This window comes from Siniperca chuatsi, linkage group LG10 (genome assembly GCF_020085105.1).
Source record: "Siniperca chuatsi isolate FFG_IHB_CAS linkage group LG10, ASM2008510v1, whole genome shotgun sequence".
Classification (NCBI taxonomy): domain Eukaryota; kingdom Metazoa; phylum Chordata; class Actinopteri; order Centrarchiformes; family Sinipercidae; genus Siniperca; species Siniperca chuatsi.
In genome coordinates this window covers 18,289,771-18,578,128 of record NC_058051.1, presented here as the reverse complement: position 1 = coordinate 18,578,128, position 288,358 = coordinate 18,289,771, and the positions used below count along the sequence as shown (strand labels likewise).

Sequence of the window (288,358 nt, the reverse complement as noted above, 5' to 3'; positions counted from 1 at the left end):
TTTTTTTTCCTGGATCCTACTATTTTCTGAGACAGGTGTTGTCAGTTTTGAGTCATGCCCTGCAGAAACACACAGAGCAGAAGAGAAACAGTGATAGTGAGAAAACACCATCTATTTTTGCATTTATCCAGTTTTTTCAGACCTCTCGACCATAAAAATCGTTCATTAATCCTGTTCCTGATCTCAGTATGCGACCGGTGGCCACTTACTGTTTGTCTTGCTCAAATGTTTTCTGAAGTTGACACAACCTTTGTGAGAAAACTGTCTTTGTCCAAAGCTTGCTGATTGACTTTGTACAATGTGTACAGTGTCCGTGTGTGTAACATGAAGCCAAGCTGAGAAGCAAACATAGCTGACTGATCCAGCACTCAATCAGGGATTGACTTCTCTTTTTCCATCTCATCAATCCTACAATGCCTATGTTGCACCACCCTTTTATACCTTCTCCTCATCCCACTCCAGCAGAATAAATCAGGATAGAGAGATAGGTATCAACCAAATAATCAAACAGCTCATGAGATTTTGCACTGGCAAATTAGTCTGGATCTGTTACAATAGCCGCACAGTGACATTGGTTTGACTTTCTAAAACAGAGAGAAATAGTTCCACCACTGAAGACACTTTCTCCAGTGTCAGGCCTGCACTCCCATGTAAGCATACAAACAGGACACTGCTACCTATGTCACACATAATTAGATATGCACCACAACACAACGGATTATCATAACACAAAACTCTGATTATTAATATATGGCATACAGAGCATAATTATATATCAGATCAGAACTGGCCATGTTTTCATAACCTGTCTGGTCTTTCTCTACAGATTTGATAAGTAGCGTTATCTTCAATGTTCTCGGCTCTTTGTCAATGGGAACATGCCAAGGGAAAAAGCTGGGTAAAAATGATACATCATGCATGCAAATGGAAAACTGTTTATCATTAGGGGGATTATGAATTCATGAGTGTGTGTTTGTGTGTGGTCCTGGTCTGTTTTGATTTTGATTTTGAAGTAAAAGTACTGTTACTTTAAAGAAATTATACTCAAGTAAAAATCAAATTATTTGTGTAAAAATATACTCAGATAAAAGCAATAAGTATGTCAGTAAAAAGCGCTCTGCAGTCACACCTATGACAGGGATTATTGTCAAGAACAACTCACTGAAGGTAGACGTTCCTAAGCAAATGTATGTGTGTCACAGCTGGAGGATCCACCATGAGCATATTAGCACAATAGTATTTTAGCAAGACCCAGCATGCACCTGTTGGTCACGCAACATCTGGGTGTGCTTGATTTGGGTCACTTAGCATGCTAAGTGATTAATTAAGGTAGATGTAACCTTTTTTAACCTATAACAAGGTACAATAATGTAGATCTTTACCATTACCGGTAATGACATCATACTAAATTTTATTGCATTGTTGTGCAAATTTGTACTGTTCTCACACTGCTAGCCCTGGACAGGGTGCGATCGCACTGACACTCCATCAGTGAACGTAAACATTAAGAACATGTATCATTTTCAGCTGAGTGCAGCGTGTCACCTCTCTGGACATAGAGCTCTGCCCTCCTACATAGAAAAATACGATTTTATAACAGTAATGACCACTGTCCAACAGTGACAGCTAAAGCTGGGGACAGACTTAAAGACAAACGGACTGAGACAGAATTGACAAACCACACATAATGGCTGCTTCCATCAATATACACTGATTTGTTTTAGTTTTATTACCTGGAAAGGAGCATGTATTGAATGACTGAGTAAAGCAGCATCATCAAGCCAAAATTTGAATGTGTCCAATTCTTTGGTTTATGACCAAATACCTGCAAAACTAATGACATTCCCACCAGCCTCAACTCTACTTTGTGTTTAGTGCTAATTAGCAAATATTAGCATAATCATATGCCAAACTAAGATCCTGCATGTTAGCATTGTCATTGACGTTAGGGGTTAGCACAAAGTAATGCTGTGCCTAAATACAGCGAGAGCTGCTAGCATGGCTGTAGACTCATAGTCTTATTTTTAATTATTATTTCTTGTTGTAAATATCAAACATGTTTATGATTATAATCTTTTAACACCACACACTGTGTATGATTTTATCTCCCGACAGTCAACATCTACTGACCCAGACTGGAACGGACTGTCCAACTTAGTCCAATCAGTCGTGACACCCAAATCCTACTTATTGTCGGCTCGACAATTGTAATATATGTCGCTGCCTAAGGTGGATGTGAGCAGGTCTGCATCATAACTCACAGCAGTTCATGTCCATAAAATACAAATAAATTCTGCTGTAGAATATGGACAGATAACACCCGCATTAAAGTGAATGGAGGAATGAATAAATTTACTGTGGTACCTCCTTTGGAAAGTCACCTGTCTATGTTATTTGTGTAGGATCATGGTTATATTAATGTATATGTTTCTATTGAGTCCTGGTGCAAATTAATATTTAGAGTGCAGCAGGCAGAATACAGCAGTCAGAGTAGACTAACTATAGTTTAAGTGGTAAAGGGAAATCAGCAAGCGTTCTGTTATCCAATCTAAGTCTGCTCCCAGCTACTCCATGTTCCTTTTAACAGTATTTGCAACACTGCCTGTCCCGTTCCATATGCTGCTTTGATTACTGCAACAATCCATTAAACACCACCACACACACGGCATCAAGTGATGCAGCTCAGAGCTGTTTTTATGCAAAGTGGATGTGAACAATGGTCAGGTCACTGATTTTCCAGCCATTTTTATGCATTCTATTTCAGGACTTCACTCAAGTGAATAGAACTGATCGGTTTTCACCTTAAAAAACCCCCCAAAACAATCAAATTCAATCAGTTAGAAATACTGCAAATATGTCTAAAGTACGCTCTGTCTGTAATGTGTCCATAAACATGTGCTACAGTCATCATCATCATCATCTTTGCTGTCACCATAATTCTCATCATCATTATCACCTCTCCATGATTCCTTACGTCATTATCCATCCACCTTTATACGTACTGTACAGTTAGAGTGTGCAACAGTGCCTGGCTCCTCTGATGAAGATTTATGACCAGGGAAGCAATTATTATGACTCCATTACACAGAGATTGACCGCAGGTACATGTTATACTGGCTTTCCACATGTTCACTGTGTGAGCCCATATACATTAATGGGCCCACTTCCATTCTGTACCAACTGTTCATCAACTGGCAGGATAACAGATCGTGGTTTGTGTCTGTTCTACAACATATTGTTAGAAACTGCTTGTGAGCTGTTCTATAGATAGAAGAAGAGGATTGCATTCAAGAAATGTTCATAAACTGGTGAGCATTTGCACACAAAAATCTAAGCAAAGTCATGTGACCAACACGAAAGTGAAAAGGGCTTCAGCAATGCAGAAGTTGAGGTAATGGCCTACTAGCAGCAAAGCAGTGGCATTACTGTTTCACTAAAACTGACACATGCAATGACTTCACGCAAGATACACTTGAAATAGCACTAAATAACACATCATAGGCAACCAAAGGAACATCATGTCCACTGGAGAAGACTGCTGGTGGGCTCATTGATGTCTGACTCAAGGTACCAGACCACTGGTAGGCAGCCCATGACCATCTCACTTCCCTGTGAGTCCAAATCAGTTGAGAGTTGCAGTGCCTTTATGTCTAATAACAGATTAAGGAAATAATGATTCATCATTTCACTGAATTAGCATGATACAAAACAGCCGAATTAAATACAATGTTTCCAACATAGTCCATTAATGACTATAAGATAAATTCAGTCTGTCAATTAATAGACAAAAGTGTTCATATTTCCCCTCATTAAGGTTTTACACGGGAATTAAGATCCATTGTCATTATCTAAGCAAACACATTATTCTGTATGATTAATCTAATTACATCTTCAGCATCTCTACATGTCATTAGCATGTCTTTCTACAGCATGCACAAAGATAATGCCAAGATACAGGTAAGCTTTTCCTGGCTTATATACAGTAAGCATGCCAACATGTGGCTGTTTTAAATTACATTTCTGCTTCATGTGACCAACAGGATAAGACTGCTTGGTGGTTCTCACTTCTATTTCACTGCCTCAGACTTGACTGCCTGCGATGACAACTTATTCAAGGGTGGCTTTGTTTGATGTGACGCAGTCTGATCACTGTTGTCAATTCCCATGAGCTTTGAGTGTCTCAGAGCTGAGCATTGGTCTCAAGGGGTAATGGAGCAGCTGAAAATGCACAGCCTGCTGGGCTCTTTCTGCTCTGAGGTACCAGCTCCATTGAAACCATTTTGACTACTCCCTAAAGCTGTGACTAGCTGTTGCTGATGAATATCTTATGGAGGAGACCTGTGGCCAGTGACAGAGGTAAAACTTTTGGATTCCGGATGACATCTAGGAAATCAGCATTTACATAATACTGTATGTGTATAAAGAAAAAGTTTTTTTCTTCAGCAAGTAGCTTTTAATTTTTACATGGCTTGGCTAGTTGGTCAGAGAGTAGGAGACCTAATCCATCTGGCAGCACAGTCAGCAAAGGCAACTAACAACCTGGGGCTGTTTGGCATGGTTCTGTCCCAGCTTGCATTGGGCAAAACCTCTGTTTAATCTGACAACCTTGACGTTGCAATTCACAGCTTAACTCATCATGGCTGTTGTGTGTAGGCTGTATATTTATCAGTGACCATATTACAATAAGGGGAATGTGTGTCAAAATCTCTACACTTAGTGTCAGATCTGTTGGACATGTCTGGGTATATTTCCAGGTGAGCTCAATTCTGGGACTCAGAACCTGTAAAGCAGATCTTTTAAACTTGCGCTGTCACACAGTGTTTTAACACTGGACACTGTGAGACAGCGTGAAAGCGTTCACTGCATTAGTCATGCCAGTGAAACTTGGTGCTTAAGTATTGACAGGCATCGCATGAGGTTAGCTCCCTTTACGCTATTAATGGTTGAAGGAGGCTCTGACCCTGACTGACTTATTTGTATGCACAGTGGCAGGTAATGAGATCTGTGTGTGGCAAGTTGAGTTGAGTCCTGTCAGAGGTAGAAATAAATACAATTGTTACATATAGTTAACTGTTAGTTAGAGCCCACAAATGACTTACCATGTTCCCCCAAGAGTCTCTGTGGACTGGATGAAGAGTGCAGCTAGGTTGATAGGTTACAAGTCACATGGTTGAGCCTGCTCATCCTGTTTGGCTGAGTAAATGTAAATTTAACTGCACTGAGGAAACTAATTGAGTTATTAAATTTGAATTTTGAGAAAAGATTACACGCCTCCTCCTGTGAATCATAGAATATTTATATAGTTATCTGTAGTTATAATTCAAAAACTATGTGTATAAGCATGTGTTTAAATATTCTGTGTATCCAATGTCAAAGATGATGGTTTTAAGTATGATAATAATACTGTGTGCCCTTTGTTATTTCCATGCTTTGTTCATGGCTTAATACTTCAGTTTAATCATTTGCTGCACTGATTGGTTAAACAGTGTAACTGATAATTGTTTTGGCAAATATATTGGAGTGGGAGTAAGATGTCATAGGTATTATTGTGGCCAAATGTTCAGTTTACATTCTGCATTCAATTCTTTGGTATGATTAAGTCTCAGAACTAATGTTTCTCCCATCATCTATCATCTTTTAGTTTAATAATTTAGTATGGTCAAATTAGAATGTATGTATCGGCCGTGAATTAAACATGAGTAGTAATTTGTGCAGGAAATGGAACCTGATTTGCCAAGGTATGTGGTGACATCCAAATGTATGACTGAATTTCTCAGATTTGAGAAATAGCTGCAAAAACACATGAAATATGCATGGTAGAAGGGATATTATTAGATCACAGATGTTCTATTCAGTCTACACAAAGGTAACCCACAGTAACCACCAGAGAACCAGCACTCACACCAACCTTGCTCAGTCAGTGTTGGTAAGCAAGCTAACCTGTGGAGAAGCTGCAGAAATATGAACACTGATGGGATGCGGAGGTGTGTTTCTAAAAATTATTTTTGCTTTTTTCAACTTGTATGTTTGACCTAACAATGCCTTGACCAATTTATTCAGTTATAAATTCTCTGCTTTTGGGCTGCAAAAGCAACTGTTGAAAGTTAATCTGCAGTAGCCTTTTGGTAGTAACGAGAGAGAGCAGCTTTCAAGTGCAGTGTGGAAGGTTCTATTGCAGCGTGAAAGCACACCTCGTTTTGAATTATCATGCTAATTGTAAGCTTTGGATCACAATTAAATATCACCTGAAACAGCAGAATTTTTTGATGCATTCAAATCAAAAATATTGAGCAATACTAATAAAACGCAGCCCTACTGGCTTTCCTTTCCCATTAGAATGAAGGAAATAAATCAGGAGCTGGAGGATCGATTGTGTTCTGTGTTCTTTTGTAAACTAAATGAGCAGTCTTTATCTCAGCAAGTGTATACAGCTGAATTATGTCAGATACTATTGAAGTATTTATTTTTGTTGACTGGCTTTTTCCTTTGAAAAATCTAACAACAGGGAAGAGAAAATACAGCATTGTGCAAGTGAATTTGTTCTTTACAGTTTTTTACAATTGGTAACACACATTTCTCCCATACTGTGTTTGCTTTTTCAAAGAGTCTTTACCAACATGCAGCTCAGCACAACAGTTAATCAAACATCCAAAATGCAGTAATGCAACCAAAACACATGTAGCATTACAATGTGTGTCACTATTGTCTTTGAAGATTTTTTTATTTAGAATAAACCGAGATTCCATACAACAAAAATAAAGTCATTTCTTTATTGCATGGATTGTGCTACCTTACAGTATACAGTATTTACAGTATGTCACAGAAATTAATCAGAAATATATATTACAATACATCTTCACTACATACTTGTATAGGATAGTTACAGATATAGAAATACAACAGTGCTAGTCAATCCTGTCTTCTGCATTTGGTCCTAAGCTTTCATCCACATCGCACCTATGTCCTCTTTTGCAATACACCTGGGAAAGAATATTTTTGCATGTCTGATCCATCCGTAGCAATCTTCTGCAAATATGTCCAGACATTCAGCATTCATTACATCCAAGAGGGACATCTGATCATGTGGCTGGTGGTCATAAACTTTCCACCTCCATGAGGAAAATATTTCCTCCATGGGGTTGAGGAATGGAGATTAAGGTGGAAGTGACACCATCCTGGGATGGGCTGTAAACCAGTCTGTCACTGGAGGAGAATGGTGAAACACCACATCGTCCCATACAATTACAAAATGTTCTGGATTCTGCCTCACTTGCCTCCTTTCCTCACCAAGTCTTTCATAGAGGTCATCAAGGAATGAAAATAGGCGCAATTTAGGAGTTTATGCATTTTTTTATTTATTGTTAGTAATGTTGGGTTTTGAACGTAAATGTAAGAGTTTTGTCAATTGTATGTGAACATGTGTAACATGGAGTGTGGAGTGAGAAAACAGTTCATAAATTTGAAAGATGTGGTCCTTGACCTCTGTTGTACTGACTGTGTGAACTGAACTGAATAAAAACACTAGCAGAAGCTGTAAATGACTACCAGCAAATGTTGAACCCGAGGACAAATGTAGCAAAGACAATACTCCGTTATGCTTGCTAGTAATGAATGGTGACCTGGCTCTGTGCCACCTATCATCAACGATGTGTGACATGCTTAAGTGAAGCACCATTAACGAGTCTGCTTTCAAACAGATCAGGACCAGCCAGAAAAGAAATTCACATGTTTGTGTATGATGACTGAAAAAGAGCAAAAACCAAACTGAAATCCACTCAGCCAGAAAATATCCACCATGATTTTGCTTTAGTGAAAAATAAAGTTTAAAGTAGTACAGTGCATGTGTGTGTGTAAGCCCTGTGTGCCATTGGGTTACACTGTAAGATAGAGGGGTTTAGTAGAGTGTGATAGACCCTTTTCCCAGCTGTCAGAAAAAAGGAAAGAAAGCAGCAACGGCTCCTACGATGGTCAGCTCAGGTCATATTAGACAGAATTTTCTCAGCTGTATCATCCCTCAATGGAGATCTCAACCACACAACCTTTTTCTTCTACTGTATCTGCACTCTATCTTATGAGGGATATACCATAGTATGAGATGATATGTTTAGTGGAATGAGACTTCCTTTGTGAATTTATTGTATTGGATATGTACTGGGGCAGCAACATAGGAGCCTTAATTTAAGTCTAATTAGTCCAAGTGAAAGTTAGCCTCTTAACATAATGTACTGTACTCTGCAAGTAGGGTGATGGTAGCCATCATGCAGTAGATTTTAAATCAATTACTTCTCACAATCAGAGCAAAAGGTTTTGTTTTAAGATGTTAGAATGGTAAGGAACAACCCAGACAACCCAATATTTCAAGACCACAGCTTTAAATAAAAGATAAATCTGGAGGCATGTCCAACTTTTTAATTTGAAATCATTAGATCTGTTGGCCAACTGATATTGAATAGTTTTACTATTACAGAAGGTGCAAACAGAGTATTATGTTCTACAGTAGACGGTGGCCTTGTCTCTCCATGCAAGCTCAGCACAGAGAAGAATGGGGAGTGACAATAACAAACTTCCCCCCAGGGGGGACCAGAATGACAACCTACAAGTGGATGCCGAGGAGGAGATGGGGCTTTTGAAAAGCTAAATAAGCTAATATGCTAAATAATGCTACATTTGTAAATGAGCAATGTAGTAGCAGGAGAATAGAACAATGGGCAGAGCATTGTCGTTTTAAATAGAGCTCTTTATTGTGTATGTTGGATATACTGTATGTTGCAGAAAATTGAGTACGTAATGTCATGTTCAGTCAGCCAACTCATCTGGAATAGATTTTTATGTGGTTGTAGAATATGTACAGCATTGATGTTTGGTTTCACTCTCCACAAGCAACCACCAAATACAGCACAACAAGGAGTGATAATAACCTATCCACTAGAGAAACATAGACTCTGAGCATACAGGTGGATGCTGGGGTGGAGGTGGGGCTTTTAAAATGCTATATGAACAGCAGCAGCAGTAGCAAGTGACAGCATTGCATTCAAGTGAGTGGTGTGACAGAAGGCCTGTATCAAAAGGAGACTTCCCTCCCAAGAAAAACAGTGGTTTCAGCAAATGCCCCAAAACAACACATTTTAAATGTTAACAAGTTTAAATTCAAGTGACAAATCCCTCTAGCATAGGAAGCCATATGAATGGGAGCAAAGGAGGGTATAGTGTGATGTTGATATAGAGCCACACAGTTAACAAAGAGAAGAAGTCATGGTGGACAGATGGGTCAACAAAATGTTGGACTTTGATATGGGAAACCGCTTAACATTTCCTACTGACAGTCATCATTGGTTTCTTTCAACCATGACCATGATCTTTCCATAAGCTTAATCAAGTGGTTATTTTTTAAACAATGCTTACAGTCCTCTAAACTTAATCAAGTTGTATTTTTAAGCCAAACCACAATGTTTTATTTTAACATTAACCAATTTCAACCCAAACCATGATCTTTCCATAAACCCTAACCAGGTTGTTTTTGTGCCTAACCAAACCAAACCTTAACCATAGCTGTGTAACGGCTTTATTTTTGGAGGTCACTGACAAATGATGTCCTGCCGATAGTGGCATCAGATCACAAAACATTTATATGTGTCTGGAGGACTGGAGTGAGCAGAGCACTGATGGCTTAAGTACACCACAATGATGAAAAGGCTGCATTGGATATATGTTGCAATGAAAGTGTAGCAGCGGACAAGAGTTGAGACTAGCTCGCAGGCCTTGCTATATTTGTTCAGTTATCTGCCTGAACTGGCTTGTAGACTTCATTCCATGTAGACGGTACTCATTATAAACATTATAAACACTCAACAGTGTTTTAATGAGTGTGGTGTACTAATGTTCTAATTTTGTCAAACTGCAATGGTGTCATTAAATACAATAGGGGCAAAATAGTAAGTAAAAATAATACAATGAGTACGCACATATTTTACAGATGTCACTTTTTCATGACTTGACAAGCAAGAATGAGAATATTGTGGATGGGATTCAGCGTCACTGCAGATTGGATGAAATATCTGTATCTTAAAGCCTTATGTCTCCGGCAGCCATGACAAATGAATAACTCTAATCATATGTCTCCCAACTCTGAGACTCATGAATCATTCTGCATGAACAGATTAATAGTTCATAAATCTTATGAGGAACATTATATCTGTGCAATTAGAGCAGTCGAGCTGCAGCACAAGCCTCATGGTATATTCAAAATGTTTGGTGAATATTAAAGTGAAAAGACCAGTTAGGAATACAGAAATATATCACAATTGTCGAGAGGGGCTTTGGTAATGACAGAGAAAATACCAGCGGGAAAAATTACAGCATTTGATGTGAATGATGCGTTAGTTCTGCCACAGTTATCAAAATGTTGAGAATCTCCATTAGTCCATTTATGGATGATGGCTGCTGTTTAAGGATGTGGTCATTACACCCCATTCTTCCTGTAGAATACACTTTCACAGAGGCTCAATCAAACACTGGATGAATGACAAATATGGATGAAAAAGTTCCTCGGGCCTCAGCATCTGGGCAGAGTTACTGTATCAAACATTAAATAACACAGTTACTGTACACACAGAGAAACACACACACAGATTGAGCATTCAACTCTCCTTGACTATCCAACATTTCAACAACCTTTTTGCAAGCATTTCTGATAATTGCAGCATGTGTTCTCAGTGATAAAGCAGCAGATATTCCTTGCGGTGCTGGAGGGAAGTGGTGTATGCAGCAGCATGTAATTATAATCTGGAAATTTGACAATTTGTGAATGTGTCTGGAACATTAACCATAGACAAGCAAACTACACTATGCCAAATCCCATATAATAATCTACTCACATATTTCAGGTGATGTCCTTGGGTCCCTCTACATTAATTTCCTTGCTGATGATTCATGAAACAATTCAGTAAGTCATTCCTGTGTGTTATTAAGTAAATAAAGTGTGTACTGTCAGGTGAGCTTTTGTCTTGCCATCATCAAATAGGTCTACTTAAAATGTCACTGTGACTTCCTCACTCTCTGTTGCTGCTTCCCTCACCAGTACCGCAGCATCCACCTGTGGACTCTGCTCCCCAAGAGGACTCATCTTGAACGCTCTCTGATTTTGTTTTTCGAAATAAAATTACATGATCAAAATACATTCCGTCTGCAAAACAACACTCCGTATTTAATTTATTCTAACTTAAAATTGTTCATATTTGTAAGTTGCTTGACTGAGCCCTGTTTTTATTTTATAATGACATCAAAATGCACAAATTTGTGCTATTCCATTGATAATCTCTATATGGGTGACTTGGTTTGTGGAGTGGAGTTTGTATGAGTTTCTCATAAATGCTTATGCCTGGTATTGTAATAGCATATAAATTTGATAGAAAATTTCATGTCTTCTCCTAATTCCCTATTCTAGCCGTGATATTGCAGATTAAGGGATTAGCCAAACTGTATTAACTCACATTTCTGACATTAGGAGACAGCAGTGGATGTTCATCTAAACAAAGACCAAATGTTCTCTTTAGGAAATGAAAATGATTTAATGCTGATGATTTTGTGCCATCAAGTGTCCTAGGTGTGAAATACCCAACAACTTTAGGCACAAGAACAACTTGGTTAGGTTTAGGCTTAGGCTTGAATGGTTTGTGTTAAAATAAGTACTTAGTTAAGGTTAGGGAAACATCGTGGTTTGGGTCAAAATCACTACTTTGTTATGGTTTGGGGACCTTTGTCATCATGATTACAATAATAACCACCTGGTTAAGGTCAGGGAACGATCGTGGTCACGGTTAAAAGAAACCCATGTTGACTTGTGGTAGGAAACAGGAAATGAACAGCGATCTCAGATATCATCACCTGCCTACTTCACTTGGAGTCTTAATTACTAAGGCCATAAGAGGGCTTGGTCGCTTAAACGTAAACAGACTGATCCTGTCGTTTTTCTCGGGAGGACAGTCTCAGCATATACCTGCAGCACTGGCAGATACCCTACCTGATCAACACAAGGCAAAATATTGGAGGTGACATGACCCTACTTCGTACATTGAGGTTTTACTGAAGATAAATCGAAACCATTGTTTTTTTTGTTATCACTCAAGAAACCTATTTATATACCTGTTCGTTCTTCAGGCCAGCATCAGTCATCTGCTTCGCAGTTCTCAACCTGAACAATGCACTCCTATGTCTTTGTGCATGTCTGTGTCTGTGTGTGTGTGTGTGTGTGTGTGTGGCCATGTCTCCACACATGTAACAGCCCACACATGCACATATAAGCCCACATGGAAATAAAATAGGGTGACTTTTTTTTATCAGACCTCTTTTGTTATGTGTGTCCTCATTTCACTGTGTGTTGGTAAAAGAGGGGTGAAATTGAATTTGCCCCCCTTCACGCTCCTCTTTATTGTGTTAGGCCAGAGCCTGCACAGAACATTGCATTTGTGTTTCACATGTGTGTTTGTAAAACAGAATAAAATGGAAAATATGCCCTGTATGTGAAACTGCAATAGTACCTGCTGTCACATAATGAAGCTGCTTTGCTTTTTGTGGTGCAGTGGTTACAGTGCAGGGTCAGACTATTGTTACTGTGAATACTGAACCCACTGTCTTCCATCTCCAACCAAACCCTTTCTGAGCATTACTCTAAAATGTACAGTATGTGGTCTACGTGCTGCATAGTGTGAATATTCCCATGATTCTTTCTGCAACGTATGAAACCAGATGTAATTAAATATTTTACTTTGTGTCTTTTGTACAATGATTCAAAGGATTGTAAATTGAGCAAATGCAATTCATTGTCTGTCAACAGCTGACAAAGATACCTTCTGCTGTATACTCTCTGTACCCATATTTCATTTTGCCTCTGATAATCACCTAGCACTGGAGATGAAGATGGAGCGAGACACTGTCATTCACTGCCAAGAGCACTGGCTGCAAAACAGAGTCCTGACTGGCCTTTAAGGGCCATACCATGCTTGTAAATATTCATAGGGTTTTGGAACGTGTCCCAGCATTCAGAGCAGAACAGAGTGGAGCACTGTCACAGATATCAATCTGGCTGATGCGCTCCCTCCACAGGATCTAAGAGTAGTTTTTTACAGCCATATGAAGTCTGCTAATGAAATCTATTTCATTGAAGCATGAACAACTGACGGTGTGGTTGTCCATCAAAGCAGTCTCCAAGGACTCTGATTTAGACCATGGGGAAATTAAATCATGATCCACATCAACTGCAGGCATCTCCGTCTGAATATGTCATTGTTTTATTTAACACTCATTATATAATATTTAAATAAACAAGTTCATAAGAGAGAGAGAGAGCTGACAAGACCAAAAGAGAGATCAGATGCATGTAATGAAAAACACATAGGAATTCCATTTACATCTGTACTTTCCTTTACTTAAGGAAAAGTACTAATACATTAATGTTAAAATACTCAATTCCAAGGAACAGTCCTGCATTCAAAATCCTACTTAAGGGTTATCAGCAAAATGAACTTCAAAAGTAGAAGTGCTCATTCTGAAAATGGTCCCTGTAACTAATATATTTCTATATAAAATATACCTAACACGGCAGCAACGGATGGCTGCCCACCATTGAGTCTGGTTCCATCCAAGGTTTTTGCCACTGTCACCAAATGCTTGCTCATGGTGGGATTTGTTGGGTCTCTGTAATTAATATTATAAAGAATACGGTCTAGACCTGCTCTATAAGAAAAGTGCAATGAGATAACTTCTGTTATGAATTGGCGCTATATAAATAAAATTGAATTGACTTGAATTGAATAATATTATTATATTGTTAATGAGGTGGAGCTAGTTTTAACTACTTTTTATACAGTACAGTTATATGTATGCATTATTTCAATTCAGTGGTTCCCAACCTAGGGGTGTGGCTCCATACTAAGGATCGCAAGAGGAAGCTTCGGGGTTGTTTAATGATTAATGGGGAAGGAAATTTTGGACCTTTCCCTGACTTTCCCTACCTTTTTTGTGTGTGTGTGCTTGTGAAATATTCATTTTACATTTTTGGGCCTTGAACATTTATTTAAATAAAAACTATCTGAGACGTTTAGAGGGGAAATCATTCTTTGGCAGAACTGCTAACAACTCATAGACATAGACATGTCACAGACATGACAAAGGGCCCCAACTAGACACTGCCAACTGCTTTTTTGTAAGGAGTCACAAGCCAAAAAGGTTTGGGGACCACCGGTTTAATCTTTAAAAATGTATTTTATAAACTTATCATGTTTTTTATGTAAAATCTCAATATAGTCAGTAACTACAGCTGTAAATGTAGTGGAGTAAAAAGTACAATATTTCCTGCTGAAATGTAGTGGAGTAGAAATATAAAGTACAGCACAAGTAAAGTACAAATACCTCAAAATTGTACTTAATTATAGTACTTCTGTAAATGTACTTAGTTTCCACCACTGATGATTCTCAACAATCTCTATTGGTAGATGCCCACTTTGGTTCATCTCTATTTTCCTAATTAAAATATAATGAAGAGCTCAGTGTGTGTGTGTGTGTGTGTGTCACCCTTGTCTTTATTCACAGCACCACATTTAGTCTGCCCGTATGGCAGGGGAGCAACAATTGCCCTCGAATTCACTGTCACATGAAAAGGATATTCAGCTTTATGAGTAACACTCAGTATTTGCATATCCTCAATGTCAACTGAAGGAAACTCCATGTTGACAAAAGGCCAACACTGGCAGCTTGCATTAATTGCTTGGACAACGCATGTGGTCGGATACCAGGTCCAAAACAGCTGTCATACTTTTTTTCCCCCAGCCGGGTGCAATAATCTTTTTTACATCATTGAACATTAGTTTGTTTGCATGTTTGTGCACATGCTAATTTTGCCTCCACCGACTGTATGCTCCCTTATTACCACAAACCACATTCAGTTGTCAGTCAGCAGTGACTTGTGCTCACAAGTCACTGCTGACAACTGCTGTTGCCTGCCACTTCAGCGAGCAACAAAATATGTCTGTGGAACAGTTATAACAGTGTACAGTAGTACTGTACTAGCATATGTGTGACGAGGGAGACATTCAGTTGACATGTGTATAATGCTTATAATTGTTTTGAGAATGAAACAGCAGTGGAAAGCTGTAGGGCGGGCACTTTTGCCTGATGGTCATTCACATCAAACCAATACCGGTGACACTCAACCCTATCAATCAGCAGGCTTGGGAAATGTTTTCAAATGCAAAATGCATTCTAATATCTGAAACAAGTACAATGGATCTCCTTCAAAACTACTTCTAAAAGTAGTTTGGGAAATATAGTACTGCATGTGTCACTGGTTGCCTTTAAAAAAGACGAATGTCTGCTGAAACCCATGTGTGAATGTGAAAGTGTTGGAAACAATATAAAACACAGTTCCCAAAGCAGGCTCTAAAGTGAATAAAGCATCATTTAAAATTAATGAAATAGAGGAAAAATGGTCTTGGTCAATAAAAGCAAATGACAGTCCTTAGGTTGATTTACAACTTGAGAGGGCTGGTGCAGAACAACAGTCAGTTTTTCATTAAGCTACTAGCTTCCAGCTACTATATTAGAGCTCAAGTCAACCAGCAAAGTAGTAAGCAAGCTTTATCAAATATTAAAGTGTGTCAGGTCTAATTTTCCAATGTCGGCGTAGCGGAAATGCAGCCAATGTGACAATACACACAGAGGTGATAAAACAGCAGCAGTCTGCTGAGTTATATGAGTTACAGGTACAGTCTGAGAAGTTAGCTAGGACAAAGAAGTGGGTGTGTGTCTGCACGCGCACACACATGCTCCAATGTGTTTGTGCTTGCCAGTGTGAACTCATGTGTCTGTTGTGTGTGTCTATATACTGTATATATTGTATGTGAGCGAGAATGAGAGATGTGCCGGGCATGAAGCACATGGCTGACAGTTCTCATTAACTGCCATCGTGTGAGATGAGACGTACTAAGACATGTTATGGATTGAAATGACAAATATCTCTCTGTTGGTCTAGGCGGCTGCTCCCACAGAGAGATGAGGTAGGTGGCAGGGAATGGCAAAGTGCATCTTGCATGTCTGTCACAAATACAGTTTACAGAGTCCAAGTGCTATGCTGCAGCAACACCTCAGTTACACACATGTAGGGTAAAAGCTGTTGGCATTTAGGTCCACAAATATCCCTCTGCAGTATGATATGGGTGATGTCAGTGGTGCTGAGGACACAAAAAACATGATTGGTAATATATTCCATTCCCATCTACAGCCACTCAACTTGATGAATTTGCATCAATATGCACAACTGTACTGTAGCTGTTACTATGATTGCTGCTGTTTTCTTCTCTCTAATTACCTGAGTTACTGCTGAACCAAAGCAACAGCATTTAGTAATACACTGATGTGTGGAAAGATACATAAATATATACAGACTGTACTTTTTTTCAAGCACTGTTGATCGTAACAATGTTCTTTTGTACTTGCTATGGTCCCTCACACATCTACATTCAAAGACAGGGTGTATTTGTACCTCACTGGTTCTACCGCTGCATTGAGTGAGCACACTAATTGCTGAACTGAGCTCACAGCCATCAAAATTCCAGACTGCACCTCCCATACAACCAAGCAGGGCTGAAATAGTTATTGTATAGTAGTGTCTGCCTCAGGAGAAGTAGAAATAAATCTAGTGAGCTGGGAAAAAAGCCCCTGTTCTGAGCAGGTACAATATGTACATGATACAGTCCATCAGGATAAGTATTGGTATTGGTCTCCAAAGACTGAAATAATCTGCAGTACAACAAAGGTGCAATTGTTCAAACTTTGGCATGACTGTGTACGTTGTGATGTTAGGTCTCAATACTGGTGATTATAACATGGCTTAGAGTACCAGTTTTTACACCTGAGGTGATTCATGATTGTTTCACTTCCACCCTGCTGCAAAGACTCTAATATCAAAGCATTTGTTAATAGTATAGTGTGTTTACATACAAGGTAAAGCTAGCTAAAAGGCAATTATAGCCACAATTTTCTGCCACCTGGATTGATCATTACTCTAATATTGTTGTGACTGGGGCCATTGCTGACGGCACTTTTTCCTGATCATTATCCCAAATGAATTAGTTTTCCATTCCCATCCAATGTCTCAACCTCTGCCTTTCCACTTATCACTGAGGGCAGAGGAGTGGAAGTCCTTTATCCATCAATTCTGAGATCCAACTCCTCAGTGGAGAAATAGCCTCTCTTCTGTTCTGGCATTTATCATTTATTGATGACGGTAATTGTTCCTGGCACCGCTGAACACAGCAGCCCAGACACAGTGGATATTAAGTCACTTTATCACCCTGAATGAAGGCAGCAGTTTCCCCGGCATCAGACATCATGTGACAGTTCACTTTCTGATGCTTTTCATCATCATTTAGGAAGCAAGATTGTTGTTTGGGAAGCAAGTTTGTACAATGTCCTGTTCATATTGGTGTTTCTGTAAATGAAACTTCTTCTCTAATTTGATCTGAGCCTCTCTCTCCGTGGCAGCCGGCACATGAGGTGGAGCTGTACATCTGCTATACTAGGATGAGCAGGATATTAAATGTGTCGTTTCCTCTCCACAGGCAGATGGGAAGTGCTCGTTGAACACGTCCTTTCTTTAATTATTTTTGATGCCAGTAAGTGGGTTGAAAATAAACCGGCATCACCTGGGCAATGGGTAGCTCAGCTGCTATCATCTTTGCACTGCAATTCTACATACAGTATGAGGCATATTTGGGGAGTTGAACATGTTGTTTCAGAGATTCATAAAGATTATTGGGGCAGATTGCATTTTTCAAAGTAACTTTAATGTTGATCAAAACATTAAGACTCTCAACTTTATACTTTATATAGCACTTTACACACAGTACATCCAAAGCACTTCCCAGCACGTCTCTGCTCTCAGAAAAAAAACAAAAGAAAGGAGAAAATAAACATAAAATAAAGTAAACAATTACACCTACAGAGGCTTCAAAAGAAATACAGGAGCAGGTTAGGTTAGGCACAGTTTCCAATGAGTAAAAGTGCATCTTCAGATGACTCTTGAAAACCTCAATAGATAGTGTAGAGCTGACTGAAACTTAATTTAACTACCTGAATGATTTGTTTGTCAAACTTCAATGCTGAATTGAATATGATAAAGACTTTTTGAGCATGATTTCACAAAAGGGTGCAATGTGCCCAGATGAGGAAAAAGCAGGGAGGTTAAATGCTGTGGTCCAAATGGTATGACTTCAGTGAGTTGAAAATTTTTTTCCGCCATTAGGTTTTATGCCCTGAAGGTCGCTGTTGAGGTCAATTCGTTTTTTGTAATTAGTAGGCTCTAGATGGAGGTAGATATGGGTGTCATCGGCATAACAGTAAAACAAGAGGTTGTGTTTATGGATAATGTGACCTAACGAGAGCATATAGGAGCATATGGAGAAAAGGATTGGACCAAGTGTAGAACCTTGGTGGACCCCACAGGAGATGGACACTGAGTTGTCAGTTGAGGATCTGTTGGATTAATATGAAGAAAATGAGCCTAAGGCAGAACCAGAGAACTGGAAAATCTAACGATGTATAGATGCAACCAATCCTTCTCCTAGCTGGGTGGGTGAGACATCATCATCATACGCAGTATAGCTGGAAACTTGCAGAGAGCCTGAGGAATGTGTTAATGGGTGAGTGGTCAGGATTGGTGTTTACAAAAGTGTCATGAAAAGTACGAATATCACTTGGAAATATGACATAAATTAATGAAATAAACTAGACTGAAGGGAGTGTTATGAAATAAAAATAGTTACAATCAAATAAAAATGAACTCAAAATTCATTATGAAAATAAGAATAATAAGAATAATAATAATGAAGTGCTACTTCAGCTCTATAAAATCTTTTATATTGGCCAATTTTGAGTTCCAAATTTCTGTCCTTTTTGCTGGTTGACTTTTATCTCAGCTTTCCACTCTGCATCAGAGTATTTCCCACATTTGCCTTGAGGGGAATCTAAATAGGCAAATAATGACTGAGCCTCAGTTCCGAATCGCTTCAGAATCACTCAGCAATCTACATAATTTTCCTCTCTCTTCTTCATTGGATTATCCATATTTGGCTAAACATTTGGTGCAAATATAAGATATAACAAAACTTGATTATGATAATATTCCTAAATACTTCATTTTATTTTGCCATTATATTGTTATTTGGGTACCACAAGAGTTTTGAGTGAATCAGAAAGTATAAAAAGTGGGAAACATAGTCACAACAGAGAATAGTCAGGACAGCAAAAGGGTAATAAGGGTGTGAGAAAGCAGATACAGCATGATAGTTATTATTAACTCAACTCTGAAATCACACTCTCCCATTAATATTCTCCCATGATTTTCCAAGGGTATTTATCTGTTCAAAAAGCTGAACGGGCAAGTGGGAGGTCCTTTGAGGCTTAAAAACCCACATGAAAATTAAATTATCTGAATATTAACTATGATGCCAAGAAAAGTACATGCAGGGCCAGTAGGTGGAAGCGCAAAAGTGACTGAGCCAGGAGATGGGGAAGCGACAAAAAGGAAGTTCAAATGCCAGTGCAATCTGATAAAAACATGATAAGGAATCAATTAGCTGCACCAAATATCAGCTTTGTTTATCTCAACCACCTATAGATCTACATTAACTTTAACAGCCTCCGTGTGTGTCAGTGTCCCAGAGGTGTGCAGAACTGCTGCCAATCAGCTTTACGTGGATGTGCTGTTGATCCCATCAGTTTACAGAGAATTTTTTAGACACTCCATCTGGAAAGGGAAAAAGATCAGAAATGATAAATGTGTTGGCTTCAGTGTAAGATGAAATAAATAAAACAGGAAAACAATCTTGTCATGGTATAAAACTAGCGCTAGCATTGAGTTTAATCCTATCAAAGGGAGAATAAACATGAGTGAGTTAGTGAGTGTCAGCAATCTTTGTTGGCTTTTTTCTCATTCATTTTAAAAGAGTACTCCACCAATTTTGCATTGCAACTATCCTCTTTTTTATTCCATGCATTCTCCTTCCTTGTCAAAATCTGGCACCTACATTACCCACAATTCAACTCAATTGGAGAGCTGGAGATTCGGGTGTGTTAAGCTAGCAGCAGCTAATGCCTCAGGCTGTTAGCCTCAAGCAGAGATGAGGAGCGGACTACAGAGGTCTGGTAAGCTCACTTCTTTGTAACTCCACACCCCCAGATTTTTTTAATTTTCAAGCTTTTAGTCTTCATCCCCAACCGATACTGCCTCAAGTGACATCCTGTGAGGCAATTTATGAGATTTCACACAGCTCCCCCTGAAGCCACAAAAGGATTTATAATTTTTTTTTCGCAAATGCAATAGTACTCCCCAAGATCTGTAAAAAGACTTTGATGTGTAAAATCAGTGGAGTTCCTCTTTAAGAGAAAGGTTGTTCTCAAATGCTCAGAACCAAGCTGGAAGATGAAAATATGTTACAGCTATAGTACCAGGAAACACATTTCATGTTGTTAATAATCAAGCACAGTGCTCACATGTGAGTGTTTTATTTTAAGCAAAAAACCTGGTCAGTGGACATTGACTTTCTGAATAAAAGACAAAATAAGGAATTATTATGTGATTATTGAATCAACATTTGAATATAAAATGCAAAGGTTTGCTTTTCTGCTCTCTACTGCCTAATGTGTGTATTTTAAAATATCTTTATATTAATAATTAAGACTAAATTCTAATCAGTAGCTCCTACTGTATTACCATGCTCTACACCACTATTATTGTGTATAAATTTCCTCATGGATTGCTTATCATCAGTGCTAATAAATCTATTAAACACATAAAAATGTAACTAATTTAATTCTATCGGGGATGCAGAACCCATAGAAAATTATATACACGAGACAGTTTTACATGAGATATAAGTTCATTTAACATTTATGTGGTGATTATGGCAAATACTTGTCAGCTTTAGCTTGTCAACTTGTCAGCTGTTTATCTAAAGCTTAGTCCAAGCTTTAGATAAACAACACACTGCCTTTGATCAAGTGATTTAAACATTCTGACTAGGCCTTTGTCTTGCCAGTCCCTCTTCACTCTCTAATTCTGGGAAAAAGGGGGCCAATGATAGTTAAAGCATTGTGTTTTAATGCTGACCACTTGGAGGAAAGAGCAGATAATGCCTTGCAGGTGGCTGTGGCTCAGGGGTAGAGCAGGTTGTCCACTAATTGGAATGTTGGTGGTTTGATCCCAGCTTTCCCCAGCCCACATGTGGAAGTGTCCTTGGGCAAGACACTGAACCGCAAATTGCTCCTGAGGGCTGGGCTTTCGGTGTGTGAGTGTGTGTTAGTTAGTTTCTTTGATGAGCAGTTAGCATCTGCTATCAGTGTGTGAATATAGTGAAGCGCTTTGAGTAGTTGGAAGACTACAAAGGCGCTATACATGTACAGTCTATTTGCCTCTTCAAAGATGTTGCTTTTGAAGAAGGCAATGAGTCCACCCCTCCTTTGCTGCCAGGGACACAACATGACGTTGCGAGCAATCCTATCGCCACTGTTACAGATAATAGCTTGATTCCTTGGCCTGATTCCTGATCAATGGAAGTGCTGGAGAGAGCAACTGAGAAGTATCACCTGATTCCCAAATGCAACCCTCTGGCATGAGGCTTTTGACAGATCAACTAATCCATTTTGCCCATGTCACCCGTGGCAGGTGGGTGGGTCGAAAAAAAGAAGGCTGACATAAACCCGTGGATGAATAGCAATTCTGTTTTCTAGGTTGTCGGAAACAGCGGTGAATGTTTCCAAGCTTGTGGTGTTGTGCCTGGGCATAGGGTTACACATAATCGAGTCTTTGAGAAGAGGACAGAGGCTGAATAAAGGAGCCAGGATATCATTGGTTCTATCTTCTAGGCTATTGTATCTGCGTCAGTGTGGTGAATGCACAGGGACAGGGATAGGTATGGAAACATCTGAGACAATATCTCTGAATGACAGCTGATACCACCCTGGGAGAGAACGAGACATTAAATACTGACATGGTTTGTGTGTATTGAAGTGGTGATGGAGGAATGTGTGTGCGCGCTAAGGTTTTGTTTTGTCTTTTGTTGAGTTCTAAGTGTGTTTTGCGTGTGTGATGTCTGTGCTTTTGTAACTTGTGTGCTACAGCGCTCTATGTCTCTTCCATTCCTTGCCAGGGCTTGGTGAGTTGTTGAATATTTCATCAGTGCTGGTGGTGCTGGGTTCTACTGGGCAGGTGTGGTTTGGTTTTCACCTCAGGTAGCCTTAGGTTGCCTGGTAAAATGAAAACATAAGTTCAAGAAAGTTTTCCCAATCAATATTTCAAACAAGACTGAAACAAACCTGTCTGTCATCCAGAGAATGTCAGAGGTAGGAGAGCAAACGTTGCAGACAGTTCGAGGACGTCCAATCAACTAAAGGCCAGCTAAAAGAGTTTACTTGGGAGTCAACTGCCTCAAGTGAACTCCACACATCAATGGTGTGCATAAATCTGCTTTAATATGTCCTTGAGACATACATTGGGTAGTGCATACACACACACACACACACACACACACACACACACACACACACACACACACACACACTGACATACTAACACACACAAAAAGGACAAATGATCAGTGTGCACAGATTCTACCCTCCCAATTGACCACTTTTCTATTCTAAGGTTTCAGCTCATGTGGGGATAAGTAAGTCTGGAGGATCACACACACATGGCCAGATGTGTACAAATATATGCACACAAAGGCACACAAATGCAAAAAGATAAGAGAGAGAGAGTCTCATTTTTGTTTTGATAGGGAAGTCTAAGAGTAGGTAAGCAAAATGAAAGTCTATGAAAAGAATACATCAGACTTCAGAGCAATTTCAGACAGAAAATGGGTGGTGGTTATAGGACAAAACAATGCTTAATGGAGGTATGAGCTCTAAGCATAGATAGATAAATAGATAGATATATAGCTTTGTGAGATGCCCCTTTCTAAACATGACCTGTGCTGTGTGCAGTGTCTGTCTACAGCTCTGCCCTGGAGCTTGTGCATGTGATAATTACACTGTATGACTCCCTGGGTTAGTGTTATTAAAGAAGCACCAGAGACTGATGGAGCTTGCTGTATTTTTAGAGTTCAGGTTGCCCTTTTGAACAGAAATTCCCAACTGGTTTGTCTTACTTTGGGCTTTGAACCACAAACAGAAAAGTGTATTACATTAGTCCTAAAGTATACTGTGTAGCTCAAAAGACACACTGACAACAAAGCATGGAAGGCTATGACAGCCACAGAAATATTTCCCATGAAACATTGCTTTTGTAGGCGGGCCTTTGCCAAGAAAATTTAGATACCTACAAAATGAAATAACGCAGAAACATCTTAAAATATCATCTTCTAATGTATCTAAATCTGAGATGATGCAGGCCACAGGTTGTCAGAAGAATATTCATGATGTTTGTGGACATGAGGCGATTCTCCTGGTGACAGACTCGACATATTGGTCCATCAATGCTCCCTTCTGGAGGCAGTAATGACAGACAAGGATAGGATTCATAAATCAGAAGCCGGTGGGGAGGGCGGCTGACATTGATGCATGCAGGGACATTGAAAACACAGCAGAGGGAGAGCAGAAGACAAGGGGACATGCTGAATGACTTCATAGGCAGAAGACAGTGATGAGTAGTACAGGAAGCGTAATAACTTGTAACATTTGTGTGGGGTATATAATTCAGGATTTGTGAATGCCAAAGGCTGCAATATATCTGCATAATGCCTCACATCACACACATACACATGCACGCAACCACAGTTTCCCATGCTTGCACATACAAACAAAGACATGTTCTCATGCATCTACAACCTTAGCTATGTTGTGCCTTCAAGGTTCATGGCCATAATGAGCCACATTACCATAAAGCTGAGGTTGAATGGTGCTATTCAACACACGCCTGTCCCCCATCCTGAAGGATCAAAGAGAAGGTGGACTATATTATCTTAAAGGACAGCCCTATCCTCCCACACTTTATTAAGACATTAGCTGTAAAATACCTGCTAAGCCTACATTCATCACTGTGTTTTTATGAGGTAATTTACCAAGGATAATTTGTTTTGTTTTTTAGGAGTAAGACTGACACTTCTGTATTAGATCAGTAAGTAAATCTTTGTAGATGCTTGTTGCCCTCACTGTCCATTCACTGTAAAATGGACACACTGTATCCACCAATGTGTTGCTTGGTGGAAACAGGAGAGGACACTTGCTCCAGTGTTACACTCTGTGAACAACTCACTGTGGCTCAGCAAGTGGGGCAGATAGTCCATTCATCACAGGGTTGGTGGTTTGATTCCTCATTTTGTCCACTTGTCAAAATCTACTTGAGCAACATACTTAAACCCCAAGCTGCAGGCCAGTGCCTTGCTTGTGTGTGAATGGGGGAATGAGAGGCAAATTGTAAAGCACTTTCTCCAGTAAGGTATAAAAGTGCTATACTGTATAAGTGGTCATGTCCTGATTAGAAATGTGCTCAGAGTACAAGTAACAGAACTACATTACTCTGCTGATCGAGTATAAATTATATACATATTTGTATGAATAACCTTGAATTATCAGACAAGAAGGATTTGGAAAGTGCAAAGATGTTTGTGACCAGCTCACTTCAGATATGATTTAGTGTTTTACTTCAGCTTTCCATTACATTTCAGTTACATTGTTGCTGGCCCACAGCAACAGAAAATTGATTTTCAAAATATGCTTGGTGTGGGAACAGACTGCATAGAACACCAAATTTCCTGTTGGTGAAATTAGATTTATATCTGTTTCAAAAAACAATACACCATGAGATACACTGTAACTAATGACAGCATTCCTTGCAGTATTACATAATGCAGCTTATTCTGATCACACAAGATTTTTAAGATTGAACTGAATAAGTGTATCTTATTTTACATGTGTGGCCCAAATCTTCAATTTGACAAAAGCAATTTAATGCCTTGGGTGGAGAGGTTTTCAAGACACAGGATGCTAAAAGCATCCCATGTGCGCTCCAAACAAACACTAGTGCTCAGTTGGAGAAAATGTAATCTTCTACTAAAGCCTGAATCACACTGTTCATCCACAGCAGTGAATGACTGGCTGGTTGGTGAACAAGTCTCAGAGGGTAGCAGGAAAAATCAACCCTAACAGATTGGCCCTGGTTCGACTCGCAAATGATTGATTTCCAGGTAAACAACATTACCATTTTAAATCTGGCCTTAGGGTTGTTAGCAACTGTTTTCTGACTGGATGAGTAATTGATTGAAGCTGCAGTACCAATTTAAATCTCTTTTTTCCATTAAGACTATGGATGAGTTTTTAACAAGGATGTATTTAGAGCAACTGGCTCTGATGGACATTTGTTGTAATGTCCCATAGGCACAATACTATAGGTACGTTGATGTTAGCAAACACTATGCTAACACAAACTCAAATGAGAGGAACAGAATATATGTGCATCTGAATATGTAGCAGAAGTGGGAAATCAGGTTATGCTATGCAAAGGCGTGTAACATCTCTCCCCCAGCTTCAAATCACTGTGTCACCCTCTCACATTAAAAGAGCTGCATAAGATATTCATGCGTGCCAGTAACCTAGATTTTTAAATGTTTTATTTGGCTGCTTGTCTCCTGTTGCCGAACAGGGCCTATGGAGGCTCAGCCAGGCTTCCTCTCACTGCTTTGATGTCTGGACTGAGGCTGTATATATGTGGCATGCATATGTGTCTGTTAATGGGAATGAGTTTGCATATCTTTATTTCTGAGTGCCCTGTAATGATGCCAGCCATAAAAAGTATTTCTGGAGCGATGCTTATAATGTTTCAAAGTAGGGCACTGCCAGAGACCTGCTGCCTGGTGCAACAAACTCTTGTAACTCTGTTGTGTAGGTGTACGTGAGCATGGTCAGACTGGCACTGGATATGACCAAGCAGAGCCAATCTACACCACAGCTCCACAGTGTATTGCATTACAAGTGAAGTGACACTGGTAAGGATCAAAATCTATGTAACTTAAGGAATAACTCATGTCTATCAGAGTCTCAGTTACTGACAGGATGACCAGCCAGAAGCTTACCAGACACTCTCTTGTTGCTGGTGTCATCTGAATCCTTGTCTACTAGGAAAAGACTGAGGATAGCAAGTGATCCGGTGTGCAACAGACTCTGTCATTCAAGTAAGACAACATGTAACCCCTGCCTGTTAACATGCACAAACACATGTACCTGCATACACAAAAACATACCTGTGTAGTGGCACAATTCAAACAAAACACAGTATACTTTATAGTTGTAAATTATGTGTAATACATTGGTCATAAACACAAATTAAGCATGGAATAAAATGAACAGAGAGATAGAGACAGAGGGAAAGAAGGTTAAGAAAGAGAGTAGATAGGAGTTTTAAGTCTCTTTCTCCGTCCCACACGCTGTCTTGTTCTGGGCCCTGTCTTGTGTGTGATGTCTCATTCATTGGCTGCTTTTATTCACATTCAAATCTAACACAGAGGCATCAGCAGCATCCCAGCATAATGCACTGCTTCTTTACTCGTGCAAAGAAGAGCAAATCTGGGCCACAGTCTCAGACAGGAACCGGTGGAATCTACAATAATACCAGTTTGTGATTATCTAAAGCTGAGCACTGCTGTCCACACTCAGAGGGTATTCACAGTGGTTTCATGCATGTCTTTCACAGTTCATGTTCACAATGCTTCAGGGAGAAGAAAGAAAGTGTACATATTCAAACTTTGGTTTTGTTGTAAATTTGACTGACGTTAAGAGTAGAAATATGCTTAAATAGACAAACGCGAGCGCAAAACAATCAGCAAGTTATTAGGAGCTACAGTGAAAAAAGCAAGAATTTTCTTTTGCTATGACAATATTGAAATTATTTATTGATTACTTGTGCATGGTCTATGAAAAGAAATTAAAGCATCCAAGCTATTGAATGTCAGTTGGCAGTTGTTCAATAAAAATTTATACCATTATCTTAATTACTGAGGATAGAATGTTTTCGAAACCTGGAACAAATGGTTAAGAGGGTGGATATCTTATGGCTGGTGGATACCCACCACTTCTGCTGGGTTAAGACACCCACCCAAGACACAAGCATGCCCACTGTGCTTTAAGATTTTAGTTGTGGAGTCTGAAATAGCAAGTCATGTGGTTCTCTTGGACTGGAAGACTGGATGGAGAAGGCAGAGGGCCAGGTACAAGAAGCTGGTAGGTGAGTGCCAGATGCAGGGGTGGTGTGTTTGCACATAAAGGGTGGTTGCAGAGGCACACTCTCCATAGGGTCCTTAAGCTCCTTGTTATCACAGGTGCACTGCAGGAAAAAGCCATTAAGAGCATCAAAGGGGAAGCAACTAATTCATGCACACACTCACTGAAGATACAGCCCTCTGGAGCAATTTGGTGTTCAGTATCTTGCCAAAGGACACTTCAACAACTGGACTAGGGGAAGACAGGATCAAACCGCCAACCTTCCAATTAGTGGACGACCCACTCTACCTCCAATCCACAGCTGCCCCAGCTTGCTAGCATGTAGTGTAGATAATGCTTTCTATCCTGCATATCTCATACTGATTCACCAGCATTCCCAGGCATTTTTTTTCCTTACATTTTCCCAATTTGCTGCTGACAAACGCAAAAAGATGCCTATAGCCCATGCAAGAGAACTTCACCACAGCTGAAGACAGCATTGTGACATGTCCCAGCAACAAACTTGTTGCGCCTGTTTACAACGCCATCGGAGACTTCTGATGACATATCAAGGTCTTAAAGGGTTGTCCCATTTTATAGGGGAATATTTCAACCACTACCCCTTGTACCTCTGTTTCAAGGGGTGAGGGGCACTCGAAAAAGAGGGGTGTGGGTGAAAATAAATAAATGGGATTGAGCCTTGGTCACTGGCCTGATCAACCCTGGCCAAGCTGCCTAAGCACATATGATGTGCATTGCATGACATGTGAGCCCACATAACGCAAGCAATAACACAAGCAAAAGCTGATTGGTGGTCAAGACTGGTCTCCTGGTCTCCATCTCACCCTGTAACGTTGGCGGCATATTAATTGGTTTTCTGTCCATAACACTGCCTTCACTTTCAAAAATTTTAAAAAGCAGAGTTAAACAGGGCATGTTTTTCATGTGTTCATACTATGAAAGGATCCTATTTAAAAATGTAAGAACAGAATTTTGTACATCTACAGCAGCAACAGTTCCTGACTTTTCTCATCAGAAAGTGGAGAGAAGTTTCTGAGTTTAGTCTGTGAAAATCAATGTAAATGTATTTTGGCACTTCAGTGATGAACTCAGGCTGCAGGATGAGTCTGCTGTCAACACTGAAACTGTTGGACTGCCTGTGTGGTTCACTGTGCTGTGGTCTGTTTCTGTGTGTGTGAGGAAGAAGCAGGAGAACCACTGAGAGTGTGTGAGAGTGAGGTATAACAAGAGGGAGAGTTAAAAGACGCTGAATGTGAAAATCAAGTCTGACAAGCCAGTCTGCCCTGCAAACCAACACCTGCCGATGGGGCAGACACTATCCGTGATGTAAAAAAGCTGTGTTTTGAGCTGCATTAGCATCTTGCACTGACTGATCAACAATAGGTTTGTCATTTAAAAAGTTATTGACTGCAGCCACTTTAACAACTGGCAATGCCTACTTTCATTGTAAACACAAATTTGCTATTAAATGATTTGCTGAAAACCAAACGACTAACTTTGTGCGTGGAATGTAAAATATGGGGTTTGTAGCAGGACACAACAACCAACCAATCAGACAGAATCAGCCTGCAATCCAGAAATGTCAAAATTACTTGCCGACCTGCCATCCTTTCAACATTCATTCTTTTCTTCCCAGTTTCCTTTTCTTTCTTTCTTCATTTCTAGTAATTTCTTCTATACTCGTTTGTTTTCTTCTTTCTTTCGTCTTTTCTCTGGCTTCCCTTTTGCTCTTCTTCCTTTCTTTCGTCTTTTTCTCTTTTAACCATCTGCCCTTGTCATTTCCCTTTTTTTTACCCCCTTCATCTCCTTGAGGCTTTCCAGGGGTTTGTATCTCTCTTTTTTCCTTTCTCTTTCTCACCTCCTTGACTCAAACCCCCCTGCATGCCAAATTACCCACAGAGGCACAAGTCGGTCACATTTTGTAACTGATGAGCCACTGGTGAAGAAGAAAGCAGCGCCCCCTATGGTGCCGAGTCAGTGCCCGAGTGCTGACCCAGGACGAGTCAAAAAAATATTCCCTAATCCCTATATGCAAAAGATACTCTTTCATTTGAGCCAACATTTTGACAGATAAAAACAGCAGTTTAAAAAATAAATAAATCTAAACCTCAGCACTCCGTTTCAAATTGTTACATCATAGTCCTGAAAAGGCCTTTTTGAAAAGATAGCCTGAAGAGCTTTTCATGTTGTTTGAAAGAGTAACAGTATAACAGAGCACAGTCTACAGCTTCCCTGGTTCTTGCTTCATATACTTGCTCCCAATCTAGAGGTTGGAAGTCTACTGTTTTAAACTGACTGCATCAAAACAAATTTGTTTGTTCACTGGCAAGCAGTGTACCAAATTTCTATCTACTGTATATATGAGACAGTCCTCCAGCAGCAGTCATTTCAGCAAGAGCTCCAAAACGACTCATGTTAACCTTCAAGTGACAAAGCCCTCTAACGGCTGTAGTAATTGTGACGGTAGCAAAGATTTAAAATATGACCACGATTGTTCTATAATCTTATCCTTGTGTTTATCATTGTAACCATGACAATGGAGGTCCCATAAATTTAACAAAGTAGTAGTTTTAACCCAAACCACAATGCTTCCCTAACCTTAACCAAGTACTTATTTGAACCCAAACCATGATCTTTCCCTAAACATAACCAAGTCATTTTTGTGTCTAAACCTAACTAAACCTTAACCATAGCACTGTCACATCAAAACACAGTTATTTTTCAACAGTGATTGGTAACGCTTTTGGAAAGCAAAGACAAATTATGTCCTTCTGCCACCAGATTAGAAAACGCTTCAATGTGTCATTCTAGAGGGCATGAACAAAATGTCATTTAATTTGGAGGACTTGTTGGACAGTTGGTAATTATACTTCCATTTTTTTACATTGAGATTAACAACATATCCAGGTCGCTCACTATATGAAACTGTGTAATGTCTGCTTTTTATTATTTTAACCTTGTCATCTAGAAATTACTTTCATATATAACTAATTTCCAACAGCAAATATGTTTTGAAGGAAACGTAATGCAGGCTGGATTACATTTTCTATTAACATAATGACAAAATGTTGCTAATTAACATATCTGGTTAAGTCCAAAAATGTTGATATTGAACGTATCAGTAAAAGTAAAACTTTTGATGCCTAAACGTAACCACAGAAGGGACTCAGGATGTGAACCCCGGTTTCTGGAGTCAGTCCTGCATTTTGTACGCTCACCTTCCACCCCAACCACCGCCATGCGACTCCAGCGCGGTTCATAAACATGGTGCGCCATTCACTCACACACAATTATGCCTCTTACCATTATCCAGGCAGATGTTTGTTGCAAAATGTAATTGGGAAAACTATTTCGTAAAATACCGTATAAACATGGTGTCCATGAGACAGAGTTGATCATTTACAACTTGCAGAGGTTTTCCAGTGGTGATAGTGATATATTACTTGTAATCAGTGACCAAATACTTCATGAATATGACATAGTCATGTTGTTATTTCATAACTTTACGACCCAATGAGTACTGCCTACATACTCCATATACAACTGACCAGCACCCCAGGGGATCATGGAATACTGAAAGCTCCAAGTTTGGGCAAATAAAGGCTGATTTTTTTTTTTTGCATTTGGAGGAGCCATTGAAAGTTGGGTCACAGGAACCTGGAGGATGGAAGTGGACGGTCATCAGGAAGAATTCTGCTCACCTGGTCTGAGTGGCTGCTAACCAGAGTCAGTCAGCTAATGTCACTCCCTCGCCTGGCATCCATTATTTTTGAGTTTGTCATGTTTGGCTACATTTAGATTCTTTTCCATATATTTCCACAGTATAGCTTCTATGTATTCATGTATCAGAAACTTGGGTTTAATAACGCTTCTTTTCCTTAGATTAAACTTTTTCTTTTATAAATGATGTGTGGTCTCTCCCTTTTTGTTTTTCTTGGAGCAAGGTTGTGACAAACTATAAGCTCATACTTTCTATCTAGACTATTTACGTTGTTCCACAATTTTAAGATAAGAAAGAACTTAATTAATCTAGACTTTTTGTTGCTGGCAGAGGTATGATGTAGGTGTTTCTACAATTGTTTTATACAAAATTCCTGTTTGTTTTCTCTGCAGTTTGAATAGTGAACCAAAGATATTTTCCAAGCATCCCACCCACGAGCTACAAGGTTTAAGAAGAGCTTAGAGACCTTTGACCTTGAATATTTTGCAAACCTCTTCCTCTTGACAGTGATTAATTTCAGGTAGAAATACAAGGTCATGGAGGCAATAAAGATGTGTGATCACTGCACAAAACATGAAAAGATAGGTACAACCCATTCAGCCGAAATTCAGCTTCTGATATTGGCTAGACAAAATCTGTCAGGAGAAAAAAGATGTGAACATTATCCCTGTATCATCAACACAATAGAGTACATTATAAACAAGAGACATTAATCATTGTCAAGCACAATAAAAACGCTTTGAAAGACTTCTGGCTTCTGGTACGTAATTATCCAATAGACCATGTTTATGTTGGAGCCCTTTGACTTAATTCCAGAGAGAATGAAGGTTAATGATACACTGTCTTGTTTACTCACTTGCATGTTAAAGATCTGCCTCCAGTTAATGCTTCTATATTGTTACAAGAAGTTAGGTATGAGCCTTTGAGAGATGTCCCATAATGACAGGAAGTCATACAATACAATATATGGGCATTCAGCTTTTTCCTGTTCAGTGCATACATGCATCTAACCTTTGTACATGTGTGTGTTGCTAGACTAAGTAGAGAAAGATAAAAAAAAATTGTTATAAAGGGCAAAAGAAGAGCTCCATCCCAAAATGAGACATCCTCTCTGACACAATGATTGCTGGCATTAAAGTAAAACTCATTACGAAGTATTAATGAAGATATTAGACATGAGGCTATCAATCATCTGTATTCTTTAAATATTGAGTAATACATTTCAGGGAACAATATACTGTTTTTAAAAAAAAGTAACGTTGTGGAATAAGTTCATAATTCAGGTTGTTCCACATAAAGATATGTCTCTTGGTAGACCTGTGATCAATAATCTGGTCAAAGGATAAAAAACTCAAATTAAATACAAAGCTGTGCTATGTTTGTGTTTAACAGATTACAACTGAGTGCAATCCTTTGATAGAAGAAGGCCACCCATGCAGAAACATCTTGATGCATCAAGGTCATCTGAGGGACAAAACCCAAATTTGCTTTTGTATTTAGGATTAGGATTAAGAGGATATATGAACACATAGACGTGCATTCACCTTTAAATCAGTTTATTATTAGTCGAGTGACACTGTGTATGTGTGTGCACATGTATGGGGACAGATATGTTACACCACTGTAATCCAACAATCCTACCTCATCTGTTTCTGTCTAACGCTGGATATCAAGGCCAATTGACATTCACTAGATAGCAGGCTAAAACTGGGGTGATCTCCCTCCACACATACATGACAGATAATAGGAAATAGTGTGTGTGTGTGTGTGTGTATGATTTTACATATTTGCTGTTTTTTCATGTATTTTTTATTTGCTTGACAATGACTTCTACTGGTGTCACTGGGTATTTAAATAAAGGGGTTTTAACCTTTGCTATACGCAAACACTGAGTACTTTGGATCTCTTTATTGTCATAAATTCTACTCTAAAGTTAAACCTAAACAAGGATTAACATATCACTTTGTTGCCTGTATAATCAAATACAATTATTTCGAGTAAAAGCAGCTATTTCTTGTGTTTGTAAGATGAAACAGGTGCTCAGTGATTACAGTGTATTTCAGTGAATTGTGTTGAGTGCTGTGCAGTGGGGGCTGTTTTAACAGGGAGAGTGTAAAAACAGTGTGCTGCGGGTTTCTCAGGCAGGAAAATGAGTGATCTTCCCATCACTCTAATGAGGATGGATAGTATTCTGTTAAGCTTTGCAACCCTTTTTTCACAAACACAAACAGTGGCTTTGTGAATCACAATCGCACAGCTCTGAATAGGAAACAGCAGAAATAAATCACATGCATCACTGAGGTATGGTAAGCAGATGTATTGTCATCATTTGAATGCAACGAGAATGAATAGCTTTGATGTTGAGGAATCTGTGTGGTTCAAAGTTAGTTTTATTTATGTTAGTGCCACATGGATAAAGGTTTACCTGTACCTCCTCGGTTAGGTAATTTTTCCTGGAAATATGAATTATGGATGAGTCTTATGAAAATAGTTTTTATTGGTGTGAAATTTAGCCAGTTTAATCTTTTCTAACACTTGAATAAACAGAAATTCACACACTTACAGAAGGGATATCATTTTTTTTTATTTCTTTTAATGTTTGTTTTTGTGTAATATATTTAACGTATACACATTTGATAATAGAGCAGCAGAAGTATTATTAATAGCAATGGCTTGGTGGACAGTTTGCAGGCAGGTTGTCTTATAGAGGCTGACAAAAATAGGGAAAATGTTTTAATAACTGTCAAACAACATTAAATGAAGAGGGTATCACAGCATAGGGTGATGTGCCCATAAGAAATAGACTTGATAGGGCCCAGGTCCCTTATTATTGTACCTATATTTTATTTGGTGATGTAAGCCTGCCCAGCTATCACAAAGCATTCACGAAATGTTCCTCATAAATCAAGTCACTGCAATCCAATGGCAAGTTATGGAAAATAAACTTTGCCAAGAAACTTTGTTTGCTATTACAAGTGGCCTATTCATGTTGCTATGTGCAGGCAAGCAAGGAAGGAACTGGCTAATTGTAACTCATTTTAGCTGGCCTATGTCAGCGACAGTGACAAAGCAGGGCTTTACAAAGGTTAACAATTTTGGCTAACGAGAGACTGAATGAGCTGACTATTCTATCTATTGAGAGGATCAGAGCTTGGAATATAGATATAGAAGATTTTGTTGAGGATTTTGTACAATGCCAAGCTTATTGGATGCAGTTTTAAAAGGTGAGTTTTTTATTCAAGGTCATTTTGGGTTTCTGTATGGCAGCTGTGCTAAGCTGTTAGAGCTTATTGAAAATGGATTGTTGCACACAGTACAATATGTGCTGTGTACAACTCACAACAATAGCGGTTCATTTAGTAAATGACAAGTTTATTTTGAGACTTTGACCGCATGTTCGCATTATTAGTTTTATCAAGACTAAGAGGCTAGCGGCTCTGTGAGGCTGTACTTTGGCATAGCAGTACTTTGAGCTAAACGCTAACATGCTGATGTTGTAGCAGGCATAATGTTTACCATGTTCACCATCTTAGTTTAGCTTCTTAGCATACTTAACATTTACTAATTAGAACTAAACATAGCTGAGGTTGATAGGAATGACATTAGTGTACAGGTGTTGGTTAAGTATTGGACAAATTAAACTTTTGCCATGTGCCATTAGAATTTATGGATGGGTACCAAATTTCATGGCAATACATCCAATAGTTGTCAAGACATTGCATTAAAACCTAATACTGTGAACCTTGTGGTGGCACTAGAGGAAACGGCATGACATCAGTCGGTCCACAGAATCAGTAGGATTCATCCTCTGTGGACGATGAACGTCTACAAAATTTCATTGGATTTCATACAATAGTTATTAAATATTTCAGTTTATGCCAAAATAGTGGCTAAAAAATAAGCATGGCCTATTAAATCCTGCACCTTGTCTATAACACAATTCCCCTTTTTTTGCAGTGTGTGCAGGTGTGTGTTGTGTCAGGGTGAGGAGAGGGGGTGCCACCCCGGGGCCCTTCTTACCAAGCAACCGCCACTGCCCTCCTACATACACACCTTAAACAAAAAGGACAGACTCATGACCTCTGTGTTATGGTGCAGCCAGAGCCTTAAACTCCTAAATCAGCAGTGTGTGTGTCAGCCACCACGCTGGAAATAGCCTATTTCACAGGGGATGAGAGGCTAATCTCGCTGTAATGACTATTCTTGGGCACCGCATCACACATACACAGTTTACAACACTCGTACCACACTCATGTATTGTTATGAGTGCGTGTGTGTGTGCATGCAGCAAGTCAAAGGCTTCTGACGAATCAAATGCCTCCATTCACTCTCTTTTTTTACATTGTAGTGCTGACCATTTCCTTTTTTATTTTTCCTTTTACCTTCTAAAATAGACCATTTGAAATCTTGTCAGACACACAGCTACCACACATCATCTCTCTCACTCTCTTATCTTTCCTCTAACTGATGAATGAACAACAATATTGATCAAAGCTGACATTCAAAACCTAACAAACAGCAGGACTGGGGCATCTATTCATATTTAACCACTTACAGAATAACAGGTGGCATCCCGGTGGTGTGCTGTTGGCCTCTTGTGTTGGCAGCAGTCATCCATTAACCATACCAACTGCATGAGTCCTACACAGTGATGGTAAAGATAAAAATCCACTGTAAACATCCAGATGCATCACATGAATGGCAACATCAAGCTAATGGTGCGATATTTGTTTCCTGAAAGCTGTTTTAAGTGTGTATGTGCTCTCATGGCATGTATTGAAAGTGCTTTGCAGAGTGTGTCCATGTACTCGTGTGTGTGGTTGTGTGTCGATTAAACTCTGATACAATTGCAGCTGTCTGAAAATTAATTCCAGTGACACTCCAGTCCCAGTTGTACAGCTTCAGCCGGCCATGGTGTCAGTCTCAAATAGCATTACGTCTCAACATACATATGACCTTCTCACAGAAATGTGAATTTTTAATAGGAATAAAATTGGTCTGTCGTGTCTGCTTGCTAATGCTCTGTATTATTCATGAATATAGCAATAATGTTCTTGAACCATTTCTTACTTTCTGTTCGTTTCAAACTGCACGGCTCTAGGACATGTTCCTTAGCTTGGACCGGTTGTTTTTCTAGTTTTCCTGCTAACAGGAGAAAAAAAAACACTTTTTGTGATTTAAGATTTCACATTTGTTATTCTTACAGTCTCTGACAGCCTGATCAATATTTTTTAGCATAAACAAATCTCTTCTGTAACAAGAGAGATCCAAACTCTAATCTTAGAAAGAGACTAGCCCACTCACTGTCTTTCTCATCGGTCATTGTCACAACTCAGACAAATCAGTGGTTTGATTGGCTTCTCTAGGGACACAAACAGCTTATTCCAACACCTTTATGCACACTTGTATACACAAACACACACACACAGCTGATGCACATCAAAGCTTCCCACTCTCATTAGTATGCAATACAGTCCATCTCCTCTTAAGAAATGGGTTGGTAATTGATGACGTTATCAGTTCCGCAGCAGATGATGACGAATGCCATTACTAAAGGCACTCATTCGGTTGGAACATGGCAATTCAGTTATTATTCTCCTGTCTGTTTGGAGAAGCAAGTTATTTGCTGTCAGAGACACCATGTCCTAACAGATCTTCAAGGAAAACAGCTATTATGAGATCACCATGCAATCTAAGGCTTTCACATCCACCCAATTTTTCCTGAAAAGCAACTGCAAACACCCAGATTATTCAAAGCAGCAAGAGATTTTTTTTTCGCTTTTGAAGACACCCCACTCTCAATCAGCCCCCAACTTCCCCTGAAGCACAATCGATGCTTACCAACAAGGTTGCCTAGCACCAGTTGCTTAGTAACCACCAGGCCATTGCTTTCTACTACAAAACGTCTCACTAATTCTATGTCAGAGCTAAATTTAGAAACGCCTTTGATTTATCCCCCTCACTGGATTGACAGAAGTTGGCTGCACAGAAGGAGGCTCTCTCAAATGCTAACATGCTTGATTTTCACCCTTGGCGCTGCCTTTCTCGTACTGAAATCAAAAGCTGCCAGCTATTATAACAGGTATAGTCCCGTTATATCAGTGCCAAGAAGAAAATTATTAATTCCTGTCATCTGTAGGTTAGTGCTACTGATTACAACCAATCAAATGTTACTGTTGCTGATTTACAGATAAAGAACAATAGCTGTCATTTTGTCTCAAATGTTAATTAATAAGAAATGCAGTTTGTATACAGTAAACACAACATCATCTTGATTTAATGAAGTTGATCAAAGCACACTGTAGGTCTAAATACTTTTGTTGCGGTCAAGTCTTCCTGGTAAGCAGCCTATTCCGATTTTTAAACATGACTTTTAAAAGAGTCTGTTGTCAAAACAACAAGGGAATATTTCTATTCAGATGTAGTACAGCATTTGTAGACATACATCCCTTTGAATCATCAACAATGTGAAGGAAACATATCTCTAACCACAAGGTTGGCTAGGAAAAACTGGCATTTCTGCACCATTACCTAACACAAACTCTCGCACACACACACACAAAGCATTCCTCCTCATCACTCTATCTGATACTGACTATTCAACAACTATCTTTTCAGGCCTTTGCCAACACAGTTGACTGACAAATTAGAGCTGCTGACACATCCTACTCACTCCTTCAAATTCAGAGAGACAGAGAGGGAAAATAAAGAGAGAGACTAAAGGTAGAAAACAAGGGGGGTGCCAAGTAATGAATCGGCAAATGAAATTGAGCAGAACTGAAAATGCAGAAGCAATGGTTTATCATGTTATTGTCTTTGAATTCTCCTTATATTAAGGAACTTAGAGTGAAAGGTGATGTCTGTTGAAGTCTGTTTGTATAAGTTGTATCTCTGTGTGTATGTGAGTGTGCATGCGTGCGTGTGTGTGTTTTAACATGTCGTCTGATTAAGATGTAGTAGCCTTCACCTTCTTGCTCTCTAGACATCCATCAGTGTATTAATCATTTAGATGGGAGACAGGGCCAGAGATACAGACCCAACAACCAGCCCAACAATCACACTCAAAACACAGATTTACTTACAGTACTTCATCTCTCTCTGACTGTCTCTCACATAGAGAATGTACAAGATGGCAAATATGGCTTTCTTATGAATATACAGAGCAACCATGCACAAGAACTTGACTGACTTGTGTTTTACAACAGACACTGCAAATATCCATTAAGCATGGTACTTGAAGATAAACAATTACATCAGTCTCGGGGAGAGCATCTGAATATTCACAAGCCCATGCTGTCTCCTTAACTGCATTAAGTCCTGGCCTGAGCTAAGATGCAATGTATTTAGTAATGTGTCACACTCACATAATTTCTTTCTTTCTTTCTTTCTTTCTTTCTTTCTTTCTTTCTTTCTTTCTTTCTTTCTTTCTTTCTTTCTTTCTTTCTTTCTTTCTTTCTTTCTTTCTTTCTTTCTCTGAATTCCCTGTGTTAACATTACTTGACTAAGATTTTAAAACTCCTCCAAATTCACTCTATATATTTTGCACTTCAAAGAGATTTAATAGTGTAACACCTAAATGCATGGTGCATTATTATTATAATACTTTAAGCTCAGTATGCAGCCGTGCTCTCTTATTGTTTGAAGGGATATGACTGGCTATACAAACGGATAAAACCTGAGAGGCCCTTTCATATTGCTGCGAATGCTTGCAGTTTTAGTTGGCCATTTAGAAAAGTTTGCAGAAGCAAATCTCCCGCTATGCCAAGCTAATATGGTCAACTACACCGAGCGGCTGAATATAAGCCTCTGAATTTAAGACAGGGAAGCATTCATACAGTGCATTAAATACATACACTTTTGCCATTGTTAGATCAACATTCAATTCAATCAACATTTTCCTTTTAGTGAGCTAAGCAGGGAGACCTTTTGCTAAATGTTACAACAATTATCTCCAGCCACACCTACTGAATGTTGCTGATTTGACACAGCTGTCATTTTCTTTAGAGACAGAGCCAGGGACACTTCACATTGAGAAACAAGACAAAATTGAGGTAAATTGACGGTCACCGGTGTCCACAGTTAACAAATATTACAAGGTTATGGAGGCATGTTGGATTAAAAGAGACAGGTCATCAGAATTTCAATCAGGACTGTGTGATCATGTTGCTGCAGCGCTGATGAAGCAGCTAACAGGTTTGGTCTGTCTGTGCTCTTCAGGTGCTGTGACAGTTTTATCTGCTGCTTCTTTTCTCTGCAAGGGGAAATGAATGGCCTGACTAGGACAACACATGTCATGTTCTCATTAGTTAGATAAAGCATGGTGTTTGATTTACTGACAGAGGTGGTGGTTGGCTTACCGATGTCATGGTGTGATACTCAGGCTGATGTCATTACATACATCCCTGAAATCTGTTTTTTGGTTGCGTTTGAGTCAAAAGAGGTGATGAGCTCATTTGTGTGTTGCTGATGTCTCCGACTTTTTTTCACGTCTGTCTTCAAATTGAACTTTTAGCTCCCCTCACTGGGGACTGAAAGCATCATTATCAGCTCAGAGAGTTACATACAGGGTGTTAAAAAAAATGCGATAGCCCCAACAATTAGAATGTGATGACTCGGCTCTGTGATGCTGTACTTTAGCTTTGAGCTAAATGCTAATGTCAGCATGCTAGCATGCTCGCAATGACAATGCTAACATGCTGATGTTTAGTAAGTAAAATTTTGCTGTGTTCACCATCTTAGTTTTGCATGTTAGCATGCTAACATTTGCTAACTAGTGCTAAACACAAAGTACACTGAGGCTGATGGGAATGATCAGTAGTTTTGGTATCTGGTAATAAACCAAAGTATTGGACTAATAAAAAGTTTGACCTCATGATAGTGCTAGATGAAAAGTTAAGGGATCACCAAAGTTATTCATCCAGAGGGAAACATGAATGTGTGTACCAAATTTCATGGCAATTCCAATCATTGTGGCGATATCTCACTCTGATCCAAAAATGTCAACCTCGTAGTGGCGCTAAAAAGTTCTCATATAGGCCAAATTTAGTAATGAACTGGACGTAAACAGTTTATAGCAGCAACAGTTTCTCGGGTCGGAACTGGTGCCGAACTTCACAGTGTTATGAACCCCGATGATCACTTAGTTTAAGAAAAAAATTAACAAACTACATAGTCAGTGACTACAAATCTTTGAACTGAACTGAACAAAATGATTCAAATCAGCAAAGTGATTCATAACTTCTACCTCTACTTTCTTCTTCTGTCCAACCTCTCTACACAACCTCCCTGTAACGGCTGGACAGGACAGGAACAGACTCTTTTGTGTAGTCCAGCACTCACCAAACCGTGACATTTCACTCTGCTGTGTGTTGCAGTGGCACCAGCCCCCTGCTGTCAATGTGCACATGCCACAGTGCTTTGACATACACTCTGACATGACAGAATGATTGTGGCGTACAAAGGACAAAAAAATAGCCTGCTAAACAAGATCAATTTAAAGAAATGAGGCAATATACTGTATTGTGTTACATGACCTCTAAAGGTGTCATGTTCCTTGACTGATGTCAATCAGTCGTCACAGAGCAATAGACCGTTTCCACATCAGATATTTAAAACCACAGGTGTAATTAATAACAATAATGATGGCTATATTTCATCCAGGTGAGTCATTTCCAGGGACCTTATTGTGCATGCTGGCTCACTGGGATGGCTTACTGACACTTAATGGAACTGAGCCATCGTTAATGTTATTAGCTACACCTGTGGTTTTCCCGCTATGACAAGCCAAAATGTCTGCTGTGAAAATGTCTATATGCACCCATGGTTCACTATTTCTCTTCCTCTTTGTCAGCACTGATGGGGACGCAAACATTTAGGGACTTGAGGCAATTTAGGCAACTGAGTCGAATTCAGCTTAACTGAATTCAATTGATTTCAAATGAATTCACTTGATTTAATAAATTAAACTCACCTGAAACTGACTGAATGCCCTCACTGAAGTGAACCAACATTTGGGATAGCAGCACTTTATCTGCTGTGATCTTCCTGCTTTGCCATTCTGCTCAGTTTCAATAATGAGACCTTGAGAGGGCCAGTTAGGTTATCTGTGGGCCATACAGATCAGTGCTGATGTCTACATTTGGCTGATTGCTTTTTTTTAAATCAGTCTGAAAGACTTTGCCTCCTCCATCCTCCTGCTATGATTTCCCATGAGCTCTACCTTTCCCTTAAAGTGTATGTATAGTATGTGTTTGTGTGCACTCAAGCGTGTATACATGCATGGGTATATGTGTTTCTTAGCACTATGGGTTTTCTTGCTGAAAAAGCTGTCTAGGGTGCAATGAAAACACTAAGCCAAGCAACTGCTCTTTCAGTTGTTACATGAAAGCAATGAGCATAGTCTGAATACATAGTCTCTACAATGATGATATGTTGTTACTTTACTGTATAGCTATCTGAACAACAAAACTGGCTGCTGAAATAAATCAGGCATAGTAAAACAACATTTTCAAAAATGTTCTACTCTTCCTACTCCTATTTAAAGGCAGAGTCCGTGATCCAAATGTAAACAAAGGGGTCACCCAACCGATAAAATTCAAAACAAAGGCTTTGAACCTGCTCTCACCCTGAAAACGATGGATACTGTTAGTCTTTTGCTACACAGACTAAACAGCTGATGAACTGAGAAAAATATTGAGTTTTTATCTGTAAGTCAATCTCTGCAATTATGAATGTGACTGTGCGTTCACAACAATATTGACTGATCCTTCAAAAGTAGCTTTTCATATTGCATTTATTTCCCTGCTCAATTTATAACTTTATGATCTGAGGATGCTAGTTTTGGGGGAAAAAGTTCAAGCACTATATATGAACTCAAACAATGTAACACACATTTTACTTAAATTGATCATTTTTCACCATTGCATGAAGAAACCCATGCTTGTTTTAAATGTCTTCATGAGAGGCTTAGATTTGTAGTTTTTTCATCATCTAAAACCACTTGAAGCACAGAGATTAGGTTCCATATATCCCATTTAACATGATTTACAACCTAACCTGTAGGCCATACATCATTTAGAAGTTACAGGGCAAGAGTTCTAGACTATATCAGTGCTGTTGTACCATCCATGTGGTTGCCTCACAACTACAGCCTTACGGTGGCGAGTAAAAAGAGCTGGAAGGTTGAAAGGTCTCAGTGGTGGAGCAGTGGGTTGAGAGGACCTTACAAAGGCTGAGCTCTCCACATGACGCTTTACAGCATGACCTTCGATCACAGCATGACTGTGTCTGTTGTGCTGTACATTTTCAAGCACCAGCTAAAAGCTTTTCTAGGCTCCTTTGAGGAAATAGATTTGGTCATAGAGAGATGAGAGTGACACAGAATAGCAATCTATACTCTCGGACCTACAATCTTTCCCTCTTTCTCTCTCTCATAGCTTCTCTTGTGCTGGCAAAAATGGTGTAAAAAACAGCACTGTGCAGCAGATGGATGGAGCGCTCTTTCCATTCCCTCTTCTCATCTTCCACCAATGGACAGATTTTTATCTCTTAAAAACATTGTCTTCTCATTCCCCCTCCTTCTCTATCTCTTCTCTATGAGGATATGGTGTTCACTTGCTTGCTTTCTTGCGAAAAACAAGTAGTCAACTCCATTGACTCTTTTTGAAAAATCACTTGTTCAATGTGGTAATTTTACCACAACATTTGCTTCCCTAAACTTTACTTTTACAGTGCCATTTTAATATCTAATAATAAATATCAGAATGAAAAAAGGTGTCCCACATCTGTCCCACATGTTTACACATGAAGTGGGACAGACTGTTTGTGAAAATCAGGGTTGTTGGGAGATAATTGCAATAACATGGCTCTGGGTCATTCACTGATTATCTGCATATCGTTTATTCTGGTCACGAAAGTGCAGACTTTCCCCTGGGCTGCAAGAGACTGATGTCTTTATAGAGAAGACAGCTTTTATCCTTTGATCTTCTTCATTGACAATAAGGATCAAGATCAGAAACTACTGCAACACTGTATGTTGAGATCTAATTTAGCAACACCTCTGCCAGCTTCCCGCAGAGTCCTACAAGTCACACATGTGGAAATGCTCTGTGTGATACATCTATGTGAGTGTGTGTGTGTGCTTTTGTGTGTTTGTATGAGTAATAGAGAGGTTTGCTAAGCAGGAGGCATAGTAATTAGTAATCATCTCACCGTATGTTACATGCAGGGCTGTGTGTGCCTGCAGTGACAGCTCTAGAGTGATGCAATAGAAAAGAGCAGAGAGAAACAGTCGAGGAATGCAGCTGGACTACATAAATAGCTAACATGGAAAAATATTTTCTTGAAGAGGCACATTAAAAAAAACTTCAGCTAACACATGAGAACAAGTTAAGCATAAACAAACATTTGTTCGGAAAAACTCCTTCTTGCCAAAGGAGTTTGTGAATGTTTTGACCTGATGTTGTTGCTAGATGACAAGTCACCAAAATCATAAAGAATCATCCTCTGGGGACCATGAATACTATACCAAGTTTACTGGCCAAAACAGTAACAAAAATGTTGGATAGACAAACAGATCACAACAGATACACTGACTGTGATCTCCATTCTGACCACGCACAGCAAAAATATACACAAAAAATCCTAAGAATGACTGTAAAACCAATACACCAAAGTAGTTGCAGGAATGAGAAGAGCAAAGAAGCCAGCAGACTGACAGATTTACTGTCAAAATGAAAAACATAAAAACTTTAAAATGTCAGAATGAGACACACCAGCAGAGACTTATTTCAAACTAAAATCATCACTTTTTCTCTCTGTGACAGTTGACAGAAAAAAATGTGAAATCTCTGTGAGGAAGTCTTTCCTAAATCAACATATATCAGTAAAAGTAGTTCATACTTTAAGTCAACTGCTTTTACTGTATACACTAACCTCTACAGAAGGGCACTTAAGATGCTGTAAATGTAGCGAGTTACAGGTTTATTAGGTGCACTACACACTTGTTATTAAAGCTGGTCTTAATCTTTCTCCTCATTTGACAAAATATTAGAAACATTTTCATTATAATGCATTATAATGCTTCTGTAGGATTACAGTGTAGAACTACACTGTGTGGGAAGCATTTACAAAGGAACTGCTTTGTGAAAGAGAAAAACCTACACGAGCAATATTGTCACTCTGGCAGGGGAGTTCATCAGTCTGAGATTGTGTTCATGTACAAATTCTGTGTTTCACTGATGTGAGCATAGCACAAACACACACACACACACACACACACACACACACAGAGAGAGAGAGAGAGAGAGAGAGAGAGAGAGAGAGAGAAGATGAGAGATGTGCATGGCTGCAAACACATCCACCAATACACAGTTTAGTTAAGGCTCTGCTCTTTCAGTTCTTAAAGAATCTTTCTGAGATTTTTCTGCAGCTAACTATTCCCCCTTTCATTAAATCTGAACTAAATCAACAACATCAAAACATAGCACAGGAGGAATTTGTAGTGATGGATCAAGCTGTGGCAACCAACAGCGTCGGCATGTGCGTATCAGCAGAGTTACAAATGTACGTTATAATGCATGCGTTGTATGTTACTTAGCCGCACAGCAGTGAATGAGCCAATCATTGTAAAGCATGTAAAGAGATGATGCCAATCACCTAATTACAGGCACAACTTCTGTACTCTGCCTGAACTAATACTATGCTTTATTTGCATAGTTTATTTATTTTACTTGCTGATATTTGTTGACTTAATACTAAAGAAATTAGAAATCTGTGAAAATAGTATACATTTACCCTTCGCCCAAAATGTAAAAATACCAAATCTTTAACACGCAGTGCATGAAGGTCTTAAAGCAATAGTTTGACATTTTGGGAAATATGCTTATTCTCTTTTTTGTTGAGAGTTAGATGACAGCAGCCAGATAGCTTAGCTTAGCATAGGGGGCGACAGCAAGCCTTGCTTTGTCCGAATATAACAAAATAGGGGGGAAATGGTTTGTTTAATCTGTACAGAAACAGAAGTGAAAAAACGACTATTGGAGTTGCTGGTAGAAATCGATTTTGTTACCTTCAGACAAAAGGTAACATTTCCAGTCTTTACACTAAGCTAAGCTAACCAGCTGCTCACTGTAGCCATATGTTTAACGGACGGATTCATTTGTGAATAAGCATATTTCCCAAAATATCGAATGATTGCTTTAAAGTATCAATATGCCTCAAAACATAAATGTTTGCTGTGAATAAACTGATGATTTCCTGGATTTTGTTCCTTTTGTTTGGCCAGTTGCTTCTTTTTTTATTGTGTAATTGTATATATTTGTGTGTCTAGTGTTGCAACCTTCAATTATTTATGTGTGCGTTCTTGTGTTCTCTCACACCTTGGGCTGTTCTAACGGGGAGAGAGGCATAAATAAGTCAACAACACGGCCTTATATATGACACATAGACACACACATTGGCAATTGCCACAGTGTTGTGGACTGTGATCAGCAGCAGCAAAGAACATTTGTAAAGGGAAATAAAAGCACACTGGTACATACACACACATACACACACAGAAACAAGACTCTACTAACATCACAGCATCAAGGACTGTCTGTCCAAAAAGGAAAAATATAGCAGCACAGGGTACAACACACAAAACACACACTGGCCTTGCATTAAAAATGAGATGCTGGCCCACAGGTGTCATCCGCTAGAAATAATGCTTGTGATGCAGATACATTTTTACCATATATTTTTTGATTTTCGATCAGTAGTGTCGATTGAAATTATATCAGTACTAGCCTTCAAAATGTTGATCAAAACCTAATGTACTAATGTGTGCCACTGTTTACATGTCTGGTTGCGTGTATGTGTGTGTGAGTACCACTGCTGCAGATATGTTCCTACAATGTGGCAATGGTGTTAATGGACGGTGGGTCAGCATGGGAGGCTGTGTGAGTCCGTCACCACAGGCAAGGCAAGGTATGATTAATCCCCACTTCTTCTGGGCCAGAGCATGAAGCTCACCACCAGGCACCAGTCAAACAGCAGACAGTTTACAGTTAAGCTATATTATCTAAACCATTTTGGAAGTAAAACTGAAAGTGAGCGTGTTCGAAATGTCAGTAGCAATCCCTCATGGCACAGGAAAATTGTGTGCATGCACAAGTACAGCAAGAACAGTAGGTCAAAGTTGAATCCAGTAGTCGGTGTGTGAGCTGTGATGATGTTTACAATGGATTGTCTGACTGCTCAGTTTTCTTGCCCCCATCATACTCCTTTTTAGCAATGGAGTTTATTATTACCTCTAACAGGAATAAATAAAAACTACATCATGATCCAAGCTATAACAAAGTGTAATTATCTGTTACGAAGAGTCTGAAAAGCTGAGGTAGGCAAGGCACTACCTGAGTGATGTCAGCTTTGATATAGGACTTAGGTACCCAGGCTTTGACAGAACCTTTACCGCTGTTCAACTCTTTTTATGCACTCTGACAAATGTAATTGACTCAACATCAGAAGCTAACAAGGTAAGCCTGGTTGGGTTGGACTGTCTCTAATCTGTTGTGTTTGCTGCTGTCTGGTTGTGAGGTTAAAGAAGAGAGTATTACTAGATTTTCCATCAGTAAATCCATGTCGGGTTTGCACAAGCGATGGAGCCCAAATCCAACTAATGCACGTTATAGCTTACCTTTCTGTTCCCTCCTTTGGAGATTAGAGAATATATCTCTGAGGGCAAAGTAAGATACACAGACATAGATTTTTGTCCCCATAATGTGATGAAAACATAGTGTATGTGTGTGTCTGTGTGATGTGTGTATTTCATGTTTGATGTGCATTTCTGAAAATCTCAAACTAGGATCAATGTCAGAACGGCTGACAGAGTTGGGGGCTTTAGTATAACAGCTGTGTCATCCTATACATCTCAATAAGCCCCGGACTCCGTCATACACACCAGCTGCAGGGGAGATACAGAAACGCACACACACACAGACCCAGGGAGAAAGAGGGAGAGAGGCACATTGTAACAGGGTGGGAGACAGACACATAAATAGACACTGTCTTTTATGGGATTCAATAGTGCTGTAAATGGGGAGGAGGAGGGGGGAGGGAGGTGTGGTCAGACACTGGTGATGGCTGTCTGCATAGACAACCCAGCCACACCATGGACATCTTTGTGATTGTTTATAATGGCACTGCAGATATCACACTTGGATAAAAGTGTTGCATCGCGTCCTGCAAAGCTGTCTGTCACCCAGCTTTGAGACACAGGACCATGAGAGGGCTACAATTTAAATAGAAGGCATAATTGTTTCCACACTGTTCTCCCAGAGTCTTCATTAAAAAGACAAGGCGACTTTGTTAATAGATATATAGTCCATTATACACTCAATGTGCTTTTCATTAAAATTCACACACCAACAAGTAACATGTACACAAGGTTATTATAAATAAAATACAATACAAACACAATAATAATAAAAGAAGAGAAAAAATTATGAAAACCCACCCACCCACCAAAAGAGATTGACAAACCCTACGTCCATCCTATAGACAACAACCACAAATGCAAACAGTAATTAGGTTTTCAGTTTACTTTTAATTGTGGCCACAGTTGTGATGGATCTCAGGTCGTCAGGCAGTTTGTTCCAAAGAACAAGACCAAAGCAAAAGCACCCTCACCAGATCTGGATCTTATTCTAGGTACAGTTAGAAAACCACCACCTGATGACCGGAGAGGTCTGGTTGGCATTCATTTTAGTGCTTTATACACTGTTAGAATTTTTGCATTGATTCTGTGTTGTACTGAGAGCCAGTGAAGTTATTTAAGTACTGGAGTAATATGTTCAGCTTTGTGTGTATAGATGAGGGGTGCTGTGTTTTGAATGAGCTGGAGGCTTGCTATTTCAGCAGAGCATTACAGCAGTCAAAGTTGTGTTGCATGAATCAGTTTCTTAGAATCAGCTTGAGATATAAATCCTTGAACAAATCCCATGAAAAGACCAAATTCAAAAATGAATTTATCCCACTAAAATTCTTCTGTGCCATGGACCTCCATTGTCATCCAAAACCTATTAAAATCGCATAAAAGAGGCATGATGTTGCATTTGGGTGAGATATTCCTTCATTATGAAAAAGATGCCAGCAGTATCCTTTAAAATAACCTCCAAAAATATGGACACATCAGCTGACATTTCAAAATATCTCCCGCAAGGCCAATACGGAGCCAAGTTACTGTGCAGTGCTAGCATTAAAGGGATAGTTCACCCCAAAATCAAAAATATATATTTTTCCTCTTATCTGTTGCCAGGTTTTGGAGATGTCGGCCATAGAGATGTCTGTTTTTTGAGGCACTTGGCTTGTGGTGTGATCAGTTTTATGTTCTTTCTACCTACATGAAACTGTTCACATCAAGGTCTGTGGATTATCTGGAGTAACCGGGTCATGATTTCTGTAAAGAGACACTGCTGTTCAGTTTTTCAAATGTATTTTTTTGGTGCTTTGAGCACCACAAGCCAAGTGCCATATAGTTCCATTATGTTCAGACTCGTTGGAAAAAACGGCAAATTCATTGCCCTTTCTATCTTGTAATTACAGCTTGAGACCACAGTGGCTGCTGTTCAGCAAAAGTCATTTTAAACATTGGTAGTGTAAACTTTGCCCTCATATGCAGATCCTGAAATTTATTTAAGATGGTGGAGTATGACTGTGCCTGTGTTTTTTAGTGTGGGTGGGTGCATTGACACTAATCTCTGCCCTACTAGTCAGTCAGTCAGTGGTCACACATCCTGAACCCAGACGTACAAAGCAAACCATCAAAACTCTAAACCTTTCAAAACAACCCAAAGATGGATTGAGAGATTACAAATTCTCATCTCCAAGCAGCTTTCATACATTCCAAAATGCCCTCAGTATTAAAGAGCAATCTGCAAGTATGACCCTAAAAAGCCCCGGGTGTATACAGCTGCAACTGCAGCCCGAACACACATGTTGTTTTTGCTAGTCAGGGTTCATAACTGCTTACATCTGCTCTGAACAGACTCCACACACATACTGTTTGCTATTCTAAGCTCAACATGTAAGTTTGATTCATATGTTGGTTCACGTTCATTGATTTAGGGCAGTGGTTCTCAACATGGGGGTCAAGAACAAGATAAATCTGAGAGGTTGCAATATGATTAAAATGACATGAAATCAGAAACACTAAATTTCACTTTTCTATAATCTTTGCAATTGTGTAAATTATGGGTGAATTTTACCTCTTCAGGGTCTTCAAAAAATCATTCAAATAAAAAACTGACAGAAATTAGTCTTTGATGAAACTGGTCACAACCTGCAGACATGGGCAACTGGACACCGTGTTCATTTTAATGGAGTCACGGTTGGGAACCACTGCTTTAGGGTACATACTGTAGTGAATACATCAGGTGACCTAATGGAGATATCGTCAGGTTTTGTGATTCAAGATTCAAGTTTTTATTTAGATGTTCCAACATGATACATTGTTCAAAAGTTGGTTTTATTCATGGTCAATTTATCCATATCATGTGTCTACATAAGTACAATAGCTGTGTCAAAGGGATGAAATGATGGCTCTGTAAATACTGCATTTGTAGAATTAATGGTAACACTGCATTAAAGTAGCAGTCAGATAAGGACACAGCTCTTACCAAAGCTTTCTACCCTCGGGCTGTTTCAAACATCAGCTTGGCACTACATGGGGCTGGGATTTAGAATCCCAAGTAACTGGCTCTGTACCTCTCAGAAATCCTTTGGAAAGGCAGCCGAATGTGGAGCAAGTGGATTTTGTGGATTCAGAGATTTAGCACATGCCACTGATGGCAGTGATGGAGTCTTGCTCTTCACGGTCTTGCTCTTTACAGTGGAAATCTATGAAGGCTTTGCTGCCCTCCCTGCTCACTCGGCACTTTCCTCCGACTCCACGTGTCAGACAAAAGACAGTGTAATGGACTTTCAAGCGTTCTAGCTCCAACACCTATAAAACTCTGGGCCAGGCTACTCCCAGTGCCTGACTGGAGTAGAATCTTGTTTCATGTATTGTAGTGTACCAGTGTGTGCAATCAAGTGCTGCTATGAGAGAGGGAACGACAGGCAATTTAGGAATGATTAAAAGCCACTAAATCACCCTGTCACTGTGTTGTATGTGTGTGTGTACATCCGTGTATGTGCTCTGTTGTTTCTTGGTGCGCTTTCCCCAGCAAAGTTGCCTTTCATCACAACAGCCCACTTGGATGAGCAGCCATAACTCATCGAAAGTGGCCGCCAGATGGAGGACATGATTTCCTGTCTAAATTAATGGGATAGATTGGACCAACCAGAGTTGGCATCAAACAAGTAAACATTACACAAACACCCAGAAGCTTGCATCAGTGTCTCTATCATTCTTGCATACAGATTTTTGCTCTCTAACCATCTCCCTTCCTCTCTTCCTCCTGTTTTCCCTCTCCAAAGAAACTGCACCTACATTTTCTGTCACACAAATATGTGAAATATAAAAAGACAGAAGGTCCAAACTCTGCGGTGTGCCGTCACAGTGATGCAGGCGTGTGACTTTGCAGTAGCTCAGCCGGGACAAAGTAACAATGTTACTCAGCACCCTGGGGTGGGGGGTGGAGGGTGTACCTGTACCTGCTGCTGCACAGAGACATATTGCACCAGCCTGACTACCATTAACTGTCCCTGTATGACTCCCCCTCTGTGACTCCACACTGCCATGTGGGGCCTAGGAGACACTGGCAGTGTTGGAAGAAGTACTCAGATCCTTTACATAAAAGTACAGAAGTATTATCAGTAAATTGTACTTAAATTATCAAAAGTAAAAGTAGTGGTTGAGCAGTAAAATGTCCCCTGTAGTTATTATGTTATTATATATTACAATATCAGATACAATATCAATACTGACACAATAAAGTGTACATAGCATTTTACTGTTGCAGCGGGTCGAGGTGGAGAAGTGTATATAAAGTTTTAACTACTTTATATACACTTAGATAGTGTAGTCTAGTGGTTCCCAACCGAGGGGTTGGGCCCCTCCAGATTGTCATAGGAGGGTAAATCTGAGGGGTCGTGAGATGATTAATGGGAGTGGAAAGAAGAAAAAACAGTTCTGATACACAAATCTGTATTAATTTTTTGGACTTCTCTCTAATCTTTGCGAAATATTGGAAAGTTTTACCTCTTGGGCCTCTAACATTTATTTAAATAAAACCGTGTGAGAAGTTTAGAGAGGAAATAACTCAACTAAACAACTGCTACTGCTAACAACTCATAGACCACCAACTACACACTGATTTTTTTATAAGAGGTCACAGGTCAAAAAGGTCAGGAACCACTGGCTTAATCTTTAATGCATTGTATCTTATAATATGATCATATGTTTCTCTATGGCATTTTTTATCTGAAGAGTAACTTGTAAATCCAGCTGTCAGATAAATGTAGTGAAGTAAAAAGTGCAATATTTCACTCTGAAATGTAGTGGAGTAGAAGTATAAAGTTGCATAAAATGGAAACACTCAATTAATACTTCAGTAAATGTACTGAGTTACTTTCCACCACTGGACACTGGCACTGCAGGGGTTGTGTGCAGACTGATGCTCAGAGGACTAAAACTAATTGGCTAACTAAAAGGTGCAGCAGCAGAGGAAAGCTACAGAGGTACAGAGCAATGAGCTGCTAGAAGGGTAAGAACACTGATTAGAAAGTGTGTGTCTCATCATTTCATTTCATCACAGCAAATTGTGATAGAGTTGGTGAATGTATTGTAAAATTAATAAGGCACCATATTATATGACATTTTAAAAAGCAGGAAAAGGTTATCCCTGAAAGACAGGTGGCCGCTTACATCTGAACTTCCAGCAACTCCCTGCTGTCTGATGTGACCATCACAAATGTAACCCTGCACTGCCCTCTGCTGGTAAATACACCAAAGCCCAAGACCTACATGGACTTATATGTCAGTAAAAAGCAGTCATAACAAAACATTTTCTGTTTCCAGTAACCAGATGGCTTCTGGCTGTGCCTCTAAGTTGGTGACTGTGCTCTAAAGTGACTTTGCTTTCACCTTTAAAACTACCTGGCACTAACAGTCATCTGCCTACTCTCCATGCTGCAATTTAAACATCTCTTCCTCCTGTCCGACAGCTGCGGCCAGACATTCCCACCTCTCCCCAGCATGACTCACCGTGTACTGCTTACACATGCGTGGCGGTAAGAGAGACAGAGAGCGCGAGACACGCATAAACACCCACAAGCATGCACACACAATCACTGGTTATCGAAGGTGCCATTCACCAGGCCGTCCGCCAAATCACCAGGCAAGCCGGGGTGGTCATGGCCGACCGCAGAAGGTTGCAATTAACTTTGGAAGCCTCCTGACAGCTCTACTTCTGTATGTGTATATTTGTGAGAGTGATGAAAAGTGTTGTCTGATTAAAACTTTGCAAATTGCTAACTCTCCATAAAGGAAATAAAAAACCCGGTTTCATTAGATTGATCGACAGCCGCTGTTTTAGTTGTTTGCAGGCATGGACATGTACACATGCGTGTGAGTGTGTGAGAGAGAGAGAGAGAGAGAGAGAGAGAGAGGGAGAGATGCAGTCAGTTTGTTGTGTGTCTCGCTGCAACTCTGGTTTGCTGTCATCTAGACGTCAGATACGCAGGTGTCCCTTCCAATGTCACAGACTATCTGAGGCTCAGAGCTGGAAGGAGGAGACCAGACTTCGTTAGCAGGTCAATTAGCATTTCCCAGACAACATCTGGAGGACACACTGGCCACCCAGCTGCTATTACACACCTATTAATTTCCCTTCTCCTCAGAATAGCATCAAAAACTATGTAACGGCAGTCTAATGAGTCCATCTTCGACTGGTACTGAATGTTAAACTACATTAAGGCGTGTAATTGAATACTATCTGGCAAAGTACCCAGGAGCAACTTAAAACAACTGTCAGAAATGTTAGCTTTGGACTCTGGAGAAATTTCAAACCAATCAGCAGTCTGTTCGATCTTCCTCCTGCTTTGTATTCAGACCTCATTATCAGCTCTTTCCTCTGTTTCTTATGGCTTCTCTTCAATACCTTATCTGTCTCTCATGGCCCTCTCTCACTACTACTTGGAAACTCATCTTTACAAGATTGATCTGAGCCAAACAGAGAGCAATGCCAGTTGCTCAGTGTAGTGCTGCAGGCAGACAAGCATTTGCAAAACTGTGGACACGTAGCACACATACACACACAGCGCGTTGACATTGATACATTCACATGGGATCACAGAAATACGAGAGAAGAAATGAGAAAAACAACTCTATTTATTCTCAGCTGACCCAGCCACAGCCAAAGGCGGCTGCCTCACATCACAATGGGGCTGTCAGGTGTGGCTGTCTTTTTGTGACTTCTTGATGGAGTCCCCCCCCCTTTTGTTTTATTTATTTATTTCTATAATCAAGGAAACAAAAATTTATCTTAAGTTTGAGGCAAGGGAGATGGATTGTGTGGTTGACAGGAAACTAGAGAGTAAGGGGACACATTGACAAATGTAAAAATGTCCACATAGAAAAGGCTAAACAGGAAATGTTATTTGGTAGTCTGTACTTGTTGAATCTGTTCTAGAGTATGTCTGGGTCCAGGGTAAAAGGCTGGTTGTTTGTAGCGAAGAAGGATGTGAAAGCAGATTTTATGGGTCTACGCATAAACAATTTGTACAACCAACCTGTCTTTCTATGCTGTTGCTGGTACAGATGCTTTATGCCACTGCCTTGGCCAGAAAGATGCCAATAGTGGTCATGGACTGCTTTAAAACTGTTGTAGAGAACCTTTCACCTGTAGTCTGTCTCACTCTGCTGAAGGACACTTTTCGCTCCATTTCCTGCTTCTCTGTTACTGAGGTTTTTACTTTGGTTGATTTTATCGAACGTGATTCTTTCACTGAACACAGATGATCAGATAAAACATTCACATATTTATGTGACTTCACAAAATATATTTTGAACCATTTAAACTGAACTGTGCAAAGGCTGGTTAGCCATTTACAAGGATAAAAAAAACACATGCATTAAAAATACTTAAATATTGAGATACATATCATATATCAAGATGTTTTCAGCCATATTGCCCAGCCTTACTGCACATACATTTTTCTTTGCTGTGATGGGAATGACCTCTAGTCTTATATAGGAGCTTGTTATTAACATTACTAACATTTGGGTAAACCTTTCAAGATTTCTGTATATCTATGTGAAGATTGTAGATATGTTCGTAACATTTCCAGAGTCTATATATGTTCCTGTTAGGCCCACATCAGTCGATTTTCAAACAGTCAATGGGAAGTAACACTTCATCTGTAATTTTCCCCAAAACATTTGATCATGTTGCCATCCGTGTTAGCATAAACTGACTGACATCAGCAATTACAGCATGATGTAGATGACTAAAGGTCAGCAGTTATTATCCTCTAACTTCAGCTCTATCTATCGGGACAGGAAATAGACCAAAGTTGAATACAGTGGACTGGGTACCACCTGTTTATCACACTGTCAAAATGTGCCATAGGTTCATATGTGGCATTAATATTTGACCTATAGAAAACAATGCGTACAGACAGGTTGGGTAAGAGATGAAAGCCAGGAAAAAGCAATTATAATAATAATAAATAAAAACTACGTTGTCAATGAAGTATATTTTCCCTTAAAAAACAAACTTCAAAAGTAATTGTATAGTACTATGCTAAGTCATCTCTTGAATTCAATTGGAAAGATGTATGCTCTATAATATTAACTTGTCACCAGTTGGAGCCTTAATAGCTCAGTCACGACTGCTTCTATAAAGCACTATTCTCACTGCTCTTCTTACATTGCAGTAGTGCCTTTGTTTGGAAAAAATTGAAAAAAAAAAACAACACTTGGCATCTGCTATATCAATACCATTCTAAGACATTTGACCTGAACCAAAGTTCAGACCATGTCTGTGAAAAGAAAGAAATTAAAAAGAAATTTAAAAGAATTAGTCAGGCAAAGTTGAAGGTGGACACCAGGTTTCTACATCATTTTACACAAATGTGAAACACTCTTTATCCCCTTGTTCCCATTCCAATAACTTGAATACCAATACACAATACTGATTCTGCAGTTAATCCCACAATCCCTTGTTTCCACTGGCCTAACATACTCTGGTGAAATAGATCTTTTACTTACTGTAAGTCAACCTAATTGGCCATGGTTATAAATGGTTTTCAAGTAGTAGCATAATCATTTGATATGTTATCTGTTGCCTTTTGTTAACTCTTTAGAATGATTAATTATGCATTAGCACTGAAATAATGAGAAACGCTATTAAAATGTCAACTCCTGATGAAAAGGAAGCAAGCATATTACCATAAGGATTTTATTCTGTCAGGACTATTTAACTGAGAGTTTTAGGAGATTTAATGCAGGTTACTAAATTAGCTAATGGTAATTTAGTAGGGGAATGGTCACTACATTCACAGTAGCCCAACATAAAAGTACAAGCTTAACCTGATGGTCGAGATAGGATGTTGCGTAACTGACATGTTTTCCAACTATGTGGGACCGCCTCTGTGCGGAGCTGGAACACCTAAAAGTGGGAAGTGAACGACCTCAATCGACAGTGGTGTGCTCAAAGATGGGCTTTTTTCCGGACTTTTCCATCGAGACCTGGACTTTAATAGCGTTTGTCATTACTCTCATCGCAGTGTAAGTGGCCTATGCGGTCTTGTTTATCGCTGTCTTTTAAAATGGTTAGAGATCAAACTTCCAAACTAATTATCCGATTCCACATAGAAGCGGAAATAATCAATTCTGCTGTTTAGTTTTGCCGCAGTCCCTTCTAGGTGAAGGTTGTGTGAGTATTTCTAAACTTAGTTTCGTTTTACTTAAGGCAATCTGAAATCGCAACCAGTTGCTGCAGTGGTAACTGGTCTGTTGTAGAGCAAAGGTGTAGCACAAAATGATCAGTGAGCGGAGAAGTTAGAGATTTATAGACCAAGCTTCTTCTGCTGAAGCAGACCTACAGATTAATATATTATAATTTGTTTTAAAGGAATAAAACTGATGCTGTACAACTCAGCTGTAGGCCTGCTTTATAAGGTTTGACAAGTTGCTAGTTTTTTTTTCCACAGATGATATATACAGGCTGTATATGATGCAATGCAGAAACAATCATGGAACTACTTCAGCTACACACTGAATGGCAAAACAAGTCAGGCTTTGGCAGCACACAAGATGATTTTACTGGAGGGCATTGCGCCCAGAAAAGAAATATATTTTTTTAATTTTTTTTATTTTGACATTTAAAAAAACATGCTAGAGCTATAGATAGAGATACTTGTGTTGATTTCTTATTAGCTCTTGTTCTTGTTTGTAATAAATAAATGTGCTGTACTTTACTGTAGAACTGTTAAGACGTTTTGATTGTAATGTCTGAAAGTTTAAAAAATAAATAAATTAATTTAGTTCCCCAAAAATATTTGATTCAGGGGAAGCTTGCCTAGGGCACCAAAGGTGCTAGGTCCAGCCCTGGCTAAAGGTATAACTGAGGATTTACAGTTGAATGTAATATGTCATACAAAAATATGTACAAAGAATATATAAATTTTGTTTAGGGTTGATTTCCCTCTAAATAAGGGAAGTGCAGTACTTAGATTTAGGTATTACACTGTTATTCTATAAATATTTTAAAGGCTCTGCACACTAACACAGGTGTTTTCAATTTTTCTGGCTCATGAGGCTTCTCTCAGGTTGATGTTTGGGGGAGCCAGGCAGAGATTTACTGAGGTGACCAAATTCCATGTACTGCACCCATAACAATGGCAAAAGCAAACGTTGTCCCACCCTAACAGGTGCAGCAAAATGAACAGGAAAGAAAGGGAGATGTCAATCAGTCTTTGAAGTAATAGAACCTTTATAAATCCTTCCCAAAACATTTTGACTGGTCAGGTACAGATGTAGCTAATAACATAGTAAAGGCTGCATTCAATGTCAAAAGACCCGTCATTTACTAGTAATAAGTTAGCAGTGCATTCAAATTATAGCCTGACATTAGGGCCATTTCTATGACCATTTGTGGGAATGTGAAACACAACTTAACTCATAACAAAAAATACATAACAATTTAAATAAAATAGAAACAAATAATGCAATGAAATAGACGAAGGGCGGGACAATCTACCATTTTGGTTTATAATAGGCTCACCTAACACACTGGTCAGTCTGTAATAACAGACGGATTTGGGCAACTGTGGTAGAGCGGGTCCTCCACCAATCGGAAGGCCGGTGGTTCGATCCCAGCTTCCCACATGTCGAAGTGTCCTTGGGCAAGACACTGAACCCCAAATTGCTCCCGAGGGCTGTGCCTTCGGTGTGTGAGTGTGTGTGAATGATTTACTTTCTTTGAACTGATGGCACCTGCCATCAGTGTGTGAATGGGGTGAATGTGATATGTAGTTGAAGCGCTTTGAGTAGTCGTAAAAGACTAGAAAGGCGCTATATAAGTACAGTCCATTTACCATTACCATTTGGTCTTGGTTTTCTAATCCTGTTTTTAATCCTCAGATATGGATATGCTCCATATGGCTTTTTCAAGAAAATAGGCATCCGTGGACCCAAACCTTTGCCCTTTATTGGAACATTTTTGGAGTACAGAAAGGTGAGACGCAGTTGCCATATTGATACAATGATCTAAGCGGACACTCTGCTGATAATGGTTTGGACTGTTTTGATACCTTTGTCACTCCTATCATTTTATTGCTTAGGGCATCCACAATGTTGACAAAGACTGCTTTCAGAAATATGGAAAGGTGTGGGGGTAAGTGTGTGTGCATATATTGTTTGATATTTATGAAGAAAGAATATATTATACAATACATTTCTTATGCCATGCTCCAGGCTGTAACAGTCACTATTGCTTTACAAGGTTGTACGATGGCAGGCAGCCTGTATTGGGTATAATGGACACAGCTATGATCAAAACGATCCTGGTTAAGGAGTGTTATTCTGTCTTCACCAACAGACGAGTAAGGAAAAACACTGTAGGGGCAATTTCCCTAATTAATACCTCAATACTAATTGAAGAACACAGTGTAAAGAAGGCATCCTCTGTGTGTGTGTGTGTGTGTGTGTGTTTGGGGGGGGTGGTTAGGATCTGGGCCTAAATGGACCCTTACGCGATGCTGTATCAATAGTAGAAGATGAGGAATGGAAGAGGATTCGCAGTGTACTCTCGCCATCATTCACCAGCGGACGACTGAAAGAGGTTAAAAAGCACACTGCAGCTTTAACATATTTTTAATGCGCACTATTCATTTTTTTGTGCATTATTCACATACATACATTCACGTACACTGAAACGGGTCGGTCCATGACACCTGTATGTAAATATTTAATGATTTAATGGTTTCATTGTTTACTTTTGGGCAGATGTACAAGATAATTTTGCAGCACTCAAGTAACCTGATGAAGAGTCTTCACAAGAAAGTAGAGGCGGATGAAGTCATAGAGGTTAAAGAGTGAGTAATGTTCTGGTTTGCGATGACATTTGGACACAGACTCTTCATCAGTATTATTCAGTTCTGGTAACTGATTTTGTTATTTGTGCTATTCAATGAATAGGAAACAACATTTCTTAACACAAACATTTGACTGGCTTAACTTTTGTCTTACTCCAGAATCAGTCAATTTGAATTATATGTTTGTCTTTTTTGCAGAGTATTTGGACCTTACAGTATGGATGTTGTGACCGGCACTGCCTTCAGCGTGGACATTGATTCCATCAACCGTCCCACTGATCCTTTTGTAGCAAACATTAAGAGAATGGTCAAGTTCAACTTGCTGAATCCCTTGATTGTAATTGTGGGTATGTCAAACATTATGCTGTAACCAGAATGTCTATCTTCCTCATGAGCACTGAATTAACTATACCTTATAATTTTTATTCATTACAGTTCTCTTCCCATTCTTGGCGCCAATTTTGGAGAAGATGGATGTGTCATTATTCCCTACTCAAGTGTTGGATTTCTTCTACAACTTTCTAAAGACAATCAAATCATCCCGGAATAAGAATGAGCACAAAGTAATGTGTATAGCTACAATGGATTTGATGTTGGTTGTTGGACATTTTTTATAATTAGTGTTAATAACCTTTTCCTTGAACACAAATTGGAAAATCAAAATAGGATTTCTACTTGTCTTGCAGAACCGAGTGGACTTCATGCAGTTGATGGTGGACTCTCAGATTTCAGAGAACAACAAAGAGGATACAAGCTCCCAAAAAGGTAGAGAAAGAAACCAGATGGAGGAATTAAAGCTGAAGGGTCACTTTAAAGATATCAAGGGTCACTTTCTTCCTTAAGAAGAAGCTCAAGTTGAATGTTTTCATGATGTGTGTATTACATGGCGTTTTGCTTACTGTCAGTCACAAGTAAAAATGGGAGTTTGCAAGGAAGCAGGAAGTAAACCTTTAAACCTTAAATGTAGACTTACAAATATTGTCTCATGAATGCTTTCCTTGGGGCATCTTTGTTGATCAACTGCTGTTAACTGTTGAAGTCAAATCAAGAATCAGGTTAAAAAGTCAGGTAAGTGTTGGACCAATCAGCAAAAGTTTATGATGTGATTTACTGTGTCTCGAAGCTCCTGAACCTTGTGAACAACAATTTAAAGTTGTTTTTAAACGTTTCATATTTATCCAGATTTTTTGGCAGATAGTTTCGGAAAACTTTAACATTGTTTCCAGTACAGTCACCATCTTTTTCCAGTTTTAAAATCCGAGTCAAAGACCAGTGATAACCCACTGTCACTGAGTGCCATAATCGTCCAGTCAGATATTAGCAAGGTTCATGTTGACTGAATGAAGGAAAGAACAGTCAATCACAAGATAATGCATGTTGAGCCTTTCCAGACCACAAAGTTACGAGCCGTTACTTTGACTATTATCATGATAGTGATAGTAGTTTAATCATGGTGTGTTTGTGTTGCAGGGCTGACTGACCATGAGATCCTATCTCAGGCCATGTTATTCATCTTTGCTGGCTATGAAACCAGTAGCAGCTCACTGGGATTTTTAGCCTACAACCTGGCAACCCACCCTCAGATCCAAAAGACCCTGCAAGAGGAGATTGATGAAACCTTCCCAGAAAAGGTTACTTGTTTTTTTTTTGTTTTTTTACTGTCACTGTCACTAATCTTGTTTGTATCAGCAACTGGTTCTACTACTACTTTATACTGTACCTCCCTCCAGGGTCAGCCAACCTATGAAGCCCTGATGCAGATGGAATACCTGGACATGGTGGTGAATGAGTCATCGAGGCTGTACCCTATAGGTAATCGATTAGAGAGAGTGGCAAAGGCTTCTGTGGAAGTGAACGGTGTGACCATCCCTAAAGGAACCGTCGTCATGATACCAGTTTACACTCTTCACCGTGACCCTGCTTTGTGGCCTGAGCCTGAGGCCTTCAAACCTGAAAGGTACTGGATTAATGTCAGGTTAATGTCAGATTTTACCCGAAATTAGTAATTTGGCTAATTAATTTCCGATATTTGTTGATCTTTTTTCAGGTTCAGCAAAGAGAACAAAGATAACATAGATCCGTATGCCTTCCTACCCTTCGGAGCAGGGCCAAGGAACTGTATTGGCATGAGATTTGCTCTCTTGATGATAAAGTTGGCCATAGTGAAGATCCTTCAGAACTTCAGCTTTGTCACATGCAAGGAGACACATGTGAGAAGACATTTTCAGTATTTGCGGTCTTACAATAGTGACAGCTTTTTAGGTATGACTGGCTGTCAGTGGATTTGAGATTTGGTAGGGCTTCATTTGTGACACATTTCTTGTTTTTCCTAGGTTCCAATGGAGCTGGGAAAAGATGGATTTACCTCACCCAAGAATCCCATCAAACTGAAGCTGGAGCCCAGAACAACTGTTGCCGATTCTCTCTCAAGCTAACTCTGATTATCTGTAATCTGGCAATTCTCACTTTAACCTGCTTCACTATCAGATCAAGTCACCAGCTTATGTTGGCTCGAGTACTTCTCATAAATGTATATATATCTATATCTATATCTATATAGATATAGATATAGATATATTCTAAAACAAAATACACAAACTAACCACTCACCTATAGGCATGTACACTGTAGCATTTACTAGTCCAAATGGAGCATATATCAATAGTCTAGGCTTCATTTATATAATTTAAGTTTCCTTTCTTTTTCAAACCAGTCTACAGCACAACATTTCAATTTAAATCTATTTAAAGGACATAATTTAAATGACAGAACATCTTGCAAAACTTGCATATTTTCAATAAAGAATTCAATAACATTTACTATGCATTACACAATTGCAATAAGAAAAACTGTAAAGCCTATCCAACAACTTGGCTCAATAAGCTTGGTTATGCTAAATAAACCACAGCTGATGTTTTTATGTCATTCTGATTTACTAACGCAGTTTAGTTTTTTTTTTCTCCATGTATTTTAACAGATTTTATAATTTGTTGCGATCTTTTTGATATCTTGAATATTAAAGAATGCCGATATGCGGAAGTACCATATCTGTTCTAAAGCAACGAGGCATGCTTTGCACATGTGTTAACAGAATAAATTTGCAATATGTTACCACTATATGCACACGTGTCAATTGTTGTTGCTTTTACTTTTCCTTGGTTATCTTCTCAGGCTAAAGTCCTTTTTATAACATTACATTACTGTAATAAATGTTCATGAATGCTATCATATTGCAATATGATAGCATTCATTGTAGAGAGTTTAAGTATGTTCAGTTATAGTTATCCAGCTTGGCTTGTTATTATGTCAGTGTTTTCTGGTTGGTTGTGTTCTTTGCTCCTCATTTAGAGAGGGTGGAGCTGAGAGCTTGTCACAAAGTGCAACTGAGTGGGCTGGGCTCAGGAAACAATATAAACAGGCATTATCTCATTCTCTTCCCCTGACCTCTCATACACCACATTTCACTGACGGCTTTATAGACATTACTGATATGCTCACAGTCACATCTCATTTGTGAGTGTGTTTATCATTTATCAAATAAAAAGGCTCACATTTAATTTGCGATGGTAATTGCAGTGCTTTACATCTTTCATAATATTATAGGAACTGAGAGAGAATATGAGACTGAACTTTAACTGAAATATGGCTTCGTCAGAGCCTCACGTGGCCTGGATTTACAAGTATATTCGATACTTTCTAGAAGGGGAGTTGTCAACAGTCTGGTGTGTACAGGGTTGAGAATGACATGCAGGCTTACGTGACATGCAGGCATACGCCACTGTTGTGGAAATTCTAGTCTTTCCGTAACCATGACTATGCACAATTTGGAGCAGATCCTTTAACCAAAATATCTTGTCTATCAGGTTTCTGTTCCTGTTCTTCAGTAAGACTGGGTCAATAAAAAGGTAGTAGGTAGGTACAAAAGAAGGAGAAGTAAAGAAGTGGACTATTCATTGCCTACCCTCTCTCTATTCTCGTTCACTGAATAACTGGCCTACTTTTAAATGTTAGGGCATTGTTTCAAGGGTCTGAATCCTACCATGACCTCACACTCCCATATTGTTTGAAAAAAACAGCACTTCCTACTTTACTATTTCAAATCATGATCTCCAATATGTGGCAGGTGTGTAAACATTACTGACACACATGGACATATATCAACTCCACAAACCCCTACCTTAATTTATGAATGCATTCAATCTTTCTTCAGTAAAGTGCCAATATTGTCCACTAAATTAGACTGATTTGATCCTAGATCTGCAAAACCAGACGAGTTAATAGTTGGAAAACACTAAACTGTGGAAACATGCTGAAATCTTGTGAAGACAGGTTTGACATGCCGTTAGTATTTTCACATCTAAAGTTGACATGACATGGTAACTTACGCAGGAGAGACAGGTCACAGAGAGTGTTGCGATACAGTCATTTAGCCATTAGGGGGCGTTGAAACACCGTGTGAGACGATGTAAGTCCTCTTCCCCAATTTGAAGGGAATAACATGCTCTGCGAGTTTTCAGAGTATGTTTCTCTGTGCAGGAGCACACAGAAATTGACTCGAATTTATATTTTATTGTGGCTTCAAAATTACAAAATTCACAGTTGGAGTGCACTCGTACACGTAAAACTTAAAAACTACCTATCATAACTAGTAGGCTAAACATGCGCTTATGCTGTGCTGTCATTAGGCCAAATCTGCAAACACTTGAATAAATTCAAACTGGTACACAGGAGTGGACAGAAATCAACACTGGATACTCTGGACGTCCGAAACAAAGAGGTTTATCCCACAGACCCGGGAACGCCCTTGTCCCCGCCCCCTAGCGAAAAGCCCGCCAGCCATTGGTCAGGTTGTTTCACTACGCCCCTTTGATTGTCTGTTGTTCACACTGGCCTCAGAGCGAGAGCTCCTGTGACAGAGGGCTGCTTTGATTCATGCTGTTGTGGAGCCTCATTTTGGGATTTGAAGAACAATTAATGCGGCTAGAACAGAGCGCATGAAGGTATGTTTACGCGGAAGGTTGTGGAAACATTTGCAACTAGCTTCCAGAAATTCTAAATCCAATTTGGTCCGGCTTTTTTGTAAGAAGGCAAAATGCACAAGTCCATAGACAGGTCTCTGACCCAATCTGATATTTGCTCGTACTGTATATGGGGTTTTGCCATTTCTGGTTAAGTGAAACTTTACAGCTGAAAAATAGGTAGGATTTTGTGCTAAATAAAAATAAGAATAGTAATTAGATAGATAGTAGATGAGAATAACAATCGAGATCCAGGGGTCTTACGTTGAGTTAATTTTCAGGCTAATGGGTGTGAGTGCTTCAGTAATATTGATGCAGTATTGATTTTACCACTATCACTCCAGGAAATCTATGTATATAATGGATAATTTGGTGTTTTTGTGATGTCTGTGACACTTTGCAACTGAACTGAATGTTGCCAACATGGAAAATAATGACAGTCCCTTGTGCCAGACAAAGGCCCAGGACGGCAGGTGGATCCTCTGCTGTTCCTCGGCAACCACTGCGATCATTTATTGCTTTGAACCACACTGAGCAGTCTGTCCTGCACGTTGAGCACATAAGCACAGATCCTTCCTGGTGTCTCAGCCAGGACGAGTAAAGTTTAACCCAGACTTTCTTTGCTACCTGAGAGAAATGAGAGAAAAGAAAAAACAGTGTCTGAATTCACACACACAGAAGCAGGGTGAGGCATTTTTGACACTCACCACAGACTAGTGTTGTCAAATTAGTTGTTATATGCTTCTGTATTGACTTGATCATCATTTGCTGATTTGCATGAATGTATTATCTCATGCAAGATTGTTAAGATGGTAGTTCATCTGCCAGTACTCACAAAGCCAAACTGCAACACTGCCACTTGAAACCATTCAGGGATTTACTCTTCAGTGACGATTCCCGTGATGTGGGCATCCCTGGAACGCTGGAATGATTTTCCATGGAAGCTGATTTACAGATATCGGATTCACACTTTGTTGCTCTGCTGTGAATGTGCGGCGAGCCGCAGAGTGCACCGAGGAATTTTGGAGAGACAGAGAATGCTCTGGGACGCTGCTGCAAGAAAGTAAACAGTACACTTGAGATTCAACCTTCTTTCTCTGGCAGGGAAGAGGAGAGGAAAGGTTTGCTTAAAGCGAAGATAGGGACAGTTGCTTTCACTTTTAATACAGATGGGTGAAAAAACCAGAACAAATGAGTGGAAAAACATACCAAACGCAGATGCTTCCATACATAGGATGAGTTCAGGGGTCACTGAATGCTTTGATGAGCATGACTAATGCTAAGAATCACATGCTATGTCCTTTGCAGGGAGCAGATCTCCTCTCATTTGAACTCTTATAAATTTGGGACCCACATGATAGACAGTGTTCTCCATCACCATCATCAAAACACTAAAATCTTTGGCAAGAATTATGTTCATCCCTCTAGCAGGGGAAGAACCCTCTGCTCTGATGTCAGTTTATTTATTCGTGGTGTGTGAGAGAGAACGATGAAGAAACAGGCTGATCATTATAGCTTCTGTTATCTGACTTCACAGCTTGTACATACCTTGTCAAACACATGATTAACACTCTGAGGAGCAGCCACACTATTATGGACAGTAACCTGAAAGCGACTTCACCCCTACTTTAAACGATGAAGTCAACTGTGTTTTGTCTTTCTCTTATTTTTAAGGATGACGTCAGCTGTGTAAAGTGTGTTATGTCTGGACTCTATGACTAGACTGAACCTAGCTGATGAATCACAGGATAGAGGGAAGGAGTGCGGGATGGCTAATACCTTAAATGTGTGTGCCAAATAAGTTGTTTCGAACAATCACATACGCCTAACACTGTTGGTATTTGGAGCACCCTAACCCTTCGCAGTAGATAGTGGGGACTGAATAGAGCTGACAACTGTCCTTAGTCCCTCAGCAACTTAACATGCAGATATGGTAATGACTTCCTGTTTATAACCCTGAGCACAACCCAGTGAGGCCACAGATGGGACCCCCAAGTCCCATCCTATATCAGCTCTGTGCCACTCATTGAAAAATGCACTCAGACAAGCTGCCACTAAGTGCTATGCTACACATAAATCCATTTATAATACCCAGAAGCATTTTTATTTCTTGACTAGGTGCATTTTATGTTAATTTGCTTCTTTTATGTAATAAAAATAACCAGTAAGAATATTTATTTCTCTCATTCTTTCTCACTCCCTCTTTCTCTCCAGGATGAGAAGATGAATGTGGAGGCTCTAAGCAGAGCAGAGCTGCTGACTCTCCTCAGTATTTTGGAGGGAGAGCTGGAGGCCCAGGATGTGGTCATACATGCCCTCAGGGTGAGTTGGCCACTACACCTGATACACACTAATCCCCCTATGGTCTCTGTCATACACATTGCAGGACACCTCACACACATTTAGGAGCATACATACACAATTATAACTTAAAAATAATATCACAGCCATCCTAGCAACCCATTAAATAAAACACTTTTGTCTGTCTTTACTGAGTAGACACTAAAATGATCCTGTTTCAGCATTACAGCCCAAAAAAGAATATGCGCTAACAGGGAGGGGATGTGTAAACAGGAAACCAAGCTAGTAAAGACAATGGCACAGGAGTCATTCTGGTTTCCTAGGCCTTTCATTCCACCAGAGCACCAACATTATTGCTGGTCAGACCACTTGAAATCTGTGTTTCTCATTTTCACCTTATTTTCCAATTCAGGCACTATTTAGACCTGGATATATCCACATTGTGTCTAGACCCAATCAGACAGACTGCAGTTCATTCCTGGTGTGTCTCAAATGTGTCTTGAGTGACCATTTGTGCTCACATTTGTTTTAATCTGTGAAACTCCTGCTGCTGCTAAACTTGGGTGCATACTTCAAACCCTTGTGAGAGTTATTTGGCTCTGGCAAATCAGCTATATCCAACTGTGTGTTGTTGTTGTTGTTGTTTTTTAGAACTTTATTTTTATTCTTAGTGAGATCATGTTCTCCATTACAGTTTTGTATAATGATATAATTACATATGAAGTAAAACATAATAGATCAATAAATGAAATAGTAAAATAAGGAAAAAAAACATGAAGATCAATTGGATTCATAACTAATAAAATAACTATACATTTACATATCTATCCTCTAGGGGTTAGAGGGATATCCAACTGTGTTTTGAACCCTAAACACAAACTATGAAGATGAGTAGGCAGTCTTTCAAGGCAGTCAGAGATGAATTTGCTTCATCACTACACTTAATATGTGGACACAAGCATCTCAGACAACCTCTGAATGTTTTGAGGTACACTGTCCTCTTGGACAGCTTGAATCACCCAAGTGCACATTACGAACAGCACCTCAGACATTACTCAACAGCAACCTTATCACATTGCTGAGGTCTAACGTTTGAAGACTATTTCTTACACAGTTGTTCCTTAAATCCTTGGTTTTGTGCAGCTCATTCACTCATATTCAAGTGAAAGAGGATAGCTTTCTTTCAGCTACACTGCTTTGTGTGTCTGAGTCTAGTCTGATTGGCTCTCTCCGCGCCCCTGGCTGCTTTTCACACTCATGACCACAGCAGCTGCTCCATGCGTGGATGAAGCTGCCCTGAATGCTTGACTCATTGTCTGAAGTAGTGATTGAGGTTGTGATGAGGACAAGTAGCAACCATGACTGTCTTGGTCTAATAAACATAAATAAGCCTTGGTAGTGAAGTTTATCTAGCAAGCAAGTGAGGCTGTAATCACGAGAGAATTTCAGTGCCAGGGCCTGAGGGGAAGCCGTTCTAACCACACCAGCTCAGATGCATCTTAAATGGCAGTAGTCCAGATCTTACGCATGCAGGGTTCAACTCTAAACTCAACGCACACGTACAGTCATCCCCTTAGGAGAAATGTACAGTTGCCTTGTTGTCTGTACTTATTCCTCTTTCCATATCTCTAGCTATACTGCTTTTTCCCCTCTCCTTCTTTTCCGCCTTCTCTTTTCCTCACACGCAGCCACTTTGACCATGACCCATATCCTATCTGCCCACTCACTCACACACACACACACACACACACACTGGTGGTCTCTGGTGGGTCAGTTAGAGGCTGCAGTGTTTATTGTGGAGAGGATGTACAGAGTTGTAGGCTCAAATCACTGACTTCCCTTGTTCCCACTGGGGGCCTGTACACCATTTTTACTGACTGGTCCATGTCAGGGCAGATTGTGTGTACACATGTGGCTGCAGAGGGGAGTGTTGATAGCAGGCTAACGTGTCCAATATTGAGCTCTGTGTCTGTGCTTGATTGGGCACCCAGGAAGTCTGTTTGTACTGTCTGTCTTTCTTTGTCTTTCATCTTCCCACTGTGATTTTTCCCTGGATCTTGCTATGCCACAAAGAGTGTTTTTCCCTAACTACAGAGCTCTCTTCTCAGTATTGTCAGCTAACATGCCGCCTTAACCAAACTCAGTGTGTGCCAATAATGTTTACTTGCATGTGAGGCCGCTTGAGAAAGGAAAAGAGGCTCTCAAATCCTCCCCACTCTTTTCCAATTTTAAATATTTTCTCCTCTCAGCAGCAAGTACTTGGGATGCCTGTAGATTGCTCGGGACAACCGCATTCAGGCGCTTTTTTAACCCTTCCTTCACCCGAAACCCCTGAAAACTTGGAACAGTATCAGTGTTTGCTTACTTACATATAAGATGGCATCACCTTTGGGACTTGTATCCACATATTCTGAATTTGACTGTTTTTAGCTCTCATCACTAAGGACACAGATAAGCAGTTTTACTAGAGGGAACATTCCTGAGAACATGACACCAGAAACAGGTTCAGCATTCCAACAGGAGTGGCATATCTTTTGAGTTGATGATTGTCTAAATCTATCTGGGAGCTAATGCTACTATTATCTACTCTCTGTCAGGCATAAATGGCATAAATCATAGCAGAATAGAGCACAGCATAGAGCAGGCTCTCAGTACTGTAGCTCAAAGGACTGCCAGTTAAAGACATGAAAACAGACCTAGGTGAGATCCTTGACTGCTACACCTGCCGCTTAAATACTCAGTGAGGGAGCTCTAAAGTCAGTCCGTCTTGATTGTTCTCTGCACTACTTTTGAAATACTAAGTAAACAAGTGAACACTCTGGGAAACAAACTTGTGACACTGAACAATGAAACAAACTTTGTGAAATATGTCTCAGGTCTGCGCCAAGGATCTGCTTCAACTTTTTGTTAAAGACTTTGTGGTCACACACATATTGCTGTTTGACAATAGATTTAACTGTTTTTGTTTACCCAGGCCACCATGTTTGTGTGGTTAAAATGCTGCAGGCATGTTCAGCAATGCTGTTTTGTTTTTCATATGATGTCATATCCTGTAATCCTAAAATCCTTTGTCTATTTTTGCAGGCTGACGTGTTTTCCTGACTCCATAGCACAATAGGGCCCGGCTAGAGTGTACTGTTCAGATAAGATTGTATATTCTGTCACTCTGCAAGAATCACAGCACAATTTGCACATGTTGACAAGATTGGTAAGGGGGAAATACGATTTTAAAAAAATGAGCAGAAACTACGCAGAAGGTGCCTTTTTAAAGCAAAGCAATACCTAAAATAACACTGTAATGCACACCGGCCTATGATGTCAGTAAGGTGCTTTTATATCAACAGCCTTAGCCTGAGGCCTGCGAGAGTAAAGCTCCCTGACCTGAAAATGCTCAGATGACATCAAAGTACCTGATGTTACCTTCTTGCTTTTGATGTTAAAAATAGGTGTACCGGAACACACACACACACACACACAATTCAGTCCATGTGAGCGACATAAATCGAGTAATGTTTTCCTTAGGGTGCCTTTTTATGGCAACCTCTCCTATCCTAGACCCAGCTAGACAATAAAGGTTCATATCTGTAATGCTAATGAACTCCACCCTTCACTACTATTTGCTCTGAACAGGAGAGTATTTGCCTGCTACAAATAAAATAGTGATACAGGAGGTCAGGAAAAAAACCCAAACAACAGCCAGTCTGAGATAAGAAAAATCACTGCGCTCACAATGAAGTTTGTGCTTGTGTCAGCGTCAATGAATTAAAGGTTGGGTATGCAATTCTGGAGAAATCCAATACCATGATAAATACCATGATATAGCGCAAACAACGACACAGCAAGTAATGTAACTAACGTTAGCTCGGTTGTGGGTTAGCAAACTGTCCCTACAGTTGCTGCTGCGAAGCTAACAGCCAGAGAGGAGAAGACTGTTTCCTAGAGCCAATGCAAAGCAGCTCCAGACAGCAATACTCCCAACTCTCCTGCTGCTATAGCAAACATCATAACAACAGCATATCTTGGCAAACTAGAAAGTAAGCTGAATGTCTGTGGGCAAGTCATCTAATGTTACCTGACACACAAATCATGGCTGGAATAGTGTTGTGTGTTGTGAGGAGATGTTCACTGAATTTGACAAAAAGATGTGTATTGGACTCAGTTTTTCAACTTAGTTTCAAGAAATACTGGAGCGCTTCCTTGTTACACCTAATGATATGTTATGCTTCTCCAAAAGCATTGCCTGACCAAAGGTTGAGAGCACCTGCTTCCATGTTTCATCACTAACCACTAATGATAGCATCTGAGACAGTTAAACATTACTTGGAAGTTGTCTCATTGCACAGCCCATAAAGTAAAGTGAGGTTTTGTTTGGCATCTTCCCAGTTATCTTAGTGCCATCTATGGTTAATGTGTGGGTGGAAGGTGTGGAGGATACAGCTCAAGCCTTAAGCACACACCTTAGCTGACACTTCAAAAAGCAAACACTTAAAATCTCATCTCTCTATCCCTCTCTCTTTTATTTTCTCTCCTTTGGAGCACAAAAACATGTCGCTGGGGCAGGTATCCTATACAAGGGTGAATTACGCTTACCCTATCTTACAAGTCCATTTTTGTACCCTTACCATTTGTACCCTCAAATTACTATTATATACCCCAAGTAACCAAAATCATCAGGCAATGTTGGAAAAGTCACTGCACTATCTTTGTACTACAATGGCATGATCCCTCACAGCTTCCCTCATTGCCCATATAATGTCTGAAGCTGGAAACACTGCTCCAAGGGCTTGAATGTTGGTTTCTGCAAGGGTTAGTGGGGCTTTTTCGTCTGCACCATATGGACAAACTAATCAGTGTAACCTTAACTGACTGAAGTAAATTAGTTTCTTAGCTATGTAGAAACTAGTATCTGGGGCCAATTATGTTCATGTTATGGTAAATCTGGGAAAAATGCACATTTCAGTACAAAAATGTACTTATCTCTTCTATCCCTTAATTTTGAGGGTCTCTCTCACTCTGCTGTGTGCTCTGCACCGTCTGCATGAGGCACTAAATTGTGTTTTTTTAAAGACTGATATGGCTTGCCTTGCATGTAATCTAAAACTAGTTTTTGCTTTTAGTGAACTTCCTGGAAGGAATTTTATTTGAATTGATTTGTTTGTCTTTAAACAATGCAATGATGCAGAACATGTGCAAATGACTTATACTCACCAGTTATTCATTTCCAATAATGAATAACCTCAGAGGACATTCTGTACAATCTCAGTAACTGCGGATGAGGATCCCAATCAGGTACTGCTACTGTATTGCCAGTATAACAACACCTGTGACAAATATTCTCATCCTGGGAATGTCTGGAGAGATGTCAGGACATAAGGCTCCTCTAATTAATATTTTTTTAAATGACTGTGTAATGACTGAGCAATACCTACTGTATGCTAACTGCGCAGCACGCACCGGCAGTCGAAGTTAGCTGATTAGCTGGTTAGCTGATGAAGAAAGTTGAACATCGAGCTAATGCTATATATTTCTCAGGATTTGGTAGAAGACCAAAACAGAGTCAAAAGAAGAGTGAATATTGAACTTATGTGTCACATGGTCTGAAACACCACTCCAAATGAATGCTAAAATTGCTCTGTGTCTGCCAGATGTGTAGGAAGTAGGCAATTGTTTGCTAATACATTAGCCATAATGACTCTATAAGGTGATAATATGTCAGGTCATTTGTCTTTTAGCTTGCTGTATAGTTTGCGTACAAATGGCCAAAAATCACTTAATGCAGCTTCAAGTTGGTACATTTGCAATTTGAGTTATGACAATATTAAATACTCTTATGCTGTCAAAGTGTTGTGTAGCTAATTCTTATGTTGACTTTAGGTCCTAGTTAGGTAGCCATTAGTCCCCAGTACCAGACTATCACTCTAAACTCCATTTCTAGTGCTCAACCAAACTAAGGCATGCATACTATTGGGCTGGTATGTGATATGTTATTATTTCTTATGGTCATTTTTTGACATTTTTTCAACTGGTGCCTTAGAAAGATTTTGTAGCACACAGTTCAAATATGGCTGGTGTGTAGAGCTTGTCTACAAGATCTTATGAGGAGTTGATTAATAGGTAACGCACTACAAGCAGGAGCTTTTATTTTCTTTGTAGCCATGGACGCTGTCTCCCTTTCCCATTTTGCATTTGCTACGGGTTTCACCAGCAGATTGTTCTGTAATGTCTTAATGCTCTAATGACCAGCACACAACCAAATGGGTCAGAGCCCTTTGTGTCTGTTTGAGTTTGCAGCCTCACCAGCTCTGTTAAATCAGATGTGACTGCCAGTGGATTGATACCTCTCACCTGCCAAGGCCTGTTATTCAACACAGTTGACAAGAGGTCCATTGACTATTTCCTTCTCCACTATTAAGTAGAGCAGAGTAGCTGTCCACTCCCTAGGTGATAAACTGAATTACTAAAGTCTTGCTTCCTCATCCAAGAAAACACAGAAGCCAGAGACATAAATCTGAACAAAATCAGTAGGTCTGCAGCTGACCTACTGTCCTCTTTTGTTCTCTTGTGCTTTGATTAACATTAATCATCTTTAGCCTGTCTACTTTTCTACTCTTGCACTGCAGGTTTATAATCAAGATTCTTGATAAATAAACTACTTTTTTGGTTTGAAATAACAGAATAGAACTGAAAGACAAACTCTTATACCCATTTATTTTTCTGTAAAATGTTGGAGCATCCCGATGCATTGTCCTCTTCCCTCTTGTTGCGAAGACGCTTACATGGGACTCCTTAAGTTCTTTGAAAGAAGCTTTTTGTATCTGACAGGTCTGGTCCTGCTGTCCTTTTGTCTCTGTGTTTAATCTGTGTGTCTAACTGTTCTTCTGAAGAGCGGACTAATTCACCAGGAATGCTTACTTTTCCCATAACCCCCACTGCAAAGCCTCTGGATTTGAGATGTTACCCTGGAGACAGCCGGTCATGCTAAGAACCTTATGCAGCATGGTGCACACACACTCAACATATGCCAGCTGCATGCTCATAGATGCAAACAATAGAAATGTTTATGCGTGCTGATGTATTCATCCTCATTTTGATAGCAGTTTTTCTTTCACCTGCAGTATTATTTAGGAGTCAGATTAGGGGCTAAACCATACATTTGTAACAGGAGATATGCATCCAGTACCATTCAGAGATGTAATTTTGTCCATGTTAGTGGCTGAGTTCATTGTGTGACAGTCATTGCAGAGGCTCACTACGGAAACAGTACTCCCTGGCTCTTTTCAGCTCACACAAGGACATGCCTGTGCCCTGAGGCTGTAGGTAACTGACTGACAGAGACTTTTTCCAGGTGAAAAGCATCAGCTTGTCTATCACACCTTGTTACAGCTGCGGGAATGCATTAGAGAATACAGGCTGTTGATGAAGGCAATGCACAAACAAACTGTAGCACACCCGTTTCAGTATCTACAACATTGCATGAAATAGTAGAGGAATTCTTACATACTTGATAAAATAAAAAAAACATAACTATTGATTATAAAACAGTGGACAAAAAAGTATATTAATAGCATGTAATATATCCCTTCCCTCAACTTAGTTGTAGAGACATTTGTCATCAGTAGTTAAGCAGAAATGAGAGCTTTGCAGCAGAAAGGGTTTCCTTGTTGTGCCCTCTCATAAAGGAAAGCACACTCTGTCATTATGATCAGAACTATCCCAAGAAAACCATGGGAGACCAGACCCTAGGCTAGGACTGCTACACACACACACACACACACACACACACACACACACACACACACACACAATCCAATCCCAGCCCGGTCCTTAATGGTCTGTTTAAACAGTTATTTAACTCAGGAAGCTCCAGCTAGCTGAAGAAGCTTTACAGCTTTTCTCCAAAGCCCAGCACAAAAACACATGCACACAGTCACAGGTAAACATACACACGATGGCTTACACACACATTTATAGCCACATAAATAGGGAAAAGGAGACACAAACATACTACACACACACTCGTACCCACTCTCACACATTGAAGCCTACTGGGTCAGACATGGAGACAGTGCATGACACTGAAGGCATTGAGACAGTATCTTTGTTGGAGTCCTGAAATCCTTTCGCTGAGGGTCACATTCTTTGTTCAGCCAGAGAAAGAACCTCCTTAGTGATGCCCGCAGGGTGTGTGTGTATTTGTGAGAAAGCATGTGAGAAAAAGAAGCTGACAGAGAGGCGGAAGTATAGAGTGGCATTTTCTGAGAAATGATTATGAACTGGCAGAAGAGAGGAGACAGTGACGGGTGCCCCGAAGGCACGTGGTGTGAACTCTGTGGCATGTTCTTACATCACTAGCACCGCCAGCTGACCCAGCATGCCTCCAGAACTCAAACCTCAAACCTGTATGTAGCTAATGAGAGCCCCCGATGATCTATCAGGATGACCCGAAGTGAGATTAACAAGGCCCTATCACGTTTCACTTCATTTCTTGTCATTCCAGCCTGTTTCTCCCAAACAAGCTTGAATCGTTTATGAATAGCTTATGGTAAATTGAAATTTGTTTAGTTGCTTGCAATATTTTGTCCCCCCAGGAAATCTTTATCCTTAAACAAGTGCGCTATCACTTTTTATTCAATTATTTTGTTTTTGGTTTAGGTATAATCTAACCTCTTCATTAGAAACAGCTCTGTGTGTTTGTGTGTGTTTGATTTCGTGGTCGGGGTCCTTCGCCCCTGCATCCCTGGGGAGGAGTTAACATCTGCCCCTGTGGGGGTTGGACAGCTGTGCCTCACCTCTTTGTGTTTGGGTTGAGGAGAGAGACCATCTGCTTGTACTCACATTGACAATAACACTCCACACAGATTTCCTACACACACTGACACAGACACACACTTACTTTCGAGTCTATGTTTGATGGTGATATGAATACCTAAAAGTCAGTCTTCTCTTCTTCATGATGTGCTAAAGTGTGTGTGTATGCTTACATACAGTATGTTTGCAATGAGTTACTTTGTGTTTTTCTTGGCACTGGCAGTTGGGCCTCATGTGAACGCATTTCTTCCTGTGCTGCAGTGTGGAAAGAAGACCTCATCCTATCAAATACATGTACTGACATAAAACACACTGATAATTTTTTTTGCTCAGTCAGGACTGAACATGTATCATTTATTTCCTGTATGACACAGGTAGACATTAAAGGCATACACAGCTCTAGATTTAATCTAACACCTGCTGTCTCATTACCACTTGGTTGCCTGAGGAGCTACACATGTGTTTGTGTGTGTTCATCATTTGGTAAAATAGATTTTTCAGCCTCTCTTGGTAAGAGGGATTGCTGTTTAAGTTCATTTTCAGCACATTCGTATAAGTTAATGGAACGGCCTAACAACACAATGACATGTGTGCTCTATCCTTGTGTGTATCTATCAGGCTCAGCACAGAGATGCTTTTGTCCAGGAGCGTTACGGCCAGTATGACCTCAGCGATCCATTCCTGGCCCTGCAGCGGGACAGCGAGTCAGAGGAGCGCCAGAACACACTCACTGAGCCTCACACACACCTGCAGGGCCGGGCGGTGGGCCCAAACCCTCTGGCTGTGCTTAAACTGGTCATGGCTCACTGCAAGAGGATGCAGGAAAGGATGATGGGACAGTTGGCTGCTGCTGAGAGCAGACACAGGAGGGTAAGAGGCACTCACACACACTCATATCATGTCGTGAACACACACTCTCACACATCCGTGAGTTCTCCAGCTCGCCCAACTGCAGTTCAGATTTGCGTGTTGGTACGGTGCCACAACCACCCAAGTACCCAGCCAGCACCACACTGGGGCTCAAACTTGTACAATAGGCTTGTGTGTGTGTGTGTGTGTGTGTGTGTGTGTGTGTGAATGTATGCGTGTATCTATTTGTCTCCATGTTTCTCCTGTAAACTTGGCTTGGGGGAGTGAGGCAGACAGAAAGGGCTTAGAGGGGCTTTATCACAGCAGAGCTCAAGGTTTGAGAGTTTCTCTGAGTCATAAACACTCAACCATATAGACTGTCTTTGAGTGAACTTTAGAGAGTTGATGAAACTGACAAAACCTTGTAATGAAGAGGAGGTTCTGCTGTGCAGGCTGATTAGTCAGGGGACAAGTTTCACAGCGGCAATACTATGTGGGGCAGGCAAGGCAATTAGCTAGTTTGAGAATGATGTCAAATTCATGCACTGAATCCTGCAACAAGAAACCTGTCTGCATGTCACGTTATATAATTGTTTCATCAGACTGTATGTTTGATAGGTGATAGCTGATCTGGAGGAGGAGAAACGACGGCATGCCCAGGATTCTGCGCACAGTGATGATTTCACCTTCATGCTGCAGACAGAAAGAAACAAACTGCTGCAACAGGTATGACATGACATGTAGAAGATACATAGTGTACATGTACTGTTGCAGTGTGTGTGTGTGTGTGTGTGTGTGTGTGTTCATTCGTATGTGTTTATGTTTAGTAAAGATGGCAAAGTCTCAGCAAAAGTGGTGCACACAATTCTCACTTGCTGATAGACAGGCACATCTGCTGGAAGAGATTTTTATGCCTCCCTCTGCCCCTCCTCTTTCCCTTTCCTCTGCCTGTCTGCAGTGTCCTTCTTCATAGTGGTAGCTGTGATTTAAAACCCAGCAACTGAGCAGGGAAGCATCGGTGCGGTTCCATTGTGTAACTCAGTCGGGTGGAGAGGGCTTGCCCTGTTAAAGTACAGACACAGACAGGCACCCGTACACACAAGCACAGGGCTATTCCATAGGAAACAGAGGAGGAAGAGGCCATTGTTTAGTTGTCCAGCAGCCATGGGGCTTTATGGCCTCAGGAAACCTGAGATAATGGCTGTCCATGTCTAATGCAAGGTCAGCTCGCGCACCCACACTGTGAGCACACATTCAGCTGCTATATAAACTTCGCCCAAGGGCCTTATGTAAGAAAGGTTTCCTGAGTGTCTCCCACTCTTCCTCAGGCTTTCCTGCCTGTGTTGTTTTTTGTACACTAATCATATACACTAGATTGTACTTCATCACCTCCCATTTCCCACTATTACTCATCAAAGCTTTTAAGCAGCCCAGTCAACCTCTAATCACCTCATGGCAAACTGAACTTTCCATAAACATGTCCTGCAAGCAAATAATTCTTTAACAAGGCAAAATATGAACAACTGCTTCTCTTTGTGTCTCTTCTGACTCTGAATAATTTAAATGCAGTTTATTAGACAATATGTGGATAGGGACAAGAAAGTTGGAAGAGAAACAGGAATTGATCACCTACAAAGGATGTCAGCCATTTTGAAACTCAATGCTTTGTGTTGTAAGCCCCATTTTTATTAGGTTTGTGTCTAATAAACCATATAATACATATTTTATACCATTCAATCTATTTCAAATGAGCAATTTGAATGAAATTGTGAAGTCACTAGAGCCAGTATCATGAATGTTATTGGTAAATAATCTTAACAGTAGGCCTAAAATAGACCATTTGAAAAAAATAGACTAGCTGTCAGTAGCTGTCAACTCAACTATAGTATACAGTTGTAATGGGTTTGGTGCAAAATACATATCCAAATGTTTTATTCTGAAAACTCTTTCTTGGAGAACAGTTGTATTTTCAGAAAAGGGGGACGTTTCTCATCCTGTGTTGGATCTAATGTAACAAAGCAGTGTTTTTTGCCTCCTTGTGGTCAAATGTGGAAAAGCTGCCTTGCCTTGACTCCTGCATCTCTCTCCCTCTCTTTCTAGTTGGAAGATGAGCGTACAACAGTACGAAGGTTAGAGAAGGAAAAAGCACAGGCAGTGAGCCAGGTGGAGGAGTCACAGTCCCAACAGCAGCAGCTCTCCTCAACTCTGACTCTGGAGCGCCAGAAAGCCAGCAGCCTGGCTCAGGAAGAGGCTCAGAAGGTCTGCCAACTTCGCATCTTGCTCCAAGAGGAGACCAGTGCCCTGGAGAAGCTTCGGGGAGTTCTTGAAGATGAGAAGAGCAGGGCAGCCCAGCTACAGGCCGGGTCTGAGAGGCAGCTGGCTGAGTTTGACACAGAACGAGAGCAGATGAAAGCCAGGATCAGCAAAGAGGAAGAGAGGAGTAGGGAGCTGGAGAGACAGCTGGAGGAGCTGAGGAAGAGGTTGGTTGAAACTGGAGGATGTAAAGAAGAGGTAAAGGAGGCTGTGACAGAGGTCAAAGAGTCACTTTCCAAGATGATGATGGTGTCCACATCTGTTCAGACTGAGCCGGATGGAAAGATAACTCCTAATTCCACCTCACTGTCAAAGGTCAATGGCTATCACACTTATAAAGAGACAGAACCGACACAGGAAGGCAGAGGAGCAGAAAATGGAGCGGTGGTAGAGAATGGGGGAGGAGCACTTTTGCATTCCCCTCTTCACCCTCATCCTCAACCTCATCCTCACTCTCCCTCCAGCACAGCCTCTTCTTCCCTCTCCTCTTCCCCCATTTCCTCCCCCGTTCTTGCCAAGCGTCTGGGCAGCCCGGGCTTCCACCAGTCCTCCTACCAGGCTGGAGTCAACCAGCGATTTCAGGCTGCCAGGCACAAGTTCCAGAGCCAGGCCGAGCTGGATCAGCAGCAGTATGGTGGCCCTCTTTCCCCCAGGGACCTCTCCCCGACCACCTCTTCCATCCCTCCCCCACCAGAGCACAGCACAGCTAAGCAGCTGGCCCGCAACACTGTCACTCAGGTGCTGTCCCGCTTCACCAGTCAGCAGGCTGGTGTCAAGCTGGCACCAATCAGCAGCTCTCCATTTGGTACAGACTACCGTAATGTAACAGCATCTCCACCCGGGGGGAGGTCATCTTCTTCAGGGCCTCTGTCTCCAGGCATCCGCTCCCCCCTCACTCCTCGCTCAGAGAGGACCCATCCTCCTCCGATCCTTCCCAAGAAGCCAGGCGTGAGTTCAACTCCAGGCTCCCCAAGTCACTCTGCTCGGACCAGCCTCTTCCCAGAGCTGACAGGGAACTGTGGACACAGCAACAGTGGGCAGGAGGGAGCCAAGGAGCCAGACCTGGTTTTATCTTCTAGCAGCTAATGGCCAGATCATACAAACTAACTCCTACAATGAGTCAAGCCTAAATCAGTTACTGTAATATTCATCTTTGCCATCCCTTAACCCCACTTCATAATCAGTAGTATAGACACTTTAAAGCTGGACTGGTTCAAACAGATGCATTTAAGAGTTTGTCGCATCCCTACCTCTATACCACAAACTGAGAAACAATCTGAAAAGAACTATTTGAAAAAAAATATAGTATTTTATGGATTTTTTAAAATTTGATTTAATATTTATATTAACATTCCTGTCTTTATTCCTTTATATTGATTTTTTTGTAAGTTTATCCTGTGCATTTTCCACTTTAATATATTAAGGGTGTTTAGAGACCATATATATGAAGAGACCAAGCTAAATACCTGTTTGGTTTTGAAGATTTCATAGTGCAACACTCCTTTTCTTTTCCTTTAATGCTCAAATTGCCAGTCCTGTTAGAATACTTTAGTCCGAGGCAAAACCATATAGCAAGTAGAAGGGCTAAAATATATGGATTTAGAGTATAGCAAATGTGTAGCTATCACCATTTCACAATTAGTGAGTAGTTTGCAACTGTTTTTCTTATGCAGTTCCTGTGGAGATGGTTCATGAAAACATTATACTGTTAGTTTAAAGAATTCTCAGTTGATTCTCTATGAATGAACATCACATGCTTGTGCTGTCTTGTCTTGAAAAGGGAGAGCACACTTTGTACTACATTACTGTAAAATACTTTATGTCTACAATTTAAAATGTTTTGTTTAGGGTAGATTCATTTCTGCTTCACCCAAACAAAGAAGGACTATGTATCATGATTGTGATAACTCTTTGGGATATTGCATCAGTGAACATAATGGGGACTAAAGGTTTGAATCTCGCTACTGTAACTGTAGTTTTTATAATATCTCTCAAATAAGTGGCTTAGTATTGTGTCGTGTCCTAAGAGTGCTACACATCAGATGTTTGTTTACCGTTTAGGTTTACCATGTTTTTTATGTTTTCTGGCTTTAAAACCAAGAATTGATTTTAAGTCAGTGCTATTTTAGCCAATCAATTTAAATCTGTAGATTTATACACCATTTGTCTGTGAGGGGCAATGACCCTCAGCTGTCTCTAGTAAATATGCATATCATGAACACCTGCAACATTTAGTGCTATTTTAAATAAACTGCCTATGCCTTAAAGCTTACAGTGTCAAAGTTTTTCTATTAAAACAGTTTCGGCTGGCAATCTTCTGAACCTTGATTAATAGGTTATGCAAGGATTTGTGTGTGACAGTGTGAACGGAAAATAATCTAACCAAGATGTTCAATCCATTTATTTGTACAACAGAATGGGGCAGTACAGTCTTGACCTTTATAACTGATCGGCACACAGTTGTAGTATAGTGTGAGGGTTGAACACTGCACATAGTATAGCTAACAAGTAACTGATTCAGAGTCAGCCTACTTAGAAGTCATGTAACACATACAGTATGATGTGGCCTTACAGAAGTCATGTAACATATACAATATATGATCTTGCCTTACATGGCAACTGCTTCGCGATCACTCGGCATTGACCAATACACAAACAGTACAGTTAAGAGTGCAACACTCTAAGCCTCCAACAAAAACCAGCGTATTAAAATAGAAATTTGCATACATGGGTGGGAGGATGGAGTTCTTTACCATAGGAAAGAGATTTTGGCAAATAATTCTTGTTTAATATGAGTATGTTTTCCTTTCACAAAGGAAAAGCTGTACAGCAATGGAGGTGGTGTTGCCAAAGTAAGAGAACAGAGAATGCATTATAGATGCAGCAGCGTAGAAGTTGCTTTATCTTATTTCAGTCATCATATCTTGCATGGGTGGAGACACATACTTCAGTGGAGCACAACAGAAAACAAGTAAACCCTCTCTCAGCGCTGACAGACACCGACAAACATGAATGTCTACAGTGCAGGAACAGAGCTATGCTGAGGATCATGCTACTCCTAAATGTTACTGACAGGTAGAAATACTGTCAATTTCATTGGCAACGTATAACTAAGTTCTCAGTTCAGCAACACTATAAGCTTGGTACCAGCTAAAATGTCATGTGACTGCTATTCATTTTCCTGTCAATGTCCTGATTTTACTGATGCACTTCCAATGACTTCCAATTCCACCATGCATGACAACCACAATGAAACAAAAACTTTCACAAAATTCATATTTTCCTGTCCAAAATCAAACCCTGATATGTGATGGTGTGCTTAATTTCTCTCATCAGCTGCCTTGTGCGGTCCTGGTTCTTTTCACTGTGTGCTGAGATCTCCACTGTGACAATCAGTTCTGCATCAGTTTGACAAAAAAAAAAAGTAACTTCTGAAACCTGAATCTAGGGAGGTCTATGATTCCTTTGACGGCTGAAGGAAGATGTACTTCTTTAATGTAGCAGTCCTGAGCACAGCCCTGCACACTGACCCAACACAACTCTTTAACAACACACATCTAGGAGTAACCACTTTCTCCAAACTCTGATTATCTCCATAACCACAACTTCCTTACAGCAGACCAATATCTGTGCCTAGCTGTCTGCAAATCTTCAGTTGTACTTTTTTTTTGTTTTTTGTTTTTGAATTCCTTGCCCCATACTGATATAGTTTTGCTTTGGTTAGTCCTTGCGCATGTATAGGTGGGTTGTGGGCCCAGTGGAGTGTTCGTCTCCCTGGTCAGTCCCTGACCTTCCACTAGGCATTCTGCATCTCCTTGCCAATTTTGTAACTTAGGATCTTATTCCAGTCGATCTTAGTGCGTGTGACAGGCAGCTGGCGACGCAGGGCCTTAAAAGTGGTGTCAGACATGGTCTGGTAGTTCTCACTGATTGCAGTCTGAGGGCAAAAAGTGGAGGGAAACAAATATCAAGTATAATATTTTTACTTAAAATAAAAAAGTTTCTTCATGTATGTTTCAGTAAAAGTAACACCTGTAATTTTAAACATTAGTATATAAAATGTGTAGTCCATAAGTAGCTTACCTGGTAGTCATTTTCCGCATTCTCAATAATTTCAACAAATTCCTTGGCTGTCTGGCTTTCATTCTGTTTCAAAAACACACATATAACCATCACCTTTTATCCCACTAACAGACATGGATGACCTCCTCTGTTTATACCTGGAGCTGACACAGCCAGTCTCTGTAAGCGACATATGGTTTGAACCACTGCTGAAAGACTGTGTGAGTGCTTATGTATACATTTTTTATATATATATATATATATATATATATATATATATATATATATATTTATTTATTTTTTTTTTTTTTTAATATACTTACAGTCACTGGTATTGATTCTTCTACCTCCTTATGACTAACCAGCTGCACATTACCATCTTCATAGTAGTGCACCTGAGACAGAGAATAACTTCATTAGTAAGCTGGAGTTGAAAAATTTTCCTCCTTGACTTATTTATCATTTATGCAGATGAGCGCACTGAATTCAAGTCACCTGGATTTTCAACACTCCCACCACCTGAGCAGTGGACTGACCAATGGTAAGCTTCCACTCTGACCTACAGCGACCATTCCTGTGTTAGATAAATGAAGAGAAGCCCTACATTACAATCAGACAGCAGCATCAGGAACCTTAATAAAACCGGGAGACCAATTATTTCACTTTCACCACGAATAAAAAAAAAAATACACATAAAACTGTTAATTTATAACCTTTGTGATAAAGCTATATTATAAAAATTTTAAACAGATGTTTGCAGGGAGGTCACTATACCAGAAGTTTTTGGGTTGAAACTGATGTCCCTCAATGCAGGCTATGATCATTTGCTGACCATCAACTGTTTTCCCATATACCTGCAACACACAGATGGTATTGGTACATATGAGTATGGGTAAAATCTATTGCTTAGATTTTGTCACAATTACTGTGTGCCTTACCGTGGAGACTCCAGTAGGGTAGTGCTCTTTGACATAGGCACTAAGGGAAGTATCACAAGCATCTCTCCAGCTTCTCAGGGCCGTGTCTCCTTCATATGGCTGCACATCGCTCACCTCTTTTCTTAGGTGGTCGAAGCGGAACGACAAATGGTTGCGGGGGTCCAGGAAACGTCCCTGACCCAAGTCACCATGCTCTGTGATCAGGACCTATAAAGAAGGGAGAGGAAAGATTGAAAAAGTCTGGCTTTGACATTTGCTCTTCTGGAATAAATACGAAAGACTTAAAGATGAAACATACCGGCTCATCGTAGCCCTCTAGTTTGGCAGGAGTAAACTGATCCATGTTGTACTGCGCAAAGGAGCTGGACAAATAGAATGGGCACGAAGGTACAGTAGGCATTCATATGACACCAAAATGCTTTCAACAAATGTTTTCCACTGACCATTTTGAGAACACTGTGTAACTGAGTATTTGAATTTGTGACTGTTTGTCTTAATTGAGTGTTACTTACTGTGATGCCCCCTCCCTGAGGAGGTTGTCATTGTTGAGAAGAAGCCGCACATCTAACAAGGCAAAAAGAAACCACTGTTTATAATATTCATAAATCAGAGGCAAATTATATTATATTATATTAAATACAGTTGTATTATCAGATGCATCTTGTCACAATAAGCTACTTCTTACCATTGAAGACCTCATTAAACTCTCCTGGGGGAGCATGAGTCACAAAGTTGGCCGCTATGCGGACCTATGGAAGCAAATTAAAAGCGACCAATTAATTCAGCTATCATGATAATATGATTTCTTGTACATTCAGTACAAAAATAAAACTACAAACTAATATTTTACTTAGAATTAACATGATTTTCACTCTTCAATAAGCAAAACAAATCTGTACTCAAACTTCAACAAAGTCTACAATCAAAAAAGTTGTAAAAATTTGCTACCAATTTTGTTGTAATTAGGTTGTAATTTGGCATCCAGTTGTATCATTACCTTATTGCCATATGTGATACTAAGATGCATTTTCAGTTTTGCAATGGATAGTAGTGGGTTTCGTTAGATAAGTTATGCTTAATGCTTAAGATTGACTATAGCGTCTCAATTACAAAAAAGTCAGTCAATTACACAAATAGCAGCAAGCATGTTTTATGAAATAATAATAGTTCAGAGAGTATAATTGACATATTTTAATTAATTTTGTAATTTGGAGGGAAATGGAGGAATAAACAGCAAGACATTTTAAACAGTGCACCAATCAACTGCTTAAAGAATAATTGACACTGAAATAGAAACGGCTTTTCTAGACTATGTGTCATACCTCTGTAAAATCATGCCATCATCTTGCCCTCAATTTTCCCGTTGACCGTCACTTGACATTTAATCTTAAATGTCTCTGGGTGTTATCAGGATAAAGTCTCAACCCTTGTTTGTAGTTTTGAAACCACTCTGTTGGTGTTCAGATAATTGTCCTGTAGGGTACTCGAAATTATAAATTCGTGTCTGTAGCAGAAAGACTGCAGTCTGTCATTCACAATAAATTGAGCTTTGCCTGGTAATTTGTCCAACTGCCAATGGTATTACGGGGAGTGTCACTATCAGGCTTCAACTAAACTGTAGGCACCCCTATCCTGATCTCAAGCCATGTGAAGCTAACAAGTATTTGAGCTGCAACTGAATCTGTTTGACCCAGAAATCCAAAGCAAAGTAACGTTAGCCGCTAACTAATGTTAGCTAGCGTTATATGAGAGGAATAACGTTACGTAGCCCACACTGTAATTATTGCAGACTGGCATGGGCATTGCAACACGACTTTTGAAAATAGGCGTCAATACTTCTATTTCCATTAATCTAGGTACAACTACTAACAAGTTTTTAGTGCATGTGTCCAGTGGTTAAACCCCTCTATCAGCGTCTGATCTCGCCGCTAGCCAACTATAAGCTTTAACGAGCATTGGCTAGTTAGCTAGTGGTAGCTTAAAAACACAAGTTTATCATTTCGATACGTCACCAAAAACTGGAATTCTCTTTCCAAAACTTAACCGTTCATTCATGTGAACATATAGCACGGGTAGCTCTCTACAAATAAGAGAAACTGGCGTAGAGCAAATAATTAAATAGTCTTCGAACCTTCTCTTCTTCTGACAGCGGATCCTCAAAGTCAGCCATCTTGGCTCTTTGTGACCCCACCTACCCCAGCTGACTGGCTGAAACAGTGTGAAACAGTCCAGTCATTCACACATAAGAAATTGAATGCAATTCATACTAGCTACAAAGTGAGAAACATGTCTCATCAAATGTATTACTGTGCTTCGACAGAGAATGCCACACACTAAAATCAATAACTTTGCATAAGCACAATGTAAAATAGTCTAGAGACTGTGGTTTACAACGCAAGAGGGCGTTAAAAGCTTTTAGCGTGATTTTATTTGTCCACGCTTCCTATTGGGTGTTGCAGAGTTGACATGCCTACAAAATAAAAGCATAAGCATTTGTTACTGCTATGAATAAACTGTTCTTTTTGGTGGAGAAACTTTCAAAGTTTTCTGGCACATGTTGTAGATTGCTGCATGTGGTTTATCCATTCTTATTCATCATTAATTAATTCCTAAATTCCAGTATTTTGGTTCATACAGGAACAGTTTGTTAGTGATTGTATTTTATTTTTAAGTAGCAACAGGAAGCTATAACGGGTGTTACGTTCATTTTCAGCTCGCTTTGTACTGGAGCTCCCAGCCTCCACTCTATTTGTACTTACAACGGTTTATTGTTTGCAGAGTTAAGATAGAAGACACACATCGTCCCTGTCATGGAGTCACAGGTATGATTAGACTTAACAGACTACTTCTGAACAGATACCATACCCTACAAAAATAAGCCTCATATAGGTAAGGTGCAAATGTAACGTTATAGCTGACGTTAATTACGCTGTCATTATTTTTTGGTAATAACTCAATTAATTTTAGCCAGCTTTCAAGTCAAGCTAGCAGACTGACAACTGGTTCGGCTGTTTGCTGTCAGCTGCCACAGGACGTTCCTGGTCAAATCCGCCAAACGTGGCTAGGAACAAACTAGCTTGTTCACTTGGTTTCATTGTTTATCACGCAAACAATCGCTTGATTTGTAACGGACTAGGCTAATGTTTATAAATTGACTTACCACCAACTTTTGTTGGTGGTAAACTGTGTTAACTATACAAATGTATGTATGGCTGGCTAGCTTCCCTAGCTAGGAAATGAATAGGGCATTGTTCGCTGTTAGACAGTTGGTATCAGTGAGACGTAGTGTGAGTTATTCTGCTGCGTGTTGTCAGGTGATGACCAACCCTGAGGAAATTGCTAGGCTCTACAGAGAACTCAGCCTCTTCCCTTCTTTGAGCAGAGCAAATACGGGACCTGTCATCACCTCTCAGTATGGAGGCAAATACAGCAACATCTACACAGGTAGACTTAATCTGTGCCATACTAAGAGTTTCAGATATGTGTATGTTCAATGATAATGATAGCATTTTGTTTCTGCAGAATGGAGCCAGCGTGATCTGGAGAGGAATGAGAATGTCAAGTTTTGCCGACAGTACATTGTATTCCACGATGACAAGTCGGTGGTTTACTCTGGAGCCTCAGGAAACTGCACTGAAATTAAAGGAGAGTATGTTAATATTTTGTCATTTTGTCTGGACGTTCTCATCGACCTAACCTTCAGCAAAGTGAACAATGTCTCATCAATATGTTTCTCCTGTCAGGTTGCTAAGTAAGGATTCCCCTTCGGGTGAAATGAAGGCTGTTGTCAGAGAGTGCACCATCAAAGGAGAGGACAAACAGTTTCTGGAGGTGTGTGGCTGGCTGTCTGTGTGGCTCAGACTCAGCATCAGTCTCTCGCCCACCCTGATAAATGTCTTCGTTACACTTTTTTTTTATGCCACCTGAATGGTGCTCATCTGTATCTCTGCTCTGCTACATTTTCCACCTGTAGCCTGTGTTTAAAACCTCACATGGCTTTGCATTTTGATCCCGATGTCTTTGACTTCTCTCCTCTCCTGATCTCTTTGTGACCCTTCAGATCTGGAGTAAAAACATCAAGATGAAGAGCATCAATCTAACAGCCTTAAAGAAGCATGGCAAAGTCTATGAAGATGGTGAGTCATCAGCACTTAAAATCAGCATTTTGTTTGTTTTTGGTTTCTTTGAAATTTTGCCTTTACAAGTGCCAGTCCAAGTTTTAATCGCACTGTGTTTTGCATCCTTAGAGCAGTTTGGCTGCTTGGTTTGGTCCCACTCTGAGACCCACCTCTTGTATGTGGCAGAAAGGAAGAGACCTAAGGCAGAATCCTTCTTCCAGGTCTGTCAGCAAAACTGTATTTGAGGGTTAATCAGCACTGAATCACATAGAACTGCTGCACTGCTCTCTATCGGTTGAAAATTGCAAGCATGTTGATTCTCCCAGATGTCATTGCTAGGGTTGTGTTCAATACTGCCCAGAGCATAGCAAACTATTTTTAATTAGATACATGGTTCATTGATTGCCTTGTTTTACAGTGTTGGTACAAGTTGCTAGCTATTCTGTGATTCTCTGTAAGGAATTGTTTGAAAATTGATAGGAAAACTTTAAATACATGCTGGATGATGCAAAACTACCTTGGTGGTGGACTAGAGGTTTCAGCAGATTTACACTCCAAACACACTCACCAAACCGGATCAGATATATCTCAAAGGTTGTTGCACAGCATTGAATGAAAGCTTATCGCTCAATCATAAAAACATTGCAAACTGGAGCATTTAGCACCCCAGGTATTTTCCATCACCTTTCAAAAGCAAATACCTTGATAATACTGATTGGGATGTGGCCGTAAGAGCAGGGAAGCAAGTTTACTGCAATATATGTGATTTAGTGTTGATTAATAATTTACTATAGGTAGATAGGATTAGTTTAATAAAAAGGTCAGAGTAGAAGGTAATACTTTTCTGTTATAATGTTATTCTATTTCTCATTTTCTGTTTGTAGACTGAGTCACCAGAGTCGTCTACTGTTGGGGATGAGGAGGAGACCATGAGAGTGGAGAAAAGGGAGGCTTTAAAAGTGAATGCAATTAATACTTTTGAAACACAAAAGATTTTCACATTTCAAAGGTTTAATTCAACTTCTTCATTCCACTCTAGCTTAAGTTAGTGTTTTTGCTTTTTTATTCCTGCAGGGGGAGAAGTTTGTCTTCCATGAGGATTGGGGAGAGGCACTGGTTGGTAAGTGCTGTCCAGTGCTTTGTGTTTTGGACATTGAGGGTGACAACGTCTCTGTGTTGGAGGGAGTGCCTGAAAATATCTCACCTGGACAGGTTTGTACGGCAGTTGTTTTTGTGCACTTCTATCTAGTGTGCTCATACACTCTTACTCTTGCTTTTGCTCTCTCTTTGTCTTTCTGTTGCTCTGTCTCTGTAGGCATTTTGGGCTCCAGGTGACACAGGTGTGGTGTTTGTAGGCTGGTGGCATGAGCCTTTCAGACTTGGCCTCAAGTACTGCCTCAACAGGAGGTGACTACTGTTCACACTGATCAAAGAGAAGAAATAAAGCTGCCCTATCAGAAATTCCCTCACTAAGGCTCAGAGGCCAATACTGCAAGTTATTCATGTTTCCTATTTCTCTGTCAGGTCAACTTTGTTCTATGTGGATCTTACCGGTGGGAAATGTGGTAAGTGAATTCTTGTCTTGTGTTATGATGCTCAAACGTTCATCCTGCACGGGAGAAATTTCACACCAAGTCTTGTACATTGTAATCTCCTGTGCGCTATGATGTTATTACATTATCAAATTGTCTTTGTTTAACTTTTGTGTTCAGCAGTGTAGACAACATGATTACTTGTGCATGACAAGTTTGGCACCAAGTGTTTAACACAACAGTGATCCTTGATTCATGTGAACCTCCATTTCGCACTGATTTCTGTATTTCACATCAGACAAGTGTTCTGGTAAAAATGGGTATAGCTAGACTCTGTTACTATTGCAGATGTTCATGTGTATTGTATTTGTTTGTTGTCTCCCTCAGAGCAGCTGTCATCAGACACCAGTGCAGTGTGCTCCCCCAGACTGAGCCCAGACCAGTGTCGGATTGTCTACCTAGAATGTTCTGTCTATGGACCACACACGCAGTGCAGCAGGCTCTGTATGGTAAGACAGGATTGAGCCTCTTTTCCACATAAGACACATTTACTTTCCCTTCTTTACAAAGCACACTGTACTCACTGAAAAGAATAACTATGCACCATCTTGTGGTCTTCTGTTCTGTAGACATGTAGATTTGATGAAGCAGAAAAACATTTATGAGTATACATTCCAATACATTTGTTTTCATATGCTTTCCTCTGTGCTTGCATATTTTATTTTTAGTATGACTGGTATACTAAGAAGACCTCAGTGGTGGTGGATGTGTTGAAGCGACCTGGAGAGGGTAAGGAATACTTGGTGGTTACATGAATGCACCATTTTCCCCCAATATATATATCAAACTTAGTTGTGTCTGTGTGTATTGGTGTGGCTTTACAGATGGCTTTACTGGTATCTACAGCTCTCAGTTGTCCCCTCAGTGCTGGTCAGCTGATAGTCAGCGTATTATCGTTGCCTGTCCTCAGCGCAGCCGCAAGGTACAGTCAACTCCTGGGCAATGGATTTCTATTTTTTCTGATAAATTTACATTTTGCACAAAAAAGTATTTAGACTGAGAATATTGTAATTATCTTTACCTGAAAAGGTTATTATTGTCTCTTTTATAGGATCTATTGATGGTGGATATAAGCACAGGGAACATCACCTCTCTGACTTCAAGTGAGTCACTAGACACATTTCTCAGCCTTGGCGTTACTCACGATCAGGTCTAGACCATCCTCTTTACTGATGTTTGGTGTTGACAGTCTCTAATAGCTGATTTCCTCACCATAAGCAGCCTTCTGGGATCGCTTGAACGTGTTTATTTCAACCTGTGTCTAAAGATGTTCTTTGTTTGTCTGTAGAGTCTGATGTTGGTAACTGGTGTCTGCTGAACATAGAGAGAGATCTGATGGTGGTCAGTTGCTCCTCTCCAAACTGCCCTCCAAGTCTGGTAGGATCAGTGTTTTCATTAAGAATGGTGTTTATTTGTTTATTTGAGCATTCACTTTTTAATATATAGTATATACTAAGTATGCTGTTGCATAAATGGAAGTTCTAGGATGGGGTTGGGGGCGCTTTAGTACTCAAAAAATAAAACTTCAACAACAAAAAAATGTGATGGAGAAGCTAATATGTCACCTATTGCAATGTAATTTCTATGTCCAGAGGGTGGGTTTCCTTCCAGCCAGGGATTCTCAGGAGGAAGTAGTCTGGGTTACTTTGGAAGACTCTCAGACGTTGCCAGATATTGACTGGCAGATCTTGACTTTCACCCCTCCCCCAGAGCAAGACAACAGTCAATACCGTAAGAATAAAAATTCTTCATTTTAGTTGTATCTAGAGAGGAGTCCCAGCAGAAGGACCTAAAATACATAATGTAGTTTTTTCCCTGTTTTCGTCAAATGGCCTGAAGGGATGCAGTTAGTTTTGTCCACTCTCCATTTAGTTTCACATACATGAAGGGTACAGAAAATGTAAGAAACACCTCTACATACACTGCAGTCCAGTACAATTCTACCATTATCTACAGCCTAAAAATAATCAGAATCAACACCTTTCTCACAGAGTCACAAAAAGTGACAATTATAAGGTCTCAAAGACAAGTTATCAAATTGGATTACATTTGCTTGGACAGGTTTACCCAATAAATTGGTAAGGAGGTGTGTATAATATTTTGGGCTCTACATATATAGTGAACAGCCACCTGGCTTTTTAAAGAATAAACAAATTTAAAAACCACTGGGTTTAACACTGGGAATTGTTTTTAAAGTGCATGTTTATACGAAAAAATAATAGTATAATAATAAGTAATAATAATAATAATAATAATAATATAGTATAAGTAAATAAATTAGGTAGTATAAGTAGCAGTACAGTTGCGTTTACAGGAGAAGGCATAAAGGAGTTTACAGGAGGAAGCTCCTGAGGTGACTGTTTTGTTTTAAGTCCGAAAAAATAATAGTCAAGTTTATGGAGGGTTGAAAAGATTTTGCAGTCTATGGGACACATGAAGAACAGCGTATGTAATCTTAATGGGACTAACTAATTTTTCTATATTCTAGCTGGCCTTGATTTTGAAGCTTTGCTGATCAAACCAAAGGAGGTTAAGGATGGAGTGAAGCTGCCTCTTATTGTCACTCCTCATGGTTGGTTGCTCTCATTATGGTTCTCTACTGTGCAAACTAAATGAAAATGGTAGTGTTGCACAATGGTTAATTGTTATACAGTATTGACTTAATGTAGTATCCCAAAAAAGCAAAATAGATATTAGAAATGTTCTATATTGATACATAATATGCCTACATTTGGAAGTAAGAAACATGTGTTATTAATCCATGCTGAATTTATTTTTAGGTTTGAATCTGTGAATCTGTGTTTGGATTTGTATCTGTTCAGTCAAGAGCTACTGCTACAGATAAGATTGGCATTGCCAACAGTGGTTGCTATGACGATAGTAATCATATTCTCAAAATCAAGAATGATCTTTAATAACAGTCTTGAGATGTTTCACATATTTTGATTCTACATGTAATATTATTTGTGGCATTTACGGCTCACAGGACTAAGCACATAAAGACACAGATAGCTTTTAGTACAAACTGTCAATCTGTATTTTACATAAGTGGTTTCTTTCATTTAGGGGGTCCTCACTCAGTGATTGTAGCTGACTGGCTTCTGTCCTCTTCTGTGCTGTGCAGGATGGGCTTTGCTGTATTACTGGGTAAGTGCTAGGCTCTCAAACTAGAAAAAGTTTTATTTATTACACATTTCCTTAGCCACTTTATATATTTTTTTCCTATCTTGTGAACATTTAAAGAACTCTCATTTACTTCAGGAACACGCTGCTCACAGGCATAACCAATCACAACTGGTTATGATAGAAATTGCTTTCAGTGCAAAACTATTCTAGCTAATGGACTGTTGAATACTTAGAGTGTCTCTCCTTGAAATTTTTGGCCTAGTTTTCATGTATTGTGCAGCCATACTTGCTGTTCTTTGGCCTGTATGTACAATTTCATCCATCCTATTCAACTGTGGAGCATGAATAAATGGATAAAAATGCTATGCTTTTTTGTTTTAATAGGTTCTTTAGTTTTGTTTAATTGGGGAAGTTGTAGCATGCTCAGTATATCTGAGTCTGCTCAAGGTGGTAGTCTGACTGTAGTCTCACTGAGGCCACAAAAAGAGTGACTGATTCACTTTTCTTGACCAGGTTTTTTTCAGTTGGCCAAAGGTTTGAACCGGTAACCTTCTGTTTGATCATTTCTAGGTTGCTGTCAGCTTTAAAAAATTTGTGTTAACTGTATAAAAATACACCATAATATCTAGCGCTGATACATAGATGGTAATGTGTTTTTTTTTTTTGTATGCTTTTTTTCTTTTCTTTTTTTCTTAGTAAACTATCGTGGCTCTCTCGGCTACGGCCAGGACAGTATCTTCTCATTACCTGGCAATATTGGCACCCAGGACGTCAAAGATGTTCAAGTAAGAGTAAAGCAACTAACATTGACAGAGCAGCAGTTGATGTTTAAAAATTATGAGCATCGAGTTTTTCGAGTGATGAAATTATTTATCTATAAAGGTTTCTTTTGCTCTTAATGGTAAAAATGACTTCCAGTGTTGCATTATAGTGATATCTTATATATACTGTTGATTTAAATGGTTTCTATATTTAGTTGAGGTTAGTCGCCATAGTTTCTGTTAAAGTCATGGCTCATAACAGCAGTAGTTTTATTGATGTTCTTTTTTCTTTTCGCTCCCCCAATTTCTGATTTGCTGATGAACAGATGTTTTTTTACAGTTTTTCCATGTTTTTCTTCCCACCAGCTTGCTGTTGAAAGTGTTCTGAAAGGTGGCGGGTTTGACATGCAGAAGGTGGCAGTTTCTGGGGGCTCCCATGGTGGTTTCCTGGCCTGTCATCTGATTGGCCAGTTCCCAGGGTTCTACAAGGCCTGTGTGGCTCGCAACCCCGTCATCAATTTGGCCTCTATGATTGGCAGCACAGACATCCCAGACTGGTACATCTTGGCATGCACATTCCCACACTCTTGCCCACATTTATTCACTCATTTCGTCAGTCGTGTACAACCACCCACCTTTTGTTGTTTTATCATTTGTACCCCTGACATTCGACTCTGACAGCAGTGAGTGGGATAAAGGGCATGTGTCTGCCTCACTGTCAGGGAAGGAAGTGTTCAATAATGCACACAAACACTGCAGGAACAAAAGACCTCAAAGCCATTCAGTGATTTTTATTTTATTTCTTCCTGTTGATGTTTAACTATGATTTTTGCAGGTGCATGGTTGAGGCTGGCTACGACTACAGTGCAGACTGTCTACCTGACCCTGCCGTTTGGGAACAGATGCTGAACAAGTCCCCCATTAAACACGTCACACAGGTATGAGTGAGACATACACATTTCTGTGTATGTCTTTTGACTGTGTGTATGTGACTTCTTTGGTGTTGTTACGCAATGCAGTAACCTAAGATGATCTCTCATCTAGGTACAGACACCAGTATTGCTCACCTTAGGGGAAGATGACAAGCGTGTACCTAACAAGCAAGGGATTGAATATTACAGAGCTCTGAAAGCAAAGAAGGTCCCAGTCCGGTAAGCAGCTTGTCTAAGTAACATGTTTTATTGGTTATGTCAGATATGCATTGCATAAACAGGGATTTTATTGTTCATTCACTAATGCTCTGATGTGTGTTGTTTAGGTTGCTGTGGTACCCAGGGAACAATCACTCTCTCTCCAAGGTGGATGCTGAGTCTGATGGCTTTATGAACATCGCTCTGTGGATAATTCAACACTTGTATCAGTGATGGTAAATATCAGATAAATACATGGTAGTTTGCTAATGCTGTTGTTGCAGCCAGGAAAAGACAGCAGGACACTACTGTGTGTAAGGGATATTCCGCTCCTGTTTCCAGGACAGTGTGAGGTCCAATCCAAAGCCAAAGCATTGAAATTGCTCTCCAACCAGAACACACTTTGTATAACTGTACTTTACTTGTAATTTATCTGTGGCTATGTTGATTGCCATGATTACTTCCAATAAGTGGATGGGAAAATAATTGTTTTAACGCAGCACTCGAATAAAAGCAGTTTTGATTGTAATCAGAAAGACATTGTAATGATAGTTTTTTTCTTTTGCAGTCTACATACACACAGAAAATAAAGGGCTTTTCAGTGTGTTAGTTGTGTTTGAGGTTAAATTAACAAAGTTAAAACTGTTTTGATTTGTTCATACAGTGCACTTAATAAAGCGATTGTTAAAACACTACCAGTGTGGGATGAATCTTTGGATACATGGGCATTTGTTCAGATTGAAAAGGATTTTTGAAGCAGGTGGTTAAGTGGTATATTAACTTCCTTATACCCTTTCTCCACCCAACTTTGTCCACCAATGTGGAAAAAAACCCTCTCCTCTCTCTGCCCTTTCTTTTGGTCTGTCTCTACAGTCGGAAAAGGAAAGCATTAAGTCATTTTGACTATTCATATATTCTAAAGTGGTCATAAAGGAAAATACTGTTTGTGAAACCATTTTTTTTAAATCAGATGTTTGAGGTGATATCTGTATCTGACACCCCTCATAGATTTGACTTAGGTCACATGATTTGCAATGGGCTGCTGTATAAATGACTACATGCTTTCACTTCTGTATAAATGGCTCCAGTTACTTGTCGTGGCACAAACGTTTTCTCTCCACCTGGATTAAAGATTGCTTCTTCTGGATGAATGCATGATACATGCTACACCTATTATGGTAAGTGAGATAACATTTTATTCTGCCATCAAAAATGTACTACATTTTTATGTACCTACTCTATTGTTACATTATAAGCACAGAAATGGCTGACTGGAAAAGCTTGTGAAAGTGATTTATTTAGCAGTTTTTTTTAGTAGCTGCTTTAACAGTTTGATATACAGGGTGATATTGATGAACATGTACTGAATAATGCTTGATCTTATGCAAATTAAATTGTCTGCTCAGACTACATCTTCTGAACGATCAACAAACAACTGAAATGAAGTTTATTTTTTTCAGGCTATGTTGAAAAACATCCTCATCCTTTGTCAGCTTCTTCCATTTGTGAGGACCATAAATACCATCTTCTTGCCATGTGACACTGATGTGAATACCACCACAGTAGACTGCCATGACAGACCACTCAAGCATGTCCCCTTCATCAAGTCTACCACTGTAGTGTCACTCAATTTAAGTCGGACTAAGATACAGCAAGTGGGGCAGCATGCTTTATCAGGTGCCCCAAACCTTCACACTCTGACAATAATAGGGAATTGTCAACCAGGTCACCTGAGAGCTTTGGAGGACAGCTCATGCAAGATGGAGATCCACTATTATGCCTTCAAGAGCCTACTGAAGCTTCAATTTTTGTATCTGTCAGGAAACAGCCTCACCTCTATACCATGGTTACCTGAAAGCCTGAGGGTTCTTGATCTACAGAATAATTGCATCTTCCACATTTTCCACCCTTTAAAAACTCCACATCTCGAAGAGCTCTTCCTCGCCAGGAACTGCTTTTATGCAAATCCTTGCAACCAGTCCTTTTACATCAGCGAGAGGGTTTTCAGAGAGCTCCCTAAACTCAAAAACCTTACCTTAGGGTATAATAATTTCACATCTATCCCTAAAGGGTTGCCACCCTCACTGGAGAGTCTGGATTTAAGAGAGAATACAATCACAGAGGTCTTAGAAGGAGCCTTTGCCAACCTGACTATCCTCAAGTATTTGAATTTGGAGTGGAATTGCCAGCGTTGTGACCATGCAGCCAGGCCCTGCTTTCCTTGCCCACATAATCTCCCTCTATACCTACATCCAAACTCATTCTATGCTGAGAACAGCTCCATCACCTACCTAAGCTTGCGAGGAAACTCTCTGAAAACATTTCCAGAGGGTCTTTTCCGACCTTTGAGAAATTTAAAGAGATTGGACCTCTCTGACAACCTCCTGGCATATGCTATACGTAATGGCACCTTCTTTGCAGAGCTGAAGGGCCTCAATTGGATAAGCCTTATCTATAACTATGAACCACTGAAGACATTTCAGGAATTGATCCTCTCCCCACATATTGCCAATATATCTGGTCTACAATATCTTCTTCTGAGTGGTAACTTTTTCCATGTGCTTTCAAGAGAGAGCCTTAATGTTCTGTCCAAACTTGAAAACCTAATGAAACTAGAACTGAGAATGAACTTCATCAATACTTGCAACTTGAAAGCTCTGAAACAGTTACCGTCTCTCATTGATATTGACCTCTCCCAAAACATGCTTAATTTCCTTCCATGCTGCTCGAGTCCGTCATCTGAGATTGCAGCACAGGAAAGCTGTCAGAACCAGAACTTGCGTACACAGATTTTTCCTGACTCACCCCTTATGCTAATAGATCGAGAAGTGACATCTGGAAGTGACATCTGGGAATCCAACCAGTCAAACACGCTGGAAAAGTTGGAGGACAATGTGTCACAATTTCCATCACTGTGGGACTTTAAAAAACAATCCTGCCGACATAAACTGACATTTGACCTGTCTCAAAATGACATTCTGTCTCTCAACAAAGAGGTGTTTGTAGGCATGGAAAATGCTGTTTGTTTAGACCTTTCCTTCAATTACATGAGCCAGGCATTGAAGAGTGGAATGTTTGATAGCATGAAAAATTTAGTTTTTCTTAATTTGTCATACAATAGACTTGATCTGTATTATAAAGAGGCTTTCAGTGAGCTTAAAACCACTCTGAAGGTATTAGACATTAGTAACAATGAGTTTCACTTCAAGATGAGGGGCATGGGCCATCGTTTCGAGTTCCTTCATAATCTGACTAACTTGGAAGTCCTAAGTCTGGCAAACAATGGCATTGGGATGCGAATAGATCAAAGGCTGATCAGCAGATCTTTGAAGTACCTCTACTTCTATGGAAACCACCTGGACATTATGTGGGAGTCTGATAACAACAAATACACTAATTTCTTCCAAAACCTGACAAACCTCATCTACCTGGACATCTCCTCCAATGAACTGACATTAATCTCACCAGATGTGCTGTGTAACCTACCAGAAAGCATTAAGGCTCTCAGTATCAGCAACAATCTGCTGAACTATTTCCCATGGCAAAACATCTCAGCACTCAGCAACTTACGTCACCTGGACCTCAGTCAAAACTTCCTCTCTTACTTGCCTCATAAAGTCATAGAATTTGGAGCAAATTTTTCTCTCTTGGACCTCAGTCACAATCGCTTTAGTTTTATTCCTGAGGATTTCTTCAGTAAGGCGAAATCCTTGCAATATCTGTATCTCAGCCACAATCAGATCAGAGAGTTGAACCATCAGTTTCTCCCTGCCCCCTTTAAAAATGGCAGTGCCCTTCAGAAACTCACTCTGCATGCCAACCCCTTTAAATGTGACTGTGATACATCTTGGTTTGCGGACTTCTTGCGTACTACTCCTGTAGAGATTCCTTATCTCACCACACATATACACTGTGAGTACCCAGAGTCCCAACAGGGCGAGAGTATACTGTCAATGGACCAGCGTTCCTGCCAGGACATATATGGTAGCTTAGCCTCCCTCGTCTGTTCCTTCTTGGCTGTGACTTTCACTGTTCTGCCCCTACTGAAGCATCTCTATGGCTGGGATCTGTGGTATTGCTTACAGGTACTCTGGGCAGGATATAAGGGCTACACCCAGCTGGCTGGTAGTGATTCACATAATCACTATGATGCTTTTGTGGTGTTTGACACGAGGAACCAGGCTGTGAGGGATTGGGTCTACAAAGAGTTAACTGTCAATCTGGAGAACTCAGGTCACAGGAGGTTTTGTCTGTGTTTAGAGGAGAGGGACTGGATTCCTGGGCTTTCATGTATTGAAAATCTACATAATGCTGTCTACAACAGTGTGAAGACAGTGTTTGTGCTTTCCAGTGGCGCTACTGGCAATGAGACAGTGAATGGTGTGATCCGCCAGGCTTTCTTCATGGTTCAGCAGCGGCTTCTGGATGAGAAGGTTAGTAAAACTACCTTTTTTATTTTCCTGTGCATTTTGTGGGTGTGAATATTACCCCCTCTGAGTTGCTGCCAACACTTAATTATCTCTGATATTATCCAAACAAGGTGGATGCAGCTGTGCTGGTTCTGTTGGATGAGATGTTTCCCAAACTGAAGTACCTTCAGCTGAGGAAAAGGTTGTGCAGAAAGTCTGTGTTGTCCTGGCCAAAAAACCCAAGGGCTCAGCCCCTTTTCTGGAACCAAGTGAGAATGGCATTGTCGTCAGATAACCTCAACTTTTATGACAACAACATGAGTGAAAGTTTTATATGACTATCTTTTAACGGCTGATAGAGAGCACTTCAGTGAAAAATGCCCTTGTCATTAAGAATTTTGTCATCTTCCCATGACCTCATTTTGACAAACTCAACCTACCCTTAATTGTCACATATGTTAAGATACTTGTTTGATGTTTTTTAATATGTAACTATCATTTTTGAAACTAAACTAAACTAACAGCTCTTCCATGTAAATATTTTACTTTTAAAGATTGTGTTCTGTTGTTTTATCTGACATATATTATACAAATTATGTATTATATATTGTACAAATTTGATGTTGGTTCTTTTATTTAATTTAAGTTTTTTCATTTTTTGTTTCTTTTTAGTGAGTTAATCCTTGTCTTCAGAGAACTTGGGCTGGGTAGGAACATGTTGCTATTGTGGGCTGCAAAGTTAATTGAGACACTGTACATTGACATTGATATTGGACTATACAAATAAAATTGACTTGATTTCACTTGAGTAGTATTACAAGGGAGTGATGTAGTGTGCCTGCATACAAAACACCCCCACCCTCAATCTCAAAATTTCACTTCTCTCTAGTAGGGAGGAAATGAAACTGATGATTATTTCTTACAGGTTACAGATGAAGAACAACTTCACCTGCTACACCCACTCAAAGTAACATAAGTCACCTGTGATGTCTCACAGTTTCCTCTTAAACAGTTTCACAAGTTTAAGACGGAAACTTGGGACAGGTCTGCACCAATTTGCAAATAACATGTCAGGCTGCTGACCAGAAGAGGAGATTGAAAGACAAGTGACAGAAGTGCATGCAAAAACATTGAAAGTAGCAAAACAAATACATACAACAACCAGGCATGCTGCCTTGGCCACTGCAGCTTGTTGCACCTTACACTAATTTTAGCCTGTGGGCTGCTGGGATCCCAGTTTCATTTTTTGTCTCGCGGCTTGGTAATTCCATCTGATAAACAGCATCTTTTTTCGGAGAGTGAAACCTCTGACACAGAAGTATCGATTCTTAATAATTTTCTGAGTTATATTGAGTGAATGAACAGTGAACTGAACAGCTGCAGGCACCAAGTAAACTTCTCAAAGAACAATGGAGGGCCCTGCCCCAGGTCCACAGCTTTTTTTTTTTTTTAGTGTATTCTAAAGTATTTGTGGCTTTATCCAATCATGTGGTGTACTTTTAGATTAGTTCTCTTGTCTCTAAAACTAATATAATAAACGAACTCACTTTCATGGGATTAAATTACTGATGTCTGTCAGGGTATTTGTTGTCTGGTCTGTATGAAAATTAGAATGCAATTCCATTTGTTTATTTACTTGAAGTTAGATCGGAAATTATTTTGTTCAAATTTGGGTTTGTGCAGCTAAGACCTTGCAAGTGCCATGTCCAACTGACGCCCATGTAGGTGTATGAAAAAAAGAAACCCTCCAATCATTATGCCCCACCACGCCGCGTAACTCGCTCACGCGCCAGCTTGAGAGAGCGCGCGCACGAGGACCCGATGGCAGGACAGGTCAGAAGAGAGCTGAGCCGATGAGATCATGGAGCCTGCGCCGAGGTCGGACAGGGTACGGTCTGGACTTCACGGTGATGGAGAGGTGCCTGCCCGGTAAGCTAGCGCACGCGTTGCGTGCACACCTGGATTTTATGGCATCATTTGGCAACATTATTTAAACAAATGAAACTCTGTGCTTTTAGTTTGTGTGGCAGATTAATTATTATGTAAGGTACTAGCTCGAACTCATGTAACGTTAGCCGTGTGCATATGAACAAGAAACTAATCCTTCATACCGTGGTCGTAGTAGAGTTATTCGGGCGTCTGTGTCCAGGCTGCGCAGTCACATGCACAACGACCGTTTTACTCGTGCCACCCATGAAATATAGTGCAGTTTACCTCATAGTTTGTACGTTAGATTGGCAGCATGTTGAGCTGTATGAGAGGGGCTCGTGTGGACATGGAAATGAACGAGTTACGCTAGTGCAGTTTGGGTGGTGACTCGAGTTTTCTTTTCGCGTTAATAGCTGGCTACCAACCAACTCAGAAGTAAGTGCTGATGTTTGAGGTCGGTATGAAGTGAGGCGTTTCCTACTTGTGACATTTTATTTTGGCATTTCCACCCGTCCTTTCTTTCTTTGTCAGTTCTTTCGTCCTGTCAGTATGGTTTGACAAGGAGGTATACAGCTGCGTAAACTTGGCGCGTGCCCATCGAAACTGACCACTGACTTATGATGCCTCCATCTTAATGCAAATGATGCCTCATATCTGTAGACAAAGCTTCAATAGCAGTAAGCTAACATGTTGGCAGTTTCCTTGTTTGAAAAGGTTTAGACACAGATATCTTTGTGATTTTATTTTAACCATCATCATTGAATTCCCACGGTCAATTTGGATATAAATGCACAATTCATGATACACGGAATTGATGGTGCTACTGCTGCCACATAAGGCTAAATTCATTGTCTCAAACAATGATGGATATGGGATTGACAGCTATGTTATGACTGACAAGCAGATTTAACCAATCTCTCAGTTGCATCCTGTGCAGTGACTCCCAGCACCCAATCCTCTTGGATTAGAGGAGGGATTATGATTTGGATTTGCTTCTGCTTTGCAAACAGTCCCTAATATCTGGTCCATCATGGACTGGGTTGTGGTTACTTTGATTTCCTGAGGATATTTTCTACCTGATCTGAATTAATGTGCGGCTTTTTGCCTCAAAGACAACAAATGACTCCATATTGTGTATTATATAGACATGTAGTATAATACTGTTTATGGTGATTTTATCCTAATATGGGCACAGTCTTATCATGCTGTACTTTCCAAGTATGATTCAGCCTAAATTCCAAGTGCCTATTTTCAGTCAAAGCCTAAGGTACTGGTATGTCTTCAGCCCTGATAAAGTCTGATGATGAGCTTTGCAAGTGCACCAGAGGGATAATAAAGACTGGCCTTCCAATTTCCTCTGCAGTCTGCCATGGCCATAGCATAGACTGTATATATACGGTGTATGGGCCATAGCCAATTACACAATTTTGTCCCTGTTTCCTTTAGACCTAAGCAGGCATTAGAGTCCATATACTTTATGACAGTAGATTGAGTGCTGTCCATGGTGCTGAAATGGTGAAGCTGGTCCCTTTCCCTGTTTTTACTCCTATCTACTGTGGTAACTGTGGCTGTGCAAGGTGTTCTGAACATAATGAGTACATACATACATGTCTGGTGGTTAAACAGACATTGTTTTCCTGTCCTCCCATCACTCTCACAACCACAAATAAGGAAGAGAGAGGATTACAGAATACTGTAGAAATAGTAAGAGAAGTTTTCACTACATCAGTGCTCCCTAATGCTGCTCCTGTGGACCTACAGTCTTGCTAATTTTCTATCCCCCGTGCTCTGCCCACACCTGATTAGCTGAGGCAGAGGTTTTCAGTTGATCAAATGCTGGTGCCTTTTAGCTCTTGATTGGCCACACCTGAGCAGGGAAAGATGCAAAAAAAAAACACCCTACAGTATACTAAATGTCTGTCTGTAACTGGTTTTCTCGATTAGTCTATAAGGTCTTAATTATTTATTTTTATCATGAACCATGTAGGGCTGGGTAGTGAACAGAAAATTGGCATTGGTCAGATTTGTAGGCTTGGTTACTTATTCTTGTTCTTGATCAGATAGTTCCTGATTTAAATAATAATTCTGTCAATTTGAGACTGTTTAAAAAAAATGCATTTAGGCAAAGTTCTTGTACAGGTGCATACGTTTAGACAGCATTTCCAGACGTTTTGAATATATTGTTAAAAAAACGGATTTTGCAGAAAAACATCTTTACATTGCTCAAAGCAAAGTAACAAAAAAGTCTTGGTATCAGTATGAAACTTGGTCTTCTATTGGCAACAGTATCGTAAAACGATAACCAGCCCTATGAACCATGTAGTGATGCTGCTTGTGTTATTTCTTTTTAATATGATTGGTCTTTCTCTCTATATTTGCCCCTCTTTTACCTGTCTAGAATCCATCATGTCCTGCATTGTAGCTGAAACCACAAGACCTCTGACCTGTGTGTCTGGGAGCCCTCTAGCCAATAGTCACTGCCACTGTCTTCTAATAGGACAAAATAAGACTCAGCCTCAAGCCCTAAACAATCAGGGATGGACAGGTGAAAACTGAGAGGCTGAGAGGTGGCCTTTATTCTAAACCTTGTTATTCATTCTGGTTCTATAAAGGAACATGAAAATATTCCCAACCTTAACAGTTTCCTCTCAGAAGTCGACTGCCATATAAAAAAATGCCTTTAAACATTAGAGCCAAGCCCTCGCAGAGCAAGCTCTCTGCTGGCCCAAAGAGTAGTGGGCACACTGATAGCAGCACATCTCATTCACGCTTTTCCAGATCCCCCAAACAGGGGAAAGGCAAACAGGCTGTAAGCTCAGCACCAGGCTCCCGATCGGGGCTAGAACCAGGCTCTGTGTCAGGGGGTGGCCCTGCACCAGCGTCTAAATTGACTGGAGGTCAAGGATCGGTGTCGAGGCCAAGTTCGAAGATCAAACCTGGCACAGCAGCAGACAAAGGAGTAACTCATGGTTCAGCGACAGCTCCAGGGGGTAAAACCCTGTCTATGGAGAACATCCAGTCTTTGAGTGCTGCCTATGCCACTTCAGGCACCATGTACCCGACTGAGCGGGATTCCTTGGAACCCTCTGGTGGGTACCCCAAAGGCACCATGACACTGGGCAGGAGCACTAGCCGCTCCTCCTACACTAACCGGACAACAGCCATGGGCAGCAGCCCAAACATCACCTCCTATGGGCTGCATCACCTGTCAGACCCCTATGGGGACCAAACCTTGCATCCTGCAGGGACTTCCAGTCTGCGGCACCAGTCTGGGAGACATCCACAGGCACTGGATTCGGCTGGACTTGGAGAGGTCTCCACGTTTGATCTCCAGGCTCAGGTGAGGGAGCTACAGAGGGACAATGACAACCTGAGGAGAGAACTGGATGGAGGAAGGGATGGAAGGACGGGCCCCAGCATGAACAATGTCAACTTCTGGAGCCCAGATGTGAAAAGAGACAAGGGGGTTAGGCAGGAGGAGGGAGTGAGGACCTCTGTTCTGAAAGACCAGTACAGGACTAACCAAGAGGATTTGCAGGTGAGAAAGAGTTTGTTTCAAAAATACTATATTTCCACTCTTTAGACAATTGTGAGAAAAACAAGCAATTTCATCCACATAAATTTAAATGCTCAACAACTTCAGTATTCAACATTAACTCACTTTAACAGCAACAAGTCTTTATTAGAGAAGATGTCACATTTTTCAAAGGGGTGGAAATCTCATTTTGAAACAAAACTCTTTGATTTGTCCGCTCACACATCACATCCAGACTTTTTGTGTTGACCCGCCCATCTCTTCTGCACATCATACCTCTCGCATCATAGTTTTTGTTCTTGTCTTCAAGGTTGCATAGAAAGGCTTCTGTGCAGTTCATTTGTGAAGATGTTTGCTAGGCTCAGTGCTGTCTGTGTTTCCATGGGAACGTGCCCTAGTGGCAGCCATTCTAAGTGTTAGCCAGATTCTAAAAAAGCTCACAGCTACTCCTGAAGGGATAGTGACCAGTCTGTCCTGTGCCACCTCTCCCTGGAATCTGTCCCACTCAGTCTGAGGCATTATCCATCTGTCTGCCTCACTGCATAGCTACTATATATCTGTTCTTTACTTGTCTATCTTTCTTCTATTTCCTATCTTGCCGGCCCTCTGTTTCTCCATTTGGCTGTGTGGCATTTTACTTCCTCGAGTGTCTGTGATTGTCTGGTGGAAAAATAGAAGTGTTTCTCTGGAGGAAAATACCTAGAATTCTGAATAAGATATATTTCTTCCTTGCTCTTCATCTCTTCATCTCTCTCACACAAGCATGCAAAAACTTTAATATCTGTGCTCTTCCATCTGACTCCTCCCTCTTGTAACCAAGGAGCCACCTCTGCATTTGTATTTATAGCTTTTTCATCTCACATTGTCATACAGTGTGAGGACACTGTGACACACACACCCACGCACACACTTTCCTCAGATTTTAAAACCAAACAATAAAAACTGAAAGTTTGAAAATTAATACAGAATACCTTGTTTGTACAGGCACATAGTAAGTTTCGGTTTATAAATGTTTCTCAAAATGCTTCCTTAACAAACAGCAAAAATTACATGAAGGTCTGCATTTACCTCTCTTCTTTAAGCCACATGCACACACAACTCATACAGGTACACAAAAAGATACACACACTACTTTACACTACCACCCACAAAACTGACAGATTTCAGAAAGGTTTATAAACAATAAATTTGTTTGCCGCTGAAGTACTGATGTTGAGATTCACATGTCTGTGGCATCAAAATAGGGCAGGACAGTCAATGTTAAATCTCTGTGTATATGCAGGCTTGTCCTGACTTGGCCCTGTCTGTGATAGATGGGCGTTTTTGTCTCTGTTCTGCTCCTTCAGGCGACACACCCATACAACTAGTATATTACTTTTTTTCAAGTGTAGACTCATTTGTCTCTCCCACACTAACACACTCTCATGTCTTTTTACCTTAACGCTTTTCTTCTTTTATATTCGTTTATCTACTGAAACCACTTACAGTACCTAATCCGTACCCTTATGTACCTTATGAGAAGCCTTACATAGCCTTATGAGAATGAAAGCATTGCTGTAGAGAATTTTGGTATTTTATACTAAAATATAATAGTCTTCTAGAAGCTGAATTAATTAATTTTATTAATCATCATTCAAAAATGGCACCATAGAATTCAAGGAACAGTTGCATCAGAAAAGCCACCATTAGACAAATAAGTAGAAAAGATCCTGCACACTGTACAAGGCCCCCGATAGAAACCAGTTATGATGCGTCCTGCTGCCCCCATATGCAGCCTGTCGTCGGAATAACAAAGTATGCTGATTTATCAGTTTTTCCTCATGCTGAATTAAATTGTCCTTGATCACTCCCCTGAATTAACAGCATCTTAATGCACACCATCTTTAACATTTCTAGATTAATAAAAGTTCAAACTGAAAATCAATGTGCCATACACCCACTAGTGCGATGTCCAATTTTAGTATCATTTGTCATTCAGTTCTGTTGTTGCTGTAAGTAAGACAGACAAAGTAAGACAGTTTGCTTTACCTTAGCTTGTACATCTTGCTAGCAAAACATTATTCATTATAAAGCATTATCTTACTCTCTCTCTTACTTTCTTTCTGTCTGTCTTTCTCTTACACGCTCTCTCTCCCTCCCTCTTTCTTAGGGACACACACACCTAGGGCATGTTCAGCTGCAGCTGATAATAATTGCAACTTTGTCAGCAATATTGATCTCTCATTAAACTGTTTCCATCCTTTTTTGTCTCTCAACTTTAACCTTATCTTTCTCTCACAATGTTTACAGCCCTCTCATATAAAATCAGATAAATGCTCAGTTTCTTTCAATTACTTGTTTATTTTGAAAAACATGTTATTCTAACTCTTATCTGCTGTCACCTCACTCTCCCTTATCACCTCTATCCCCCATCTCTCCTTTCAGATTATCACTTTTCTCCTTTTTTTCTTCACTGCTTCCCCTGTTTTTGCCCTTCGAGACACTCTGGGAAGAGTTCAGTCTGACAAGAGAACTTTGTAATTAGCATATGGAATGTCACCTTTTCTCTCAGCTGCAATGACTAGTGTTGTCCCCCAACCATCTGTTTGTTATGTGTGTGTGTGTGTGTGTGTGTACGCTTGTACATACGTATTTGTGTCTACAGTCTTGGCTGTGAGTGTGCGTGTGTGTGTATGTTTGTGCGGAGGATTGTCCACCCACTCTGACTTGATATTCAGTGCTAGCTTGTTGCATTGATTATCTGTGTTCACTCTCGCCTTCCTCCTACATCTCGACTCTGTGTCCTTGGCGCTCCCCACCTTCTGGACTCGGGCAGAGCAGTACCAATATTTGAGGAAAAATTAGTAATATCTTCTCAAAGATTAGTAATTTAACTTCTGTTTAGGGTTTTTGCCAATGAATATTTGACATACTGTATGTTGAGTAAGATGCTGTGTGTGTGTGTGTGTTTCTGTTTTTTTCCTTTTATTTGATTTCTTTATAGCTTTTTCTCACCCTGCGCAGTCAATCATCAAGAGTGCTCTCTGTCCACTGTCAAGCACAGAATGAATGTCCATTTGCCAGTCAGGAAAGCTGAGAGCTGTGAATGTAAATTGGCATATTGTATTATGCATTACTTTGCACTGCAACATGCGGCAAAAGCAGTAATGTTGAGTGAAATGTGTTATCCCCAGCAACACTCTATCGGGCCCCACTTGTGTCACTTAGTAATCAGTTGAGTGATAAGTGATAAATGTATTGACAAATCCGTCAGCCATTACAACAGTAAACGTCTTCAGTCTTGCTCATGCTGTGATGAGTTTACAAACCCACACTGTGCAGACAAACACTGCTTAAACCCATAAAATTTAATACAAGGCAAAGGTCTTTAAATGTCATTCCATGCTACATAACAGGGAATGTTTTTAAGAGAATGCACATGACATTTAAAGTTTTCTGCTCTATATGATGTTACAGCCAAGAAACCGTGTAGATAATGTACTTACTTTACATACTTTATTTTACCATTTTGTTTACAGTTTTGCTTACTAATGTAATTTATTAAGGAACAAACTCTTGAGTATTCTGTTTTATTAGCCTGCCCACTGGTTTGCAATGTCTTAATTGTGTCCTTAATTAATTATTGATTTGTAAGTTTATCAATTGATTACTGAGTGGCACAATTGGGCTCCCATGAAGCTCATTGCATGTAGGCTAGTAACTGTCACTGTGATTGGTAATCTGTAAACATGGAAATTTTCAGTCTTTTTGTTTTCATAAATTGTTAATTTGTTTTCATCTGGAATAACATCCTCCTTTATCCTGTCTTTCCCCCCCTTTGATGTTCTGCAAACAAACCCAAGTCACTCTTGCTTACAGTACCTTCTATGTATTCTCCCTGTGTTTTGAAGAGAAATATCCCCCCCTGGTGGCCAAATCATGTAACCATCACCCAACAGCTTGAAGTAATCTACATAATGGTTTGATATTTAGGGGTATTTCTTTTAATCTCCTTTCTATTTTGGCTTTATGCATTGTGTGTCTTTCTTATGTTGCATCTCTCTGCTGCAGCCAGGGGACATCAGAAGAAACAAGGTCTGTTTTATGTACACCACCATATATTTTTTGTGTGTCATCATGTGCTTAGGAATTTTTAATATGTGTCTGTATGCTTATCGAATTAATGGGTGCTTAATTGTTCTCTGTCTTTGTAGCAGCTTCCGTTGACCGTTCAGGAGCTTCAGGAGGAGCTCAGGGCTCACAGGGAGATGCAGCAACAGCGACAGCAGGGGAACTCTGGCTCCTATCGAGAACTCCATATGGACCAGGACCACAGAGGGGGGCTCAGCCCTGGCTACAGCCCCAGACAAAGCCCCAGCAACCTGCACAGTCCTGGCCCGAAGAACAGCCTGAGAGCCAGCCCATCCAACACCCACAATTCGAGACAACAGGAAGCTGATGTCATCATTCACAGCCCTGGTTATGGGTGTAACACTGCAGTAGCTGCACAGAGAATCAGCCCAGCCAACACCCTTCAGCCTGGGCCGAGGAACAGCCCAAATCAGCCCCTCTACAGTCCCAGCCAAGGTTCGGTGGTAGTGCCCAGCTCTAGCTCGCTCCGGGCCTGCAGCCCCTGCCAGGTGCCTGGGTGTGATGGCTTCTCCTCATCTCATCCTCTCGATCCATCAGAGGAAAATTTCTTCCGGCTGCAGTCGGAGCATGAGCGGCAGGCCAAGGAGCTGTTCCTGCTAAGGAAGACCATGGAGGAGATGGAGATGAGAATCGACTCTCAGAAGCAGACGCTGGGCGCCCGGGACGAGAGCATCCAGAGGCTGCTGGAGATGCTTCAGGGCCAAGGTCAAGTTCAGGGACACTGGGGTCGGGGACAGCGGACAGGCATCATAACCATGGCGGCGCAGGAGGCTGAAGCACAGCTGGAGAACATGCATGTGAGAGAGGTGTGTTTTTCTTCTCAGGGGGTGAATGGTTATGTATTTGAGCCATTCATCGATAGTATCAAAGTTTTAAAGTAGGGCTGGGCAGTATGTCGATATATATGATTTATCATGTATCATTTTGATAGAATAATGGGAGTTTTTTTAAATTGTGAATGTGTGTGTTTGTGTGTGTGTGTATTATGTAGAGTGTGGGACCAGAAAGCAGCTCAGCAGGTCTTATTAATGGGCCAGATTAACATACAGAGAGCTCTAAGCCTGTGTTCAGCCATGCAGTTTTACAATCTGACTCAGTTGGTTTGTGTGCGTGTGTGTGTGTTTCTGAGTATGCACATGCACATATGGCAGTTGCTCATATTCCACTTGTCTATACGTTGTGCATAGCATTTGGCATTTATTCTACAGCACACATGCTGTACGCAGTGAGCTTGTTGTGCAGTGGAATTTAAAAATGTATTGCAGCCCATCAAAAGTTAAATTAGGACAAATTGTTTGGTATTGGTATGCTCATACCTCACTCTTTCCTGTGTTTTCTGTCTTCCTCAGAGACTCAATTTTATTGATTAAGAATTTAAAATTACCAGGCCTGCAGTGAGTGGTGGTATAGCACAGGTGTCTCTATATCCTCTGCCAGGAGGGTTAGTAGTAGGCTGCTCTGTGCTCCTTACTTCTGCCTTGTTTATTTTTAACTCCTAAATCTTCTTAGCCTTTAATTTCTCTACCTCTCTGTCAGTGTGTGTGTGTGTGTGTGTGTGTGTGTGTGTGTGTGTTGCATGTCTGTGCATGCCTCTGCTATTGTTTGTGTCACGATCTTGTTTTTCTGTCTATTTGTTATTTGTCTACCTCTATGTCTGCCGTGCCCAGTCAGAATGATTGCATGTGAGTGTTTGTGTGTGTATGTGAGCATGCGTGCACATCTGGGGCCTGTCGGCTTAGCGCTTCTAGCGAGGACACTCCCTCTCTGGGCTGCCGGTGGCTGATGGGATATCCACCCATGCTGGGTGTTTGGTCACTGTGATGATTTTGTCAAAGGGGAGTGTGGGTATTTCAGCCCATGCTAATGCAACCACTGCTGTGCATGTGTGTACTTGTATGTGTGTGTGTGTGTGCGTAATGTACCGGACCTAACCATGCTGTGTGTGTAAGAGGTGAGTACCTGTTCTCACACACTCTGTGTGCTGTGCTATTTTTAACTGCTTGACAGCTTAACACATACTGTGGGTGTAATGGAGGAGGAGGGGGTGACTGGGTCTGAGAGGTGAGGTGAGAGAGGGAGAGGGAGAGATGGGAGAAAGGAGTGTTTTTCTAAGGTAGAAAAACAGACTGTGTTTGTCTGAATATTAATGTATGATTAATGAGGGAAAACACACTGACCGCCGTGATTGAAAAGAGAGGCGATTGTTGTTCTTTCGTTTTTTTCCCCCTCGTCTCCTTCTGGCCTCCACTCCTCTGAGGTTGAGATGGGGTGGTGGAGTGTGTGTGTGTGTGTGTGTGTGTGTGTCATATATATATATATATATATATATATATATATATATATATATATGGATATGTATATATACCCACGCACACACAGCTGAGCTGATCAAAGTATAGCAGTTCATTTTTCAGTTTTTGAGCCAAACTAAAAGCCTGGCTTACAGTATTTTTATTGTGTGTATTGTATGCACATCAGAAGGTAAGATTACTGTAACACTGTGCATGGTCCATTACATTTAAGTTAAAATAAAATGTTATTTTTATAATTTGTTTAATAATAATACCAAGCTAGTCACAAAATCATTGTATTATAATGAGGATTAGGAAAACATATTCACATAAGGAATAATGTAGTGTTGATGCATAAAATGCATTGTCAGCTTCACTGACAAAGTTGTTTTATGTGCAACAAATAAATTCTAAATAAAAATAGTTCCTGGTAACTGAGCTACTATTACACATTAAATGGTAGTCAAAAAATTTCGAAAAAACTGCCTCTTAATAAATGTCCAGTAGTGAATTATAAGAATCTGAACTGTTTTTAGAAAGTAATACTAATTTTTAACTATTTCAGACACTAAAAAAAAAATCAACATTTATGAAACATTAACATTTGGGGATTTCAAAATGTAGTTTATTAACATTGTGGTGAAGAATAGTCAAGTTGTCTGACGTCTGATTTGTGTGGAATTTGAGTGTTAAAGGTTAGGCTGAGTACAGTTTAATTGAAGGATTTCTATGCACTTATTTAACTGTAAGAAGCAACATACTTCCTGTGAAGGCCTCTTGCCTTTGTTTATGTGTCAGAGTGGTAATTTATCCTTACACTTGCACTTGTCATGGTTAGTGAAGGCAAGACGGTGATGGTAGTGCAGCTATTGCCTCTATTAGGGGGCACTACTCTTAGTTCTTTTGATTAGCTCCAAAGGAAAGCAGCCCAACTGCCTTTCATTACCATTACCATTACTCTCCTTTAAATGATCCAGCTTGTTTAGTTTGAGCTGGGATAATAAGGGCCTCCATTTTCAGTTCACCTCTGCTTTTATTTATCCTTCAAACATGGCTGAGGGTTGGCACTGGGGTTTCTTGGTAGTCTTTGCTGGTTTGAAGAAAAGTTATCACCTTAAATTTGTGTTTATATTATTTTTTTTTATGAAAGGAAGTGTTAGACTATGGGTGTGAAAATGTATAAACCTATGTAGGTTTGTATGATGCAAATCAGAATTGAGTAAGGGTCCACAGAGAATTGTCTGTTCCCCTTTCTCACTCTGTTGTACTGCTCAAGACTTACAGACCATGGCCAGATGTGAAGTTATGTATGGATACAGAGCTCCATCACTCCTTCACCTGCTGATGTGTGTTGTCAGGGGATGGTGTGTGTAGTGGTGCTTTCTCGCCTGTGTTTCCTTTTCAACGTTGTCAGCTGTCAGACTGTCTTAGCTGCACAAGCCGACATAGAAACACTGGCACATCTATGTCAGCCTATTCAATTGGCTCTGGAGATAAAATGATTACACTTGACTGGTCAACATCACCATCACTTGTTAGAATAATGTGGAAGCCATATAGTATGTTTGAGTTCTTCTTTTCAAACAGCCTCTCCTCTATAATGTTTCCTGACAAATGTAAATTATTGCAGTACTAGCAATGTCCACAAAGTGGCAGTGTTCCATTAGAATTTAACTACCATGGGTTACAAACACAAACTGTGAGTTAAGTTATGTGTGATGGCACACACACACACACACACACACACACACACACACACACATGCCGAGAGGCATAAATCTGGGCCTAATCGTCTCTCCCCAGCCGCCAGGTCCCCATAGACCCAGTAATAACAGCCGCACCACTGGTCTGTTCCTGCCCAGCCCTGACCTGCTGCCAAGGGCGTGCACACACACATGCACACTCTCACTGTGAGATTTTTACTTGGAGATGGCATATCTACTTTCATACATATCGTACTGCAGATTTCATATGGTCCTTAGGGGCTCTGGATAGAGTTAGGGCCCCTACTGTACATGAAGACATCTCACTCAGTATTGGATCAGCACGACTGAGTATGTAGCATTGCTCTAGTGTTGAGAACATAAGGGCAAAGCACTTATGGCTCCGCTGTTTTTCTATAGTATGACTGGCTTCAGAAGTCCTGCTGCTGTTTTTGGCAGGCCCTCTCTGTCTGCCCCCGCATCCTCTCTCAAACGCTGATGAACTTCAGAAATGTAGCTTTTTAAAACCTTCTAGTGCCAGCATGTTGAGAAGTGGAAGTTCATGTCAGTAAATCCGTCTTTTTTGTAATCACTTTCCTGCTTTTTCTTTTTGCTCACTCAAATGTTTCAGCTACAACATTTTAATGTCTTCTCCTTGCTCCTTTCTCATCTGCCTTTCTGCTCGTGTACGTATGTCTGTCTGTGCGTCAACATGTCCCATTCTTTCTCCACAGGCTGATATGCTATCTGTTGAAGTTAGGTTAATCGGTGAAAAGCCCCTGTCCTGGGTGGGGCTTTTTAGGGCTCTATTCTTGATTGGCTACTTTCAGCCTCTGCTAATGAAGCCCCTCTCAACTAACATTAGAAGACCACTGTAAATACCATCAGCAAACACTCACACATACACACATACACACACACCAATGCTCCCTTCTCCCCACCACACCCCGGGCACCACATAGTCGCCACGCTCTGTTGATTGCCCAGAATGTTTGAGCGGAAAAGTTTATCGGGACAAAATTACACCCCTCAAACCTTCTCTTCACCCCCTCCACCCCTTCCCTATTTCTCTGCAAGGCTTTCCCTTTGTCTTTTCAAACTGCTCTTTTAAGCCATTGAGCTGATAGGTGGACACGTTTTCACATTTGTGGCAAGCAAATGTGTTTCCTTTTTCTCTCACTGATGGAGAAGGGATGGGAATGTGATTGATGAATGTGTGTGTGAGTATGTGTTTGTGTCTATGTAGGATCTGTGCATGTTCTAGTCTGTGCATGGCATATATGACACCATTGCCTTGAGGCTAGAATTGAACCTTTTGACCGTATCCTTCATTCAGGATGCCGGCACTTATTGCTATAGTGTTACGTTTGATCCTATTCATTCCATATGCTCGGCCCTCTGACACATGCGGAGCAGAGAAGATAGTCTTTGATGACATGCTCTCTTGCATGACTTAATTTCGACCCATTGTACTCTAACTGTACTCTAACCATTGTTGATAAGGAGTTAATACTCACACTCTCCACGGAACTTATAAATACTTAAATTTGCACAGGAGGTAAAAAAAGACACACACTCACAGTAACACATTAACACACATATGGTCAGTAGAAGATTAGGATTGTGGCAGCAGTGGGCATGCCAGTCTGTGGGACATGCTCTGACAGCAGTAATCCCTCCTTATGCACAATTGACATGGACAAAAGGATAAGGCCCTGTATAGATGTATAGATTTGTTTGTTATGAAGCCTATGTTCTGTCACCTGCAGCTCTGTCTACGATCACTTATTTTGTTTCCATGGAGCACAGCAGACGCTATAGCAGTGTACAATCCAATGCAATAGTCCTGCAACGAATACTCTGTGAAGCTGGAAGTGGTGGCCTAAAGCTTTGACGAGCCTGCGGGTCACAAGCCTATGTTTCAATACAGAGAATTCTGGGTGGGAATTGAAAGAGTAGCGCTTGCCACCACTGAGATCACTGAGCAAGGGCCACTCCCTCATTACCACAACTGAAGTGCCCCTAACCCCCAACTGCTCCAGTGGAGCTGCTTGGTGGCCAGCAGATCAGTCAGTGGTTGTGCTGGGTGGCTTTTGGGTGTGAATGTGTGTGGGTGTGAACAGGGTGTTCGTGACAAAGAGAACATTGCTCTCAGCGATTCAGCAATACTTCCCTGGTTATACGAAGGTTTAAAAAAAGTTTAGAATGTGTTCAGGCAGTCAAATAACGTAGGAGTTAATTTGAGAATACAACACATCAGTATAGTTGATGTTTGGCATCTTTGCTCTGACCGCACACACACACATACCTGCACAGAAATGTTATAGCTGTTGTGATAGCAGATATCTTGGTTGTGGTGAGGCTGATTAAAGCTAAGCAGCAATGATGGTTGTGTTGCGTTGGATAGATGTCGCAGTGGTGCATTTCACATGCGGTGGTGATTTAGCTCTATGGTCATTTTTGAGGCTTTTGTAAATGGTGCTTTTGTATTTAACGTCATTATATTGAAGATATTTCTAACTTTGTCCACCCCATTTACGTACATGAGTAGGGCAGACATACAAAATATTACAACAACAATCTAGGTTTTAAATATTGTTTTAATTTCAAATGTTTTCTATTTATTGCAGGGCTCATGCTCCATATAGTTGAAAATGATTAAATTGCAATATTGTTCTTTCTTCCGAATGAACTTGTCCTCATTCTCGCAGTTTTTTCTGTTCAAGTATGTTTAACTCTCTGTGTGTCAGTATGTGTGTGTGTGTGTGTGTATGTGTGCCCATTAGTTTGAATGCATGGGTGCTTTTGTGTGGGCATAGTTGTAGGTCAGAGCTACCATTAATTATTGATAGAAGAAGTGTAGCGCATGTGCTGGCAGAAAGTGTTGCTAAGCAAGAGCTTTAGCATGCCAGAGACATCTGCGAGAGAGACAGATAACAAGTGAGAAATAGACAGATAGAGACTGAAAGAGTGATAGAGACGGATTCATATGACCTATAGCTGAGTGTGTCTCCTACCTACTAAGGAATAGAGACAGAAAGACAGAAAAAGAGAGAGCAGTAGAAATAGACACCGGCATCTCCTGTTAGACACAGAAAGAAGTCCTCGGGAGAGCATCGAACAGGGACCAGCTTAAATATCATAGGAAAAGCCTTTTCTTTTTCTTTTTGCAAAACAAGATGTTTTAAGGATGTACAGTAGAGGATAACATAGCTATATATGTTTTTTAAAAAAGGTAGTAAAAAAGACATAGAGACTGGGACTGATCAGTGTATCTGAAGCTGTGGGTGTTAGAAAGTCCTGAAGATGATGAGCCGCCAGGCTTATTTTTACCGGGTCCCACCCCAGGAGCTCCATCGCCGGAACCAGCTCCATGCTGATCCGGCCAAGACCAGGGCTTTGCAGACTGTCATTGATATGAAGGTAGGACTTACAGTGGATCTGGAATAAACCAGAGCAGGCAACATTTTAAGTAATAATGTGCTAAATGGGGAGTGTGTATTGCTGCAATAGATCAGTTCACAGCTTCATAAATTTTAGTGTGTTTAACTGTTTATAACACCAGCTGCAGAGAATCTGTTCGCCAAACTAATTTGAGAACAGCGAGTTTAAACTGCGGTAGGTGTTGTGATAAGAATTAAAGTCTGATGTTGTGATCTTGTTTGAGCAGTGTTGTTTGCTCTTCGTTTTCAGCATGTTGTCTGGTTTAGTCTGATATCCGCTTCATACCAACAAAACTTTAATTCTTGATGAGCACTGCCGTAATGTGTGCAGTAGTAGAGGATCTGGCTCGACTGTAAATGCAGACACAAACATACATGCACAAACAATCTAAAAAGCATTGTCTTATTATTGCCTTGTGTCTGTATGGCGGCCATGCCCAAGTAAAGGCCATTATTGGCCCATGCAGAGTTGAGCACTTATTCAATTTGTTTCAAATGTCACATATGGAAGCTTTCACTCTCATCTCAGCCCTTTGAAGTTGTTAGAGCTGTGAAAAATGCAGTTGACTCCACATGTGTCTGCGTGCACACCCAACCACACACATTTATTGTTCATTCAGCAAACCCTTGTTCCAAAAGTGGTTCCTTTACAGCAAAACCACAGTTATTTTTCACACATACTTTGTGATTTGTCCACCTATTAACAAACTGCACATGTGCTTGCCCGGGATGCCCGGTGTTGTAAATGCATGAGAGACCAAATCTAAACCTGTCTGCATTAATTAAAAAAGCCAAAACAAACATTGTCAGAATGATTAGATATATGAAAGGAGAGAGATACTGTCACAGTCTTCTTTAGCCGATGTTGGTGATGATGAGGAGATATTTCCCTGCATTGTGGCTTTTTGAAACTGTTGATTTTGTTGAGTATTGATGCAACTGTGTAAATTCTATATGTTCTTGGCCTATGAGTGTGTAATGTCCATCACTGTTTGTTCCAGTGTCTGCGTTGATGTTTTTTCTCAGTGGCATATATTTCCGTTTTGTGATTACAGAACACCAACCCCCCTTTCTGTTTTGATCCTGATGTTATCTGGCAGGTACAGTAATGAGTGCTCACCTCTTGATCCTTCTGTCAACTCAACATGGGCTACAAATATGCAGTATTTGTGTTTTCCTCTATCCCTATCATAAATTCTTCCTGGGTTGGAATGCTGCACCATCATGTACAGTAGTTTATGTTTCAGCGGTTTTGAGGCCCAGCTTTTCTTACATCTATTGCTATTGTAGCGAATGTTGTTTTTGATATTACCCTCTGTATTTTCTTTGGGCTTGCCTTGTTTCTCTTCCTCTGGGTGATGTTTTTTCTCTCTGCTCTGGAGCAGAAACAGATAGCAATCAGTTATTAAAGATAAAGCATAGCTTATAATACAGAAATCAATGTGAAGCAATGGAAATGATTGAATAGCATAGTCTGTGTGGGCATTTTTGTATTGTGTGTGTGTATGTGTGGGATTTGGGTAAGGTGGAGGAATTCCCCTAGATACCTGAAAGCCCCACCTGGGTATACATTGAAAGTCTCTGTCCTTGCATACACTCTTTGCGTGTGTGTGTGTGTGTTATATGTACCTTTATGCATTCCTGTTTGCTCGGTATATGTGTGTTTGTGTGTTTAGGATGGTATATGCAGCACTGTGTGCTAGGCAGGGCTGATGTCAGAGGATGTAATAGAGGTCAGATGCTTACATGTTGCCTGTGGTTTGTGCTGATGGCATCATGCAATCTGCTTCCATTTATTCAATTACCTTTCTCTTCTCTTCCAAGGTTTAGCATTTAACGTATGTCTGAACCCCTGCAGCTAAACAACCTCAGGACCTGTCCATGACAGACCCTTCCATTCCTTCATAGATACTGCAAAGGAAAACTTCTTGGCTGCACAAAACTGCCTGCCTAGATATTTCCCATGTTTTACTGGAGATTTTAGTCAGAAATAGGGGTACACATTAATAGGTTATAATCTAGATACAGGACGCTATGAGGTCTTCTGTGAATATGCTGAATCGCTGTTAGTGCTGTTTTAGCCAAAAATTTTTCAAAGTGACCCAGGCAGATTTTGAATATAGGGTTAAGCTGCTAGTATACTTCATCAGAACTGCTTGTCGGGTGTCCCCCCCACACCTTTCCTATGTTGGAATTGGGGAGGCTATGTCTGACAATTTCTTTAACTTTCCGAAACCAACATCTGACATTCACTCACTTCACGCCGTGATTGGCCTGCTGTGCAGAGAAAGTGAAAGCGAGAAAGAATTCAGGGTTTAAACTTCTCCTTTAAGTTCTCTTTTAATATTCTTTTCACAGCTATTTCTGTCACTTTTCATATGAACAAACGAGTGCAGCACTATGAATGTCTTCCATGAGAGACTGTCTGAAAATGTACGCCACTATCCCCGTTTTTAAACGACAGCGTCTCCCCCCTCTCTATGACTGATGTTTTTTTGTTTACCTGCTCTCTCCCTGTATTTGTGCTTTTTTGCATGGTGTTTTAGAGGGATAAATTGATAGATCAGTAGATAGATAGATAGATCATTCAACAATAACATGTGAGACAGATAAGCTCTTATAAGTCCAGAGCCTAATTTTCAAAGTCAGATATTTGCTGACTCTTTGCCTGCCTACTGTTGCCGGTGCAGGACACCAAGATTTCTTCCCTGGAGAGGAACATCAGAGACTTAGAGGATGAGGTCCAGATGTTAAAGACCAGTGGCCTGCTGCACCCTGACGACAGACATGATGAGCTCAAGCAGGTGGAGGTCTACAAGAGCCATTCTAAATTCATGAAGACTAAGGTAGAATATCTCTGCACACCGCCTGAGACAACTTCACACTGCATGACCTGAGTGATGCATATTTGCCTTAAAACATCAGTTACAACTGCGAACCTGTTGTGTGCATGTTGCATGTCACCATTGCATTCTCATGGAGAAGCAAGCAGAAGTGTGGAGAAATCTTAATGCCAAACTCCATTTTAGAATATGTTGTGTCTTTTGGCTGCTTTATCAAGCCTCTTAGCCTCTCGTGTTGCATGGATACCAAAAACTCCTACGCTTATAAATTGACTTGTTATTTCATATTTAGAGTGAGGTGAAGAGTTTTCTTTCTTCTTCCTTATTTCCCATGAAATGCTCGTGTGCCTTACCTACCTTACCTGTGTGTTGCCCAAGCATTGTTCTGCTCTCCTATCGGTGACTGTGCTGAGGGAGCAAACTCAGGCCCTATCAGCTTACAGCACACCGTGTCTGTTTACTGTCCTACCTTTAGCTGGCAGGAAGACCTTTAGAAAGGCCTGACTAAGATACTCTATCCCAGGCTGTATACTGGTTTATTCATTGGGACACAGCAGTGCACAGACTGACATGCACACATTTGAATAGGCACATGAACATATGTACACGAGCCATGTTAAAAAAAATGAGTTTCTAGCTGAGAGTGTCCATGATGGCTGAGGCCCATGAGTAGCACTCCATGTGAAAATGTTTCTCTTTGGTTCATTAATGGCGCTCTTTGTAGGGCCCATTTGTCATTGTATCTGGGAAGTTTCCTGATGCAATCATAAAAGAGATGTTTTTATGAATGGGGCCCTGACAGATGAATGCGAGCTTACAATGACAGAGGAAAGAGCTCTCTCCTCACCCGTACTGACCTGGGATGATATACATCACAGTGATGGCCCTGGCTCGCTCTCCCGTGTCTCATCTTTCTGCGTAACACAGAAAGACACCACGCACATGAATATGCACAGGCACACAGATTCATTCTATATCCTTGAAGTGTTTGGGGTCCTGGTCTGTCAGCAGTGGTGGTGACTGGTGTTGAGGTGACAATGTGATAAGAGAAACCAGTGAGGACAGCATCCCCGTCCTCTCTGGTTTCCTCTCTGGGCTTTGATTTACTCAAACACTAGAAAGTGGCTTCTGAGAAGATGAAAATGTGTTCAAGTATGATAGGTGGGCATTAGAGCAGGTGAATTTATTTACCCAGATATGCAGCAGAACGTCACCAAGTACAACATTCTGAAGCCTCAGCTGTGTGGTTGAGGAGTGCAGTGTGGAGGAGTGTGTAGGAGCACACAGCCAGCTGTCTAACTTTCCCAGCTGGCTGTGTGCCGTAGTTTAGTGGCTTGCTGTCTTCTTGTCTCTGTGTCTCTGTAGGAGCAGGCCTTGTCACCATGTGTGTCTTCCATCAGAACAGCTTCCACCTTCCTCCCCTACCCCCAACAGCCCTGGATCACAGAACAAGCAGAAGTACCCCTCTCATTAGTCTTTCTCCTCTCTCATCATTCAACCTAATATTCTTTGAATTCCTTGTTGCTCTATCACTTTATCATGTTATTTTTAGTCCACTCCTTACCCTTTTTCCGACTTCTTTTTCTCCCTGTCCTCTCACCAGTCTCACATCTCTGATCATGTCTCACACAGTCCCTTTTGACTCCGCCTCAACTTTTGCCCCCCGTCTCCCATTATTCCTCCCTCTTTCTCCCTGCTCTCTCGGGCTGTTTCTTTCTATGAGTGAGGGTTGATTGGCTAAGCTCTGATGCAGTCAGAATCCCCCTGCTATGAGGTGAACCCTGCTCACACAATTAGAGAAATCTCTCTTCGAATCAGCTTTGTGCATTTTTGGCACCAGTAGACAGATGACAATCTTCTGCACATAGCTAGCCTCAGCACAGAAACCTCCCTCTGTTAGTGCATTTGATTTCCATTGTGGTTTTCTGTCCTGTTCTGTATGGCCTTCCTTAAAACAATCTGTAATCTGTCAGCTATGTGAGTATAATATTGCTCCCCGTAACTTTGTCTGCCTGCATGTATGTTTCACCCTTTGGCTGTTTGGCTTGGTGTGTCCAAAGAGCAGACAGTAAGCCTGGGACTCCCCTGGGTAAGGACTGATAATGTAGGGCTGGGTAATATATTGTAATGTATCATCTCTCCAAATAAATGGATCATGACACAATTGATATATTTAGATATTATAGTTTACAATTTCATGTCGAAATGAATGATAAAGTTTAAAGATAAGTTCAGTTTTAACAGAATGTGTCACAGCATGAGAAATATTTCAGACTTTCTTTTTAAAAAGTTATAGGGTTTGTTATAGTAAAACAATCTGACTTACTAGAATGAAAAAGTTACACTTACCATTTCCATATTGCCCACGCCTATATTAAACAGCATGTATAAGCCTCTTGCTGCATTCAAAGGAATGTGTGCTTTCAAAACACTTGCTTGTTCTGAAAGTTCTGTTTGGGAAAAATTGGTCAGATTCAGTAACATACAACAGCAACACACGCATTAGTGTGTTTTTGCAGGAGGTGTGTTTTTGTTTATGTGCATGTGTGTTTGATTTTTTTCTCACTTTGAAAGTTTTTGTTATCTGCAAGTGCAGTATATCAGTTCACTCAATGATGACTAAAAAGTTTTCATAACAAATGTGTGCTTTTGTTCCTGTGATTGTCAGATAGAGCAGCAGAAGCATGAGCTGAACAGGAAGGAGTCAGAGATGCAGGCTCTGCAGACCAAACTAGAAACGCTGACCAATCAGAACTCAGACTGCAAGCAACACATCGAGGTGCTAAAGGAGTCGCTCAGCGCCAAGGAGCAACGGGCCAATACACTGCAGACAGAGGTCAGTACACACTCATACACAGATACACACACATACAGACAGACATACAAAATCCACAGATGTACAAACACACACAGATACACCCACACAGATGCAAACACTCCCCATGATGCTCTGAGCCATCCCCCACCACTTGTAAAGCTACAGCTTTCGATGGATGAAGCTGTCTGAAAGTGGAGAAGTCTGTAGATCGCAACTAATATGTTACGGCTGTTTTTAGCTTTCTGTGGTTTTACAGGGATTAATAAGTGGATCTATGTTAGTGTGTATGTTTCCCGTTATACTCCTTTGGGCTTTTAGTCCTTTTCTTACTTGCTTTTATGTTTTGCTAATTCATTAAAAACAACAAGTTTTCGTAGTCCACGGACAACAGAGAAATTGCAACTGTTCTCAGATACAAAACATCAGGACCCTAAAAGAAACTGCAAGTGTACACAATCCTGTCTTTTTCTGCCTTGGTTTCTTTCTCTTTCTGTTTCTCTAAAGGACACTGAGGTGGGTGGAAAAAATGTCTATGCGTGTGGCATAGTCCACCAGTGGGCTTGTACGTGTGGGCAGGTCAGTCAGTCAGAAGGCTTGAGAAAGCTGGCAGCTTTTTCTTCTTCACCTTTGAAGTTTCTAAACTCTGTGGTTCTAATGATTTTATCACTGCTCTTAGGGATGGAGGCGGGTTATATGTGGAGAGATGTAGGTGTGTGTGTGTGTGTGTGTTGGGGGGGGGGCATTTAGCATTTTTCTCCATCACTCTCAAGACTTGGAACTGATACTTTAGATCTCTTTGTGTTAGGCAGTTGAGAGTGGCCTGCTAACTATGTCCACTCATCATTGCAGGAAGCAATTTGGGCCAAAATTAGGGCTAATTGTCCATACATGTGCAAGGAATTTTGGCCCTCGCAGTTAGCTGAATACATCATACTTAAAGGAATTGGTTTTCAGTGGGTGGTTTTGTGTGTGTACATGTTTTTGTTTGTGTGTCCTACTGAAATGGCATGTAAAAAAAAAGTGTGTGTGTGTGTGTGTGTGTGTGTGTGTGTGTGTGTATGTGTGTGTGCACATGTGTGTCCTTTTGCCATAGGTGTAACTTTATGGCGAGACCAGGAGACTTGTCACCCCCAGTAATTTATGATTTGTCCCCCAAGTTAACTCTTATCATGTGCCCACTACAATCTTAACCCACCGAGAGAGAGAAAGGGAGAAAAGGGTTCCGCAGCCTGTGGTAAAATGATGGTGGCTGCAGCGGACCAGTTTCAGTTCCAGTTTCAGTCAAATGACTTGCTGAAACCTATCACCATTGATGGCTAGCTAATGTTTTTGGCTATGAGTTTAAATGAAAATGATGCCCTTGAGTGGGCAGGTGTTGTGTGTGTATCTGTGTCTGTTAATATGATGCAGATATATGTATGTTACTGCATTAACATGTGGGTGCATGACAAGGGAATGATATAATTGACTGCAATGCTCCTGACACTGGGCACATCACTGTGCTCTGTAGCCTGTCTTCTTCTTCTTCTTCTTCTTCTTCTTCTTCTTCTTCTTCTTCTTCTTCTTCTTCTTCTTCTTCTTCTTCTTCTTCATAGGCTACTGCTGCAGCATGTAATCAGATCCGGCAGTCTTGATCACCACAAACACACACACAGTCACACACACAAACCCATACACACAAAAACACATACACTATCAGTGCTGATTGCTAGACTCTCATCTCCGGTCTCGAGTAGTTTTTTCCTGCTATTGAAGTGGCATTTACCCCCGCTTAGGAAAGGCTAGGGTTTCCCGGACTAAGTGGGAAACCCAGAGGATGAGTACAGATATTGAGTGCGCTTGAGGCCAGCCATGGCCCTGCATTCCTTCATATTATTACTTAATCTCCCTTCAGCAGTTTGTTTCAGCGTTCCTACATCTCATTCAAAATTCCTCACGAGTCCCAGACTTTTTTTCAGTTTCACTCATGATTACTGGCCCATCATCATCACCCCATGTATGTGTGTGTGTGTGGGGGTCTTATCATGAATGACAGTGATTGGTACAGTAGTGCACTCCCCCAGAGACAGACTGGTGTCTCCTAGAACTGAGGAGCAGCTTCATCTCACAGACACTTTTCTCTAAAAGCAATTCACATCAGGATGGGACTAAGAGATGGGACCAGTCACCAAACAGAGCAGGCACTGTGAGTGAGGGAATGAGAAAATGGAAGTATATTTATTTGTCAGTCAAAGTTAAGGACAGCTTCTAAATGGGCGTGATTGAATACGTCTCCAGATAACTGGAAAATGTGGAAAATAATGAGTGTACGCTTGTGTGTGAGCATTGTGAGTCTGCTGCCCACGTCTGTGGAAACTTAACCCTTTAATACAGTATGTGGATGTGTCTTTCCTGCTCCGATCAGGACAATGCAGGGCTGTAACTATACTCCAGCAGATCAGGTAACCTAACAGAGACCCGCCTGCATATTTAATCAGCCAGCTATGAGGAAACAGGCCACAACCCCAGAGACCAAAGAGACCAAATCAGACTGTATTAAGATGTGTGGGCCTGTTTATTTTACATCCAGTTAGATGTATTCACATGGGCAAAACAGATTTTAGTTTGGAGTGTTCTCTGATCTGATTTGTGATTCCACGACAAAGTAACATTCCTTACCCTGAAGTTACAAAAACCTCTCTGTCATTTTAGTTTTCATACAGTACTTTTCCAAGAGCCAGAGATAAGGACAAACCACAGTTATCTAGTATCTGCTTAACCTGCAATATCCATGGTGGTGCATATATCCCAGAGATGTGCAAGTCAAGCAAATAGTTGTATTATACCTGCGCTAGCTAGCTCCTCATCCTGTCTGTGTTACGACAGGGCTTATGCCTTGCATCAATGACTTAACCCAATCTGCCAACATATCTGCAATATTTCAAATCTAAAATGGACAACAATCATTTCTGTGAGTTGGGGTTGTGTTGTAGTGCCACAATCTCAGTTCTCAAGTCAGTATCGAGTCACTGCATAAAAGTAACTAAAGGATGAGATTTGCATAAAACTTACATGCTGTATGCATGACTGTATTAGACCCAAAGAGGTGTTATTTTTTTCATTAGAGACATCTAGGCATCCTTGCTCATTACACATGGTTAATGCAGTGCATGATTATTGTCATTTTAGCAATGAAGAACACATTTCCCTGGACAAACCTTTAGGATTTTGAGGGGCGAATTCACAAAGAATGAATTGGGGTCGTTGATAGCACCATGAATTGTGCATCATTTGCAACCGCTTTCCACTCGTGTGGAAAGAGATGTTTGATTTGAAAGAGAACTTATTCTAATTATTTAATAACTCCCCCTCCTCTTTCATTCGTTTCTATCTGCAGGATGTGTCTTATTTTTCTATGACTCACTCTGTATGGAGTGATTATTATTTGGGGTGCTTTAACTGTGCGTCATGCCTCTGGGCGCATGGAGAGCTGTTTTCTCTGCTACTCTGCTCTCTGCTGGACTGTTATAGTGCGTAACCACCGTCTCCGTTTCTCACAGCAGTTTTATGTTCTTTTACAGTTTAAGGCCCTCATGGTGAATATCACGTATTGTAGGCCTACTGTCTCTTTGCTACCTGTGCGCATACAGTATGATGTACTGTGATGCGCTATTGCTTCGCCTGGCTACAATCACTGCTGCCATGATCACTGGAAAGTCCAGGTGTGACGCCCCTTATAAATGCGCTTCAGTTACCATCAACTCTCTGAAGATGCTAATAATTTCACTCTTAACTGTGTGTGGCCATTAGCGCTGGTGTTTGAACTGGAATTTGACCTTGTTTTTCAATGTGGCTCATTTGCATATACAGGGGCCAATTTTGCGCCAAATGTATGCATATTACCTCATTTACATACCTGCAAATAGCACCGGAGCACCGAGACGCTATTTGCTTGGCAGCGCAGTTAGGGGTGCAGTTCACCCTTTCCAGGTGCTTTGAGAATTACACGGTTTCATTTTGTCGTATTTATGCAGGTTTAGCAGCTACAAAAGCCACACAATCCTTTTGTGAATTCGCTCCTGAGTGTGTCAGTTTGCACATTATTTTATGACTTCTGTGTTCTCAACTATATGGCAGCAAACCACAACACATGTATACATGGAAAAACATGAGAAGATTATTGAGCTGTGGAGCTTCTTGAGAAAATGCATCCCTATTTTCTCCTTCACTTTGTACAGAAAAGTTATTTTCTATAAGAAATCCTTTGTATTTGTGGACTGGATAGGCTGTTGTAAGGACAGTTGATTGAACTTTGTTTTGTGATAATGTACAAGCCCCCAACACTTCTCCTATCTGTCGATCCTGCTCCACACTTTTTTCACAAAAATAGGCCCTGTGTGTTGTGGCCTACTTGTTAAAAGGTATTGCAGAGATTCATGTGGAAATACTAGACATATATGTCTTAGCATAAATAATTTCTTGGCATTCTGTCTGTGACTCTGCTGTCTTCTTTAGCACTAAATCCTTGAGAGTCACATAATTTTTAGTTATTACTTAAAATTTTTTGATGCAACAAATCATGTTGTATTTAGTGTCTCTGGCAGATATTAGTTATGGTTTTCATTTTGTGAAGGTCGACATGCTTTCATTTACATATTCATCACTGGAGGTGAGTATTTTGCAGGTGGGCACATACCCACACAGGGGAACTCCAGACCTGAAGTAGGATCAAGGTGCTTAATCAGTCTAAATCAGGCACATAAATAACACAGTAATATAACAGTAGATATTTTGTTCCTCACTAAAAGTGTTAGTAGTAACACGCCTTTAATGCACATTTTGCGATGTGGCAACACGTCTGTGTTTACAGAGAACAGTCTGTGGTATTTCACTTTAACTTTCTCAGATGTGACTTCAAATATCTTGTGTTCTCTTTCATCACCAGCATTTACAGTGTGTCTGCCAGAAGACCTCCACTGAGTTTTGATTTTGAGGTCGAGGTGTAATGACTTGAAGAAGATATAAATGACTCAAAAATGACTTGCTAACATCAACCATAGCGACAGTGATGAATAGGGAAAACAAGAGGAAAATAAAAAAGAATCTGGAGCGGGAAAGGGAAAGAATTGAGGATAGATGGAGTGACAGGAGGAAGTGAAAAGTGAGAGAACAGAGTTGCTTGATGGATGTAGAAGGCTGTGGGCTTTTGTCAGTGAGTGATGCGATGGTACGGTGTGCTGTGGTCCCTGCTGGACTATTTTTGTTGATCTTTCCTTGTTCTCTTTGCTGATTGATGGTTCATATAGGTAGTGAGGCGGAGAAAAGATGTGGGCTCAACCTGGTTACACTCCGCCCTGTACTCTCCCCCTGCTGTGTTCTCACTCTCTGTCTTTCTTTCTGCCTCATTCCCTTTTGCTCCCTTCGTCCATATTTTCTCTTCCCTCATACTATCTGCCTCCATCTGTCTTCTCCCCCCCCCATTTTCTCGCCTAATTCTCCTTCTCCTCTGTCTGTTCTCATCTCCCATCTGTTAGTACCACTGCAAGAAAGAGTGTATGACAAATTTAACATAAGTGAGAAGTTAATGAACACATTTAAGACAACAGTGAGGTGGTTGGCATAAGCAAGTGGAAAACAGTCCCTGTTTTAGGCTGACCACTAATTACATTTAAACCCTGTGCCTGTTGTGATGAGTTTCAGCCACTGCAGACCAGTTATGATATGACCTCATTTGAACTTGATTGACCACGGTCACCACTCTCAGACCCAACAGCATGCTCCTGGGTTCCTGGGGTGGTGTGGTTTGGGATGCAGTGTGAGTAGCAAAGCGTCCAGGCCCCCCAGAACAAACATGGCACGGTCCAAAATAAAGCCCCCGCGATTTCTTCAGAGGCCATGTGGAAAAGACATAAAGTGGAGTTATAGGGGTCAGAATGGGGATGAGATATTTAATGGTTTACACAGGGAACGAGGTAAATATGTGCACAATAGAAGGACCCGACAAACACAAGTGTGTGCACACAGCTACTTATGCATATACACACAACACACACATTAGTGTTGTCATGCAAATATGCATGCCGCATACTTCAGCAGAAATGATGCGTTAAGTTAGAGGACATCCAAGGTAAATTTAATTTTGTGATGATTTATCCCACGTGAAAGTCTTTGGGAAGTGTGTGCTCTTTCTACATTTGTTCATGTATTCTATTGTTGCACATTTTGAAAGTAAACAAAAACACGCAGAGAGAGTAATGAGGGCTTTGCTTGGTCTGCTGTTAGTCAGTAGCTGGATAACTAGTAGGCAGTGAGGTGCTGACAGAGACAGCCCGAGACAATACTCTCCTTTCTTTTTGTTCTGACCTCCTCTCTCCTCAAGGTGACCCTGCTTTGCTCAGACCACTTAACCTCTAATTTCATACACATATAGACACATACACACATACAAAGATACATTCACACGAACATGCAGTGCCACAAGAATACAGTTAGAATTTTTACCCCCACTTACAGAAAGTTCAATCTTTGTTAATGGTCTTTCAATAGAATGATTGCACCAGAAGAAGCAGAAATACAGTACGGTCCTCAGTGTGTTTTGGCTTGAATCTAGGGATTTCAGTTTCGGCTAATTTTGCTTTCGATTACCTGACACCCAGTAACCGGTAACTAACTGGTTCATTTTTAAGAAAAAATGCAAAATGATGTGACGCCTAAGGTGCTTTCTTTTTAGTCTGGCACTCCATTGACTCAATAAGCTTTGGTGCCGCATTTCAAAGTGCTATCCATATAGAGGGGCTGAAATTTTAATGTTTTGTGTTTATTGCCGCATTTTTATCATTTTTGTCATTTTTGTCATCGTTGCAAAAGAGAATGTGTTGTCAATGATTCCACCTGATAAAATAAAGGTCTATGACTATAGAATTGCTGTTTTGTTAATTAATATGCTTAAAAAAATGATCCCAGACCTATAAATTACAACATTTTGTAACTGCATAGTGGTCAAATTACTGGTGCTTCTAGTGAATCGCTTTCTTTTTTAAGATAATTTTTTGGGGCATTTTTGCCTTTATTTGATAGTGACAGCTGCAGAGATAGACAGGAAAGGTAGGAGAGAGAGAGAGAGAGGGGATGACATGCATCAAAGGGCCGCGTGTTGGAATTGAACCTGGGTAAGGAATCAGCCTTTATGATGTTACGCGCTCTACCCGGTGAGCTACCGGGCGCCACAGGCCCCAAGCATTTCAATTTGGCAGTTTGCACATTACTTTGCAGCATATAACAAAACACTTTTGAATTATCCAATTTAATGTGGCTAAGGAACAGATTTTTAAGAGCTTTAAATTAAGTAGGCTACAACTGCACTTAATCTTTACAGCAAAACAACATTTTGTTTCGAACTAACGATTTTTGTGGAGGAAGATCAACATATCCATATGCTCTGGAGTGATTATGGTTCGTAGTCTGTGACTGTGAGGCCTGCAGTGGAGAACACCTGGAGGGCACTGATGTCTCGGGGATTGGCCAGATAGCACCTTGCAAGGATGGCGAGCCTCGAGAATCTATGTGGTGGCCTATGTGCAAAAAGGCTTTTATTAGCTGCTGGGGCTTGAGGAGCTCTTAATTTAAAAGATAAAGAATGATTGGTGTCTGGTGTCAAAGGATCACACACAAATGCAGCCAGACAGAGTCTACAGATACTTTACTTACAGCAGGATTTTTTTTAGTGAGGCAGGCTTATATAAATGTTGGGAACTGTCATGGGTTCTAATCTGTTCTGTTTCTTCTAAACAGCTCTACAGAGGATGAATGTGGACATTTGCATTTGTGTGTAAAAGTCTTCCCTTGCACTGTTGCACCAGTGTGACTAGAGTCTAGCAGGTTGATTGACATTTGATTTATATCTCTGTTGTAAATGCACGAGCCAGCCTACTCTCCCTCCTATAATGTCTGTGTAGATATTTGCATTTGATGTGACTAAATAGCAACTGTGTTAGTAAGGAAGAAAGTAAAGACCTCTTTTTAACATAAAAAACTAAAACAATAACTAGCACAAGATCCCCAATTTTATCATTTTTGCAGCCCTGGCTATGTCAGACATATACTGTATATATCACTATTTATCAGCCAATGTCTCTTAAGCTGAAGGCAGTGTTTTCTAGGGCTATCACTTTTTATTTGAAATTCAAACCACCACTCAAATGTGGGAACAACTTCAATATTCCATTTGTAATTATCATGCCAAATTCCACAGTGTAGAAGAACAGGCTGTGCCTTGTATTCCTTTTACTGTCGTTCTGATCGATTGCATGTCCTGCTGCTCTGAGCAAATTGTTGTTCTCTTTGTTAACGCAAAACAGAGGAAACTAGCATGCCACACGAACAGATATTAATGACAAGATTTGAGAAGAAATATGTGGAACCATTTTGGATTGACACCATAGATGGAAAACTCATGGGTAAATGTAAAGGATGTGTGCTGGCTTTAAAAATGCAACTGCCTTACAGTAATGTTAGCCATTACCAATGTCATTCAAGCGAGGCAGTGGAGGCAGCACAAATGAACGTAACCCTGTCAATTCTACAATGTAATGGTAAGATTGAAGGTTTATTATTGAACTGTTTGTTTGACCAAAAAAAATTCTTAGTACAAGGCTCACCTGCTGGACATTTCTTTAACGACTCGTGGAAATGGCAGACTCTCAGTTTGCTCAGTTGTCATGGAGATGGTTCACTTATCACATGACCGAACACCTTCGGGATTAGGCTATATCGGTTGCATTTGAATTAATTCAAATGAACATGTTAGTTCACATTCATTCAGAGTTATTATTTTTTAACCTCAGTTTTTTCTGTAGTACAAGATCATGAGGACAGACCAGTAGAATGACGGTTTTACTTGTTGATCAAGCAGAAATCAAGCTGATTTAAGGAACCTACTGTACACTGCAGACCTGTGATCGTTTTGCACATGTGTGCCAGAGTGGCTGTTCAGTGTGGTTTGACAGGAAATGGATTCCCTGGAAACAGGATGTGGCAACTGGCGTGCGGCGCTGGATATGATCAGGAAAAATAATCAAAGAAGGAGCAAGTGTTAATGAGGGGGAACGCCTGCAGCGTCTCTTCCTTTATATGTGCATGTGTGTGTTGTGCACGTGTATCTTGTGTGTGTGTGTGTGTGTGTGTGTGTGTCCATCTCTGTTGGAGGAGGTAATGATGATGGATGGAGGGCGAAAGAGGGATTGAGGCAGCTGTGTGCAGTGAGGGTCAGTGTGATGGTACTCAGAGTGAGTCCCCTACATTTTCTGTGTCATATATCCATCCTCTGGTACAATACCATAAGCATGGCATGATTGATTTTTGGCAGAAAACATTAATTCATTCTGTTGACAAAGATCCTTTTGTTAGTGGATCCTGGGAGTTCTGTGTGAGTGCGTGTATGTGCTCTTGTCTTCTTTTTTTACATCTGCGCTTTCCCATGTTCCCCCTGTAGCCTGTGGGCAGACAGCTGTGTTGCCATGGTTTGATCCACAGATGTCAGAGTCTACAATGAGACTGTGCCCCACTCTCCACCTTGCAGCCCCTGCTGTGAGGCAGTTTACATCTGCTTATTATCCTGAGCCCGCCCTAGGGTGATCCTGAGTCCTGATCAGAGCTCTGACTGTTGCCTTATGGCTTTGATGACACACCTCAAATGACACCCACCCTAAGACCCAGGACAGGGAACGGCCCTCATTTCCGCACAGATCAGCCCCGGTGTCGTCATGTCTGGTTTGGCCAGCTCAGGTGGAGAGGAAATCTTCTGTGTGTGCATGTGCTTGTATATACAGTATGTGTGTGTGTGTGTATGTGTGTGTGTGTAAATGAGAAAACCCAGAATCAACGCAGGGTCTTGGAGAAGCTCAGCCCTTGTTCACCGTTGCTCTGTGAAGTGCTTCATTCTTCCGTTTGACATTGCAACTTCCCCCTGCACCTGTGCACATACATGGCATGCATGAATGCGCTCATACTGTATGAAAATAATCCCACTTTGGTCTACAGGCTGTCTAACCTTACAACCTTCAACAGTGACCTTCTGACATCTATTGGAAGTTTCTATTGCCTCATCAGGAAACTATGGATCATTTAACGCTACTCCTTCTCACATCTGTGTGAGTAAAATATACACACATTCAGGTGTTTATAGTTAGTACAGTATATATACTGTAAACATATGTATTTAATAAGCTGGACTGGCCAATTATTTTATTCACATTTCACCAATCTTTAATAATTAATTAGAGTGAAAGCAAAACTAACAGCAATTGGCTGTTTGAACCCAGCAGTCCACATTCATTACCTTCCTTCTTCATCATATGAGGGTGTTTTGGTTTCTTTTTGATGAATATATTTCAATAAAGAGATATTAGAATGATTATAGCTGATATGGGAGACTCTGGTGGTCTAGCATCATCTTGAAATGAAATAGCCTTCCTTCTTTGAGTGATACAATACAGACTTAATGGCTAGATAAACATGAATTAGTCGAATATTATTTCATAAATTTAGATGATTAATTTCAAAGCACAGGCCTTTAAATAAATTAAGTCTAATGGCAGCCCTATGCTGTATTTATGCAGGCTGGCTGGATGTTGTACAGCCAGAGAAGTGAATCGCTCACACAGCTGTGTGTAGTGCACCGCAGCAGACCTGAGTTCAGACGTCACATACACCCCTTCAGACCCACTCTTGGGATTTAACAACTTTTATGGTGGTGTTGTTAGCTGCAGTGACATTCAAACTTATTCTTTGAACAGAAACACAAGACACACAAGAATGAGTAAAGCTCATGGTGGGTGTGTAAATGTGTGCATGCGTGAAGGTCCAGGAGAGAGATAGGAGATCATATTAGGAATGTTTTTCTGATCAACCTATACTCTACTCACACCCAAGTGGGTGAGCAAGAGTGCAACTGTTGTGCGAGTGTGCAAGTATCAGTGCGTCCCCAGGCCTTTGCTGTGGTCTCCCCATCGTCTCCGGTTCTGCCGTTTTGACTGTGGTCTACTCATATAGTCCCTGTGTTGTTTATTGCGGCCCAGAGCCGACGCTGGGCCTGATACCTTTGCAGATTCGCCTGCCAGAAAAACTTTTATGATGAAATGTGAGGCAGGAAAAAGGGAGGTGAGGACAAACAGAGAAACTGTTTTCTTTAAGCCTCTGTTTTACTTTGCAAACCAGTGTCCAGAATCCACATTTGGCTGTCATTGCAAGCATGAGAGAGGAAGTCAAGGAGAATCAGTGTGTGTTTATGCATGTGTGTGCATGGTTGCATGTTTAATTGCAGGTACATGTATATGTGCATGCAGAAAACTGTTGAATATATGCATGTGTGCTTGCACACTTTAGAGTGGTTATTAGTTTGTGACTGTGTTTGTTTAAAGAAATTCCAAAGAATTAATAGTTTTGCAACCACAGAATCTTGAAAACAAATCAAGGTCATTTTTTTAAATGATATGGTGCTGAGTGAGGGGCTGGAAAGCTTAAGTGGGGTTTGGGGGGGAAATGGGGTGATTATAGATGTGTTTTTAATTCATCTAATCTGAGGAACGCCTTAATGCAATCTCCAATGTCCCTTTTGAATTTGGGCTGGGCCAGAGTAGACAGCAGTGGGACCCTTTATGTCTTTCTGTCACCTTTCACTTTCACTCTTTCTCTCATACACTAAACAAAAAAATAACAAAACAGAATGTAGTCCCAAGTGTCCAGTTGCGGAGGTAGAATAAGTACCCAGTTGTCCTGAAGACCGTAGGAGTTCTGCTTTAGAAATGCACAAACCTACAAAGTCATAGTTGGGAAATATAGGCCCGTCCGAAAGACAACCTGGCTTGAAGACTTGAGGAATTTCTCACACTGACACAGCACTTTGTCTCGCCACAGGACCCGCACCTTTAAACGGCAATAGGAAAACTCCTGGAGAGTTTGGAGCATGGCTGGAGGGATGGAGTGTTGAAAGAGAGGTAGTAGTGGCAGGGAGAGAGAGAGGGGTGTTGTTGGAAGATGACGTTGAGAAGAACGGGACTAGAGGGAAAAGAAAATTGGAGAGGAAACTGTAGGAGAAGAGAGAGGTTAATCACCTTGACGTGTTAGCTGTCTGTCATCTCAGCATGTGTGCCAACTGATAAAGCCATACAGTATTTCCTGTAACAGCCCTGCTGATGGCGTAGTAGTTTTAGCCAGTGGAGGAGCAGCATGTCAGTGGTGTTAATATGCTCAAGCCAAATAATATGTTAAGAATTCCCATCATCTCTATCCACCTTCTTTCACTCTGTCATGTATCTCTCCCATTGCTTTTATCCTTCCCTCCTCATCTGTCCATCTCTATCTCCTTGTTTTTAGCGTACTGTGCCTGGCAGCGGTGAGTGCTTTAAGAGGGTATTAGCAGGGCATCCATACAGTACTATCACAGCTTAGTGGGCCAGTGCTGGTGAGACAGCAGGGATTTCCTGTTAGGCCTCTCTGCTACATTCTTGCTAAATTGCTCCTTGCCAGGTGGGGTTGGAGGGGAGAGGGTTCTCTCTTTCCCCCTTATTCTGTCTCATACACACAGTGGCAAACACACATGCACACACACACACACACACACACACACACACACACACACACACACACACACACACACACACACACACACGCTCATGTAGCAGCACATTGGCATCAGCACAGGATGACGTGCATGCCCTAACATACTGTATGTACAAAGGATCAGTGGTGTCACTAGTGCGTGTGTGTGTGTGTGCATGTGTGTGTGTCTGTGCCAGTGTGGAGTGGGGAGGACAGAGCAGGGCTCAGTTTTAGACTCTGGTTGTCTGCCAGAGGAGCAATATGAGATAAATACTTCACCATCTTACACCTGGGGGTCTGGCCTGCCTCTAATGCTACTGCTTGAGTGGAGCCCTCTGTGTGTGTCTGCGGCCTGCATGGTGCACTCTCATTTTACACATGCACATACACACACATGCAGGCAAGTAGGAACTAACTTTGACCCAACACAGCTGTACCTCTCAATTGTGTTCTCAGTATATAGTAAATGTTAAATGGACTGTACTTGTATAGTGCCTTTCTAGTCTTCCAACCACTCAAAGCACTTTACACCAGTATATCTGTTGTACGTTATTGTTTTTTTCTACCATGGTTTGTTACTCGTTAGTTACTAAAATACTCCCAAAAAGTGGTGGAAGATATATTCAGATAATTTACAAAAGTAAATGTAGCAATATCACTATGTAAACCATAGTCCATTCCATCCATAAAAGTCTTGCATTGGAAAAGTACACGTGCATACATAGGTAGTGTATCACATACAGAAATTTTAAATAAAAAAAATATTAATTTGTCAACTTTAGAGGTGCTGGCAGGCGTACTTTTGAATTATGGAGAGAACCATGCAGGCTAGCTGTTCCCCCTGCCTCCGGTCTTGATGCTAAGCTACAGCTCCTTGTATTGATCTTCTCATATAACTCTTTGAAAGAAAAGGAATAAGCCTTTTTCACAAAATGTTGAACTATTTCTGTAATCTGTAGGAAGCATTTTAATGTCAGAGCTATGTGGGGCATATACTGTTAGTTATGCTTATTTTACAGTATAACAGCGCACCATATTTTATATGCTCATTATAGGCTTTTAAACTCTCAATATGTAAAGTAACTGTCGTAGTAAAGTAAAACATTATTTTCCTCTGAAGTGTATATGAAATATGAAGTAACATAAAATTTAATACTATAGTAAAGTACAAGTACCTCAGAATTGTACTTAGGTACAGTACTTGAGTAAATGTTACTTTCCACCACTGTGCCCTCCCTTTCTGAATCTCCTTAAGTTCCCTGTGAAATAGTTGAGAGATGAGCTGAAGAGCACAACAGAGCCTGTGCTTTAAGTGTTTTCACACCATCCCCTCTGTGTCCAAGTAACGCTTGATAGACTGTTAACAAGCCCTCCCTTACTACTTCCCTTTATCTACAGTATGTGTGTGTCTCTTGAATTTGTATAAAACACACATGCACACCTTAAAATTAAGTTCAAATGGGTTCACTCATTGCGCCATGGAAAAAAGTGCTGGAAATGTAATCAGGTGTTGAAGAGCAACAGAGGAGCACATAGTCTGTTCATGACAGCCAGCTGAGAGTGTGTATGCATGTGCTTGTGTGTGTGTGTGTTTGTGTGTCACTGTAGGTGGTGCAGCAGAACACTGATATATGTCCAATAAGAAGTTCTGGAGTGAGCTCAGATATCACTCATCTCATTGCACATAGCCAGATACGGAGGATTTTAAGTGTGAGTGTGAAGTGTGTGAGCAGTCTGATCTATGGCAGCGCTGGCCCAATTATATAGTCATACAGCACTCTCAATAACAAATGATGGGACAGGCTCCAGGTTCCTTCTCTCTCACACACACTTTTACTGCACCAGTCCACGGTGGTTCATATTATGGACAGTAGGTCAAAGCTGAACCTTTACTACTTCCAAATGTCAACAAGTAAATGTGTTGAGACATGTCAGTTCCACTACTGAATAATAACATATGGGCCACCTGACTGGGAACTGGAAAAAAAAGTCATGCCTTTATAATCTGTTTTGTGTATTTCTTTGTATTTCTACAATTTCTATGTAAGTGTTTCTGTTTTTCTGTTTCTCTGGTCTTTTTCCTCCTCAAACTGTCTATTACCGTCTATTACAGATTACGTTCAACCTATATGCTTGCTAAACTGTATGAATATTGGGTTATATCACCCACTCTGACTCATTTTCTTATTATTGACTTATCTCCCCTTTTCACTCTGGTTGTCTGAATTTCTGTCTACCTGTCTATTAGTATAAGCATTCATGTTGTACAGCACCTCCCTTGCGATCTCTGTTTGACTATATGTCGGTCTAACTCCCTATTGGTCTGTCTCTTCATGTTTCTTCTTATTTGCTTATCTGCACTTAACTTCTTGTCTTGGTCTTTTTTAGGTAGATGCTCTGCGGGTGCGTCTGGAGGAGAAGGAGCAGTTCCTGACCAAGAAGACCAAGCAGCTGCAGGACCTGACTGATGAAAAGAGCACACTAACAGGAGAGATCAGAGACATGAAGGACATGCTGGATGTCAAGGAGAGGAAGGTTAATGTCCTGCAGAAGAAGGTAAGGGAGTCCAGCTAGGTACAGCATCATACAGTGTTGTATGCAGTACATTGTACACAATGTACACTGCATACACTGCTTTGTTAAAGCAGTATTCATTGTACTATACTACAGTATTCAAACATTTGCCAGGAAGAAGTACTGTTGAGTGAATTAAATCCCTTTCATAGGGAAACAAAGAAGTGCAGATATTTCATCAGCGACATATCTGTTGACTGTCACAACATTAGGTAACTTTCCCTGGTTAACCAGCCATACTGGAAATTAATTCTCTGTTCTGGCTCATTGAATCATTGAATGCGTGCCTAGTAAGATCTGCTACTCACAGTTTATCACTGTTACATATGGTAATGACAGATAATTTCACACATAAATGTGTACTATGCAGTGGATGAGACAGATAAGTGAAATCAGCATCTTATTTCTGGTCCCAGAGCAGCGCACACATCCTTCTATATACATGCACACCTGCTCACACACACACACACACACACACACACACTTGCACGGCATGTCTGAGGCCTTAATGACTTTTATAAGGTTAGCTATTTAGACAGGGCCTGTGGCCACCTGTGGTGCGCATGTTTTCAATTCCTCTATAAACCAATTACACACACATAAAGGTCCCCTCTCACCTTCCTTGTTTCCTCTCATGTCCTCAAATTAGATCGCCCTTACTCTCCTCCCACCCTCCCCCTTGCTGAGTTTAATGAAAAAGGGCTCCAAAGGTCACACGTAGTGCCATCAATCTGTGTGTATGTCTGTGCATATGTGAGTGCATGAATATGTTCAAATGCATTATTATGTGTGACCTCCAGGTGCTTCTGTGTGAGAAGTTTAAAGATGACCTTTATGTGCACCCTGCGCTGAATTCTTTTGGGTCCCACCTATAGCTCTTTATATGAGGCACTTATTAAGCTTGCTTGTAGCTTGTAAATTGGGCCCCTCTGCTTCTTGACATTTCATTCGTGTTTGATTTGAACATTATTTCATGGCCAAATCAATTTTTGCTATAGGCTGCCAGTTCATTTTGGAGGCATTTGGTGTGAAGTTTAAAGTTTATGTCGCTAGTTGTGTGTCTTTTATTAAGAGATTGTTGATTACATTGTTCAGTTTGAGGTTGACGAGGCAAATAATTGGTTTGTGCTGCCTGTTGTTGCTTGATGGCTGGTTTCTCACTGGCCAGTTTTTTGCTCTTTCATTCATGCTTTTTCATCTGTCTCTTTGCAGAAAGCCTCCCTCTTCCTATATATCCCTGTGTGTTTTTCCTTTTCTCCTCTTTTTCTCTCTAGGACACATACCTCTCCTTACACATATTGTTGCTCCCAATCTTAAAAGCCTTCTTCCTCATTCATCATGCCACAATTTTTTTTTTAAATCCAGCATTGATACAGCATAAAAAAACAAAAAAACAATGTTTTCATTTGATATTACTATACTGTTTCTTACATGTGTTAACATGAAATGAGTGGAAGAAGTGATATTTTAATGAAGAACCAGGCCAAGTATTATATACAGTGTGAACTGACAGGTGTTTAACTCCATTGGTCACACAGTATACACTGACCACAATCTGATTGGTTTTCCAAACTTCCTATTTCCCAAGTCCCTGGGGCATATAACTTACAGTGCTGTGTCCCAAGGGAAAGGCAGGGGTGGAGCTAGGAGTCGAAGCTAGTTTCCTTTCTGGGCTTCATGCTCTCTAAGTTACTGCTGGCTTATTATAAAATACATGGACAAGCTCTGTGTGTGTTTGAAGTCTTTGCAGGCAGTATGACGTCCTCCCTAGACAAATCTAAATGTCAAGGATGTATTTCCTAACTAAAGGGTGACTGCATGTTCTTGAGCAATGACACTGAGCCTACATCCAGCAAATCAAATGTGTTGAGGCTGACCTGAATGTGAAGCTCAATTTAGTATCTTAAATTAGCTTTGCAATCTTCAGATCTTGGCACGGTGTAGTCTTTGCTGTCAACCCGAGCTCACATAACTGAAATAAACACTTTTATTCATCATTATGACATTTTTAAGATATAATTTTAAGATATATATTTTATAGAAGTGTGCTATACTGACAAACCTTGTCCTTCCACTGCTACCCAATGTACAGTTATTGTTGTTTTGTCCATAATATTAATCACAACAGACAGGAAATATGCAAATGCTTAAAAATCACAGTTGTAGCCCCATTTTCATTTCACTGAATGAAGTTGCACTATACTGTATGTAAAATGCGTGGTAACAGCATTACTCTTTTGATTAACAAGTAAGTGAGCTACAGTAGACGTAAAATGGAAGTTTCTAGTTGCATTGCATCATATCACACCACACTGATCTGAACTTACAGTCTTGCTCACATCTTCCTATTATTGACAGGTAATTTTGATGATTTCAGATGGTCATTTGTTCTCATCAAACAGTACTGTGCAGTCCTAAATATCAGTAATATATATGTATTTTTAAGAATTTCTCAAATGTCCTCTAATTTCCTTAAAATGATTTCTTAGGATTTCTTTTAAGACTATAGACTAATATTGTGTTGGACTTTAATCAGTGGAAAACAGCACAGACTTTTATTTATAGCATATACGTTCAGTATAGATAAATGTCAACATGCAATGGTGGCATTTAAATGTATATGCATATTTTATTGAATGCGTGTGAAGGCCCATTGGAGATATTTCTGATTCTGCTTCTTTTTGCGTCTTCTATGTTTACGTTTCTTGGTGCAGCTGCAGTCGCCGTGTTCATCCCTGCAGGCCCAAACGGAAATGAAGCTGGAAGATGAATTGTCTGTCATGTTGACAGCACTGGTTGTAATGACCTTTTTGATTGGTGTTATTTGTTCTTTCATTGATGCATTTTTCTTCTGGATCATCATGCCTGCCTCTTTGCTCAAAGCCTCCCCCATCTTCTGGATGTCTGTCTTTTCTTGAATGTAGGATTTCCTTATCTTTTCCATCTCCTCCTTGTCCATCTCAAGCGCCTTCCTCTCCTCACACATAGCAGCATCTTTTTCAGCGTTGAAAGCCTTTCTCCTCTTACATTTTTCTTTAAGTTTTTTATTGAAGGCTTTTCTTTCTTTTTCCATGTTCTCCTTCTCTAACTGGAAGGCATCTCTCATTCTCTGGATGGTCTTTTCTTGAATGTAGGCCTTCCTCATCATTGCCATCTCTTCCTTTTCTATTCTGAACAAGTCCCTGTCATCAATCATAGCATCGTTTTCAGTATCAAAGGCCTTCTTTTTCATACGTTGTACTCTAAGTTCTTTGTTGAAGGTTTCTCTTTCTCCTTTCATGTTCTCTCTCTCCAATTGGAAAGCCTCCCTCATTCTCTGTATGTCTGACTTTTTTTGAATGTAGGCCTCTCTCGTCATGGCCATCTCTTTCTTTTCTATCTTGAAGGCTTTCCTTTTGTCACACATAGCATTATTTTGTCCATTAAAGGCCTTCCTTCTCCTTTGTTTTGCCTTGAGTTCTTTCTCGAAGGTTTTTCTTTCATTTTTCATATTCTCCTTCTCCAACTGGTAGGCATTCCTCACCTCAGTCATTTGAGCACTCTCTTTGAAAGACCTCCCTCTCTCTGGTCATTCTTTGCCTTTCCTTCTCCAGCTCCTCTTTCATCTTGTTTATGCGTATCTCTTCACACAAAAGTTTCTTACATGTTTCCTCAATAGCAAGTTTTTTGGCTTCTGTCTCCATCTGCCCCTCCAGTCTGTCTTTCTCCAGAGCGCGATGAAAACATCCTGCTGTTTCACACAACAGAATCCTCTCATCTCTGCTGCTCTGGATGGGATGCAAAGACTGGCTCTGCATCACTCTGATAATCTTAGGCTGGAGGTGGTCATATTCTTTACCATCATTAGTAATTTTCTAGAACAGAAGGAAATATGTTTCACATATCTTCAAGAGGACAATCTGTGTGTTTTAAATCATTCAGAGAAGCCATATCTCTATCCTGCCTTTCCCATTTCTCAAATGTGGATCATGTTCTGTACCCTTGGGAAATACCCATTCTACAAGATAAATTTTGACATGTATTTTGGACAAATACTTGAGAAACGAGCAAAAAATACATCATCCAACTGTGTATGTAACAATAGCAAATATCAATTCATTTTAACAGTAAAAATGCATTACTTCTTCCTGGGAGAGGAGACAGTTAGCCTTGTTGTCCAGAGGGATCTTGTCTCTCTGAAGCTGCTTGTCTCTCTGAAGCTGCATTAACTTATATAAACACACGTTTTGTTTTTTTTTTGTGGTGTGAAAGCAAAATCCATCTAAATTCTGTGTCAGCGATCTATATAATTGAGAGATCATGTGGTAACCATGATAACACGTATGCGTGTCAGCACACGAATACCAGCTCTAAACTATATTATAAATGCGGCTGAAGAACAGATACTCTGCTTCTGAAACTTTTCTGGTGGACATTGAAACCGCGACGGAGCCGTGACTGAGTCGCAGCGCAGCAGTAACGCGACGCAGCCATTTGCTGTGTACATTCGGCGTAATGGTCAAGGCGCATACCACATAACCTTTGTTGCATGTCATACCCCCTCTCTCTTCCCATATTCCTATCTCTATACTGTCAAATATCAAATTAAGGTAAAAATGCAAAAAAATCATTTTTTTTCAGCAACATTTTTTGCTTGTCCTACTCCGTGGCAGCTTCTTAATAAGAGGAAAAGTAGCAGCCGCGCAGTAACTCTCTACCACTGTAACAAAACTCCTCATTTTTGTCCTTTCTCTACTTGTCTGTCATATGATGTCCAGTTGCAGTCAGTCTTGACTAATAATGCTCATCAGATAACAGAACTCTTTCTGATACCAAGTTGAATAAACATATATGGTGCAGTGAAGCGCGGATTTCTCCACGAGGGTCCATGTAGCACTGATGATGTAGGTTGACAGTCACCAAAACTGCCCAATAATTGACCTGTCAGTCCACATGGCTTCATGATTACAACTCTTGGTCTGTTTGTAATAAGTCATTGGGAACACCAACCGGACCAGACCTAAAAGTCAACAATGTATATTTTTTTTCTATGCTTCCTGACCAACTAAACCAATCTACAGGTGTGAAAGTAATCTTAGTGAGTGCACCTATTTTATAAATGATCAACAATATAAGATAACCATAAATGCAGCAAACACAACAAACTATAGCCTGTACAGTACAGTATTTTTATTTAATTTTACCATCTCACTGATTATCAGCATTAGCTATTGGATTAGTGTTTTAACCAACCAACTTTAACTCTCCTGGAAGCATGCAGTTCATTTACGTTGATGTGACTACTGTTTCCCTTCACAACTACGAGTTTCTGTCAAATAAACAGGTCTTGCTGTACATTTAGGCAAATACAATACTTACTAACAAAAAAGGTGCGTCCTGTAAAAGTTTAAGCGTCCTGTACTAATTACAAGTGCAATGGGTATTTTGCTTCTCTATGTCTCAGTGTGTTCAATCCTCAGTGCTTTGTGTACTGAAATGACTGCTCTAGCTAACCACAATTCTCTTGAGCCACTTCCATTATGATGTGTAAGTTCTACGCACGCATCACCGTGCAAGCAGTTGCTTAGGTTTTCTCAACATAACAAACTCTCTAGTTCATGCAAGGCATTCAAACTCAAACAAGCTTGATAAATGTTATACAAGCATCAAACATAATGCTATCATATAATTCACACCATTATAAAATACATTACCAACAGCCAACATCAAGTCTCTTTTTTGAAATGAACACCCAACTGTGTTTCTTAAAGGATGATAAAATGCTGCAATTTGATTCCTTTCCACATTGTTCACTAGTTAAAAACATGTAAACAAGTAGCTGTGTGGAGCGTTTTAGGCCATTTTAGACTCTACACATCATAGGTCTAAGTCTTTCTTTGACAGGCTTAGCTCAATATCCATGAGGCTCAGCTGTATTTCATCAGCTTCAGTTGTTTGTCAGTTTCAGCTGTACTTTGTCAGCTTAATGCTAACATTACCATGTGCATATGTTAACATTGGCAAGAGTTGTGGAGGGTTGTAGCTACCTGCACACAGAGATAATGGAGAGATACAGAATGGCTCAAAACTTAGAGGTGATGACTGCAACGTCCATGGTTCGATTTCGGCTGCGTACCTTTGTCGCATGTCATATCCCTATCTCTCTTCCCTTGTTTCCTGTCTGCCTCTATATTATTAAGGCAAAATAACGTAAAATAAACTTTAAAAAAGAAGAGTCATACAACAGCAAGACAGTGTAGTGTTGTTCACCTCATTTTGATCTTCAGTCACAAAATTTGGATTGGGATTTACCAGGAACAAATCCACATAATCTTTTTCCTTCACAAAGTACATTTCCACTCTAGGATGCTATAACTTACAAATCTGTATACAAGGGGAAAAACAGGAGTATAGCTTGGAAGCATAATTCCTTCCCGGTTTCATACTGTATAAGTCATTACATTCCAATCGTATAAGACATAGACCGACCCTGCATGTTTCAAGTCTTCCCAGGACAGGATAAAGCTTTCCCTGACACTTCCTGTATCTAAATATCAAGGGTACATTTTCCTCAATAAAGGGGGACTTTTTTGATATGACAAAACATTCTGGATACAGAAAAGCAAAGCTGGGTTGAGGATCAGCTGAATATGGGTCAGAAGAGAAGCAGCTGAAAGTTCTGTGAATATGTTATGCAGCTAAAAACCTTTGCTGTGAACAAGGGCTGACGTTGCTTTCATGACACAATGGGATGAAGTTTAGCTTAGATCATTTAAAAGTCGTTTGAGTCGCGGGCTTCCTCCTCATAAAATTATCATCTCTGAATAAGTCAACTAAACACAGTTCATAGGGCTATTAATCTCTTGTATATGTTCCCCCACTGATGAAAAGAGTCAATATCTATACCAGACACACACACACACACACACACACACACACACACGGACATGTGTCATCCCCCTGGACAGCTTTGAGGGTTAAGATGATGCATCTGTGTTATTACGACAAGCTCTCTATCTTCACGACAAACAGGTCCAATTCCCCACCACCCAGAGTGTCGGAGATGATGACACACATGCTGATGACAGGTCAGCTGGTGTGTCATAATGTTTTCTGCCTTTGTTTGTGTGTGTGTGTGTGTGTGTGTGTGTGTGTGTGTGTGTGTGGGAATGTGTGCACTCTCTTCCCAGTCAGAAGGAACTGACATCTGGAGAACTAAGAGCAAAAACTGTCTGTAGGATGTTTATGTGGGTGTAATATAAAATGAACAAAAAAAGTAATGTAAATAACAACACGGAGTCCGTTTGGTGTATCAAACTGTAGTTTGTGAACCTCTTCGTGTTGTTACATTTCTTCCCTGGCCCTGTGTTGTTTTGGATGTTTTGAGCCATTCAGCTTTTATATTTGTTTATTTAATTTTCATTTTTACATAGTGATTAAAAAGCTTGACTCCTTTAGCTTAACTCACCTTTAACAGATTTAACATTTTTTACCAAATATTTAAAGCGTCAAGAGACGAGTTCAAGTACATACAAATGGGAGTACTTCAGTAAGACCACACTTCTAGAGTATCTGTTGGACTTCTCTGACTTTGTTTAAGGCTCTGTTGCCCCCATCCGTGTTTGAACTGAAGTATGCCTCTTTAGCCCCTCTTTGGTGCAGCAATAACATTTTAATACAGCGAGTGATACTTTACATAGTGGAGAAATTACTCCCAGACTAGTGGGCAGATACAGACACAGATAGACACACAGTGCTAAACACTTTTGAAATTATAATAGTGCACCACTGCAGAGACTACCTTAAACTGCAGCATGTATCACTCATTGGTGCCCTATTTTCTGTCTGGGGAGAGTACGAGGATTTTTATCTTTTCCTAGGGGCCTCTCCATGAACAGTCACCATGACTTATAGCACGGTCCCATGATGTCATTGCTGTAGCTTGAGCCCTACATTGATCCTAATAGTAAGAGGCTGACTAAAAACGTAACTAAAAATAATGAGGAACTGGTCTTTAAATGAAAAAAGAAAATGTATATGCTAGGTTTGTGCGGGCATTTTTGGTCTTACGTATCACAACACAGAACAGTGGCAGCTCTGTTTGGGCCCTTGGTCTAAGAGACCATGACCAATGCATAATGATGCATTTATTTATTTATTTTTTCATTTTAGGTTCTTTTTTTTTTTTCTTTCGCTGGGGGGGTAGGGGCGTGGGAGGTACACACGCATAGCCGGTTGTGGTGTGGTTTTGGCATACATGTGTTATTCATGTTCAAACATTGTGGTTGTCTCAATCCATATTCATGCTTTTAAAAAGGCTGGCTGTGTGCATGGAAGTATAGTATCCCCTATCATGTTCCCTCCCTATAGCAACCACAGCCAGAGCGATTCGATTACATCTGCTTGGGCTGCATTGGGCATAAGTGTGTATGTTTGTGTGTATGTATCTATCTAGAAGGATGCCGTGTACGCAAGGGTCTCTGTTAGTTATGATAGTGTCTAGCAGGTCTCCCCCAGACTTTCTCAGGGGAACCCAGCTCTGTTTCAGTTCACCCTCTGCCAGACTCTTTCAACACTTGCTCTGGCCTGGTGTCATCGGCACGGCTAGGCCTTTGATTGTGAAGAAAAGTAGAGCAAGAGAGTGATATAGAGATAAATAGAGATGTTCCCTGGCATTCTACATTTCCTCTGTTACCTCTCCCCCATTTTGATCCCTCTCTCTGTGGAGCAATTACTCTCCTGTCCATTTTTCCTAATTTTCTGAGCTTTCATTTTTGTTGAAATACACTCCATGTTCATGTCCCATGTTGAATCAATGAATAAATACCGTCTAATGACCGTCCTCTGTTAATGTCGTATTCATTTGAGCAAACTACTGTACCAGTGCAGGCTTATGCTGATCATGTTTTCCCAAAAAACCTTCAGTGCTCCTTTCTCTCTCTTTTCTTTCCCTCCTCCCACATGTTTTACACACCGCCCCAAAACAACACTGCCACTTTTGAATTTGATGCATATGGATAGCGAGGGGAAGTGCTGCATGGTGATAGAAAGGAAAATATTAGTCCACCATTGGCACAGTGTGTGTGTGTGTGTGTGTGTGTGTGTGTGTGTGTGTGTGCATATGTACTGTGTATAAACAAATATGAGCATTCCTTACGGCTTTTGTGTCCAGATGTGTCTTACAGACAATGATCTCTCTCCAATTTTAAATTCTTTCTTAAAACAGTCATATAATAAATGTTATCTCCTAAAAAGGCTATTATGTCCAATTACACACCATTACAAGGGCTGGGTATCAATACTTTTTGATTACTGACTGAAATGTGACCACAGCACAGAGTACTGAAAATTGTCAAGTGCCGCAAGTTGGCATCAATTGCTTTGTCAGATTCTTAGTCTTGTTTACTTAATCTTTAGTCAGGTATTTCCTGAGCTAAATCAGGAAACTGATAATTTTAGACTGGGTTTTATCTAGGCAAAGTTCTTATACTGCTACATCGGTTAAGACAACACTGAATACTGATGCATTGAGAAGTGTGGCACATTTTGTTAAATGATAAAATGGTTTTGTAGAAAAAAACAGGTTATATTCTTCAAACTAAGGTAGTGAAAAAAGTATCTATTAAACCTCGGGTATATCATATTTGCACTTGTAACGATACCCAGCCCTAACCAGTGCTATTACAACTTGTAGTTTAACCCCAAAATAATGTTATGAATTAAAACTTGAATATCATTACTGACTAAGAAGACTATAATGTTCATTGCATGAAGCTGTCACCTGACTTCATGCAGTAAACTTGCAGAATCACATCAGTGTCTGAATTTGGGTAGTCTGTATGCATTGCCCTGGTCAAACAGTATGTACAGTGTGTGTGGTAGGGCCAGGTCATGAAAGATTATTCACCCCAAAATTAGAAAATTGCATTGGCCTCCTAAATGTTAAGTGCTCTGATATTTGAAGCTTCATGAGGATGTTGTGTGGCAGTTAATAAACAGTGAATGACTGACAGACTTACCTAACCTATATACACTGTAGGGTACACTGTAAGGATTCCAGGTGAGTAATTATGTGTAAGTAACAGCTGTATTTCTCAGAGATCCTTACAGATAACTCTTTACTGCATGTGCACGAGCATGTGTGTGATCTTGATGGATCTGTGATGAGGCCACCGATGCCTTTCATCCTAATGGATTCCATCTGACCAATCACAGTGCAGAGACATGGCTACAGATAAGTCTGTTGGAGCTGGGGAGGTTCCGGTAAACAGCCTGTGATAGGCCCCCCTGTATCCCCCTCTGCTCCTATCAGCAATCAGCCGGGGTTAATGGTGAGAGCCTGAGGCTGGCTGATTGGAGCCAGGCTACACATCAGTCAAGACAAACCCAGTGTTGGGCCATATGTCAGGCTCCAGCTATTCAAATCTGTCTTCTTCCTGACCACAACACGTGCACTTCAGTTCAAGAAATCAGACGTGTTTGATGACTCTCTCCGACTTGATGAAGAACTTAAACCTGACTGTATCCTGATGATGACACAAGCCATAACTCAGGCTGACCTGTTTCGACCTAACCTGTTGGCAGTCAAGTGTTAGTATTTCATACTTTAAGATCTGAGACAGGCACTTCAGTTTCTGTCGAACCCTCTCAGATGAAAGTGGGTCACAATTTGACTTTCTGCCTCTCAGTTGAACCGTATGACTGTATGGTGTATTTGACCTGTCTGACCAGATCACTGTAAAGTGGGCCTGGGTCAGAAGCTACGGGTTGCACACAGTTGCTGTGGTCCCCACCGGGTGGCCACATATGATTCCTTTCTTTATTTCCTTCTTTCTTTCTTTCCTTCTTTCAGATCAAAGGGCTCCCATTCCTTCTCTCCAAAAAGGAGAAAAAGAAAAGAATTAATACTAATGGTGCTGGGAGCAGAGGTATAAAGCGTCAGGGTAATTACCCAGCAATCACTGCAGCATTCCGCAGCTGAGGGGGGGCAGAGATAGGGTCTTGAGCCTAAAGAGCATGGACATGGATCAACTTGGCCGGCACACACACAGACACACTCACACTCACGTACAGCCTAGCTTGCACAAGTGCAATCTGTCTTCATTGAACAGCTCTGGGTCTGCAGGAGTCTCTCCCTGCTCATTTTGCTCTGTGGTCGACCAGGAGAAATCACAATGAAAACAACACTTGCTTCGTCTTTCTCAATGTTTCTCTATCATTCTTCGTTTGCATGTCTGCATCTCTGTTGTATGTGTAAGTGTACATATGTGTGTGTTAGAGTGTCTGTGTGTTGATGTCTGTTTGATATGTATGAATGCAGTGGAGGATCTCTGTGTGAATGACATTCTGGAGGAATGTGTGGGGAGAGGGGGAGGATGTCTGCTTGTCATATGTGTAAGTGCTATATGCAGCCCCCATCGCCTGATCCTGGCCCGACATTCATGATAATAATCAGACTGATTGTGTGTGTGCATGTGTGTGTGTGTGTGTGTATTCCTCAGAGATCAGTACTGTATGTTCAGAATAAACCACATGTTACAATACACATACAGAATTAGACAAATGGATATGGTTTCCTGTTTGTGCATGTGTGTTCATATGCAAATGTCTTTATGCACGTACATGAACAGTAGGCCTCATTTATCAAGCTACTTAAATATTTTTGTTTCAGTAGCCGCAAATTAGGATTGATAAAAGTTTTGGGTGTTTTTTTTTGTTGGACTTTTTTAGACATTGGACAAAAGTTTGCACACATCTGAGCCCAAAAGCCAAAACTAGGATTTGTGTGAGCAGTTGTATTTTCATGGGTATCTTTAACTTTTATTGATTAAAGGAGTTAAACAGTTCTCTATTGGGTAATATCGTAAAGAAAGATTATGCAGCTTATGGAAATAATATCTGTAGCTCACACTGGCTCTGAACATGTTTGTACTCCTGAATTAGGCAATAATGGTTTAATGCCTAATGCTTAATCGGAAGGAACGGCCCCCCTGATCTGAACCCGAGCGGTGTTCAGTTGTTGGACTTCTGTGCTAGTTACAGTCTGTCCATAACTAACACCATGTTCAAGCACAAGGGTGTCCATCAGTGCACGTGGCACCAGGACACCCTAGGCCGGAGGTCGATGATCGACTTTGTTGTCGTATCATCTGACCTCCGGCCGCGTGTCTTGGACACTCGGGTGAAGAGAGGGGCGGAGCTGTCAACCGATCACCACCTGGTGGTGAGTTGGATCCGCTGGACGGGGGAGGAAGCCGGACAGACTTGGCAGGCCCAAGCGTATCGTGAGGGTCTGCTGGGAACGTCTGGCGGAGCCCTCTGTCAGCAGGGTCTACAACTCACACCTCCGGGAGAGCTTCTCCCAGATCCCGGGGGAGGTTGGGGACATTGAGTCCGAGTGGACCATGTTTTCCACCTCCATTGTCGATGCGGCGGCTCGTAGCTGTGGTCGCAAGGTTTCTGGTGCCTGTCGCGCGGCAATCCCCGAACACGGTGGTGGACGCCGAAGTAAGGGATGCCGTCAGGCTGAAGAAGGAGTCCTATCGGGCCTTGTTGGCTCGTGGGACTCCCGAGGCAGCTGACAGGTACCGGCAGGCTAAGCGTGCTGCAGCCCGTGGCGGTCACAGAGGCAAAAACTCAGGACTGGGAGAGGTTCGGAGAGGCCATGGAGGAGGACTATCGGTCGGCCTCAAAGAAATTCTGGCAAACCGTCCGACGGCTCAGGAGGGGGAAGCAGTGCTTCACCAACACCTTGTACGGTGCGGGTGGAGAGCTGTTGACCTCGACTGGGGATGTTGTCGGACGGTGGAAGGAATACTTTGAGGATCTCCTCAATCCCGCTGTCACGTCTTCCGAAGAGGAAGCGGAGGCTGGGGACCCGGAGGCGGACTCATCCATCACCCTGGCCGAAGTCACTGAGGTTGTTGGCAAGCTCCTTGGTGGCAAGGCTTCGGGGTGGATGAGATCCGTCCTGAGTATCTTAAGTCTCTGGATGTTGTGGGACTGTCTTGGCTGACACGTCTCTGCAACATCGCGTGGCGGTCTGGGACAGTGCCTCTGGACTGGCAGACCGGGGTGGTGGTCCCTCTGTATAAGAAAGGGGACCGGAGGGTGTGTTCCAATCACAGAGGGATCACACTTCTCAGCCTCCCGGTAAGGTCTATTCCAGGGTACTGAGAGGAGAATTCGTCCGATAGTCGAACCTCGGATTCAGGAGGAGCAGAGTGGTTTTCGTCCCGGTCGTGGAACACTGGACCAGCTCTATACTCTCCATCGGGTGCTCGAGGGTTCATGGGAGTTTGCCCAACCAGTCCACATGTGCTTTGTGGATCTGGAGAAGGCATTCGACCGTGTGCCCGGGGCGCTTTGTGGGGAGTGCTCTGGGAGTATGGGGTCCGGGGCCCTTTGCTAAGGGCTGTCCGGTCCCTGTATAACCGAGCAGGACCTGTGTTCGCATTGCCGGCAGTAAGTCAGACCTGTCCCGGTGCATGTTGGACTCCGCCAGGGCTGCCCTTTGTCACCGGTTCTGTTCATAATTTATATGGACAGAATTTCTAGGCGCAGTCAGGGGCCGGAGGGTGTCCGGTTTGGGAACCACAGGATCTCATCTCTGCTGTTTGCAGATGATGTCGTTCTGATGGCTTCTTCAAACCAGGACCTGCAGCATGCACTGGGACGGTTTGCAGCCGAGTGTGAAGCAGCTGGGATGAGAATCAGCTCTTCCAAATCTGAGGCCAAATCTGAGGTTCTTGACCGGAAAAAGGTGGTTTGCTCTCTTCGCGTGGGTGGGGAGTCCTTGCCCCAAGTGGAGGAGTTTAAGTATCTCGGGGTCTTGTTCACGAGTGAGGGACGGATGGAGCGTGAGATTGACAGGCGGATCGGTGCAGCGTCTGCAGTGATGCGGGCGCTGTATCGGACCGTTGTGGTAAAGAAGGAGCTGAGTCGAAAGACAAAGCTCTCGATTTATCGGTCAATCTACGCTCCTGCCCTCACCTATGGTCATGAGCTTTGGGTAGTGACCGAAAGGACAAGATCGCGGATACAAGCGGCCGAAATGGGCTTCCTCCGCCGAGTGGCTGGGCGCTCCCTTAGAGATAGGGTGAGGAGCTCAGTCACACGGGGAGCTCGAGTAGAGCCGCTGCTCCTCCATCGTCGAGAGGAGCCAGCTGAGGTGGCTAGGGCATCTGATCCGGATGCCTCCTGGACGCCTCCTCGGGAGGTGTTCTGGGCATGTCCCACCGGGAGGCGGCCCGGGAAGACCCAGGACACGCTGGAGGGACTATGTCTCTCGGCTGGCCTGGGAACGCCTCGGGATCCCCCCGGAGGAGCTGGAGGAAGTGTCTGGGGCGAAGGAAGTCTGGGAGTCCCTGCTTAGACTGCTGCCCCCGCGACCCGGCCCCGGATAAGCGGAAGAAGATGGATGGATGGATGGGTTTAATGCAGATTATTACTTTTTAGGAAGTGTTTCTGATGAGGCAGTTCTGTGAGGAAAGGTTTTTTTCAAAACTGTGTGTTTTTAGTTCAGTGACTTAAGTTAGGGCTTTTTTCCTGGTTACTCACAGCCTAGGCATTAAGAGCAAACAAATATCAACCATTTTAGATAGTTGTTTTAACTTGTGCAGAACATGACTTTAATGTTCTTTTAGCCTGCATGCAATGTTAAAATAATTCACTGAACCCTTCAGTAAAGCCTCCTCACCACCTTGCTGATGATGGCATCTGCACTTATCCATTTTGGAGATCTTATCTGCAATTCCTTGGCCCCCTCCTGAAGTTTTATCTGCATGCAGTTGTTCGTTTTTTGTATTTCAAGTTTCATGTCATGCTTTGTTGTTTTCCTTCTTTCATGTGGCATTCCATAAATTACATTATATTAATGTTATCTGTAATTTGTTTTTAAATTATAGCCTTTGTGAACCAGAAACCCCAGCACTTTGGCTACTAAGTAATGTGTTTGTTCTGGAGAACAGTTTTTAGTGTTACCTTTTTTTCCTGATCTTTTTTCAGCCAATTTAACATAATTTCTTACTTTTTATTTCTTTGTGGGTGTTCTGCTTTTCTTTATTTAATGTTTCTGAGGTTGTACCATAATTATTAACTTATAACTAAGGTCATGTGATGGACGCCATGTGATTGTACTTCCAATTTAGGAATGATCGGGATTTATCCCTGTATGCACGCTGACAACCTCATGTATCTGAACAAATACAGGGAAAGTTGCTTGTTTCTAAAAAAATATATAAGGGAACTTGATAAATGAGGCTCATCATGTGTATTCATCTGTGTTCTCCTTGCTTGTTTCTCTGTATTCATATAGTGTATTTCTCTGCTTTTGTGTATGTTTATGGGCCTTTGCGCTTACATTGAAATGAGAGTATGTGTGTGTTGCTGATGGACACAGAACACCTTTGTCTTTCTGAACAGGCACTGGTGGTTAAGAGCTAAGTTAATGTTCGGGCAACAGAGAGGAAGCTCAGAGGCCTCAGTTGTTAGAAAATTCTGTCTCTTTCATTTGCTCCCAGTTCCAGTTTGACAAATCTTTATTTTTTCCTCAGCTGTAGGATGGGCGAGGACCTGCCTGTTTGCCACTGGATCCTGCCTCTGCATGGTTTATGGTTTGGAGGCAAATGAGGTTTGGTAGAGAACAGCACAGCAGATATAGAGAGACATGCAGGCATGCTAGCACACACGCTGATTCATAATGGCACAAAACGTGTTTTTGTGCAGATGTGCCCAGCCCTCTTCTGCAGGCAAGTGTTGGCCAACAGATCAAGCACAGAAATTTTCTTTTTTTCATTCTTTCATCAGGGGGAAAGATTTTGTGACTCTCTTTTGCTCTCTTTGAGGAGGAAAAAATAAAGAATGATCTCTCCATTTCCTTGTTTAGAAAAGTGTGGATGATTTCAGAACCTGAGCACTGTGCTTCTTGACCCTCCCTTCTCTTCCTCCATCTCTCGGGCACCACTTGTCTTATGAAGTCATTGTGCTCCGTCGTTCTGCTCGATAACAGATGAGTAATGACTCCTAGAGCAAAGCAGCATGACATCAGGAAGGTCATTTGAGGGGAATAGGGGAGAGGTGTCATTTTCTGCTTTAAGGGTCTCTGTGTCACATTGCCCTCCTTACATTCCCAGCCAGTCGACTCAGAGATCTGGTGGGGACTCCACAGCTATGGGTATATGGTGGCAGTTCCCTTTCAGTAGCTAACACCATTTGTGCAGTGTAATGTTTCCTAACAATTATATGTTTAGCTGCTACTCTTATTCAAGGAAAGTTATAATGATGTAGCATGCAGAAGGTGAGTGTCTTGCTCAATTGTTCATGTAAAGTCTAGGACCAGAAAGGACAGTATCTCTCTATGTTACCCTGCTCTATAAAGCAAAGGTGTGCAGTATCACATCATAAATATGGAGATCACTTATTCAAAGAACTTGGGGAATTTAAGTCTCCTCTGTGGTTATGTGCCATTCTGATGTCCTCACAAAGTGGATGCTTGAAAGACAAAAACAAAACTTAAACATAACATTTTTAAATTCAGGAGTTGTCATAAGTGGATAAATGGGCCTGTTGCAGGAAATTGCCACATGGGGGCGCCAACTTACACAGTATCAGGGCTTCCACAGTCCGCCAGTGTTGCCGTGTTGCTGTTTCACAGGCAGAGAAGGGGTGGTGGTGGAACAGGGGTTAAATGAAGTGCAAGCCCACCCTCCTCACACTGAAAAGGTCACTGTCTTCCCTGAACTTCATGACCAAACTGTGTTTCTCTTTGAAGAGCCACATCTAAGTGCTCAGGAGTAGGAGGAAAAGCTCTGATGGCAGGAGATGGGAACAGTATGCAGGTGTACATGTTTTAGTATACTGCAACACACACACAGACACACACAAACATCATAAAATTCCAAGTTTAATATGTACATGCTTTACTTGGATCGCAGTATGTGATCGTGGAGCACTTGAAGTAGCAGTATGATATTTCCACTATGTTGTCTTTCATCGTGTTTCTGTCTGACTGTGACCTAGATTTCTCTGGGGAAGTACACACTGTGTTACTACATTTTGTTCAGTTTGCGGTTATTGTCCCTCTGTGTATTCGTGTGTGGCTGTGTGTGTGCGTGTGTATGTACATGCATGCACATACGTGTCGCTGCCAGGATCTTTGGGTTTTACAACTGTCCCTGTCATATTTTCAGAGGCGATGACAAGCGCAGAGAAATGAGTTGCCTTTAAGAAAGGGCGACCAATTATTGTTTGGTATTTTTATTGGTCCAAAAGAGTTTTAAAAATACAAATGATTGTATTTTTATAGTGGTCACGCTCCACGCTGGTCTTCTTTGTATTCTGCAGAAATAATTCCTCTGGAGGCCACGGAGGCCTAGTTCTTAGTTTGGATGGAAGACAGACGGGTCGACCGGGTTTGTGGTTCTGCTCCGGAACAAGCTGCTTTTAGATCACGATTTTTCGCCAGAGACACAGGACCTGATACTGTTTCACTAACTTCTCTCCCATTACATTAGACTCAGCGACCATCTTTGTTCCCATATTTTTACATGTACAGTGTATTTTTCGTGTTGCAGTACTGTAATAATTTCTTAACTGGCAGCTGTAAAGCCCTTCTCTGCATCTTTTTGTTTTTTACATCATTATATCAATGATGATTATTCAGTTAATCAACCACTATTTTGCAAAAGTTGTTGATTAGTAAAAGTCACTAGTAATGAAATCTCAACATCCCATAGCCTTCCAATGTTTTAAAGTACTTTACTATTCAGCTGTATATTGGAGCTACAACTATAACTATAATGTCGATAACATGTGCAAAGTCGGGGTCAGTAAAAGGTAACCGCGCATCAACACTCCCTCTTTTAAGGAGAACCTGGTCCCGTCCTATCAGCTCATTGATAAAGTTATCAGAGTCAAAATAGTATGGTTGTAAACAGTGGGGAGCCATGTGTGTGGGAGATGACTGAGACAGACAGTCCACACCGCAGTGCCTGGCCCATAGAGTCATGGTAGCTGCCTATCGTAGGTGGTCTCCTTCAGCGGGAGGTGTCTGTGGTTGGAGAGTGGGATGACATATGCACAGTGGTTTAATGATAAAAGCCTGTGTGTGTGTGTGTGTGTGTGTGTGTGTGTGTGTGTGTGTGTGTGTGTGTGTGTGTGAGATGCGGGAGTATAGTTTGAGGTAACCTCGTACACTGAGAGATAAAATGAATGGCTGCTGTTCTCATCATAACAATCAAGCTACTGGACAGGAGGCCCCCCTCTCTCCCAGAAAGGCATACGGTTGCCCTGCGCCTCGCCTGTTCACAAAAGGCATTTCTCTTCGGAGGGTATGTTTTGACTTTGAGAATTCTGACAGAATTCCTTGCCCTCTTTCCCATATCCATGAGTCACGTGACTTGTTCTCATCCGCTGATACCACGTTTAAGTTGTGTTGAACGTTTTTCTGCACAATTTCACAGAAGGCAGAGCGACAAGGCTAAATATTTCATCGAGGGGTTGTTATTTTTTGCAACCAGGCCAAAGCAAATATCGGCCTGGTGAAGAATGTAATCATTTATCTAAGACCAGGGGCAGCATGCTCAATTTGACCTGAAATAGGGCTCTGTGGTGCCCATAGGGACAGGGAGCTAGGGTGTGCATGAGTACATATGTATATGTTTCGGTGCGTATTTAGGAGAACAAGGTATGTCAAACCTACTGAGCTACTACAACTAGAGGCCAAAGCCAGATATTTGGTTTGTTTGTACTTCCTCCTCTGTTTACTGCGAGTGGAGATAAGCATGTTCCAGCGTCAGTTGTTGTTTAATCTGTGGGGGGTTCTCCGGTGCTTCATGATGTTGAGATCATGAATGTTAAAATGTATCTAGCTTTAGCGCTCAAGTGCCTACATCCCTTGGAAAATAAGTTAAAAGTACCTCTTCAGCCCACACACTTAAAATGAGCATAATATAAGAGAATAAATGAGGAAACCCATATTAACCTCACCTCTCTCAGTCCCTTTCTCTTTCACAGTGTCCGCCCTAAAATCCCATCTAACACACCCATGGCAATCATGGATTTCTGGGAATTTTATCTGACTTCGGTAGTGTGAAGCTTTCCCATCATTCCCTGAAGGGTTTAATGTCTCTATCGCTTGTGGACTGACCTACCAGAGCCTTTAGCTTGGTTGTGTAATGACTGTCATTAACCTATCAAGATCTGCCGAAGGGTCCTGGCTGCTTTTTCCCACCCCCTCCTGCCACTTTCCCCCCATTGCCAAAACCAAGATGGCTCCTTTAAATCCTTGCTCTTGCCCTCCAGGGAGCAGAGAACACCAAAGTCTACAGTCTAATTGGATTCATTTGTAAAATAGCTGTGGAAATTTGGACATTATCTATCTATGTACCCATGACTGGAATGCAGCTTATTCTCCCCACTGGACATTTTTTACCCTGTCACCATTTTAGTTCAAATGTAGTCTCTTGATGGCCTGAAGTGCTTTTCTTGTTTTTATTGGATTCTCATGTTCATTAAATAATGAATTCTTTTCAGTGCATGTGCCTTTCTTTCGTACAACACAAGCCCTGATCTGAGAAAGGACCATTTGGGTCAAATGTGGTATTAATGCTTTGCAGCAGCGAGTGAATGGTGCTTTGTCTGTCTGTAGAAAAACCACTAAAGAAGACTGAGTTGGAGACAGGAAAATAGATTATCTCAGTGTGTAGGTCTCAAGGAATCTCAGGGAGTCAATCAACTTTTCAAATTGAACTACCTTTTTTATCAAGATGATATTGATTCAGAATTTAAAGGAATGTTTGTGTTATAAGCCACAAGCAAGTTACAATGTCCTGTCACCAGATGTGCTGTCCCTTTGTAACTAATTTGTAGACCTCTGGAGTCTCATTGCATTGCACTGTGTCCTACCCCAGCTGCATCTGCTAGTGTTTTGTTTGGTACAGCCTGGAGCATTTTGTATTTGTGTGTATGCCTGTGTGTCTGAGTATGCCTCTGCATGTGTCTTTCTGTGTGTTTGTGATCTGTTTTGCGGATGTTCATCAGATAAAGGCTGTTGAACACCACAACTGGCTATTACACCACCACTTTAGTAACATGAGGTTAGCCACAGAAAGGCAGATGCAGAGACAAAGTCCTGTAAGTCAATGTGCTGAATTAACTCTTAGTATAACACTACTGAACTGGTACTGAAGCTGATTTGGTCACACTATCCAGTGACTGTGTTGTTTACACCTCTCCACTAAGTCATCTACTCAGCAGTAGAATTAACTTCTTCCCTCTTCATGGATCCAATCGTAATTGTCTTGACCCAAGCTGTAAAGTGGAGACTTTCATTACTGCTCATCTTTGAGATGCCAGGCCAGAGTGGAAGACATTACAGCAGGAAATTGGAGATTGCAGCCAGAGGCTGAGCCCACTGTTCAGTGTCTAGATTCATCTTCTCAATCGAAGATTTCTTTCTGTGGTTCTTCGGTACCACAAGGTCTCCAGTCACGATAGTCAAGTTGGGTACATTGAACGAATGCTAGTTAACCTTTCACGTTCATGTTAAACTTTTCTGCCCATGATTCTTTTAATCTTTGAGATTGTTATGTGCTTGTTTCACATCAGTATGCTACTAACATCAGCTCCTTTCTTTCTCTGTCTCTCTCCAGATTGAGAACCTGTTGGAGCAGTTAAAGGATAAGGACAAACAGCTGGCTGGGTTGAGGGAAAGGGTCCAGGGCCTTCAAACTGACTCCAGCAACACAGACACAGCCCTGGCCACACTGGAGGAAGCCCTATCCGAAAAGGTACAGAACATAGGGAGGGATGAAGGGAGGGTGAGGATGGCCTTGTTAAATAGGCCAAAGAATGCAGCTGACAGCAACTGCTGAGAAAAGACACTCAAAGTGAGGGTCGAGGTTGAGAATAGTTGTTAAATGGATGGTGTGAAGAATTATGCACACTATTAATGAAGAGACTAAAATTTGTTTGTCAGGTATAGACAATAAATACTCACAAAATGAAACCATTAGACCACCACTTGGTCTGTAATGGTCTGGAAATTTTTACCCATTGAGGTACTGGTCTTTCAGGAAGCTGGTATACGGCATGCAGCTTAATTAAGTTGCATGCTTTGCTATGACTCACTGCCATAATTTACTGACACAGCCTCCTAATTTATAGACCTTGGGCCACACTAGATGAGGTCCTCTCTGAAAACAGTATGGGAGAGAATGAGGCACTGGGAGAAGGGAGGTCTAAGGTGAACATAGACAGAGGATTAGTCCCTGTCTGTAACTGTGCTGAACATAGGGAGGGAATGATCTATAGAATAACAAAGGATAGAAGTTTTGAAAAGGGAAGGAATGGAGGGATGGAAAAGTGGAATGGCAGAGGAGGCACAGCCCTGATGGAAGAGGTGGCCTCAGAATTAAGGGAGGGAGAGGTCAAGGAATGCAAGGGTGGAGGCAGAGTAAAAAATGAGTAACTTCTGCAAGACATATGAAAGAAGAAGAGAAAGAACAGAGCTGTCAAGAGAAATACAGTTACAAAGGATCAGACAGGGATGGAAATTCAGTAACAGATAACACAGTCGCACATGTATAGAGGAAAAGATTAGTAACTGTGACTGCAAGTAAACATAATGAGAGAGACAGTGCAGACACAATGTTCACAATGTGAACAGTCCCAGTCCAATGTTAGTGAAATATCAAGTTTGTATCTAACTCTGTTCTGCAGGTTATCCACAGTGTCTCCTACTTCATCAATTGGCTCTAATATTGGAAAATATAGTCATAATATATTGCTTTTTTTAACGGGATTTACCTGTATCCAGAGCTTCAGCAAATAGCATAACGAGCACAGTACTGTATGAATCCATATGCATTGGATGATACATTGCAGTGTAAAATTGCAGAGCTGAAAAACTGCCATGTAAATCAAGGTGAACTAAGCAGGCTTAGTCCACATGGGTGGACGGGTGAGTGGAAGGGCTGGATGTTGATCGTAAACATTCAGCGTTTGTTGTTTTCTGGCAACATGAGAGAGCAGCTGTTCTCCATAAAGCCTCACCTCAACACTACTGAGCTAGCATGCTGCCACTAACACTAAAAGATGAATGGCCTCGCTGGCCACTGTGGTGTTTTGTTTTCAGTAAAATGCACCAGTCATATGCCCAATAAAACTCCATTGATTTTGCAGTATTCCCAGGTAAATAAGTTACTTTCGAGAAGCTGGAATGCTAATGCTAATGATGTTTTTTTCTTACTTATCTACACAAGCCTTAAGCGATGTGTTTATGAATTTGCACACATGGTTATGGTGCCAGTGATTTCTAATTGGAGACAGGCTTGAACACAGGGCAGATTTGAAGTTATATACTGTACTGATCATGACCATGGAGATGTCAAATCCTAGTCTGGCAGTATATACACTCTACATTGAACTGACTGGCCTGATGTCAGAGTGACTCGATCTTGCTTAGCTTTATTCCTCGTTTAAAGTTGTTGCTATCACACATTTGTTGGTACTACAGTCTAAAAAAAATTATTGCTTTGGTGCTGCAGGCTAAAAAATGGTTCCCATTTACATGTTTGCTTGTACTACAGGCTAAAAGATGGATGCTGGTTTACATTTTGTTGGCACTGGCTGCTGCTTAAGAGTTTATAGAGTTTCCAGTTAGGACAGATGTGGATGTCCAGCTTTACTGCTTGCTTTCCAGCAGCAGCTGCCACATTTGTATGTGTTCCAATGTGCACATACTCTATGTGTGTGTATGTGTATGCCTTTACATGTGTTGTTATATATTTCTATTTGCAACTTTAGCTTGTGTTACTTGTATTTTGAAATGCCAAGTGCATACTCGTGTTAGGGACTGAAGGAACTAGGTCAATAGAAAACATCCTAAAGGAGCTTCCATGGCAAAATCTGAGTGGTGCATCTAATGCTAAGTCAGGACTACACATGAGAAGGAATAAATACTGTTTTAGTCAGTCAGAGTCACAGCTGTGGAAAGCCAATCATTGTGAAGCATATTGCAAACAGCTGATGCCCGTCACTCTATACAAGTGTGACTTCAGTACTCTGCTTGAACTAACGCTATGCTTCATTTCAGTCAGAGACACTTACGTCAAGGAACTGACCATTTATAGCAAATGGTTGCACGGGTGGATTTGTCCGAAAAGGCTCTGCTGTTTGAGGGAGCTCTCAATGAATCCAAGCAGTGATGAGTGTCGAATTACCCTTGAATGGTAGCACGCCCTTCTCATCTGAGATGTCACTCAATAATATTGAATTATCTCAGATGAACATATACTGTGATACTAATAGCATCTTGATCCAAGGGAAATATTCTAAACTACATGTGCTTAACCTATGTGAAGCAACTGCAATTGCAATTCCCCTGGAATTCTAGCAAAGCCCTTCTTATGTGAAATTTAGCCCAGACTGAATACCTCAGATAAACATATGGCAGGATGCTAACAGTATACTGATTCAAGGGAAAATTTCAAGACTAAATGTACCTCACATATGAGAAGCAACAAGCATGTTGCAATTCCCCTTGAATGCTAGCAAAGCCTAGCTCATCTGAGAAGTAGCTCAGACCCCAGATAAACATTTAGCAAGATACAAACATTATCTCGATTCAAGGGCAATATTTGAAACTAAATGTACATAAGCAATGAGAGGCAACAAGCATGTTGCAGTTTCCCCTGAATGCTACCAAAGCCCTTTTCATCTGAGATGTAACTCAATATTATTGATTAATCTCAGATGAAGATAAGTCAAGCTGCTATTGGTATCTTGATAAAAGGGAAATATTCTACAACAAAAATGGACCTAGACTATGTACAGAAACACATGCTTTTATGCAAGCCAGGTCTCCTCTCCTCTCTAACCAAATAATATAGCTGAGTTTAGCTATAGATTCTGTTATGTTATGAACAACCATAAACCAAGTTTAAAGGCAGAATAAGTAGGAAAAACAATGTATAGACTCATACAAAAATAATCCCTCTCAGTCATCACTGACCCTTATGTGTCTGTATCTGCAAAGACCCTGCCCTCTGCCTGTCTTTTCTTAGTTTCTGTGTTCGGGATGTTTCTGTGCGTCAACCTTTGGGCAGTGGTGTGTAGCCCCCAACCAATAACAGCGCGCAGGGTGTAAAAATGTAGCGACATTGCTGTCTCTGTCTCTCCCCTGCTATGTCTGTGTGTCTGTTTGACTGGGGGTGCTGAGCTACACTCACACAGTGCAGAGAGGCCACAGAGCGGACAGGATATAGCCTGGATTCGGCTGCATTCAATGTGGCTCCTTCCTGCAGGGTTGTTCAGAGTTGTGGGCGATTTTATTTGTGCTTTAGAACGTAACCGCTGTGAAACAATCAGAAAATAATGTTTATTTCTCTGATTCACTGCTTTGTTCTTGCCAACGCCACTCCCTCTTTTCATTCATTCTCTTGCTCCCTCTCTCTCTCTCTCGCCCGTTGAGACGGGGAGGAGGGGCCAATTTTGAATCATGTGTTTGCAAACAACAACCGAAAATGCCTTTAAGTACATTTTTTTCTAGTGATCAGCTAAATACAATGCATGTGCTAATTGAAAAACCCCAAAACAACTTCAAACTACATGAGGAAAATATGCCCAAGACCAATTCAGCCCATATAGGAGTATCAAGTTATCACTTTGGGCATTAGCAACAAGGCAAGCATTTGCCAGACAATACCACAAGAAATTAGCTCAACTGCTATGTGATCTTAATGTTTGAATAATACCAAAGTAAATGAATACACATACAATGCAACTGAATTCACAGATAGCAAATTAATATACAGAGATTCAGCGGCATAATAGCAATCTGAGCAGCCAGTAGCACAACATCACCTGCAAGCATGCAGAAGCCATGAATGCCAATAATTCAGCCAAAACATGCAATGTCACTGACAATGAATGAAAGCACAATCAGCATAGCAGCAGATACTTAGCTTAGTCCCCGGCATAATGGCAAGTCGAAATCTGATGAATCGTCCCCTAAAAGAGTGGTCATGGACCAACAGCAAACACAGGAAAACTTGGCTTCAAGTCATTGAAAATGAGATGCACGGACTGTGTCAGGTCAGCTGCGGCAGCAACCGGCGTTGGCATGATGTCAGTCAGCCAATAGAAGGGCGACTTCAATGCTCTGCCTGAACTAATGCTATACTTCATTAGTGACATTTCGAAAGGTGGTGTTAAAACTAGGTCAAAGTTCAAACAATTACAAATCTAAGAATTGTAACTCAATGTTTTTTCAGGGTGGGTCTGTATGGTAGATACATTAGTGCTGAGTCAGCCAACAATGCTTCCTCGATGAAGTGCTTTGACACTGATCATGTGAAAGCAGCTTAAATAAAGTCGGACACAGGGGTCCTTGAGTTCTTGACGGGTATGAATAGATATGTGTGTGTGTGTGCGTGTTTGTCTCTGTGTTATTAGGCTGCTATTATTTCCTTTGCTTGTGTTAAATTTTATTGAATTGAACCGCAATGAATTTATATCCATTCAATCAAGATTTGTTTACTTTGTGCTCACAGAAATCAGTCTGTTAATAGACACAATGTTGAGATGCTGATGTGTGTTTCATTCTGTTTGCAACACATGGACCAACACAGTACATAGATGTTTTCACTTAAAATTATCTTTTATCACCGAAATTTGTTTTTGTTGCCGACAGACTTTGAAATGAATAGCATAATGACACAATAAACTGTAAATCCCTTTTCTCTCGGCCCATCTGTTTACCCAGAAACCACTTCTGATGCAGCCTACGTATAATTCAGCTGTGATGAGGAGAACGTTGGCGAGCTTTTCAGACTTTGTGGTCAACACAGGGTGTGTGTAATGTGTTTACAAGAGCGAGTGTGTGTGTTGCTAATCACACACCCTGTCACAAACCTGCTCTTGGAGCCAGTCGCTAGCCACAGTGCTGTGGTTCTAATTAACAGGCTAGGGCATTGTGCCCAAGCTGAGCCCTGCTCTTTGTTGTGTCAGTGTGAGTTTTGTGTGTGTGTGTGTGTGTGTGTGTGTGTGTGTGTGTCTGTGTGCCTGTCCGTGATGTTATGTGTGTGAGTTTTTGTTGTGTTTATGTGTGCTCCACACTTCAGCCTTACAGAGGCAGTTTTATTATCACATCCTGGTCTCTTTCCCTAAACCCCAAACATCCTAGAGATATCTCATAATGTGAGGAAAGCACCCAGGACTTATTAGCCATGTGGTCTCTTTCCCTCTCTTTTCTCTCTCTCTTGCCTTCTCTTCCAAAGCCCACTATGCAGTGTGTTACTGTGCCAGGTCTAGTTAGTGGGTGTATTTGTCCAATTACCCAGGGGTTTAAAGCTGCCAATCATGCGGCGATGCCACATCGTAAAGCCTCATTGCTGAGCTGTGCTCTGTGCCTAAATAAACACCTGAGTAAACACCTTGATAATCACTTCAGTCCACACCTAAACACACACACATACACCTTAACACACACCTACTACACACACCTTGCATGCTCCGCCACCCATGGTGTGGACCTGGTCTCAGGCCAATGCCCAAAGCCGTGGTCTTCCCGCTGTCCGATGTGATTAGAGAATAGAGAAAATTATGATGTAGACATTCCAACTTGGTTTATCAGAAGGCAATGTGGAGTTGTTAGGAAGTGATCTACAGTACTGTCCAATCCGTTCTCAATAAATCTGTCTCTGTCCCTCAACCCTTCTCCTCTTTCCTCCTTCTCTCTCTGTTCTACTTGGCTCTGATCTCCTCATGTCCCTGCTATTATTTATGGTAGTATTATTTATGACGGGCATTTATGTATTTGTCTTTGGCCTCACTTTGCGAAGCATGCTGGCGAGCCTATTCAGCGAGTGATTGGCTCAAACCTTTCAATAATGATAGGAAAGAACTGTAATCACACAGGGCTGACAATCTTTTGCTCACTGGAAACAAAACATCCATTTTATAACATTTCTTAAATCTGAACAAGTTTTTATGCAGATGATAGCTATCTAGGCTCTTTACTATATTCCTACTCACACCTCTCACCAAACATTATTTTTCCTTGTTATTATATTTACTGTCTCACTATCGCAGGAGCGAGTGATTGAGAATCTGCGCGAGCAGAAGGAGCGGGAGGACAGGGTTCGGCTGGAGGAGCTGGAACATATGAGGAAGGAGAACCAGGAATTAAAGGACAAACTTTCAGTCCTGCAGCCCCAGAAACTGTCTCAGAGTCAGCCTGCTAACCCTGGTCTGACCCAGAACCAGAGGCCTGATGGAGAGGTCAGTATGGATTGTTTTGATGTAGTTATGGTACCTTAGGAAGTGAAAAAAGGTGTGGGGGGGCTATTGTTGTAATCATTCTCTCAATATTACAAAACAAAATATAACTCATGTTTGAAACAGTGTGCATGCTGATGCAAGCACTGTACACAACAACTCAAGATTGCTAGTCTGGTATGTGTGTGGATTGCAGACAAACAGCCATCAATATTTCATCGTTATCCACATCATCATAGACTTGCACATGCTGCAAGCTCTAAAATGAGCCCAAACACAGATTCTCATTTTACAGACATCATAAAATAAATAATAACAAGTACCTTTCTCAAAACCTTTTACTGTTTAATACTTCAAACGAACATCTTGACACTTTATAATTATTTTTTATTGTACAAAAGGAATTAAAAGAATTTACTTTTACAGCCACTCTGCCGTGGTTGTAATATGCCACTTGTACCCTGTATTTACACTCCTAACATCTACAGTAATAGTAATTCCACTCTCTTACCTCCCTGTGAGCGCCCACAATATTGTTAGCAACTCCCTAGCAAAGGGCCTGCCTGCACTTTGTCCTACAGGATAAAGGGATGAATTAAGAGAGAGTGATTTATGGACGTAAAAGATCCCTCTATCCCTGTTTGGGTGCCAAGTCAGAGGCCTTGCTGTCTTTTTTCTCTCTCTTTTTCCTCTCCCGGGCTTACAAGCCAGGACAGACTCTCGCCCTGCCAGAATTTATGAGAATGTTTTCTTTTATACTCATAAAAAGCATACACACATTTCATTCCTGTGAAATGATATCTTGTTGAATGTTGATGCGGCACCACATAAAAGGGACAGCAGCTCAATAACTCTTTGTAGCGAGCAGATTCACACTCTGACAGAAGTGTTGCCATAATTGGACTATTTTGTGTACTCTGCAGCAATCAGACTTGTTATGTAAACTTGCAGATTCTTCAAAAAGACAGATGATGTTTGTGTGTGCGTGTTTATATTTGTGTGTGTGTGTGTGTGTGTGTGTGTGTGTGTGCTTGTGCATGCTTGCCAGCACAGAAACAACTGTTGACTTGCGTTTGTGAGAATGTGTGAGTGTCTGCATGTGTTCAAGTGTGTATGATCCCATTGTAGTGCAGTGGAGTGTGACAGGTTGTGAGGCTGTAATACTCAGTAGGTCAGAGGGTATACTGACATGGTGCCTGCAATTATAATCTGATCAAACTAAACTACCACACACGCTCACACTCACCTCAGTGCCCTCAGCCAGTGTATAACACGATTTGATACTGACAGCCACATGTACTTTTGGTCCAAATACTGGGATACTGCTAAATCAATTTCCATAATCCTGCATGCTAGGCATGGCAAAAGCTTCACTAGGTGTTATACATGGCAGGAATCCAGCATCAGTAAAACTCAAATGATACAGCTCCAAGCCATGGTCAAACGATAGTCCCAACCATTGCACTCTTCTGCCTCCCATCACTCTGAAGGCCCTGTGGTTGCTCATATCGGTCAAAGAAATGGAATGAACTGTCTACTGAAGTCAGTACAGCAGACGTACAGGTCATCTTCTGCCACAGGCTGAAAATCCACCCTTTCAGACACCCCATGGTAGCACCTATATCTCATTTCTAAAAAAAATACCTAAGCAACCCTAGCTTGTACTGTACTACTGAAGTTTTTTGTTTAGGAGGGTTGCTCTTGTGCCTGTCAAGTTTGAATGCACTTATTGTAAGTTGCTTTGGACAAAAGCATCTTCCAAATGAATGTAATGTAATAATGTAATGTAACAATACAAAAGGAAAAGATGGGTTATTTACATACATTTCATTATTGTACTACTTTAAAAAAAAGTGTTTTGCTATGTAGATTCAAAAGGTTTTTACAGAAACTATACACCAAATGTACTTGATCTTATTTAGTATAATAAAGAAAGGAGGAAATTAGCTGAATTCTCCATTCTGGCTGTCAGTTGTTAATATTACTAGAATATTGCATTTTCACAATGTCAGCTTTTCCAAAAAAATGTTTTCTTACTAACAGGCTTAATGTACAGTAAATGCTTTTGAAATGGTTACATTAAACCAATTGTTATATGAGAAGCATCCTCATTTGATGATAATCATCAATACCTCCAAAAATGGAGAAATAAGCTTTTTGCCTGACAGCGCTGATACATAGCCATTTACCTCTCATGCAGATGTAGAGTTTGTGTTTGCCATCAGGTCGTGTACACACAGTGGCCCACTCACTGTATCGGCAGATGTTTGTATTACTGACTCAGTCAAGCTGTTAGCGGAGCTTTTTATCTTGACCTCAGAGCTCTGTTGACTTCACTGCATCCTCATCCTCTTCCCATAAAACAGTATTTGTTGATTCCGAAGTTAATAAAGGACTTCTGGAACTAAACACTAGCTCTTCAAAGAGAAAAAAGGAAAGAACCTCAGGGAAGGCAGTGACCTTTCCAGAGAAGGTTGGCTTAAATCAGCAAGGAGGCACTTCAGCTTACTTTTGAGTCCTGTTCAAAAGACTGATCAGACATGGTTTTTTGCACTGACATATATATATATATATATATATATATATATATATATATATATATATATATATATATATATATATATATATATATATATATATAATGAGATTGAATGCTGTCATATCTAAGCTATATAGAGACAGATATTACCTTTTGGCATCAAAACCTTTGAAACTCCTCGACCAGTTGAATAACCCAGTGCAGATTCTGGTGGCCGCACATATTTAACTTATTTGTAATATTTACACTTCAGAGACATTTCCAGGAATGATAATAATAATTTCAGTGACCATATATGTAATCGTATCCTTACTGGCCTTCCCCCTCCTGTCATAATATCACAAATTCCTGTTTGACCCGCCGTCCTCTCAGCCCCTGCTTTCCTCCTGTCTGTGTTTTCCACCAAAAGAACATAACAAACTCTGGTCCACTTAGGCCTAATGCATTTTGTGCAAGCTAAGATTGGGTTTGATGTGTGTGGACGAGTGTATGAGGCTAGGTGTGGAGGTAATGGGGGAGCGGACGAGGTAAACAATGACTCTGCTTGCCTTCCAGAGGGCCAAGTGTTCCCCTTTTTCACAGCAACTAATCCCTAGTACAGGCATGTGTGTATACACATACAGTGACGAGCTTATGGGGCTCTTTAAGGTCACCTGCTGTCACATGACAGACAGGTTAGTCAAACTCAGATCCATGGACACACATACGCACCTATGACACAGGTACATATTTTGAAGTACACAAGTAGACAATCATACTCTACAAAAATGTCATGATTGACATTTTGAGTGTATATTTTAACATTTACAAATGTGTTACTGCTAAGTTACCTCATTATGCATGCCTGTATCTAAAGTGCAAGACCTTCAAACATGTAGTTTTGCTCCATATGCTATGCCCATGGCTATATCTCCCATATGCAGGGGCCAACTTGTGCATATGGTTTATCTGGTGGGTTTGTTATAATGAGAAAGAGGCATTTGTTCAGATTGGCTAGTGGTAATAGTTAACAGACTTTCCTAGGGTTTTTTTTCTAATGACAGACTCAAGCAGAGCTACATGTACAGTCCCAGACTTATGTAGACCTGACTCAGTGTGTGTGTGTGTGTGTGTGTGTGTGTGTGTGTGTGTGTGTGTGTGTTTTGCGCACTCACTTGATGATGTTTAAACGAGTGGCCTCAGCTGTTTCAACAAGTTAAACAATCTTCGCAAACACAGTAGACAGAGAGAAGTAAAGACCAAGAGAAAGAGGGAGAAGTAGAGAGAAAGATAATTCTAGGTTACAAACTTCCTCTGGGATATTTTTCTCAGAGAACAAAGAATTCATCAGTGTAACTTTCTGTTTTTTTCAACATTTTACTTACAAAAATGTTTGGTGGTCTCATAAAATCGCAGCCAAACAGAGGGAGATGGTAATTTTATAATGATACTCCAAACTCTACTTGACGGACGCCCTGGGGAGACAAGTGATAGAAGCAAACCACAGAAAAGCAGGCAGCAAAGGAACTGGGGTTGATGAAGGGATGAGAGCGGAAGAGGGTACAGATTGGTTCTACTTCAGCTAGATTGTGACCCTAACCACATATTCAGGATTGACTTACCTTTTCCTTTAAGTTTCAAAGCTACCCATGCAGGATGATCTCACGTCTGACCCTGTGTAATTGTCAGCGTCCAATCTTTCAGTCCTAGAGGATGACTATACTTGGTTCTTATACTATATTCTTATTTCCCATATGTCATATCTTTTTGTATTAACTTCTAGGTGCCAACCAAAGTAGATGGGCTACCAGCAGGAAGCCCCACGGTAGGTTATTTTATTTTATACCTCTTTGTTTGTTTGTGCTTTCGTGTGTGTGTGTGCAGAGGCCATTTTAGGACATCTCAGACTCACTCAGCACTTGGTTGCCAGACTTAGCTTAACTTTAATCGGTCTGAGCCGTAGATTTTCACGCTTAGCTCAACGTCCATCAGAATTATCTGTCTTTTGTCATTTTCAGCTATACTTGGTCAGCCTCAGCTGTACGTCATCAGCCTCATCTGTTGTTTGTTAGCTTCAGGTGTACTTTGTAAGGCTAAGCTTTACTTTGTCAGCCTGAGCTATACTTTGTTAGCTTCAGCAGTACTTTGTCAGCCTCATCTGTAGTTTGTTAGCTTCAGCTGTACTTTGTTAGGCTAAGCTTTACTATGTCAGCCTCAGCTGTTGTTTGTTAGCTTCAGCTGGCCTTAGTCAGCTTCACCTGTACTTTCAGTTAAATTCTTACATGATAGCATGTTACTACTTACAGTTAGCAATGTAGCATACTAATGTATTTACATATAAATACAAAATATAGGTATTGTTTGAAGGTACAGCTTTATGATTATGATGCACATTTTATTAACTAATTAACTAAGTTAATTCTTAATTTGTTCAAATGATCCAAAACGAATCTGTAATTGGTTCATGAGGATCTCCGAAGAAGAATGTGTTATTCAATTTGCTGACAGGACCACTAAGGCTAATGGATGTTGAAGTAAGTGTGACAAATTGCAGTTTAAACTGAAAGTTTAGCTAAGTCTGGCAATGATCTTAAAAATGAGCAGTGCTTGAAAAGCAGCCAGAGCTATATGTGCTTTGATACCACCATAATAATAATTTATGCAATATATTGTGGCTTTTTGTACCTAATGTATCCACTCCCTCTGCATGTCCTGTCTTCCCCCCAAAGACCCAAAACACGGACGAAGCCGTCCGGAAGTGTCCAGACATCACAGATCGTCTGAGGCTTCTGGAGCAGGAAGTGGCCCGCAACAAAGAGGAATCTGGGAAGTCACAAGGGGAGGTGGAGAGGCTAATGGCAGCTCTGAGGGATGCTGAGATGGACAAATCGTGCAAAGAGAAGAAAATAGCTGATCTTGAGAGGTGAGGGTCAAAAATTCAGTGACATTCATATCCATCACAAGACACCATGTGGGTGTCCTCAGAGAGCAGTGTCCTTCCAAGTGACCGGATCTTTGTAAGATCTCAATTCATTCCTAAGCGCTGTATTTATAAAGGAGTAATCCACAAGACATAAACTGTCTAGATTGTGTCCTCCCAGCACTTGAAACCACTTCCACGCTGTCATGCTTTTTGCCTGATGTAATCACACTCTAGAAATGCACACTGTGACCTATATACTATGTGTTGTTTTTAATTATTTGGCTTAATGTTTTATCATTTGTTTCTGTGTATCAACGTCTGCAGACCTGGGTAAGTAGTTCTTAGGGTGCCTGTTAAGCATACCATCATAATACCACCAACACTGTTCATAGCCATCACTCTTGACATCATGCTATGACTGTTGGGTTTAAACTTTCCAAGGTATAAATTTGGAAACTGGGGCATTTTGGCTATATAGCCTCTCTGTCTGTGTTGACTTCTGCAAAGCTTCGTCACATTTCATTGCTATTGTGAGCACTATCATGTGTGTTTTTCCTCATATCATACTATGTTTTCATACGTGTCTGTAAACCCAACAGATAATTGTTTTTGTTTCTGTATTTGCATTACTGTAAATGCATAAAGCAAGTGTGTTTGTCTGTGTGTGTGTGTGTGTGTGTGTGTGTGTGTGTGTTTGAGTTTACCAGGCAGGCTGCCAGCAGCATGCCAGTAGGAGGTGGTGTATCCAGCCCAGACACTGGCTGTTTATACTACTCTGTTTATTACTGGCACAGTGCTCCTTAATTATCATCTGATTTATGGATTGGCATGGTGTGTATATGTACCCAAATGAGTGGTTTTGTAGTGCCAACGCAGAGGTACTGTATGAGAGTGTTTGCGTGTATATTTACTTCATGTGTGTGTACGTGCATGTGTGAAAAAGAAGCAAAGAAAGAGGCATGTTTTTGTATCTGTACGTAGTGTGTGTCTGAACTTGGAGTAGTTATAGTTAGTAGTGTGCTGCTTGGCGTGGGTGTATATGTAGATTGATAGTGGGTGGATTCTCCATTGGTGGATCGCCAACTGCACAGAAGAAGTTGTGAGTGTGAAAAAGGTGAAAGTAAACAATGTTGTGAAAGAACAATTTTTTAACACATGTTGGCCCTATCAGGTGTGTTAACACTAGCTATGGTTCTGAATGGTTTAGAATGCATCTGGATGGGCTGCATGTACTGGATCCAACACAGTTTCCTGCCTCATTCATTACCCGTTTTACAGACTCTCCATTCTGGCATGGAAACCGTGTGCTGACTCAAACTGTGTGGGAACGCATGAACATCAAGTATAATAGGGATACAGTAGCTCCCGCAGAGTTTGTTCACACAGTCTACTTTCTGTTTCCATGTGTGTGTGCATGTGTCATGCCTCTACCTCTATATGTGTCTGCTACTCACATGCAGCTTTCTCCAGAGTGTGCGCATGCACATGTGTGTGTTAATCTGTGCATTTAGTTTCTGTGCATATGTGCGCGCAGCAATTTGAGGGACTGGAGTGTTTGGGATCAAAGGAAGAGTTTCTTTCCCCTCAGCTCGTCCATCTTATCGGGGCTGCTGTCTCATTAGTGTCAGTCAGCCACTCCTTTCGGTCTGACCTCTCCCCTCTGGTCAGCGCATACAGGTCAGAGGTCACATACAGGTCAGCCGCAGGTTATCAGAGGAGGATCCACTGCAGTCATACACTGCCACTGTTAACATATAAAAATAGAACAGAATGAAATAGAATAGAAGTTATAAGCACATGAACACATACTTCAGAGAAGCATCAAGTTATTGTAGTTACGATCTTGTCACGTTATCAGTGGAAATTCTGATTTGACAATGCACATAAAGACAGACACAAGAATTTTTGCATATGTGTGCGCACATGTGTTATATGACAGCATGGGCGGACGAGTGTCTCCGTGTGCTGATTGGACTTCTGTTTAAGACTGTGTGAGATGTGTCTGGGGAGAGGATGAATGTCTTTTTAATCAGAGTGTTTCTGTTGGAACTCGATCAGATGTCCTATTAACCACTATCTGGACGTAGAGAGAAAAGAACAGATGAGGAAATAGACACTTTCTCATCCAGTTGGCAATGCAGCAGAGAGAGTCAAAGATGAATGTAGCCAGCAGGTCATTGTAATAAATACCTTCCAGCACAGGGGAGACTCACTCACAGCTATTTCATAGCTTAGATCTCCTAGTGATCTATTATAAGTCATCAGTGATAACATTAGGTAGTTTATTGTTGGGGTTTTATTTACTGTTATGTATGTAGGTGTAATTCCTAACTAATCTGCCTAAGTGATCAGATACAGTGACCAGGCTTTGTGGAAAGCATCTGTATCAGCTGTTAACACTAATGCTAATAGTTGGATTTGTTAAGCAGTGCTCTGAATACCATGGCTAATGATCTCTTGGAGCGGTTTGTGCAGACTAAAATGGAAAAAATGATTTCATTTCATAGTATGACATACAAGGAGTGAAGCATTCTAATCTTTTCTTTATGCATTCAATTAAAAAGCACTTTGAGTGTTTGCCCTGCATCATGTTTCTACAATTTATGTAGTTGAATGTCTAAAAGCACAAGAGAATGAGTCCAGTGAATGGTCTGTTTGAAACATGACCAGTTTTAATTAAACATCAGTATACATATTTTAGAGGTTGTTGCATTCAAGCATCTGCAGTTTCAGAAATGTGAGATATAAGTTGTGGAAAAACAATATGGAAATTAGAAAGATGCATTACTTTTTTATATGTTGGGTAAATATAAAGCCTTGTTTCTTTTTCCTTCACTCCTTCCTTCATGGCTATATATTGTTAAGTGGTGGAATTATTTTGTAGTCTTCTTCTTAATGCTGTTACAGTCCTATACTTTTAATGTTTCTGCGGTGATGTGGGAGCTAAACTTTGAGAAATAAATCAACCTCCCAGTCTGACCATATCACAGCTATTGACGTGGTAAGCACTCTGGTATGTAAGGGAGGGTTTCAGGAAAAGGGAGGTGTGTGTGTGTTTCTATGTATATGTATGTATGTGCGCGAATGTGTGTATTTGTGTGTCTAGGGTGAGACTGAGGGGAATACATGTTGGTAGTGGAGTTGGCAAGGGTCTGTTGGCTGGTTCGAATCGGTGGTTGTTGGCTAACAAATATTCATACACTCACAAACAACCATTTGCACACATAAAAACACATATAATTTTGGCCTTATTCCTATGGCCATAATCAAACCCCAGATGTTGACACCCAAACGGACTAACCACTTCTTCCTTTTTAACCTCCTTTCTGATTCAACCTGTCATACACACACAAACAATATATAAACGCAACAGTGGAATGGTATTTGTATTGCGATAAGACATGTCTAAGCACCATAAAGCATCTATCAGTAATAAACAGACTTGTTTTGTTTGGATCTCTCAGCACTGCAGCTAGACAAGCGCTGTTGACAAGTATTGACCCAACTGCCTCATGCTACACTTTCATAGTCCCCCATTTCTTTTCCTTCTCTCTCCTATTCCTGTACTGTACCCCTCCTCTTTTTCCACTACACAGAAAATGTGTTTAATTCAGATCATATCTGCCTCTTATTCCATATATTGTGCAACCCTGAGTAGTAACTGCCCTGGTGTGTCCCTGTCTGCTTCAAATCAGAGGATTTTGTTCCACTCTGCTGTTTATTAAAAGAGAAAATGAAGAGACAGAATAGGAATTAAGAGTTATGAAGGAAAGATACAAATCTGGATTTTTTTTCTTAAAAGGTTACTCAAAATTACTCATTTTGACCTTTATTTACCCAGGAAAAGTCAACTGCATACTCTTTTCCAGCAACAACCTACTTAATATTCACAGGTTTCCACATTCAGATATGGGAGTGGCCCAGTGTGACCACAGCTTCCTGCTGTTGCCCACTCAGCAGCTCTACAGGAGCCATTCATACCCCTTTTTCGCCAAGGCATGTCGAAGGCTGGTTCGGAGCCGGCTCTTAATCTCGAACCAGTTCTTCGCATTTTGACAGCCAAAGAACAGGCTGCTCGGCCAGGAAAACTGGTTCACTTTGCTGGTCTAGAACCAAGAACCGCTTACGTCAGGGGCTGGGGTCGGGATTATCGTGACCAACAAGACCAACTAATACTGTGTTCTTAAACTTATTGCCAGCCAGCTATGTATTCCTTAGCTGTTTAGCGGTTAGCTAGCTAGCTGTTGGTCAGCTAACATTATTAAAGTAAGCACAGCTACTCATTTCTTATGTGATCTCACATTAATGGTACGTTCGTAACATTGACGTGATCACACATTAATGTTACTTTTCACATTCATATGTGAGAAATTAGTAGCTATGCTTGCTTGGGTAATGTTAGCTGACCAACAGCTAGCCAGCTAGCGTAACACAGCGGAAACCTATACAGACGTAGTGACATAATGATGTGGCTCTATGGTGGCTCTCTAGCCTGTGGAAAAGCAAACTGGTTCTTAGAAGGTTTGCAAGTTGAACCAATACCGAACCGGCACTAGCACCAGCCCAGAACTAGCACTAGGTTTGCGTTGGTGGAAAGGGGCTATCACTTACTCTTTCTGCCTTGCTCAAGGGCATGCCAGCAGCAGTCCTTGAGGGAGGTTAGAGGATCATTCATTAATTTTTATTTTTCTCAATGCCATTCTGTGAGTTCTAAGGGACAAAAAATTAAATGAGAGACAAACAAGAAGAGAAAATAAAGGGATAATGGAAAAGGAGAATGGAAGAGATAAAGAAAGAATGATAGAAATATGTATAAAGAGAGATATAGAGAGAGTTGTGCTTTGACAGCCAGAAATAAAGCGGAGCTGCTTATGTTGGAAGGCGGATGCGTGGAGTGCTCCAGGTGAAAGAAGCAAGAGGAAATGTGAAAAATTACTTATTACGCTCAGTTTAGGAAATGGCTGGACTCAGGCACAATGCTCTCTCACTCTCTTGCTCTCTCACTTAATCTTTCTACGAAATGTCACAGCAATAAAATACTATTTTCCCCCCATGAATTTACTCATTTCGGCAATCAACAAATCACAGTTCTCCTTCATATTTTCCACTCACATGCAGCCCAGCCCGTCTGCTCCTTATTCACACTCTACGTGCCCTCATTTGCCTTCACATTGGTTAAAACACTTACTTCATTTTGCACTGATGGGTTGATGGGGGTATATCAGCTATCAGAAGGGACCAGCGTGTCTGCTGGTTTATACACCTGTGCCAGTAGCGGCTGCATGTGATAGCTGATATGCCCTCATGGCAAGTTTGTTCTCCATGGACATGCCTCTGAGCTTATAAAAACACACACAGAGACATCAAAGATTAAAGTATAAACAGATTCTTCTCCTCCTCCTCCTCTTCCTCCTCCTCCTCTCTGTGTATATATTGGCCCATGTACATACTGTATGTGTGTACATATACTTCATTCATAATGGTAACAGAATCGAATGATTATCTTTATTTACGCAGCACTTTTCAAAACCCACTCGTAAAAATTATGAAAAAGTATAAAATCAACAGCAGAGTCATTAAAAAAAGAAATGAAGACATAAGCCAGAGACATGAAACAACAGGCCTAATAAACTGACCAACGCTGTTTGTGCGTGTTTTTGTACAGGGGGAGTAATATCAGATATGAATACTGACGTAAAGTACTCCCATCCCGCTCTGTCTTCTTTTATTATAACAAATATTTCCTCAAAGGTTTTAAAAGGGACTGTGTGTGTGTGTGTGTGTGTGTGTGTGAGAGTGTCTGTGTGTGTGTGGCAAGGTGAGTGTGTATTCAATTTATTCATCATCTTTTTAGGTATATTTCACATTAATTGCACACCAACATCACTCATAAAAGCTGACACACACACACACACACACACACACACACACACACACACACACACACACACACCATTCTAAGGGCTGTGACAGCAAATATTTGCCCATATGTGGGGGCAGCTTGTAGGTTTTGCCCAGAGTAAACACACCAGTGTGGATATGGAATAATAATGTGGCGCGTTTTAGCAGCTGCTTGGTCACAGCCTGTTTACAGTGTTGGAGGGTTCTCTTAAGCGCTAATTTGTCACTGTCAGCTTTCTCGCACTTTCTATGCATTTTTTGAAAAAGTGTGAAGGACAAACTGGGAGCTCAAAGAGTGTGTTTTGATTCTATTTTGAGAGTGTTTGTGAGAAGATATAGATTGTGCATAAGTGCAGCTATGTGTGTCTTATGGTGTATGGGTTTTGTGGGTTCATGTGTTTGTATGTACATGAATGTTTCTCTCTCTCTCTCTCTCTTATATATGTATATATATATATATATGTGTGTGTGTGTGTGTGTGTGTGTGTGTGTGTGTGTGTGTGCGTGTGCCATAGTTCTGTGGCTAAGTAAGTTCAGTAAATGACGAGAAGCAGGTCTTAGTGCGGTGGTAAATACACTGACAGCAGATTTATTATTCTGTGTGTGTGTGTGTGTGTGTGTGTGTGTGTGTGTGTGTTTCTGGCAGTGTCTATAGACTTGTGCCAATTTATTTTTTAAAAACACATGCCCTTGTGTGTGTGTGTGTTTGTGTCATCTTGTCTTATCTGTCGACTTACCTCCTGCACATATCTGTTTTTGAGACTGTGTGTTTGTGTGCGTGCATGTGCTTGCATCTCCTGTCTGCATGTGTTTGTGTGTTTTGTTGTTGAAAGATTTACACAGCAGTGTCTCACCTCTATAGGTCAAGTCTTGTCTTGTCCCAGTCTGCCATTTTACTAAGACTAGACATACGCACAGTTCTTCTCTGCTTTACTGTACACACTGTAGCTTTTCCTTTTACCTGTATGATGCAGTATGCAGGCCTTGTTTTAACTATGGAAATAAAGCAAAACAGAAACAACATTATATATATACACATTTTATATGTTGGATGTCAATACTACATTTAAACATAACCCTCTCCAACAAAAGCACCACAGATTCCAACTGTTTGTCTAGAAAAATGTATTTAAAATGAAATGGGGCCATTGTATATTGTGGGGTGTGTGCATACATTTTTACATACAGGATATACACCTTGGCCATATTGTGTTTTTTTTAATGATTGGTTTACATTCCTTTATTTATTGAGCATCTGTCACTCATTTTTCTCTGTATGAAGGCAAATCAAGTCTCCTAACATCCAGAAGCAGACGGTGCCAGGTGAGATGAGGAAAGATGCCCTGACTGATGGACATCCACACTCTTTATCGCAGGTTTGAATATGTGTGTGTGTGTGTGTGTGTGCGCACATGTGTACATTCCTTGGCCTCTAGTTAAGCTCTTCATCAGCTCTTCATCCCAGAGAGGGTTTACTCATACTGTACTCATTTCCCCTGCCCTCTACTCTCCTCTTCTTTCCTCCTCACCTCTTTTGCAAGCCATTCCTCAGAAAATATTATCTTATCCCCTTCCTCTGTCTCTCTCCATTTTGCTCTCTGTCTTCTCACTCCCTGTCTGTATAATCCTGCTCTTTTGTGTAGAGAGAGCCCTGTTCCAATCTTTTATGCCTCTTGCCCGATCCCTCCCTCAGAGCATCTCAGAATCAGTCCTAAGTGGAAGAGACAGGCATTTAGTCCAGCAGAAATCAGCTCCATACGCCAGCCGGGAGCGGTGGCATAATGGCTCAGATGGGAAGAGTAAAAAAGTGGTTCTGGTCAGGCAGGAGTGAGAATCTTGATGTACCATTTTTGATATAATTCCATGTATTAACAAATATTGACCAGAGATAATACTAGTGTTAGAGCAGATGCTCTCAGGAATTCAAGCTCAAAATCAAGTTTATTGTCATTCATCCATATCAAATCCCGGCCGATACTGATATCATTATTTCAAAATGTAAAAAATCTGATAAGCCACACTAGCAGCATGGCTCTATGGATGGCAATGTCGATTGGATGGCACTGTCAGTTGTCCACCACTTTAGTTCATCTTAAAAACTATTGGATGGTTATACCTTGACTTTTCACTTAGTGCCACCATCAGGTAAAAATTTCAATTTCCCCTTGGTTTATGACCAAATACCTGAAAAACATTCTCCTCAGCCTCAGCTGTACTTTGTATTTAGTGCTAATTAGCAAATGTTAATATGCTAACATGCTAAACTAAGATGGTGAACATAGTAAACATTATGCCTACTAAACATCAGCATGTTAGCATTGTGATTGTGAGCATGTTAACATGTTGACATTGTGAACAAGACCCTGAGAAAAAAAGACCCAGAGAGACCTGTCTAACAGCGCAAGTGCAACTGTACATATTGAAACTACTGTATACAGTACATAATATTAAGAACGGCATGATTAAATACAGCAGCAATATATTAAAAAGATTAGCAACAATACTTTAGAACATGTAAAATTAAGACATACATAAGAGTTAGAGTGACTACCACATATTCCAGCTCATTATCTATGATGTTGATAAATTATAAATACAGTATGCATTCTGTCTATTGTGTTTGCTTAGCGGTCAAGGTTAAGTTGTGGCCTCTATCTCGCTCTCTTTCCCCTGCTCTCTCTCTCTCTCCATTTATCTCCGGGTCCATCAGGAACACAGCACGCTCGAGGGTAAACACAAACAAACAGGGCCTTCCCTCATTGCTCCCTCTCCCCATCCATCCAGGAGAGTTTATGTGGGATGGAGTGATAGCATCTCTTCGCTTCATCGTCTCCATCGTGCCACGCTGCACTTCACAAACACAGAGAAAACACACATCGGAAATGTTCACTTCAAGCCTTCACACAGGCCTTTTATTTCTCTTTTATCTGTAACAGAGAGGCATCAGTGACACTCACTCTCCCCCCCTTAACTGTCCACAGACAGGGTGACAGTTGGGGGGGGGGAGTAGACACATTCCAGGATTTTCATTCACTCTAAGCTTGTTCCCACAGTCTGTACACTTGACTGAAACTGTATATGAAACTTCAGGCCATGCACACATACTTCACATTTTTTAAATCATGAAATAGGACACAGTGGTTGATGCTGCACACTTAACTTTTTTGACAGAGACAGAGACAGATGTTTGTGTCTGCCTGGGTCAGGCTATGTGGATAAGTGGTTTGTGTGTGTGTGTGTGCCTGTGTGTGTGTGTGTGTGTGTGTGTGTGTGTGTGTGTGTGTGTGTGTGTGAAGCTGAGGATCATAGGTATACAGCTGCTGGAAATGTGCATTCTCTCACTCTCTGCTTGTTTATTTTAGTGATTATAATCCCCCCATCAAACCAGAAAGGGCCAGACTCTATAATGATCCTTCCCAAGGGCATTAGGTGATGATTGGTGCTGCAGAGGCAATTATCTTTCCATTTCTCCCCTCTCTCTATCTCTCTTGCCCTTTTTTCCATTCTTTTTATTCTTGAAAGCCAGCAATATTCTCTTATTACTAATAAAACTCACATAACACACAGATATTCACTGACACAGACAGACAGACACATATACTGCACATGTGCACACACACACACAGGCAGACACAGCTCTATGGTCGGGTTTCACTCGGGGGTCCCGCAGTGGCAACCCCATCTCAGTGGGGTGTGTGTATGAGTGTGTATGAGTGTGTGTGTGTGTGTGTGTGTGTGTGTGTGTGTGTGTGTGTGTGTTTCTGTCTGTAGGGCGGGGTCAGACCAGTACTTGTTGATTCTGGTGCATCGAATTACTGCCCGTCTGTCACATCCAATTACAGCTTTGGACTGCTGACGCACACAGCCTGCCTCTGTACGTGTGTGTGCGGGTGTTTGTCGCTCACCTCCAGCTGTGTCGTGCTGACGTGACGAGCCACAAGTATCCGCTTGTGATTTGGCTGGCTTGGCACTATTTTCATCACGCAGGGATAATCCCTTTGCTCCTGTTTTAGTCAGTATCACTGAATTAGTCAGTTAATTAGCCTTTTTTGGTCATAAATAGTCTTTTTAATGAAGGAGCCCAATTATTTTATATTTACTATTGAATTTGAAGATACATCTTGTGAGCTGGCTTGATATATTATCTATGTATGACACGGGTACCAACTCACTTTTTCCTCTTTAATATTTATTTGTAGTGGTTTAGAAGCCATTCATATGCATCTTGCATGCTCCTGGCACTGTCTAAAATGACTTTCACTTGACTCTTCTCAGTTTTCCATGCATTCAGCGTATCCTTTTTTGCTGTCACATTAGATTTGCCATGTGTGAGCCATAGCACTGTTTAGTAATAACATTAGATACACGCACACTCACATTGAGCTCCATATATCAGCTATATTCCTGCAAAGCTGCAATTGTTTCCAAGCATTCTGAATTCACTAACTTGCTTTTACAAACGTTTCTAAGATTAAATGTCAGTTTAAGAGTTTGGAGCCAAACATCAAAACATTTCACAATAAAGTCCAGAAATTTCTCTTTTACTAGTTTTGCTTTGTTGCTGTTTGGAGAGACTTTTCTATGCATCCTCATTGCTTCCAAAAATATCTGTTGCTTGGCACACCTTCTTGCTATTTGTTGCTTGTACTGTGTCATATTCATTTGCTTGATGCTTCTGCAAGTGTGTTATCAAGTTTGTGGTGTTTCCAAGCTTCCAGTGTTGATTCTAATCCTCAGGACACCCATTTTGCAGATTGCCATTTTGTTTTGACGGCAGGTAGCTGATCTCACTCACATCCAATGCAACCATTATTCTTAAGTGACCAGTGTTGCTACTTGTCTTTATTTAAGGTTGCACAAACTGTGGTTATACTGTACAAGTGTTTACATGATGTTTCATGGTCAATAGTTCATATTAGAATATGGCTTTAATTTTATTTTCTACAACATCTGATCTGGTGTTTTTGGCTAGTGTGGATTTTGAGTATCCAATTGGCACAATTCTGGTTCGTATTTTGCAACAAGTGTAACTGAACTCTTTGTTCGGTTTGAAAGTGTCTCCTTGTCCAAGGCTTCTGCTCTGCTCCCAGAAAAGTGTGAACGTGTGAACTTGAAGGCGAGTCAACTTTTGAGGAGTAGGAGAGAAAGTATTAAAAAAAGAGAGAGAGAGAATCGGGGGTTTATTATTTCTGTCCAGTGTTTTCTTTCACAGTTCCATCACCCAGTGTGGAGAGGGATCCTTTTCCCCCCACTCAACATAGGTGTCAGAGAGGCCACACACAAACTGTGCATGTGAGTGTGCACAGTCTACTCCACACACCCACACTCACACATGCGCACACTCATATGGATGTCGGCAAAGGTCACAGCACTTACACACTCTCTCTCTCCATCACTTATCACTCTCTTCTGTCTTGGCTCTTTTCTCTAAGAGAAGTGTTGTTCTTCTCTCACCACAACTTTTCCTCAAGTCTTTCCTTTGTTTTTTTTCCTTTTGTCTCTTTTAGCAAAGGGACCAACAAATACACCTTTTCTCAAATTATCTTTTGCCAATACGGTATTATTCCAGTGCAAAAACATCTGATGATGACTTTTTAAAACAAAGTATACTCAAAGAAAAACACTCTCTCCCTGGCTTTTGCTACTTTGCTTCCAACCCTCCTTCTCGTCCTCTTCCTCTGAACTCCTTTCGCCCCTCCAGCTTCCTCTTTCAGCTTCCCAGGATGCCATGCGGGAGACGGCAGAGCGGATCAGGGAGTTGGAGAAGGCACTGAGGGAGAGCATGAACACCTCTGCACATAGGGAGGCTCTCTGGGCGCAAGAGGAGGGTGCCCGTGTTCAGGCCCAGAGACAGGTTTACCTGATGTTTCACACACTGATGGAAGACTCGAGACCAGCATACACATATACACACACTCGTACACACACAGATAGTCTCATGCATCCCTACATAGGCAGCCTGGCTTACCTTTAAAACAGAGTGCAGGTATCAGTTCACCTAGGACTGAGAAGGACCACTGAGAAAATGTGAGGAATTTAACTGCACCTCCATGTGGCGAAGAGTGTAACTGCAGGCAGACTGTGGTTTTTGAATGATCCTTAATCACTTAATATATAGCTCGTAACCAACAAATATCATTATTACAAAATGGATAGATGTCTTTTGCTTCCTGTGTGTTATTTTCTTTTCTTCTTATTTTTATTCTCTAAACATTATTTTCTACGTCTAGACTGAAATTCAAAACCGAAACCAAAATTCCTCCTTTCATTTTCTGTTGCTCGTTGAGTTTGCTGTTGCATGCTTTAAAATGTGAGCATATGTTTAGCATATTGTGAGTTTATGTGCATGCAATCAGAATTCATTAAGTAGAAGACTTTAGACTTGTAGTCTAGATGGAGTACAGACTGCCCTTTTACTCTGTATGTCCTGCTATCTATCCGTCTTTCTGACTGCCAGCTGGTCAGGCTACGTCTTTAAGTGGGTCCAAAAAAGTGTATGTGTATGCGTTTGTATGTGTGTGTGAGCGTAGGTGTGTCTGTGGTGGGAAAGAGAAACAGGGCAAGGGAGTGTGTTTCCTCCTGGTGTGAGCGTGCATTTGAATGAGAATGACCTTGCATTACTGATGAGTGCCACAAGTAATATGAGAGCGATCGGCGGTTAAAACAAGAATTAACATTCTGAGGCAGAATGGTGGCTCTATTGCCTCAAACACACATACACATTCAAAGACAGAAGCTGATAGAGGAGAACTTAAAAGATGAAGTGAGGAGATTGGTGGACAGAGTGGGAAAGTAAGAGAAGATCAGTTTAGAAAATTCAGTGAGAGCCAATGCTAACTGTGGCTTGTTTTTTCCTCTTTTTTTCAATTTCATGTACTTTATACGCTTGACTTGCAGTCAGCATGGATACTGTGTTTATCAAACAATATTCTGATCCACTGAGAATTCCGAAAGAAAAGTATATTTATGTCTGTGGGACTTTTTGCACATATAGAAGTGGATGAATTAGCTTTGACTTTTGAAGTTTACCCTTGTGTAGCCAATGAATCAAGGAAATCCTTTCCTTACTTGTGACACGTTAACACTCATTGACCCCAAAAGCCATAGTCAACTTGCTTTCATTTCAAGTCAATCCAGACCCTACACATAGAGAACATATTGAGCCAGCATACAGTCATACTGGCGACTGCCACTCGACACGTATTGAGCCAGAGTTGCTGTCGCAATGTCGACTCAAGTAAAGATACCCATTTGGCCTGGCACTCAAGACGCTCAGTCGTCGATGCACATCATTAGATGCTGTTAACACACTGAACTTTGTGAGCTGGCGTGACGTCACCACATAAGGAGGCAGCGAGTCAACATGCCATTAATATGGAGTTACACAGTCATCAGTCAACTGACATTCTTGCCTCACACTGGGGAAAAATAGTGTGTGGGGAAGGATGTTGGGGGGAATAGAGAGATGGACAGGTCCTTCTGAAACATCACCTGACCCTGGCACTGTTTCAGAGCACCGTGCCAGACTCACATTCTCACATTTTTCCCCCCTCTCAGTCTTTCCTTGATTTCTTTCTTTCTTCTCCCCTCTGTCCCAGAGTAATCAGTCTCATGATGTGTAATGCGCTGAAAGTCTTCCATCAGCCTGACCTGCTGAAATGGAGCATGGGTAATGCCCTGGGTCACTTTTCTTTACACCCCCGCTCTCTAAGTATCTCACTCTGTCTCTGCTTCTCTCTGTCTCTCGTCTTTCTCTTGCTGTCATTTCTGCTGTCCATCCATTGTCCTGAGCCTCGTACTTTCCCATCTGCCTTCTTAAGTTGTCTCGCCCAATTATCTCCACACTCTTCTCCCTTTCTCTCCATTTCTGTTCCTGTCTCTCTCCCTCTCTCCTTCACTGTGGCGTTTGAACTAGGCCTTTGAACCAGCAACACCGACGCAAATGGACAAGAAGGATTTGGCCCTTACCTCTGAGCCCCCAATCAGCTTAACAACTAAAGGGGCTTTGGGCCAGTTTTAGTGAGCCTTAGCCTGGCTGGGGGGCTTTGCCTTGAAGTTGAGCTAAATTAGCACGCACAGGCTCACCGCTAAGGTGATTAGGTCTCTAATTTCACTAAAATGCATTGTATTCCTTATTAATGATGTGATTGTGAAGTGAGGGCTAGCCTGGGTGGTGGACTAATGGGGGACTGGGAGGGAGGCAGTAGGCGCATGAGGGTTGATAGACATGTGGTGGGTGTAAATGGAGTTGTGTTTGTGTGTGACCCTTGGCTTTCAAGATGAAAAGACTGGCTCTGGATTCTTTTAAGCCTGACAAACATTAAACGTGGTGTGATTTTGGACAGTTGGATGTCTTTTTGATATTGGGTATATTAACTGCTGGATACTACTGAGGTCAGTTGTTGTTGGCAGGGATATGGACTGTATTTTATTTAAAACAATGCTTTGTTACATTTCTTGGAAGTTATGACTGAAAGTTGTCACTTTCCCACCATTTCGAATTTCTGTATTCCCCACTGGCTTTGCTTTCACCCTTTTTTCTCTTACTCCATATGTGATATTCATGAACAGTCAGTGAGCACATTATCTGACATCTGTGAAACACACCTAGAAAAGCGGCGGAGATGGAGAGTGTCCTGAAAATGTGTGAACGATTTGGCCCCTTCATAAAAGAGGCCCATTCCTTTTTTCATGTCCTACCCCATGGAGTGCTTTCCCCTAATACTCCTTTCTCTGTTTTTTTGTTTCTCCTTCACTTTCTTTCCCTTTGTTCATTTGAGATCCAACCCTTCAGAATTTATCATTTATCTTATATCACAAATCTGCAAATCATCAGAAGTGAACAAAGATAAATTAATATTCTCGCAGTTTCCACTTACAACAAGCCTGCCTAGTACTGCATCCTATTGTAAAGTACTTGTTGTTAGACTATTAGATGCTTCCTGTCTTAGGATAATGATGCCCTGAGGTCACATCCTGTCTGTCAGGCACGCAGACCTGCGTGTCCAACCTGGACACGCAGGTCTGCATGGCTGGAGGGCATGTGTGTGCAGAGGGAGGAGATGTAGTTGAGGGGTTGAGCATTATTCTCACCTGCTCTCAAGTAGAGCCACTCTTGAGAGTGAGATAAAATAAGTGGAGAAAGGTGGGAGAGAAGAGGGAACCCTTGTTCACAGTGCAAGAGTCAGCAGACATATCATTCAACTAACCTTTGATCCACAATAATTTTACTTACTCCTGGATGCCAACCGGCCATTTGTTTTCATGTTTAGTCATTTCACCTCATTCTAGCAATTTCTCATTCCAACATACACACACCCTCTGAAATACATGCATGCAGACAAATAAAAGTGCATATAAGTGTGTATATGATTGCTTTACCATGTCCGTGTGTGTGACCGTGCATGCATAAGTATTCAATAGATCTTAATATTAAATTTTATATAGCATGTTAAATGATTTAATGAACGCTTCTTATGTTTGAGCCGTGTGGGTGAGGATCCTGGTATGATTTGGTATGATTGGTTTTGATACTGTTTAAACCAGTGTGTATATGTCTCCCCTTGAATAGTTGGAGGAGCTGATGGGGGCTTTGGAGAAGACACGCCAGGAGCTGGACGCCACCAAGCTGCATCTGTCCTCCACTCAGCAGTCCCTGCATGAGAGAGACAGACACCTTAATAGTCTTCGCCAGGAGAGACGCAAACAGCTGGAAGAGATTCTGGAGATGAAGTTAGTCTCACACTCAGCCATCTGTCTTTATATACTTACAGTATATCTGCACAGTATTTATATCTTATCTAGCTATCTACCTTAATCTACCCTACTTATATATTTTCCTTATTTCAAAAGATGTAACTCTTTTCAAATAGTTAAAGGCCACACAGAATAATTATCACTTACTCTGTTATCATATGCTATATCCTGTGCATTCATGGCTTTGCATTTCTCTGTTCAGTAAAAGAAAGACTTCAACTTCTCAGCTATCTCAGTAATAAGAATGAATTAAACAGCATTTGAGAAGAGAAAAGGTATGTGTAATGCAGAGCAAGAGTTGCTGGTAACTGCAGTAAGATGTACAGTCAGAAAAAAATAAACCACAAGTGTTTGTGGCAGTGACTGCACACCCAGCTCATAAAAGTATATGATCAAGGATCTTTTATTAACATTGGCACGATTCACTCAGCGCTTCATCAGGCGCATTTTCATTACCCTGCACAGCAGCTTCTTTGCTGCAGCAGAAACCTGTGTCTAATACTGTATTAGGCACGTTTATCTGCTCACCTGTTCTCATGTGCATCTGTGCATGAGTGTTATATAGACATCAGTGCTGAGGTGTGTTTTGAAGTAGGATCAGCCGTTGTCTATAGCTGTCTTGTGAAAACGTACATTTATTGAGGACAGGTGGTGCAGCCTTAGACAGTAGGTCAGAAAAATATGTGTGCAGCTGTTTTTTTTCATTTGTATGTCTGTGTGTGACAGAGAGAGAGAGTTAGAAATGGTGGAAACCAACAAAATGTTTTAAAAAAGTGTGCAGGACCGGCTGCATTTCCATGTGTGTGTCAGTGGGTATGCATGTATGTGTGAGTGAGTTCAGTGATCTGTCAATGGAGCGGCTACATGTGTGTTTGCTTTGAGCGCTCTGATTGAAGGAGCATGGAGCCACATATCTGGTTGTCATGTGCCGCAGAGAAATGCCTTTAATGTCAGCCACTCAGTGCAGTACAAAAGGGAAGGCTGGCACATATGTATTGAAAACACAACTTTTAAAATCCATTATGCCTCACAAGCCTCTCTGATCACACTAACTCTAAAAGAATGTGTGTATGCGTCTGTGTCAGCCTACAGTATCTGCATGTGCACAGTGTGTTGGAGACCCGAGAAAGAAAGTGCCCTTGCCCATGTATCACACACACGCACTTGTGATACAAACCATCTTCCTGTCTGTTCCAATTTCCACCATCCAAACATTACCAGGGATGTTTAGTAGAGGAAATGTGTTACATATGATACAGACACAATCTGTGCTTCTAGGTATGTATGTGAAATTAGGAAAACGCTCACGGACCTGGCATGTGAATGATACTTTTGTACTTTACTGGCACTAGGCTTAAATCATTATTATATTACCATTAGAAAGATGTCTGAAAAAGGTTAGTGTGATGGTTGGTTGACATAAACAGCAACAAAGTAGATGGGATTCTTTGCCTTTGTGTTTGAGACTTTGACTGAATGCAAGTCTACACTGGTAAGAGCTAATGGAGGGGGCACAGGGGGCATGAGTGTGTGTGTGGTCTCTTGTGCATGGGATTCTGTGTGTGTGTGAAGAGGTCGGAGGCAGGGGTTTGGGGTCACTGATGATGAGGATTAAAGGACTGTTGAATTGCGAGGGGCGAAGCTTCGTGAGACTGACTTACATCTGAACAAGCCACAAAGATATGCACACAGAGTGTACACACAACCTCACATATAATCACTCACGTCTGCAGACATGCACGTACTTACACAAACTTTGGCTTTCTGCTTTAAAAGGGGCCATATTCCCACAGCACAGCTCTGGTCCAAGTTAACACAGGGAAAACTAAACAGGAAAGATAAGGCAGAGAAAGAGAGGTAACGAGCGAGAGAGTTAGAAAGAGAGAGAAAGTTGGAGTGAAAGGAAAAAAAATGAGACAGAAAGAGAGAATGAGAGGGAGGGGAGGATGGAATGGAGGGGCTACACAAACTGAAGTATTTCAAATCTTAGAAATCATGAGAGAAGTTTGATTGCATGCCAAGTTTCTCCTTCTCTCTGCTGTAATGTGGCATTTGTCAAGAAGACCAGCTGAAGCAAACCATGTGAGGCACGTTCCCCAGTGAACTGGGGAGCTCTGTGTGTGTGTTTTTTAGTGTGTGTGTGTGTGTGTGTGTGTGTGTGTGTGTGTGTGTATGTATAAGCCAGAGGGAGAGAGAGAGAGCAGACTTGTTGCTTTTCAACACTGTTAATGAAAGAGACAAGAGGGGAAAAAATCATTTTCAATATCCTCTCATTGCATGCTGGGTTTCCTAGCTCGTGTGTGTGTGTTTGTGTGTGTGTGTGTGTGTATGTGTGGAGATATAGAGCTGAATGCTTGATGTATAAGGAGCGGTGCGGGTCTGTTCTGTACCCCACACCAGATTGAGTTTCCACCATACTGTACAATACTCACACACACACACAGACACAGATGGCCTCCAGAGTAGCTAGTCATTAAATGAGTCTAGGGTCATGGGGTATAGGTGTACAATAGAGAAATTATGTGTTTGGACATTTTGAATAGCTAGTCATTGAGATGTTTCCATAGTCTGAATGGGATAATACTACATGCCACAACATTGCAGTGGCTTACTGAACCTGATCCTCCTGTAGACACTGGGAACGTAGCTGATATTATCTCTGTTTACATTTTAGTGATGGAAAATGATGATGATAGAGCAAAGAAAAGGTAGCGGCAGCTTTGAGGCAGGCACATAAAGAGATGCAGAGTTGACAAAGTGGAAATTTTTAGAGGTAGAGAAGGGGAAAGTTGACAATTTGAGAGATGAAGGGGAAAATCAAGCAAACATTAGCAGAAAGACTCTGCAAGACAGTAGATGTAGGAAAAAAGAGAAGTTGCAGCAGAGAGTTAGGGAGGAACTAGTAAATGATGGGGTAAAAAAGAATGATAGAGTGAGGGAGTGATTGATGGAGGGGGGTGATGGATGGAGGAAAGGAGGAGGAGAATGATGGAGGAAGTGGTGGAAGAAAGTACAGGGAAAAGATCGAGTATAGAGCTATAACGGGTGGGAGGGAGCAGAGTACGGTTAGCAGAGAGAGAGCTAGAGAGAGGGCAAAGAATTGGTGAGAGTAGAACAACTAAACACAACATACCATCAGCAAACACCTGCACCACATCCGACAATAAAGAACATCCACCTGCTAATTCACATTTAGATTTTCACATAAGAAAGCCTAAATGGAAGTGCAATAAATTAAAACTAAAAATGTCTTTATAGCAAAAAATAAAGGTTTGGTGCCTATTTTGCTTCATCTTCTAATATTTTTCTACTTTACCAAAACCCCCTAAACAACATGTTGGACAATGTCACATAGACAAAGAAAACTAATTCCTCTATGTAACATAAAAACAGGAGCTCTATCATTTACTATAAATTTCTTTTGCCAGAATTTTGGACATGTGCTGAAAATTTGTGGACTATTGTGCCCTTCTGCAAAAGCAAAATTAAACAAAATTTCAACTATATCTAATACTCACTCCTTTTTATCATGTCATTAAATCAACACCCTCATGCAAAGGCAAATGAGCTATTCCACACGTGGAAATGTAATAAACCCTAACCTGTAACCCTGAAATTCAATTCTGTCCGTGAAGTGTGTTCATCTATCCGTTTGTTGGCTAGTTACAGTAAACCATGGCATAATGAAGCTTAGAGCAGTAGCGACGTTATGACTTTCAAATCCCCAACATAGACATCCTGTCTGTACAGCACCATTGCCATAGTTACTATGACTAAACACACAGAGAGACCAGCTGTACTGGCAAGGTCATGTCCCCGCTCTCTGATCTCTCTGAGGGGCCTGGACACACACACACCCTCACACACAGACATACACACATATACAGCATGTGCACTCACACGCACTCATTGAAACACATTTACATCAAAAAAGTATATTTATACATTCATATATTCAACCAAGCAGCATTGTGTTCACGGATATGCAAGGAGTTACAGCAGACGCACACATGTATACACATTCACACAGCCACATGCACACAAGTATGGTGTTACAGTGCCATTGTTGTGATAAGTAATGATGAGACAGAGGGTTGGTGCAGTGTGTGAATGGGATTCTCTGTATTGCAGTGATGAGGAGGGGCTGACCACACATCACCTTTCTCTCTCTATGAGCAAGTTTGTATGTGTGTCACCTCGTGGGAACTTCGGGCCATTCATCATGTCTGTCTGTGCTCCCCTGCCCTCTGACACGCGTGTTTACCTTCGACATGTGTGTCGGCTGTTGGGCCTGTAGTTGTGTTATGTCAGGGCCGAAGCGTGCTCCACCCTCCTCCTCCTCCTTTGAGGTTTTGTCAATGGAGGGCTTCATCACATGGAAATCCCTTCTTCTAAGTCCTTGTTCAGTACAGTAAGGTAATGACAAACTTCTACCTGGGTCCCATACAGTAATCTTCAAGGTTGGAGAGAACAGTCCAGAGATACACGTATGATGTTTGCTTTAGTATAGTCAATTTTTTAATTGGAAATTGCGCCGTTCAGCTAATGCAACTGGAGGTTAAGTGCCTTAAATTTAACTTATGTGACCCATTTTCCCCAGACCATGTCGTTCTCTTGGACTACACTCCAACCGTCATGTCTTGAGCCCACTTCTCTAAGGATTTGGCTGTTCTAGCATCAATTATGGTTAATTATTAATATTTTATTGGTGCTTATGTCCACATAGTATTTTGGGCGAACATAGGCCCACCCAGTAAATATGAATTGGAGGTTTTTGTCTTTTACACTACAGTATGTAAACCATGACTTTTTGTTATGTAAAGCTGGCAAACAGATGAACACACACTCTGTGTGCCTTCAGTATGGTAACCGCTGGGTTGCTGTCATAGTAGAGAGGATTTGTGAGGCATGGAGTGGCTGGGTGAAGTGGCATTGTCTACTAAAGTCAAATGTATGAGTGACTGGCTAGAGCTGTCTTATGAAGTTGATGTTGAACTGAAAGATACGTTGAAGCTCAGAGGACATCAGCCAAATAAGGAGGATAATGCATGTGTTTAGTTAAACTGATAGACAGAGATGGAAGAGTCTTTCCAGAGAAAGAAAGAATTTCTTGTCTTAAACTGAAGATTGACATAGTGAAGATGGGCTGAATGTGACACACAAAAACAAAAATAATACAGTGATTGACAACTAGAGAAGGAGATAGGGAGGCCACGCCGAGGAGGCAATGGGAAGATGTTGCATGTGGAAACTGCTTTCACCTTTGTACTGAGTCACAGTTTGCCCCACTAGAGTAAAATCACTCTTCCATTGTCTCGTCTCTTCTCTCTTTTACTTCATCACTGTTTTAACACTGACCTCCTTAACTTCCTCTGAGTATTAAATGCTCTCCCTCCCTCTCTTTTTTGTCTGTTTTTCTCTTGTTCTATCTCTGGACAGGTGGAAGAAGGTCTGGAATTTATCACACATACCTAATAATTACTATCACAGGAAATGGTCCTGAGGAAGTAGGTGCACTAGCCCTGCTAATTAGTGTCAGTCGCAAAAACACATATACGTGCACGTACTTGCATACAAACACACACAGCTAATTTGTGTCATTTGACTGGTGTAAAAGTCTCGGGAAGGCCCAATCTGATTGGCCTTAGGGAGACTAACACCCCCAAGCTTACCCGGTTGTATAAATCTGAAGTCTAATTGATTGTAAGTCTTGTGTGTGTGTGTGTGTGTGTGTGTGTGTGTGTGTGTGTGTGTGTGTGTGTGCGTGTGTGTGTGTGTGTGTGTGTCAGAGCATTTAAGTGTGTGCATGAGTGGGCAATTGATTAGGTGGGCCCTGCAACCGTAAAGAGGCAGCCCAGAACACAGGACCCAGAGGTGACCAGTGATGGCCTCCTGAACAATGGTCCTGCCCTCAGGGTCACCAAAGGAATGAGGAGAAGGAAGGGGAGGAGGTGCTATCAATGTAGATTGATAGATTTGGCCATGGCCACTAAAGCAAATTTGAATTTGAGTTTAGATAGACAGCTATACAGACAGATATAGAGATATGCAGATAGATACATACAGTAGATAGAGAGATCGATAGCAGCAGAGGGCACAAAGGGTTAACTGAAAGCCCAAAGAGAGTGTGCAGCAGTGAGAAATTTTAGAAAGGAAGAGGGATGAGTTATTTTTTAATCCAGCAGTATGTAATATGTTGTTGGATGTGCTGCACTGTAAAACAGCCATTAAAACAGTGGCTTAGTGAAATGCCCTCATGGTTTACCATTATGGGCACATGAAATGCTGGTATACCCACACAAGTGAGTCAATGGGGCTTACTGGCATATATTCACACACTGTAAACACCTCCAAGCCTCTGTGGTTGGCACACACACCTGTGCTCTGGCTCCTGTTTTTCTCCTCTGTGGCTTCTCTGGCTACGTCTGTCTTTATCTGGGTGTAAGCATGTCTCTGTCTTCATCTGTCTATGTCTTTGTTTCTCACATTTTCAATTAAAGAAAAGGCTTTAATGGTAGAATGGTGAGAGCTCTCTCTGCGTCTTGGCAGTTTTACTTCTACACATTCTCACCTAGTTTTCCTCAATCGGAGTAACATATTGTTACATAAAGCCCTCAGGCTTAGTCTTTCTGACTCTTTGTTGGTTTGACTGGAGTTTTACTGGCCCTGCACGTCTCTCAGTATTGCTGAGATGGGTCCCAGGAGGTTTTAATAGAGAACAATAGTAGAACGGACCACTTCCCAGCACCAGGCTGCTCCAACACTGCACACCAGTCAGCATACACCACAGCAGCCCCTGGCACTTCTGGATTGTGTGTGTGTGTGTGTGTGTGTGTGTGTGTGTGTGTGTCTGATCTGGTTAATTCAGGGATGTAGACCCAAACTGTAATTATCATTATGTGCTTCTCGGCAGTGGCAGGAAACAGCCCAAGCAAGTTTGGATGAGCGTGTGTATCCTCATTGATGCGCATTGAATGTGTTTGTGTGCAAAGAACAACATGTGCATACATGAATTTGTCTATGTGTGCGTGCATGCATGTGTGCACATAGGAGCAATGATGTGAAGAGCATGAGAGCTATTAGCAGTGAAAGATAAGCAGATTGTGCCAGTGGCTATGTGATGATTTTTCCTGCTCTTGTTTTGGCCCTGCTCTTGTTCATTTGGTCTCTGCTAAATGGAGACATATTGGAAACATGACTGTTCTCTCTGGGCCGGTGGGTATCCAGAGTTTAGGACTGGAGAGGAGAGAAGAAGAAATGAGAGGAGAGGGGGAGAAGAGGAAATGGAAGTAGAAGGGTGGAAAGAGAATAAGAAGAAAATAAAAATAAAATCAGGAGAGAAAGTAGGGGTCACTGGAGTTAAGCTCACCACTAGGATTTCAGATCTCATAAAAACATAAACTACATTTATCTTATTTGTTTGTGGAAAGAAATTACTATTCACAAGCATCACAGACACTGTTAACTTTCACAACTCTGCAATAAAACTTCTGTCTCATTTTTACGATATCAGAGTTGATGTCCAAGAAAAAGCAAAGCAAAACCGACTGAAAAGAGACTGAAAGAGGGAAAAAAAAACACACAAAACTAAAACCCCAAAGTTTATTTGGAGTAAGCATCACATCTATTCAAGATGGCAACCACAGTTTAATCTGCCTAGTCCTTCATCTTTAAAGCTGCATCAATAAGACAGAAGAGGCCTTCATGTGGGCGGACAGACTGCGTAGAGACAGGACTGGTCACCACTAAATAAACAACACAGGAATCCTGCAGAGACAAGAATTGCTAGAGGGAGTGTGAGCAAAGACAATGGCACGACTTTCAGGCTGTAGATGAAACAGAATATAGACAGTGTGTGTATGCATGATTTAGAATGTGGCCATTTATGAATGCCTTGATATGAGGGTATGCATGTTTATGTCTGGAGTAATTTAAGTCAAGATCAGAGAACTGAGGCATATGTCATGTCATTTTAGCGTGTCATTTTAGCATACAATATTCAAAAACAGTATGTGTGTACTCTGACATTACTGTAACCGAAACCTCAGTGAATTTTTTAATATGTATCCATTTCCGTTATTATGAAGTGTGAGGCATATGGACAGAGAATGAGGTTGACATGTTACAGAGGTTCTGGTGGTGTGTTACCTTTCATTTCCGTCTGTGTTTATCCTTAACCTGTAGCAACCATTGATGCAATCTGCAACAAAAAAAAACAGACAAAATGCACACAATGCAGGAATCAACAGAGCTTGCTCTTTCAGTGATAGCTGTTTCTGTGATATCCACTGAAGATAAATGGCCATCAATTTTGGTAATGATATCAAAAACCACTCTTTATAACCTCATTATCATCAAATGTATACTTTTTCTTCATTATCAAATGTAATGCAAACACTGGGCAAAGGTGTAGCCTACAGCTATCTAACGCAATGGCATTATTTTACTTGCTATACAAATATTACAATGTTCTTGCACACCAGAAAGTTATAAACAGGTGTGTTGGATCAGAAACTCAATGGTTGTATTTTATTTACAATGTGTCTGTTCTCAGACAAAACTCTTAACTATTTTACCTGATGAAAACATCATAAATAAAGTGGTAACATGCACTGACATATCTGACATGTCCCTGGTCCATTCTAGTCACAGATCTCCAGGTTCAGCATTCATTGAAATCAAATGTGTGTGTTTGGCCTTAGGTTACACACTCGATTGAATTAGAGAAATGGTGCACACATGCACACGCACTCACTTACTCACACACATACACACACACACACACACACACACACACACACAGCCTCACAGGGACGCATATCTCTATTAAGTTAAAAAAGAGAGTTGAGTGTGCTCTTCCATTGCAAGGGCTTTTATGTGATAAGATCGGCTTGTGGTGCTCTCCTATGCAGGATTCCTGAGCACATCAAACAACAGTAAACCACATCACAGAGGCAGGAAGAGCTCAGCTCCATTAGCCAGCCCATAAAGAACATGTGTATGTGTAACAGGAGAGCTACGATAGCCACTACAAAAGGTTTACACACATAAGACAAACACACCAAGGTATTCAGTCCCCTGACATACTCACAAATTGGTATGCATTTTGGTGTAAATGCACATACACGCACTTATGCTTGAAAACAGAAATAAGGACTGTGTCATTGTTCATAGTTCTTGTACCATGCACAGACACACATATATGTTCTTGCATATCCACAGAAATGCACTTATACACACTCATACTCTATATAATGGTCCTGGCTTTGTCACTATCGTCTGAGCACCTTTTGCACTTTATTCATTCCAACTGGGTCTTAAGCTTAAAGTAATGGTCTGGTTTTAAAAAGTGGCACATGGGCTGGGCTGGAATAATGGCCAGGTAACTTAGTGACATAGTGAAAAAACAGGAATCCAGAAATCTGTTCGCTGTCCAGATGGTAATCATTTATTTATTAGTACACAACTGGTAAAGACATACCCCCAGCACACACACACACACCCTACCTAACACTCTCTCTACAACTGCTCCATCTCTCCATCCTGCACTTTTTGCAGAAAGAGATGTCTCTCTTATGAGGTGTTTAGTGACAAAAGACCAAAGGGACACCCGAATACAGCAAGAGAGACAGAAAGACAAAGAGAGAGGAGAAGAGGGGTTTGGGTGGGCAGAGGGAGAAAGAGGTTGACCCAGATTGAGTTTACCCATTTTTCTTACATTGATTTGAAACAGATCTTCACCGTGTCTGCTGTCCAAGCCACAGGCAGTGAGATATCACCCTCTGCTCAGGCTCCAGAGGATCTGATTCAAACTGGATGTCCATCACTCACTATGACTGGCCTTGCTCTGCTATGAGAGGATGTCTTAATCATCTACTGTGCAGAAGTGAGTTAAGAACCAAGATAAGAAACGTATGAATTGTATTTTTTTAAACTGCATCAAACAATAGTACAGTAGGAGAGTAAATAGGTGTATCGTCATGATGTGGATAGACACAAATTCATCCCAGTGACAGGATGAAATGGAGACACAGGGGCCACCCAGCTCTCTGCTAAACCAACCTAATATGTATTAATCCAGAGGATTAGGCTGCCTGCTAGCATTACAGGCATTCCTGTGCCAGTCAGCGATCTTCTGCCCACCGAGGTTAACATTTAATCCTGAAGATGACATACAGATAAACAATATTATTGCCGCTGATGCTACATGGAAAGCCAGCAGAGTGAGCAAGCAAATGTTGCTGAGACTGATAATGTGAGTGTGTGTGTTGTGGATGGAGGCTCATGGTAGCGCAATCCTTGAAATGTGTGGTAGGGGAGGAACAGACTGGTGGATGGCGAGGGGGAAACAGAGGGTGTTCAGAGAGTTATGCACTATGGCAGACCCTAATTGCTTGCGGCTCCTGTTGTGTGTTTGGCTTTGTTTGAGCATGTCCAATATAACCAGTCATAGGGGAGCCTCTGCCAGAGCTAACACACACACAAACACAGTGCTGAACCATAGAGAAGGCTTTTATGGTGTAGAAGACTTCAGTAACATGACACCTAGGGCAAACACTGAGTAATAAAGCAATTGCGGCACATTGTTTAGATCCTCCTCCTGGCATGGTTTGTTTGTCAGACTCAAGAGTGTCTCGGTTTCCTGACATCAGTGTTCTGACATGTCACTTTGGAAGCTCAGTGCACGATAAACACACATGCACACAGACACATTGGCAAAAACAGTACACATGCAGGATAAACACTAAACGCAATCATGCGCACACACAGAAACACAAGCCCACATGCGTCTGCACGCACGCCACACTGCAGACATTTTGACATGTCAGTCACAGTGTGTTTCGTGCCAGTGTTTCCCCACACTTCTAAGCAGCCTCCTGGTATGTCTGACTGCATGACTGCAGATAAAAGAGCAATAAACATTTCTTGCTTGCTTGCTAACTTGTATTCCTCACGTGCTCTTCACCTCCTTTTAAAGTTGCTCTTCTGTGACAGACAGATTTTTATGTCAAAATGTTTGTACGTGTGTCTGTACCCTTCCCAGCAGAGTCTATTTTGGATCCTCTGTAGCTCTGAGGTGGTCTCCAGCCTGTTTCTGCACAAAAATGAGCGCTGTTTGTTAATGCACACCATGTCATCACGCTGCAGCTGTAAAATGAGCCCAGTCTTTTTTTAATTGTAAGTGGTGCGGACTTTTTCTCTAGATTCCCTATATGCTTATCTGCCGCTTTCTCTGTAATTCTCTCTTCCTGTGTTTCTCTAGCACTTGCTTACACTGTGGCATAAACTTGTAGTCTTTCTGTCTTTATTGGTGTTTTTGGAGAGAACTGCACAATCATTTTGTCACCTGCAAAATGGCATCGTAGTGTCTGCTCAGATAATTGGTAATAGAGAAAATAATACAATACAAAATAATTTATTGTCAAACCAGGACTTGAAATCTGTCCTTAGTTTCACTTCAAATGCATTTTACAGTCCAGACAACAGAGACACTGACCAACCTCGCTTTCTAACAGCTACTACGCTCCTGCTGTCTTTAGGTTGTTGTCACAAATAGTCAATAATATCAGTACTAAAGTTATGTCAGATTTTCCATAAAACAAAGTAAAATATTTTGCAATGAGAATGTTTATTTGTAGATCTGTATGATCATCTGGAGCTAACTGATAGCGGGTTCAATCTGAATCTTGGTATACCTGACAACGATGTTATGTCAAGTGTCATAGCTGAATGGCATTCACAAAGAGAGGCGTGATGTAAGGTCAGCAACGGTGCAGTGCCCCCAGAAGAATATAGCTTTGTAGTTGTAGTTGTCTAAGAAAAACGTGAGGGTACATTAGGAACTCATTTAGTTAACGAGCCCACTCTCACCCACAACTCTCCAGTGTTAGTGGAGTGCATCCACGTCTTTACACATTGTAAACTACCTGGTCACAGCATGCACACGCACACACACACACTCACACACATAGAGGCAGATGCATCATGCCGTGCATCTCTTCTGCATGTAAACACAAACACATCTTGAATTTATTTCTACATTTTACATCTATGTAGCCCTCTTAAGGAGCCTGGTGTATATTTAGTGCAATATTATAACAAACTTAAATTCCTAATGAAACTCTGAGCATCATATTTAAGTGACCACAGAATGATCATTTAAAAATAAATAAAACAACTCATTCACACACATGCACACACTCCCGTATGTAACCATAGCCAGCAAAAGAACTGAGTGGAAGCCATTGTTAAAATAACTGTGATGTAATCTACCAAGGGAGCTGGCTCGGCTGTGTATGTGTGTGTTATCTATCTGGAAATCAGTGGGTCTGTCAGCAGCATCCGACTGCACACTACCACTGGTCGCTTTATTAAAAAACAGACGTATGCTGGAATCCATGCTCAGGTGTGTGGGAGGGCCAGCTGAGCACTTATCACAGCTCAGTACCGTCCGTGTTTATGTGTATGTGCTGTCTGTGGATCAGTTTATACTTTTATGCATGTTTGTGAGAAAAAGCAGACTGCAGACAAAACATAATGGCAAAAAGGAAGCTGGACTCCAAAAAGACAGCTTGAGGCAAGGAGCACAAAGGTCAAAGAGTGAGTGTACTTTTTTGCGGCAGTGATTACAAGGCACACACTTTTGCTGTTTTATGCACGTGCATGTGGTCGTGTGTTCGCGCTTGCAGCTTCAATTTTCATACCCTCGTAAAATTTACACACACGCACTCAAGAAGTGCCATTATGACAAGAGTGCAAGTTATTTCAGTGTGTCTTCTTCACAAGAAACATATTCACAACCACTATACTTTACAAGTAAGGGTATGTCTATTGGGAACTCACACCAACTGACGAACAAGCAAATGCAATGACACAACAGGTTCAATGTACCAGAGGCATGATCTGTCTACACTAGCTTCAACGTACAAATTACCCAGATTATAGAGCGGTGTGGCTGTATATGTCTGTGTGTGTGTGTGTGTGTGTGTATGAGAGAGAGAATGTGTGTGTGAGTCTGTGCATGTGTGTGCCTACTGTGTGCTGGTACAACTCACTGTGTGTCTTTCAATGCTGGGGCACATGACTGTAAGTTTATCTGAGTGCATGTGCGTGAACGTGCTCAGATATGCGTGTACTTCCAAATGTGTGTATTCCTGTGTGTATTGACAGGGAAATAATAGTGAGTTTTTTTTATCAGAAGGCCAGGTAGTAATCATGTTACTCTTTGATCCCATGATCCTCACTGATCTGTCTAAATATACAGCAGACCTGTCCAGACCTGGCAACAGCTCCTCTAATCAGCACCCTCTTAGCCCACTGTGTGTGTGTGTGTGTGTGTGTGTGTGTGTGTGTGTGTGTGTGTGTGTGTGAGAGAGAGAGAGAGAGACTTTCTGTCTGTCTATCTGTGTCTGCATCTCTGTCTCTCTTTCATATTATCTTGCTTTGAATGTATTTTTCACCCTACTTGCTTTAAAGCACTTTAAAGCTGGGCTAATGAAGTCTATATAAGTTAGTATGTGGTCAGAGTGTGTTTGTGTAGCAGACTGTAAAGAAAGCATGTGGTTCCTGCTGCTTCAACACAAAGCAGAGCAGTTTGAGCTTTTTTTGTTTTACTTACATTTTACCATCGTTCATTAAAAGAAAACTATTAACCAAGGTTGAAATCAGAGGATTGCTGATTATTAGCAGATGTGTGTGTGTGTGTGTGTGTGTGCGCGCGCTCAATCTATGTGGTAATCTACGTGCATGCAGCTCTGTACATGCAGGTTGTAAGTACATTTACTGAAGTACTGAGCTTCTTTAAGTTTCTTAATTATTCGACTCCACTGCATATCGGAGGGAAATACTGTACTTTTTGACTGCACTACATTTATTTGACAGCTATAGTTACAAATTACTTTGCAGCTTAAGATTTTACATGCCAAATCTACAATCAGATCATGATCATGATGATGCATTGTCATATATTAACCCGCCCAACAGTATATGAGTTAATTCAGATTAGCTCCACCTTAACCAGCTACAACATTAAAATGCTGCCTGCACAGTTATGCATCAGTAAAAATAATACAATCCAAAACAATTACAGAATTATATATATATATTTATATATATATATATATGTGTATATATGTATGTATAAATGTATGTATATATGTATGTATAAATGTATGTATATATATGTGTATATATATATATATATATATATACATATATATACAGCAGCGCCAGTAGCATCTGCTTCTTCCACCACTGTGTACATCTGAGTCTGGTGTATTACAGAGGGTGACAGAATATCTTATATATATATTTTATATTCACATTGTATGGGGATATATGTTGCAGTAACTGTGAAAAATAACACATTTTACCACCAATATAATTAAGTTTCAAAACCATTTTTTACTTGTTAAAAGATGTCTCCGAATGTTTGGTTATGGTTCAGGAAATGGAGCTCTCTGCTGGGACGACACACAACACATTGTGGGTATTGTAGTTTTCCGGGTATGCAGCTTTTATAATAGTTGAGCTCATGTGGCTGTGATTGGAAATAACTGGGATTGGCTGATGGAGTGTGGGGTGAATGTTAGTGTGACCTTGTGTGTCCTTTACACACTGACGGGAAATCGACTGGTCCAAGCTCCAAGGAAAGCTATAATTCTAAGAGTAATACAGGCCAAAGGAGCGTACACACATCTTCTCTCTCACGCACATATGCACGCACACTCCACTCGCACAGAGTAAAGTCCTAGTTGTGCTGTAGTAACCACATTAATTGGGTTGTGTAATTGTCTGGCAAAGCATTGTGGGAAACAGCCCATACAGATCTGTCCCTTCACCTCAAACCACTTTTTAAACATGGACTCCCATCGTCATGACAGTGCTGTCCAGGAAATTGCTGAACATGTGTGTATATGTGTGTCTGAGCGTGTGTTATTCTGTGATCGCCTGTATGTGTGTGTGTGTGTATGTCTCTATGGCTCCTTTAAGGGAAGTGAGTGTGGTGGCCTCCCATTCCACCGCATGTCGGCTGTGGTTCAGCTGTGGTCCACCGCCAGGCCCTACATTTGGAACACAGAGAAAATACACCAGGGGTACTTGCTCCCACTGTTTTCTGGACCCGTCTTTCATCGGTTTGTGTGTATTTTGGGTGCACGTTTGTATGTGTGTGTGTGTGTGTGTGTGTATGCAAGTGTAACAGTGAGCCACTATGTTGTACTCTCTGCCCCTGATATTTTAAGGTTTTTTGGCCCCACGTCATGAGTGTGCGCTGTATTTCCAGTCTGCAGTTAGATGACCGGAGTGAGAGAACCCGTACAGAGGACAGGAAAGGCAGGAGGAATGGGGAGAGAGGAAAGCAAGGCGGGTAATTGAAGGGTTCAGGGTAATACTTAGGCCAAGGATGGCTGTTTCAACGTGTTTGCATAACCTCCTTGAACTTAATATTCAGCGCCACTCTGGAGTGAGTATAGGGCACGACGGAGCCAAATAGAGAATAATAGAGGGAGAGAGAAGTCGAATGATAGAAAGGTCCAAGTCCAAGGCGGAGGCCATCCTCTCCTCCAATGAGTGGCTCCTCTCTTTGATTAGCGAAAGAGAGGAGTGATAGAATGAGGATGGAAAGAGAGGGTTATTTTAACACACAAGAACACACAAGACAATACAGATGACCTGCATTTTAAATGATGCACTGCAGAAGGTGTCCTCCTGGTATTTTAAGTTTACATTACTGACAGTTTAGAGTACAGGCTTTACTGTAGCTCCTCCAACCCTAGTACAGAAAAGGAGGGAATGAGAGAGAGAACTAATTATGCTTCTCTTTGTATCTGATATGAGATGTACATTGTGTTTTGCAGTTATATTTGGCACTATGCAAATAAAGCTTACTTTGTTTTTATTATTATTTCACATAGAAAGGGAACCAAATTGAAAAGGTGATGCAGAATATTGGCTTTCAAGTGTGTTAAGTGCTGAAATGATTCGTTGAATAATCAATTAGTCAGCTGACAGAAAATTAATCAATAACAATTCAGATAATCAATTAATCGCATAAGTCTCCACACTTTTTTGTTGCTGTTTTTCTTTGTTTTACATCACTTTAAATTGAATAACTTTGGATATTGGAGCTTAGACACAAAAGATGTCACACTGAGCTCCAGGAAATGATGATTTTTCTGACATTTTAGAGACGAAATGATTAATCAGTAATAAAAATAATTATTCTGTCCTGTATAAAAGCAACAGCATATGTACATGAGAGGTTGCTCTACTATTATTTGTACAATCATCTAATCTGATCCCAATACAACACCCTCTCCTTTGCCACATATTGTATAGTTTCATCTTTTGATGTTAAAAAAAATGGGTGGGGGGTCTGGTTGTCAACCAGAGCACTGTCCAGTGCATCAGATACAGACGGGGGGGCATAACTCATCAGTGTTTATACTGAGGCCTCCGTGCTATTTCCTAACACACTGCATGTGTGTATGTTTCTCCCTCTCTCCTTGTGTGTGTGTGTGTGTGTTCTTACAGTAGTGTGACTGGAGCAGTGTTACTCATTCTGTGACCCTCACCTTTCTCCCAGATGACAGGGAGCTTTAAACAACCCAGCTGCTGTATGTGTGTGTGTGTGTGTGTGTATATATATATATATATATATATATATATATATATATATATAAAATGTGTGTGTGTGTACTTGTACTTGTTACATAGTGAGGACTGAAACACATTTTTTAACTACTAGAATGAGGACATTTTTGGAAAGTGAGGACATTTTGGCTGGTCCTCAAACTTCAAAGGGCTGTTTGAAGGTTAAGAAGGTTGGTTTTAAGGGTTAGGTTAGAATTAGGTTATGCTTCGGGTAAGGGTTAGGCATTTAGTTGTGATGGTTAAGGTTAGGGTAAGGGGCTAGGGAATGCATTATGTCAATGATGGTCCTCACAAAGATAGAAGTACAAGGATCTCTGTGTGTGTGTGTGTGTGTGTGTGTGTGTGTGTGTGTGTGTGTGTGTGCGTGCGCTCCTGTACTTGTGTCTGGCTGTTAGGCAGGGGAGCCCTACACGTGTGTGGTACAGTACAGCCCCCTGTCTTGTTTCTTGTGCCTTGGGGAGACACTGTCAGTCAGCTGAGCGACAATAAAAACGGAAAACAAACCTCCCTTTTAAGAGAATGGAAAACCCTGCTCAGCTATTGGTAGGATCCCTGGAGGTTTAGAGTCAGAGCTCACCTTATTGGTAGAGGACTGTGTAGGTGGGCTTTGTGCTAGATAGCTTTGGAGATTGGCAGAGGCTTTGACTAATATGATGTGGATTGTGTTTTTCTCGAATTGATTTGAAAAATTATGTGCACGCATGGAGACAGCCATGGTCATCCAAATGGGAAAAAGCTGCCGGTGACATCATAATCATTACTGACATCCCACTAGGCCTTGTTTATTTATCTATCCTGTTTTTACAACAACAGGAATCCTACCCACGACCCCTAGCTGATCCTCAGAAGGTGATGCAATGAAGCTGGAAGTAAGAGAGGACACTAGTTGTTCTGTCAAACAACTGCAACTGCAGCCAGAGCTTGTGTTTATTAAAGGAATAGTTCAACATTTCCGGGGACGTAGCCAGCACCTCTAAAGCTTACTAATTATCACAATGTATGTTTGTTAATCCTTACATGAACAGAAAACATCTAAAAATCCATTTGCATTTTTAGGCATTGTTAAGTGTAGGACCTAATTTTAACAAACAACAGTTTTCCATCCACCCAGTTCTTCTTGCAGCATCTCAGTGCACGTTGTCAAATACATTCGATGATCACAGGCTTCTATTTTGCTCTCTGTGCACGCACGGTGATATCAAATCTGGCAACCTCAACAACAAGACGTTGGCATGCACACGAACAGTGACTGCACCTGACTGTTGTTTGCCTAGAAATAGTTCCAGCATATAACTTTTCCTAAAAATTGGCTTTTATTCAACAAGATTGGTTAATTAGTAGGTTAATTAGTCAGTGGTGTTTGTAGGCATATTTGTGAACTTAGGAGAGAGACAGGCTTGCTGTTCCCCTGCTCCCAATCTTTATGCTAAGCTAGGCTAATCCAGGTCCACACCTCACACACAGAAATAAGATTGATTGATCTTCTCATGTCACTCTCTTGGAAAGAAGGCAAATAAACGGATTTTCCAAAATGTTGAACAATTCCCTTAAAACATATCACATTAAATTTAAATTACATCCTTATGTCTTAGAAATTTGTCAATGCCTTGACAAGATAGTTTTGACAGAAAGTTATAATGCTCTCTCCATTTCATTTGTCTGCATTCACACACACACTCACACAGCCACCTGGTCTCTCTCCCTCTCTCTGTTTCTCAATGTCTGGGTCTCTCTATCTGTCTCCCCCTCTCTCTGGCTGGAATGCAGCGGTGGCTGTCTGGTCCTGCTCATCTCTGGGAGCAGTCAGCCATCTCTCCTCGTCCCTGCTACCACTCTAAACATTTGGCTAGTTTTGGCAGATTTGTTGATTTTTGTCCCCTCATATTTTCCCTCTTGTTGCTGTAAAACTGATACATACTCTTTCAATTAAAACCCCCGCCCTCCCTTTTCACTGGTCAGAGCACTAGTGTGGGAGTGGGGGTGAGCAGAGTAAGTGGGTTGTATATTTTATTAGTGAAGTGAAAACACACACAACCTGGCACAGTTCTGGGAGAACCATCTGCTGTCATGGATTTTTCTTGGGAAGCACAGCTCAAGGTTAGCATATAAAGTTTATCATTCTTGCTTGACGCTCAGGATTAACATTTACTGTCTAATATAGCTGCTCAAGAGGAATATTGGAGATGACATGCAAGTTGTATTTGTGGTGGGTATGGATAAATCCTATCTTATAGATTAAGATAAATAAATATTTTAATCCAGGCAAGCATACAGAAGTGGGTAATAGGTGCATCTGGCATGTGGTTTCAGGTTAGCTGCTACAGGTTAGCGTGGAGCTAATCCTACCAAAACTTGGACCTCATAAAAATACATTTAACCCATATTTAGAGTTGAAACACAGATTTACCATCTTAACTGGCTTTGCAGTAAGCTTATCAAATGAAGCTATAGCGTGTGTTTTATGTTGGAAATAGACATTTTCCCTACCTCCTCAGTTGTAAATAATACAGTGTTCCAAGGCCATAAATAATAGTGTCACTCAACCATGCCCCATTCTCATGTCCTCTACTTGCTCTCACCACAGGCCTCTAGTACTGGCTAGCCAGGGGCCCCCAGCCTTGTGCCGCACCTTCACACACTCACAATCAAGGAACTGCCATAAAATTCACGTGGAATGTTTCTGCAGAGCTGGACAGTTAAGTGTTGGAAAGGCATGATCACAAACTAGAAGACCTCATAATGGATGTTCTGGGAACAGATATTAGTGGGCTCCCCATGTTCCTGCAAACAAAATACATCACACATGCACATAAGGACATGAAAGCACAAATGTGTGCAGAGACAGGCAAATGCACGCACACATGCACACACTGCACTTAAGGGCAGACAGTATTGATGGTTCCCTCGGGCATCACACAGACGCATCTGTTTCTGTCCCACTGACTCTCCACACTCATAATTTCAAGTAAGTCATAACACAAATTATAAACACACATCCCTCAACCGTGACGCCTAGGAATAACAACATGGAGTGCGCTGAGCTGATTTAAGGTAGGCAGGGACTCTTAAATCTTTACCTTTGCTCTTTTCTTCTTCTCCTTTTCTTCCCTCTTTTCTATCACATGCAGCACAGGTGGCAGTCACTCTTGTCAAACACATACTTCCCTCTCTTCTATTGCCTTCATCTCTTGCCATCTCTTTTATTTTTTAATTGTTTTTATTCTTGACCCATTGGCTCTGCCGTGCTTTGTATTGTCCCTCACACATACCTTCCCTGACATCCTCTTTCTTTGAATTTGTTTTGTGCAAATTAATGCATGTGGGCTTATGCTCACTCTTGACCCCATCTTAACCCCTCATCACCCAGAAATCTGTGTAATCTGCCAGTCTCCCATCTGCTCTGTGACATCACAGTCCTTGGACAGCAGCCCCACCTCAAAGATATCTTCATCAAGGTCTTCTCTCCTCAGTTTTCATTCCTTTGTCCTGAATTATCTCCTTCCGCCTCTTTACTCTTCTCCTCTTCAACTCGTTGCATTCCCTTTTTTCTTTCCATATCGTCTCTGCTGACCTCCCCCCCTCCTTTCCCTCTCACCTCTCATCACATGGTCATGTACTTTAGCCATCCATCTCCCACCTCTGTAGATCCAAATGTCTCAATATGTCCCAGGGACCATGAAGGTTCAATTGGAATCACATGTTGTAGTCGAGCCGAGAATTTCACCCCTTATAAATAAGATGTCAGTCCAGCCTATGCTTTTCTACAGAGCCTTGCATGTTCTCTCTACCCTACTCTATGAGTAGGAAATATGAGGAATGTGAGATAAATATATATGCAGTTTATGTGTTAACAGTTTGTGTGTTCATCATGTTTACCTTGTCAGCCAAAATACTGTTATCTCATAGAATAGAAAAAACTAAAGTAGATGGGGTTTTTGACACCGGACATACAGCAGCGGGAATCATTTGTCCTTATATTGGAGTGCCTTGTGACTTCTCAGTGCATGTGGTCTGACTTTTACAAAGAATTATTACAAGTTTGTCATGAAAAACCATTTCATTGTTGCCCTTTCAATCGTAAAGGAAATGAAGATAATCCTTTGTTTGTCTAGGACACGCCACGTCTAAGTTAAGCAGGGAGTGAGACAAGAGGGGAGGAAAGAGAGAGGCTTCACCCACTCAAGATCAGCCAGCAGATACAGGACAAGCATTTGTCTTTGTGTGTGTGTGTGTGTGTGTGTGTGTGTGTGTGTGTGTGTGTGTGTGTGTGTGTGTGTGTGCGTGTCTAATAGATGAATCCTGTCTGCTAGATTCTACAACTAAGGCCAAATGACCACTCAAATTAGATGTGATTAAATACTCCAGTGTGATTCAGGTTCAAAGACTGTTACTAATACTAATCAGCACACACACACGCTGACACATAATCACTGATTGAGGATGTGGGAGACAACGTTTACAGGCTGGCTAATCATAATAATGTCCCCTTTTTTATTGTTTTAGGAAGACATCACTCAGCAGAATCCTGCGGTACCACTCAGAGAGCACCCATAGGGAGACAGCACTGTAATCTGTTGTGTTCATTTAAAACCTGGAAGTGATTTAGCTTGAACTGAAGCATGGCTGCCACTTTGGTTCAGAAGTTTAATTCAGTCGGGCTCAGAACGTCTTGAGGTCAATCAGTAATTTTCAGTTGGGAAGTCTGTACCTGTGTTAGGGAATGCAGGTGAGATGTGACAGCCATGTCTTCACAGAGAGCAGCACACATTCTGTTCCTTAAAAGACAACATACAGTAATTCTTTTCGAGTAAAGCTTCCTTGTAGTGGTCTACAATTGCTGCATTGCCACAGACAATGTCTGAAATGTCACAATGTACAGAGACAAATTTTACTGTATGGCTTTTCTTTAGCTGGAGTAAACTGGGAGTGTGTCACTGCAACACTCGCTGGAATCAACAAAGTATCACATCTTTATTATCTTTATTTTTGTAACTAACCAAACACCGAAACCGTGTCTTTCATCAGTTGATTCAGCCAAGGCAACTTTGATGAATGGGAGTGTAACAATCCTTGATGAAGTGACTCAGTGGTGGTCAGAAAGAGATGGATCTCTGTTTGGCTTTTTCAGATGAGTTCACAGATTAGATAAATCTCCCCCTTTAAAACTCAGTTGGGGGAGGGTTATTGTCCCTAACCTTTCACCGCCCTCTTTTCCTCCACCAAGTTGACCCTGCACGTAATGCACCACCCACTTAGATTGTAGTATTTTAAAAATGTTGCCATTCCGAATGACGACTATGTTTTTCAGTTTAGTGTGCGATTATTCTGTGAGTATTTACAGTCACATAAGGGAAGATACGCAGAAAGCTACACAGATAAAATCAAGCTGTGTTTGCATGCAGTTAATCCTAAAGGACATAAGGAAAAGCATGACTATGAGACTATTGGGATGTGGTCCGATGTTAGAGTTTCCATTTCTGGCAGTGTGGTTTAAAGATGGCCACAGCAAGTGGTGTAGGGCTGTTAAGACACATTGTTTATGAACAGTGACACATTGTGCCTCATTCCTTGCCCATATATGACTCTGTGCATCACCTCTTAACTCTGTTTAACACAGCCAAAGATAAAGTAATGGAACTGGGATTGCCATTGTGCCATGCTCTAAAATGCAAAATTAATCATTAGGTTTATTAGGCCATGGATGTAAAACTGGATCGTATGAAGAGGGATTTAAAAATCAACCACTCTGCTGTTTGATTTGTGGATTTTTTTTTTACTTGTACATAGTGAATGGCCAGGTCAAGCAGAATAAGCCTGCAGTCTGAAGCACTTGTTCTGTTACAAGTCCAATGTAGGTGTGTGTGTGTGTTCCCATTACAGTGAGCATTAAAAGGAATAACAGTGGAGGTGTGGGGAGACAAAAAGTGTCACGTTGGTCCTGCTCCGTGATTAATGGTGTGATTAGCTGCTCCGATCTATGTCAGAACCCACATGCATGCACGCATGATCACATGCACAACATGCAAGCACATGCTTGAAACACACAGAGGCCTATTAATGGCCTTTAATGGGAGAATCCAGATGCAGCGCGCTGATAATTGTACTGAAAACACCCAATGTAGAGTCCCAGGCCAGCAGGACTTTATTCTGAGTTCAGCATGTTTATTTTCGCAATTGAGTTATTTCTGCAGGGACTTAAATCATGAAATAAAAACACTCCAATGAAGGTCAATTTTTAATTGACCCTAAAGTGTATTTTGAATGCACCCTCCCTCCTCCTCTTCCTCTACCCCTCACCTCACACAAACTCACACATTACCTTACCATGCTTGTTTAATCCCCTTCTAATTTCAAATGCGATTTAAGAGTCTGGAGTTCAGCCACGTTATGTTTATCCAACATAAAAGTGCCTATGCACTAGTTAGACTGCTTGAGACTCCTGCGATGGTCATTCAGATGAACTTTGTAGAGACAAAGAACCATACATAAATTGAGTTACAGTCTACTGTACGCATAAATGTGCGTTTTATGTTCTGTTTTTTGCCCATTGTCTTATTTTTTAAAAAATGTTTTACAGTGTGCCTGGGGGTCAATGGCTTCAGTAGAGGAGGTGTGTGTGCCTGGCTATCCATGAGAATATGTTTGGGCTTCTGAGTGTGTTTACAAGATTTGGGCGGATAGAATGTGTGTTTGTCACAACACTGTATTTACGACATCCTGCTTGATGAGGGGGATAGTCATCACCAATCTGCTCTGTAGACTCAGACTTCTCTCAAAGGGTTACGCAAGGCATTCTCTTGAGACCTGTGGGTGTACATTTGTATGTCTGGTTGTGTGTGCATGATGAAGCTTGGTGGTTTGTTTCCTCTGCACCTGTAGACAGTCACCACCCCCCTCGTACACACACTCACAGACACTGTGGTAACCAGCGGTGGCAGAGGAAAGACGTCACATCCTCGTCAGCCTGCTCTATTAGTCACCTTTACATTATTACATGCCCATGAGTCACACTGAAGTACCATTAATACAGCACTAGCAGACCACTTCAAAGATGTCTGCTTCTTTTCTGTGGAATCTATCCACAGTTTAAGGAGCTCTTGAATGAATGTGCTTGTTGTGACATCTGCATATGTACAAGGTTCCACAGCTGCAGATGTGGGTGCTGTGTGTCTGTCTCTGTGCTGTCCACCTGTCCATTTTCTGACTGTAAAACATATTTTTACATTCCAACTTTTTGGAGAATAAATATAAACCAATTTTTACATATTTTGTCCATTTATGATAACATTCCTTCTTACCTTTTGCACCCTTCTTTCCACACTTTCTCATCCCCTCAGGCAGCAGGCATTGCTGGCAGCCATCAGTGAGAAGGATGCTAACATCGCCCTGCTGGAGTTATCCTCCTCCAAACGGAAGAAAGCCCAGGAAGAAGTGATGGCTCTGAAGAGGGAGAAAGACAGACTCATGCACCAGCTCAAACAGCAGGTACATCCACAACACGCGACCACCAAGCTATTTATATGTGCATATAAATGATTAATTAAATTGACAGCACTCCTGGTCTAAGAGATTGACTGGCCTGCACATGAATCAAATGGAGCCTGGCTTTGCGGTCACTGTTTAAGACAGATTCTGGCTTTGTGAATCAAAGCAGGACTACAAATTCAAACCTGCTGCAAATGGAGGTGCAACCTTGCCTTCACTAAAAAAAAGCCTAATGGGCAGACTTTTTAACTTAAAACCAGGAATAGATAGGTTAATAATTCCTGGTAGTTAACAGAGTAGACTTCCCCGCCTCAAACAACACTTACTGCGTTCTGTCATCATAAGCCAAACCTGTCAAGCAGGAGCTGTGATTCCAAATTCGGGCACATAAACAACATGACAAAAAAGCTATTCTCTTAACAATCATGTTGCAATCAGAGTTATTAGATGCATCTAAGTCGCAGGCGTAGTTTGGTATCATCGGTGAGTCACCGGCGGACTTTTCTGTCTGACATCTTCTGGTTAAACAGACAAAAATCCCAGCATACACTCACACATACATACACACACACGCTTATTTCCTATGTTGCCCTGGCTTTCAATATAGCCTGAGGCAGATGAAGGTATGTGGGTCATTAAGGTTTGGTCAGACCACATCAGTGACTGAGCTAACATGAATGCTAACAATAATGAGCCAACAGCAGGGAGTCCAACTATACAGTCTCCTGAGTCACATGGGCTTCTGGGAAACATGGTGCATTTAAAAGTCAACAGATGCAGTGGCTGGGTGTGCATTTAAGTGCGAACCTATGTTTGTTTGTGTCTCGTAAACGATAAACAGTTCCTAGGGGGTACAATTCTGTTCGAGGAATTTCAAGGAAAGCCTATTATCTGTTTATCGCCATTGGATGCGTCATGTTTTCCCGTTGGATAACCAGCAGTTACAGTCCACCTGATGATGTGATGAGCTCTAATTGCAACAATGTGGCCTCCAGGCGTGGAGCAGAGGAGAGGAGAGGAGAAAAAAGGGGAGAAATAAAGAAAGGAAGGGATGGGAGAGGAGTGGGCAGTGGATTCTTTCTTTGCCTCCCTTTTCTCATGCATGTAAACCTGGTTTCTTAAATAGCCTTCAGGCACACATGCATATAAATCCATATAAGTACTATTGCTAAGTGGAAAGGTGTACCAAGCAGTGCAATGGCCACTTAGCACCGGGGCCCTAAAAGTGTGGGTCATCTATTAATGTTATGGAGGTTGTAATGTAAGTAGTTCCCTACAGGGAGTCTTTGCACTACTTGGGTTCCTTCCATTCCACAGAATGAGCTCTCTGGGGATTATGTTGTTCGACATGACACACACCGGCTCTCTGTCTTCTGACCCATTGACACACATATCAGGATAGGTTGCCCTTTCTTGGGTCCTCAACAGCCAAAAGCGGAAGGAAACTGACCAGGAAATGCCGAAGAATTATGGGACTCAGAGTCTCATAGGAGAAAGCTGATCTGTAGACAGCAGATAGATTTACAGATAGTAGTGCCCTGTCTGACCTCCCCACATCCCTCTTTTGGAAGATCTTGCATGTGTATGCATAAAGACGGCGGTCTAAGACAAACTTTCCTTTCTCAGATAGTTTGCTTCCCTTTGAGGTATAGACCTTCTTCAGCACAGACAAGCACACATATACAAAGGCACAGCTACACACACACACACACACGCAGACATACACATGAAGAGTGTAGTGTTTAGACTTCTTGTGGAGAGAGTCAGAACAAATGTGTCCCCATGTGGGAATTCTTTGAGTGGTCCCATCCTAGTGATGGATGGCCAAACATCACTGGTGCTTTGAAGCTGAGTAAAGATGAATTTGGAATCCTCAGAGGTATGCCATTTTCTGTGACTTTCTCTCTTTTTTCCTCTCCCCCTCTATCACTACCTCTCTTTTTTGGACACACTTGAGCATCCATCCTCTCTCTATGCTGAAAAGATGGATTTTGTGTTCTCAGAGGTGTGCCATTTAGAACGGCTTACGTAAAACTATCTGCCTGCTTAGAGCGGGGATTCCATTTTGCTGGGATAGCATGGCAAACATGCACATGCACACACAAACACACACAGAGACCTGATTAAAGACGGTTGTGAAAACTGTGCAGCCTTACCCCAGCTGTCTGTTTGTTTAAGGCCCTTCTTGTCAGCCTCTTGTGTCCATATGTGTTAATACAGCTCTGCTCTAATCAGGACAGGCTTGTGATTTAAAGAGGGCTTGAATTGGGATTTGGGATGCAGCTGTGAGCACAGCAGCGGGGTCATCATTGCCATGTTTACACCAACAGCTGCACTTTGATACACATGCAGAGGCCACTCACTGCACACATACAGTGTAGCCCAAATCTGTTATGGTTAGAGATGTCAATGAAGAACTCTCCTCTCTTCTCTCCTCTCCTCCCCCAGTAGTGCCACCTGTGTCTATTCCAGGCTTCCTGATCTACAAGCAGGCCTGGAGGCCATTACTGAGCTATTTACTCAGCAAAGCCCCTAATTAACACTAATTAAAACACACACACATTCCACCACACAGACATTTTATATGCACACACCTTCTTTACACATGCACACAGGAATATATCTGCAAGAAGAGAGTGGATTTGTGTGCTTTTGTGTGTGTGCGTGTGTGCGTGTGCGTGTGTGTGTGTGTCTGTTTGAGTAAACTGTATGGCCACATGTGGGCTGTCCTGACCACACAGTCAGACTCCTCCAGAAGCAATTCATCACTTCATGCATTTGTGTTTGTGTCTCAGGTCATTAAATATTAACTACGTGCACACTCACACACAGACACACACAGACACACACACACACGTGCGAATACATTCTAGGACATTTGGCTTCTCATCCTACCAAATATGGTTGTAATTAGATTAACAGGAATAAGTAATGCGATTCTTATTAGATTAGCAGAAAGGACTAAACACACATTAGCCTTTTGGACACTTGGCCACTAATTACTTTTGAAAATATTTCTCTGTGAGAAATAAACCGCATTATTAAGCATAGAGTCTTTGTGGAAGCACCTACAACATGTACTGTGTAGCAGTACAGTAGTTTCATCAGTGCGTGGTATATGATAGTAATTGTCCTAGCCTCAATAACAGGTGTCAGCTCTGTAACCATTGCTTGAAGCCAGCCCCACCCAGTCACACCTGCTAGTGTCAACACCTGAGGTCACGGAGGGCCGTACACCTCAACCTAGCCTTTAACTGCTCTAACCACTGGTCTGGTGTCTGTCTGAGCCCTCCTCCATCCCTCACACTTCATCTTTATCTCTGTCTCTCTATCTTTCTCTCTCTCTCTTTGTTCCTCTCACTACGGTGTCAATGTTCTCACCTTACCTAAATAGTGCTTCTGCAATTTAAGCTAATTGCTAACCTCTTTAATACTAACCACATCCTCTCCTGTGATCCTGACTGGCTTGTTTCCTCAGTCATTAGGCCTCAGCTCCTTATCTCAGCAGCGATGTCCCCAGGCCACTGACTACTGTAACACCATCTCCCCCCTAGCTTCACAGCTGACTCAGGCTTTTTGTCTCTTCATCCCATGGCTGTCTCTCATTTAAACCAGGAAAGCTGCAAAAGTTTGGATGAGAGACGTGTGCATATCTTTTCTTCGAATCATCTTCATCCCATACACAATCCCACCTCCCGCTCTGCAGTCATGTCCGTCCTCAGGGGAAGTATCTGCAGTTAAGGGAATAAAGCTGAGCCTGTCAATATATCTGCACCCACTCTGTCTCTGTCTATCTCCCAGACAGCTGGCCTCACTGGAGTTAGGCTGATTGTTAATGTTAGTCAGCCTAGGCTGTTATCTCTCTCCAAAGAAATGATGTTGGCAGGATGACAGCCTCTTCCACAAACACTCACACAAATACACACAGATGCACAGGCACACAAACAAAGGACACATAGTTTTACTTACCCATTTACAGGCATGCAGAAAGATACATATTTGAGTGTAATTTTAATCAATGACATCTAAAATGAGGTTGCTTCACAACGCCAGAACGCCTGTGGCCTTAGGCTACATGAAACACTCACTAACTGTTCTTACTAGGATTCGTCTAATCTAATTAAATGATAATCTGCAATATGGATGACGTTTGACAGACTTACAATATTTTCATCAAGCACTCCGACTCACTCAATTTATGACCTGTCAAGTGTTGTTAGTGGTACTGTTTTTATCATCTTTGATGGCTTTCAACATGCATTCCCCCCATCCAAGGATCCCTTAGCCTAATCATTCATCAAGACACAGAGAACATTTTTTAAGAAACAAATAAGCAGTGTTTTGGGAAATAAATGGCCTAGTGTACACGTGTTATAATTATGCATCATAAATTTCCTTGTTTATCTCCTTTTTTTGCAGACTCAGAGCAGAATGAAGCTGATATCGGATAACTACGAGGAAGATCACATCCACCCCCAACATCATCCTCACCATTCTCACCACTTGCATCCAGCAAACGTGCATCACCGAAGCCTGCCAAGAGGGCCCCCCCACGCCAACCACCGACCCCCTATGGACCAGGTCAATATGAATGTGCACGCAGACACACTTACCAAGCTTTGGCTTGTTTACACAAGTTGACATGTTGTGGGCTCTCATCTTCATGCTTTTAAAGTTGATGCAATTTCACATTTGTCATCTCCACCACCAGTCAGTTGTGGCCTCTTCTGTCTTTTCGTCTGTCTCTTCTCCCTCAACTTCATTACTTCCTGCCCAGTCAGAGTTATTCATATCAGTTAGATAAGGAGCCTGTAGGGGAAAAGCTGCCAAATGAGTGTTTTTGATCGATGGGATTTGTGTGTAAGATTAGTTTATATATCACTCATCTCTCAAATGAGCTCCTTCTCTCTGTCTGACTATCATATCCAGACTGCCCTGAGGACAAACTTAATGTGTCTGTTTGAAGACAGCTGAAGAAGAACAAACTGTTGTTATCAGCACAAAGTGTTTGTGTATTTGTGTGCACGTGCATGCATCCAAGTGCACATGCTGTAGGGGTGTGCATGCCTTTATGTGTGCATGTGTAGATGCACATGGAGATGCATGCCTGAGTCTTTGTTGATAATATGCACCCAGATGAAATCGCCAACGGGAGAAAGCAATCTTCAAAGAAAGACAGAGATGATTACACTGTCTTTCCATTAGCTGATAAAAGCTTCTAGTTAATTGAATGCCATATAAACTCATCACAGCTCTATTGTTGTCAAGAGGTTGTGATTGGGGGGATTCCAAACTATGAAGATGAGGTGTGTGTGCATGTGTGTTTGGAGGTTTACGACGAATACCTGGGGATTTCCACCTGAGTCTAAATTCCCACATCTGTTCTATTTGATATGCATTATTACATGTTTCTAGACTTTATAAATGTTTCTGAAACGGCTGTCTAAATTGGAGTTAAACATGCACTGGGGATCCCCTGTCCTTAATACCTCCCCAACACATGTACATCCATACAAGCATATCCATGCATCACCCCACATATACCTCTGCAATATGTAAGAGGACAGGGTAGCTGGTTTTAATATTATTTTAGCCTTTTATGCCTGTGGAAAGACTCTATTTTTGATTCCTAAAAGAATGTGAGGGTCTGGGGTTGATTGACATCCATATGCTCGCTTTTCACTTAGAATCTCAGACACACTTGAGTTATATATTACAGTAGGGTATATTTTTACTTGAACATTTGCATCCTTTTCAACTATAGAATGAATCTACATCTAATTTTGAAGATTTTTGCGGCATATGCATTAGTATATGGACGTTTAGAGTGGGGAAACGAATGATATGGAACACAACTTAAGCCTTGAAACCACCCTGTAATCCCACAAGGACCACTTTTAAATTCTAGCTGTGTAGTTATTAGGCTATGTTATGTTATGTTTTTCATCTGACTTGCTTAAATAATATTATAAAGCTATCAAGTTTCTGCATTGTTCTATTGTATTGCAGAATACTTGCAACCACAGTAGGCTTCATATTAAACTGTGAGCTGCAGGGGGTCACTTTTTAGTATCACACATTACTCTCCTTTACTTTGCACTTATAAATATCTTTCCTTCAATATGGCTATCCAGCACTGTTTTATGGCTATGCAGCAGTGTTTATAGTGTTTGACATATGAAACAGTAGCTCTTTGCAAATGATATTTCAACTTTTCAAGTTGGACTGAAAAATACTAGCGAAGAAAGTATTATTAGGGTTGCTGGGAAATCTTGTTAAGAATGTGGGGAATAACAAAATAACTCATAAATCTGGGCCGAATGGCTGAAATATACTTTCTATTAAAGTTGATTTTTATTTCTATGAAAGGGAACTGTAATGGCTCACACTTTGTATGCAACATGTGGGGGGAAATGAAAGTTGAATAGGTTTTAAAAGGGGTCAAAAATACAAATACATTAAAAGTAGTTTAGATAAAAGACAATGCCTACAAATGTGTAAATTTGCAAATTGCATAGATTTAGCTAAGTCCTCTGACACATTGTATAGGAACAAAATGTCCAAATCAAAGATGTGTATCAAGATGTCAACATGCTGATCTGTCAACAAGCTACAGCCAAACTGATTTGGGTGTGTGTGTGTGTGTGTGTGTGTGTGTGTGTGTGTGTGTGTGTGTGTGTGTGTGTGTGTGTGTGCACTGCTGATGGGTGATGGCAGGTCACACAGTCCGGATGTCACTGACTGTTTTCCCTCCAAACACAGGACAAACACATCTCCTTTAATCTCCCTCTTTCAAATGTTATTGATTTGTTTTTCACGATGGTCTATCTCTGCTCTTATTTCTATTACATTACCTCTTCTCCTCTTTTTACTATACTTTTGCCACCCATTTTTTGTAATCATACCTCTACTGTCTTTTCTTTTACTTCTTTAACATCACTTTTCCTCCTGGTGTATTTTCTTCCTACCTACATTCTTTCTCTCCATGCCTCCCGTCTCTTTCATTCTTTCCTTCAGTTCCTTCTCTCCCTCCATCTTTCCCATTTCATTTGTAATATCCAAGTGTGGCCAGGCCAGTGGTTCAGTGCATTGCCGGGTCCAGGAACGCCACTCGAAGGATGATTGATGATGATAATGATAATGATGATGAAGAGGGTCTGCACGCTCACCCTGGAGACCACAATGCCTTTCCAAGATACAGCTAGTGCCACGAATAACATAACAGTGACCACACATGCATATATATTTTTTTATTTTTTTTTTATTTTTTTTGGATTTGCATTTGCTCAAACACAAACACATACACATTGCATGCACACCAAACTGGCGCATTTAAGACACGTAAGCACAATTGCATGCACTGGAATAGTGGACACATAAACACAAGAACACACTTCAAGGTTTTCCAAGGAGCCAAACCGCATGTCATTCAAAGATCATTGCTACAGTTAGTGGGTCCATCCCAATCCTCTAACTATACTCTCTGTCCTCTACTTAATTTGTGACGGACTCAGTCTGAGGACAGGTGAAATCTAATCAGAGGAGACAAGCACAGGAAGTGGGTTTATCCTCTTAAGATGCACTTCAGGTCTGTGTCTCAGCATGGAGTGTGTGCAGTTTGACGGTCATGTTGTGTTCATGTTGTTCTCATTTAGCCATGCCAGCACCACTGCCAGATACTTGGCAGCAGCCTCGGGAAGGAAATACAACACAGCCATAAAGTGTTTATCAGAGACAGAATTATACAACCTTTTCTTTTGGATTGTTGTTCTTTTTTTGTAAGCCTTAACATGCTGCCTGCTTCAGGTTTATGAGAAGTAGCACATGGTATTTGGTCTGTTTGTGTCTCTGTGTGTATGTGTTTGTGTGTGCGTGTGTGTGTATTTAACCTGGCAGCATGAGTGGTTATAGGTCTGGCTCTGTTTACAGGGCCTGTCACAGCCATTCACTGCATGTTAGCATTTAGCATCGAGCATGTTCCATTGAAAGGCCATTATATCTATAGCTTAGCTGCTTAGGTGTAGCCTACTGAGTTTACTGAGCCTGTCACAACCACTCAGTTCAACCAAAGCCACTGTGGACTGCAGCCAAGGCCCTTGTGTTTTTCGTTCTTGTGTAGCGTTAGCATAGACTCTGCTTTGCCGGAGCCTAGTTTAGCATTATGCAGGCAAGGGCTTGGCTATAATGAGCTGCCAGCTCATGCTAACCATTGTAATGTTAGTGTCTGAGTGAATTAGCCTTCCTGTTAGCAGGGCTCTTGCCTGCACAGTTTCAGCCCCAAGGAAACCCCTTGTGTGTTTAGTTATTAGTTCCTAACAATCACACTGAGGAAAGCATTTCATGATATCATACACAGCTTTTCTGAAAGAGGAACATGCACATGATTGTTTTGATTAAGAGCCACAGGGGGTTAGGAGGACCATAAGGTTAGGCAATGAGACTCTACTTGTAAAGACATAATCACTGGGCCAGAGTTTGTACAGTAAGTAGTTTGGTCGAAAAGGAAGCCAATTTTTGCCACATACATGCAGTTTTTGGAGACTCTTGGCATAAAGTATCATGTAAACTGATGATTAATGGATGGATAATGACAATGATGATTTTTTTTCCCATGTTTTTCTCACAGGATGATGAAGAGGGAATTTGGGCATGATGAACATCACCATGGTTACCCTGAATCCATTTGTCCACAGTGAGTTTCTACTGCACGGCTATTGTTAAATGTTTCTACTAATTTTAGAGTTAATATACTCCTTGTGTAGTACAGTATATCTGCTCCAGATATTTTAATGATCTTCTACACAATAGGCTTCCCCAGTGGGCTTGAGTAACCATTAGCTGGGAACATTGATGGTACCACAATAACCACAGCATTACCCAACTGTGACAGAAGAGAGTGTAATAGAACCCGGCTCCTTTTCCCATTGCTTATGAATTTCAGTCGACTAAAGAGCCTCAGTTTATTCAGAGGTTTATGGCTGCCTTTCTGTGAAGTGCTCATATGTTGGTTGTGCCGCGTGCTGTGTGTGCACTCTGTGGCTATATAGGTAACTGTGTGGTATTAGACATATACACACCCAGCAGCCTAAAGAGAGCGTACTAGGGCCCATAGGTGATAAAAACGACACAGTGAGAAAAACCAGAGATGGACAAGTCTGTCTCTCCGTGCCCCACTTTTTTAGTCGTAGTAAAGTTTTACCGTATTACCCCACCCTGTTGTGTGCCAGTGTGTGGGGTAGTTAATTACAATACAACACAGAACAGTCATGAAGCCTTTTTTTAAGGCTGCAAGCTGAAAAAGCATAAAATGAAGAATGCAGAGTCATAAAGGATAATTCCTGTTTTGGGGGTTTTATATTGAAGCCCCCCAGAGACTCAGGATGCCTTTGAACACAGACGTGCGGAAAGAGGTCTGTGCAGGGAGGGTTATGGTTTGCTTGGAGCTAATACATGTGTATATAAGACAAAGAGAGACAGAGAAAAAGAGAGATTTACAAATGTACATGTGACAGACAAGAGATAGAGATGGGGAAAGAGAGGGAAAGGGGAAGGGTGCTTATATATTTATGTGGGAACGAGAGAGAAACCCAGGCAGCATGGTATACTCATAGTTTCCAGTGCATCTCATTCTTTTCCCCCAGTAATCCACAGGTGGACCATCACAAACAGATTCTGTCTCTAACCTCAATGACTTAGTAGTTGTGCACTTTGCCCTAGTGCTGCTTTTGGGATTAAGAGTCCTATAGTTTGTGTGTGAGCAAATGGTTTGTCTTCCTGCAGTGCAAAGCTTTAGCTGTGTTTAGCCATGATGTTTGTGTGCGCATTTGCAAGTGTGTGTGTGTATGTGTGTGTGCAAGAGAGCGTTGCTGAGCTATACAGTGCCGGAGCAGCCCACATAGCCTATAATCCAGTCCATGTGTGCTGAGAATGCAGCAGTGTCAGGATTCACCATAATGAAACAGACCACACTGCCCCCTTTCTCCCTCTCTTTCCATCTCTCCATCTTTTTCCATCACTCCTGTTCTTTCCACCTCTCCCCAGATTTCAGCTTGCCCTGATCTAACGTATATTCCTTCAAGGTAAACCTTCAGTTGGATCCGTGACTAGCCTACTGCTTCGGTATCTCCAATCAGATATCATGATGGTGTGTGTATGCACGTGTGTGTATGTATGTGTGTATTAGTGCTTCTTATCCCAATCTAATAGAATAAGCCAGGCACATTAGCCTTTAGCACAGAGTAGTGTTGTGGCTAGCGATATCAGTGCTGCTCATCTATCCACTGCTGTTATTCTGGCAGTGCGCAATGCGAGTGCAGCTAACGTGTATTAGCCATCCTCTATGTGAGAACAGATGGGAGCCATTTAGCGGTGTGTAGCTACAGCGCAATAAGGCCAGACCTAATCCCCATATCCTGTCCCTGAGTGAGCCCTCCCTAATATGAGCAAACAGAGATGACAGCACCGATAGACAAATAGCCAGGGATATGTGTGTGTATCGGTGTCTCTGCAGGCATGCATGCTAGCTTTGATTGGTGTTTCTTATGGATAACCTTGACTCCCAGTGCTAGGCTACATTTTAAATTCCACACAAACCTAAGTGCTGAGTTTAAGTTGGCAGGTTCTGAGCATCCAGGTGTGGATTTGTATTGGTTAGCTATGGTTCTGTCTAAAAGGACACTGGGCTCTGATTGGCTCATTGTGGTTGTGTATGTCCTGCTGTTGATTACAGAGGTTTTGTTTACCCTCTTGGCCTCCCAGACCCCCCTCTAATGAAATAAGAATGTCCTTTTGGACAGAGAGCACAAGAGAAGGGGGTTGGAGGAAAAAGTGAAGGAGAACATGGGGCCAAAAGAGTGAAGCAAAGTGGGGGGAAGAGGTTTTCTGGAAACATTATGCTTTTATCCCACCGTGAAGTTATTTGTACTGAATGAAGCGAAAAGAAGCTGAGAGGCTTTCCAAGTGGGGACAGAAATATGTTTGTGTACGTGTGTGTGTGTGTGTGTGTGTGTGTGTGTGTGTGTGTGTGTGTGTGTGTGTGCATGCAGGAAGGAGTGAGGCCTTGTTCAGGTTAAAACAAGTCAAGAAGATGGCTTTCATTTGCCCATGCTGTGTTTGTACTGAATACAGTGTTTGTATGTCTACATTTGTGTATGTCCTGTAGTTAAGTATCCCACTCTTGTGTGTACGTGGCTTGAGCAAGTCTAGAAAAAGGAGTCTAAATTCAGTGGGAAACTGAAATTGGGCAGCAGATTCTCAATCCCATTTGTTATTCTGAAATACAGTTTAGGTTAAGTGTTACAGAAATGTTTGTGCTTGCTTCTCAATTGCCTGATTCTGATTGTGGGGCCTTCCCTAACAAAACTGGCCTCAAAACTGACCTCACCACCTATGAAACTCATGACCTCGGTTGACAAGAACACACATTTTAAAACTTTTCATAGAAGTTTTTTTTTTTTTCTTTCTGAGGGTTTTGTCTGAAATTTGTTTTTGGTAATCAAATTAAAATTTTGCCATATAGGCTTCATTACATTTGTATTTCTGTAAGGTTGAACTTTTATGAAAGTCAGAATGTGGCTGCTTTTATCACATCACATCCTCACACAAACTCAATCAGGCCTGTAGACATACCAGGTGGTGGACATATTTGACTGAGGGACAAACTATAAGTGTTTTCTTGTTGTTGCACTTATAGTTATTGTGTAAAGAAACCACCCAAATGAACTCCAGGGTCCTCTGACCTTCATTTTGCTTTGCAGTTTTGGTGGAAGTAGTCTTTAAAATTAATTTCCAAAACATGCTGAAAAGATTAAAAAATTCAAAAATTGCTTAGTTTGATATCAATGAGTAGGTTATATTGTTGCAGAATGTATTTCACGTAGATCTGTGTCTCCTTTGGAATTAGCGTTGGCAGGAATTGTTTTTTCAGATAGTTGGTTCCACTGTACTACAGTCTACAAGGGCTAAGCTACTGCAAAAATGGTAATCTGGTGCACAGACACGTTAAGGCATAGAAGCCTTTTTTGCAAGTCTTGTCATGTGTTCTTCTAATTTTTAGTGAGTCATTGGCAGGTTTGCCAGTATGAAACAGGGAATGATGGACTTCTAAAACTGGACATTAACTTGTATTTGTTTGTTGAATAATTCTTTATCCTGGAGTTTAACTAGACATCACTGAGAAACATACAGAGCTAGGTAAGTAGAAAAATTTTGTGTGTGCGTTTCTCTGTGTTTACGAGACTGACAGTAACAGAGAAATAATTTTGTGTGGTGGATTTGTGGCTGGTGGATTTATAACTGTTTTACTAATCTTAGTTTAAAGGATTGACTGGCAACATAGCTGATTTTATCCATACTGTAGTCAAATTGTTGACAGTGAGGATGGTATTTTTTTTGTTGCTGCAGAGTAAAATCGTGTTTATTGATAAAGTCTGCCGTGGCATGTGCTCTCCTTAGTACTGAAGTGATGTTATTGCTATTTGGCAGATTTCTGTGTGGCTTATTGCCTTGCATGGCCTCTTGTTTCTCGGTGATAAACTAGTAGTAAAGGTCGGTAACACTGGGCTGGGTGTGGTGATTCTGATGTGGGTGGGAGAGATTCTGGACAGGACGTGCAGACTGACAGTCACATTATATATCCTGATATACTGTATGAGAGAAATATAAACTCACTGTTGAGTAGCTATAAAAGAGAGAAAAAAGAAATCATATGTTACCATATGAATATTTTAGGGTAATATTATAAATTACATATAGTATTTTCAGCTTTGTGTTCTCTTATCTTCAGGTCGATAATGAAACCTTTAAACCAAACACTCTCACAGTGCATAGAATTGATATCAGAAAATAAAAATATGTCAGTATTGACTGTGGGAAATGACATCACCTTCCATTTTGTCCTCAATTTTACAATTATAATAATAACAGTTTATAGCTCAGATGTGTCTGCTTTTTAATGTCACCTTGTTCACATTCCTTTTAACAGTAAACAAAATACCATGCTTTAAATATCCGCTCTACTTAATTATCATTGGTAAGTTTTAATTCAAGGTTAGCTTTGAAAGAAAAGTCTGCCAACGGCATCTAAAATGGTCGAGCCGGCACTGCCACTTTTTCTGCACTGTGTGCCAGGTTGAATTTCCAGTGTAAACAACCATCACCTCACGCATTAATTACTGCAAACTGATGGCACATATTTTTACAAGTCGCCTGGAGAAATATCTGTCCCATGTAATCAACACAACTCAGTAAGTGTTAATTAATGAATACATTGGATTTGCGAGACATTCTAGAGTGATTTCAAGACAATGGTTTAGGCTTATTTCATTATTCTACACAGGTTTTAGGTTTGTGTGTGAAAATTGAATTAGTTGGAACAAATTTAGTCAAAGTTAAGTATTCTATTTTGTTTGCTATAGGAAGCTGTCAATTACTCCACACTTTTTGTTTTTAAATAGCATTTTTGTTAGATATAAAGGTGTAAGTAGACTTTAAATTTTACTGTCTAGAACATATGGAAATCCTGTGCTTAGGCCATGATAATCCCCTGTTAAATTACAATATATTATCAGTTTGTCGAGGCTGTAGTCTAGTAGCCCATTGAGCCAGTGCCACCTGTGTGTGTATGTGTGATTGTGTATAAACGTGTGTATACATGTACATGCATACTCGTGTGTGCATTTGGGTAATGTTTGGCAATGTGGGTAGCTCCTCACAAATGTGTGTAGCCGTGCTGTGCAGTATGTCTTTGGTGACCAGTGAACCACAGCTTGGAGGTCAGTAGAGGCGTCTGACCGCGGCCATCCCTCAGCCAGCTGTCAGGATCATCAGTCTGTGAGGTCAAAGGTTGTTCCACCGGGTTGAACCTGAGTGGAGAGAAGTCAATAACTCAGCAACACCTGAGCAACGACATCTGTGTGCACTGCATGTTATATCTATTTCACATCTATTCTATTGAAACAGCACGTGAATTATTTTCCAAAATGCCCTGTTCTTGTAAAGGTGCATGGTGCTGTGGGTCTTTATGTATACAGTTCTCAGATCAGATAGCACACAGGTCCAAGACTAATGGGAGCTGTAGTTGTTGAATGCTAACAAAATATTAATGTTAAAAGTGCTCACATTTTACTCACCGGTACAGTAGTTGATATATGTTAAGAAAACCCCATTATCGGGGCCTGAAGTAGGGCAGGAATTTGGCATTCTGCAGCATTAGAAAACCCTATTTGTGACAGGATGCAGTGGTTTTTGGCATGATATAGGAGCTCAGTCTTAATCATCTCAAATATGTGTTTACTGCATTTATACTATTTATACTATACATTATATTTAAGTAGGCAAATAGAGAGCGTTGATAGAGTTGCTTTGTCACTGCTGGTGTATGAAGCTGTAGACAGACAGAACCCAGAGATGCTTCTTCAGTACCAGCAGACAGAGGAGGAGGAGGTGGGGGAAGGAGGTAGGAGGGAAGGACGGACTGGCAATGTTGTGAGGCTGACAAGTTTATTCATGTATTTTTTTTTTGTGTGTGTGGTTTTCTTGAAATTGCATGCAGGGGAGGAGAGTTAGACACCTGATGTGTGGATTGTAAGGCAGTTTGTCTGAGTAAGCTCCCTTTCCCCACCCACAACACACTCATTACACACGCCGAGACATGGCCACACACACAAGCGCTCGTGCAAACCGTACAAATGTGTGCAAGAGTGAATACTAATATTTAGGTTTTGTCATTTTACTTGTATGATCACAGGTAAATCCCTACTTATCAGTGCTTATCCATCCAGACCATGCAGTACCAAGAACCAACACATGCAGATCTAAGGAGCTTGGCAGTCAGTTAACTGTATAGGCCCCACCTCTGCCTTCAACCTCAACTGACCCTAAGAGGTTTGCTGTCCACTTGAGAGCTGAGATGATGGTAGTGATTCAGAGGCCTGTCCTTACCGTCATCCAAGCCAGCCAAGTGGGACCAAAATGGGATTTGTCCTACGGCTGCTGATGGTGGCCTGAGTCAGCATCCTCTTGCAGCTACAGTGGGCCATGAGCCCAGACATTATCACTGGTAATTCCCCATGAGTTTTACTTAATTATTATTTAAGGATTTCATTTTATTAGCAGGTTAGTTCAAGTTTTGTTTTGTGAAGAATTGACTTTTAGGTACATTTGGAGTAAAAATATAACAAGAAAGATTTAGAATTTTAGGTCAAGCGGGTCCTGGTACCTTTTGAAGATTTGTATTTTATACAGTCTGGTTGACATCCCCAATTCAACAAATGATCTCAGGGCTGCCTCTCTCTCCTTTTGTACCGTACACTGCTGAGTGCTCTGACCTCACTAGCTTTTTTAAAGGATTATGCTACAATGTTGTGGTTAAGTGTTTTTCCCAGTCGTTGTTGTTGGGGTTTTCAGTTCGAGTACACAAACATGTCTGCCAGAAGACAATAAGCACTTACTTTTCTTTCTCTAGTATGTAATTGAAATGACACTATAGTGCTTTCTCCTTTATGACTACTAATTCACTGGCTCAGGTTCATAATCTCAAACATGCTGCAAGTAACACTAACCCTCAAAAATGGGCTTATCCTGACTGGCTGGGCATATACATGCAAATTTGGATGTGTGATTACTTTTTAAATTATTATTGAAACATTCAAAGTTTGTCAAAGTCTATAAGCTGTAGTACTTTTACTGAACCACCTCATCCTTCCCTCTCTGTCTGAACATGCCAGGTGTGCTTCAGTCTGTGTCTGTAAACTCCTCTCAGGTTTGCTCTCAGTGCTCAGCCAGCCCAGTCATAAATCAGTACACCTCAAGCTGTCGCTATTTTTCACGCCTCTCTCCCTCCCTTTTTTCTCTCTGTTTTACTCTTTATCAGTTATCTCCATCGCTTCTTCAAATGCCATTGCCACAAAATACATCCAAGTATTTCTGTTGCTTACTGACAGAGACCAAGACTAGATTAGAAATTATATATTGAATTATAAATGCATTCCTTAACATTGTGGAGGATCTGTGTGATTTTGAGGTCAAAATTGGAAAATAGATAGATTGATTGATTAAGAGCTTACTGTGCAGCTAGCTGTGTGTGTGTGTGTGTGTGTTTCATGTTCTTATATCCCTGTGGGGACTTTAACCTGAATGCACACTAACCCATTGAAAAATTGAGGTCTGCTTTTTGAGGGCTAAGTCTTGGTTTTAGGGTACAGGTTACAATTAGGTTAGGGTTAGGATAGGTTAAGGGTTAAGGTTAGGCATGTAGTTGTGTTATGGTTAAGGTTAGGGTAAGGGGCTAAGGATAGCATTATGTCAATGATTTTCCCCAACGGGGATAGTGAAACAAAACTGTGCGTGTGTGTGTGTGTGTGTATATAAAAGAAAGATTGAGAAAGAGAGAGAGTGAGTGAGATTGGCAGGATTATAAGGGTGTTTTGTGAGCTTACGGAGATGGCAGCACACAAAAGCCCTTCCCTCAGGAGAAACTCGCACCTGGGGGAGGCACTTGTGGGCATTTGTGTGTGTGTGTGTGTGTGTGTGTGTGTGTGTGTGTGTGTGTGTGTGTGTGTGTGTGTGTGTGTGTGTGTGTGCGCGCGCGAGCATGTCTGAGAGATAGAGAGAAAAATCATTGTGCATAAAAGAACTCTCAGTGGGATGATCTGGAGGTCAGATCCCCTGTTCAAGCCGGATTACATCCCAAAGAGAAAGTCTGAACAGAGTCTACAAAGAGGCACTGATGGAGGGCGGTATAGGGATTTGGAAACAGAAGAAAGAGAATCACAGCCTTTTGTCTTTAAACCTGTTATTTTCCTCAGACTTCCTGTGCGCTCCTCTCTCTCTCTCTCTCTCTCTCTCTCTCTCTCTCACTCTCTTTTTAACAAACACATAGATACATGCACATACTGTACATACACACACTAAAAGCACTAAAATTACCACACAGCCTCAGGTCGTGGGTAAGTCCTGTGTTATTCCCCAAACTGTGTTTTTAACATATAGACCCACCCCTAGGCTGCCAATCATGGACGTGCCCACTGCGCTGAGGCAGATATTCAGGGGCAGATAGAGCAATTGGGGTGGGGTGGGGGGGTTGGTGTTGCCACAAACAAGAGGACTCACACCTGCTGACGCTTTATCACTTTTGATATTGTACCACTCACTTAAAGGATTTAAAGGATGTCACACCCTGCAACATACAGCCCCTGTGATGCCTCAACTCAAGCACCACTGCACACACATACGCAGACAAACATACACTTAAATTGCCTAATAGAAAGCAAACATTTATGATCAAGATTGACACCCACAGAAACACTGTGGCGGAGAAATAACACTAAATGTATTTTAATAAGTAATAGCAGAAGGAATTTCACTATTTTCTTTCCTTATTCTAGACATGCCAGAGCTGCTATCGGACACTCCTCGTAGAATTGAGGAGGAAAACTAACAGGAATTTACCTGTTTCCTTCAGCTGAAAGTCATCCCAGTGCAGAGTCAGCGGAGATCCTTCATAACTTGGGCTATCGCGGAGTTACTGTAATAACATCAACAACCTTTGGACTGCCACTCAACATTAAGGGCTGACCACTAATTAGGCCTCGTATAACAGTAGGCTGCACTTTATTTCTCACGCTAGCCCAACACTTTCCCAAAGGTCGTACACATCTAGGAAGCTTGTAAAAAGCGAGATGTGCTGTGTTGCCATTTGTCAAAACAACAACACATTCCTCCATATTTGATGTCTTGTAGTGTAATTTGTTATGATAGCTTTCTTTTCCTCAAAAGAAGAGTTGCTGACATTCTATATCAGTGACCTATTCAAAACTGCATAATGCTTGTTGACCTTAGGCTTCAAATCTCAAAATGGGTCACAGGCCTATTGCTGCAGGGTATGCATATGACATGGGTAGTAAAATGTTTTAAAGCCCCTGAGTCTTAGACCTACAGAATAAACTTCTCATTTGGGCCCCTCACTGAAAAAAGTGTATAAACTGGCCTGAATGAAAGTTAGTCCAACACAGACTCAGCTTGTTGGGCTGAGTAATGTGTTTTCAACCAGGTTATGTTTTCCAGTGAAACCTTGGAATTGGATGCCAGAATGGCCTCTCTCTCTGTCATTAGATCAGCTCAGACAAGCAGATTAGTGCTGTAGCTGCTCTGTCTGTCCTTCACAGCTTACTGTATGTCACTGCTATAATCCTTGTCATCAAACCAATGGGTCAGGCTACTTCACAAGGGTGTCTTTCCCATACATGTATGCACTTACGCTCACATGCATACAACTTACACGTGTGCAGTAGAACTCACTCTCCCTCTCTTTCCCTCTCTCTCTTATCTGGGCCCATGGAGAAGCCACACTTGTACGATGACATTCAGCACAGGATTAAAGCCCATGTAAGACCCTCCTCAGCTTACACTGCTGCTGCCAAGAGGGGATCTATACAACCACACACTCTCATGCAACCCTGTACACACACTGGCAGAGACACATCTGCATGCGCACACACACACACACACACTTTAAGCAGGCAAGCACAAGCTTGTTTGTATGCGCACATACTCTCATACACACACACAAACTCACATACAAACAGCACTGTTTGCTCTAGTGTTGCCAGGACGGACAAAGAGATGAACAGTTACAGTAGAGAGAGGGGATTTAGACTGAGGGTAGATTGAATACAGACTCTCTGGGTTTTAGTTGTGCTAAGGCCAGACATTGTCAGGACCTTAGTTAAGATGCTGCTGTGTATCTAGGTCACGTTGTGTATATGTGTTTTGTGCATATCTCCGGGGGTTAGTTGGTTGGGTCTGGAGAGGATTCTCATTGGAATGCATTCTGATTGGGCTAGACAGCGATCCTCTTCTGATTGGTTGTTTATCCCCAGGCTTCCATTTTGGGGGGTTGCTTTGAATCAGTGCATCTCTGTCACTCCCTCTCCATTTCTTTCTGTTTCTTTTCTTCTGTCTCTCCATCTCTATATCTTGTAGAGTGCCGCTGGCTGTGTGTTTGATGTAAGTGTGTTTGATGGGCTAAAGCAGAACCGGCAGTGGGCTGCTCTGTGTTTCTGCCAATCCAGCAAGGCTCAAAGTGGAGATGGTTGCCCACAGTAACCTTAGGTGCTACAGTAAGTGGTCAATTACAATGGGCTTTATAAAAACCAAGTTGTTTCCATTCGCACATGCAGATACAAAGTAGTAGGCAGTCTCTGGCCTCTCATGAAGCTGTAGCTCTGTGGGTGTGTTGCTTTGAGCATGTAATTTACATAGTAAGTAAATAGTTGTTTTCTGACGTAGCCATTTCCTGTTGCACAGTTTGTTTCCCAAGTACAGAATAGTTTTTTTGGTCTTTTTTTACCTTGCAGTATGCGTTGTTGAAACTGTTTTAATACAACATTGACGCCCGAGCTGATGAAGACTGATTGGCATTGCGGTCCTGTATCTGCACTGGAAGCGATCCCCCACACCACCAGTGGAGCAGTCAGCAACTCGGTGTTTCCATTTCTGTGTGAATCAAAACAAGTATGATTGGTTCTCACCTGGTTGTCGCTCTCATTGCATCGAAGGACATTTGCGTAAAGTTGAGCTTTTCTCAACTTTCCCCTGTAGTAGTGTTTCCCCCTGCTCAGTGTGCAGCGCCGGGCTTCAGCGCCAGGTCCCATTCATTATAAATAGCAGCCTTTCGCTGTCTCAATTTTTGTGTTATCTATATCATGCGAGTGCCTTCTTATGTACCTTGTGACTTTTACTGATGCTTTATGTCAGCCTGTTTGACTATTAAGGGACTTTCTGGCTGGTTTGATTTTGAAGAATTCATTCAAAATTATAATGCTAAATGCTGTAGACATAAGGCCTAAAAATATGACAAAGATATTAACTTTTGGTATCATTTTTCTCAGAGAAACCACCTTCCTGTGACAGCCAGCCTGGTCTTTAAAAACACTGCTGTCACCCACCTGTAATTAAAACTATGTTGAACTGTACACCAGCTGGCAGAGGGTGGGAAAGAGAGGTAACTGAGCAAGAGAGACTTACTTGATTATTCTTTCTCACCAAAAGCAGAGTAGAGCATGGCAGGATAAAACCTAACACCAGTCATCAATAGGTGCCATTGTACTTTCGCTCCACTCTAATATCCTATCCAGGAGTGGCCTAGTCTGTCAGAGTGTGTACGCAGCAAGACTTCAACCCTGCAGCTATGGGATTACCTCCACTGCTGGGTGGTCGTTCTTTTACTGATTTCAGAACAGCATCACAGTTTACTGTGCACTCATTCTAGGTGTCAGGATTATGAATCAGGTCAGGTCACTGAGGTTTGTGTCTGACCATTGCAAGCTTATTGTACTTGATGTTGGGCTTGATTTGAATACGTTTACATATTGCAGTTGTTTCTGTGAACTTATAATCAGAGAAAAGCGTCAAGGTTAGAGAAAGGGTCTTGTGACTTTAAGGTTGTTTGATTGAATCCTCAGTCTAGCTGGGAAGACTTGGCTGGGTAAATGCGTTCTGCTTGAGCTCTAGTGTTACTGCTCAGTGGCCAACATTTGAAAGCTGCGGTTGTATTATGCCGCGGTCAGACCAGAACTGGCGAGGCAAAATTTACTTGCTTGCTGTGGCAAACAGCGGGCAGGACAGGAAATAGTGTGGGCAGGGTTGCAAGCACAAGCTAGCCAGCTAACATTAGCATTCCACAATGTGAAAATGATCCATGTTTTTATCAAACTTTTATTTACCCTATCCTTGTACTTACTGGCAGCCATGAAGATGGTGCTTGTTTTCATTCACCATGCAGTTATGCAAATATGAAAAGGCAAAAATCAGTACCTCCTGAATGAAAGGTCAATCTCACTCTCTTTCTGAAATTGCCTGGAGGTTGGTGAGTGCAGCTATTTTGCTATTTTGAACAAGGCAGAAATAATCCACAGGAGGAAGTGAATTAAATGTTTGTGGAGTGTATTTGGTATGACTGAGCTTTTTGTCAGCTTCCAGTAGAACAATACAGCTGGGGAGGTGAGGCAAGATGTTTCTGACGTTAGTAAACTTCCTGGATAAATTAAAGGTTAGAAAAAAAGACAAAGAATGGTTTGTGGTGTTTGTGACTAGTGTGTGATGCTACAGAGTCATAATCACAGGCAGAAGTTCAGTGTCATGGCCATTAGTCACTGTTTTTTCTCTCTTCCTTGGCTTCCTACCTCTCCCTCCATCCTTGAACTCATCACTCTTGAGTGGTTAAGCTGGTTGTAATGAGAACAGAGCACTGGTTGGCATTTCCCACTCACACACACATACATGTACACACACACACACACACGTTCAGACCTAGCACATGTTCTCCATAACAGATAATTCCAAAGACAGACAGGTAGTGTGACAGGAGTAGAGCTGTCGGAGGCATGTCGTTCTCCCCATCTAAAGGGATGGGAGCGTAGGACAATGTAAACACTCTATCACACACATAAACAAGGCCCCACTCGGGTTTCACTGCACAGTTAGAGAAAACTCACCCTATTTTATAGAGAAAGTATTTGTGTAATTTGTTTATGTGAGATTCCATAGCCCTAATGGGGAAATGGCTTTTTCAGGATCACACTACACCTGAGTTCAATTTCACTAGCTCTCTCAGAGACAGATCGTAAAGATGGCATACCAGAGCGGACGCAATCTTTCAGTCTTTCTCTTCTGCGTCTCAATTTAATTTCTCAACCTTCCTCTCTCTCAGTCACATTCTTTCTCTCTACCCCCTCCCTCTCTTTCTTTCTCTCTCTGTTTTTATCTCTATGAACAAAGGCTGTGCAGAGTAATTATTAAACAAATACTCAATAACAGGTGAATCAGAGCAGTGTTAAAGCAATTTTTAATGTTGTGTTTGACATCGGTTTCATTAGAAGAATGTTTTGCGACTTATAATGTAAGCTTAAAGTTATTTGAATTATTAGTTTGCATTTATTTCAGATATATTTCAGAAGAAGAATTTGTGAACATGCACTAAAAATGACACGTACCTCTTAGCTGTGAAACATAGCTCCTAATTAGCGAGAGTTCCTAACCAATAAAGCTTGTCTGCTGGCAAGGCAAACCAACATGTGTGCATGTGTGAGCGTGTGCATTTCTGCATATACATATGTTTGGGTCAACACAAAAGAAAAACAAACATCTTTTAGGAAATAAAATAATCACTGCTCGATAAAACCAATATTTACAGTATTTATTGTTCTATGCTAATAATATTCCCCAGCCAACTATACTGACACATACACATACCACACACACACAAACGTGTTCATCCATGGCCAACTTCAACCTCCTGCTGCTCCAGCAAGACACCATGTGTTTAGCAGCACCAAAAACAATGGCTTAGCAGAACCTTTGGCAGCACAGTGCAAATGAGCTGAAGTGCAGGCCAGAGAACAAGACCCAAACATGTGTTTGCTTTGTTTTTGCCTTCTAATTACATATACACATAGTTATTTCTCTCACACAGTGTTGGTGTGTAAAGTGTGTGTGTTTTGAAACTGTGTGTGTCTGTTTCCCTGTTGTAATGCAAGGCTTTGTGTCTGGAACTGGTGTGTCTCACAGCAGGCATTCCATTCAGACTGACTCTGTCTGTTTGCTTAGGTAATAACTAGGCTTAGCCATAATTTGTTTGTGTGTATGTTTGTCTGTCTGTGTGCACGTATGTGTGCGTGTGCACGTTCAAAGGAGTAACTCCCTTGCATTTTACACATTTACAAATAAAGACAAGCCCGTCCCTTTGAACTTGGAAAAAAGCCATCCACAAATGAATGCTTTTTCGTCGCTCTTCTTGCCCAAGTCTTGTTTCTCTCTCCCCTTTATTCCCATTCCCTTTGCTTCCTCAAAATCGTCATTAGAATAACTTTGGCTGTTAAAAAGACTTTGCAAAATACTGCCTCTGTGCGCCAGTAAAGTTCAAACACATTGGTCGGCATCCTGTTCATACGGCTAGGCCTCATTGATCTTATGGGAGGGTTTGAAGTGTAACACACATTCACTCACATACACACACCACCTACTGAGAGCGTATTTCCTCTCAATACCAGGGGTCAACAGGGGCCAATAATTGCCAGATCAGCTAAGGGGTTGCCAGATCTGAGTTGTTGCTGCCAACTGGTGTGCCCAGCACCACACACACACTGAGATCCTAGGCCAAAGGTTTTATCAGTGATGTCAGCTGTTATGTCAGCTCTGTCAGCCCTGCCTCTGCCTCATCCTACCCACTACACACACACACACACACACACATTTTATCATCTGATGCTCTGTGGTCAGAGAGCGAGAGGAGAGATTGATTAAATTTTGTGCATTTTGGATAAAACAGCTAGAAGTTCAGAATTTTGAGTTTTCAAACAGTTCCAATGGGTTAAGAGGTTTGTTTGTGTGCGTTGATCTTCACACTACAAAATAACTTCAAGCAAATCCATGTTTATATGCCTGCATGCATGAGGTCCACCTTTGTTGTGTGTGTGTGTGTGTGTGTGTGTGTGTGTGTGTGTGTGTGTGTGTGGGTGGAATGAGGCAACATACCGTGACTTTATCATGGCAAAGCAGAAACAGTATTAACAACTGGTGAAAGATGTTTTGTGGACATTTCTCGGATTCCCTGTTGGTGGAAAGAAAAATGGGGAGAGATGAGAGGGAGAGAGGAGAGAGGAGAGAAGGGGAGCAATGAGAAGAAAAAGGGGGAGTCAGCAGAGTAATGAATAGCTATAGATATATCTGTGGGTTTTAAACTGTGTTGCTGTTCAGTGATCAGTGTAAGCCCCCTTGTACTCATTCTCTATCATCGCTTTGTGGCAGTTTTGAATTTCCAAACACAGGAAGTGTTGCTTGATTTCCTCTTTCTTTGTGTCTAAAGTGCATGTGTGTGTGTGTGTGTGTGTGTGTCAATGTGTGTGTCTTTCCCTCATGGTCTTTCTTTCTTTGTTGCTCTCACTCCCTCTCCCCTTTCTCTCTCACATTCTCACACACATATACAGATGTGGGATAGTTGTTTGCTTTTCTTGCCAAGCAAAAATGCTTTCTTCTCTTTGTGACCCGCTTTGGTGTTACCTGACAAATGTGTGTGTGTGGGTGTGTGTGTGGAAAGTGAGCAAGTGCTAAACCCAGTTCCTTGCCTGAGTGCCGCTGCAAAGGCCGGGTTGACAAAGAGGATTGAGAGTGTCATCCCTGGGATTAAGCATAATGAGCAAGATTGACAGACAAGACAACATTGTACACTTACACAGATGCGCACACACACATACACTCTAAACATACACACAGAAATGTACACAGGCAATTATAGAGAGGTGTATCAAAGTGGTGGGATAAGCCCCTGTTTAAATGCGTGTGAGCAGGCCATTCCATCATTGCCTGCACGCCTTTGCAAGGAGAGAACAGGGATTACCCCTCCATACTTTCACTGTTTTGTTTCTTTTTTCTCTCATGTCTCTTTCCCACTCCCAATCTCTTTTGTCCTCTCTCTTTCCTGCTTCTCATTTTTGAGTTTGAGTGTGAGAGCCAGGATTGCACTCTCTGGTGTCAGACTCTTCCTTGGCTTGCTGGGCATTCTTAAAGACGGTAACACACATTATGACCTTGGGCAGATTCTAGTAAGATTTGGGTTTCACCAGTAATCGGACCATGTTGGACCATGTCTGTTCCAGTATGAGCCAGCTGGTGTTGGTAGTCGGAAGATGAAATCAGCATGTGGTATCTTCTTATCAGACCGTTGCTCTTCATTCTCATGAAGATTATTAAAAACACGTTTTATTTGTATGACTGTTATCCAAGCTGTTGACATCACGTAGCAGGAGAAATAATCATATTTTTTAAAATGACTGAAAACAGCAAGCAAATGGTAAATTAATTTCAAATTTAGTATTTTTTCTTTGTTTGCCTTAAAGAAACAAATTGCAGCTTTAATTAGCAAGACAAAGTGTTGTAAATGGAGTTTGTTTCTGTTTTAGTACAGGTTCTCCAGATTGTCCTTTGCATGTCCTCTGTGTTCTTTTTTCATTTATTCAATTGTTCTGTATATGCTTATTTCTGACTGCCATGCAGGATTGACTAATGAGTACATTGGTGGTCATTATGTGTGTGCCCCATCTTTGTAGGTTTCACTATAATCAATATAAGTCTGTTCCCAGTTTAAAGCACCATGTCAGAGTCATGATATGCACGAAACACACATACATATTCACACAGAAATAAATATATTAATCCACACTGATTTTACCTAGCAGTCTTTCAGTCTCACCCATTTACCTGTTTGTCAAGGTTGGGTCTGGAATCCATGTGTGCCACAGAACTTCAAAGGACCTTTTTTTGTCAGAGGAGCTTGTCCATTTTTAATCTATAATTGCCAAGTGGCAGCTTACAATCGCCGTCCAATCAGATAGCAGCTGATAAGTGTGGCATGTAGCAGTTAGCTTGGCACCCATCAGGCCCTCCTGGCCTAGGTGCAGGCTTGTCGGTACAGTGTTCACTTGAGGCTTTGCAAGATTCTGTGAGGGGGATGATCAGCTTTCATCTTATCACTTTGCACAGTGACACAAACTTCAAAGAGAGCTGGTCATTTTTACTGGCACTGCAGTGTGTGCTTGCTTGTGCGTATGTGTGTGTCTGTGTGAGCTATCAACACATTCCCAGAAAGCTGTTCCAGGCTCTAGGACTGTGTTTAATGAAGGCAAGGGCATGGCTTCAAAGAGCTGCAATCCAATCTACTTGTGCAGATGTACACATACACTCATGCGCACACAACACACATACACCTCTGCTGATTGGAACGAATGTAAGAGTTTGAGCTCAGTCTCTCAGCCCAGTCTTGTAATTTGGCAGCGTGCTTCTTAACCTTCATAAGACTGAGAGAGACAGATGGATATCCAAGAATGTGGAACTTGTGTGAGAGGGAGTGAATGATCAAAAACATACAGCATTAAACTAACAACCTGAGAAATTTAACAGAACATTGCACCAAATCACCTGTCTTTGAGCTCAGAGGCTCACCTGTCTCATCTGAAGCTTTTTCTGCTCTTATAAATGTTATGTAATGTTATAAATGTTTTTCACAAAATATCATTAAGCTCAGATAGATCAGTGATTGTGTCTAACGGTGTGCGCACTTGGATATTGAAGGTGACGTGCTAAGTTGGAAGAATGATGAAATTTCAGAGCTAATGGGCAAATTGTGGGAACTGAATTACACAAACCTTAGAGCTGGAGCGAACCTCATTCCACATGATATTGCTGTCATTTGTTACAGTCACCTCACACTCACTAGATTGTTGCTGTCAGCGGAAGAATTTCTATTTCCAAAAGGCAACTTTCCAGGATAAAAGATAAGATTCAGAGTCTACTTTTCAGATTGATGCTGAAAACTTTTTGCAAAAGCGCAATGGTCTGTGAGGAACTTAAACATGATAATTTCTAAAAGTTACGAGATTTTTATGAAAGCACTGGAAAGCTTTAACTCTGTTTGGAAACATGAGATAGTCCCAGGCCTAGGATTGACCCTCAAACCATTTGTTGGAAATCCTTCATGCTTTAAGGTTTACGAGTGCGCATATGTTTGAGTTTGGATGTTTTAACGTCGTGTGTGTGTGTGTGTGTGTGTGTGTGTATGTGTTTGCACACATGCGTAACTGTGTGTCTCTGGTGCCTTTGAGGTGTGTTAAGGTGTGTTTCTCTCTTTGATGTTTGGCATTGGGTTTATAAAAGGGGTGGTTAGAGGCTTGAATTTTTTCAAAGTGTGTGCATTTATATGTGTGTGTGTCTGTGTCGGCCAGCAGAGTGGATGTGGTTCACCTTGCACTGGCCACCTGTAAGCCATCGACAGAAATTAGCCTCTTTAGTCTTGATGGGTTGCAGAACAGAGGAGGAAGGGGCGGTGAGAATGTGGTAGGAGTGCTGTTGGCTTTTGGAGAGGTGTGTGTGGTGGAGGATATTTGGACGGACCATTTTTAAAACTGCACTCTCACTGCGCCATCATAAGACAGAGAGAAGGGGAGACAAGGTATATACCATACAATGGAACCATTTGTTTCTCATTTGTCTTCACTGTCTGGGGACCTGTGTGTGTGTGTGTTGTAATTATTTAGCTCTGGTATTCTGGCCATAGGCCCAACCCTGCTCCAGAGTTTTGCTCTTACTCTACTAAACACACACAACCTGGACTCATTACACTCAGTAAACAAATAAGTCATTAATACCAGCCTGCAGGCTCCACACACACAAATGCAAATGTATAGTACTTGTGCACACTCATGGACACACCACCAACCACGCCCATTCCCACCATGTCCAAGGCTCCTATTGGCTGTGGGGTTTCGGACTAGCGAAACTAATGATGTGGTCCTTGTGTTCCTGCTTCCTGTCCTTTGCTGGAGGACTTCCTGTGGTAGAGTCATGTGGTCCTGATTACAATCCACATCTAAGACCCCTGGAGCAGGACAGTTTTGCTCTCACACACACACACACACACACACACACAATAGATATAGAATAACCTGTATCCCTCTCGTCAGATATGTGATATTATTGACCAGGAGCACTGGAAATACTGAGCATCTGTGTTTACTTCTCTTTCCTTTTCTCTTTAAGTTTCTCTGTCTGTTTCTGGTTTTTCTGCCGTCCCTTGTTCTGTAGCCAGGAGGTTGTTTGGTGTGATGAGGGGCTGACTGGTCCTGTTGTATTTTACTCACTGCACTGCAGCCCAGCCCTGGCACCAGACCTCACAGCTGGGCTATTGATCAGCAGGTTGGTTAGTTCTGTAGGGAGAGCTACACAAACAGTGACTTTTTCAATTGTAAAATCAATAGTTTAACTTGTGTCAAATTTGAGGCTGAGGAAACAAACTTTCTTTGTCTGTGGACTTCCGTTGAAATCCAGGTTACAAAACCATATCAGTGGTTTTGCATGTTTTTTCCTAGAAACCAGCCATTTTGCCAAAAATACCATAAGATAAAACGTGCTACTGTCCAGGCAGCTAGCATTGGTTTCTCAAAACTTGTCTTAGATAGGTAATCTATTACATCTGTTTGTTTTGTTTTGTTTTGTTTTCGTCAAAGTTGCATTATCGTTGCATGGTAATGCAGTTGAAGGCTCTTTTAGTTGGGACATTCAAGATTGCTCTGAGATGTCAGCTTTGCAAAGCAAAAACTTTTATTGAGAGAAACAGGAAATTTTGCATTACCCATTTACAGCCTCTTTGTGTGCTTATTGTTTGTCTTCTGAGTTTAATATTCTGACAGCATAGCTCATGAATTCAGCAGCAGCTGACTCTTTGTTGTTGTAGTGCTCTCGAATGCATCACCAAGTAGAATTTTCAAAATCCTCAACCTCGTATCCAACTGCATTACAATCATTAACACAACCTGCCGAAAAAACAAAGAAAAAATAAATATTATTCACAGATGGATTACGTCTCAAGGACGTTTCAAGTATCTACTAGTTAATTTTCATACAACGTTAATATCACATGGCTGCCCATAAGATTGACAATCAATCGAGATACTTGGAAAATGGTCAGTAGTAATGTAAACATGATTTGTATATAGAATTTGTGTTTAATGGGATAAAACATGCAAGTATAGTTCTATAAACAGAGTGGATCCAAACAACTGGCAGAAACTGGCGTTATGTAATTATCTCTTTCTGTCGTAGTAGTAATTTTTTACATTTTGTTTAGCAGAAACAGCCCTATTATCATAATGGAGCATCTCAGTGTTTAACAGCTCCAGTCAAGTGTAAAGTTGTCATTCCTCATCTGTGCTCTGTAGAATAGGAAAAGTGTGTGTGGAGTGTGTGTGTAGAGCCACTCTCCAAGGGGAAATTGTTAGCAAATGGGCTCCAACTGCTGGCCTTTTAGCTTTGCAAACACAACCTGAAGGCCTCTCCCCACATCCCCTTCTCTCCATTTAAACAGCCACCCCCAACACACACACACCTCCTACCCACTACAATTCACCTGCCCAACAACCCCAAGGCTTCTCATCCCTCTACTCCCTCCCTTTCTCCCCATCTCCCCTTTTCTATTTTTCTCCCACTCGCTAACTTAGACATTTCCATACCTATTCATCATTCCCTCTCCCTCCCTCTCTGTGTCTCCTTTTTCACACACAGAGAGTCATTCCTGAGTGGGTAAATAGAGTAAATTGGGGCTGACCCCCAGGGTTAGCAGAGGCCGCACTCTCTTTTCATGTCAAAGCCATCTGAAGGCTGATTGGTTGATTGCAGTGCTCTCCGCTTCCAAAAGGCTCCCTTGTGCTGCTGTAATTGCCCTATCATGCATGCGTACACACATGCACATACTTACCGCACACACACACAAGCATGCACATACATACATACAGGCACACACACGCATTCTTACAGCCAAATGACTTAATTGGTGTTAATTGCATAATGACAGTAGTGAATTGGACCTGGGTCAGAGGTGACACGGGTTTGAGTTGAGAGGGGGATGGAGAAAGGATGTTAAGAAGATGTGAGAGGAAGGCTGGCACTTTTGGTCTGTCTCAGTCTCCCTCTTTTTCTTCCTCAGTTCCAATACTAAGCAATCCTTGACCTGATTGCAGAAGTTGGCCCGTGGGGATGACATACACACATACAAAAACAGACAGCCCTTTGTGGTGTGTAGGGATGCTCTATACACTTAACACAAGGATTCAATTGGACTCAGTCAGCATGTGTGTGTGGTGTGTGGTGTGTGTGTGTGTGTGTGTGTGTGTGTGTGTGTGCGTGCGTGTGTGTGTATTTAACTATACCAGCAGAGTATGTTTGTGTGTGAATGCCAGGGCAGCTGAAAGGGCTCTATTGGTGAAAACGTTTAAGCCATCATCATTAGAGAGTTGTTGGTACAGAGGTGTGTTTTAGTGAAGGATGTAATTGGCCCGTCATAGTGCTGTGTAATCTTCTCATATTCTATGAAAACAGCGAAAAGCTATTGGCCATAATGGCCATGTTTAAGGAGGGACCTTACCATGTTAAACATACAGCATCTTAGCTTGATATGGGCTAGGACTGGATAGCAGAGAGAGGGTGGGTTGTGTGATGTTGGGTGTATACCAGAAGCCCTGCAGTCATATATTCTGTCCCTGTGCTCTACTGTACACATTTATTTCCCTTTTATTTTATTCCACGGAAATCAGTATACAGTTGTGAGTGTGTTTGTGTGGGTGTGTATGAATGCAGTTTGAACCCAGTATGTACTGGATTGTGTGATTTCAAAACCAGAGCTTTCTGACGTGGAAAAATTGCTGCGTCTGAGACCACCCGGGATTAATTTCTCTTTGTAAAAATGTTATTGTGTATATGCATGCATGCGTTTGTGTGCATGTCTGGACTCTACTGCAATTAAATGAGTAGGTATGTGTGCGCATATGCCTGAATACCCGTGTGTTTTTCTGCAAGTGCATGTGTCCTTGTGTGTGTGTTTGTGTGTCCTTGTGTGTGGGAGTTACAGTATCCCCCATCCTGCTGTTTATAGGAGGGAGTGAAAAGTGATGGAAGGTATGGAGAGAGATGGGCCAGTGATGACATAGCCTTATGTTCACCCCCTCTGGATATGGCCCATTCTATATTAGATCTATCCATCATAAGGCTGCACTCGAGTCCCACATGCTTCCTATACCATTCGTGGCTAGATGTCCACTGTACATGTGTTAGTCTCATCAATGTTCTACTCATATGGTACATGTCACGCTCATACTTGTAAAGTCTGAATGTACTTTGTCATACCCACTGCATACTTAGTGTGTTTGTGTGTGTGCGTATAGCCTGTATTGACTCTCTTTAAGTGGTTTTTGAAGCGCAGATGATAGACGTATGGTTTTCTTGTAGTTCCTCAGAAAGACTTCCCCACAGGCTCATCTAGACACAAAAGGAGCTGTCACTCGCTGCTTTTCTGATCTCACTGTGTGTTCATTCAAATATGTATGTGTGCTGTTGGTGGTAGAGAGTTTGTGTGTGCATGTGTAAATACCTCCGTGTGTGTCGGAGCTGTCACCTGTTCCTTGTGCTCTGTACGAGCCCTGTCTCTGGGTGAGCCTTTGATCTGGTCGACAGGAGATTCCTACAGTGTGAAATAGCCCCGGCCAGATTTACTCAATGAAAGAGCAGGCCTTAACCACTGTTATTACACTCATTTTTTAAACATCACTGCTTGTTTCTGTCTATCTGTCTCTTGTTCTCTCTTTCACTCTTATTCTCCCTGTCTTGTTCCATCTTTGTCATTTTCTGTTTCCTTACATGTGCTATGAATGTGCTTGTAAGTGTACATAAATCTGAAATTGGAGGGGATTTTCTGTAATATTTACTGCAGAAGCCACTGCATTCAGTCCTAGCTGGAATCAAAAAGCCACTTAGTCATGCAGTCAATGCCAAGGTTACCCATGCTGTTACTAAAGAACAGATGTGTAGAGGTAGGTATAGAATTAGACAGGACAGCAATTTAACTTATTCACCTGATCCAATGATGCACATGACATTTATCTTATTGTTGCATGTTTGTGTCCATTCAGGAATGTGTGAGTGCATGAGTGTATTAATGGATGTGAGAAATGACCCATACATAGCACCTCAGACTGTCTCTTTATAACTCTAACAGGAGAGACGAGGGAAGCACTAATTCTCTCTCCCTCTCCCTCTTTCTCGGTCTGACTGTTAGAGTGTTAGGTTGGGTGTGTCTGTCTGAGCTGTTGAACATGTGTCAGAGCCCAGGTGGGGAGAGACACAATGTAATTATACCTGTGAAACACCACGTAACACAAACACCGTACACATGTGTACTGGCAGTTACAGGGGCTGATGCTAATTTATTGTGGTGAGCTGTACTATGTTAAATGCTCCATTCTGCAGACCTAAAAGGACAAAAGCAGAAAGAGCGGAGTTAAAGGGATGGGGGAAAGAGATGGATTGCAGAGTTAGTCTTAGACCAAAAGAGTAGAAATCAGAACTGTGGTGTGGAGCTTTACTATACAGTGTGCAGCAGAGATGATGCCAAGCTAAGCAGCGGGTAAAGCGAGGCCAGGGCACCTCAGGGAGCAATCCCTGTTTGCTTAACCACCGCTGGGCACATTTACCACTCAGCTTGCTTGTGTCACCATAGAAACATCAACCTGCATGGCTATTGCATCTCACTCAAAATACACATTCTTAAAGGATAGGTTTACAATTTTTCATGTCTGTCTTAAAACAATAGTCAGGTGCCCATATGAACATTGAAACAGGTTTTGCTTGCTGAAATCGTTCCTCCTGTTCAACTGGCTGTTTTAAGTTTTCCTAATGTGCTTCCAATGGAAGTGATGGAGGACAAAATCCACAGTCCACGTTATGTGCAAAAATATATTCCAAAGTTCAGCTGATGCTTCAGTAATCTTGAGTTAGACAAATCAAGTGGTTATCTTCCAATGATACTGTCTTTTTAGTACAAAATGATTTTTGTTACTATCCCCCCACTGTAGCTCATCAAGGAAACTGTTCGGGAAAACACAAAGAGGGAATTTTGTACTAAAAAGACTGATTTGTGTAATTCAGATTGGTGAAGCCTCATATTAGCTTCTGCTGAACTTTGTAATGCACTTTAGCACAACATTTTGTCCCCCGCCACTTCTACTATACATATTTGGAATCGCATTGGGAAAGGATCTCTTTAAACAGCCAGTAGAACAGGAGGAATAATTACAGCAAGCAAAACCTGTTACAATGTTCATATGGGCATGTGAGTATTGTTTCAAGACAGATTTGAAAAAGTTTTTTTTTAAATACAGAAATATTATCATTGGGCATTAAAGTGCTCCAAATTACACATTTGTTAAATCTAAATCTATGTGACAAATATTTGCCAAGTTACCATAACTTAAGTTCTCATAGGCAACCAAATCTACTATGCAATGTCCATTTCATGTCTAGCAACTATTTGGGTTGACTTTACCTTCAACTATGTAAGTGGACTGAGACGGCTGTCACCTGTCATTACAGCAAACTGGGGGAGAGATGTGGGGTATGCCAGTTAAACAGAAATACTCAAAGATGTGGGGTAATGTGAATGATGGTTGAAAGTCACAGTCTGTGACCTGAGAAATCTCCTACTAAACATCAGCACATGACCTTGCTTGGGAGGCCTGAATTCTTTCAGCCCTAAGCTGATACTATTCCCAGCACTACTCAGACAAAATGGACGAAGTTCACACACAGAAATACACAAACGCACACACACACACACACACACACACACACACACACACACACACACAACCCAACATTTCATACTGCAAATTGTATGAGTTTCTGGAAGTCTGCACGCACTTAACCTTTTCTTTGGTTTCATTTTAGTGCAAACTATCAGGATCTATGTGTCTGTCCTGATACCAATAAGATGTTTGGAACAGCACTTCATGAGTTTTAGTTATCTGAGTTAATTAACCACAGTTGAAAAGTGATCCCTTAATTTGCCAGCACATCAATATTCCACACCACAGACGTTCAAAAACAAAGTGAGGACAGGTTTACATACATTACAGTTCCAGCACCACTCTATATCATTCTTGGCTATCATAACAAAGAGTATTTGCCTAGCCAGTGCATCATAACCTGTTGCATTAATCCCACAGCAAGACTAAATGTTAAGTGCAAGCCTTAGCGCTGTCAGTGTGGATGGCTCTATCAGCAGTTATTTAATGGGTGCAGTGTTTTTCGGCAGTAAATATCACAAAACTATGAGTCACTTTGTCAAAACTAATGAGGATTATTTACTCTCTATCTGCGCGCAGAGCCAAACCTCCGTCACTTTCTACGATGCTTATTTATGATCCGCAGTATCTCCCTTTAAGTTTCACTGGCAGGGCCTTTCTCGGTGTCGTACAGAGCGCTCCAAAAGGTTGTTAAAGGTTCAAGATGGCTGCACAAGGAGTGTCAGTGGTTTTAGTCACAGTGAAAAAATTCCATGTTTAGGGGTTTAGTGCTCCAGAGGCCTTTTATAGTTCAGAGAAGTCTCAGGAATCTTAACTGGCTCAGATATTTTAACTGTTTTTTACTTAAATGTGTGTGTTTCTGGCCTCCCTCTCCTATCAGGTACCCCTATAGCCTGTTTCACCCTATCTCTCTCTCCCCTGTCTCTCTTCCCCACCACACACCCTATCTGTCCACCCTGAGGCTGCAACCGTTGTTTATTCACCCCAAAACATTCCCCTTTACCTCTTTTCTGATTATCCCCCTTCCCACACCCTCTCATTGCCCCACAACATGACTGCTGGCATACATATATGTTACCTGTAGTTCATCTCACCTCTGAGAGAGTAATGCTCATCTTTTTTTACGTGTTTCTTCAGCCCTTCTCTCTCGCACACACTGACACACAGGTCACTGAGGTAGAGATCACTAGCAGACCACCAGGCACTGTGAAAGCCTCCCTCTTTATCCCCAGCGTATATCCTATGTGTCTCATGTCCTGGGGCTATACTGACCCCAGGAGCAGCAAGCAGACTTGGCCACCAACATGATTGGTTCTTCCTGAGACCGGACTTAAATAGTATTAAGCACCACAGTGCAGCTGTGCTAGCACAAACACACTCACTCCATTTGACATCAGCCTCGACTTTGTCACTCTGTCTCAGATCCTGTTTGTAGACACATTTTGCATTTGGTTTAATAAAGAAACATAAAATAGGCCACACCAAGAGGCACACACATACTGAAGAGAGAATAAACCACAAAACAAAATCAGTTAACCCCTCGTCCAAGTGAGATGGATGAATAAATGAACACATTGTTAACATTGGATGGGTAGGGGCTCTAATGTTTGATGACCAAACACAAATCTTAGCTGACTGTGTAAATCCCCGCCTGAACTTGTCTACCTCAAATACTTGTAGCTACTGAATAGACATTATTATCAGATTTTGTTGACACAAGTGTCCCACACACACACACACACATAGATACGGACTCATAGGCAAACACACACAGATCCACATGCAAGCGCAGGTACACGCACCAACACACACTTGTGTAAAGGTGAGCCTGTTTTTCCTTCAGAGCAGATTGAGATCTAAAGGATCACATTTATTTGCTTAACTGGTTCAAGTGATCCTAAATAGATCTGAGATGACCAAACCAAACCATTTTAAATCCAAAGCTCCAGCTTCATTGTCTCTGTGCCCATTTATAGCAGGCACGCGCGCACACACACACACACACACACACACACACACACACACACACACACACACACACAGACTTTACTCCCTGGTGTACTTACATGTTAGGCTCATGTCCAAAAATCTCTATTGCTATGGCCCAGATGGAGCTCAGTGGTCAGCCTTTTTTCTTATTCATGTGTGTTTCACCAGTCAGGCAGGAATTTATCAAAAGTGAAGTGCAGTTTTTGTTGTCTGTGTTCTGTCAAATTTGTGTGTTCAGTCTTAGCTTTTAGGAATCACTTTTTATACTGTAGAAAAAGATGCCTCTATGTTGCCTGCCTGGTATAGTAGAATGGCAAATCAGTTGAAAGAGGGAACTGAACTATGGACAATAAAAAAAACAGATGGAGAAACTGTGAGTCTGTGGGCAGTGGGAGGGGAAGCGACGAGTTGGGTCAGGAGTGAGGACTGATGGGTCTGCGGAGTTGGTCTCATCTTGAGAAGACATCAAGAGGAGGGTGGAGCATTAATAGCACCCTAGAAAACAACAGAGGGGTGAATGCTTGAATGAGCACAGCAGTATTTTTGTAATATGGACACACACAAACACAAATATGAAATGGAAGAAAGAAAAATAGTAGAGAAGAAGCACTTATGAACAAAGATGTTTTTGTAACATTGTTGTTTGTGCAGGCCTTTCACCAGTTGTCTGGCTCTCTGTCCTTCTTTTCCATCTTTCGGGAACAAGGTCTTGACTCCAGCCCACACTGTATCTCCTGCATGGAAACTTTCCTCCCTTATAAAACACAAATATGAATTATGACATCATGTCCGTCATGTCATTTTCCCACATTTGTGTGTGCATATTCTTGTGTTTCAACCCACAAAGAGAAAAGAAGAGATGGTCTTAATGTATGCATGTTAAACTATAAACTTTTTCAAAGCAAAGTGAATGCCACTATGCACCCACACTAAGCCTTCCACTCTCCCTCCCATACCCGCATGAGAGTGCACCACAGCTAGGCTTGCATCCACTTCGGTTTTTGCAAATGGGGGTGAGAGGTTGTTACCATGTCAGTCGGCATGGCCTCTTATCGGACCATCAGACTACCCTCAGATTCTCTTTCCAGATGGAGGTGAGATAGGGCCTCAGAGGCCCGGACCCCCACAGACACTGAGAGCATGGAGGCCTCCCCTGATCTCCTACCTGATGGAGGTGCTTTAATGTGGGCTCGGGTTTCACTTGTCTCCCCTGCCTGGCTGGGCCTGCGCTGGTGTCAGGATGCAGGCGCGTTCAGAGCTCTTCGACGTGGGTTCTGCTCCACTTCGAGGTTTAGCTCCAGGTCAAGGTGTTGTTATGGGACACAAGCTCATCAGGTTCCCTGTGCTATTCTTACTATGAAAAATAGGTGCAATGGTGGGTTGTATATACAGCCTTACAGGCACTCACAGGCAGACTTTGACACACATGCAGCTGGCCCACAGTGGAGCTCTCGACATTTCTCTCACGTAACATAAACACTGCCATTCATACTGTGCTCAGAGTGAGAGAGAGGAAAAGAGAAGGAATCCTGTGATAAGACATAAAAAAGCTTGAAGGAGTAAAGTGAGATTAGTCAGAGGAACTTCTGAGCGCTAAGAGAGACAGATCAAGAGAGACAAAGCGGGGAAGGAGGAGCGAGGAATTTGGAGCAGAGAGAATTCCATGCACCTTTTATTGTTGTTGCGCAAACCTGTATTTTGGACCTGCATGAACACTATGCACTTTTATGAACATAGTTTCTTTTTTGCCTTGGGGCTTTTAAGTGATAAATGAGTATTTGAACATGTCCTGCCAATAACACTTTTTTAAACCTCCCTTTCCGATGTTTATGCCTTTGTATTTTTGCTTCAGTATTCATGCACATGTACTGCTTTTTATACAAGCGCACGTACATACATATGTGTGTGTGTGCAGTGTTGCTTGTGTCTGTGTGCACAAAATATGTCAAAATAACCTCCACATTAGGAGTAGGTACTGCAGATTCCACCCGTATCATTTGTACATTGGCACACCTTGGCCGGACTCAGGAAACTCACCACCATTCCACGGGGAGCCCTCCATCATTCCTCGCAGGATTAGAGACGAAAAAGAGAGAAAGGGAGAGGGAGAGAGTTCATGGGAGGGATTGCTGTTTTACTTTTTGTAGCTGGCAGAGTCTTTACTATAATTTAGCTGAAATAATAGAAGTCTTAAAATTGCTACCAGTGTCTCCCTCTATCTTTCTCCCTCTCTGTCTCTGTTAATATCAAACCAGATGTCAATTTGAGGAAGCACAAGGAGTCGATGCATGCTATTGAAGCAGTGTTTGAACAAGGAGAAAGCTCAGAAATGGCACATGTGAAGCAGTGTCTGACTCACACGCTGCCTCTCCATGGGAGTTTAATGAGTTTGATACATGAGATTTTTTTTTTGTTTCATCAACAGTCAACTCCACCTAGTGGTGTTTGTACTGAACAGATTTCTGGCTGCAGTGAGGAATGAAATGAGGGAAACATTACACCAGCAATTGTTTATCTGCACAGAGCCACTTTACCCTTAGATTGCTGGAGTAGGGAGGATCAATACTTTTTGGAAATTAATTCCAAAAAGGTACAAACAGTGCAGAAAATGTTGCCCCTGAGATCTGGATCAGTGCCTTTGTGGCACAGGCTGTCCATTGCTATAGAGCAGTTGTAGACTGTGTTAGTAGGTCTCCACAGCACCTCTTGGCCTGGCATCTGTGAGGCTTGCTCACACTTGCTTTCACCCAGCATGTGTTTGCTCAGATGAAGGAAATTATGTAATTAGCCTTTGAGGGATTGTTTTCTTTCACTCTCTACCCCCATCTCTCCTGCTTTCTGCCTTTACCCCTCTGCCTTTCTTTTCCTCTCTCTTCTTTTTTACACTCACTCTCACTATGACAGCAGGAGATGGTTCCAATTGAATCCGAGCCACACCCTAGCTCACCTCCTTCATTAATTGCCAGGGACCATCAGTGGAAGAAAATGAGTGCTTGTCATGCAGATCCATCTTAACTGTTGAAGAGCAGCTTTGTTTAACATCAAAGGGGGAGTTTTGAGAGGTGTATGAGAGAGTGGAAATGGGAGACTTTGGGTGTGCAGGGGGTTTTGTCGGGCTGGGTTTTGGTTGGGTCGGGTTGTGTGCCGGGAGATGGGTGCAGGGGTACACATGGGCAGTATCGGGGGGAGGAAAACCTGGCATTTTGCTCTCTAATTCCAGCCGGCCTGGAGGCCTGGAGCGCTAAGAAGGGCCTCACTGTTGCTCTCTGGATCAGCCAGGTATTGCTTACATAAAAAGCAAGTGAAAACAGCTGTAGGGATAATTAGCTTGATTCTCCATTACATGCCATGAGGGCCAATAACTAAAAAATGGAGTTTTGTTTGGGTTAGAGCTGCAGCCCCTACCAGGAGGAAGTTGTAAAAGTCAGGCAGAAAAAAAGAAAGAGAGAAGGAAAAAAGGAGAAATGTAGGGAAGAAAGAGCAGAGCTCTTGAAGCAATTGTTGCAGAGAAGATGTTCTCTCTTCCTGAGACGGCTTGATGTAGACCATATTTTTTAAGGGTTTTAAAGTGCAATGGTTTCAAAATGATTCGATGGGCATGTGTGCACAGATTTTTATTTTTTTTTTACCCATCTAATACGGAATCTGAGTTTTTAACTCATGGGAACATGTGACCTCAGATCAATGAATTATAACTGGACCACATTTTAAGTGCTTTTTTTAATCACATTTGCTGTGATGGATTACCTTAGACACTGCTTTGAAATAGCAATAGAGATGCTGTTCTGTATTTCTTTTTTACCATCTCCATTACATTCACTCACTGCATTCAATAAATCAGACATATGATAAGAGCAGTGATTTGTTTTGTCGTTGTTTTCATTGCAAGGCATTTTGTCAAAATTGCTTCTCTCCTGACCTTCTTTTCCAAGGTTAAATAGACCATCCTATCAGAAACATGAGATTTTCTGTGATCACATACTAGGCCTGCATTTAAAAAGAAAATATATATGTATGACTATTTAGACAGTGAGAAAGTCAGCTCAGTCGCTAGTTGTCACTTCTCTCTCCCTGTATTTCACCCCTTCATACCACCGAATGGCTTGTTTTACGTCTCTCCTCTTAGAGGAGAGTGAGGTGAGGCGGGGTGGGTGGGGTGGGTACCAATCTTTCTACTGGTAATTGAATTTGGTGTGTTTCTCTTTTTTTCTGTAGGAGTGAAAGGACACCAACCACAGGGTAATTCCAAGTGAAAGAGCAGCACTTTAACATTGGTGGTCCCAAAACTCTGCAAGGATCCATTTAACAGGCAGTTTATATTAGTAGCACTTACAGACAAGAAGGGGTTCAGCCGCTCACATCCAGACTCTCAGGCTTGATATCCAATCCTCAGGACAAAGACAGACAGTTGGACAGAAAGAAAGACCAGTAGGTTTTGGGAGAAATTCAGGTGGACTAACAAAATAGACACCTTACAGCCTCATTTAGATTACCGTACAACTTAAAAGGACTTTGACCTGGTATGTAGTGTATGTAGATACACAGTACTGATCACAAAATGAACATTGTTTAATCAACACAAGGATACCAGGCTGTATAAATGATTTTTCACCTCAACCAGACCTCTGTTTCTGCAGAGGGCAATTGCAAATTTTGATAAGTCAATCATTTTCCTGTCTCCTGGCGCAGGCTAAACCAGTATTAATATGAGAAAGTGTTCACCCTGTCTGATCCCACCATCAAGCACACTGAGAGTGGAGGAGTGGGGAGGATGATGAGGGTTACGCAGGGAGTAGAAGATAGGAATGGCTGATTTGAGTTAGAGGGAGATGATGGCTGAGTGCTGTGAGAGGGAAATTATTTTTTGCCATTTGAAGGTATGCATTGAAATAGCAGTAGTTTTGATTTAAAGGGACAGACATGCAATCGTGATCTGAAACAAACCTCAAAAGAGACAGAAATATGTACGTTCATATGTGTATGTGTGAATAAAGCCATTAGCAAATGTGCTTTTTCCCCCCTCTCTAAACCTACTTTACGTGAAGTGGCTCAGTATGATAACGGGAGTGTATGCGTCTGATCTGTTAGAGTGAGTGTCCAATAGTGAAGTGTTAATGTTTTAGTTTTATCAGTAGCCATTTCCCGTGAAGATTTAGGTCATGGTTTGTATATTACAGTGCAATTTATTCCATTCCTGTCCTATACGGTCCTAATGCAGCCAAACTGCTGCATATCGCTGGTGTCTGTTTGATAAATGGAATCTCCATGTGTGTTTACAACTTTGTGTCAAATGTCCTCTCTTGTGCGTTGCTGCCGAAACACTTATCTGCAAGTATTTTATATCAAACATCATTCCAACACTAGAAAAATATCCATTGGAACAAGTCGTTTAAAGGAATTATCTGGACGCAAATAGTCAGAACAGACAGTTTAATTTCAGTTGTTTTCAATCATATTCTACTTATTGCAAAATGTTCTTTGAATCAGTTACAGAAACAGTTCTAACTAGTGTGCAACTTGTTAAAGTGTTATTTTTGTGCACTGCAGGATATATGTGTAGCTTTTTTTTGCTGCCTTTAGCAGCTGATGATGCAGAAAATTGTGGACAATGACCTTTGGGCTAAAAAGGCTTTAAGCAGCCTGTCGGAGCCATTTGAGCTCACTGAATTATCCAGAGTGTGGTTTTAGTTTTCCTGGCTGATATAATATGCTTTGCTTTGTCACATGTTTCTAAAGCAGGCATAATCATGACTACAAATGCAGGACTTACACTCAGGAACATAAAATTCCACATGATTTTAACACTCTGTCACAACATGCTGACATGTAAAATAATCATAGGTCGATAAGCGTACACACATTCGTGACCACATAGCGACACACACTTCCTCATTAACAACATGAACACAGGCGTCACATGCAAGTTTGTGTAGTGAATGCGTCTGTTGTGTGGAGGTAGTGAGGTGTTGACAGAGAAGAAAGAGGAGCGGTCTTCAAACACATCCACAGGCAGGTCGCGCTCTCCATTATGCCCTGCCGGGGGCCATATTTGTTGATTCTCTGGCCCCCCAAATCATTAATTTAAGTGCAGACGACGGCGAAGAAACCTGAGAATGGCGTCCAACACACATACACAAAATTCACACACACAAGCATCTACATGCACAGACACACATTTGGTCACACTATGTGTAGACACGCACACACACACGCCCTGCGTTGCATAACAAATGATGGCACTTTAATTGCTGTGCATGTTTATTTACTCCTGGCTGTAATGGATGGTCCTTCTCTGCCTGGCAGCCAATCAGAGTGAGACAGGAAGAGTGCGAGCAACCCTGCAGAACTGGACCTACGATTTGCCAGTCCTCTTTATACACAACACACATCAACTAACCTAAGATGACACCTTTAAATACAGGTTAGATTTGGGGGTCATTACACAGGTCAGATCATCTCTCTTTACCTGTGAACGTCTTTGGTCCCCAACATACAAAGTTTGTATTAAAGTTCTTTCACTATGCCCTCTCTGAGTGACTGATGATAACGTCTTCAGTGATTGGTAGTTATTTTGGGGCCTGTTTCCTCAGCCAATGAGGCGCCCCCAGCGAGCTAGACATACATCATTGTTTCTTTTTTTTCCACAACCTAAGCCTCAGGAAAGAAGTGAGTTGTTTCTGACTGCTGTGCTGCCTGAATAACAGACACATTTCGATAGAGGTCTTTTTTATATTTTTTTTAATGAGCACTTGATGTTTGGGCTGCTGCCAACTGCATTTAGAGCATTCTTAAGGAGTTCTGGAGGCTCGCCACACAGTTAGAGGAAGAAAATGGTCAACCTAAAGCTAAGAAAAAAACAAATATCTGCACTGGACCTGAGTGTCGTTGTTGTCTTTGTACCAAGCAATGTAACTGTATGATGCAACCTTTTAGGAGACGACTGGGGAAATTAAAAACAACATAAGATCCTTGACTAAATTATACATCCTCATATCCCTGTGTGGATTTTAGCATTTGTTTTTCATTCTTTGTGGTTGACGTCTCATACTGATTATTTTTTCTCAATGTTTCTTTCCACAGCTGCTTGTAGAGCCAGGTACCAAGAGGTTCAAGAGCCTCAATTGAAAGCATGCACACTCAACCGGTCCATACCTCCCCACCATCATGACCATCAGACACACATATAAAAAGATATGCACATACTAGATATATACATACTGCACCAGGACCCACCATTTCAGTGTATTGTAGACAAGCTCAGCGTTCAGCCGGTCAGAAATTCTCCATCTTACCGATGAATGTCACCTTCACTGACAAATGCAATGGCCCACTGAGGACCTAAGCCCACTGTGGGTGAATGTCCCTAACCAGAGCATCAGTCATCAGTATGGAGCTCCAAGATATTGGCAAGCGGTCCCCTGCCTTCATTTCCCTAGCTGTTTTCAATAGACTGGGAGCTGGATTCACTTTACAGTACTGCGGTGCTACAGAGTTCTGGCTTCACATCAACCGACAATCACTCCACCACTGTCGACTACTGGTGTGGCTAAGCTGAGCCAGTGGAACTAGCCGTAAACCCATGCCAATTCCGGACTGGTTTATGATGGCATGAATGTGTTTACTTCTGCAGCTAAATAGTGAACTTTTGTAAATATCACAACATGGACCTCAAAATCCACAATCCACAGAGACCTTCTCAATGTACCGTGCCAAAGGAGACAACCCTGTCTGCTGAAACAAATGACTGAAATAGGACTGCATCTGAATCATTTGGACTAGCCAGTAAAAATGCCCTAGTTATTCATGTGTTTGACCATCTCCCACTTCCTGCGGAGATCAACAAGAAAAGGCAAATTTGGGCTTACAGATGCCCCACAACAGACAGTTTGAGGATCAGCATACACCTTCTCTAAAAGCAGGACCTTTAATAACAAGGAAGGAAACACTGCTGACCTCAAATCAGCCAGCTTACTGTAAGAACAATCTGTTTATACATTTCTCCTTGTGTTCTTTTAGCCTGCTGTGCGTTTGTTTAATGAACCAATACCATGTTCTGTTTGCTTTTCTACATCCGAAACAGTTTTGAGTGCCACTCTCTTTTTTTTTTTGGAAGTTTTAACAGCTGTTTGTGTGTGACTTATTATGCTGAGTGATGTATTATTTTGTTGTCTATTTATTGTTCCTGTGAATCTGAGTGGCTAATCTGTTTATAATGAAGTGACTTGCATTTTAAAGTACTGTCATTACTTTTTTCACTGTACTGGAGGTTGACCTGAGGTGAGGTACAGTATTGTTGTGTTTTGATTCAACTGTATAACAGTGTTTCCATTTGGCCCTTACCTAATATGTACAGTTTTTGTACAGTGTGTGTGCATGTGTGTGTGGTTTTATGCTGCTCTGATGACTGTGAACTGTTTGGGGGTAACAGAATTCACCCTTGACTTGTTCCGCAGTGTTTTGCAGTGGTCAGCTTGTTTCTGTTGTTTGAATAAAAGTTGTTTTCACAAGAATTGCAACATGTGTTTTATCAGAAAGACAATAATGTGAACATTGACATCGGCAGTGTTATTGGTAAATTTGAATGTAACAATGGGTATTTTCACAAGATTAAAGTTTCACCGCCACTAATGGCAACTACAATAGACTCTTGCACAGCCCAAGAAAGAATTCTCCCCAGTTTTCATGGTCTACCAATTCTCTCTCTCTTTCTCTCATAAACTCAGCCAGATGTTGCCCAGTTTTCTTCCTGGGGGGGGGTGATGGAGGAGGAAGGGGGTAGTGAGGGATCAGAAATGTGGCTGAGCATGTTTTAAGTGCTCTTTGACGCAGTTGCAGCCTCCAGCATCCACCACGGTAACATTAGCTGGGAACAGAACTCTTGCAAGATTTGCAGGCACTTCACACTCATTTCTGCCACAGGGATTCACAGTCATATGAAGAGTTTCATTGCTAAAGGAGATATACACTTTGGGAAAAATGTGACCAAAATTATGCCTCTCACAAAAGCATTATGAGTTATCTTTAAAAAATTAGTTTTTTTGTTACTGATTTTTTTTTTATTACATACACACTAGAGGGGCTTAAAATTAAGTTTTTCATGTACAATTCTGTTTTGTTTTTATAGACTGAAATAGAAATCAGAAAATTCTAGTGTCCACAAAGCTGAGCATGCTGGAAGCCAAATGAACCATTCTTCATCACAAATTGTCGGTAATACTGACACATACTGATTGATTTAAATAAGGGTTAAGGGACTCTTACTGATTTTAATTTAAAACCATAGCAGACCTATAAGACTGACTGCAGGTTACAACAACATCAGTATAATAAAAATGTCTGAATGATTCTCTTTTCCCCTCTCTTTCTCCTCCCTCTGTCACCTGAGGCAAGTCTTTATTTGGGCATACAGCCAGATATTCAGGTGACTGCCCCCCTTCCATTAATTTTAGCATTGTTTTACTTCTTTTGCTGACTGATATTCTATCTCTGTTCCCTCAATCCAGATGAAATTCTGTCCAGCACAATTGAAAATAACACGGATTTCACCCTTGAATGCCTTCAGTGTGCACAGACTGAGAAATCTACAGTGACACACGTGAAACTATTAAACACTTTGCCCTCTGACACTCATCATCGGGTTCACTGAAAAATATCGAACTGTAAGCCGACGGATTCCTGCAGCATGTTTCGAGATAATGTACCATAAAATAATAATTACCGTAATGACTAATACTCGCAGGCATTCAGGTGATGAGAGCAGCCTGTATAAGCATACGATATGGACCTGCTTGTCTTGATTTTACTGAGTGGTAACTCGATCTGCTGCCGGTGAAAATCCAAACTCTGCTCTGGTATGGATAGGGTAATAGCCTCGGGTGCTTTATACGTTTATTTTAGGAAATAGAGACGCTTGTTTTGTTACAGGCTGTTCCGCCCTCTCTCTCTCTCTCTCTCTCTCTCTCTCTCTCTCTCTCTCTCTCTCCACATTTTTACCTACACTCAAATTCCTTGCTGCTTGAAAGTTGGTCACTGGAAGAAAAAAAATAGGATTTGAGGAGAAATGTGAAGCGCATGCGCCATCTGAAGGTTCTGCGCTGCGCATCCATGCCATGCTGCAGTGAGCTTTGTGAGAGGAGGCGACTGAAGCAGGTGAGAGAGAGAGAAAGGAGAGAGGGAGGGATAGTCGGCTATACCTTTCTCTACTTCAAGACACACACATATGGTGTGGGAGGACGGCAGACTCGGAGCCTCAGCAAAGCCGCTGTTGTTAACACGCTGTGCTCTTTTCCTCCCCCTGGCACCGTGCGCGCTCGCTAAGCCGCACTGTTTGGAGATAGTCCGCGCGGAAAGTTTTTTTGGAGCATACTGTCTGGAGCCGATTAATTGTGGCATGTGTTGTTTTGTTTTGTTTTTTGCGAGGCGGATGACTTACTTTTTTGCATGTGAAGACTTTTAACTCGAGCGGAGGAATTGTCAAAGTCGTTTTTGCACAGAATGGAAGGTAAATTGACAAGTCGTTTGTGGCGAGGATCACTGTGTGGATCTTTCCGCAGGTAAAACGCGCTATGACCTGAGCGTGTTAGCGGCTGGATTTAACGTTCATGACAAGATTTTCCATGTTTTTGCTTTGACACAGTCTAGCTATAATCTGGAACTGTTTTTACTTGGATAGGGACTATAAAAGTAGGCCGCTTTCTATTAGAAAAGAACAGACAAAGTAGCCTAAGTCCGACGTTTCCGCCAGTGGCACTTTGTGTTGCCGTAGATGTTTTTATTTGTTAATAGTCACCGCAAAGTCACGCACTGATTCGTTAAAGGAACTGATAATATCCTCACACCGTCTTTTGGACATTTTATATATCCCGCTGCTTCCTGCCAGCCCTCTAAACTGTTTGGCGCACGGAGCGCATTCACTGATTGTTGGGCGTCCGTGTTCACCAAAACACCAAACCTGAAGAACTCTCAGCTTTAGAGTTACACTTTCTTCACCCCCAACCAAGCACTTTCCAAGAGATCCGGTGCTCGGATAAAACGACGAGACTTGTCTTCACTGCAGCGGAAAAGGAAATCTTAAATCCACCTGGTCTGCACTGGGATTACTGGTTTGATATCGTCTGCAGAAAGTGGATTACAACTTCTAACGGGCTGTGCTCCCTGGTGAGTAATGTTAGCCTACAGGTCTCTGTATTCACTCACTTTTCCATGCAGCCGCAGTTTATCTTAGAGAGTGGAAAATGCGTGTTTCAGTGGGACCTTTTTGGACTAATACTGGTTCTTGGATGTGGACAAAAGTTTCTGACAGATGTGATGTGTGAAACATATCTCCACCTTCCCCCCCCCCCGCTGGCTGTGACCCATTATGTCAGTGTCCTGCTGGGTAAATAATGAATTCAGCGAAAATTAACTATAAGTTATTTGTTTTAAAATACATATGAAAAAAGTCCGCTTTCCTTTTCCATTGTTAAGGGTCCCCATTTAATGTCAGGCAATGTTCTTTGTGCTGCTTCTCCTCGACAAATCCTTGTACCTGGCTCCCTCTCCTGGTTTTTTAAACAACAGGACAGGCAGGAAAAGAGACTCCTCATTTTAGCGCAATTAAATGCGGATAATATTTCACTCATTAGTCAGTAAATTACGGTGCCATGCTATTTGAGAAAAGGTGAAAAAGATATTTAATTGCTCTATGAATTATTTTTTCCCACCCCACACATCCATACCCCCAAATACATCAAATTATCACCATGCATATTATCAAAGGCTTAAAGATGCAGGCCATACTGTAGATATAGTCGCTTTAAAATAGCAATCATCCATTAAAAGTTGTCATAAATTAACACTCATAGCACCCCATTGCTTTTCACCTTCATAATTTCACAATACTTTGTTACTAAGACTATTCAAATATTATTATATTTAATTGTGATAATATTTTAGATAGTTTGGCCAAAGGTTCCAGTCAGAGAGAACCAAAACTGAGAAAAGACTTCTGCCCAAATTTGACCAAAAGGTGAAATAATTCAAGAACAATTTTCTCATAAAAAACGGTAGGCAATTTTTTTCCTTTACCTTTTCATGTTTAATGTAAATCGTTTTAGTCCTCTATGGTCCTTTTTATAATAGCCTAAATTATCCATTGCAACGGCAGCGCCCGATGTTTTATCATCCTGACGACGGTATTCTAATTGTTATCTTCCTGCCCAATCTGATGCCACTTTTACCGACAGAAATCAGCAAGGTAGTCGTCTGTAATCCAGCCAAGTTCTATGAATATTTCACTCGTTTCCAGGGTTCACTGAGCGCAGGATTTACGCAGCTTGCAGTAGGGATACCAAATGCAGGAATGTATATTTAAGTTTCAAATAAATAATAATAAAGTGATGTACAGTGTTGAATAGCTGCATCCACTGAAATTAATAAAACGGTTTTAAGAAATATTATTTCAAAAAATTAAAGCCTCCCGTCTTTGTCTCTTTAAACGAATAATTACTGTTCTCTACTCTGATTGGCTGAGACACAGTTGTGGAATGACAGATAATTGCACGCACCTGTGGCATCGGGACAGTTAATTTACCTATCAATATGCAGAATGGAACCTGCGTGTCACGTGTCACCTTCACTGTTTAGTTACTCCTGATAAAGTGTACTGCTTGGCGCAAAAATAATATTTAATTGTAGAATTTCATTATCCGTAAATTAAAACATTTTCAAATCCGCTTTCTGGCCGGTGTAACAGCTCCAATTAGTTGGTTTAAAATCAGTGTAAAACCGCCGCCCTCTGTGGATTATTGCTTTAATTTATGTGGAAGAACTGCAAGGAACATAACATAACCTCACCAACTATGAGCTTGAAGCAGCGCACAAACTGAAAGCACGTGCTCGCGTGTGTGTGTGTGTGTGTATGCGCGCGCGCTGGGTGAGTGATGGTGAACTTGGCCTTGTCTTTAATGAGTATTAGGCAGGCCCAGGTCTCCACGACTCAACCCTGGAAAATAACGCAGCGTGACAAATGAGAGCTGCTCTGAGTCCCAAAATTCACACACGGCCCAACTGGAAGGCTGGCACACCGGTTTCACTCGCAAATTTAGGGGGTAATTATTTTAACTCATTTTCTGCCTACATAGCAGCCAAACTATATCACCAAAGCCACGCAGTTGTCTGCAGATAATTGACATTTTTTCCCCTTTTTAATTCCTTGTAGTTTTCGCTAGGCAAAAGGCTGCACAGTATAACCAGGCCATATACCATCATCCGCTGACGTGGCTCCTTGCAGTCCGATCAACAGTCAGTTAATAAATATGGAAATTCATTTGAACATAATTAGAAACCGACATGACAGTTATTTGCATAATTACATATTTAAGTCATATACATCAGTTCCGCAAAGGAAACTAAAAAAAAATCTTTTTAATTTCCATGTTTTATATATGTATGTATAAATATTCCTGTTAAGTCCTATTAAAAAGATTCAATGAATTCTAATGAAAACTAATTTTACGAATTTGTATAACAATTTTATTTCCCAAGGGTGTTTTTTATTTACATAACTGAGCAAAATTAAACCTTGTCACCAGGAACAAATACAATAAAGTCTGCCATAGATGAAAATTAACCAGTATGGAATAAAAACAAAATTATGTGTTTTATTCTAAGCCCATGTTTTAGATCTTATATTTTGTTTGTTAACCATCTTTTGCATTAAAAATGCAATCATAATTATTTGTTAAAATTGAGACAATTTTAGTTTTGACCCTTATGTCAACAGTAAATATGTAGGCTAAAACGGATTTAAAATAACACACACACACACACACACTCTCTCACTCCATCCAAAGAGGCCTCTGTCTGTCTGTCTGTCTGTGTCTTTGTGCGTCTCTTTCTCTGAGTAAAGTGAACTGTCAGGAATGTGTCTAGATGGGGTTTCATGGTCATTGTGTCTTCTCCGGCTGCACATTTATCAGTCCTCTGTGATTCACACTCAGACCTGCTGCCAAATGACTGCTCTGCTGTGCAAGCCCTGATGGCCTCAGGGTACTCATCGCACACAACCACGGTGCTGTTTGCATGTAAAAGAGAGAGTTTAGATATGCAGGCTGAAAGCATTTTTCCTGCATGCCCTTCATACATAGATATCGGTCTCTGTCTTTTTCTGTATTATGCACAATAAACTGTGTGTAAGACAAACATCCAGACTGGCAGGCAGACTGACATGCATCCTTTTCTCTGTCCTCCTCAGATCAGCGGCAGAATGAACCTGGGGCTGGGCTGTGTTTGTCGGCCGGTTTGCTGGCCCTTTGGCAGCGTGCTGGACTCCAGAAACTGTGTCTTTGCCCTCACACTCCTCACACTCCTCATGCAGGTGGTGGTGGAGGCCAACTCTTGGTGGTATGCATTCATTTTCTTTCCATATATACAGTATTTCTGTGTGTGTCTTTGTTTGTGCATGGTATGTTTTTGTGTGTGCTTACTTGTGATGTGGCCAGTGGAGATTGTCAACTTTCAAAAGGCATTTTCTTCTCTTTACAGTCATAGATGAGTCACATTTGTAAATGGGGTAGCAGTGCCTAAAATGAGTTTTTTAAAAAAGCGAAAGATTTAGGGTAATATTGATTTTTAAAAGAACATTTTCTTAGTATTTATATTTGTCTTTTACTTAGTTTCAGAGTCAATTTCAAACGTGTGTGTGTGAGCATGTTTGCTAAGTAAGCCTCCTCAGCTTTAGTTGCACCACATATGAAGTAACACATGCTGACTGTAGCACATTAGCTTTTCAGGAAGACCTTTTTTCACCCTTATTTTCTTTCTTTGCATATTGCCAAACCAAAATTATGAATATTATAGAAAACATAGAATTCTGTGGTTTATGAGTCGGCGTCCAAATATGTGCAAACACGAACACCGTGTGTGACTGTGTGTGGTGTGTGTGTGTGTGTCTGTGTGTATACACACAGCCTGCTGCTATTAGAAAAGTCTATATTTGAGCATGCTGCACTTAAACACACACAGTGCTTCTGATAGGGAAAATACTGTTTACCAGTCACCAAAGAAGCACTGCTTTAAAGCAAATCACAACTCTTTATATCCTGTGGCTGTTTGTGTTTTTGTCTAATTGTGCACTTGTGCGTAATTGTGTATCCGAACTTGAGTGCTTGTAGAAGAACATGGAGCAGTTACAGGAAACCCACATTCTGTGTAAGTTTTTTATTTACTTCAAATGAGCAGATCAAAGTCAGTGGTGACATCATGTGGTGATGGCCCAATTATATTAAAAATAATAATTTAAACAATTAATGAAGAGGATTTATACAGAAACATATTTTGATGGGCTCAGCTCAGTAGGAGACTACATTAAAGTTCAAATAATGAGTTGGATTACAGACCCAGCTGAGGACTTACCACATTACCACAGAGTTTTTGGAAAGCTGAGTTTGGAGCACAAACCGTATGTGTCTTTCAGTTTGCTCTTTGAGAGGACGCACAGGTGTGAATGATTTAGAGTGTCGGAGCAGTGGGCCGGCTGACTGTGTGTGTGTGTTAGCCAGAGCGTCAGTCTGCATGTGTCTTTGAGCATGTTGATCTTTTTTCTTCTTCTTCTGTGTGTTTATGTGTGTACTTGTGTATATGTTGTGTGTATTCAGTCTGTGTTCCCTCGCTTCTGAGTTTCCCCAGTCGATCAGGTTACACTGGGGGCTAATTGTCTTTCTCTTAGGGCTCAGGGATGGGCTGCTCTAATTGTCCTGTGGCCTGGAACCAGATGCTCATATTAGTGTTCCTCTCTCTCTGTTTCAACTGTGTTTGTCCATCTCTCTCTCTCTCTCTCTCTCTCTCTCTCTCTCTCTCTTCCAGTCCATTTTTATTTCTCTTTCTGTCTCTTACACAAAATCGAATGGAGCTGTTACTTTAGATGAAATGATCAGATTTGTTCCAATGTGGTATACAAATTTCATAGCGCACAGGTATCCATTCGGTGTGTTGACCTGGCGTGAGGAAACAGTCATGAAATGCACTATGGCAAAAATGGGGTTGGGACTCGGGACCACTCCACGGGGTCACAAGATAAAATCAGAAGGGTTTGCTAGCTTTTTACCACGTTAAGAAAGAAGAAAAACGCATTTCAAAACAAATTTATGTATTTTTTTTGGGCTTTTCTTTAATCTCTGCTTTTTGTGTAAATTGCTGGAGAGTTTTGCCTCCTAAGGCCTCTAAATACTTTTAAAATGAAACAATCAAGGATCGGTTGGGCTCAGACGTAACATGCAACCTGTGATGAGGCGTCACTGACAGGCATTGCTTGGCTATAAAAGGTCACAAGTAAAAAAAGTTGGCAACCACTGCTTTAAGACACACTCAGATTTTCTCTCTGTTTAGCCCCTTTTACTTCACGCACTCTTTATTTTACTCTAATCTCTACTTTTACTTAAAATTTTCTTCATCATTCCCCTTTTTCCCTCCCTGACTCTTCTTTTCTTCGCTTGTCTATGCCTCCGTTTACTGTATGTTCTTGGCCTGAAATAGCACAGTGTCATGAAGAGCTAAGAGTGCGCAGGGTTTTACTCCATTCAGTAAATAACTGCACCTCATTTCTCTGACATAGCCTCATCCTATGAGAGGGAGAAACTAATCAAGTGAAATGAGGTGTTGATTGTGAATTTGGCCTGAAATCTTGCATATATTTCACTCATAATGGCAAATGAGTGAAAACAACTGCATTATGTGTCCCCCTCATCCAGGTCTCTGGCCATGAACCCTTTACTGATCCCCGAGGCCTACATCATCGGTGCCCAGCCTCTGTGCAGCCAGCTGGTGGGCCTGTCGCAGGGCCAGAAGAAGCTTTGCCAGCTCTACCAGGACCACATGCAGTACATCGGTGAAGGTGCCAAGACCGGCATCAGAGAGTGCCAGTACCAGTTCAGACATCGGCGCTGGAACTGCAGCACGGTGGACAACTCCTCTGTTTTCGGACGGGTCATGCAAATAGGTAATAAATGGGCAAAGGATATATAGAATGGCACATATTCTTAGAAACTTGTCCATGAACACACATGAGTAGATACAAACACACTGTGTATTCACAAATACCCAAATACGCACATGTATGCAGTACGATGTTATTTAGAATCTGTACATTCTATGCCTTTCCGCTCTTTATTCTCCCTCTCTCTGATACACTGACGCTATTTTGTATGTTTGTGAAAGTGTGTGTGTGTGTGTGTGTGTGTGTGTGTGTGTGTGAAATGTATGGGGCTGCTGATTCTCAGCAGCTGTGTGGAGGGAATAGTTGGTGGGTGAGGTTGCTGGATAAATCACATGTGGCTTTGGCCTGCTAAACCAGCTCCCGACATGGAGTAGGAGGGAGGCAGCGAATCTACTTTTCCCCTGATGAATGGGAGACAATCTAATCTCATTAACACACACACACACACACACACACACACACACACACACACACACACACACACACACACACAGATGCACACACTATAGACCTGGACTGTAGCTGCCCTGTATTTACAAGTAATGGGAGTGCAGCGAGTGTATGCACCAATATATCACCTTGTCAGAGATTACACTGTCTGTCTGTGTGTGTGTGCACATACATGCAGTGTGCTCAGAAATCTTATAGAAAATTCAAGAGCTTTACAGTCCTCTCTTAAAAGCAAATCCCACTCTTGGATCCTATCATTTAACATGGTTTGTTTTAGTTTTCTTTGGATGCGAGCCTTAACCTCAGGGGCTAATGTAAAGGTGGTTTACCGTTTATTGATCATAACTCTCCAGCTGAATTATAATGAATCTATGCAATGTCAGTGTTGCAGCGGAGTTAGCAGGCTCGATAGTGGTAAAAGCTGAATGGATCACATTTTGTATTTTCAATACCAGCCAGAGCTACGTGAGACATGCAGAGGGGGGGGTGTGCATTTTGATCATGTTGGTACTCAAGGGTAAATTCATCTAAATTACCCCCCCCCCGCCACACATTTTCTCATCTACTCTGATTGCACGCATTTGTCCACATTATCAGCTCCACCCCAATGCAATTAGTGGAATAAATGATGAATGGAATTTCGTTTGTGGTGCTCACAACTTTAAAAATAACGTTTAACGCACTCAACAGCATCTTGTCTTTCCAGAAATAATGTCACTTGTCAACAGTTTTCTTGGTGACTTTTTTTTACCGAAAAAATTCGGTAGAAAGTTGTTCCACTGAAAACTGATCACACCAAGGTCTGTAGATGATCCTGAGTAACCAGGGCATTGTTTTTGGAAAGAGAGGTTTTCTGTTAAAATTCTAAATGTAATGTTGTGAGCTACAGAAACTAAATTTCATTCACTTGCATTGTATTGGGGTGGTGAATATAGATGGATATCTAAAAACCGCAGCACATGAAACTGAAACTGTTAGCATGGATAGATACTACTAATGTTTTTTTTTTAAATTTATTTAATCTTTTAAATAAAAAGTCTGAAAGTCTTTTTTATTTAGGTGAACCGACCCTTTAACGTGCTGTATTTGTGAGCATAAACACATATGAGTGCGTCTGTGTTTTTACACTATTCTTGGTGATTCTCCTTGTCTGTGTCTCTGGCGCTGCTGACTCCCTTTCCACAGATCAGTCTTCATAGAAACCTCATCAGCAGCCGTTTTCCCATTCCTCTTCTCCCCAACATTGCTCCCATCTCAGTCCACTCTGGGCTAAGTAAACATGTCCTCCCTCTATAGTTGTCTATCTGAAAGCTTGTCCTGCTGTCTGTCTGTCTGCTGGCTTAGGACACTGCTGGTGATTAAAAGCTGAGCTCCAGAGGATGCTGGCGTGGTTGGCTGCCTGGCTTGGCTAGCTCCAGGGTGGGGTACAGGGGAAGACGGGAGACGACAGTTTGTCCGTCTACAGGTCCACTATTAGGCCAATATCCTCAGACTGGATTAAAAGTTGCACTAGACTAATAAATCCCCCACTCTCTCTATCATCTCTGCTCCTGCCAGAGTTTCCCACCTGAACATCTTTCAGGCTTTCCAAAAGGTTTCTTTATTCATCTTTTCTCTCCTCCGTCATTGTCTTTTTCTGCCTTTTTGTGATATTAAGTGCATGCGTGCGTTTCCACTTTGCCTGCTTTTTATTTTCTTCAATGTTTTTTTTTTCTTGACTTATCTCTTCAGTCGACTTTTTTCTCCTCCCTCGTCTCCCATTCACTGTCCATCTGTTATTGTCATTATTGCATGCTCTCTAAAGGTTTGGCCCAGCAGGTATATGAGCTGTGCATTTTTATTTTGTAGGAGCTCCCGTCTTCGATGTCAACACGCAGCCTCATAGTTTGGTTGGCTGTTTCTTCTATAGTCGCTTATCTTCTTATCTCGGTTTTCTGCTCTAGTCTGTGACTTTGTACAGTGGTAGTAATGGATTGAGCATTTAGTGAACTCAAAAACTGCTTGTGTATTTTTTTAAAAACTCTTTTTAAGACCTCTCACTCTTGTCTCTATAGAGGAAATGTTGAGGGTAGAAACAGAGGGAGTTAATGAGCAACGGCTCCAGAATCAGCCAGTCATGACAGATAAAGTCAAAGAGCTGTTGTCACTTTCAATTTGGTGAACTGGAAGCTGCTTGTTAAGAAGGATCTCTGTCACTGGAGGGCGCTCTTTTCTTGCTGGCTGAAGCCCAATAACAGCAAACCAGATTCCACCATTCAACATGATGTTGATGAGGAGCCTGCAGCACTTGGCTGAAGTGCTCTGTAATCTTAAATGTATGATGAATGCTGTCATATGACATCACATATCATAACACTGTACATATTCTTAAGGCAAAATGACACACATTCAGTATAAAACAAATATACATACATAACCTACAAAAATGGAAACAGTGGATGGATATGCCAAATGGTAAACATACATTTAGACATAGCTCATTTACTCTGATTCTTGTTATGTCAAATGTGACATGATGGTCCTGTTTGTGTGTCTGCAGGCAGTCGAGAAACGGCCTTCACTTATGCCATCAGCGCAGCGGGGGTGGTGAATGCGGTGAGCCGTGCCTGCAGAGAGGGGGAGCTCTCCAGCTGTGGGTGCAGCCGTGCGGCTCGCCCCAAAGACCTACCACGAGACTGGCTGTGGGGTGGCTGTGGAGACAACCTCAACTACGGCTACAGGTTCTCTAAGGAGTTTGTGGATGCACGTGAGAGGGAGAAGAGCTACCCCAAAGGATCATATGAGAGCGCCCGGCTGCTGATGAATCTTCACAATAACGAGGCTGGAAGGAGGGTAAGACACTGGGGTTGCATGCATGGACACACACACACACACACACACACACACACACACACACACACACACGCAGAAAGATATAAACTGCAGGCCCTAGAATGAGACCAATCACTGATAGCAAGAGGAGTTGAAAGTGAGTAAATCCAGGTCAATCTGATAGGTCTCCGCTGATCATCTGTGTAACAGCTCTGTCAGCTCTCCCCTCCTGAGGCTTTGATCTGTGGGGAGATGGAGTCACTGGAGGCAGCTCTGGGGTTTCTTTTCCTTTCCAAACATCTTGAAACCACCTCAAAGGAAACGTAATGCCAGATATCTGTTGCCATGCTGTTCTCTTTCAAGTAGGACAAATGAGTGGACAATGTTTTATTCAATGCACTATTGGAGACATGGACAGGATCATTTGGTCCTTTATGGCAAAGTGATGCCTTATGAGATCATGAGCAGCATGCTGTGCAAATATTTATGCAGACAGGTCAAATTAGAAATATGAAGCATGTGTCACTTGGACATTTGTCTGCAGTTTGCCACGTAAGAATAAATGTTTTAGCAAGTTCTCTCATCTGGTTATTAATCCAGTTATTTCTTTTCTCTCCTCCCCACTCTCAGACGGTGTCGGACCTTGCCCATGTGTCCTGCAAGTGTCACGGAGTATCGGGCTCCTGCAGTCTGAAGACTTGCTGGCTGCAGCTGGCTGACTTCCGCAAGGTGGGCGATGCACTGAAGGAAAAGTACGACAGCGCTGCTGCCATGAAGCTCAACACACGTGGGAAGATGGTGCAGATGCACAGCAAGTTCAACGCTCCCACGAGCCACGACCTGGTGTACATCGAGCCCAGTCCAGACTACTGCCTGAAGAACCAAAGCACGGGCTCCCTGGGCACAGTGGGGCGCCTTTGCAACAAGACCTCGGAGGGCATGGATGGGTGCGAGCTGATGTGCTGCGGCCGCGGCTACGACCAGTACAAGGCCCAGATAGTGGAGCGCTGCCACTGCAAGTTCCACTGGTGCTGCTACGTCAAGTGCAAGCGCTGCACCAAAATCGTAGACCAATTCGTCTGCAAGTGAGAAGAGGAGTGTTGCCTGTGTGTGTTTGCTTGCAGACGATGGGCATACATCTGTGTGTATTCATGAGCAAAGGAGTTGAACACAGAGAGAGAGAATGGAAGAAACTATATAAATTATATTTATAGAGTTAAACAATTATGCCATTGCAAAAAGACTGACTTTTTTCAAAAAAAAAAAACGTTATGTCTTCAGAAACTGAGAGTATCGTGAAATATTTATTTTGAGATTGTTGTGTTTTATTTTGGCCTAGACATCACCAGCCGATTTTAACCCCTTCAAGTGCCTAAAACTGACTGGAAATCTCCCCCCACCCAACCCCCACCCTTTTTTAATTTCAGAAAATACCATTTTTCTCGTCTGATGGGTCACACTGATTGCGAAATTGGACTGTGCTTCCCATTTCCTAACAAGAGTAGAGTTTGAAAATTTGTGGCATAGGTGACCAAGAGCTCCTGGTTTGTTGTTTGAGAACTGTGTTGAGAGGAGACTGCCTGTGTGCTGTAGTGTATGGATGTGTTTTCATGGGCCCAGTCTCAAACCAGCCTTCACATCCTTACCGAAGTCTACTTGTCCCCTCTCACCACATATAGAATAAGGAACACTGTTGGTTCGTACAAGTCCTTGGAGTACAATGGGTACAATAAGAGGGTTGTTTTGGGGGATTGGGCCATTTATTAATCTGTCCCAGAAGCCTTAGAGTTCCCCAGGTGCTGCAACAAGCCCTTCACCATTATGCACTTTGATACAGAAGCTTAAACCTGTCTGTATGTGTCTGTTCAGCTGTTTACTTACTACAGTGCATCAGCAAATATATCAATATTATAGCCTACATTTTTTTCCATATTAATTCAGATTATCCATTTAACATTATTCTACAATACTTAACATGGTTTGAATATATATGGGCAATGTTGTGGTTACAGTGGTAAAATATTCCATGTTCTGTGTATATAGTATGTCTATCCAACCAATCAGTAAACTGTATTTATTTTCTTTAACCAGATCCTCCTTTAAGCTTAAAACAGAAAAAAAATCATCATCTCCATCATAGATCAATATTTAGTTGGACATCCCCAAGTTTTGAAGTCACTTTTTAAAATTTTGTTCTCACTAATGCGGCTCTTCACTGTTTTTGTAAAGGGAAATGCACCTTATTGTTTCGAAACACAGATTCTTTTTTCTCACTCATGTTCAGCTTTACTGTTACACACACACACACACACACACACACACACACACACATATCGAAGATCTTCAGATTTGATCATCGCCACAGATTTCCAGTACCACTCAGTTAACTGCTAACTATCCCTGTGATGATTCTCAATAGACAAACTATTTCTAAATCCAACTATGTATATTTATAAGCTTCTCCATGAATTTGAGGTTTGTTAAACGTAATGTGTTATAGCTGATATTTTGTTACTTTTTACAAATTGGCTCAATGCTCTACTTTGTTTCAATAAATATCAAATGTAAAACCAGCAGAGAAGTATTTACTCACAGTATTCATTATTATTGTATTCTACTATCCAAGTTTTGTTTGTCTGTCTTTGACTAAGTATTTTTAATCTCCTGACATAAACCTTTTCCTTTCTACATTACTAAATAAGTTTATCTTCTTGAAATGTCTGGGCCTTTAGTAGAGATTTGACTACTGATTCCAAGATCTAACTTTTCCTTTTCTTCTCTAACAGCATTTCATTTCATTTTCTAAACCAGGTTACATTTCTTCATTCAGTCTTCTCACCCATGGGCAGATTTGGTGACAGACAGTCAAACCCACATTGGATGACAGCTGTTTTAAGCATGTAGTGAACAAAGATGAGGCGAATTTGCTTGAGAGCTTTGGAAGATGGCCTGAAGATTGGGTGTCTCTCAAGGGGATGGTTGAGGTTGCATTATAAGCGCCCCTCAACAATCCAGTGACAGTGGATCAGTTAATGGAATGATTAATCATATTGTGTCAGGAGAATAGGAAGAGGGGGCTGTCTGGAAGACGACTGGGCCTTGTCAGAGACTGCTGGAGCTCAAGAAGAGACGCAGAGAAAAGGAGAGAAGATTGGGTAATGAGAGACAGGGGATTACATGAGGGCTGGATGAGAGGGGAATGGAGAGGAGAGGAGCAGAGAGAAAGTGCTTTAAGGAAAGCAGAGCTGAAGGACTTCCATTACAGTGTAAACGGTCCTGACATTGACTAATATTTACATTGGTAAAATGACACTGACTTTATAGGAGCACATCCCATATGTGACCCTGTCAATTTGTGTGTGTGTGTGTGTGTGTGTGTGTGCACGCGCACACACTTGAGTGTGCTTCCACTTGCACAAAATGTGTTACATCATGACAAGTGATTGTGACATTTCTGATTGGTGTCACGTAGGCCAATAAGGAAAAGCAGGAGAGAAAGATACAAGGTTAGCAAGCAGGGAGAAAGAGTGTAAAGTTTTTTTTGTTTTTTTTAAAGACTCAAAGGAGACCAAGAACAGCAATATTGTTTTTACATATTTAACCTTCTGTCAGCAGCAGGATTTATAAGGATGTGAAATGACCCTTCATCTTTGGATTTCTTATGTACATGAAGGTCAGAAACTATTTGCACGTGTTGGACGAGGCTCCTTGCATGTCAGAATGAGTGACTGACTCCATACCAGCAGGACTCCTCCAGCAAAAGCATAAACAGAAATCCAGGTGCACAGCAGGCTGATACACCAGGTGGAGGAAACCTGAAACCCACAGGTGCACAGGTATGACTTACCTGACACAGTCAGCCAGAGGAAAAGACACGGGCACTTCCAAATGTTCAAATGAAATGTCTGATCTTGGCAGGCCTTTCTCCATCTGCCCCTTTCTCTGCTCCCACCTACATTTTGACAGATAATGCAGGCAACTGTGTAAATATTTATATGCCTGTTCTGCAGAGAACAACACCATCCTTGTTTGGCTGTGGTCACAGGGTGAAAAAGGTTGTGATTTGGATTTTGCACACACAATTAAGCATTCACCGCAAGAGCACTTTGTAGCTTCACGAGTGCACACACACTTAGAGAAGGAGGTGCTCAGCGGCTATTTTAAGCTGATGTAAACCTTGGTATCCGCTTGTCATTTGCTCTTCAGAGTTTATCTAAGAAAAGAGCAATTTGTCTAAATGAGCCTTCCATCTATCTCATGTTTTCTTCTTTCTCCCTTTCTCACAGAAAATAAACAGAAACAACTGTTTACGGAAATGTTTTTTTCCCCAAAAGTAACATTGAAGGTTTCATATTTTCAAAATGTTGAAATATGCAAATAACTCAAGCATTTATTGTGTGATAAACGCTTGGTTGCATCTGTGTGCGTGCATGTGTGTTTTTGTATTCATGCAAAGGTGATAATTATGATGATGAATGGTACCGGCTGGATAAAAACTGAGGTTCACTTGGCTTATCAAGTGGTTTCACTCTATTCTTCTTCCCCTGCATTAAAATTCCTCAGAGATTCTTCAGGACGATTACGTGACAAGTTGTGTTTTCCTAAAACAAAGCAGCTGGTTGATAGAAGGCAACCTTCCTCTACTGAAGCCAGATCTGCTGACCACAACTTTGTAGATTTATAAATATTTTGTTGATTCTGTTCCTGCAGTGGAGAAGCCTGAACTAATGTTCTACTGTAACTGCAATATACCAAGCTCCACATATTGATATAATACATTTACCCCACATTTTACCATCTGTTAAAGCAAAACCTCAGCTTGAACTCTGGCCTATCCCCCTTTTTTTACCACGCTACATCATGGCTAAATTCTGGTGCACATGTCAGTAGTCTTACTCCTCTTCGCATCACCACATCAAAACATGGCTCTACCTTGAGCACCAAAAACTGTCACTGCAGAAAACATCTACAACTGCATAAAAACACAAACTCTCTATTGATCAATGCTGGCCAGCTTTTTGCTCTAAAGCCTCAGAAAACAGAATACATGAGCTGTCAGTGCAACAGCTCTGGCAAAGCTCATCTCTCCAAGCCAAGGTGGAGCTTGTTCCATTCCCCGACTCTTACTGTGAAACTCTCATAAAGCGACAACGGGGCCAAAATAAGAGCGCTCCGCAGAGCTGCATTTAGAGCTATTTGGGATTGTGGTTGTGTGTTTTAGAGAAAGAGGGCAGGACACCACACCGTGACGTCGCAAACAGTCTGGACTGGATCAGAGAGATGGGTCGGTGCCACAGAGTTACCGGCTCCCCCTTCTCTCACTGCCAGTTCTATCCCAGTGTCCCCCCAGAAACCACTCGCACCACAAGCTGTTTCAATGGGGCACAACTCCGGCTGAAAATAGAAAGGTTATACATATAGGTCACAATTTCTCATAATGCATGACTGAGGCTTTTGTGTGTGTGTGTGTGTGTGTTTCATGTTCTTATATCCCGGCGGGGACTTTAACCTGAATGCACATGTACTCATGGGGACTTGTGTCACCGTGGGGACAAAATTTGAGGTCCCCATGGATAGAGACTGCTTTTTGAGGGTTAAGACTTGGTTTTAGAATACAGGTTACAATTAGGTTAGGGTAAGCTTTAAGGTTAGGCATTTAGTTGTGATGGTGTGATGGTTAAGGTTAGGGTAAGGGGCTAGGGAAGGCATTGTGTCAATGATACGGGGATAGTGAAACAAACGTGTGTATGTGTGTTACAGAGAAAGTGAAAGAAGTACTACTAAGAGGAGTCCAATTACTTTTCTCATCCTGGTTCCCATGGTTACCCAGTTATGAATTAGCCACACCTTCTATAGTCATGATTATTAGAGATTTTAGTACTTAAAACAGTTGCAAAGCAGAAGAATAGAGGAAATAATTACAAAAGGAAATGTAAACACAGCAGATGTGGAAACATATTCACCTTCATAGGACAGTAAAGGGTTTCAAAAGGGTTTTATTCTGTCTTAAATATTATACAGAATGACCATCTTGCCAAATGAAGTTTTTCTTCATTTGAATCAATTTTCACTTTAATCGATTTTATAGAACTGTCATGAAAAAGGTAAATATTCACTGTGGAGTATTCCACTCTGACATTTGATCCACTGTTCTTATATATGCTGGTGCTCTGTGTTTCTGTCATCTCACTGCTCTGCTCTCACACAACTCCATTTTTAAGTTAGTGTAAGTTACATACACACTCACTGTCATCACATCTTTGCGTGATGGCTTCCTCTCTGACTGCATGCAATGTATTACACAATGAGACATGTTTACAAGCCCAGAACAGACTTACTTGTTTGTGGTTTGCCATAGGATCTTCTCTTTCTTTTCCCTTCCCTGGTGGTGATGTGTGTGTGTGTGTGTGTGTGTGTGTGTGTGTGTGTGTGTGTGTGTGTGTGTGTGTGTGGCTCTGCCCCACAGGGAGCTGAGTGCCAGGTCAGAGCCAGTAGCTGAGTGATTCTGTCAGTCTGCTAAGCCTTCGTGGATTACACTAAAGTGGGCCCCTGGGGTTGCTCCGACATCAGTGCAGCTCAGCCCAGTTATGGTTAAAGTTTTGTACGGCAGTTATTGAGCTTTCTTTTCCATTCTTAATGTCTACCGCTAACTTTACATTTACATCTCCCATGACAATCCCCACTATTTACAAGAGATGGTTGAATGCAATGTAAAAATACAACAAACAGCAAAAAGGTTGTTGAAAAAGATGATACCTATTAAAACAGACTATAAACAGATATATGCAGGAACACTGGCAGAAATTTGAGAACTTTGGGAAGCTACAAGAGAAGTACAGCCTGTTACCCATCTCCATGAGAAAATTCTCTTTCTTGCAACGCTCTGGGGTGTTCACGGTGCAGAATATGTCTTATATGATAATTTAAACCTGCAATTACTGCTGTTTTTGGCCACTTGGGAGCAGCTGAAACAACTTGTGAGCACAGCATTGGCATTTCGTCACCTTTTAAGTAGGCAAACGTGTTAGCAAACAGTTGCTTATTTACACATCAGTTACAGATGTGAGCAGTTACAGAGCAACATTAGCGTTCATTTGGAGTCATGTTTCTGTCCATCTGGTGAATGTAAATCCAATATTCACTCTCTTTTAGCTCTGTTTTTGGTCTCTACTAATTCCTGAGGGAAATGTCTGGGTCTTTTATCTGCTAAATGCTTCACTATGTTCACCACCTAGCTGCTAACTGTGTCTGTCTGCTGTTTGGTGCTGAGCAGGTAGTGTACAGTGGGATTTTAGAGAGAGATTTTTCCCTTAAAACAGCTGCTGCCAAAAACAAGGCTATGAGAGTGGTTAAAGTGAACCAAAACAGTAAAGCTGTGGGCCGAACAGCTAAACAATGAGCTGAAACTTGTTATAAAGCTCCTTAAAGCTGGAGGGAGCTGTAGGTTCATCACTACAAGCGACCCTTTTGACCTGGTCACATTGTTTTCACATTATCATTTAATAAATTGTTATTGTAAAATACTGGTTATAACTATGTCAAACCCATCTCAAAATTTGAATTCACTGATTCACTCTGAATATGAAAATTTGGAATAAATATATGTCTTTCTTCAAGTTTGAAATTCATATGACCCTCGGCCTTGCAGAAGCAGAATTCGTTTCTCTGAATTGAAAGCTCAGAACCAACTGCCTTTATTTTAAAACAGGACAACAACAGGGACAGAAGACAATGCTACATCCACTCTAGCTACATTCATGTCATACATTACAATGAGCTGAACACACTCACTCTCACTGCACTGAGGAGTGAAAATATGAAAAATCACAGAGAGGAAACGGCAGAGGAAGCAGACAGACAGTGACTGATGCGCTCCCGGTCTCTGAGATGAAGTAATTTGCTTTAATGCTCATATTAATGAAGCGTATCAGTGAAGTGTTGAAGTTCAGATTTAAGAGGACTCCCTGTGAGTCATTGGCCACCGGTGGCAATCAATCAACTGAGAGCCAGTTCTCCCATAGACTCTCATCCCACCCACTAATCTGTGAAAAGGTTCTAAAATATATTATAGAGAATAGAATAACAATAATAAGAAGAAAAACAAATCTTTCCACCTGCCACACATTCAATTGGTTATGCTGAATGAGAAAATAAAATGAAATATAGATTATATATGGTATGAAGAACTGGAATCATAGGTGATAGGTTTGTAGTCTGGGACATAGCCTTTTTACAGTCGAGTATGGGGAAAACCTGATACTCAAAATGAATTGAAACTGATTGCCAAGAAGTCCTGAGTGAAGATGAGCCACTGCCTCAAGATTTATCAAATCAATCTGAGGAACAGACAAACTTACTAATTTGCTGTGTTGAAAAGAAACACAGTAAATGGACCGTATTATTACTGCAACTGAGCATGGAGGCCCAGTCATGCAATTGTGAAACAGAGAGAACTGTGCCCCTGCCTGTTCCTTTATTAAGGAACAGCAATGCAAAAAATCCCCCACACAGGTCACACAGGATGCGCTTGGACTGAGAACTAGAGAAGAATTGACACACACACTCATCATAACTTTTACCATCACAGGAAAAATGTAATAGACCACAGAAAAACATATTTTTCCAAAAGCTTTGGCTGTCTTTTTCCTGATGACTGACACCCGGGCTAGTTAGCGCCCTCATTAAAAAGCACTTAATGAAATAGGGTGTTTAAACAGGGGCTTTACACTGAGGTCTTTGTGGTTAATGAATCAAAACAGTGCAGACGGAAAAATAGCATAGCTGGATATGCAGGTAATGTCCCGCTAGATCCAATAAACCTAACACCTTTTAAAGGTGAATATCCTTCTGTAAGGCCCTGTGTCTGCTCGTGGAACATGTGCACTTCCTATTGGCTTTGACTTTTCTTAGAGGGGGGCTCAGAAAGGCTGCCTTATTCCCACATTTTGTATGTCGTGTTTATTTGTCTGATTTGGCAAGGACAAAAGCTTTTCTAAAATTTTACAGTTACATATTAGTAGTACTTCTTTTCTGTTGTTTTTAGACCACACTGACAGATAAACACTGGAAGGGAGATTTAGATTTATTCATATAAGATGATAGTTTGTTTCTCAGGTTTCCTAAAGAGGAAAGTAGCCTGTCTAGCCTTATTGACCTCAGAGAAAGATGGATACTCTTTCTCATCATCACTAATTGATTCTGTTTAACAAGCTGACAGAGGAGCCGCTCAGAAACATTCCTTGTGATATAAAGCAGAAAGAGAAAAAACAAAAATGAAAGATAAAGACAGATAAAGTGAGATAGAGAGGGACCACAAACAAAACAAAACAAAAAAAGCAGTCAGAGGTAGGAGGTGATGCTGCGGTCCAGCGTTTTGGTAAAATCATTTCCTCCTCTAAAAATATCAAGGTCAGACAACGGTTAGCAAAACTATGGTTCAGATTAGATCGAAATACCACAATTTTCCCTTCATAATTCATATCACATTGGAAATATCCAACAACTGTCAATCAGCACATGCATACTTATCAACGGTTGTTGTTTTGAAACATGAATCTTGTTTTTAGTCGACCAAAATCTTTTGCAACAAGCATTGCACAATCCGTTGACATAGACTTGTGTTGTGGTGGTGTGTATGAGGGTGTAAATGTGGGGTTTTTATACGGGAGTGCCTGCGGGTATTTATGTGTTTTGAGAAAGAGGGAGAGGGAGAGAGTGGGGCTAACCTGTCTATGCAGATGAGAGTTGGCACACTCCTTTAAAACACGACATAATTCAACAGTTCATTGCCTTTGCCTGCTTTCCTCCAATGCAATCAATCTCTCAGGCTTCCCGTGCCATAAAACGCTATAGTTTAGTCTTCAACATGATGAAAATCTGACAAATTATAGCTCAGCATGTGGAGCAATAAAAAAAATTGTATTTATTGCAATGTTAATTAGGTAGAGTTCTATAAAGCCTCCAAATCAAACAATTAAGCCCACTTAATCATATTAGAATACAAAATATTTCAAGCGTTAATTTAATTTTATAACAAGGAGCATATGCAATGGAAACTTCAATAAAAAAATATAAAACATTTTCCCAAACCATGTTTTGGAGAAGTCTACTATTGGTGTGTGCATGTGTGTGCATGCACATACTGAATGCTTATGGTAGCTCACTGACCCGCTCAGTGTGCTGTGGAACTCCTGTGCTGAGGGGCCACCCTTCTTCAGCCATTTGGTTATGCAGCTCACATCAAAGCTGATGGAAGGCTGGCCTGTGGCCCAGCACCATGACAGACTGGCGGGAAGCCCGGAACTCAAGCCCCTGGCTTGAGGCCTACAGGCCTGGGGCTGGAAGTTGACAGGGCCCAGCTATGAGGGCCTGATGAATGGGTTCTGGCACTGGGCTGGTGATGTATGTGAGTTTTGTGTGTGTGTGTGTGTGTGTGTGTGTGTGTGTGTGTGTGTTTGCAAGCACATCGAGTGGCTTCCAGGGCCCCCTTAAGCTTGATCTGAGTTACAGAGGGAACCCAGGGAAAGGTTATGATTGGCCACAGTATCAGGCAGAACGAGAGGACCAGCTTTAGGTCTTCTTACACCCAGAAATTTGCTTCCCCCGGGCCTTACAAACACATTCAGAAATGTGTGCACACACCCACCAACATGCACACATATATTTACCCCCCCCCCACACACACACACGCACACAAACACATACTGCACATCGTTACATGTTAAGTTCTCCTTAGTCTTCATCCTTGAGAGATGGAAAACATTATTCATTACTGACACAGAGAATAATAATGCACTTTTTGAGTCCAGAGAGCTCATATACTTTGACTTGAATTCATATAGTCTGACTTGAGTTCAGAGCTTAGAGAAAGGCCAGTTGTCTTATTTATAGGAAATACATACCTCATATTCACTTGGAATCTCTATCTGTTTTGCACTCCAGCTCATAATGTATGCCAGAATGGAAGCTATTTCACAGCAAACAAGATGAAACAGCATCTGTAAATGGCATAGAAACCATGTTTGACTTTTAAATTCTAAATGTAAAATGCATGTGACACAGTATATTATTCCCTAAAGCACATTCAGCTCGACTGGTTTTAGGCACAAACTTAATGTGGCACTAATCCTATTTTCTTGTTAATGTGTAAGATAACATACCTGAAAGAGTATCAGATTGGCTCTGTAGGTAAAAATAACTACCAGTGGACAATACAACAAGGAAACTCTTTTTGACAACAAAGCTCAAATATACAACATGGACAAAATATATGCAGCCCCGCAGAAAAACAGGGGAAATATCTGGTCCCAATATTTCCCTCACTGTCTCCCTTCTCCTCGCAGCTCCTCAATTTTCACTCTTTATGTGTTTCACTCTCACACAATCCCTTGTATCTCTCTTCCCCCTGGCTCTCCCAAACTTTCTTTTGGATGTCAACAAAGAGAAATATGATTTCCTGTATACACAGAAGACAGCCAGAAACGAAAGTGAGAACAGTATTCTGTCCACAAACAATACATGGCATTGGTCTCATCCTGTCCTTTGTGGAGACTCATACATGTGCAGTTACTTTACAGGCAGCTACATCAGGTGTTACAGTGTTAAAGGTCGATGTTGGATGGGGCCCAGCTATCACTGTCCATGAAAGCTATGTGTGTGTTTTTAGTGTTCTGATTCCCGGCCAGTCTCCAGTTTAGCCTTTAGCTCATCACTCGTGCTGTGGTTCTTAATGACTGCTGGAGCACCACAGTGTGCCGTCTGCCTAGGAAAACAAGCTAAGACTAACTAAGGCAGTGTGTTAACCTGATGCGTAGTGCCGTCTGCCATCAGCCCTGAGGCAAGGCTAATGAGAAGCGATTAGATTATAAAGATATCCTGCTGTGCCACCTCTTTTTATACCGCTTGGATGGGACCACATTAAATGGCAAGGAACCAAAACACACATATTGGAAGTTGTTTGAAACTTAGCTAAACTCTCGTCTTGAGGAGAGAAACCTGAAATATACCAGGTGTTACTGTTTGAATGACCATGCAAGGACTGAGCTTGGGTCTGTACATTGTGTTGGAATCTCAGACTTAATAAATCTGAATTCAGTCTGAAGACATCCTGCACAATCAATAGGAGTTTTCGCAAGCTACCCTAATGAGGACGTTGCTTGTACAGGTCTGCCCAGGAAAACTGTTTCCACTGCTACGCCCAGATCATGCTCACTTTGCCCCTCTCCCACTGCTCACACTGAGGGGAGCAGGGGTAGACCAGTAAAACCAGTCACCCATCCCAGCGACAGTCCAGTGCAAGCCTGCAGACATACTGCAGACCTGTACAAATAACTCACTGTCTACAGAAGAGACTTTTTTTCCTCCTGAAAGTCTGAAAAGGAGCAGAGGGAAAGTTTCTTTGGGAGTGTAGAGCATTTTTGGGTCTTGTCCATCTCTATAACGCGGGGATAGTATTTCATTGCACTTTACCTATTGAAGGAAAAGATACAAAATATGTTACTGATGTTAGAAAGGGTTAGGTAGCCATGGAAAAGATGACACAAGGTATATGTGCAGTATTTGTATGGATTTCTGCGTTGTGTGTGTGAGCACAAATGGCTTTTATGCATATTTGTGTGTGGGTGCATGTGTGTTTAGCCTATGCATGTGTGTTTGTGTGAAAGCGTACATTCATGAATGTGTATGTTGGATCAGGATGTTGAAGCTCTCTGTACACTGGCCTCTATAAGGTGCAGGTGTTTTCAGTCAGACCGTGGTTCCTAAGTCCTTACCCGAAGGGTTTTAAGAGACTGACATTCCTTTTAGACTTGTCCCTCTGCTCTGTAGCTCCAGGGAGACTGTGTACTAACTTAACCTACTGCAGTCACCAACTCACAGACTTCATTTACAGTGTTATTCTACAGAACTTTATTTCACAGCATTGCAGAGATGTATTTTTTCCAGAAGTATAGCTGCAACTGTCATAGTGTCATCACACGCGTTCTGCAGCCTCTGTTGTAAAAGTCAGAGGGCATAACATGTACAGCGCAATATTTCAACCAGAGAGTCTGCTGTTTCACACATATACTGTGCAGAGAGAAAGGTGACTGGGGGAACAGACACAGGAGGAGGACATGGTTGTCTTCTCCCCTATGGTAATATATGGCTGTTCCCCTGAGCACAGAGGGCTTAAAGACAACACAAATCACCACCCTGCATTGATTCAAGAGGCAGAGGTGACAATGACAATATCTGACATCTCTTGTCACTTTGAAAATCATGTGCTTCCTTTTGCTTTTGCACTTTTAGAAAATCATGTGTTTTTCTTTGTATCGTTCAGCTAAATTGTGAGAGGATAAGTGGCTATCTAGCACCATCAAATGATAAATGAGCAAGAGACAGTAGTAGGAGCTGTCTGGAGTGTCCGGGAGTAACATGATCTCTCCACAGGGGAGATCTCTGCAGCTTCATATAACCTGATCGTTTAAAACCTGCAAACAGCAGCACAGATTAAAGTGATCAGGGCTGGCTTTAGCAGACTGGCAGTTATGCTATAAGTCAAATGGTATGCAGAATGATGGATTCAATCTGACAGGGGAAAATAAAATGAAGCTGCCACGTAGAGTGCCCAGATAAGCTTTAGACCACAGGTAGGCTGTACATCCTTAAGGGTGTACACACATCAAAAATGTCTGAGGATTCATTTATTTTGATTGCCTCTCAGATATATGAGCGATAGATAAATGTCGACCCATGTATTGCTCTCCAAAAATTCCAACTACAGTGTATTTAGTCTATCTGGTGTTGTTTTGGGAAACCACAAAATGAGTGTACAAGTAATGTCCAGAGCAAAAGATTTAAGCATAAGATTTAAGCTGAAGTATAAACCTGTCTGTGGACAAACCTGTTTTAGTGTTCTGGGAAACTCAGTCATCATATATCTGCTGTGATAAGAATTATCTTTGCACGAGTGTAGATCATACTTAGAGTTACTGTACATGCTCTCTGTTTGCCTTACTATCTCAGACATCCACTCCTGCGTCTAACAAATCAAGTTATGTAAATGTCACGATACGGTGTGAGTGCAGGAACACAGAGCATAGTCAGAGCTCACATTTGTTTTATTGATAGAGACCTGAGGTGAAAATTCCATATTTCTTTTATTACATGTCGAATTGCTAAGAATGTGAGCTAAAACATCCCATATGCAGGCGGCTTTCATTTCTTTTTATATAAAGTGCTTTTGATTTATGAGCCCACAATGTCTCTTTCCTTGCATGAAATAAATTATGGAGGTGAATTCCAAAAAAAAAAGAAAGAAAGAGAGAGAACTACAGAGCGCAGAAGGAGAGAAAGACTAGGGAAGTCCTCAAACCAAAGTTAGACTGATCTGCCAAGTTTGGAGTGCGTATCGGCCCTCCAGGTTTTTATAAGAAGGTATGAATATGTGGGTGAAAAAACAAAATGGGACAGCTCAGCTGTTTAACAGCTTTACTTATCTTTTTGTGCTTAGCTGGGAGATTAATGAGGGAAGTGGGTATTCATTAAACATTTACAAAAATAAACTTTGGTGAATTTCATAAAAAATTATTATAGAACATAGTTCATGTTATGAAAACATTAGATTCTAGGTGTTCAGCTGACACTCTTATCCAGAGCAGCTGAGTTCAACAGTAGAGTAAGTGCTGATTTTAACTACACCTACAGTAAAGTATAGGCAACTGTGTGATCGTGTTTTAAAAGATATTTGTACTTGACATCACAGTTTTACTTATTTAAAAATCATGATAACAGTTTGGAGAAAACTATTACTTCTAACTACTACTTCTCCCACCATTGCTTGCTCATGTTTCTACAGACAGGTGTCAATATTTGGACTTGTGTTTCCCATGATACATGGACGCTCCTTAAACCTTGTGAAATGTCAGAGTAAATTAAAACAAAAGTTGGGGATTACCTGCCAGACATCATCACTGGAGAAGTCATTTAAAGGAGTGACTAAAACGACTCCACAATAATATCCCCAGTGGATTTTTTCACTTTATTTTACTTCCTGGATGACTTTATACAGGCGTATGAAATGGCATATGAAATGTTATATACCCATGACAATACAGATCAATGAAGTGTTTTGATTTTATTCCAATAAACTTGTGGATAACCACACTAATAGAGGTGACATTCTGCTTTTTCTGTGGACTTTCAGAGCAGGAGTGAGGTGCAGAGTTAACTTCAGGAATGACCTCAAAATGTTGTATTGTCCCTTCCAAGACTGTTGGCAACATCAGTGGGCTGGTAGACTTGAATACTTTAGTGATCTATTTCCCATTATGTCTGCACAGAGCTTATCCAACAATGTATCATCAACTAACTCACATCCTCACTCTGCTCCTGCTGCCCCACCCATTATCCACACATACACACACCCTCCACAACTCAATGACTCACTGATTTGACTCAATGGCTGACCATCTCTTTTTTTCGTTCCAAAGCATCCTGATTCAAGCATTAAGTTCTGCTTGGAAATCCCTGCTTCCAAAACAGGTGTGTTTGATAATTAAAGGTGGGTCTTGTAGTTGTCAACTGTGATCAGCGTGTGTGACAAGAGGCACACTCGCCTGCTGGGTCCTGTTTCTGCACCCCACCAGCTACACATGACGAGGTGCACACCTGGCAGTTTACATACACACATGTGATTGAACACACACCTCGTACAAACACACCTGCCCCGGTGTCAAAGCTTTTGAGTAGAGACAGGAGGTCCACCAGAACAGCAAAATAAACTTAAAAACTTACAATCCCAGAGTAACAGAAGCAAAAGAGAGATTCAGAGGTGTGCCTAAGCAATTTATGCCTTCTTTCACCTTCAATTCACCTTCACCCAAGGGCGTAATTTACATTTCAACTTTGGGGGATACATCTGGGAACTACTCAAGACTCCACAATTATAGTCTGATTCATGTTCATAACACACTGCATATGCTATGTAACCCTTTGGCACTCAACACAAATTAGTAGTATATAAACATAATTGCTAAGAGACAGGGCTGCACTTAACTTGACATCCTGACCTGGACAGTGTACAGAGAAAAGGGCATGATGATAATTGAGCAAATGTGGTGTGTGGTATAAATCGTCACCAGTTGAAACTGACATCTCCAGTGTTAGTAAAGAATGGAGAGAATAGATTTCCCCCAAATAGAGGAAATGTGTTTTTTTTTAATAGTCATTTATTTGAAGATCCAGGCAGGATTTAAAGCCACAACCTCTTTAATTATTATGTTTTTTTACCAATCCTGTTTCTTAACCAGCTGAGCTATCAGGGCTTCCAGCGCTGCATCACCTTTCACACATAGAATAACTAGATACAGAGTTCAGATGAGACCTCCCAGCTGAATCTCCATCAGACAGAAGGTCTCCTGAGGGTTGGGAACCTCCACTGACGGGCTGCTGTATGTAGGAAAATTACAGAATTGGTACCCAACTTCCTCCTTCCAGGCCCACACACATTCAGCATGTCAAAATTGATGTCAACAAAATTTATCCCCAGCATCAACTGAAATGAAACATAATGGGAATCGTTAGTTAGACACAGGTGCACCTCACTGACCAGCTGGAGTGCTGTAGGTGCCATTCATCTCTTAGTCTCAATGTATGTGTCCATTGGGCAACTATCTAATTCTGCTTCCTTCCACTTTACCTTCTGGTCTTGCAATTTTCAGTGAGAAACAAGAACAAGTGGTCAGCCTAGCTTGTTAATGTTAAACAATTGTGACTAAGGCTTGAATTGTGCATACAATAAATAATTATTCTTTACCTCCATACTGTATATAGTGCCCTTCAGCACTGTTTAGTAAGAGTATTAGTGAATTTAGTGCTTCTTGATTCTTGATAATGGAGTGGTTTAAGAAATCCAAACAACCAAAAATATTTTCTCACTATCCCAGAATAATATGTCATTAATTTTTTTCTGGACTGGCACAGTGAACATATAAAGTGGGATCCATTTCCAATGCATAGTGTCTTTTCTTTTGTGAAGAAAATCCATGACTCATTTGTTACAACCACATGCACGATTTTCTTGTTACACTATACTCTTGCTCTTATACTACTGTTTTTACATTATGTATTTTACATGTATTTGGCAATGGGGATATTTCTTCTTCTTTGTGTTACTTTCCCTTAACAATTCTACTTTTCACTGTTGTGCATCAAGCTGTAATTACTCTGAAAAACGTGTTGCACCAGGTTATCATTAGGTTTATGCCTTTGCAGCAATGCAGTTTCTTAGAAGTAGCAGAGATCTGATTGTTTAATGAAGCAGGCATTTAGCGCTTGCAAACCACACACATTGTTTACATCAGGGAGATTGTTAAAAAGTATATAAACAGATGCTGGCCAAAATTACCATTCTGACTCAACTTGTTACCCTCAGTCCATAAATACATAGTTTATTAGGATCAGGCCCATTTCTTCTCCATCAACACAATGGCAAGGCATTTGGCTGGTGAGACTGGGTTGGGCTGGTTTGAATGGTTTGCAAAGGAATTACTTTCTCAGATAAACAGCTCCTGGCCTCAATGCTGATTGAGAGGCACTGCATAGAGCAGGAGCTCCATCCTGTGTCCTTAACCATGTTCATGACACTAGCAGTGAGAGTGGTGTGATGAGCCCAGAGGGAGGAAAAAGGAGACACTAAAAAGGAGAGGAAATAAGGTCCAGTGAGAAGGGGAGGAAATAAGGTCCAGAAAGAAGCGGAGAAAATGAGGTCCAGTAAGAAAGGGGGGAAATAAGGTCTAGTAAGAACGGGGAGGAAATAAGGTCCAGGAAGAAGGGAAGGAAATAAGGTTCACTAAAAAGGAGAGGAAATAAGGGTCCCCTTTGAAGGGAAGAAAATAAGGTCTAGTGAAAACGGGGAGGAAATAAGGTCTAGTGAGAATGGAGGAAAAGAAGGGGGAGGAAATAAGGGTCCCCTTTGAAGGGAAGAAAATAAGGTCTAGTGAGAACGGGGAGGAAATAAAGTCTTTTGAGAATGGGGAGGAAAGAAGGATTCAGTGAAAGAGGGAGGAAATAAGGTGCAGTAGGAATGGGAGGACTCATCTCTGTTCTTCCAGGTAACTGGGAGAAAGATTCTGCAAAACCACACTAGCAGATGTTGTGATTTGGACTCGGCTGAACCAGGGAGGGGACCAGCTCACAGTAACACATTAAGGTCACAAGAGTGCAGTGTGTGTATGTAAGCGTGTGTAATTTCTCTCACACATTTCATAAATGGTGACAGTATTTTCAGGAGGATTACTACAATGCTCTACACGCAAAGCATAAATTAACTGTACCTTTGTATGTGTGTGTCTCTCTTGCACACACACATGCACACACACATACATATGGATACACACACTCTGCTCCCTTGCTCCCTCGCTCTATTACTGTCTCTCCTTTCCGACCTGCTCTCTCTTCCATCTTGGCCTCTACTTCTTTAGACTCACCTTCTTGTCCTCTCCCTGTTTTGGACAAATCCCATTGTGTGTTAGCTTCCTCTTTTCCTCTCCCTGTAATGACACACTGCAGAACTTTTAGATTACACAGCTCATTAATAATACACTTCATACACCCACTAATAAGTAATATGAATCACAAACACTCATATATCCGCCCACAGACAGACCATACACATACACACTATGCCTCTGAACTATGACGAGATCATGTCCAGAGTATATTACAGCCCTGATTATTTTTAATTACAACATGGCCTTTAACTGTGGAACTGCAGCAGTTACATAAATGAGAGCCCTAATCAGCTCCCCAGGCCTCCCTCCCCCGACTGTGGATCTTGAAAAACAAACAGACGGCGTCACAGCCCAGCTTGCTTCTACCGCAAAACACACGTCAGCGCCCAACATTACCCCACTGTGATGTCATGTCCTCTAAATGCTCCAGACAGTTAGGGTGAGCGAGAGCAGGAGGACCACATGCATGAAACAAACACACACACAAGTGCATACCATACGCATAAGCATAAATGTGTTAGCACAAGTGCTCATGTGCACACTGACACACACATCAGAGATACAGAAAAGGGGCGTAATGGTGGTTTGGGTGAGAGAGACCAGGACTGCGGTTGGTGTCAAGAACAAGGCTTTGGATATTCCTACGGTCAAGAGGGTAATGATGGGTGAGGGCAGGGTGAGAGAAGGGTGAGAGAGGGGGTGAGTGGGGGACACTAGGGCATATAAATGTCACATTGCTGCAGTGATTTTTCTGTCAGGGCTTGTGGTTGTAACCTTAGCCTTCCTTTCACTGCTCTGCTATGCAAAATAAGGGCGTTGAAGTCCCAGGGCCAAGCATACACAGAACATGCGGCTCATTGGTCTGGCCAAACATGCACACACACATACACGCACACCGTTGATAAAGCACTGACACACTCATATCCACATGAATATAAATGCTATAGGACATTTTTGAATATACAATGTAGAAATATACTGTGTCTGAGCGTGTGCTCAGTATGTATTGCATGAAAAAAGCAAAACCAGTATAACAGATGCACACTCTCTCTCTCTCACACACACACACACACATGCACACTAATGTGCCAATAAGAGCAACCATTTAGTCCTGTCCACACTGAGTTCATAGAGAGTTAGCAGGAGCAGCTCTCCAGCTGGGGTATAAAGATACAAATCAAACACGACAGATAGACACACACACACACACACGTTAGTGAAGCTATCCTTGTTAGGACATTGCATTGACTTCCATTCATTGCGGACAGCCTAACCCAAACCCCTACCCCAACCTTAACCATAACCAATTCATGCCTAATCCTAACCTTAACCTAACCTCATTTCACACCTTGCCCCTAACCTTAACCACGACCTCATAAATTATGTTTTGCCTCATTAGGACCGGCCTTCCACACACACACAGACTTCTATAATAGTTTGATGCAACCGCACCATGCCCAGAGACGCCATGTACAAAAAAACACTGCATCAATTATCACATCAACATTCAGCCTTCATCAGCACAGCAGAATTTACAGCAGGCATTGGGGAGCCAACTGCCAATAGTCCCTAACTCATTGATCGGTCCTCCATCCAAGACAAACATGCTGATGCTGATGAACTGTGATTCAAGGGAACTCTAAAATGCTTGCAATACTTATAGCGGTTCTCAATCCTGATGCAGTGCAGAGACCTGGGGACAAACCAAGGCTGAGAGCCAATGGTGTTGCTTGCTTTGCGCTATGATATCGTGAGACCACCTACTCGGTTGCAATCAGCCCGCCTTTTCCCTCCGTTGCCTCCCTGACCTCCAATATAGCTTTCCTCCTTCCCTTGCTTACCCTCCCCTCTCTCCTCTTTCTTCACTCCTGACTGTCCATTCTGTTAAACTGGCCTACACTCTAAAAACAGCCTGGGTGCATTTGAGTGGCAGAGGCAAGGCAGGGGACTCCTGGGTCTCCATTTATCCACTTCCTGTTTGAGGGAGCCAATATGTATGCCCCTCCAGGCCATTGCTCAGCTTGCCATGTGTAACCGAATGAGGCTTTTCGTAGACTTGACGGACTGGCAGAGCTCAGATCACAGCTACAAAGACTCCGCTGAATATGCTCATGTTGAAAAATCTCCCTCAACTTGTTTGCACAAACACAGAATGGAATGCTAAATATATGCCTATGATTTGTTCTGGTTTTGTTATTCAATATTTGGCTGAAGAGAGTGAGCTGCCTGTCTTAAAGAATATTGATGAACTAAAGGCACTCTTCTTCCCAAATATATACTGTGTGCTAGTTCTGATCAGAGCACAAAAACAATCAGATATAGTTTCTCTGTTTCTCATACTAACTCTCACCCATTTTCTCATTCTTTCTTGCACACACACACACACACACACACACACACACACACACACACACACACACACACATTCCTACATTACCAACAGTGGACTATCATTATACGCTGACCATGTGTGGCCCACTATAGTAATTTTGAAACAAACTAAGATGAAATAGAAATATAATATCAGTGCAAAATGCTTTTTAAAATTTATTTTAAAAATTTGTAACCCTGGCCATTGTTTACCTTTCAAAGAGGGGACCTCCAGAGCCTAAAACAGAACTGTCTGTGGTGAACATATACTGAAAAGGGACATGAATAAGTACAAAGACTTTCTTGATGTCTTTCAAAAATTGATAATTGAACTAAAATTATCTCTAACATTTAAACATCTCCCTGTGACTCAAATATTCTGAAAATAATCACACCCCCTTTAATTTAGAACAAATTAATGTTTTACCTGTAAATTGTTAGTTACTTGGCTACATGCACTAATATCATACACACAAGAACTCCAGTATCAGAAAATATATATACTTTATTACATGTATCTGGGTTTTAATCATATGAAGACATTTTTTAATTATATTTTAATATTAAATCACACCAGTGACCTTATTTTATATTTTCTATTATGGGTATTCATATTTTTCTGTGTTATTATATGTCATTATTATGACCTGTTTGGAGTGAAGGCGTATGAATTTTAAATAGGTCTACCTTTATCCTGTGGAATAAATCTTATTTTGTATTTGCCCTTAATGATTTAATTCCTTGAGTCAGGAAAAAAAACCTTTACCCGATCTCAGGGTGTGTTTTGAATCATGCTTTGTTGCTGTGGTTGTTTGAACATCTTTAGAGCATTCATTTTAAACTCATGACAATAGCCATGTCAGATAGGAATCCTGAATTATTCTTTCTCTAATAAGCACTATTCACAATGCTTTGATCTTCTGTCTTTAAGCATCCATATTGAAGTGTTATCTAAGAGGGAATCTGTGTCAATAAATACTAGCTAAGAGAGGACTCCTGTCATTCTATTCAGTAAAAGTGTCGGCCTTCTTTTCTGTCAACATTAAACCAACCTTTAAAACTAAAAAAAGTGTTCAGTTTGATCTAGAATAACTTAACAGAACCAATTGAGAGGGGACATCTTTCATTATCTGACAGGGAACAGTGGACTCTTATCATTCTGTACAGTAGAAGGGTCAGGTGGAACCTGTTATCTGCATGAACTTTAACTTTATGATTAAAGACAATATTTCATATTTTATTTTGATATAATTTAAATACACATAAGATAACTCCAAAATGTCCCCTGTTGGCTGTCCACTGTTGGGGATAGGTATGCAAGTTCCCACACACACACACAGACATGCACAGACATTATTAGTACAGCTGGCTGTCAGGTCCTCAAGCTCACCAAGAGGTCCATAAGTACTGAAGGCTTTTCTTCCTGTCACAGCATGGGGTACAAAACTAACTCTGTGTATGAGTGTGTGTGTGTGTGTGTTAGGAGTGTATGTTTTCAGCTGGGACCTCTCAACCTTGGCAACAGCGTGTCTCCTGGCACGCGCAGGAACAAATTTGTCTTTGGGGTTTGGTTCAGTTTTAGTCTCTGATGTGTGTGTGTGTGTGTGTGGGTACGTGCATGTGTGGGTGAGGTAGTTGAGGGGTCTGGTCATTATCACCACTACAGCCAGTGAGCATGTGGCCAGAGCAGCAGGAAAAAAGGTAAAGGAGGGTTGAGAAGGAGGTAAATAAGGACAGAGCAGAGGACAAGATGCTTAAAAAATCTAATTGATGACAGTGATGCTGCAAATGCACAATCTATAAATTAAAGAATAAAATTCTACTAAGCACAGTGAGCACCATTCTAAAAAAATAAATACCAAGGCTAAAAATTCTTCTCTCTTTCTTTTGTCTCATTGTTTCTCTAAAATTAGATATTCACTACTGTAAGCCTATCCTTTACGCAAACTTAAGAATACATGCACACAGCAAGTTGCAGAGCTGAGATTTTGCTAGTCAGCCTGTGGAATGCTGACAGAATTGTGTGTGTGTATTCCCAGCTTGTCTTAGCTGTGGCGTGTTGTGGTCAATGGGCCTGTGTGTGGTCCTGGTGTGGTTCAGCTGCTCAGAATCATTTCCATTTAAACATATCTGTGGTCCTCAATGCAAACCACCAACGTTATCCACTCCAATGGAGGTAACACCAAAAGCTTTGCCCTCTGTGTGACCGCTTCAGTGTGTGTATGTTGTGTTCATATGTGTATGTGTTAATGCATGGTTAAGACTATGGGTGTTTGCACAAATGTTTGAATGTGTGAATATGTGTGTGATTCACTGTCATTTGTCTTCCGGCATATTAGCAAAGGAGATTTCTCATGTAGTCAAGATAATGGTGAGCAAACACAGTTAGAGTAGTGTGAGTGCTGATGGATGAGTGTGTTTTGAACTGCAGGGCCCCTTCAGGGCATTGTGTCCCAGTGATCAGTGACTCCTCTCTCACGGGTTCCTTCCCACCACAAACAGCAGCATAGATCGGATCTGTGGGAAGGAATGTGGATGCCTTCTTATAAAATACCTCCAGTGATGTTTCTCTCACTCTCTCTGTCTTTGAGTGTGTCTCTTTTGATGGACGAGGGTTATAGGTGTGAACTGGCTTGTCCACGTGAACATTTGTGTGCTAAGCCAAACCTGTAAAGATACACATTTGTTTCCATAAAAACAGAGATGTCTTTTTCAATGGATTTTCAACACATAGTCTTTCATTTTATTTTTTACCTTCTATTCTTTTTCTGTTGTCTTTTTCTTTCTGTTTTTAAGGTGTTAAAAAGTGTCAATTACTGTTTGACACTGTGCAACAGAGTCACACAAAGACAACTAGCTGAATCCCTTCTCACCTGTGTAACGAGCGTACATGAGCAGTGTGCAGTGGGGTATTTGGAAAAGAATGTCTTTTAGCATCTGCATGGGTTATGTTTCCCCTACCAGTGTGTGGGGAAAACAGCTTACAGAAAACAGAGATGAGCATTTATCACTCACAGGACCCCCTGAGGTGGCAACAGGGCTGCCATTGTGGCAATTCCCCAGAAAGACGATTGCTTTCCCAAGTCTGCCTTTTGTACACACATTGGATGCACTTTCCCATAACTCATCTGGCAAACAGGAAGGAATCACAGACCGGATTGGATTCATGACCCAAAACAACTCCAATCCCATTATGCAGTGATAAATGACCCACCAGCAAGTCAGGGAGTCTTTGGACCATAGAAAGAGAAAGAGCAGAATCAACTGGAAATGATTAGAGTCACACAGTTTTGCTCAAGGGACAAGATCAGTGAAACAGTAGAGAACAGATTAGACCACTAGGACGGTGAGAATTACCTTGTCAGTGGAGGAGGAAGTGGGGGGTTAGCAGAACTGGCTGGTTGAGAGCTGGGGAAAGAGAGGGAGACGAAGCATGTCCCGCTGTTGACCACAGGGACCTTAGTGCTGACATGGAGACCACAGCAGAGCGGCCTCCTGCCGGCACTGACAGGGTCTCTGAGAACTTCTGTTGTTTTTTTTATTTTTTACTTATTGTGCTCCTCTGTACGCACACACTAACACATAGTGTTGGCCCGGTATGGCACAGGAATTGTATTCTTGTATGTACACGTGTATGTTTGTCAGAAAATGTCAAAGGATTGTTTGTGTCTATTCCTAAACAAATACAGATGTACGTTGGGGTTGGCCTTCGATTCCAGTGTCATGGTCTTTATTGTCTCTCTTGTGTGAAGGATAGGCCTCTGGGGCAGAGGCTTACATGAATGACAGAAGAGCGAAACACCAGATGCATACACACAAATACATGCATG

General features: G+C 41.2%; 7 protein-coding genes across 17 annotated transcripts; 6 read left to right on the top strand and 1 right to left on the bottom strand.

The window, feature by feature from the left end:
* Nucleotides 1-55,523: 55,523 nt before the first annotated feature.
* LOC122883225 (cytochrome P450 3A40-like) lies at nucleotides 55,524-61,623 on the top strand. Its single transcript, XM_044211588.1, has 13 exons — nucleotides 55,524-55,694; nucleotides 57,552-57,645; nucleotides 57,752-57,804; nucleotides 57,913-58,012; nucleotides 58,138-58,251; nucleotides 58,416-58,504; nucleotides 58,703-58,851; nucleotides 58,940-59,067; nucleotides 59,191-59,269; nucleotides 59,975-60,135; nucleotides 60,235-60,461; nucleotides 60,552-60,714; nucleotides 60,838-61,623. Exons 1-13 carry the CDS (start codon nucleotides 55,543-55,545, stop codon nucleotides 60,937-60,939), a joined length of 1,611 nt encoding a protein of 536 aa, XP_044067523.1. The 5' UTR covers nucleotides 55,524-55,542; the 3' UTR covers nucleotides 60,940-61,623.
* A 1,737-nt stretch (nucleotides 61,624-63,360) lies between these two features.
* Nucleotides 63,361-80,060, top strand: cttnbp2nlb (CTTNBP2 N-terminal like b). Its single transcript, XM_044209845.1, has 5 exons — nucleotides 63,361-63,504; nucleotides 65,737-65,844; nucleotides 75,250-75,501; nucleotides 76,099-76,206; nucleotides 77,581-80,060. The coding sequence occupies exons 1-5, from the start codon at nucleotides 63,499-63,501 to the stop codon at nucleotides 78,877-78,879; spliced, it is 1,773 nt and encodes a 590-aa protein (XP_044065780.1). The 5' UTR covers nucleotides 63,361-63,498; the 3' UTR covers nucleotides 78,880-80,060.
* A 119-nt stretch (nucleotides 80,061-80,179) lies between these two features.
* capza1b (capping actin protein of muscle Z-line subunit alpha 1b) lies at nucleotides 80,180-85,182 on the bottom strand. The gene is made up of 10 exons (XM_044209846.1): nucleotides 84,925-85,182; nucleotides 83,479-83,542; nucleotides 83,306-83,357; nucleotides 83,092-83,155; nucleotides 82,794-83,000; nucleotides 82,630-82,709; nucleotides 82,351-82,429; nucleotides 82,179-82,250; nucleotides 81,877-81,939; nucleotides 80,180-81,730 (listed from the first exon to the last, which is right to left on the bottom strand). The coding sequence occupies exons 1-10, from the start codon at nucleotides 84,961-84,963 to the stop codon at nucleotides 81,590-81,592; spliced, it is 861 nt and encodes a 286-aa protein (XP_044065781.1). The 5' UTR covers nucleotides 84,964-85,182; the 3' UTR covers nucleotides 80,180-81,589.
* A 307-nt stretch (nucleotides 85,183-85,489) lies between these two features.
* apeh (acylaminoacyl-peptide hydrolase) lies at nucleotides 85,490-94,213 on the top strand. 3 transcript variants are annotated; one of them, XM_044209843.1, is made up of 23 exons: nucleotides 85,490-85,615; nucleotides 86,108-86,237; nucleotides 86,316-86,442; nucleotides 86,537-86,624; nucleotides 86,854-86,929; nucleotides 87,041-87,132; nucleotides 87,796-87,870; nucleotides 87,986-88,123; nucleotides 88,227-88,318; nucleotides 88,436-88,476; nucleotides 88,831-88,952; nucleotides 89,172-89,232; nucleotides 89,328-89,425; nucleotides 89,555-89,606; nucleotides 89,792-89,880; nucleotides 90,096-90,234; nucleotides 90,992-91,075; nucleotides 91,570-91,650; nucleotides 92,326-92,414; nucleotides 92,757-92,947; nucleotides 93,226-93,328; nucleotides 93,435-93,541; nucleotides 93,649-94,213. In XM_044209843.1, exons 1-23 carry the CDS (start codon nucleotides 85,604-85,606, stop codon nucleotides 93,752-93,754), a joined length of 2,193 nt encoding a protein of 730 aa, XP_044065778.1. In that variant the 5' UTR covers nucleotides 85,490-85,603; the 3' UTR covers nucleotides 93,755-94,213. The 3 variants fall into 3 exon arrangements, with proteins under 3 accessions (XP_044065778.1, XP_044065779.1, XP_044065777.1); XM_044209844.1 differs by having other exon boundaries at nucleotides 85,505-85,615; nucleotides 86,176-86,237; XM_044209842.1 differs by lacking the exon at nucleotides 85,490-85,615 and having other exon boundaries at nucleotides 86,015-86,237.
* Nucleotides 94,214-94,473: 260 nt separating this feature from the next.
* Nucleotides 94,474-98,732, top strand: tlr9 (toll-like receptor 9). Its single transcript, XM_044209841.1, has 3 exons — nucleotides 94,474-94,698; nucleotides 94,981-97,953; nucleotides 98,061-98,732. The coding sequence occupies exons 1-3, from the start codon at nucleotides 94,675-94,677 to the stop codon at nucleotides 98,265-98,267; spliced, it is 3,204 nt and encodes a 1,067-aa protein (XP_044065776.1). The 5' UTR covers nucleotides 94,474-94,674; the 3' UTR covers nucleotides 98,268-98,732.
* A 958-nt stretch (nucleotides 98,733-99,690) lies between these two features.
* LOC122882453 (ERC protein 2-like) lies at nucleotides 99,691-251,944 on the top strand. Of its 8 annotated transcripts, XM_044209833.1 has the most exons (21): nucleotides 99,691-99,858; nucleotides 102,637-103,396; nucleotides 107,444-107,467; nucleotides 107,587-108,330; nucleotides 116,017-116,061; nucleotides 117,652-117,807; nucleotides 119,170-119,262; nucleotides 120,473-120,640; nucleotides 135,587-135,754; nucleotides 156,403-156,540; nucleotides 162,845-163,033; nucleotides 167,332-167,373; nucleotides 168,278-168,471; nucleotides 168,796-168,801; nucleotides 175,655-175,748; nucleotides 180,074-180,226; nucleotides 183,944-184,104; nucleotides 208,119-208,266; nucleotides 212,686-212,847; nucleotides 216,893-216,958; nucleotides 250,515-251,944. In XM_044209833.1, the coding sequence occupies exons 1-20, from the start codon at nucleotides 99,791-99,793 to the stop codon at nucleotides 216,917-216,919; spliced, it is 3,540 nt and encodes a 1,179-aa protein (XP_044065768.1). In that variant the 5' UTR covers nucleotides 99,691-99,790; the 3' UTR covers nucleotides 216,920-216,958; nucleotides 250,515-251,944. The 8 variants fall into 8 exon arrangements, with proteins under 8 accessions (XP_044065768.1, XP_044065770.1, XP_044065769.1 ...); XM_044209835.1 differs by lacking the exon at nucleotides 116,017-116,061 and having other exon boundaries at nucleotides 99,717-99,858; nucleotides 102,257-103,396; nucleotides 107,587-108,321; XM_044209834.1 differs by lacking the exon at nucleotides 116,017-116,061 and having other exon boundaries at nucleotides 99,717-99,858; nucleotides 102,257-103,396.
* A 1,523-nt stretch (nucleotides 251,945-253,467) lies between these two features.
* On the top strand, nucleotides 253,468-266,240 carry wnt5a (wingless-type MMTV integration site family, member 5a). Of its 2 annotated transcripts, none has more exons than XM_044209830.1 (5): nucleotides 253,468-254,591; nucleotides 257,668-257,816; nucleotides 260,162-260,409; nucleotides 263,396-263,688; nucleotides 264,298-266,240. In XM_044209830.1, exons 2-5 carry the CDS (start codon nucleotides 257,680-257,682, stop codon nucleotides 264,754-264,756), a joined length of 1,137 nt encoding a protein of 378 aa, XP_044065765.1. In that variant the 5' UTR covers nucleotides 253,468-254,591; nucleotides 257,668-257,679; the 3' UTR covers nucleotides 264,757-266,240. The 2 variants fall into 2 exon arrangements, with proteins under 2 accessions (XP_044065765.1, XP_044065766.1); XM_044209831.1 differs by having other exon boundaries at nucleotides 253,491-253,583; nucleotides 257,791-257,816.
* Nucleotides 266,241-288,358: the final 22,118 nt, after the last annotated feature.

Coding starts and splice junctions, on each gene's coding strand:
- apeh (XM_044209842.1), top strand. CDS start 86,030: ATGAATAGGGCATTGTTCGCTGTTAGACAGTTGGTATCAGTGAGACGT. Junction 86,625..86,853: donor AGGACAAACAGTTTCTGGAG/GTGTGTGGCTGG, acceptor GTGACCCTTCAG/ATCTGGAGTAAAAACATCAA. Junction 93,542..93,648: donor GCAAAGAAGGTCCCAGTCCG/GTAAGCAGCTTG, acceptor TGTGTTGTTTAG/GTTGCTGTGGTACCCAGGGA.
- LOC122882453 (XM_044209832.1), top strand. CDS start 102,533: ATGCCTTTAAACATTAGAGCCAAGCCCTCGCAGAGCAAGCTCTCTGCT. Junction 119,263..120,472: donor GGATCACAGAACAAGCAGAA/GTACCCCTCTCA, acceptor TGTGATTGTCAG/ATAGAGCAGCAGAAGCATGA. Junction 175,749..180,073: donor ATCCACACTCTTTATCGCAG/GTTTGAATATGT, acceptor TCGCCCCTCCAG/CTTCCTCTTTCAGCTTCCCA.
- cttnbp2nlb (XM_044209845.1), top strand. Junction 65,845..75,249: donor TGGTCATACATGCCCTCAGG/GTGAGTTGGCCA, acceptor TGTATCTATCAG/GCTCAGCACAGAGATGCTTT. Junction 76,207..77,580: donor GAAACAAACTGCTGCAACAG/GTATGACATGAC, acceptor CTCTCTTTCTAG/TTGGAAGATGAGCGTACAAC.
- wnt5a (XM_044209830.1), top strand. CDS start 257,680: ATGAACCTGGGGCTGGGCTGTGTTTGTCGGCCGGTTTGCTGGCCCTTT. Junction 257,817..260,161: donor GTGGAGGCCAACTCTTGGTG/GTATGCATTCAT, acceptor CCCCTCATCCAG/GTCTCTGGCCATGAACCCTT. Junction 263,689..264,297: donor ATAACGAGGCTGGAAGGAGG/GTAAGACACTGG, acceptor CCCCACTCTCAG/ACGGTGTCGGACCTTGCCCA.
- LOC122883225 (XM_044211588.1), top strand. CDS start 55,543: ATGTGGGACCGCCTCTGTGCGGAGCTGGAACACCTAAAAGTGGGAAGT. Junction 58,505..58,702: donor GAAGTCATAGAGGTTAAAGA/GTGAGTAATGTT, acceptor TCTTTTTTGCAG/AGTATTTGGACCTTACAGTA. Junction 60,715..60,837: donor TCACATGCAAGGAGACACAT/GTGAGAAGACAT, acceptor TGTTTTTCCTAG/GTTCCAATGGAGCTGGGAAA.
- tlr9 (XM_044209841.1), top strand. CDS start 94,675: ATGATACATGCTACACCTATTATG. Junction 94,699..94,980: donor TACATGCTACACCTATTATG/GTAAGTGAGATA, acceptor TATTTTTTTCAG/GCTATGTTGAAAAACATCCT. Junction 97,954..98,060: donor AGCGGCTTCTGGATGAGAAG/GTTAGTAAAACT, acceptor TATCCAAACAAG/GTGGATGCAGCTGTGCTGGT.
- capza1b (XM_044209846.1), bottom strand. CDS start 84,963: ATGGCTGACTTTGAGGATCCGCTGTCAGAAGAAGAGAAG. Junction 83,001..83,091: donor TAGAGGGCTACGATGAGCCG/GTATGTTTCATC, acceptor CCTTCTTTATAG/GTCCTGATCACAGAGCATGG. Junction 81,940..82,178: donor AAGAATCAATACCAGTGACT/GTAAGTATATTA, acceptor TTTTTGAAACAG/AATGAAAGCCAGACAGCCAA.